We start from the raw sequence: 288,358 nt of genomic DNA on the forward strand, positions 1-288,358 counted from the left end.
TTAAGACACAGAGGAGTTTACAGTTTAGTTGGGAAGATTGCATGAATTCAGACATCTACTCATTTACTCATTCTTCCAGCCAAGAAATTTCGTTAATCACCCATTCCACTTTAGGCACTCTGCTAGGCTTGAAGTGCTGTTCCTACCTTATCTGGGTTTATTGCTGGATGAAAGGACAGGTAATCAAATGAGCAATAGTAATACAGTATGAGAGGTGCTATTATATTTGTGACAGTACAGATGCTAAAAGGGAGGGGCATAAAATATACAAAAAACAATAATAAAATTATGTCTGTGTGTTACAGTGTAATGTTGGCTTAAAATGGAGTGTCATGCCCTTTCCCATTCCTGATGACTGTTATTTCAAACTTATACCATTCTCTTGAAACTTTTCAGAACTTCAAGAAAAAAATCTGAGAACATGAAGTTTAAGCTTTCTCAATTTCCAGCAATTAAAAATCTATCTATATTTGCAATTATTCTCACCCCCATCCTTCTGGTCTTGCAAGAGGACTGTTATTTCTGTTTTTAATGTCATTCCCTTCCCTTGTGCTCTTTACTGACCCTCCTGTCTCGTCTAAGACCTTACTGTATCTGTGATTCCCTTTCTCCTTCTCAAATTGTCTACTTCCTTTTTTTTGGTCCCTTCTGCATGGCATAAAATTTGATTGAGTCTGTTGTCCATTTTAAATATAAAATCCTCTCTTGACTCTATACCTCCTTACACCTTTTCTTACCTTCCAAGCTTTGAATTTGTGTTTCTTACTTGCTTTCTGTTATTCCCACCTTCTGCTCACTGTTCTTCAAACACCTGCAGTCTGGCTCCTTCTTTCCCTGAACTCCCAAAACTGATCTGGCAAAAGACTAACAATCTGCAGCTAAACCATATGCATTCTTTGCTTGATGTCCTGTTTCTTGGTCTTGACAGAATATTTTATATCAATGGCTAACTAGTTCTCCAACTCTTTTCTCTCTTTGTTTTCTGTGCATGTCTCTTCCCTAGTCCACTTATTACTTCCTACCATCCCTGAGTGATCCCTTCTAACCTCCTGCTGACTTTCAAATGCATTCTAGTCAGCTCTGTTCCTCTGACCTTCAGCCCCAACTACCTTTCTCTCAGGCATTTCAACTTGCTGTAAATATAAGTTGTTCCACCAAAATCTGCTAAGCTTTCTGTCTTGGTGAACAGCAATATCATATGAAAATTGAATGTTATCATCGAGTCTTTTCTTCTTCTCACCCAGACATCCAATCAATTAATAAATCCTCTGATCTCTATTTCTCTATTATGTATTATATATGCTTTCTTGTCTCCATTTCCACTGTTCTTGCCTTAGTTCGGGCCTCATAACCTTTAATTTGGACAAGGGCAATTAGATTATCATCTGATTTCTTTGCCTCTGATATTATGTCTGATTTTATACCCTTTCAGTTTATCCAACACATTGTGGCCAGCCAGGGTTACCTCTCTAAAATAAAAATCTGATTTTTTTTTAAAAAAAGCACATACAAAACTTTTTGTGGCTGGCTATGGCTGTCAAACTATACAGAACAGTTCATCTGAGCCATTTAAGCAACTACCAGGAGAGAGGGCAGAGAGGGTAATTAAGGACTTTGAATTCCATATTTCCTGTTTTTGCCCCTTGCACCTAACCCAGTGTTGTGCTGGTAAATGTTCAACAATGAACTCTCAAAAATTCAAACAAAAACAAAACATTATTTGTAGAGTGTGCTGGTTTCCATGGTGCAAATATTCCCACTATAGCCAGTTCCAAGCTAGTAATATCATATCGCTGGAGTTTAAAAGCAGTGTTCATAGTTGACTCCCACAAGACCCCAGCTTTTGTTCTATTTCTTTATACTGGGAATCTCTATGGTGAGGGACAGGTGAAAAATAGTTTCCTTGGCCACCTCTGGTCCATTGTGGGGAAGGCTTCTGACAAGCCTGACCTGAAATCAGCAGAGCCCCCAGTGAGCATGGGTCTCCCTGTAGACTGTGAGGGACTTCAGGGAGAGGCATTGGAAGGAATGAACTGGATACAAATTGTTGAAATGCCTGGGTCTGTAAACAAGACCATGTGGAGCTGATGCGGATAGCAGCCCCATGGAGCTGTGTGTGCGAATAACCCCTTTTCCACTCAGAGGCCAGGAAGGCCCAAAAAAGGGCTGCTCTTGCTCCTGGGTGACCCGCCACCATGCTGATACCCTGCCTGGCCTTCCGGGAGGCCACACTTCCAGATGGCACTGCCTCTGATCCCCAGGGCAATGCAAATATAACTTTTCCTTAACTGTGACTGAATGAATTACTCCTTCCTGCACAAGAATATATGTCATTGTCAACATCAAAAACTTTTGTGTTTGGCTCTGGCAGCACCTGCTTTATTGATCAGGTGTCTTCTGAATAACTCACTCACGCAAAGCATTTAAACCTGACTTCAAAAGTGAGGTAAGCCAAGCCACGTTGAACAGTACAGCAGACACCTAGTATGATTATTTCTCCTCTTCCTGGTGATAATAGAATTATGCAAAAGCAGCCCTGACCCAATATAGGATTTTCTCTTCGGAATTGAATCTCTGTTCTCTGGAACTCACAGCTCCTCCCTTTCAGCTCCCACCCCTTTGGCTTCCTAGCCTCACTCAGCCCTGCCACACTCCTTTGTGCACCGTCTTGCAAATCCAAGAGTTTCTCACCTGTAAAGTATGTCAAACTAATGAAAAATGTGGTCAGGTTTATCCAGTAGTTAAATGACCAAAGAAAATCATCCATTCTCATCCATTAATTCATTCTGAAATGTTTATTGATCATCACTAGTGGGACTGTAGTCAGCTCAGGTAGCCACGTTTAATGTAATGAGTGAGACACAACTGCCTCAGGATTCCCCTATTTCTCATTGTCCTCAAGTTTTCTGGATCTTGGGAAGAGGGAGGCCCTGCCACTGGCTCTAGGAATAGTAACCAGTAATGGCTGATGGGCAGAGACCAAAACTGAGCCCTTGGTGGGAAAGTCAAAAACAAAGCAGCCTACCAAAACCAACTAGCTCCAGGCATGGGGTCTGCACTTTACCTGTGTGCACTGACCCAGGTAGAATTTTCCTATACTCAGAAGCACCTTATAAGGGAGGCATTGATAGCAAGTATCCTTGGGTCAGAAAATGATATTCAGAAAAGTTAGATCACTTCCCCAAATTCATGCGCAACAAATCAGCAGAGCCAGAACCGGAGCCCATGCTTCTTGGCCTTGAAAACAGCTTCTTCTCTTTATTCGGCATTTCACATATGACCGATGCTCAGTATTCCCTTACCCCAGTAGGAAGACGTTTGCCTAATGAGGGTTTCTTCGTTTATCTGGTTTGAAGGTTATTAAAAGGCAAGAATAAAATGAGAATGCATAGAGAATGTTTGGGAAATGTTGGAGTGATTTAAGGATGGTAGGTTCTATTAAGTGTGAAGCTTTTAATAGTCTACTTTAAACACATGAATTAAGAAAGGACACACTATCTGAAGAACATTTTCAAAAGAACAATTCTTCCCAGACTTCTTGGGGTACTAACTCTTCAGTAGCAGCGTAGGAAGATTTCCTCTGAGTCTCAGATCAGAACCCTATGTGTAAAAATGCCTAAACATAGAGTATCTTTGATAGCAGTAAAATAATGAGCTGCCATTATTCTGAATTGCTTTTGTTCATGTCTTTAGTGGTAGGAAACTTCAGGACACATGTTCTGATGAATTATACATTTATTTGTCAATTAAGTAAGATTTTATAAAACTATGAAAAGTATCTCCTTATAAAAATTCATATTTATTATTAATTTATTAATCTCATATCTATTCACAGAACCTGATATGTGTGAAACACTTCTAAGTAACGAGAATACAGTGGTGAATGGAGGCAATGAGTCTTTTTTTTTTTCAAAAAACTCAAAACAATTTACTTCTAATTTAAAATAAAATCTCTTAGCAGGCCAGGAAAATAGTCCAGTTTTAAAGTGATGAACTTGGGTGAACCAGGGTCACCCAAGGTAGCAACAGCAGGTCAATGAGTACATGGAACCAAGTTGTGTTTTAGAGGAAGAAGTGACAGAACTTGCTGATGGTTTACTATGGACTCCAGAAAAAGAAAGGATAGGGCCTTCCTTCCCCTGTTGGCCTGAGCAACTGGGTACATGTGGGTAGAGTTAACTGAGATGTAGTATAATGGAGGAGGAGAGGACTGGGGCCAAGAGATGGTGAAATCGGTACTCTGCCTTGGCCATATTATATTTCACATACTAACAGATATCCTGGTTTTGAAATTAGTGAACACATGAAACCCCGGGGGGATATAAAGGCTGAAGGTATCCATTTTAAAGTCATCAACACATAGAAGATATCTGAAGCCATGGATTTGAATGAAATCACCAAGAAAGATAATAAACAGAAAAGATGAGGCAGTCTAGATCTGAGTACTGGAACATTCTAATACTAAAGCGTAGATATTGTTGTCTAGTCAATATGCCTGGGAAGGAGCAACCAGTGGTAAAGGAGGTAGCACAAAAGTAAAGTAAGGGGTTCTCAGAAGAAGAAATGATCATCTATGTACAATGCTGAGCATTCATATGAAATAAGAACCCAACGTCAGCTTCTCTACTGAATTATATGCAAGTCCCTGGTGATCTTGACAAGAATTGTTTCTATGGTGTGTCTAATAGAAAGACCAACTGCAGTGAGTTGAAGAAAGAATAAGGGATAAGAAAATAAGTCAAGCAACTAACAGCCACTTTGATTAGAAAAAAAATAATATAAGGACTCTCAAAATAATCTCAGCCACATGACCAAATAAATATCACATTTCACCTGGAAAGTAGTAGGACTTCAAGAAAAGTCTCTCAAGAAACGGATATGTGACCAGTATACGCTGACATGACAATATTGGTCAATAAAGTATTAAAATACTTCTATGGTGATTGGTAAATAGTCACCCAGCAAAACTCTAGGTCCCCTTCCACCATACCAAGAGACCCAGTCTTCTAGCCCTATTCAGAATTCAACAATTATGTCACCACTAACAACATCTGGGAGGGGTTGCCAATCAAGGACCCTACTCCGTCTCTACAGACAACATCCAATCTGATTTTTGGTGTCTGTAATCTGCATGTGTTTTAGAGATAGCACTGCTGCTTAGGTCCATGATTTCAAATGCCAGTAGTGGTCAGCTCAGTACTCATAATTTTATAAAGAGACAAGTCCATCTGAGTGCATATTAACTTGTGGGTGTCCATTAAAGGGGATTTCTAAGTCCAATTCATAACTAATTCTTAGGTTCCGTAAGAGTCAGGGTTACTTCTCCTGTCTCTAATTGAGACCCCAAACCCTGCAACAAAAGCCCAGGGCTTACTGTGTATGTGTTTTCTGGCTTTTCTGTCAAAAGTAAAACTTATCCTGAGGCTATTCTAGGAGCCAGGACAGCAGAAATTCAGTCACCTAAGATTGTAGCTGTCTGCTTTGTATTTTATGAAAAATAAAGGTGACTTTTAGGCACCCCAAATCAAGTATTTCCATCTCTTAAATATCTGTGTATTTTATTCCCATTTGTCAGGTGGAAGCAATTTTAATCACTCCTTTCTGCACCACTGTGCTGGTTGGATTTCACATCCCAACATCTGACACTGAATCAGCTTGTTTGTAGGCTCTTACTTACAGCAGATTCAACACCAAAAACACAGGTAAAATCCATGTGTAAAATTAATTGACCTCTCAGGAGAATTATTGAACTATTAAGATGATTGGCCTTTGTGGTTCAAAATAATGGAGCAGTTCCTCCTGTGATGGAAGACAGCTGGACATAAGGTGACACATGAACTTAGCCTCTTCCTAGTTGCAAAAGGTCTAGTTTGCTCTTCCAATCCCACTCAGGCCACTCTAGAGAGACCTCCAACCTGGGAGGTCCCTGAGGAGCTCTACGTAATAGGAACAGGAAGTCTAAATTCTTTGGTTCTGTGATAGATTATCTTAAGTCACCTTTTAAGAAAAGTCTAAGAAAGGGTACAAGAATGTGAGAATTATATACATAAAGATTTCTGGAGGCAAATAAACAACTTTATGGTATAAACTATATGTACTCCCTTTGCACAACAGTAGCATCCATCCTGGTTTGTTAAGCCAGCATGCCAGGGTCTCTGCCAAAGCCCTCCATAAGAATGCCAGTGTGCATGCCAGATCTTTTTCCTCCCTAATTCCCCCAAACTGTCACTCCTCAAAATGCCAGATGGTTTTGCAATTGAAGAATAATTGAGTTCATTGGCATCTCCCTCCACCATCTCTGTGTCATGCTTCTACCTGACCCCTGCATAGCACCGCTTTTGGCCAGAGTTTATCAAAGTTTGTCATGAAAACATCTCATTTGCTTTCTAGCCAAGATAAACTAGAACTTTTGCTTTTGCCATTATATAGTTGACAGGTGTTCTGGGAGGGCCCTTTCACTGAAGAAAATATATACCCTGCATAGGAAATGTGTTTTGAGGCATTGTTGGCTACACAAAAAGTAGAGGGATTGTCTATGGACTACACTTCAAAACAGAGAAGCAAACAAAAATGCGTAGCCAGAGATGCAGCAGCCCCCAAAAGTGGACAGTTTGCAGGAAGCAGTTGACCTCAGAGCTGATGGCTATTATAAAGTTATTATTAGGAGGCAGAAATCATTTAATAAATGATTCCACAGACCAAGATCAACAATACTCTTAAAATAAAATATGATCAACAACATTCTTAAAATAAAATATCAGCAAGGCAAGAGAATGCAGGTAATGCTAAAAGTCAGCAGAAACAAAATACACAAAAACTTTAGATTTCTAAGAACAGAAATATTGCAATTGTCAGGCATTTTACTTACAAAATGCTAGCAAAAATTAAAGGACACAAATACAAATATGCCCATTCAAAAAGAAGCCCGCTCTCACCACTTCTATTCACCATAGTACTGAAGTTGTAGGCAGAACAATTAGGCAAGTAAAAGAAAAGGCATTCAAATTAGGAAGGGAGAATAAAATTGTCTTTGTATGCATATGACATGGTCTTATATATAGGAAAAACTGTTAGAACTAATACATAAAATCAGTAAATTTGCAGGGTACAAAATCAACATGCAAAATTCAGTTGCATTTCTATATACAAACAATAAACATCCCCATTTATAATAGCATCAGACACAATAAAATACTCAGGAATAAATCTAACCAAAGAGATGAAAGACTTGAAGGCTGAAAATTACAAAACAATGTAAAAGGTTGAAAGCTTTTCCTCTACGATCAGGATCAAGACAAGGGTTGCCCACTCTTCACTCTTATTCAACATAGTAGTTAAAGTCCAAGCCAGAGAAATCAGGCAAGAAAAGTAAAATATATTCAAATGTAAAAGGAAGAAGTAAAATAGTCTATGTATTCAGACGATATAATCTTATATGTGGAAATCTCTAAAGACTCCACTAAAAACGATTAGAGCTAATGAACAAATTCAGTAAATGTATCCATCTTGTCATCCAACTTTTCTTTCTTTAATTTTCATTTGTCTGCGGGAGTTTACTCTTTTATGGAGCATCAGGATTTCAGAAGTCCGTACACCATGCAGAAGCAATTGAGGACCAAGACATGAATGAAGACAGAGCCTCTGTCCCCTCCACACACACTCCTTTTAAACACCATGATAAACAATCAGCCATGAGGCATTGGACATCAGCATCCTGCCTCACAAAGGATGGTGACAATAAAAAATGAGGAAGCCTGAAGAATCACAGCTGGCAGAGGAATTGTTAGTCAAGAAGCTGCACGCTTGGGCACCTCACAAACAATGTGCTTGGCCCCTAAATAGACAGACACTAGGAACTAAAACACCTAATGGGAGCCCTGGAGTGGCACTTTTGCTTAAATATCTTTCTGAAGGTGGGGATGGTAAGTGCAGAAAAATGTCCACAAAGCTGGAAACTGACAGGCTACTTGAGAAGCTTTGCCATGGTCAGACGCAGAACTGATTTCCTTGAAGATGAACACCTCGTGTCGGTTTGCCTGCATCTGGCCCTGTTCCACAGTCTCAGTGATGGTCCACTCTTCCTGTCCCAGCGGGCATCCCCTGGCATGGCCAGCAGCGTGCTGATGCGGTCATCCCAGATGTCTGGGTATGTGCTGGCCAGAGTCAAGACTTCCTGGTAAACCAGAGGAGTCCATTAGTTTAATAACCTCTGCAATGGTGACATTTGCGTCACCTTGCCCATTGTGTCTTTGCCACATCCAGAAGCCAGCTTCTGGAACTGGAAGGAGATGCTCAGCCTTTATGATTCTCCTCTCAGCACCCTCCTGTGCCCCTTTGGACTCTAGAATGAGATGTACTTCTGCATGAGGTATCATCCACCACTCACTATCATCCTGTTCTTAACGTGGCCTTTAATTTTTTTAAATTTATTTTTTGGTGCATTTTTTTCCACTACCATTTTCCCCCTTATACTGTTGCAGTCACCACACTGTTGTCCATGCCCATGAGTCCTTTTCCTTTGTGCTCAATCCCTCCACCCCCTAACACCTCCACCCAGAGTTGTCAGCCTGCTGTCTATGAGTCTGTTTCTATTTTGCTTCTTAGTTCAGTAAGAACATTATGCTAAGTGAAATAAGCCAGTCAGGGAAAGACAAATACCATATGATTTCATTTAATGCCATATGATTTCACTTATACAGCCTTTTAATTTTGGCAAAATCACTGAACTATTCTTCCATGGTGGCACAGATGATGTCGACAGTGTTTGAGCCTGAGCCACTTCTGTGGCATCAGCTCATTGAGATATTGCTCCAGATCCAAGAAGGCCTCCTCTGGCAGCCTGCAGCAGCTGTCCTGTGCAGCGGTGTCTCAAATCCCATCCATGTGCAGCTGGCTCCGAGATAACTCTCTTCTATTCATTTCATTTTTTAAGTGCTTCCTTTTTAAACTGGCTATGGATTCTGGCAGTTACTGATAATTGCCATTATTGTATATACTGCTGGCTCCCCAGGCATATTTCTTTGTACAACTGAGCTTCATCTTTGTGTTTATTGAACTGAAGGCACAAACTACTACCTTTGTTTTCAAATCTTCACGTCTGTATCTGAGCAGCAACTTGAAGAATCTCTTCAAACATCTGGAAGATGACGGATTGCTGAGTGGTAGTACCCACTTTGGTCAGCTTCAGGCTCAGGTTTATGTTTTTTGTTTTGTTTGTTTTTGTTTTTAATCCAGTATTTTTTGTCTGTATCTGGGGCTTTCCACAGATAGGCAATGGCATGCGAGGAGAGAGTTGACATGTATGTGTGGAACATCTCAGAGGTCATATTTGGAGAAAGTGAAACCTCCAGGCCACTGAAGTCCATTTCTGGGACAGCTCCGCGTTTGCCATCATCTCTTTGCTGGGGTAGATGTTTAAGACCCACAACAACAGACTCATGATCTCACTTGCTTCTAGGTCTTCCAACTTGAGCTCTTGTGGTTCGTGTTCAGGAGGTTTCTAAAAACCCCATAATAGGGTGGAAAACACTTAACCATCAGGTTTTGAGCAAAGATAAGGTCATCGAGGATGTACATACTTGGGATTTCCAGTTGGCAGACAAACCATCTCTTGTCAGACCCGCTGATGTCTGCCTGTGTGCCCTCAATTCTCATATGATTCTGTCCAAGATAGCAGACATTTTATCCTTCCAATTCTTGGACCTCTTGGAAGGAAAAAAACTAGATTGCTTTTATTGGTCAGGTATGTGCCTGTCATTTTTTTCCCTCTTTCAGTGATCTTGACAACCAAGACTAGCAAACTGGAGTCATGGGGGATCGTGACCAGTGACCTCTGCAGCATCATCCACAGCTGCTTGGCCAGTTCATCGGAGAGTCCCTCTGTGCTTCCGAATAGCCATGGATGAGGGTCCAGTTGTGCATGTTCCTGCTTTCCATGCAGCACTGCTCATACGTCAGCCCATCCTGGGAACACTCCAGGTCCACTAGTTTCTTGGTGAGCCTGCTGGAGAGCTGTTTAATGAGGTCATGGGTCTCCTCACAGTCTGGCACTGAGGTATTCATGAGGTTCTCCACAGTATTCACAAGCTGGCTGAGCTGCACAACACAAGGCATCCTTCACGTGCTTGAGGCTTCTGATGGTGTTGATACTCTGGCTCCAGTCTTTGTGGATCTCAGCGGATGTCCTTGACATTATTCAATGTATTGTGGGGCTTCCTCAGGCCCATGTACACCCCATGCAACTAGAGAGGGGCCTTCGATCTGACCTCACTTCTGTTTTACTGCACCACTTTGTTCAGCTATTGCAGGCCCCGAAGCATCTCAGCAAACCTTTGGGCTGCTGTAGCAATGGCCTTCTGGTCTGTCTTCTCCATTGTTAAGGAGAGGGCAGAATCCCCACACCCGCCACACGAGGGCAACCCCTTCACACTGACCCTCTGCACCTGCCTGCATGTCTCCCAGTTCTTGAACATGTTAATCACAGTTACTTTATGGTTTTATGTTACTGTATGGAGATCATCTATGGGCTGTCTCCATTTCCTACTTCTTTTCTCTTAGTTTTTGTCATTTCAGTCCCTCCACTGTCATTCATGGTACTTACTCATTTATTTCTTAAAGGAAAAAACGGAGTAAAGGAGACTATTAACATTACAATATCTCAGAAAGATGAAGAAAGCAAGGCTTGCTGACCTATCTGGAGGTTAATTTAGGTTACTAGATGCAAGCATAAATTGAGGCAGATGTAAGACTGACTCCAACTACTTTACGGAATGCTGGATATGCTGTAGAAAAAGTGTGGAAACTCTGAATAATACTAACTCGTAGCAGAGACAATTAATTTCTTACTTATAAGTAATCATAACAGGGATTGATCATCTTGATTCAATCAGAAAATGGGAGTTATTTAAGCTGATTTCAGGCTTTGTGAGAACTGTTTTATTTCTAGTTTCAAGTGACCCTAAAGTAGGACCTTTCAAGATGTTCACTGAAAGCAAATGTTGTTTACCGGGTTCTATCCCCCTTGCCAGGCCTTGAATGCCAATTTTCACCTCCCTAGCACTTGGAGGCTGGCAAAAGCTCTACTCAGCTTTCTAGTTTCATAGCTGATCCTTTCTTCTTAGCTTCTCAGCCTCTCATGTTGAAAGTATTAGGAATAAACAATTCCCTCTGGGTAAAAAGCAGTACAGAAAGTCATGCTCATAGTTTTCCAATCCTCTTTCCTTTAAAACTGAGTTCCCCCCAATTCCAAGCTGCCGTGATAACCTTCAACTCCAATGTTTTTTCCCCTCCCAGCCCCAAGAGACTGCTGAAAGCTCTTAGCCTTAAAATTTAACTTGATCTCTTGTTTAGCACCACTTACTACAGTAATTGGCAAATGCCTGGAGGGAAAAAAGGGTGTCAAATGGTAAGTTCACCTCCGTGTTTTTCTTTTCTCTTGGATCTTAGCCTTTCCTAGTTCTTACTATGTTGTTCTGTTGCTACTTCAAACGGGTATTTTAAAAAGTTTTTATCCAGTTACATTTTTTTTTTTTTTGGTGTTAGGGTTGGTCTGCTACAACAACTCCATCATAGTTCTAAATAAAAATTTAAAAGAATAATATTTTGATGTAAAAATTAGAATTCTCAATTTCTCTGAAAAAATTTTTAAAACTTGGCAAGACTGGGCCCATGTTCTTACATGAAAATGATGGCTAGAGGAAAATGTCCCTGCCCTTTTACTTGCAGGTATATGCAAGTAAAGCATTCTTTAATTCTCTGGATCACTCAGGGATCCCTTAGATTAAAAAATAAATAAAAGGCTCATAATCAAGCTTTGTGTAATGCTGATACCTCACTGTGCTGTATCAAAGGAATGCCGAAAGTAACGTGAGAAAACATAGAAAAGTAAAAGGAAGATGAGAGGAGTTTTGTTTCATAGAAGTCAAGGGAAGATGATGTTTCAAGATGCAGATCAGCGGTGCTGAATCCTGCTGAGATGTCAGCTCAGGCCGGTACTAAATATTCTGCTCCACAGAGTGACTTCAATATTCATGACCTGAGAAAGAGTATTTTTAGCAGAATAATGGGGGTTACAGGCAGGTTGGGATGGCTTAAGTAGTGAATCGGAGATGCGGAAATAAGGTAGTGAATGTAGACAACTAGTTAAAAAGTCTGACTGTGACAGGAAAGCATGAGAAAGGGCGGTGTCAGGGGACAGAGCTGGGCTGAGTGATGAATTTAAGATACTGTCTTCTGGGTGCCTTCGTTGGCCTTTCCCCATTTCTTTGCAAGATGAAATGCTACAAAGATATTTTCTTGAAGACAAGGAGTGAAAGATGACCAGCATTTCCATATCTCAGAGAAGAAAGTAACAAGTCTTGCTGGGCTATCTGGAGCTAATTTGAGTAGCTAGAGAAAAGAGTAAAAGAAAGTGGAGAAAGGGCTGACTTCAGCCACTCACCCGAGCTGAGGGGTCACTGCGTTGTCTGAAGTTATCTGACAGTCAGTGACTGGAGCACAGATTCAACCTTATTTTTCCTCTTCAAAAACAAGAGGAGGGCTGGGTCATTCCCTGCTAGCTTCGGGGATCTGTTAATTGGCTCCCCAGTAAAATTACAGAGGCAGTCTGCCTGATAATGATTGTAAATGACAGAGACAATCAGGTTTACCTTGTGACGTCCCCAGGGGACTTGCAGTTAGTTTAATCTGAATTTAGCATCAGCTGTCCAAGGTCCTTTCTTCTCTGCACGCAGGGGCTGGACTCATTCCGTATTCTTTCAAACCCAATTAGTGTTCGAGCCTTTTTCCCCTCTCTTTTCCATCCCTAGCAGCCATCGTGCCTCTCCCTGCTTCCCCTCAGTCTCCCTCTCCAGCCCTCGCTAAGCAGGTCCATCCAAAATCTGCAGTCAGATGGCTTTTAGAGCTTGGACTCTTTGTTTTCTGGAAGAATCAACTCCTGGCTTTGAGCTGTAAGTTACTGTTCCTCCAGGAAACCATGCACCACATGTAAATGTGTCTATTCACGTTCTTTGATGATTTTCTAATTAGATTGTTTGGGTTTCTTTACTGTTGAGTTGTAGAAGTTCTTTACATATTTTCTCCCACTAAGTAGGTTGCGTTTTCACTCTGTTGATTGGTTCCTTTGCTGTGAAATTTTTAGGTTTGATGTAGTCCCACTTACATATTTTTTGCTTTTGTTGTCTGTGTTTTTGGTGCCATATCCAGGAAATCATTGCCAAATCCAAAGTCATGACATTTTCCCCCTATATTTTTCCAAGAAGTTTTACAGTTTCAAGACTTACATTTAAGTCTTTAATCTACTGTGAGTTAATTTTTGTATATGATATAAAGTAAAGGTCTCATTTTATTTTTTGCATGTGTATATCCAATTTTTTCACCACCATTTGTTGAAGAAGAATGGAACAAATTTTAATATGCAGTCTTTTCATTATCATTTAGATCTCAAAAGTTTGTCAATATCCATTATGAAGTTTTAAATTTGACCTATAGTGGAGTTTATTTCCAAACATGTTGGTAAACTTTATTTGTTGAGGTCTGGTTATTTGTTACCAATTTTGAATTGCATTGCAATATGGTTGGTGAGTATCATTGGTTGATACAGAATGGCCTTGATGATGAATTCATGGAAAATGAAAATATGTGTGCTGATAAAAAAACAAAAGTCCTTTTGCTGCTTGGTAGATTAGTTATCTCTCTGTCTAATCTCTATTTGATCAAGCTAGTTAAAACTATGTAGTTGGACAAGAACTTAACCTTCTGCTTTCTTCTGTCTTCCAGCACTGAATTCTGCAGTCAGACTCACAGAGCCCGTGTGCACTTTTTGGATGGCAATAAGGGCAACTGTACAGATGGTGTACCCCCGCAAGCAATCTCTGTTCAAATGCAACCCAGCCATGTATTGCTGACACCATGGACCTATTTACATTCTGACCAATCCTATATTGATTGAATCATATTTTAAGTGCTTTCCTTTTAACAGAATTCAAAGTATTATGAAAAGAGATAACATTTTTAAATTATCATATTATTTTTGTTAAAGCAGTGGCAGGGAATACACATTTCTTCCCTCAGTCTTGTCTCCTTTGTTTCTTTAGTAACAGATCCTCAATTTTTGGTTGGTGCATTGCAGCCCAGGTAATAGAGGACATTCCCCAGGATCCTTTGCGGTGGACTTGGTCAGATGACTAGGTGTTTGTAGGTCAAAGCATCATGTAATACTTCTGCAATGTGTGTCCTTATGAAGAAAGTGTTTTGTGTTTACTCTTCCTCTTTTGTTGCTAGCCTGAAACGTGATCGAGAGGACTGGAGCACCAATTACCTAGTTAGATGATGAGTAGAAGGGCCATACCCTTAGAGATCATTGGGGGAGGGGGAGAGAAGCTATGTAGTTCATACTAGTCTATGTAAATGCTAACTTTTTCTACTTGATTTTCAGTTTCTGAGAAAAGTATATTAGAATTCTTCCCTATGATTGTGGATTTCTCAATTTCTTTTTATGAATTTGTCAGTTTTAGTTTTATATATTTTAAGGACTTATTATATGCATAAAATGTCAGAGCTCTTAGATTGTTTGCCAGCTGAAGATTAGTGTTACAGTTATAAAATGAAATTATTTTCCTCAGTAATTATTTCTGTTCTGAGGTATACTTTATCTGATATTAATAATGTTACTACTTTTGATCTCTATTTTTCTAGCATAACTCTTTCATTTTCTCTCAATTCCATATTTTCTGAGTCATTACAGTTTATGATATAAACAGTGTATGACTGCTTTTAAATCTATTCTGAAAATCTTTATCTTTTAACAAGATTGATCCATTTACATTTATTTACTGCCTTATCTACCTGTACTCATTACTACCCTTTACTTTTTTATATGCAATTCTTTTAATTTATGTTTCTAAAAAAATGCTGGCTTTTTATAAATTGAGTCAACATTCTTAAATTTTATTTGTTTCTTTACTACTTAGTTTTTATCAACTGATTTGGAAGTCATGTATTTTTCCTTTTACCTTTAGACTTCATTCTTCAAAAATGTTTACATGCTACAATTATTATCTCTGCTTTCCTCCTGAACAATGCCATGATCTTACAATAATTTTGCTTAACCGCACCTCTTTCATAGTTCCTTTTTTTTCCTGTTAGTTCCAACTTGTTCTTAACCCTCCTAAAATTGTTACTATTACTATTATTGTTGCAAATAATATCTATTTATATTTACCTCAATAATTTCTAATTATTATTTTTTAAATTATTGTGCCTTATATATTTCTCCATCCTTTGGAGTTCATCCTCCTCTCATTTGAAGTATACCTTTTCTCATTCTTTCAATAAAGGTCTCTAAATGTTCTTAGGCAAACTGTTTTGAATGGTGATTTAGATAGTATAGTATGCATATTTTTACACCATTTGTTATTTTCACCTCAGCGTTTTGATGTTATTGGTTCATTATCTTTTTTTCCCCTCAGTTTCTTGATGGCGATCCCTTTGTAGGAAATCTGCTTTTCTAAGTATGGATTTGTCTGCATATAGATTTAATTTTCCTGCTCATGACTCATTGGACTTCTTGTATCTCAGGATTCTCGTATTTCACGAATCCGAAAAATTCTAAAGCTTTTTTGGGAGGCATCTTCTCCATTATCTCCCCGTCTGAAAACTGAGTTATTTATATATGGGACTTTTTATTCTTTCCTCCATGTCTCTTAACAACTTTCATATTTTCCATGTGTTTCTCTCTCCATTTTACATTAATTAAATTCTTCAGATTAATTTGTATATAATTTATTGCTCAAAATATACATTTTTAAAAAAATTTAATCAACATTTTCATTTTTGGGGGGGATGGTAGTTTTATTGCTAAAGATACATGAAAACTACTACCATTGAAAGGGCAGGTAACACAGCTCTGAGCTTTGCTTTGTATTCCCACAGTCTCCAAGGGGAAGAAAGTCTGCCTAAGAAGAGGATGTTAGTTGAGGGATTGTGTTGAATGAAGAGAATGGATGAAGCTCTGCCACAAAATTTTCTTCTAAAGTAAGCATGCAGAAGGTGTCGATGTCTGCTCTGGCAGCCGCTGCCTCTGCGCGCTCCACATTCACTTCCACAAAAGACTTGTGGACGATTTTTGATATGAAAAGATCTCTGGTTCCTGGCATGCTAGACAAATCAGCTTTGCTATTAAAGAGACCGTGTATACCCAGGAGGGCTAGGTGTGAGTTGAGGTTGTAGTTCCCTTCCAGCTTGAACCTGGGCAAGTGAACATTGACTTCAGTGAGATGCAGATTCCCGGGTTTGGTCCACTCACGCAGTTTTTCCAGAGTCAGTTGTTCCTCTCTTTCCTTCAGACCTGTGGACTCATCCTCGACGTCATCCGGCAATAGAATAACCATGCTGAGCTCCTTGTCCTGATAAGGCAGTTCCAACACACAACACTTAAGGTCCTCGATGTAGCCATATGGAAATTTCTCCTTCTGATGCATCATTTTCACTGTTTTTGTGTCTTTCTTATTCAACCTGAAAGGTGCATTGGTCATGGCCTTTTAGCTGAATTTCTTCTGCATCATTCCTTTGAAACAGATGGCATTAACTAGCACAAGTGTAGTCATATTATCAAACCATACCTACAGCCAACAATTCTGGAATTTTCCCTTCTGTCTGCCTAAATGAGTTTGACTCACTCATTTATCACCTTTCTTGCACCTTCAGAGACATGCTGAAAATCCACATGGGCCAATTCAACACCATGCATTTCCTGAGTCGTAGCTAAGAATTCAGGGAGGAAATTACATGTTTTCTCTCCGTATAACTTATCAGCAAGTTTCAGAATATAGGGAGCTCCATATTGATTGTTGATAGCAGCATTCAGACTCTGAAATCTTGAATGAATATCCTCAGCTGCATCGAAATAGAGTCTTGGATATCTGTGCTGCAGTAGTGCCTCTGGTCCCCAGAAAGATCATGGCCAGAGCTGATGAAATGCCTGTGGGAGAGAGGAAGATGTTTCCAGTGCGATTGTCCTTGTTCAGGGTGTGGAAAAGGTCCCCCATAAACCCTATGTTTGCCATGCTCAGCTGCTCCACGGGGAAGGCCCTGCTCGCTGCCTGGGCAGGGCCTCAGGACCCAGGAAAGGGGTAAGCACCTGCAGGGTCTTTGTATAGTTACAGAAATGATCAACATTTTCTATAAGTTTTGATTCTTTTTCAACTCTGCCTCCTCATCCTTTTCGTTCATTATGACTTCTAATCATATTTTTTAAACTTTTTCATCACTTTAAATGTATCAATTTTATGGTCTTTTCCAGATTATTTTAATATCAAAATCTGGGGTCATACTACCCCTCTTGTCTCATTTGTCTGCTGACTCTCACTTAAGAAGATAATTTCCTCGTTTCATTTCTCAGTTTTTAGAGGTTTATTGTCAGTTTTCAAAAAGTATTAAATTCACTGCCACCCACCTCACCCCATGGAGTCCTGTTTGCCTAGAGTATAGAATTCTTTCCTGCCAAACATTATTAATTTTCTTTCTACAAGTTACCTCAAGGTAGTTATTGGTCCAGAATCAGATTTTTTTTTTCCTATTACTTTTAGGGTTTTAAATTCCTGCCACACACAGTGTAAATTTGGGTACTAGAACTGCACATGATATGAGCTTGGAGCTTTAATTTCTCATGCTAAGTGTGTTTTTCTTTTTATACCCACATCCTTAAGCAAAGATAAATTCTCTTCTTTTCATGGACCAGTAGGAGGAGTCTGTTGATTATCTATATTCCACATATGGGCTGACCCTTCCCAGGTGAGGGTCAAATTGGGTCTCAATTACTGTCTACATCTCTTGGCTCCACATGGCATTATAATCTCAGCCAGTGACCAAACGGTTCTGTGTGAGTCCTCTCTCTCTCACAAACGCCCTGTTTGAACACGACTTCCTTCTTGCCTCTCTCTGGAAGGTTCTAGTTCAGATCCAGCTGCATTCACCTAGTCATACTGCTGAAACCATAGGAGCCAGAGTGATCTTTGAAAATGTTAATGACAACAAGCATTCCGTTATTTAAAATCATTAAAGAGTTTCGCATTGCACTTGGGATAATATGTAACATTTCTACTGGTCTATAGAATCTTTCTTAATCAGGTCATACCTGTTTCTCCAACATTATCTCATGTGACTCTTCCTCTGCTTTACTGACTGTGCTCTAAGCATGTTGGCTTGTTTTCTTGGACACTTCAAGTTCCCTTTTCTGAAATGGTTTTTCCACAGCATCGCTCCCCCTGCCATGGTCCCTGGCCACCACATTCTCTGTCACATCGCCATGTTTACTTCCTTGACCATATTTGACATAATCTGTAATTATCTCGTTATTTATACTCCATGGAGAAAGCTACTTTGTCTTGGTAATCACTCTATCCACAGCATCGAGCACAGTGCCTGATACACAGTGTGTAGTGAATAAATACACATACAGGTTCAATAAATGAAGATGGAAGTCATTTAAAAATCTTCCAGTTCAGCTTTCTGCTTTTATAAAATGTAAAATGAACTGGTAAAGTAGCTGAGAAAGGTTTGAGAACTTGGCCCAAATCACAAATGTTTAATGAGATACCTAAAACAAGTACTCAGGTCTCCTGACTCTGCTGACCCATGCTCTTTCTAGCGACAGACACCTCCACTGGTTATGGAAGATCTGTATTAGTAATTTGGGAAAAATATGGATAGGCTATAGAATGATCTGTGACCTCCCTCACACTTAAATATTGAATTTTGTGGAATATACACATATATTACTATTTCTAGGATGAAAGACTATAGCTTTTGTCCAATTTTCAAAAGGGTCAAAGGATCAAAAGAAAAAAAAAGACCTTAAAAACTGCTGGCCCACCTATTGTTTACAAACTGTAAGTTGCCTGCCTGCTTTTTCTTGTCTTCCTATCAGTTCTTCTATTAATGGGTTGAACATCATTATGAATTAAGTATCCACTATATTGCCGAAAGATCTAGTGTTATGACTTGTATTAAAATGTTGCCATCTATAGGTAAATGGTTTGACTTTGAAGTAATAGACTCACTTGGCACATAAGTCTAAGGGTCCTCTGCCAATGTTATTTATCTATATTGGCAGTATGAGAGTTGCATATACCTCAATGTTTCTTTAGGCATATTTCTGGCACCCAGTCCAATAAAATACTGAAGAATATAGAATTTCTCATTCCGATTTCTCTGCTATGTTGGAAATGAGATCATTTGTGGAATAAGGTTTTAATATGGAGAACTGAGGCTGAGATGCTAAACAGATTGGTTGACATGTGAACAGAGGTGGATTTTTGGATTTTGAATATGTGCAGGACTCCTCTATACTTTCTCAGAAATATTTTGTTTCTGCTCAACGTGTTTGGTGTATAAAATGGCCCAGGAAATGGGGAGAAAGAATGAGATTATCTTTGTGGTAGATGATGGTGGCGTGTCTTCTCAGGCCATGGACCGTTCTTCCCTCCCGCTCTGAGCCTTCCCTCCTCCCTCCATTCTGAGGCGCCTGCTCCTCAGCCATGGAGAGTGGGACAGAGTGGCCAAAACTGAGCCCACTATATATTTTCTTTTGGAAATAAGTCTAGAAATTTAAGGACAGACCAATTAAATCTTCCATGCACCTGTAACTCTACCTACAAATTTGGAATTGCAGGAACTTCACCATTTATATGTTAAGAGAGAAAAATGAAGACAAGTGAGCTTTTAAAAAAATTATTTCTTTGGTCTCTGATAACTTTCCTTACAATTACTCTTTTCTCACATAGATTAAGCTGATTTTTTTACAACCTAAATTTAACTAATACAAAATTTTATTTCTTGCAAATGAACTTTCTTTTTTAATTTTATTTGTGTGCTTGGAGTCATAATGTGTATAAGCACTGGAGTAAAATAAATCAGCTTTACGTGTTGGTTTGATCACTTACTAGTTAAGTACAATAATTTAGACACATTCATAGTAAAATTTTGTTGTTTATATGAAATTCAAATTTAACTAGGTATTCTTTATTTGGCAACCCTATTTGTGCAATAGTTTCTTCCTTTGTAAAACAGGGCAATGATACCAAGTAAGCAATGATGTTGTTAAAAATGTCAAGGATGTAATAAACATTATGTAAAACAATTTGCGAGAAATATGGTTTTTCTTTTCTCTTCCCTTCTCCTCTGTGGTGTCTATAACACAAGAAGACATCGCTTATGAAGCTCATCATTATAAGATCACCAGTTGGGAATAAATACTTCCTGGGTGTGCTGAACTTTTGTTTCCCATGTTAACAAAGAAACATCTAGATGAAATGACTTAATTAAAGATGAGATTTATCAAGCAGTGGATAGGCTCTTTGTGGAATATGGTAAATTTTTTTTATCTTTTTTATTGTATGTCTTTATTCTTGAATTAGAGAATTTGAAAGGTTATTTATTTCAATATACTTGGCCTCACCCAGATACACCATCCCAAGGTACTTTAATATTTATTCTTGTGCTGGGCAAATACTTAGGTCTTAGTTTAACACAAATTGGTTTCCAGATCAAACCTCATCTCTCCATCTGGTCTTTTTCACCTTCTATAGAGAGAGACAAAGAAAAAGCACGAGAAAAAAAAAGAGAAGGAGCTAATATACTAGTTTACTATTTGCTTGTTTGAGGAGAAAGAATGAAAGAACCTTATTTGGGGGTGGAGGTGGCCATTTATTTCTTGTCTCCTGTGTCCAAGTCTTTCTCATTTTATCTGATTATATTCTTTGACTGGAGGAACCCAGAAGTGCTAGAGAACTTCTTTAACACAGCTCAAACTAACTTGTTTTCTTCTCAAGGGACACAGAGCAATGAACTTTCCTTATGGAGGCATTTCTAATATCACGTCTTTATTTATCATGCCAGATCCAGTGGGATTGGAACAGCATTTTACTTCTTCCCAAACAGTGTGGGCTTGCTGATCAACCTCTAAGCAACGGGCATGAAAATGGCATATACTTCCATTTTTATTTTCTTTGTTCGAAGTCACCATCGCTGGAGATGCCTTATAAGTAGCAAGCTTGAAGCTTGTGGAGAATAATCAGCAGGTGTAGTCTGAATAGACAGTGGGCTCCTTCATGTTTTCCTTTTCATTTTCCTTCACAGTTTTACCTGGATGTGCCTGGGGAGACAGGTTACTACTCTGAGACAAAACAGCTCGCTTAGGATCACTAACAGGGATAGTGTGGGGATCCTAAAAACGTAATGATGTGTTCACTAACTGTGCCAGCCAACCGGGTGAGCTGTAGGAGGACTGTTTTTGCTTGCAGGTGCCTCAAAGGTCCCTGATGTCCATGGCATTGTATTTATCGATTCATAAGAACCTTGATAAGGAGAATTATCTGTTTTGTTAGTTGAAGTGTTGGAAGGGATGGCACAATACACAAGATCTGAAGGCAGCAGATTAAACTCATTGGCTGGCCGGGTGATCACAAACCTGTAAGAAAAGGCAAAAATGAGCCGGAGCCTCTGCGGCTGGGACAGTGTCGCTATGGATGGGCAGTGGCCAAAATAAGACAGTCATGTTGCTGGGCCAAAAGAGGAAATGTTTCTGCTTTGCCTCACTTCCTCGGTTATTTTGTGAATAGTAAATGTCTCTGGCACAGTACAATAGGAGGGGTCCTAGCCCGGACACTGGGAGACCAGCTTTTAGGCCTGCCACTGTCCCTGCCCATCCTCATGCATGGAACCTCCCTTCCCTGGGCCTTGCTTTTCTCATTATTTTAATGGGAGAGGGATAGGGCTGTGGTTTGGACTGATAGGTCTCTAAAGACCTTTCTGACTCCAGGCTTTATTGCTTTTAATATCCACCACACTGATGAATTCAGTTGGCACAATGCTCCGGTCACTTATCTGAGCTTTATCGAAAGTGGTGGATAACATAGACTCCAGATATTTCCATCCTGGCTTAGGCCTACCCCAATGCTTATGGCACCAGCTTTCACAGAGAATATAGTTTGGCCAATGAGGAAAAGAAACAAAAATTAAAGTTTTATTTGAAACCTTGACTGGTAAGTAAATGGTGAATGTTGATGAATCTTAAAGAACACCCAGAGCCTGGACCTGCATGGAAAAAGTGTAGGGAGGCAGGGTGCCTTACACAGTATCAGGCACACAGCAAACCCTTAATAAATGTGAGTTACATTAATTAATACACCAGTGTTCATGTCCAAATCCTGAGACAGGATAACCTTCCATGTTTTTTATCCTGCATTTCTTCACTGCTGCCCCAAATGATCGATCGCCCCTCTTTTCCTAAACACCAACCTCAATGCAAATTGGCCTCCTTTTACTGAATAATCTTCCCACTTTTATCTTTCTCACTGCATCCCCTGTAACCTCTATAATAGTCCTATACAAGGGCTACTATAATCACATACTCCCTTTAAAACAGAAAACTCATTTCCTTTCCTGAGGTCCTCTTAAGTTTGGGCTGCACATTCTCCCAAATACCATGTTCTACACGTTTTCCAGAGGTGTCGGGGGAAGGGCACGGTGTTCAGGTAGAGAGAGACAGAGACAGAGAGACATCAGCATCACTCACTCTTTCCCTTGCTGCTTCCAGAGCATCACACCTCCCTGCCACCTTTGTGCTTAGTGCTCTGCAGCCTTCTCACCCTCCCTTTGATTGAGGGGTGTCACCGTAGTCCCACCGCGGCTCCATGTTTATTTAGGCCTCTGGCAATTGGTACACCTTTTCTTTCAAGCTCTGATGCCCCCATTACCTTACATGCCTGCAGTGTCTATGATGTTCACAATTGCAATGTCCAGACACATTTCTTTGATTTCCACTACCCAGTGATCTTTATCTCCACAGCACACTTTCCTGTCCACATACTGGATACCATAATTTCCTGACACGTCTCACCTCTAAAATCTTATGCTTCAGTATCATCACAATCTGACCACAACCCCATCATTCTTTCTCTCTCGTCGCCTTACTCTGAGTACAACTACTCTTTAACTTCATCAGGATTTCCAATCCTTTGTCCTTTCGCATTATAGTCTAGAATTGCTCCTACAAATCCACAGTGAACCTCATCTCCCGTCCTCTCAGTAGTGGATCAAAACTCTTACCTCTTTCTCAACTCCCTGTAGCACTTCTTCCATCTTTCCTCTCAGCAATGGCTATGTCTGTACTTCACTGAGAAATCCCAGTGTTACATAAAAGTTCCATTAAGCACACCCCTCATCGATAGCTATATTTGCCTTGGCATCTATTCTTTTCCTTCTTTCCTCCTAGGAGCAGAGAGATTATCTTTCTTTCTAAACAAGACTATTCCACTTTGAGTAATTTGACCTCTTTCTCTTTCTTCCAGGACTAGGTTCTACCAATCTATTTCCACTCTATTATTTTTAGTTTCTCCTCTACTAAGTCCTGTCCATTCCTATGTGCAGATCTTAGATCAGACCTACATTACTGCATGTCTATTTTCTCCTCCTGCTCTCTACATACTTTTCCTGGATCTTCCCCACTGCTCTCAGACTGATCTTTAAACTTAAATTTGAATTAACTCCCATAATTTATAAGTACAAAGCACTGTGTCTAGAAAAGAGGCACTCAGTAAATATTTACCCAATGAATCCAGCATAAATAAGTAAATCTTTCCAATGTGAACAGTGGCATTTAGCTTTAAAAGTTACAAAGACAAGGATGGGCTAAGTTTAAAAAAAAAAAAGAAAAGAAAGAAAGAAAAACCCAGATTCAAAATGTGGTCTGCATTTCAGTTTTCATCGGAGACAGAGACACCATTGTTACATGGCTTCCATTGGATCGTAATTACCAGGGTTTATTCATGCCATTATATGCATTCTTCCTTATTCCTATGTTATAATCTACTTCCTTGCACCCTCCCTCATAACGGTGGACCCTGAGTTCTGAAACTCTCTTTCACATAGAATAAAGCAGCTTTGGCCTTTATGCTTGGATGGTGGCTAGCACTTTCCACACTAGCATACTCCCCTTTTGTGCTCCAGGTTGTGCTTCTCGTTGTCTATCATGCGGTATAAGCCAAGGCACAGGATTCCAAAATTATCTAACAAGCCACAGAAAAGTTGCGCAAAGGTCTTTTTTGGCTGGGGAGAAAAGAGAAAAACATATACTTATTGGCACTTTAACCAGGAAATAATAAGCACTTACTGGAGTGTCATTTGCTTTTCCTTGTGGTAGAAATTTGGAAGAGCTTAAAACCATTTCCTATTATCTTTATGGTGGTAGTGTCAAGTGGCTTGTATGTGAGGTTTATGCTTAGTTTTGAGCATCTAATCCTTGTGAGTAGATAAAAACAGTCCCAGTGTTTTTTTTTTTTTAAATCACTCTGGTCTTGCAAGAGCCTCTGGTGGATGTGGCAGGTCAGGTCATTATATTGTGTTTAGTGTGACTGCTGTTTTGGTAGCTGTTAAGAAGCAACGATAAACAAGTAGGAACATCCCATTTTCAGGGTATATAAATAATTGGGATGTTGAGTGATCTCCAGAGCCTGATCTTCTTATCCCACCCTACAAAAGACTATAGCCCCAAGTGCTCCTCTTGGCATTGCTCTCAGGTTATAGCTGACAGAGGCACTGCAAGTGAAGGTTCCAAAGCAGCAGCTAAGGGTTCAGTTCTGCGGGTGATGCCTCAGGGTAAAGAATGAGGTGAGAAGGCAACACCTCACTGGAGAAAGGAAGAAATGTGTTGACCAGTCCACTGTCACCTCTGATACCAACATGAAATTGCCTGTGCCTGTTGTCCTGGTATATAATCACTAATGAGTCAACCTTAGTGGAAGGACCCAGGACCACAAAAGTACAACATCTGTTGAGACAGGCTGGATGCAGAGGTCTGAAAGAGGCTGCTTCTTGTGAAGGGGGTTCTGCTGGTGTGCTCTGAACCAACCAAAAATGTTTCCTTTTAAAGGCCTGCCCCTACAATTACACTGGAGAGCTAAATGCAATGTCAAGGCAAACTAAACCAAAAGGAACCACATCAGTAAAAAGATTACTCATTTCCAGGCTGTACTCTAATCCCCAGATGCCTAGATGACTCCACTGGAATCTGCTCGAATGGTTATATTCTTCCTTGCTATAATCATGGGCTAAGGAAACTCAAGCATTTTCCACTGGCTAGCCCAATCAGTTTCTTAGACTCAAACACAGAATCCTTTGGCCTGATTTCAGTTGACCTAATGAGATTCTTTTAGTGGTTCAGGAATAAGGAGAGTGAGAAGACCTGGGTCAGGTTGCTTTAGAGGCACCCCTGTTTTGCCTCTAGTAGACAATGTGGTTTCAGGTAAGTACTTGTTTCTCTGGACCTCAGCTTCTTGATTTGCTCAGTGAGGTTAATAATGATGCCTACCATGTAAATCCTCAGACAGATTAAGTAAAAAAAAAAAAAGTAGACAGGCACAGGGGAAATACTCAGTAAATATTAGCTGTTACAATGATTAATACCCTTGTCAAAGTACAAGTTATTGGACCTCTCTGATGCTTCCTGCATACTTGGATTTTTTATCTGGAAGACAAGGATAACAACAATTGCCTTTATGTACCTTCCAACATTATTGAAACAAATATAACACATGTGAAAATACACTTACAAATTGTAAAATATGAATATGAGTTGTAGTAATTTGTTATTATTATTATTGTTATTACTTGTATGCTATAGACCATCTAGGAACACCAATAGCCTGGGCCATTTTCAGAAACTCAGAAATGTGAGGAAGTAGGAGACTCTATTAAGACGAGACTCACTTCAATGTCCAACAGCATGGTTTGGTTTAAGGACAGAAGCCCCAGCTTACAGCGCCTTCTTCCGAAAAAAAGTGTGCTGCAGCTGTCAGTCAGCCCACAGAACTTATCCTTATCCAAATGCTGTTCCATCTGAGAACTTATCCCTCCTCTCACCAGCATCTGAAGCAACTCCAGGACATGATAATTGTAGAAGGCCTGGAAAGCAAGGGTGGGCCATGTGTTAAGTCATAAGAGCCAACTCCTAAATGGTGGATTTTTTATCGTCTTGGAGATTTTGAGGGCATCGCTGAAATGGATCAGATGGTGCAAAGCACTGTGTCTCATTATTATTATTAAAATCACTTAAAAGCTGGCAGTTCAGATAGGGCAAAGTGCAGAGAAAATAACACTGACCCAGTTCTTGCTCCCTTGGGGGTTACAATATAATGATGAAGAAAATGGGTAATTATACTGACACCAAGTATGTCCCCTCCTCCAAAAAATGACCAGAAGAGTATGGCAGGTTACAGATGTCCTAATAATCATCAACATACATTTAAACATATGTATTCAATGAGGCTGCAATAGATTTTACCTTAGGCAATTACTGATATTGTCATCTGTATTTGAACCCTCTGGATGTGAATCTACTTATATTCTTTTTGATTGTGACCAACTTGAGGACAGACATTGACTTAGGCCTTATTAACATTTAGATCTCCTATAGCTCTTATCATAAACTTCAAAGATGTAACTATTGAATAAATAAATGAAATTTTAAAATCTTTGGCATCAAAATGAAACCAAAGGAGGACATATGGGCAAACTTCTTATTTCGAAACTACAGTGCATCTGACTAACCCTAACCATTTTCTGAAACTTCTTTTTCAAAGGATTCTTACCTAATTCAGTGTAGACTAGGCATTGCTGTACATGTACGTAGCCGTGTAAATATATTACCCACTAGGTTTTCTCAAATCTATGGAATATATAATGTTTTAAATTTTCTACTCTTTGTTTTATCTGTTAGATTTTAACTCCAATAGAAAAATTTATTTGTTTATATATTACCTATACAAAAATCAATGATTTTGTTTTTATTATAAATAAAAGGAATGACTTCAACTGTTATTATTCTAGAAATGTTGCCATTCACCTTCTCTACTCCCAAATTCAGGGACTTATCTCCTAACGCCTGTGTTACAATATGGACTCTTTACTGGCTTTCCTTGCTTTTCTTCTCATTTGAAATCTACTGTGCAAAGCGCTTCCAGAGAGACTTTCTAGAAACAAGGAAGATCATGCTATCCACCTCCTCAAACCTTCATTGTCTTCAGGCCTCTGCTGTAAAACCAAGCTCACTCCTCTGTAATGGACCCTCCAGTGCACAAGAGTTTATTTGTAGTTGTTTATGCTCTACATTTACTCCTTCTTTCTTCTGCTTTGGAACATCAAGTTCATCTCTTACCAACCTGGCAAACTCTATGATGGCTTCCTTATCAGAATAAAGTTATCCTTTCATTGTGGTTCCATGACCACTGGCTATTATTCTATTTCAGTCTTCTGTATTTTATATTAATGGTTTGTCTTTAATATGCCCAAGTTTGAACCTGGACTGGCATGTCCTAGCTGAATACTTTTGGACAATTCATGTGTTCTTCCCCAGCAAAAGTCTTATCATTGTTAAAGCTGACATAATGGTACCCACCTATGAGCATTGTTTGCAGGACTAAATGAGATATACAGCACACATTACTAAATTCTGTTCTCTTCAACGTTAGTTCTCATGTATCTTGATCACCCAGAGTGATATTCATGAGTGCAGATTTCTGGGATGCCAGCTCTAATGGCTCAGAATTTATGGTCAGAAGTGGGAATCAGAATTTAAAGGACATACCTGGTGGTCTGACACTGGAGTTTCTCAGATCATACTCTGAGCAACACTTCCTTAAATTACATGCTCTTTCCCTGCACAGACTTTGCCTCCCTAACAGTCACACCCCCAAGAGTGCATTGAACAAGACACTGTTCAAAAGCTGTAGGCACATTGACTTCAACTGGAAGTTTATTTTTAACCAATAAATATTGTTAGTAAAATGTAGGGGCTCTTGGGACAAGGTGACCTAGGAAATAATACAATCTGTGTAAATTCATAGTGAAGAAATTTTAAAACTTTCATAATATTATTCAGATTGAAAGATGACTTTAAATGCCCCCTCCAGCCTAACAACCAGGCTAAAGGCATCCGTCCATGAGTGATGGTCTCCTCACATATCTCCCTTGTTCTGTCTGGTTACCACCCAGAGGGCTGCTTATGGACTTGGCTCCGTGAAATCCTGGAGGGAATAGAGGATGTAAATCCAGGCTGAGCCACAATCGGTTTAAGAACAAGAGGCCATAGTGTAGAGTGATCAAACATAGTGATCAAACATAATGCTGTTAAAATTGTTCTCCCCTGATTAAAGAAAAGGAGTAAATTCTAGGGTTATCCTGGTTTTGGAGGCTCTAGGGAGACATGTACCTTACATATTTAACTGAAACAGGCTTAGCTTTTGAATATATCATTTCTTCAGTTTTGACATCAAAAGGATTGCAATTCTATATTGGGGAAAATAATGGGATTTACAAGTCACCCTTATTCTGAGGGCTCATCTTGTATTTTTATCATTTGGGGTTCTACAGTATTGTCTTTACTGGTCTCTTCCTTTTTTCATTCCTCCCCCCACACTCCCTCCCTTTTTTTATTTCTGAAGAAAATAAGAAAGTTGAAAAGTGCTTGAAATATTTTAGGACTTCTAAACTTGAATAGTGTTTCTAATATAAATCTATTGACTAGAATTTGGGTTCCTGGTGTTAGAAAATATTGCAGCCCCAAGTGTTTTAACTTTTAGGCCCAATGAAGCTTGAGTTCTCTCTTGTAACAACCTAGAATATTACTTAATAACATAGGTACTAACATCTTAAGCACTTGATGCTTTTTATTCCGAGAATCTCAGAAGACCTGAAGATCCAACATTCTATGAGAAATACTTCTAATTGAGAATGAGGTTCTTTGGTAGGACAACTGCAACTGACCAGATCAATGATCTTGATAAAATCACTTCTGTGGGCCTCACTATTCTTATAAATAAAGGGAAGTGCTTCCAGCTTCATGTCCAGTTCTTAAGTTCTATGGTTGTGAAGCCATTTGGGAATTCTGCTTATGGGTCTGAGTGCCTCTTTGATTCTCATTTTCATAGCATTGCACTGACAGAGGATTAAAAGTGAATCTGAATTATACCTCAAAATCATGTTTCTCCACTGGGGCAGAAGGGTACAGTAGCATACGGGGGGATACTTGAAGCCATAGTGTCAACTGAATCAAGAGATTTGAAGGGAAACCACATTACTTATGTTGAAAAGAAAAATCACAGGTATTATCAAGGGAAAGTAGGAAATACCTGCTTGAAAATCTAAAGCAAAACTTCAATGACAAGTTCACACCGTGTTATTCAGGCTTTGTTCTACCCTTGGGACTTGAGTGTTCAACCTTCTTTGTGTTTCTTAAGGGAGACTTGGAGGAAAAGGTGGAGAACTGTTAAGTCTTCTGCGTGCGCATTCATGAGAAGGAAGAGGGCCCTTAAATATTAGGTTGGAAATATGGTACCCCAAACTGGAGTCAAGACTGATGACCTCATCTTGTTTCAGAAACTGCTGAAGTGTTAACTGCCCTTTTCCTGAGGGAGTCTGTTCTGAATCCATCTGCCCTTGTGAGTAGTATGGGCATCAGAGAAACAAACACTTTGATTCTAATTATAGCCTCGGACTGTGCAGCACCAAACACATTTCTTGCCGCATCAAGTTTGGGCAGCAGGTTGGAAGAGCCAAACCCAGAAGATGTTCTTTGTGGGGGGAAAATTATGGGTCAGAAGATACAAAATGGGGTGGAGTGGCTGACTCTTATCTCCCATATGGGACTCCCTATTGGAAATTGGACACCTGGCTCAGAATAGAAAGCAGCATTCTGATCCTTTTATTTTATGTCTCTCTGTTGGTCATATGGTCTAACTTCTAAGGAGTGGTTTTCAAAGTCTTCTTAACAGCAGGAATCCTTCCTCAAATCAGATCTTATTTAGGAGCCCCCTACATGACTTGGATGAAAGCAGAGTTATTCTGACTGGAGGGAAGGTGTAGGTGGGTGCAGGGTGGGGTGGGGCTCATCCTGGTCCCATCTTCCTTGCCTGTCTCCTCAGCAACTCCAGAGTGCTCTGGGAGACAGGTGCCTCTAAGCAAAACTTCAGTGTCAATGTATTCGAAAAATAGCCATTATCACAGAAATAGATTCCCGGAGTGGCAGTTGTTTGTGGTCTGACTCTATAGTCATTACAAATTTGGGTCTGAAAACCAACTTGTCATCTGTGAGTGCTGTGACCTTTGGCTCATTATTTACCCCTCTAAGCCTCAGATTCTTCATCTGTAAAATGAGACTTATAACTGTATTCTCCTAATTGGGTTGACCAGAGAATTAAACAAGGTAATGTAGGTAATGCACTTAGCAAAGACCCTGGTTCAAGTGAGTGCTTGAGATATTTATTATTGTCCCTATCACAAATATTGTTCTGATTATTAATATTATCTCAACGATAAAACTTAGCAGAAGAAGGTGACTCGGGGTCTGAGTTGGGAAAGATGCAGGCATGATCTGGAGGCGGAAAACCACGCCCATGGATGGTGTCTGCCATGGGAATGTGCTAGAGGGAGTGACAGACCTCAGGTCCTTAACTGCCATCCTCCCTTATGGGGAGACCCAGACCTCTGCCTTCCTCCCACATTTCTCCACAAGGAGATTGCTCTGATATGTACGGAGAAAAAAATGCAATATTGGAGAATATATTCTGGGGCCACCACAGTGGCCCCATATGTTTCTAGTGCAAGAGGATAAATTTTCTCTCCCTCTCTGAGGTGTCTGAGCAGGTGTAAAGTCAGGAGGCGGGCCCACACCCAGTGGCCCTCAGAAGAGCAAAGACGATGGACTTGGAGGCACGGGCCTGACCTTTGGGCTCATTCCTTCAGTGTGGCAGGATGACAGGAAGTCGCCCCCACCCTCAGAAGGCTGAGCAGTACCAGGCTCAGAGGGAAGGAGAACAAGAGTGGACAGGGATCCCTGAGTCTTTTCAAAGGTCTAGTTCAGCTCATCGTGGCCAGAGACTTGGGACTGGAGCTCTAAATAGCATTAAGTGTATTCATTTTGCGGTGCCGTACATCATTACAGATTCAAGGGCTGAGGCAGGAGGCCACTAGGCAGAGATTTAGAAGTTCAAGGTCCAAGCTGGCCCCATAGCATAAAAGATGTCCGTCCTCATCCCATTACCAATGACTACAAGCCACCCCTACACTGTGCACTTACCAGGAGTCCTTCAAGGCAATGTGGCTTGTGACCTCATGTGACTATCCTGTACATCAGACCACAGCATGGGGCTTTTTCTCCCACAGAATTCATCGTGGGGCCTCAGAGAACAGTTGAGCTTTTACATAACTCACTTCATTTTCTGGCAGAACTACATCGTCCTCTCCCACCAAGGAGCCCATCGATACAATATCTGAAGGCAGCCTGGGTGGCAGGGGCGCTCTGCTGGGAGGTCACGAGGTCACACTCCTGCGGTAAGTGATGACAGGCCCAGGTGCCGGCTCATTACCAAGTCCGCATTTCCTGTGCTTACATTATGTGCTCATTTGTGTCTGTTTCTACTCCTTCAGCCCTTCTATGCCCATCCTGCTCTTCCTACCAGCTCTAAATAGAATCTGTGACTGTGTTCCTACCTGCGTGAACCAGCAGAGTTTAATTAAGGCTCAAGTTTAATTTAAGGCACAAAGCTGCCTGCCATCTAGGAATCTCTGAAAAGAACTGGGACTTAAAGCCATCGAAAATGTACCCTGCAGACAGATCCAGTTCATCAACAGCCACCTTCTGCCTGATAGCCTGTCATTTATTACAGGCAAGGTATCTGACGTATCAATGACAGACCCAGTCACCTTCCCAGAAAAGTAACCTGTCTCAAGTCCCTCCAATGCATCTCTCCCTGGCTCAGTCAAAGCTGAATGCTGCTCAACCCTTTAGGAAACTCAGTCTACTGACTTGTTATACTATCACTGACATAAGCTTCTCTCTCTGAAGTTCGATGGGATTTAGGCTACCCCCCATTCTCCAAGGCTTAGGGAGGTTGAGCCCAGAGAAACTTAATCCCTTCATACCAAGCAGCACTGAATCTATGAAGGGGACACAGGTGCCCCTGCCAGGCTCCCCTAAAAGTGAAAGCTGTACTTTTGAGGCACTCATACAATTAAGAAATGATGTCTCTTCTGCATGGAATTCCAGAAGGCAGCACATTCATCAAACTGTGCCCTGAGCCTTGTGCATATAAGTATCTGTGTATAGATATTCAACCACTTAGCTGCCCTTCCCTTGGAAAATTTCGGGTAGGAGGGAACCTGTGAGACAATGGGTTATAAGAATTTCCTTTGGAGGACTTGGCGCAGCCATTCACAAAAGACTAAGCACAGATTTTGTGAATTTTAGTCAAATTCCTGGAACACTCCAGGAGGGCTCCCACCTCGCTGCCTGTGCCCTAGTCCCTCCTGCCCATGTCTTTCTTCCTCCGGGATGAGCATGGTGTGTGCTCACCCCTCCTCCCGGCATGACACGTGTGCCCCCTTCCCTGGCCGCACTATCGAAGTCTACAACCCCTCCCTCAAACCCTGCGTTTCCTGCTGCACATCGCCTTGGTCCCTGCATCTGTCTGACATTCCTTGCTTGTTCCCTATTCATCGTGCTTGCGCCAACCTCCCCATTAGCATGAGCCCCGCGTGCACAGATACTTTGGTCTGTGTCCCCGGCACCTAGAACAAAGCCCTGCACAGTTAAGTAAGGGCTTAACCTACCTGTTAAGTAAGTATTTGCCCAGTGAATTAATTCTACTGTGGCAATTTTGTAATCAATGTAAGAAGGTGTTGAGAGCTGAAGAACGGCAATGTGGTCACCCCAGGGGAGGACAGCGTGGAGGGGGATCTGACTTAGCTCTGGACAAAACTCATACCACCAAAGGCCAAAGCTTTTTGCCGAAACTCCATGTCCCTTTATGGTGGTGTCTACGCAAGCTTTGGGGGATACTTTCAAGAGGCGAGAAAGCAGTCATCTCCTAAGCTTTGACACAAAAAGGCCTAGAGCACTTGAAGCTGAAAGGGCTGATGCAGACACACTGCAGCTTACCCGCTCATTCCCCTGGTATTGAGGGTACTGGCTCTTAAGTTCTTAATCTTGAAAATGTGAAGAGTTTGCTGTCCTTGCCAGGTAGTTGTAAGAAAAGATGAAATACTGTATGTGAACAAGCTTTTTTGAAAAAGCAGAGAGAATCGTGAGACATTATCATCATCTACCCCTGCCTTAAGCCATCCGCACTCCCCTCTGCTAGGGGCTTGGTCCTGGGGGCTCCTCAACTTAGCTGCACTTACTGTGGCCAGGAGGGAATCCAAGAAGCTGCCAGAAAAGACAGTGCCTATGGAAAAGGAAGTGCTGAGATGCAGGCTTGTTCCTGGGAGGTGCGCTTCCATCCCACCAATCTGTTCAATAAAGTGGATGTTGGAAGGATTTTCTGCAAGGCAAAAGAGGCAAACAGGAAAAGGCAGGCAGGCAAGCTTAAGAATATAGGATCTGCTTTATGAGTGGAGGCAGGCCAACGGGTGGCCACTTGATCAAAGCGTTTGAGGCTTGCTTCGGGGTCAACGTGGGGCCTGCCCCTACTACATTTTTTCCTTTCCAAGTTTCATCTTCATCCCTTAAAGGCATGAATCCCTCTTGGGCACCTTCATCATCAAGGGGATGTCCTTGGGCTCAGCCTCAGTTTCTCCATGCAAGTATCCTCACTGTCACCCTTATATAATTTATCTTTCAAACCAGGACCTTTTGGAAGTACAGGGGGCAGTCTCAATAACTGCGCTGGGACAACAGGCATAAATGGGAACCCATGTCACCCCCGTTATAGTCTTTTTCATAATAACATGCCACAGGTGGCTTGGCATTGCTCCATGATCTGGGTCCAGAATGAGTTAAAGCAGTACCTGTCCAAATTTAATGCGCATATGAGTCAGCTGTTATGACAGGATCTTGTTACAGTAAGATTCTGATTCACTGGGTCTGGGGTGGGGCCTGAGATTTTATCTGTCCCAACAAGCTTCCAAATGCTGCTGGTTCATGGATTACACTTTGAGTAGCAAGGACTCAAATCATCCTAATGAAGGCCAGTGTAGCATGGGCCACCTTACCCATTAGCATATCTATATTGACCCAGGGCGGCAACTCAGACCCCAGTAAGCAGGCTCTGAAGTGGATGGAACTGATCTTTGTTGGGAGTGACAGCCAAGACACTAACTGCCTTTGTTCTGAGACTACTGCTTTAAAAATGTTTGCACAAAGATGATATCTCCCACCAGAGCGAAGGCGAGGCACGCTGACTGCCCATTGTGAAAGATTCTAGTTCCTCCCTTATAAAGCAATCCACAGTGGGTCTAGGTATTGCTGGGCCCTTTTCACGTCACCTGGTGGGAACAAGGGCTTGGGCAACCAGCACATAAATGATGAAACTCTGGCTACTGCTATCTTCGTGAGTAATAAACTATTCTTTGTCTCTGACCCAGAGGTTTTGTGTCTTCTGCCAGCCCCCATGAAACCGTGGCAGGTTAGTTTGCAAGTAGCTTAAAATCTCAGAAATTCACAGCTTTTGTCAGTCTTATACAGGTCAAAACAAATCTCCTAGACCTACATCTCGAAATATAATCCTAACTAAGACTGGATTTTCCCCTAATTCTTAAAATGATTCCTTAATAAAGTTGGGCGAAGTGATATATTGCTAGTATTAGTGAATCATTTTCTCCCAAGAACTATATAACTTTATAAAAGAGGAGCAAGGCCTGACTAATGCCAGCCCACGTTTCCTTTGCACACACGATCTCCTCCTCTTGCCTGGCTGTGTCATCCCACCCCGGGCCCCGGCTCTCCTAGGTGCTTTCCACAGGCCACTGTACATCCTGTACTCGAGCGCTGGCAGTCAGACCTGCAACTCCCATGTCACCGTGACCCTTTCCAGTCAGCCAAAGAACAAAAAACAGTGAGCTGGCAGGTGATTTGTCAGGCTAATCTGACAAGGGCCGCCTGGTGCCAGAAAGTCTTCGGTTGCACAGAGCTCTAAGTCCCTCGAGAGTGACCAGATGCTCGTCTGGGCCAGTGAGCACCTGACTGGTTCCCTCCCAGCCACTCCAACTTATATTACAGTCTTCTACTCAGTGTCCTCAGTGTAGCTACACTTCAGGGTTGGAGATGGTTCAAAAGGGTAAAAAAAAAATAAAATTAAACTATAAATAAAAACTGCAGCTGACAGCTTAAAGGTAGTTACAAACAGGCTGGCTGGTACCGGTCAGGATCAAGAGAGCTGAGAACTTCAAAGCTGAATCTGAAGAGCTGCTGCTCCAGGATTCACTGTGAATAGATTATTTCCTGTCTGCTGCACTGTCATGCCCCGATCACGTGGTGGTGGTGTCACCTCTTGGTCCCTCTCTCTGTCCCCCCGCGCCCTTTGTGGAACTAAGAGGTCTGTTCATCTCAGCTCAGACACTCAGTCATGAAATACCCATTAAAGATATTGCTGTACTATACACTGTGGTCAAATTGTATGCCCTGGACCAGTTTTACAGATCATCTTCGGGGCGGTCCAATCTGTGTTAAAGGCACCGTTCCCTTCGGTATCTTCCCCTTTCCTCTTCAATTATCACCAGTATTAAACCCCTCAGTGCGTCACAATCACGGTCCCTTCCCAGGGCACACGGGCACCTTCCCTACCCTGCTTTCTCTCCCAGGGCGCCCCATATCCAGGAAAGTTCCATATCCAGAAACGTTCCATATCCAGGAAGGTTCCATAATGTGCACTTTCCACAAGGTGTTGGCAAGAGGTGACGACCTATTCTGACATTTCTGCACCTCGTATTCCCATTTTAGAAGTCTGCTACTCAGGGCCAGAATTAAGATGGCTGACAACAAGGGAGAAGCCTGGACACAGAACTGATGAACCTTGAGAGCGAGCACCCCCTTCAGGTCTGTGCTTTCCTTGGTGCCTCACTTGCCCCATCCTCATGCTGGCCCTGGTGTCACTCTAGGGGAGGAAGGTGCCTGACCTAAAGTCCCATGGTGGGCAGATAAATTGGTACGGGAAGGTTCCTTTTTGCAGTTTTCAAGCCCATGCCCGGCTCCCCACCACCCCGCCACGGGAGAGTCCCTCAGAACAGGACTGAGCCAGCTGCTGGTCTCCTTCTCCTGGTGACTGGAAAAGTACAGAAGGAAGATATATTCCTGCACCCTGACACCCAGCCACAATGGGCTCTGCCAGATGACGTCACCAATCAAGCACTTAATGCTTTCGGGGTTGCATTCTGTTTCCTCAGGCTTTGGACTGTGGAGTTTGAAAAGAAACCTGGGACGGCAATTATGGATCAAACAGGTTTCTCTCTTGAGTTTTGTCCTTGAAACAGAACTTACTCAGTTCAGTGAGGATGGGAACTCTTCGGTGTTTTGAATTCTCAGCTCCATCAAAGCACTGTTCTATCTCCTCTGTAGACAGAAAACAATAAAGAACAAAAGAGACTGATAAATGCAAATAAAGTGTCTTGCAAACAGAGTAAGAATGTAGAAGCACACCTCGTAACTTGGTGCTTTATCTTTGTAAAGTTTCTCTCATGCCCAAATCTCAAATTCTTTTTCTATATTTAGAGAAACAAATCCAAGGGCATCCTTAGCATCTCATTTTGAGACCTAGTTTGTGTGTGTAAGCATGTATGTGTGTGCATGTTCATGCATGCATGTTTTTTCTAAATGGCACTTCTAATGAATTATTAAAAAAGGTAAAGCCCTCCCAGTACTTGCTTATTGACACCATGAGTAAAATGATTGTTTTCTATGCTGCGGTGGTGGTGGGTAATGGCTCAGGCAGGCAAGGCATCTAACCACATCCATTTGCTTGTAGAACTTTTAGGAAACTATGAAGAAACAGGTGGTGCTGCTTCATGTGTGCGTTTGGTCATGTTGCAGCTGGTTTCTAGCTGACAGTGCTATCTGCCTCTTTGATATCTTCTTTGGGTCAAGACACTACTTACACCTACTTCCTTCTTCAGCAGAACTGGTTGCCTCCCTTCTCTGGTTGGCCTGCTCCAACCCAGAATGCCTTGGGAGTTCCTTAAAGACCGGGGTGGGTTGTCACTTAGCACCTTTGTCCTTTGCGTTCAGATTGCAGACAGATTTCCCTCCCCCATTAGGAGGTGAGGCCCCTCATTTACCTCTGTGAGCCTTGACTCCAAAAGAGAGTCAATGCACAGCACTGACCCAAAACCACTTATCATGCCATGAACTATGCAGTTTCAAAAACAAGCAGGACACCAAAGTTTTGGTCTCCAAGGTAAACTAAAGAAATGTAAAGAAAGAAAAGGGAAGCTGGAGTCCAGTTAAAAAACAAACACACATACACAGTCATCTCATCAGAAACTCATGCTTTAAAATTGCTGGTTACCTGTCGTAACTTTTCTGAGAATGCTGTGTAGCAGGGCAAAAATTCTGTGAAAGTTAAAATTCTGCTTTTAATTAAAATTCCATGCTGCCTTAGAAGAGGGTGAAGTATTTGGAGAGCTCTCTGCTGAGCCAGGTAAGTGGTGGGGAGGGAGAAAGATGTGAAATGAAAGGAGTGAGCAGGCAGGTAAGACAGCCTGAGAGACGGGAAAAGGTGGGCTGTGGGAGGTCTGAAATGCGGCCAGAGGAGAAGAGAAAGTCCAGAGGGAGATTATTGTCGGACGGAATGCTGCGTACTGCAATATTTACCACCTCTGCCATCTCCCCAAGAAATATTCAGTAAAACAGCCACTTTTTGTTAATGCAGAGATGAGGTGAATATATTTCTGATAGCCACTAAAATTCTGAGTCACGCTTCAAGGAGGGTTCAGGGTAAAAACTAAAGATGCACAGGACGAGCCCAACACTTGTGGTTTACAGCCAGAGCTGGCCGTGCCCTTGGGAATTGAGGTGAGAAAATGGACGCCCGAAGGGCTAACTTTGTTCACACAGCTGTTTAAGAGGAAGGTTGGACCTTGAGAGAATTATGCTAAGTGATGGGAGTCAGATGGAAAAGGACAGAAATCATAGGATTCCACTCATATGTAGAACACAAAACAGAAAATTCAAACAACAACAATGAAAAGAGACAAGTGAGCAAACAAAACAAAAACAAACCCCCAGATACAGACAACAGATTGGTGATCACCAGAGGAGTAGGGGGTGGGGGAAGGTAAAATGGGTAAAGGGGGCCGAATGCGTAGTGAGAAATAGCAACGGATTTTTGGGGTTGAGCACGCCACAATGCATACAGACATGGAATTATGTTGTACACCTGAAACACATGTTATAAGCCAGTTACCTCAATGTAAGAAAAAAAAAAGGAAGGTGAACCTCCATAGCTAGAGTTCAGACATCCTAATTCACTGGTGAATCAGAGTCGTGAATACCTTGAACTGTGGGATCTCCATAAGGCAGGAAGTCCTGGGGGAACTAGGGTTCTGCATTGTCCTCAGGACTGTGCAAGATGCTTCATCTGCTGCATGGCCCTTTCTTGCCTTCTTTCCTTTTTTCCTTCTACAAATTTTGAAAGAGTATCTGCTCCACGCGAGGGCTGCGGAAGTCTCTGCCCCCATTACATGCTACATGTTACAAGTACAACACTACAAAATATTTTCAGATAGTGGTGAGTACTGAGGTAGAGCCGGGGAGATGACTTTTGATAGGGTTTGCAGAGAGGCTTCTCTGACTTGGAGTGGGGTCCTGAGAGGTGAGAAAAAGCCATCCCGGCACAGAAATGGGATAAGGGACCTAAGGCAGGAAAGGGGCAGTATAAACAGGATGAAGTGGGAGAAAATTCAAACTCCCTACTGGAACTGACATGATCTGATAAATATTTGTATAAGATCTGGCTGCTGTGAGCAGTAGAAACTGTAGGAGATAAGAATTACACCATGGTCACAACAAATCTGTGAATCAATATAGTTAGGTCACTTTTGAAGAAACCGACTCAGTTTACATACTATGCCCAGGATTAAATGGCTTGTAAATGACGGATGGGCTTTCAAACCCCCGATCAACACCAACTTCAAAGCCCATGCCTATTAAAATATACAAGGTTTGGCTGGCATTTTCAGTGAAATATTTCATTCAGCTTCCCTCAAAGAGGCAATCCTCCTTTGAACCCTACTTTCTGATTTCAGTTCCCTCTAAAAAAAGAGATTGGATTTTCCTGATTTTCAAAGTTAAATGTTCTTATTGGATACAGACATGTCCACACTGGCCAAAGAGGCTGCTTAAGTATCTTCTAACATCAGCTGAAGGACAATTGAATTTCTGCCGTAACTCCATCCATTCTTGTGGAGCAATGGCTCTTCTGAATCTGCTCAGATGATAGCCTGGGTACACTCTACTAACGTCAATATTTTTGTTAGCTAATAGTACACAGTATTATACCTGAAATCTTCCAGCCTGGCAGGCTGCTATTACAAAAGAGTGCTTAATTGTAGATTACAACTGTACATTTACATTTCAGTAGCATATTAAGCTGTCAGATTTAATTACCGTTACATGTTTAGATTATGCTGCAGATTATTTAGTTCAGTCCCTAGGTTTGCCAACCTGTTCTCCTTGTGATGTGACAGGGCAGCAATTAAAGCATCACTGAAAAACCTGAAGTTTTCCGTGGAGGTGTCCGGGGGGCCGGGCTTTCTTAGGACCCTTTGGAGATCCCCCCATGCTGTCCCCACACCCCCACCATCCCTTGGGGAATCATTGTGTGGAATGGCCTGCTGGTGCCAGGTGGGCTTCCTGTGTAAGTTTATCATGGCTGTGAAGATGTAGAAAAGCCCAATGATCCCAGTGAAGGCTCCTCAGATATACCAGGGCAAGATTTCTGATCTCACTACTATTGACATTTTGAGCCCAAAAGCTTTTTTTTTTAATCATTTAGGGTTGTCCTGTGCATAGTAGGATGTTCAGCAACATCTCTGACCTCAACCCACTAGGTGCCCACAGCATCCCCCCAAGTTGTGACAACCAAAACTTTCTCCAGACATTGTCAGATGGCTGCGGGGGACAAAGCTGCCCCTTGTTGAGAAAATCTGTCCTAGAGAAAGGGAAAGGAAACTGCCCATCAGCTAGTCTTACACTGTTGCTCCGCGTGGGAGACATTTTCTACCTCCTAGGCAGAATTTCACAATCCTTTACACTGTCAATTCTTGGAGGTGGGAGTTCCCATTTCCACGTAATATGGTGCAAGAGGATATTACCACGAAATGGGAAGCGTAGAGAAGAGAAGCAAGCAGTCTTCTCTACATATAAACTTCAGGTAGAGTCCTATAATGCTAAAGTAATTGGTGAAGTTTCTGAGTATTCACATGTGCTCAGAAGGTGACTTTACTGATGCTATGGCACCAGATAAGCAGACTGGATGACTTTCGTTAGGCAGCTCAGCAGAGCCCGTCTGGAGTTGCATTCCCCCGCCGCCCAGGTGGGTATGGCATCCATAAAAGAAATGGTGCCAGGCCTACACAATAATTTTTCTCTAAACTTTCCCTTTTATCTTTGGGTGCTTTATAGCCTATTCATGCTTCATAATGATTTGAATACAGGGGAGGGCAAAATTAGGGTTACATGTATTATACAAATGAATAATACAATAATTAGTACAAAATAATACAAGAGTAAACTTTTGTATTCACAACTGGAAACCTACTTTTGCCCACCCATGTATTTGACATCCCTTTATTTTCCCTTCCTTCTTTCCAGTCCTTCCCTCCTCTCTCCTCTACCTCCTTCTACCAATCCAGTCAGTTCTTCTGTTAAGGGCAGACTTCTAGCCTGTAACAGGTACATGAAACATACAGAATCAATATATTTTTCTTGAATGAGTAAGTGAAAGGATGAAAATCACTAAAGGAAACTAGAATTGAAATCATAGGTTTATATCTTTTTAGTTTATATAGTAGGTAAGATTAAAAAATAATTGTAAGAAGAACAAATCACGCAGATAATTCAGTAGGTGGCTTATGATGTTGTCAGTTTACCCAGACTTTTATTGAGTGGGCATGTTCATTTGTATATGGATGACACTGCCTTCAAAGTGAATAATTCTTCTCTGCCAAGTTACAGAAGTTGTAAGCATGATGCACACAGACAGCCACACCTGCGTATACTCACACACACCACACCCTCACCCTCCACTCTCCTCCCCACACCATACTCACATCCACATGACCCACGCATCTTGGGTAAATCTAAGTGACCCTAATTGCTGACTTAAGGAGTTAATGTGCAGAACACAACAACATTTTTAAGGATCTTCAGATTTTCTCAGCAGAGATATGGCTCACATTTCCTTAGCCTGGATTTTCAGTGTACCTTGACATACATGAAATGCTTTGCTTTTAGTTCTGCTTTGCAAAACACCCTGAAACCCTGGGTACTGAGTGGTGTATGGTTGCTTAGTGAGGGTATGTCACATAGCTGGCTTAGTTCACTTACTGAAGATTAAACTAGATTACTTGTTTATTCCTTCGTCCCAAGAATGTTATATTTTTCAACGTAGCAACAGTGCTTAGGGGTCAGGGAGAGTTCTTTTGGTTTCCCAGTTTGACTCATGAACATTTTTATCCACATCCATAATCATGAAAGCCTTGAAAAGCCTTCAACATCTGACCTCTCCAAGCTTCATGCAAAGTAGAATAGCTGTAGTCAGCAGCTATGTGGCCAGAGGGCTGAGTACCTGATCTTGACCCAGAGAATCAGCATCCCTAAGGGAAGTGCTGGATCCAGAGAACTCCAATCGTGATTTACTGGAATGGAAAATCTGCTTCAGATACAGAAAATTCTTCAGTAAGAGTGCTTTTATATTAGGTTCAGTGACCAGAAGTCAATTTTTAGAAATACACTAATATATAAGCCTTTTCCTATTTTGGGAGTGGAGAAGAGAAACCACAATTTTGTAGTGGGAATTTATCTCGAGCACATTTTGGGTACCGGAGATGCGTGGAAACTACTCAAGAGTCCAGCTCACTGGCTCATTTGCTTCAGTTCAGTAAATGTGTTAAGCATCTATCGAGTGCCCATAACTGTGCTAGACGCTGAGAGGATACAAAGGAGCAAAAGACCTGACCCGCATCCTGGAGAGATCATTGCTTCTCACCATCTCTTTCCAATCTGAAGGTGAATTATGACATTTTTAGTGTATGGAAGTTGGAAGGGACTTTAGAGGTAATATTGTAAACATCTTGAAGAATAAAAGAGAATTATGCTTCATTCTCTCAGTCATGAAACTAGGAATAATAACTTGAACATCTACAAAGTCCAATGAGAATTTCATCGATAATAATACTTGCCATTAATTATAATATTCTAATTGCTATCTTCACTGATATTTGATTAGAGACATTAGTGCTTGCAATTCTAATGGGAAAAAGTGTTACATTCATTCTGTTTAGAAGATGGAAGTAATTTTGCAGTTTACTTAGGATTCCCAAGGACTAAACTGTCCACTACTCCTCCCCAGGATTCAAGTACTTCAGGGAGAAGCTAATTCTCTTTCTTTAGTCCATTCTCCCTAGCCCCTTCCTGTCAGGCCACTGTTCTTACCTGGCTCCAAGGGCATCTGGGCAGAGCAGCTTCTCCGCAGTGATCCTATGTTGAGGGTGGCCATGATGGTCTCTGTGTCTACCAGAGTCGGGCTACCTGATGACGTGGATGGGGAGGATAAGACAGCACACATGGCACATTCCTCTATGTTGACTGCGTGGAGGTCTCCAGCAAAGAGTGCAGATCCCTAATGAGAGAAAGCCAGGCAGAGACGAGACTTCTCAGATGGGCATATGTCATGGCTCAGGATGGTGGCTCTTCGTGGGTGATAGTGATTTTTGAGCCAAAGCCTCTTCAGCCTCCATTGACTTGGTTTTAAGATTTTGTTACCTGATCCCTGCCACATTTAGTGTTATCATTCATTAATAGCTTAGTGTGGCTATGTTTCACAGACCCTTTCCTGAGAACAAATTGGATAAGACGAAGGAGGGTAGAGAGTGGGAAGCCTAAATCCATTTAAATAACTAAAGTGGGAGAAGAGAAATGAGGGAGGGAGACAGTGGTGAGGGAAAAAGAATCAGAGAAAGAAGTTATGGATCTAAAGGCAATTTTGTAGCCTCACAATTTCACTTGTAGCTAACCCCACTTGTACTCTCCAGATCAACTAGCACAGTGGTGGTTGCTTCTTTCCTTTGGTAGAAAAATAGGGATAGAATCTTGCCCTGCTGTCAGGTATCTTAGATTTGAACATTCGTAATTTCTTTTTTTAAATTAAATTTTATTGACTATGCTAAGACAGTTGTCCTGATTTTTCTCCTTTTTGCCCCTCCCCCCAGACCCCACTACTCCCTCAGGCAATCCCCGACAATTGTTCCTGTCCATGGAACATGTGTGTAAGTTCTTTGGCTACTTCATTTCCTACACTGGATTTTACATCCTCATGGCTATTCTGTAACTACCTAATATGTACTTCTTAGTCCCCTCATCTCTTCACCCATTCCCCCACACCTCCCTCCCCTCTGGCAACCATCAAAAGGCTCTCCATATCCATGATTCTGTCTTAGTTTGTTTTTTAGATCCAATTGTTGATAGATTTATATTTTTGTCATTTTATTGTTCATAGTTTTGATCTTCTTTTTCTTAAATAAGCCCCTTTAACATTTCATATAAAAATGGTTTGGTGATGATGAACTCCTTTAGTTTTTTCTTGTCTGGGAAGTTCTTTAACTGCGCTTTGATTCTAAATGATAGCTTTGCTAGGTAGAGCAACCTTGGCTATTGTTTTCTGCTTTTCATGACTTTGAATATGTTTGCCAGTCCCTTCTTGCCTGCAAAGTTTCTTTTGAGAAATCAGCTGATAATCTTATGGGAACTCCCCTGTACGTAACTTAACTTCTCTCTTGTTGCTTTTAAGATTCTCTCTTTAACTTAAACCTTTTGCACTTTAATTATGATGTATCTTGGATGGGCTTCTTTGCATCCATCTTGTTTGGGACTCTTTGTGCTTCCTGGACTTGCATGTCTATTTCCTTCACCAAATTAGGGAAGTTTTCTTTCACTATTTTTTCAAATAGACTTCCACTTTTTTGCTCTTTCTCTTCTCCTTCTGGTGCTCCTGTGATGTGAATGTTGGACCTCTTGAAGATTTCCCAGGGGCTGCTTATACTATCCTCATTTTTCTGGATTCTTTTTTCTTCTTCTTGTCCTGATTGGTTGTTTATTGCTCCCTTATGTTTCAAGTCATTGATTTGATTCTTGGCTTTATCTACTCTACTGTTGTTTCCCTATAAATGGTTTTTCATTTCAGTTAGTGTATCCTTTGTTTCTGACTGGATTGTTTTTATTCTGTTGAGGTCCCCACTAAGTTCCTTGAGCATCCTTATAGCCAGTGTTTTAAACTCTGCATCTGATAAATTGCTTATCTCCATTTTGTTTAGTTCTTTTTTTCTGGAGTTTTGATCTGTTCTTTCATTTGGGCCATATTCTTTTGTCTCCTCATTTTGGCAGCCTCCCTGTGTTTGTTTCTATGTATTAGGTAGAGCTGCTTTGAGTCCATGTCTTTGTCATGTGGGCTAATGTGTCCTTGATTGCTGTCGTCAGGTCAATGGGAGGAATTTACCCAGGCTAGTCAGTTGCAAGGACTGGCTGTGACCAATGACCACCAACTGCCACTGTCTGTGGAGGATCATCTGTGCAGGGGCAGGGTGATGGTGCTCCAATGTGGTCTGTAGTTATCCAATGGGTGTGCTGGCCCTGGGGTTTCCAGAGTGGTGCAGGCCAAGGTCAGCCCCCACCTGTGTTTTGTTTGGGGCCACCCTACCTGAGCTATAAAGCAATCTGAGATGGCTGCTACTTGTGCTGGGTTTGGAGATTCCCAGGTAAAGCTAGGCTGTGAATCTAGGCTGACTATTGCTAGTGCAAGGCCTCGGGTTCATTGAAGCCAGCTGTTGCTTGTTTGAGAGGATTTAGGAAGTTGTGCGGCATGAGCCAAGACCAACAATTCATATGGAAAAGCAGCTTGTGTGGGCTCATAAGTTGCATGGGGCGGGTGTTAGCCAGGTTTATGGAATCTCATAAGGTACCAACTTGCTGGCTCTGTGGCTCTGTGGCTCTGTGGGAGGCAAGTTTAGAAAGGGACAATGGCCTCTGCTTGCCTTGATGCCATATACTTCAGTTTCTCCCTGTATACCACTGGTGCCTTTCAAGCTGCTACCCCAGTGCTGGAGCTCAGAGGGAGTAAGTCTGAGTAGGTGAGCCTGTGTGTGGGTTCTTTAAGTGAACTTCTTGGGGCTCCAGAGTTTCTTCCATGACCAAATCCCCACTGGTTTTTGTAGCCAGAAGTTGTGGGGGCTTATCTTTCTGGTATTGGAACCCTGGGCTGGGGGGGCTTGGTGTGGGGCTGGGAATCCATGCTCCTGCAATATCCCTCCTGAATTTTCATCCACCACACTCAGGTGTGGGACCAGCTCATTCCGCATCTGCACCCCTCCTACCAGTCTGGATGGATGTGGTTTCTTTAATTCCGTAGTTGTCAGACTTCCTTTCAACTTGACTCCTGATGGTTCTGAGCAATGGTTGTTCTATATTTTAGTTGTAATTTTGTTTTGGTTGTGTGAAGAAGTGAGTCATGTCTGCCTACACTGCCATGTTGACTGGAAGTTAGATGATTTCTAACATTAGCTGGATCAGAAGAATTCTGGTCATTTTCTTTTTCTTCCTTTCTTTGAACTAAACTAAGAGGGTGGTGAGGAGAAACTTATGGTGGCTTTTTAAAAAAGCAAATGAAATTCTTGAGAGAATAATGTTTGAAGTTTGAAAATATTCCTTACATATTGCCAGCATTCTTTCATGAAAAATCAAAGGCTTTGGTGCATTTCACACTACACGTAATGTTTTTTTTTTTTTTAATCCAGAGAAATGGTGGCATATAATCAGATCCAGACCTATGAGGGTTCAGAGTAAATACAATTACAACCCTAGTGCCACATATGCATAATGGACCCATTTTTCAGAAATGAAAACTTAATTCCTCCTTTTCATATATCTATCAAGGGCCATGTGGCATTACATGTTGCATAAAAGGTGTATCTCCAGAAAAGGTGAGATAATTAGAGTATAAAGGTTGGCTAGTATCAGCTTACATTTAGCCATTAAGTCAGAATTAGATTCAGAAATGCAGAGAAACTCTCATTTATATAAAGACCATAAAACATGGTTATAAACATTAAACATGATGGCTTCTAAGCATACTCTCTAGATTTAAATCCTAGTCCTGTTATTTACCTGCCATGTAAACCTGGACAGGTTACTTACTTGCTCCATGCCTAAAGTTCAACACCTTTGAAATCTACCTCACAGGGGTATTTTGAGGTTTAAATGAATTAATATGTTTAAAAATTCGTAGAACAGTTTGTGGTACCACTATATAGCTGCAAGTTGTTAGTAGTAGTAGGAATGTTAGTATGGTTTGTGCTAGTATCATTATGAATATTCACCATCCCTTATGTGATACTTACAGGCAGAATGTATATCTGGGGGAAATTCCGGAGAAATTGCCATTCTCTCTGCAGGTAATCCAGAGACCCGATAAAGACAATGTCCTTCAGCTCCTGCCGGGTGTAGTTGCTAGCTCTCAAGGGCATTACAAAATTCCGAAGCCCCATCAAGGTTGAGTGGGCATCTCCAAAGACACATGCTACAACGTGGTTCCGAAACTCATGTTTTGACTTGTCAGTTCGTTTCTAAGTATAAGCATGCCAGAATCTGGTCATTTTTAGAAGCAAGATAAGAGTCCCTCAAAGAGGGCTCCTTCCTCTCACTCCAGCTCTTTAGGCCCACCCACAGGTCTGCTTTCTTAAGGATAGCAGGACTCTGCAAACTGCTCATATAAAGTGGGACTTATTCAGAGTGGGGCAATTATACTTTTGATCTTTTTGTGGAGTTTCTTCTTATTTCACTTTTTAAAAGTTTTCTATTAGCCTGGAGTACATCAATTAAAATTTAAATCAGCATCATTCCTCAGTTCAGTGTGAAATCATGGAACCAAATGGGGGAAATATCTCATTTTCATTATGTGTTTAGCCTTGTATGTGCTATAGTGAGATTCAATGACGAACAAAAACATTCCAAATTCCATTGCTAAATTTATGTCTTCTAGGAGCCCCCCAGATTGCATCAAGTTGCACAACATGTTACAGTTTTCAGTGGATTTTCATACATATGAAAATACATATTAGTTTGAACCCTATAAAATTACATTTTTATGGGTCAAAATGGTTGAATATTGGTAATTTCACATGGTTCAAACTAATATTTATATTTAATAACTATTTTTCTTAGTTCAGAATAAGGCATAATTGCTAATATGGTGAGTTTCAGCTACCCTAGTAGTCTTCCAGTTGGTAAGACATCTCTGACAATTTTGTGCTTCTGATCAAATGATTGATCACGCTTTTACAAAAATTGAGCTGATTCAATAGACTTTCTCTAGAGTTGAAAAAAATCATCCATCATGGAAAGTGCACAAAAGAAATTAAAAATTCCATTTGATCCCAAATATTTGAATATGTCTCATACTATTATCAACATTGTCAACTCCCTTATAGCTCTAATTTGAAACAAAGTAATATACATGATAAAGATTTAGATTAGGTTTTCTCCACATTCATAGAGACTTTTTAAAATGATAAGTGTAACTTTTTTAAAAAAAAGTAATAGTATTCCTGAAGGAAATTTATTGCAAGTCTTTGTATGATTTCTTTGTATGATAAATCAGTTTCCTCTCCTGGAGCCGAGATGGAACTGAGCAAGCCCTGAACCTGGCTTTGTATTCTGGTTTTGCTACTAGCTGTATGAGTATGAACAAAGTAGTTAATTTCTCTGACTTCAAGTTTAAGTGGTTTAAAAAATAAACAGAAGTTAATTCTGTTGTGGAAACTAAATAATCTATTTAGTACAGTGTTCAACTCAACTATTAATCAAATCTGAATCTTATAGAATTTCTAGATTTTCAAAGGAGAACTCTTGGAAGATGGTAGACAACAAGTTAAATATATTTAAAAGCATGCCATGTATTTGCGTGTTTTATGTTCCTGAGCACATGAAGACTCAGAATGTTTCAAATAGGGACACCATTCTCCCTCACGCCAGTCCTTAGCTGGGTTAAACAACAAGCTTCTGTGAAAAGGGGCTGATGAAATCTAACAGGATAAATAGTAACATCTGACATCTCAACAATTCGAGTCTGTCGAATTAACATACACTGGGAAATACTTTCCAAAGGGAATGGCCCTGTGAGGGGAAATAAAGCTACTTGCCTGGAGAGCCTTCCGAGAGAGTGATATGAATCTTAACGAAATCTATTAAATAATAATCTCTAGCTTACCCAATTATTTTTAACTTGAATGATGAAACCTCTAACAGTATTTAATGCAATCTGCCTAAAGTCCAACAGTTGCTCTTCTGAGTAAAACTAAACAATTAGGAAGAAGATACATGGCAGAGTGCATTAGTGAACACAGCTAGAAAGGCAATTTTTCCAAGAAACTGTGGCACAAAACTATCTCCCAATTGAGAAAGATGGTGGCTTTGTGGGGAAGGGAAGGTTGCACTATTTGTTCAAAGCAACTTGAAGCCACCACTTCCACTTGACCCTTCTGTAAACTAAACCTATTTCAAATGCAATTCAGACATTTCTCCTCTAGGGTCACAAGTTCCAAAACCCTTACAACTTCTGAAACTAGAAGCCTTTCTACACTTATCAAAAGACTCAGCTGGTGTTCTGACCTGTATTGCACATCAAATGTCATAAAGAAGATCTGTCATAGAAACCTGTCTGCGTACTTAATAAATATTGTCTAATAAAACATCCTCTATTTCCATGGTCTCTTGGATACCTCCATCTACAACCAGCTTCCCAACATTTCTAAAGATTTCCCTCCCACTAAAAACATGTTTGACTGCCTGCTCATAGATGTTTATTTTGCTGAATTTAGAATAAGAATGGCTAAACTGGTGAGTTTTAGCAACCCTAATAGCCTAGTTGATATGACAGCTCTGACAATTTTGTGCTTCTTGTCAAATGATTGACCACGCTTTTACAAAAATTGAAATATATTCTGTCAGGACACTGGCACAAGGGTTTTGTGTGTGTGTGTGTATAACAGAAAAAAGTGAACTAAGCTACTTTTGGAAAGCAAGAAAAATACATAATTGTTAATTAGTCATAGATGAAAAATTACATAGAGTTCATATAACATGCAAGCAATAATTTTTATTAGTTAAATTGACTAACTACTGCTTGCAAGGCAAACCACTGAGATCATACTTGAGTTTCTCACTCTGGGAAATGAGACGAGATGGGGATGCAGAAAGCAGGCCTTAGAGCCAGGATTAGGGTGCAAGGCTTTTAACATCTTAGTTGCTGGCATTTCACTGAGCCGAGTTTGTTACCTTGAGAGTACAGAAACAGGGACAGGGTCCTCACATCTATAAGGACCCACCCAGGCTGTAGCGGGCAAGCATCTAGGAGATACATTCTTGACTAATGTGTTAAGTATAAATATAGCCAGCTTTAGGAAAAGCTGCAATAGAAAATTCAAACTTTAAAACCAATAGATTAAGAAAATGTTTGTTATCGATACTTTAACAAAAAAGAAAGACGGCAGAGTTCTAGTAAATAGTATGTTTCCCTGGTGTGTTTAAAGTAATTAGATCTACTAGCAAAACAGTAAAGTTTCAGGAGAACATTACTCTGAATAACTGACTCAGCTAAACTATTAAAGGGGGGAAGAAGTAGTTGAAACATCTGATCTAATTGTTTTAAATCCCAGCATTTTATCCACATAGTCTTTGTCAAATGCCACATCTCCTACCTTGCAAACCATTCATCTGGCTGGTGATATGTGTGTTTTTCCTTCAAAATTCATAGTTTACAAAGAGAAATGGAAGGTACTTATGACTAAGAGAAGCTTAATTTTATCTGAGATTTGGTGCAAGATCACCTACCAGTATCACCTTTTCCAAATGGGTTGCTTTGCACCAGTGAAACATGCCACTGCTATCGAGATATTCAGGGTCTCCACAGAGAGATGTCCTAAATGAGAAGAATGGGAAGAGTTAGCCTGAGAACATTTGAGGCTCTGGTGTAACAAAGCCAAGATGTGAAATTCATCAGAGCCTTCAGCTCAAAGTGAAGAATAAATCAAGGCGAATGCCCTCAGGTCCCTGAGACTCCAGATCAAAGATTTGTGTCTGAAGAACACCAGGAGCTGAATGTCCAGACTATATCATAGCTGAAGATATACTAAATTTGGGCAAAAGCCACACAAAGGTTGTGTGTATGTGTGGGTGTGCACAGGCATGTGCATGTGTTTAACAAACACACCAGTTCTTTCACCTTTGATTATATATACTTTGAAGGTAGTTATTTCTCCTCCTAATTTTGCTACTATCATGATGATATTATTGCTTGGGGGAAATCATGAGATGTGCTTTGTGTGCCTGAATATGAGATTTTAAAGGCTGTGAGATCAAGTCATGGGTAGCGTCTCTCCTTAACCTGTTTTCCTCTCCTCTCCTTTTGGTGTCTTTCCTAGGGCTCTCTGTTGAAACATCCTCACTGATTAAATGAATTTTGCATTATTTAAAGCTTCCATAACTGACCTGCACTCGACTAGACTTTGCTTTAATCTTGACCTAGATCTTGGCAAGCCCTCCATGTGATCACACCACACTGCAGTTAGGCACAGTGTTTATCATATAATATATTTAGTCACAAAAAAGGGTTCAGACAATCTTTTGAAAAACCTCACATATATCCTAAGGAATGCAAATGTGCTTGTTAGGGAATAAAGGGAGCTCTTTTAAAATCACAGAAAGTTTAGGGTTCAAAAGGACCTATTGTCCTCTTCTGTCATTAAGGCAAGGGAAGAGGAAGCAACTGGAGAATCAAGCCTGGGCTTTAAGTCCCTTGGCCCAAAATGGCACATGTCATTGCCAGTCAGAATAGTCACATGGCTCCTGCTAACTCTAAGGGGGATGAGGGACATGGAAGCAGCTGAAATATTTGGTGAGCCCTTCTGTCTCAGCCAGAGACTTTAAAGGATAACACTTATTTTATGGATAAAAGTCAGAGAGCTAACAAATTTTAAAGCTGGCAATGAATATAATGCTGAGGCCAACATTACTGGGGCTCACAATATCCAATTCTTTCCTTCCTTAACACATAGGCAGTTGGGTGGAGCTATATGACTTGATTGGCCAATGAAACATGAGGAGTGATGACCAACACTGTGAAAACTGCCCTGCTATAGAAATGACCAGCCTGAGGACAAGAGTGACTCTGTGGAGAAGAGCGCTCTGGCCTCCTTGACCTTGACCAGTGTTGGACATGGACCACAAACAAAAAATACACAGTTGTTGTGCTAAGCCCCTGAGACTTCATGATTGGTACTGCAGCACAAGTCTGTCCTATCTTAACACAAATATCTTCTCTAAAAAACACATTCCATGGAACACTGGTACTTGGAGAAGCTCTAAGGAACTGTTTTCTGTAGTTCAATAAATTTTTAGAAAAGTATCACCTCTTTGAGACCCTACACTTTAGCATATGCAGGTTCTGAAAAGCCGTACAAAAACAAAATAGTATGAAGTTTGTATAATTCAGGGTCTCACTAATTTATTTCACCACAAAAACTTTCACATTAACTTATGCACTTACTTATTGTATTTACTTATTTATTTAGGTACTTATTTACTTATTTTAAAATATATTACTATCTCTTGACACTCCTTTTGGGACACACTATACTGTCTCACACTGTAGACTCCGGTCTAGTAATCAATAGCTTATGACAGCATTCTCCTGTGAGATTTCACTATACATCCTGGAAACGATACAACTATTGCTTTTTGTGCTGAAGGGTTAGGGGTTTTTCCTGTGAATTAATATAGCTTGTTATTCAACACCTGGCCCAAAGTCTCAGACTCCAGTGTCATGAAAAGTAGGTTTCTTCTCTTTTAACCAGGTTAGTTTTTCAACTTGCTATCTTAAGTCATATTTTTTCAGACAGAAGAACTTACTTAAACTGAGATTGAAATGTCAGACCTACAGTAATGAGATAAAGAGAAGACCCAGACAGAGAACCTGGGGCGGGAAGACAGGGTACTGGCAAGGGTTTAGAACAGAAGAGAGACTAATTGCTAATGAGATCAGGCGAGGCCTATGTGCAATCCTTATTTTCCTCTCCTTTTAAGACCTGCTTATAGATGACATGGATCCTAATCATTTACTTAGCCAAAAGTTGGTGTAATGTAAGCCTCAAGGTCAGTTTGACCAAATGGGTTACCTTGTTCATTTAAATTAACATGCCTTTTGGTGGTTTAAATATCCCTGAGCCATGAGCCCCAACCCAGAATCCTAAGGTGGGTTTCTTAATGATACTGAGCAGGATCATGGTGACGGCTTTATGCCAAGCTTGTTAAAGGTGACACACCTAGGGGCCAAGTCTGATTTTGATTCCTATCAGAATTTGAAGAACTGACTGTGTTATTCATTCATAGAACCTTCTTTTCTCTCCATGTGTGGTTTCCTAGACACCTTCATATGTTGCTATAATTTCCCAAGTTGCCTTCTGGGAAGTGGTTTTCCGCACACCGTCCTCAGCACTCAAGTCTACAGCGACTGCCATTGCTTTTCTTCTGGTCACTTTCTTCAGATTTTCCCCACTTATCCTCCTCCCCCCACCCCCCACCCCACCCGTAATGAATGAAGAGTCTTTAATCTGAAAATTAAATGCCCTTTTGGCAAATGGAAGATAATCTTCTCCCAAGCACATTTTAACTTGACTCAGAATAGCAAATCATTCACTATACACTTCTTTTCTATCATAATAAAAGTATGATCTATGTACACAAGCTGTCACAGACAGCTTTCTTCATTCTTCACTCATTTCTTTTTTCATTCTGATGTTATGGAAAACAGATATGCCTTAGAGGAAACACCTGTTGGAGACCTTTGTAAAAGAAAAGGCTGGAGGAGACCCACTTCATCATAAAGGCATCCATCTGGTGTCCTTGCCAAAGCAAAACCTGATGCAATTTAGTTCACCATCCCTTAACTAAAGCTCCCTTCTGCCATATGTCTTACAAATGACATGATCCTTGCAGAAATATACCTTCCTAAAGAGACTAATAAATCATCTCTGAGAATGTGCAGCATTAGCAGTCTTAGAACTTGGAAACAGGGATTATAACACAAAGGCTGATACTATCAGAGGAAGAGCTACCCACAAGGTACCATCCGGGTCATTCAGGACAAAAGGAAAAAGCCATATCCTGACCACAGGTAGAAGCATCTTGGAGAGGGTGCCTTCCATGTAAGAAAGGCTGGCAAGAAACATGGTGCGAATTATCCAAGAGGGCCCTTAGCAGGATGTGTTTGGGATGAAGGCTAGTTGGTTTACTGGTCACAAGATAGGCTTCTTAGTGTAGAAGCAATGAGTGGTACTTTCACCTGGGATCATCTAAGGCACTGAACCTTGAAATACCCTCAGGGACACGTCTCCGACATTCACCTCTGAAAGCTGATAGGTCAAGTGTGCTGGGCGAGACAGCTTTCACAGCCAGCACGCCTGTGGAAGTGCAGAGCAGCATGTGCATAAAGCCCCTCACTGTCTTGCTGACGACTGCCTTTCTTCAGGCTGATTTCCTATGCATGAAACCAAGGTCTTGCGAGTGCATACATGAACATGTCCCAGCTGAGGAAGGCAGGCTCTCTCCTCTGTGCTTCGTGGAAATATTCAGAAGAAAACCTTTACTCTGCTGTGTCCATAGCAACTTATCCTGTATGAATTCTGCCACTTAAAGTGAAAAATAAATGAAGGAGAATGTGCCTTTGGTTTCTAACAGTGGCACCTGATGAGAGAAAATAAACCATGCAGAAAAGCCTCTATTAAGAAGGTGAGGTAGGTTTCAGTGCTGGGTCATTATTTCTTCCAATTAACAGATTTGACTTAGATTATTCTTGAAAATGATCTACCAATGGAAGAGATCCTCCACTGTTCGCAATACCTACTAGAAAGATCAAAGGGCACCTATAGTTTTTATTTTTCTTTTGCAGGCCTCATTTTTTGATGTGTTAGCAAATCCTGGCTTGTGACCATTCATTCTATCTGAAACCTCCTTAGAACTCCATAGGCAGCTTATAAATTCTTAGGAGAGCATTCTCTGGCCTGGATGCAGAACTATATATTTTTTGCTCAAGAGTTGTGTTGAAAAAAATAACAAGTTTCATAAAGTCTTAGCATAAGAAGAATGACAAGTCTGAGGGTGGGGGGAAAAGGAGGAATGTGCCCATGTGTCCAGGAGTTTCATACCCTTCAGATTTAATCTTGGGGAAAAAGACATTGTAACATTTCCTGAAGGCAGTGCTCTAGTTCCCACCAAAAATGGAAGAAAAGTCCCTAGTCCTACGAAGCCTTGGGGGCTACTTGGGATTTTGTATCTTGCAGGCTACAACTGCCTTCTCTCCAATGACTCTGAATGTAGTGACAAGTCTATTTAGTCCATACTTAACTGGAAAATACTCATTGTCAGTTCTGACCACCACCTTTTGTGAATTGAGAAAGAAGAAATCATTAGAGAAAGTTTTGTAATTAGTGCTTCCCACCCTATTCTGACCATTTTCCCTCTTTTCCTCCTCTCTAAATCTTATTCACATACACTTACATCCCTACATGCCTCCTCACATGCTATAGTCCAATTTCAGAATATGAGCCTTTATAGGCACATTTCAACTTTATTTTTCTGGGTTTCACCTGGTTGCCATTTACTCATTACAAGGCATTATTTTTTACCTTGGAGGGAAGCTTAAGGTTTAAAAACAAGGATAGTTTTTTTTGTAGCCTATTCCCCTAGGAACCTGTATGTCAGCAAGTGGAAAAGGGCTCCTGGGAGCCCTGAGGAACTTTCAGGACCAACCAACCCTAGAGAATCTCAGGAAGGCAGAGAGCACAACCCGCCTTCCCTGTTGGCAAGGCCTCTGTGGTCCCTTTCTTTCCCATTAGCAAGTGAAGGTGTGTACCGGGCTCTGTGCTTTCCCTCCAGCTTGAGCAGCTGTCTTTGCTGAGACCCCTTTCCTGGGTAGAATGAGAGAAAACCTGCCATGAAATCCCATGGGATGTGACATACATTGACAGCAAAGTGGTTCTCTATAAAGCACCACACTCCCTTGGTAGCCAAATGGGAAAACCGTAGGAAAGGAGGGGAATGAGACACCCACGTGCAGATGCTAGGGTGACTATGCTGGTTTGCTCCGGCCAGGGGGCTTTCAGTACTAAACTGGTCATTTCGCTGCAAGAAAGGGGATACTTTTCCCTGCAAATATGAAAAGCTCCTAGGGAGGGAGGAAGAAAGGAGAAAGAAGAATAAAACTTGAAACTCTACACTCAGAAAACTTTTTATGGTGTGCTCAGAAACCCGTCCACATCTCTATGTATACAGATGAGTTTGGCTGATGTTCAGTGGAAGAAAAAACAGTTGGGTGGCCAGAACCCTGCACGTTTTAAGACAAGCAGGTCCCGGTGAATTATGTCTTCTCCCTCCCTCTTCTGGTTCCTGTCTCCTGATTCTTCGCATGTGCAAAGTCTTTTGGAAGCCATGATGGAATTATAAACTTCAATAGTAAAGACGGTTGGCCTGATTTTTTAAAAATCTGTAAAAGATATTTTAAGATGTCAAAATTCAAGATATCATTGCATTCAGTTTAATATTATTTCAGTCTCCATAGAATGTAAACTGTGTTCTAAGGTAAACCAAATCAGCTGTGAATAGTGTTCTGTTTGCCTTTAAACGCTGCTTTACAGATGGAGTCTATCAAATCCATGGCCTCTGTTTTCAATGTTTACAATTTAAAATCTTTGCAAAGAATTTTTTCCACCCTCTGACTTAAAAGTTAGACCTGGGTCGGAGTGGCCCCAGGCCAGGTGAAGTCAAGAATAAGATGGTGTTTCTAACAGATAAGCCTACATCCGAGCTCACATTTAGGCATCTCTGCTAAGTTTTGCTTTACTTCCGATTGGTATAAACTGACAGCTTTTTTGCAGAGTATATTCTGTGAAAACATGCATGTAGGCATTTCAGAACTTAAATTGTTACCAGACGTAAGATCGAGAAAGATAAAAAACAACTTCCCTCCGCCTCACCCATTCCCCAGATGGACCTTCGCTGAAACCCCTTTATATTTTATGGATATTGCATTTGGGATTTCCTACAATGTGAAGACAAATGAAGCATGACCTCGAGCAGCAGGCACCTTTAACAAAGGCTGGGGCTTGTGCCCAGGGCAGAAGAGCTTAGGGCTTAGGGCAACCCTCACATTTAATTGGGGACGATTTCCTCAGCCACTCTTTACAGCGTGAGGTTGTATTTTTAGATGCTCTTTTCCATACCATCCAACACCTTCTAAATGTCAAATGACATAGTAAACACAGAGTTTGACCTAAATGAAAAATATTTTCCTTCCATAGACAGTTTGGGACACAGTTTTCTCTGTTTGATGGACTAGGAACTGAACAATTAAATGTTCAAAGTGGGGAAGGATTGAGGGAGGGAGAAGGGGCTGGGGGGCAGGAGAAAGGGGTGGGGGGAAGGCAGAGACAAATGTATTTGAACAAAATAAATTTTAAAAAGCCCAACATATGAAAGAACTAAAGCTAGAGATGGAGGTTATCTTTAATTGGTAGGATTATAAGTGATTATGTGTTTTTCAATTTTCTAAATTATCTACAATTAACAATTTAGTTTTTTGTTTCAGGAAATTATTCAATTTATTTAATATATAGATAGAGAAATGTCTCAAATGAGTAGGCTGACAAGTTTTTCAGTTTTGAGGGTCTACTCTTTTATCATATCTAAATTAAAGCACTAATCCCCTCCCCTGTGTGGCTTGCCTTCAAGAAATCAAATACTTCAAATTATTCTGAATATTTCTAGGGTGTTCTTGCATGTCCTGGTTTTTGTTTATTGCTTTTGTCTTGAGACACTTTCTTGAAATCTTTGTAACCACCTTCTAACTGCTTGTACTCCTCTCGCTTCAATCAACTCTTAGACTAAGCCATAGAAGGGAGGTGAGAAAGGATATTGAAACAATTAATTGCCAGTTCTGGTGAAGGTTTCAGCATCCTATACTCACAGAAAACAAAATAAATTAATTAATTAAAAAGTTAAAAAATAAAAAAAGAGGAAAATAAAAATAAATAAATAAACTGAATAAGTATTAAAAAAATTAGTTCCTCTTATATTTTTACTCTGAAGCACCTCACGGAAATAAATGCAAATTTCAAGCGAAAGACTTTCTTCTTTTACCTTTTTGGTGGGATATGGAGGTAGGAAGTAGAAATTTAAAATACCTGAAAACTAGCTCATTTTTAATTACATTGACATACTTTCTAAGGTTTTATGAGATTAAGCCTGGATCAGGGATTAACATGGCAAAAATTCTTTCCTTATGCAGTGGGGTGAAAGGCTTGGCCTGGGCAATTACTAACAATAACTCCCCACAAAAAAATTAGGACTAGAAAAACTAGCACACATCAAAATGTTACTGGTGTGCGTGTGCATGTGTGCATGTCTGCATGAGTGTGAGAGAGAGGGGGCAGGGTGTCAAATGGAGAAGGTTGCAACTGTGCAGAAAAAATAAAGATAATTCCAAGGTACGTGAATACTATTAGGTTTTTTTTTTCCGCCTCAAAATAGGAAGTTATTTGTGAAGCCTCCTTATCCACATTCCTTAATTCTCTGAAATACTTGCGGCTGAATGTCAAAATAGAGACAAATTATTAGTGTGCTGGTGATTACAAATCTTTGGAAACGCTGGAAGGACCTAATGATGTGTTGAGGACCACAGACTTTTAAAATTTCCTCACATCTGGAAGCTATCACGGGAAGGAAGCCTGTTGAATAAAGGCATCCTGAGTATTATAACATTTTACTTAGCACCAGTGACCTGTCAAGAAGCAATGGAGATAATGGAGATGGAGGCCACTTGGGATCGCTCCTGACATGGAGCGCTCCTTCTGCTCTATGTGTTACACGATGGCTATTTTTAAAAAGTGGTGTGCCTTAATTAAAGGTGAAAAGTTAGAATTAGGGGTCTCTGGGGGGAGGGAAAAGGTTGTGGTTAGCATTCTTTAACAAGAAGAAGTGATTAAAGTAGGTCTGTTATTAGGGATGAAAGGTATGAGTCAGGCTTTTTAGTGGGAGATGAGAGTCCCAGGGTGAGACGGCCTAAATAAGGCAGGAAGGTCATGGGCACTCTTACTTAGATGTTCCCCGTGTTTCGGCTCTTTAAATCAAAGATGAATCAGAACAAAAGAAAAGAAGTAGAATGTCCATACTGTTCTGTTCACCTCCGATTTGAAATTAACTTTCTGGAGCTCATCAAGTCCTTGACTCGTCCTATGTGGGACTATATAGGTGACATTAATATCTGAATTTCTTGAGGCTTAAGTCTTTCACATCAAGAAATTATTTGAATGACTCACCTTTCCCCCTACTACTTCAACTCCAGAAGGAACTTTTGGAGGGTATTTGTTGTCTTTCTAATATTGTTTAGTTAGTTGCAGCCATTTTTATAGGAGGGAGAGGAGAAAGTGGGCGGAAGGGGGGAGATTGGGAATATATGAAGTGAATATGATTCTCCAAAACTTTCTATAATGTAAAACTTCCCTATAATTTAAAAATCACCACCAAACACACACACATGCCCACACCCCTTTTGGTAATAAAATTCCTCTTCTCATCTAAACGTCTCTTGTACCTTGGAGCCATTGTGCATGCCGATAGGTGAGCTTTGAGTTGGACCTTCTTGCTGTGTCTCACAGCAGAGACAATATCAGCCTGTGGCCCACTACTGTCACCCGGAAGGTAGAAGTGCATGCATGCACCCCTTTACTGCCCTTGTAGAGCAGATGGAAGACAGTGTATTGTCAAGGCTTTCAGCTAAGAACCTCTGGCTTTTATAGGTCAGAATATGCTGGCATCTGTATAGAATTATATAGACACTTAATACAAATATAAATAATATTTGCCTTTCTGGTGAGTAGTTTCTTGATTATTTTCCAAGAATGCTTTCCTATCATATCTTTCTCTTCCATATCAAAATCTCCATGGAAATAAATTGCAAGTTATGTCAAGCTCTCATCACTCTGTGAAAGAGTAAAGAAACTGCATGTTCTGGGGAATCTTCTCCCAGCCTCTTCCATTTGACCATCTGAGAGACATCATCCTCCTTCACTCGGAATTCCAGGGCCAAAGTCTAATAGTAAACACACCAAATTTCAGGTGTTCCAAAGATTATTTTATTCTACTCTTGGATTCCTTTATCATGTATACTTTTTGATTCACTGGGAAATTGAGATTATGTAATTGAAGAGTCAGTTGTTCTTTATATGGATACTTTTTACTCAATTCTGCTTCTCCAAATTCTTCAACATCCTTTTAATCTAAACTCAAAACTTGACTAATAGTTTGAAATAAAGATTATCACTTTTATAAAATTATCCTAAAAATAATCTTTACCTATTTTTATCTATTATTTCCAGATATTTGATGTGATATGGGTCAACTTAACTATCAAAAACAGAACTGACAACTTTTTTTCTGTGAAGGGCCAGACTGTAAAAATGTTTTAAGTTTTTCAGGCCAAGAGGCGAAACTGCTATTATGTAGGCCTTATTGCACATATAAGAAGAGAGAGAATAAATTTTCAAAATTTTTCATTAAGGATATTCAGAATGTAATAATAACAACTTTTGTGTTACATATCTACTAATGAAAAGAAAGAAGTTTTAAAAGGGATTTTGCTTAATTGGCATTTAAATTTAATGTTCTTTATCATCAAAATCAATTGCAAAGGTTCACATGTTAATGATGATCCTAATGAGATTTAACATATATCATCTTTGAAAATGTCTTTTTTACACAGATAGGTACTTCCAAATATTGATAGTACTCCATGAGCATATGACTGTAATTGAGCATATTCATCATTTAGAAGGCATTTATAGAATTCTGTTAGACTTTTCTCTTGATATTTGCTTTTAGCATATCATTATATAGCAGATTAATCACTTGCAATGTAAGGTTAGGTGGATCCCTCAACTGTAGTTAAATGAACTTAAAAATAGAGAAATTTCCTTTGCACTTACATCAAGGTCTAAAAAAAAAAAAAAAAAAAAAAAACCAGAAGAAAACACTCCAGAGAAAAACTACTACTGGAACTGAAATTAAGAAATACATCCTTTGTAAATTTGTGTGGAAATAATGATCTCACTTTGTTTTAACTTTTGACATCATGGGAAGTGTATAAAAAAGCTTGACATTACTTGTGATTGAAAGAATAATAATTGTCATTGTAATGACTTTATCATAGAATAAGCTTCACATGTAAGATCTGTTTTGTCTTTTAATTTTATGTTGATTTCATGAAAAAAATCAAACCTGCAGTTAATGCTGTGTCAAAGCCATTTAGTGTTCAGTAATAGTGACTGATGGAACTTTTCATTCATAAAAATTTCAGTCTTAATCCAGAGCTCAAAAAATCACAATAAATCTTAATCACTGTTAAGGCCTCAAACTGTTTGTGTTAGGGCAAGTCAGGATATGCAACTTCTGTATTTGACAAAAATTCATAGAACAATGATGAAGTCCATGAGGGCAAATGAAGTTCACCATTGACACTATTGACTGAAAAACTCATGATAAATTCAGTTATTTTCCACAAAATATGTGCTAATATATAATAAAATGGATAACCAGTCTTTACACACGTTGTGTTTTACAAGTCTTATAACTTTGTCTAAGTAGGAATTTTTATTCACCCCACATGTATTTGTACCACTATCAGCTGTAATACATCTTAGCAGATTCCACTTCATATTGTGCTGAATTAGTGTTTTTTCACTTTTTTTAAATATATTTTCACAGGTAGTTGTGTCACGTAGACAATTCAGGAGGGTAATTTTCTAATTGCCTCAAACTTGGTATTGGCTCCTTTAATAAACCACTAGACAGTATCAGTTACATCTGTCATCCCCTACAGAGCCAAAAGAAACTACTCAAAGTCATTTGTCCTGTCTTTTAATTGACTATTGATATTGCTCCCAATGTCAGCTCTTCAAGCAACTGTTCTTGCTGAAAGGTTAATGATATAAAACAATTTTATTTTTTCTGATCACAATTCTTGGCTGTTGCAATGAAATAAAATTTAATTGACTCGTTATCAGTGAATGAGTTTCCTTTCTTGGCTACCGAATGAGCCACTCTTAAGCAAACTTTGGTTGCAAATTCTCCTTTGATAAAATAGGTTTCATAATTTTTAAACTAGTGCTTTCCTGTAAACTACGATAAGTGACTAATCTGATAATGTCAATGAACACTGCATTCTTTTAGCACAGCTATTCTGTCCTTGTCAATTAAACTTATGGCTTTGCCATTGCAACCAATATACTCACAAGTTGTGGGTTGGATTTGGCCTGCAGGCTACAATATTCTGAACGCTGATCTAGACCAGACCCTGACATCATTTTAAAATAACATTTGCACAAACCAAAGATATCACATAGTCCCTGTAGCATTTGTTAATGATAAATTTTTACATGCATTATCTATAATTATAGCATGTTTTTTAAAAAAAATTTCAGATTAAAAGTTTCAAATTTTAGTTGAAGAGACCAGTGTAACAAAGAGATGGCTTTATATCAGCTTAAGGATCATTTAAATTTTAATAGGAAGATTTTAATAGGAAGAAAAACAAGCTTGAAAAAGTAACCCTGGAGAAAAGCACTTCAAACAACAGTAAGAACCTCCAAAAATTCACTTTTATAAAATCAGTGAGAATACTGACAAAAATTCTCAAAATCTACTATTTAATAACTGTGGGAATTAACCAAAGGCTTGAGGAATCCAAAAACTGTTTAATTCAAGAAAAATGGCAGAATCTTGGTGAGTTTTGTGGCATTTTAATTTGCCTTATTCTCATCCCACTTTCTTCAGCTCTACAGTAGCTTTGAAATTCAATAGACTCATAACCAGAGTAGCCAGGAAAACTGGCAATTTAGCAGCCAGTAAAGAGGAAGAGTGAATCTGAGCTTTCCAAAACGCCCTATTCACAGAAAATATTGTTTCAGCTTAAGGCCATTCTCTCAAGAAAACCAATCAAAATGCTGGTCTTTACTTGATCTGACTTAGAGTTTTCACAGTGGAAATAGCTGGTTCCCCTGGAGAATTTTCCAGAAATGATATCCGGCAGTTGTTGAAACTTCCAGATACTTGAGGCAGAGATGGCAGTGTGGCAAGCAAGAGGCAAACAGAAACCTTTCAATGGAAAAGCTGGAGAATAAGTCCACTGGGGGATTTGAACATTTTTGACTTATTCATTCTAAGGATCTAAAATAAAACCATATGTACATGATACTCATGAACACTTGAGACATCCCTAATCCATTCTCTTACCCCTGGCTGACCTTGAAACTCCACACAAGCAGGAAGTGAAGGCTAAGGCAGAGATGTAAGCTTCTAGAGTATTAAAGGCATTCCCCAACAATCACACAGAATCCCTTGGCAAAAGAGAGATTTATTAATTCAGGGAAACCACAAAGCTAGAGAAGTAGAGACTTCAGTGTCAGAACACCATAAAGTATACTAACTTTAGAGAATTAGTTCAGGAAAGTTACTAAGCAAACAAATAGCAGAAACGACAGCAGAAATATGAACAGCAAACTCTGGTGCAAAGGAGGAAAATAACCTCCAGAGTTGCCACATTATATTATATGTTATTAAAAGTATGTGGGTTTTAATAAGAAATTATGAGATTACAAAGACCAAGGAAATATGGCCCAAATACAGGAAATAAGCAGTCAGTAGACACTGTCCCTGAGGAGGCCCAGACTTCGGACATTCCTGGAAAATATTTTAAAATAGCTATTATAAATATGGTCAAAGAAGTGAAGGAAACCAGGTTTAAAGAACTAAACAAAAATATGAGAATAGTACATCACCAAATACTGAATATCAAAGAAGAGACAGAATATAAAAAATAAATAGAAAGTTTGAAGTTAAGAAGTGTAACAACTAAAAAGATTTTCACTAGAAGTGCTCAATAACAGATTTGGGCTGGCAGAAGAAAGAATCACCAAATTCAGATACAAGTCAATGAAGACTACCCAGTCTAAAGAATAGGAAAAAAAAGAATGAAGAAATATCAACAAAGCTTCAGAAAATTGGGACATCATCAATTGTACCAACATGCATATTAATGGGAATCCCAAAGAGAGAAGAGAGAGGGAGAAGGACGCAGAAAAAAATATCTGAATGGAAAAAATTTCTTCAAATTTGACCAAAAAAATGTAAATATTCAAAGAGCTCAACATACTCCAAGTTGGAGTAGTATTTCATAACCTACTACAAGTTACAATAATCATATATATATGATTACATATATAATATCAGTACATATATCTATATATCAGTGGGATAGAATTAAAAGTCCAGATGTGAACCCTTACTTTAATGGTGAATCATTTTGATGACATACCAGCATAATTCAAGGAGGAAAAAAGAAGATATTTCCAAGAAATACCGCTGGGACAACTGGATATCCACATGGAAAGGCATGAAGTTGGACCCTTATCATACCTTACACAAAAATTAACTCAAAATGAATCAAAGACTTAAATTTAGAACTAAAAGTATAAAGCTCTTAGAAGAAAACAAGTATAAATTTTCAAAACCTTGGATCAGGCAGTAGTTTCTTAAATATAATGCCAAAAGCATAGGCAATGAAAGAAAAAATAGACAATGTGGCTGTTATCAAAACTGAAAACCTTTGTGATTCAAAGGACCCATGAAGAAAGTGAAGAGACAACTCATGAAATATTAGAAAATATTTGTAAATAATATACCTGATAAAGAACATTGTACATATACATACACACATATATTATGATTTAATAAAACAATACAACTCAATTTAAAAATGGGTAAAACTCTTGATAGACATTTATCAATAAAACATGCAATGACTAATAAGCACATGAAAAGATTCTCAATGTTAGGTATTAGGGAAATTCAAATAAAAAACACAATCAGATACTACTTCACATCAACTAGGATTGGCTATAATCAAAAAGACAAAGAATAACAAGTGTTAGAGAGGATGTGGAGAAATTTGAACCCTCACATATTGCTGGTGATATTGCAAAATGGAGCATCCACTTGGCAAAATAATTTAACAGTTTCTTAAAATGGTATCCATAGAGTTATCATATAGCCTAACATTCCTACTCCAAAGTATATATCCAAGGGAATTGAAAACTGTATTCATATAAAAACATGTAAGGAAATGTTCATTATAATGCTATTCATAATAGCCTAGAATAGAAACAACCAAAACGTCTATCAGCTGATGGATGGATAATCAGATCCATTCCAATACAATGAAATATTATTCAATCCTAAAAAGGAACAAAGAATAGATATGGTATGACCTAGATAAACTCAGAAAACATGATATGAAGTAAAAAAAGCTGGAGATAAATGCCATATACTGTATAATTCAATTTTTATAAAATGTATGCAATAGAAAAATCCATAAAAATAGAAAATGGATTAGTGATTGCCAGGGTATGTGGGCGGGGTGACTGAGAAGTGATCGCTAATGACTGTGAAATTTCCTTTGAGAGTGATGAACCTGTTCTGAACTTAGGCATGATAGATGCCCAATTCTGTGACTCTACTAAAGACCACTGAGTCATACAGTTTAAAAGGTGAATATTATAGTATGTAAGTTATATATCAATAAAACTTTCATCAAAAAAGTCACCACAAGATGGACAAAGCACAGAATTCTACTATTTATTTTTCTATAGTGTCAAATTCTCCTACAATTCAATTAACTATAATTGTCCTGTGTACTATAAACATATAATTACTAATGGTAGTTGGATAATCTAGAAAAAGTTATAGTCAATATGTTCTTCCATAAAGAATCAGTAAAATACCTACCACGTTTCTAGGATTATTTCCATCTAAAATTATGCAAACAATAATGATGCTTAAATAAGTTCTATGTTATGCAGGGTTGTTTATTCTAAGAGTTCTGACTCACTGAGGTTGGAGATATCTTGCAATTATTATGGATATAGCATATGACATTAAGCTTTATAGATGATGAAAGAGAGGGACAACTGAAATTTCTGCTGTAAGTCTTACAGAGAACCTCTATATGTTTGATGGAGTCCCATGAGAACAAAGATCACAGACGTGATCTAGCTTCCCACAGTGTCTGGCACATTGATATTACTGGGACTCCCGTAATTCCTGGAATTCCCGAGAAACATTTATTGACTTAATGATGGAAGACTGATTAACTGATGATAGCCACTGATTATATCTTTAAACTTGGCCACTTTTGTTGCCATATGTTATTAATTTAAGAAAGTTATAAGTCTAGACCATCTCCCTTATTACTCTGAAATTCAAACTCAAAATTAAATTCAACTTCCTTATAGCTTTCACCTTCCATGACCTGTAGAGAAACTCATATCTACTTGTAGGTATATGGTGATTACAATGAGTTGTGCCCCCCTATCAAAATATGAGAAATAACAGGTGAAGTTTAGAGCAATAAAATCCACATGATGAATACAATTGAATATGTATGAGAACAAACCAAGGGATTATCGGAAGTCCCCAGATCCCGGGGAAGAAAATGTTTAGGATAGTAGGTTTAATATGATTGTTATTTAGCAAATGGATTTAATAAATACTATTTTTAAAGAAATGTTCTCTGAATAAACTCCCTTTCACCTAGGAAATGAAAAGGACAGCCAGAGTCAATATCACCTATCTAACCTCTTCCATAGGAAAAGTTTCCCTTGTTCTTGAGCTCAAACTCATGTGGCAACAGATTGGAAACATGACTCTGGCCTTGACATGTAGATGCAACAGGCTGTGATTAATATAAGAATCTTTCAACTAACTCATTTTGCTCTAATTTCATGTTCTTCAGGCAAATTTCAAATCATAATCTATTTCATAATATGTACCACATAGTGAATAAGCACCACTTGGAAGGAACTGTGTCAGGCACTTTATAGTTATTATTGCTAATGCTCATTGCAATCCTGCCATTACCTCCTTCTCAATGAAGAATTTTAGGGAGCTTGGTGACTTGATTGAAGTCCCCATATTGCTCTGTGAATAAAGAGGGGTGCTTTGGCCATGCCAGCCTGAGAGTTTAGGTTCATGTATAGTTTTATTATAAAGTCACATGGCCACCTGGTTGGTATACATTCCTTTGTAGAAGGCCAAAAAAAACCTATCAATCTGAAAATCAGACGCTCATGTGTGGCAAATAACCAAATGAGTATCATCCTATGAGAAGGCTTGAAAGCAGGCAAACATTGCCTGCTTTTCCCATTTAAATGTTATCAACATTTATAAAGGCAAAAGTATTGGAAATTATTTGAAAAAATGTATTTCTGTAGTAAAATGAATTTGCTGAAGCACAAATGAGACATCATGCTATGTTTCAAAACATACACAAATTTTATCTTGTTTATAGGCAACCATTTAGGCTAAGTTTTGATGGGTAGGTAATGACTTGTTTTTACTATCTTTACAGTTTTGCCTTTTTCCAGAATGTCATATAATTTGAATCATACAGTATGTAGCCTTTTCATCCTGACTTCTCTTAGCAAAAAGCACTTTAGATTCATCCATGTCTTTCTGTGGCTTGATAGCTCATTTTTTAAAATTGCTAAATAAAATTCTATTCTTTGGATAAAGCACAGTTTATTATCCATTCACCTATTAAAGGATATTTTCATTTCTTGCAGTTTTTGGTGCTTATGAATAAATTGCTGTATAATTCACATGGAAGTTTTTGTGAGGACATAAGTTTTCAAAGAAATTGGGTAAATACCAAGGAGCACAATTACTGGATTCCATGGTAAGACTATGTTTAGTTTTTAAGAAACCACCAAACTGTCTTTCAAAGTAACTGCCATTTTGCCTTCCTGCCATCTATAAAAGAGAGTTCCTGTTGCAATGCACCCTTGGGAGCAATTGGTATTGTCAATTTTGTTGAATTTTAGCCATCTGAATAAGTAGATAGTGGTATCTCATTTTTTAATTTGTGATTCAGTGATGACACATAACTTCATCATATTTTCATGTGTTTATTTTCTGTCTGTGTATCTTGTTTATTGTGTGTACTTTCAGTTATTTGCCCATTTTTAATTGGATTCTTTGTTTTCTTATTAAGAATTTTTGTTTATTTTGGGTACAAGTCCTTTGTACCCAAAGGACTAGATGCATATTTTGCAAATAATTGTTACTACTTTGTGGATTATCTTCTCATTTTCTTAACAGTCTCCTTTAAAGAGCAGAAGTTTTTCAGTTTGATCAAGTCCAATTTATTGATATTACAAATTTTTTTTCTGGAGTGTACTTTTAGTGTTTTATCTAAAAACTCGTCCACAAACCCAAGTTCATGTAGACATTTTCTTATGTTTTTTTCTAAGTTTATAGTTTTACATTTCACATTAAAATATATAATCCACGTTGGATCAGTTTTTGTTAAAAGTATATCTATATCTAGGGATTTTTGTTTATTTTGCATGTAGACATATCATGGTTCTATTTCCATTTGTTGAAAAGACTATCCTTTTTCCATTGAACTGGTTTTGCTCCTTTGTCAAACATTAGTTGACCATATTTATGTGGTCCTGTTTTTGAGCTTTGTTATGTGTCCTATTGATTGATGTGTCTTACCAATACCATGATGCCTTGATTAGTGTAATTTTACAGTCAATCTTACAATTTTGAAATATGGGTTCTCCAACTTTTTTCTTCTTCAGTATTGTGTTGGCTATTTTAAATCTTTTTAGTAAACTTTAGAATCAGCTCATCAGTATCTACAAAATAGCTCACTGGAATTTCTATTGGAGTTATGTTGCAACTGTAGATCAAGTTGGAAAGAACCGACATCTTAATAATATTGAGACTTCCAATCTTATGGATATGGACTATTTCTGCATTTATTTAGATCTTTCATTTCTTTCATCAAAGTGTTTTTTGTCTCTAGATCCTATACATATTTTGGGAAATTTATATGTAAATTTTTGTTGTTGTTGTTAATGGTATTTTTAGAGTTTGATATTCCAGTTGTTTGTGGCTGGTATATAAGAAAACAATAGACTTTTGCATAGTAATCTTTTATCCTGTGACTTTGCTAGTTGCAGATATATTTTGTAGAATCTCGTAGAATTTTGTAGAATTTTTATAAATACTCATGTCATCTCTGAAGAAAGATAATTTTAATTGCTCCTTTTCTAATCTATAAAACTTTTATTTCCCTTCTCTTCTCTTATTTCATTTGCTAAGACATCCAGTATGTTGTTTAAATAGGAGTGATGAGAGGTTTTATCCTTGCCCTGTTCATGATCTTAAAGGGGAAACATTCAGTTTCTGACTACTACATATGGTTACCTGTAGGTTTTTTGTAGATAGCCTTTGTCAAAGGATGAGAAAGCTCCTCTCTTTTCCTAATTTGCTGAGATTTTTAAAAAAATCATGAGTATGTGTTTCATTCTGTCGAATTCTTCTTTTGCATCAACTGAAATAAGCATATTATTATTTTACTTTAGGCTGTTGATGTAGTTGATTACACTAATTCACTTTCAATGTTGAACCAGCTTTGTTTAGCTGGAATAAAATCTACATGATCATAGTGCATGATTGTTTTATACACTGCTATATTTGAGTTGCCTTTATTTTGTTGATTTCAACATTATGTTCTTGTGAGAGATTAGCCTATAGTTTTCTTTTCTTGTAGTATCTATATCTGGTTTTGTTATTAGGGTAATGCTGGCCTTGACTTAGGAAGTATACACACTCTGCTTCTATTTTTAAAAAGAGATTGGAGGGAATTAGGATCATTTCTTAAATGTCTGGTAGAATTCACCAGTGAAATTTTCTGGGCTTGGTGCTTTTGGGGGAAAGTTAAGGGAGTTTATTAATCATTGGATCATCCATTTAATAAATATTACTCCTCTTTGTGTGAGTTTTGGTGCTTTGTGTCTTTCAAGGAATGGTTCCATATCATTTAAGTTGTCAGACCTTTGCATAAAGTTCATAGAATTCCAAATTGTCCTTTTAACATCTATGGGATCAGGAGTTTTGACCCATCTTTTCTTTAGTCTGACTGTAAGTTTATAAATTTCATTATTATTTTCAAATAAAGACTTTTGGGTTTTGTTGATTGTCTCTTTTGTTTTCCTGTCTTCATTTGAATTAATTATTCTTCAATTTTATTACTTTTCTTTTGCCTGCTGTAGGCTTAATTTTTTAATTTCTCTAGTTTCTTAAGGTAGAAATTTCTATTATTGATTTTAGTTCTCTATTCTTCTCTAATGCATGCAATTAATGTCATAAATTTTGCTTTAGATATTGCTTGTGCTTCATCCACTGATTTTGACAATTTGTATTTTCATTTTTCTTTAGTTCAAAATGGTTTTAGATTTCTCCTTAGATTTCTTTGACCTACATGTTATTTAGAAGTTATTTATTACCACATATTTAGGGGATTTTACAGCTTCCTTTTTGTTACTTAATTCTATGGTGTTCTGAAAAATCATGCTTTATGTGAGTTCTATTTTTTAAAATTTGTTCATGTATATACTATGGCCAAGAATGTAATGTTTTGTGCACTTAAGAATGTATATTTTGCTGTTGTTGGAGTATTCTACAAATGTTAATTAGATTTAATTGATTGATAATGCTATTCAGATCAACTGCATCCTTCCTTACTGATAACTTGATCGATTACTGCATAAGAGGTCATAAAGCCTCTAGAGTTGAGTGGATATTTCTATTTCCCCTTTCAGTTGTAATAATTTTTACTTCATGTATTTTGATGTTCTGTTTCTAAGTACATATATGTCTAGGACTGTTATATCTTCTTGAAGAATTGACCTCTTTATCATCATGTAATTTTCATTATCCATAACTAAACTTAATGTAGTTACTCAAGCTTTGTTTTTGATTAATATTAGCATGGTTTAACTTTCTCCATCTTTTGATTTTTAATCAGTCAAAATATTTCTGTTTCAAATGGGTTTCTTACAGATGGCATATAGTTGAGTTCTGTTTCTTTATCTATTCTGACAATATCTTTTGTTTTATTTACATAATTCTTATATTTTTAGATTTTATTTATTTTTAGAGAGAAGGGGAAGGGAGGAGACAGAGAGGGAAAGAAACATCACTATGCAAGAGAGAAACAGTTTCCTCTCACCAACCCCCAATCAGGGACCTGGCCTACAACCCAGGCATGCGCCCTGACTGGGAATCGAACCAGTGACCCTGTGTCTCACAGGCCAGTGCTCAATCCACTGAGCCACACCAGCCAGGCCTATTTATACAATACTTATTCAAAGTGATTACTGATATTATTGGGTTGTCTACCATGTTTGTAATTGTTTGCTATTTGGCGTATTTGCTTTTCTCCACCCTCTTTTTTGTGCCTTCTCTGGTTTTAATTGAGCATTTTATATTATTCCATTTTATCTTCACTCTTAGCGTATTACTTATAGTTCTCTTTTTAAAAAGTTCTTTAGATTTGGAAAATGCATTTTTAACTAATCTAAGTAAAACTTCAAATAATGCTGAGACAGGGTAGTAAGAAGCTAGGAAAATTCCTTGGCAAATACAATAGGGAAACTGAGACAGGTAGCTGAACACAATGGCCCAGCAATTTACAGCCAGGTGCAGATGGTCACCAAGGCAGAAGGCCCCGAGTGCCTGGCAGGGGGCAACACTGGGAACACAAGGCCCTCACCATAGGGTAACGTCTCCTCCCTGGCCATCTCTCCCTGGAGATGACATCTAGACCTCAGTTGTGTTTCAGCTCCAGGCCTGGAAAAGCACACCGGTGGGCGAAGCCAGAACCAACTGAAATGACTAAAGACACCCTTCCCTGTCACTCACCCATCAGTGGAGACCATGACTCTGAAAGGGCGCACTGGGGAACTGGTAAATATTCTACTGAAACTCTCCTGAGACCTCACCTAAGATTCCCTCCTGTAAGAGACAAAGAGGAAAAAGAGCCTCAAGACAAAAGACCCAGAACAGGCTTGCGCTCCTGGGGAACAGCCCAAGGCTGTTCCCTTCTTCTCCCTCCACTTCTTTCCCCACAGCACAAGTCTCCTAAACTCCAAGGCAATGGGCAGCTGGCATTCTATCTCAGACTAGTGCCCTGCACCAGTCCCCAAAGCCCCCTTTACTTTGACTTCCCAGTGAGCTCGGGCAGCCCAGCTCTCCTGCTGCTTCCTCTATGCTAAGCCCTTCCTTGTTACACTGCCCCCAGCTTTAATAAATGGATCCTTATGGTCACCTGGGCTCATGTTGTGCAATCTTCTCTACATGAAGTCGAGGACCCACACACTCGCACTGGCCCTAGGCAGACCCCCTCCAGGCCAGACCCCTGTCTGGTAACAATACTACACTGCATTATGTTTAGTGATGGTAGCTTGTAACAAAGTGTTCCCAGTCCCTCCCCCTGCCACCTCCCCCTGCCAACATTGTTGTTATTCAGTTCATGTAACTATATGCTATAATTACCTAATACCATTTTATTACTGTTAAAGTTATACCTTCATTTATTCCTTCTCTAATACTCTTCTTTTCTTTTTGTAGATCTGAATTTCTAAACTATATTATTTTGCTTCTTCCTGAGAAGACCTTCAGCCTTCTATTTCTTGCAGAGCAGGTCTGATGGTGCTAAATTCCCTAAACTTTTGTTAGTCTGAGAAAGTCTTTATTTTCCCTTCACTTTCAAAGAAAAATATAAACTGCATATAAACTTTAGGTTGGGGTTTTTTCTTTCAATACTTTAAGTATTTTACTTCACTCTTTATTATGGTTTCTGACAAAAAAAAATGTCAGCACTCCACAAGGTGGGGCAAAAGTAAGCTTGCATTTCTTCATATGAAAAGAATAATAAATGATAAAAGAACAAACTCTGTGTTTCACTTTAGCTTCAAGTGAAATCCCACTTTTTCCCCACCCTCTAACTCGTGCCCTTGTTCCTTCATAGGTCGGGCATTCTCCCCACCAACCCCTTTCCCTGCTTTCACAATTTTCTGTGCCTTCCGCCTTTGTTTTTTAGTTTGAATATGATATGCACAGTTGAAGTTATTTTGTAAGTTATCATACTGATATTTTCTAAGCTTTCTGGATCTGTGATTTGCTGCCATTAATTTGGAAAATTCTCAGTCATTATTGTTTCAATATTTCTTTTGCTCCATTTGCTTTCATCTCTTTATATACCAATTTTACATGTTACACATTTTGCTATTGTCTCATGTTTCTTCAGTATTTTCTGTGGTTTTTTTATCCTTCCTTTTTCTTTCATAGCGGTTTGGGAAATTTTTGATGACATATCTTAAAGATCACTTTTTCTCTCTTTCGTTCTATCTAGTCTACAGATAAGCCTATCAAGGCGTTTTTAATTTTGTGACAATTTTTTTTTAATTTCTAGCATTTCTTTTCTATGGTTTTCATCTTTCTGCTTACATTATCCATTTATTTTACTATGTTGTCTACCTTTTTCATTAGGGCTCTTAACATATAAATCATAATCATTTTGAACACCCTATCTAATAATTACAAATCATGTCATGTCTGAACCTTGTTCTGATACTTGCCTTTTCAGATAGTGTTTTTCTTGCCTTCTAGCATAACTTGTAATTTTTTTACAATGAGATATGGTGTATTGGATAACAGGAACTAAGGTAAATAGATCTTTAGTGTTTTATATTAATCTGGCTAGCAACTGCATCATGTTTAATGTGTGCTGTAGCTGTAGTTTCCAAAGGTTTCAAATTCAAATTCTAGCATCCTCAATTTTGTCTTCTTTATTGACTGTGGGTGTCTCTAAGAACTCTTTCTTGAGTAGTTTGCATCTTGAGGCTGTTTCAACTAACGATTCACGGTTTTTATACTGGAATCCTGTTAGTGGGGTGCTAAATTGTGGGAGACAAGATTATGTAATTTTGTGATTAAATTTCAGTTTCTCAGTGGGTTCTGTATCCTGGGGCTGTGATCTTCACAAGTGTATCTTAGCTTCACCCTGCTCCCCTCAGGTGACACAGAAAGGCTAGTCGAGGCTAGAGTGGGAGAAATGTCATTCCTTCACCTGAGATAAGGCATTGGTAAACTCTTTTCCCCCTGCACGGTAGGCCTTTCTTATGGAGATTTCCCTGGGTGTGTTTCACTACGGAGTAACTGAGGGGGGTGTTCTTGGCTCTTAGTATGTTAATTGGGTAGAGCTGGAGGTACAACTCCCCAAAGGGAGGAGGTCCCTCTAAGCTTATAAACCGCAGGAGTTTCTTACTCAGCACCTAGTCCACACTCAACCTGCTGTCAATCATCAAAATTGCCATTTAGGTGTTCCTACAAGTTCATGGCTCCAATAGCTCCTTTTCCTGAGTAAGCAATTTCGGCTGTGACTCTCCCAATTTCAGGGTGATGGCTTGCCCCACAACTTCAGTTTCCTGATTGGTGAAGAAAAGTCTTCAATTTTCAGTTTGATCAGGTTTTTCTTATTGTCAGGATGGGAGTGAAGATTTTGAAGCTTTTTACGTGTTGAAGCTAAAACTGTCCATTTGGCAATGGCCTTATTCTCTATAATGCAAGTCCCACGGGCTGGTTCTTGCATGTCACAGAACCAGGCAGCTCAGCTTTCAAATATGGTTCACATCTCAGCACATCCCATCTACCTGTTTAATCTAACTCCCCCTTCAGTAATTAAATATACTTTCTTCATGGGTCATTATGATGTGATTTATGACATGTGTGTAATTGTCAGAATTACTGTGGGTAATTAAAATATAAAGTGAATGCTGCCAGAGGCTTCAGTCACTCTCAATGCCCTCATTAAAAATCAGGAGCTGACCAAATTATAAATAGACTGGTTTGCACAAGTTCCCGGCAAAACCTAATTATAAAACTTATCCTTATTCTATCAGAACTCACTCCATTAGTCATGCAAATTCTGAAATGATTAAGTTGTTTTATGTGCTGGAATTGTGGAATTAATAATAAAGAGGTGAGTAGCAGTAATTAAACATTACTATGAAACTTTATTACGTCAGGTCAGCTTAGGTCATACTGCATCTCTTCCTGACCCCACATCCAACACAAAGGGCACAGGCACGCACCTCGTTAAGGTAGTTTAATGAATGGCTTAATGGTTTTAGTGGATTTATGATAACTTTCGTAATGAGGTCTAAAACAAGGAGGAGAAGGATCTGTAAACTCTGAATGAGGTATTACATTGGAATTGGTCAGAGAAAGACACTGGAAATTACTATCAGGGGAATGTTTTCTCTCCAGAAAAGGCAAAGCACAAGGGGAAATCAGTTACTATGAGGATGTTTCCAGCTATGGCAACTGGCAGAGGCAAGTGATAACCTAAATTTTGAAGGAGATTTAGGCAATCATATCTCACCTCTTGTCTAATTTTACAGATAGGGAATTTAGCCCAGAGAAATTGCTAGGCTGCTAGTGAATAACAGGTCCAGGCTCTGAGCTTAAGCCATGCTTCTCTTTGTATAGAAGGCCACAGGTTAAGGGGGACATTGGTGAGCATCAGGGTTTTCTCAGTGTGGGAGTGGGTGAGAGAACAGCAGGGCAGGTCCATGACAAGTTTCCAAAGCGCAGAAAAGGTATTTAACTGAATCTTTACCTTAAAACCAAAGCATGGTTTCATTTGAGACAGAGATACTATATATGGAAACACAGACAGCACAGTGCTTATTCAAAAGAGACTAAGACCTCTGATGACTGGCCTGGCTGTTGTGGCTCAGTGGATTGTGTGCCAGGCTGTGGACTGAAAGGTCGCTGGTTCTAATACCAATAAGGACACAGGCCTGGGTTGCGGGCCAGGTTCCCAGTTGGGGGCATGAGAGAGGCAACTGACGCATGTTTCTCTCACACATCAATGTTTCTCTCCCTCTCTTTCTCCCTTCCTTGCCCTTTCTCTAAAAATAAGTAAATGAATAATTAAAAACTCAATCAGTACATCTTTGCAGAAGCAAAAGTAAAGAATATTTAAAGATAAGGAAGGAAGAAAAAGAATGGAAAATAGAAAAATGGAGAGAGGGGAGGAAGGAAAGAGGAAGCAAGGAAAAAAGGGGAACTGCATACTTTATAGACTAATGTAACATTAAAGAGTTACAGATTTACCTTTGGTTGGACTATAGAGGCTCAGCATCGCCAATTTGGTTGGGCTAGGGATGATCCCTATGTAAATGTTCCTTGTGAGAGGCAATGGTGGAGACAGAGAAATAAGAAGAGAGAGGTAGAGCGAGTATTTCTTACAGGAATACAGAAATTCAACTCTGCATAACGCTGACTGCCTTCATCAACTCATCAGCTCTCTGAAATTTATTCTGTGGTGTTCTCTCCCGGGGTTAAGGACAGAAAACTTCCTGTGCCGCGAGAGCGAGATCTCACATGAAAGACCGAAAAACCGCGAAGTTCGCCTACAATGAAGCAGGACTCCTCAGCCCTGTCTTTCAGGTGTGACTGGTGAATGTCAACATTCACATGGTGTATCCAGATGGTATCTTCATGCAAATGAGACAAATAAAGAGAAACTCATATAAACAATCCTTGGAGAGACAACAAAGAAGAGAGTCGGGGTGAGGAGAGTCAGGTGCAGTGTGAGGGAATGGGCCTGGTCTTGGGGAGGGGCCGCTGAAGCTCAGATGACTTGTCTACAGTCCACTCCTAGCAAGGTAACAACCTGAAGGGATGGTGGAGGGAAGGCTAGACATGAGGGGGCCTGGGGATGAGGAGATGAGTAAGTGACAGTGATAAACTCAAAGAAATGCAGGAGAGGAGGCTAGAGACTGGTTGCACCATGGTGATTAAATGACAACAGTGTGGTGAGTGCAGGTGACAGGGGCTGTAAGGAGACTAAATGGTAATGGAAAAAATTACCTACCTTGGACAGACGCAGGAGTCAGTAAACTGTAAACAGAGAGAAAGAGAGAAAGGCGGGGGAGAGAGAGAGAGAGTGAGTGTGTGTGTGTGTGTGTATGTGTTGTATGATTTGACATTTTGCAGCAACAGTATAAGGCAAGCAGAAAAAAATATTCTTATCCACAAGTTACAATGATGTGTAATCAAGAAACTGAAAGTCACAAGAAAGCATTGGATGATGGTCACCAAGTGTCTATGCCTACTCTGTGTTCCTCTAACATGTTCTGGAACTTTATAGAATGCTCAGAATGAATGTGGTGGTGTGGAGGGTAAGTAAGTGAGGAAAATTCACACATCCTCCCTCCTGCCTCTATCCTCTTAAAAAGCTGGGTGGCTTTTTAGTGGGTTAGTATCCTCTCCTCTTCCAATGGTGGCAGAGCCTCAGAAAGGACTCTGCAGAGGGGCTCGTGGGACAATTAAGCAGCTGCCTGGTCCCATCAGAGGAGGGGAGAATAGCTAAAGCCTCCCAAAGGCACACCTGGCTTCAAAGTGTACAGGCCTCGTAGACCTCTGTTCTTGCCTTTTTCAAGAGGTCTCAAAAACTCCACGGGCTCCTTTCATTCCTTTTATGTTGATTCTATACAATTCAGGTTGTTGAACAATTCAGATTGAACAGAACCCTTTGTGCACCCCCACAGGATGCTCGTACATTCGTCATTCACTCAAAGAATATCAAATCTTTTCAATATGTCTTCTTGTTGTTCTGCTTGTTGTGGGTGGTTATTAAAATGCCCCAGCTTTTTAGGAAGACAGTATGACATTTTCACCTCCAAATGTGGAAGTGTCTCAGCAAGAGGCACTCTGAGAAAAAGCATTTGAAAACGGCAGTTGTTGGCTCTCCAGAGCCAAATACAGCCACCTCAGCTCTTGCTTGAAACCCAAACAGGGTGAGTGCCAGCCAGGGATTCCAACCAGCTGGTGTAATTGGCCTAAACAATCTGACAAAAGGGAACCCTTTTCCTCAACAGCAGCTTCTCCACCTCTTTCTCTCTCCTTTTTTTGCTTGAGACCGCACAGTTTTGCACTTGTCCTTCATACAAATAACTGGAGGGTGGGAATTATTCAGAAAGCTCGTGTTCGACACCCCATCTGTTCATTCCTGACAGCAATATATAATGTAAGGCTATAAAAACTTGAAAAATAATGCAACATAAAAAGGGATTGACTCAGCTCCAAGAGGCCATAAATGGTAACAAATACCACAGGATGATTTATTTCATGCTGTAATCTTTACAGTAAGTCATCTTTCAGACATTTCCTTGTGACAGGTTTTAATAATATTAATGCCCAGAGCAATCCAAATCATCGCCAATAGATGTATTTATCAAGCTGCCAATCCGAGTAAATGAAATTCTATAAGCAATAATGTAACATGTTTAAAGGAAGCTAATAAAACAAGTCAGCAGAGAAATATTACTTCAAAGTATTCTCTCCCTCTAATCCAGCCCTGTATGTTATACAGCTAAAATGCAAATCTTTCCATACTTGATTTATTGCTCCAAAAATACCAATGACCTTTTCCCAAGCTTCTGTGTATTCACTCTCACACATTCATAAAGCCTGCAGTGCATCCTGCCAGCATCGCTGAACACTGGAGTGCTCAGCACTTATAGTCACGTTTGCCTTGCCTTCACACAGGTACTTGATTGGCAGCTGCAGTAAATAACATCTAAGTTTCCAAGCCTTATCAAAATGTTACAAATACCTAAGTCATAAACTAATCTTTGCAGTGCCCACTCTAGGCAGGTCTTTGAGAATACCTGCAAAAGTGGCTTGGGTACAGGCCTGATGGTTTCCCTGTTGCCAGGTGACTTCTACGCGAGGGAAAGCCAGCCTGCGTTTGCCCTCCATCCGGTTTGCTTTGCTTTGAACTAATGATTTGTTATTCCTGCTGATCACAGTGTGCCAGCTGGTAAAGCATTTGGCATTTCAAACGCGGCTCAAGATCTGCCTCCTACAGGAAGCCTTCCTTATTAATTTCACTAATTTTCTGATCTCTAGCACAATATCTGACCCATCCTTCAAAGCAACTTTGTAATTAATGAATCCGTGAAAGCGCAACACACATCAAAGGCACTCACCAAATATTAGCTGGGAATACACAGTGCATTGATTTATGGGATCCATTCTACAATTAACTGATGCCTCATTTTTTTCTTGCATGTCATATTCACACTCTTTGAAGATAGATTTACTATTTAATGGCACCGCAAGTGTTTGCTATGCCACTGCATACTCTGTAGGGACATTTTATATAAGAGTGTATACACACACCCCCTCCAACTGATGTGGCAGTGTTTCAATGTATTTATATATTATTATTATGTTCTTGTGTTCATTTGGAGTAAAACATTTGGATGTCTACCAGGCCCATTATTTGCACCTTTTTACTTCTTTGAGAGCTGTCTCAGCCCCCCCACGTAATAGCCAAATGTACTCCACTTCCTGGATATGATTGGACAAGGCAGGGAACCTGATGGGGCTACACAGTCAGATACTTTCCTCCTGAAATGGGAATGTGGGGTGCTAGGAATCTAGTCACCTCATTTGTAGAACTGGAGCTGAGGTGTGGCTTTTGGGCAGGCGTAGCCAGATTCTGCCGAGCAGAGTTAACAGAAAGCCTCTGTGCAGAGGACGCAGCCCAGGCGACAGTCCCCGTCACCCCCTGACCCAGCGCCGACGCCTCCGGCAGGGCACACAGATTTCCACTTCCTGGCTCTGGTCTCCCCAGAAGACAGGCACCGCCTTCTCCCTTATGCATTTTCTGTCCCATGATTCCTTATTAGAAAATTTCTTGTCTTTATTTTAAAAGAATTTCTGCTACTTGCAAGTAATTGAACATTAATTAAAGTGTGTATATTTTGTTGATAAATCAGCTTTACAAAAGATGACATAGGAGACATATTTTTGTTTGAAAGGAGTTGATCCCTTATCATGAGATGCTGGACTATTTTTGGATGTTAATCAAATACCTTTGTATCTTAGCAATCCAGAGTATTTTGAGTGGAGTTTCAGAGTACCCTTAGAACAGAGTAAAAATTTACTAGACAAAGATGAGAAAGAAAGCCCCTTTTAGGTATGCACACAGGCCCAAGGAAGGGAAGTGCAATGCACATTTGGAGGACCTAGAGAATACAGTACCATTGCTTGAGTTCAGAGGACTTTCGGGAGAGACAGGGGCCACATGATCGAGGGCAGTGTTAAGAATTTTTATCTTATTCCTAAGGGCACTGAAAAGCCATTGAAGGGAAACAATATTGTCAAGTTTTCCCTTTAGACACACCATCCTAAGTACAATATAGGAATAGATAAGAGGGGACAAGTGGAGATGTGGGGAGGCCAAGTCGAAAGCCATTTCAACAGCGGTCTAGGAAGAGAAGATGGTCGCTGGATTGGGGTTAGAATTAGAGATGGAAAGGGTAGAGAGATTCAAGCTATTTGTAGGCTTAGAAGAGAAGACATGAGAATTGGTTTAATTTAGCACAGAAATCTCTCAACTCCCTCAGTTGATTCTTTTATCCCTTACCCAGACTGCTAGTGCAGGCGTTAGTCATTGACCGATCTTGCTAGGTTCACTGTTGGCTTTGCATTTTCTTTTTGCCAACCTTAGGGTGTGTTTCTGAGTGTAGTTACTAGAGGCAAAAACCAGGTATTTGGGAAAAGTTTTACTTTTATAATTTTATTCCCTAATTTGCTTTAGTAAAATTGTTCCAGAATCCAGTTATTTTCTACTTCTCCATTTCTTCTCACTTCCTTTCAACTTCAGTGCTCCACCAAACATCTAGCCCTGTACACTGTGCTTCTCAGGGTGAAACATGCCAGCCAGGGGGTGACATTAGATCGGGTGTCAGGACACAATTTGAAGAAGCCTCCTGTTCCCTGGAATTTTTATACCTGTGCCTATGGACACACCCCCATACTCCTGGGAATTGCATGTGACACCTGCTCTATTCTTCCGTAGTTCTTGGCTTGGGAAACTACACCTGGAGAAACACTGTGTCAAGCCCCAGTGGCCGAAAGAGTAGAATGAAGGAAGGTAAAGAAGAAGGAAGGAGGAGGAGGACTCAGAGAGCCTGGGGCTGCTCCACAGGTCCCGAGGCAGAGATGAGAATATCTGGTGAAACTTTGTTTCACTCAGGACAATTTACTTTCATTCCTCCTCCCTGCAAGAAAGAGAAAGATCTCAGGTGGGAAGGTAGACTTTGAAAGACCCTCTGGAAGGAGGAATATAATCAGGAGTTTTAGAGATTATCTGCTTATATGGACATTTTTCCTGTGTTCTTCCTCATCCCAAATATCCCTTAAGATTTAGAGTTATCTGACACAGGCCTTTGATTTTGAAAAACAGATGACTATAAACTCACCCAGAATGCCTTCTACCTGTTTTACATTGCAATATGTTCACCCTTTTCCCCCAAAATTTGCTGTTTAAAAAAAACAAACCAGAATCCAAGTAGAGAAGTCAGAGCCTTATGCCACTGGGTCATTGATTTCTTTTTCCCTCCCACCTCAGAGCTTGTTCTTGGGTGAGTGTAAGGGATGCAGATGAAAACCCATTAGTTTGGGTGGGGCGTGGCTGCTAAGAACTGTTTCTGGAAAGCTGAGCCCACAGGCCACGTACCTACCTAAACTGGCCCTACAAATCCCTCCCAGTTGTCTTTTTCCCTAAGCCATCTCTAAATCTCTTAAAACTGGCTCCCCAGGCTGATCCACACAAGGGTTTCTCAAAGGAATAAAACAGAATTCAGGGGAGAAAAAAAAGAAAACATACTACCCACGGTCCTGAAGGCTGAATATGTATGCTTTGGCAAAAGCTGAAACCAGGACGCTTTAGAAAGGTCGAACAACATTCACACTTACCCTCCAACAGTGCAAAAGCCAGGCACCAGGCGTGGCTGACTGTAAAATCTAACAGAATATTTCAGTTGAAGCACATCTAACTAATTAGTACGAAAATGTTTTTTCATGCAGTATTATTCTGAGAACTGGGAATACTAATGTGCTCTTGACTTGTAATAAAATGTGAATATAAAAGTATTCATCATAATGATAACATCAGTAAATAAGTAAAATCTGTGAACATTTTTATGTTGGGAGACCATTTGCATTGTTCTCAATTACTGAGCCATACCCATGGATTAAGATGCTACTTTGAATCAAAGTCTGCAAGTTTGCCACTCTCCCTTCCGGGCTCTTGTAGATCTTCCTGTAACTATGTATATCTGTAATGTATGTATGTAAAGGGTGCACAAAGTAAATCACATACATATATGTGTATATATTCACAGATATATGTGATTTATCTTATTAATTCTTACATAGTAACACCAGAATTGTTCCCCAGAGAGTCGTTTATCCACAATATACATACTAGTGATTTTAAAAAGTACGTATTAAACATTTCTTTCATTATCTAAACTGACCATTTTAGGAGAAGTTCGAGACTGAAAAATGGCAGCTTCTCTCATGTTTATAAATTGCTTTATGATGTTTCTTTAAAACTAGCTTTTCCCCACTGGTACCTTAAATGCCGATGAGATACAATAATACCTGCATTTCTTTATGAGGAAACCAGAAAGCAGAGGGGCAGCAAGCTGTGAGGGTTCAAATTGGATTTCGGATTGGAATCCCAGCCTCTTGAAGAGGCGTGGAGCCTCGCCTGACACAGGGGCCCCTGAGGCAGAGAAAGCCCCGCCCAGCACCGCACACAGACACCAGTGTCTGCCGACCCAGGCAGGGCCAGTGGTGGCACCTGTGCCGTCCTGTCTGGGGGCAGAGCTGTGCTCCCAGTCTGACCCTGGGAGTAGAGGAAATGCCACATTAAAAAAGAAAAAAAAAGGAAAAGGGTTATTTCTTGTCATTACATCATTACATAAGGGTTCTCCATAGAATTACATACAATAACCTACTTGCTTAGAGTGTAACACAGAATAATGTTTAGAAAAAATATTTAATTTCCACATGTTTTAAGGAAAATGACTAGTGCTTAAAGAGAGACAGGCTTGTAAATAAAAACAAATGGTGACGACTAGCTTCTTCCCAGGGCTTTGAGGAGAGCAGGGCAGGTTTCCAGGGAGCCGGTTATTTAGCTTACTTTTTAACACTATCTGCAGCAATATTTCAGAGTGAAATAAGTAAAATATCTGTTCCTTTTCATTTGGCAGCAGCAAAGATCTCTGGGAAAATAAATAAATGAATGAGAAATATGGAATCCCCATGGTATAATCCCAGGGTATGGAAACTCACTTCTCTTAAATGCCTCCCTCTGGCATAATTGACTTTTCATGTGCATTTTAATAATGATATTTCAGCAGGTTGCAAGAGAAATTTTTTCTTCTTCTGTTGTTGTTGTTGTTATAAATTATGTTTTGGGAAAAAAAGTGTTATAAATCTAATTGCATTTTCACTTATATTAACAAGTCAGCACAATCTTCCAGCATGTTTACCAAGCAATTCCAATATTTACAGCTGACCTAATTGGTTGCGGGCTACAAGCAATGAGCAATGTTTTATTGTCCTGATCGCTGCATATGTGCTGAAGACAGCTGCTCAGGTGTAAAGCTACCCAACAACCCTGAAGTTTTGCCTGCCTTCTGCCTGCCTTCATCCACCGGCTGCAGAGCTGTAAGGGGCAGAGGGAGGGAAAGGGAAGTGGGTTCTGGAGTAGGAAGGAGAGGAGTTTGTTAAACAGCCCTTTTCTTAGTCCTTTGTTAGCAAGAAAGATTTTCCCAATTATTTGGGGGCTGTTACAGACTCAAAAACTAACTTGTTCTTAACAAGTTTGAATGAAAAGTTATAGATAATTGCATGAAAGCCATTAACATATTCAGTAAACATCCCTGATACTTCATGTGGAGTTCAGGATGATTTTGCTTCTCTTCTTGACTTTCACTATCAAAGCCAGCATGGTCTTTAGGAGCCAAGCATGGGTCTGACATAGGCTGCAAATTCTTATATTCTTGTATCCTTAGAGAAACAGCCAACACAAAGAAATCATTCTTACTGGGAAAAGAGCATGTTGCTTCATGGGGAGACAGGTGCTGAGTCTGCCTCTCATGTTACTAAAGATGACTTCCACTGTGGTTTTGCCTCACATTTAAACTAAAATTACATTTGTCTTTAAGTTGTGTCTCTTTCCTACTCATGCTGTCGGTATAACACCATAAATGCAGAATGCTCATAACATTTTTAGCAGAAAGCTGCTTTAAGGTGAGTTTCCAGATCATGGGTTCAACCACTTTGTGAATGCTCCTGTCTTCTGCACTGTGATAATGGCTAACGTTTACAGAGAACTTACTCTCTGTTAGGAACTTGGCCAAGAGTCTCACCCTTAATCTTCTCATCGACCCCATGGCATTGGTGCCACTTGTTTTATGGATGAGAAACCTGAGCCACAGAATAATCAGGAACTTCCTCATGATCATGTAGCATGGAACTCAAAGAGTTGAGATCTGACCCTTGACAGCCCACTCTGGAGACCCCACTGCAGTCACAAGACCAGGCAGCCTCCTCCTCCATCACTCTTGCTACAACCTAAAACAAATATGCCAGAGTAGGCAACAGGCTTTGGAGTGTGGTACTGGGTGGACCCAGGAGGCATTTTTTGAGTGTCACCTGAACTCATACCTCCCGTTCTGGTTGATGCCTGAAATCTCCCACTCAGGGCTTTGTTCCTTCGCTGAAGTCCTGATTCCTGATAAAAGGAAAGCTACCGTTGGATGGGTTAATATTTTAAACTTCTGTGTTAGCAAATGATGGTCCAAACAGATGTTGATGGGGGCGGTAATTAGGTAGGGATTGTGAGCCCCTGAGAAGGGTGACCGTGGGGGGTCAAACAGAGGGCAAAAAATAAGAATAAAGAGTCTGTGGCAAGTGCCAGCTTCACTTTTTTTTTCCCCATAGAAACTATTTAAGTCATGTCCCTAGTCCTTGAACACAGTTTTACTTAAAAAAGAGTGACTAAGCTTCCCATAGTCTTCACCTTCTCTTGTCGCCTTGGTCTTTTATATATGACCCTAAACAGACAAGGTCTCATCCCGGCCTTTTAGTAGATTATAAATAAGAACAAAACATGCATAAACTAATTATTTAATGCAAATACATATACACAGTAAATGATCAGTTGTCACACTGTAATTTTTATTCCCGTGTTTTGAGGGCTGCTTCCTCGTCTTACCACCTAGCTCAGTCAAGAGAAATTCCCAAAACCACAAGTCCTAGGAGAGTTTGACTTCATATTTCTTAACACCTGTCCACAGAATCACAAAGAGGTTTTAGAAGAGCCTTCGTCTTTCCTGTGCTACAGCCTCCTAAGCTAGTCAAACAGACAGGGTGAGGACGACGAAAGCAGTGGAGGGGCACGCTGAGTTGTCTTTGGTATTACTCTGACACTCTTCTGATGCCTGGAGCTTTTTTTTTTGCCTTCTATCTTCAAGTAATAATAAAATATTGTTTTTAATCTCAAAAGCACTTATTCAATACATACTTGATAAATGATTTATATATATACACATATATATGGTGTTTTGCTGGAGTTCTGTCACATTGCTTCTCAGGAGTCCAATTCTGCCTAGGCAGGTACAGGACAAGAACTAGAAAAGGGGTACTTAGAGGGTCCAAAGGAAAGTACCTACCCACTCCTCTGAAATTCTTATTCTCCTCTAATCTCTGCCACCCTGACTCTTTTATATGTCTTTAGAACTCAGGCTCATTGTGCTTAAAAATATCATTTCTGTATATCTACCTCTATCCATACCTCCATATCTATACCTGTAAATATATATGGATACATATTGTATTACCATTTCCTTTGGGCTTTGTATTGTGACTTGATCAAATGCTTATTAAACTTCATACCAAAGGCATGCTTTTGATTTCTTAGTTACGGACTATATTTTACTCAGATAAGAAAGTGTACACTTATTGAGAGGAAAAGTCATTTGAAAAACTTAATATGAAAGAACAGAAAGAAAAAGTGCCTGCTCAGGTTTCATGGAAAATCGGTTTCTATAGAAAGCTCAGACAGGATGTGTGTGAATAGAGAAGAATCATGAATGATCATTTATATCCCATATTCTGCCCCCTGAAAAACCCTGGAAGCGGGTCCTCAGTAGGAGTTCAGACATCACTGAGGCTAAAAGATGGTGTTTCTCTTGCCGGGATCATCTGCAGCCCAGTTCCATCAGCTGTGCAGAGCTGAGGGTAAAGATGGAAAAAGGGTCCTGTTTCATTTCCTAAGAGAACAGCATGTGTGTTTGTGCGTGTATGCATGTGTGGTGTGGGGAGGGCATAGGACCTAAAAGTGAGAGGTCTCAGGGACAGATGTGTCAGGATTCGTACCTGGGCATAAATTACATATGGCTGGGGGTGGGTGTGTCAGAAGTGAAACAAATCATTTCTCCCAGATGGGTGGATTTCCCCACGCCTCTGGGGTCAGTGTACCTCTTACGCTAACTAACAGGCTTCTGGCCTGAAAGAGAATATCCTAGCAGTCCTTCTGAGCAGAGTGCAATTTTCTGAGAAACTGAAGACTGCTATGGGATCAGGCGAGCTAGAAGACGCTGGGAAACAGCCAAAGAAGAAGGTGGAATTGGCATGAAGGAGACTTGTTCTGGAGGGGAAATGACAAGATCTAGGCAGACTTGCATGTGGCAAAGCGAATGAACAGTGGGAGGCACTACTTTATAAAGCTTCACTGAAAACCTTATTGATATGCTCCATTGAACTGATAGTCTGTAAGTAGTGAGTAGTAGAGAGTGAGATTTTGAGCGGTCCTAAACATCAAACCCTCTCTCACTCTGAACGTGAACAAAAATGGTTGCAAAGCACGGAAACCTAAGAGCCAGGGAAATGCTACAGAGGGGTATGGGGAAACAGAGTGACAACGGCAGGAACCATTTTTCACTTGCTCAATTTTTATTGTGCGTTAGGCTCTACATTGCAATTTAATCTGTTTTATCTCGTTCAATCCTCAGAACATCTCAATTGCTTAGGTTCTAATATTATTTCTATTTTGCAGATGAGAAAACTGAAGCTTACAGGCTACAGAGAACGGTAATCTAGGGCTCATGCCTGCTTTAGTGGCAATAGTCATGGCTGATGTTTGTGGGCCCCTTGAACTTTAAAGAGCTAAGGCCAAGCTGGGCTTTAGAAGAGAGAAGAAAATGGCATTCATGGTCTCTGGTATCTCTGAAAGAACATGGAGAGTATAAAAGGGTTGGTATTATAATTATGACCTTGGCTGTAAGTTTCACAAAGACATAATGGGAAGGGAAGTTATATGGGAAAGAAAGTACATTCAGATTTCCATACAGTCTATTAGAGTTCAATTAAGCAGATCCAGAGGGAGAAATGCTAGTGAAGGGTTGATACGTCCAAGGAAGACAAACCTTTCTATTAGAAATGGTTTCCTCTACTGACCTAGATCTATCATACACTGCTTGGAAATATCTTCCTCTCCTTATTTTACTGGTTAGATATCTATCAATATCTCCCTGAGTTTATTAACACCTACTTTTAAAAAACTGAATGACTCGATGTGGTTATTTTGTTGTTGGTCAGAAACTCCCTCAGCTCACCTAAAGCAGGATGAGCAGAATAAAGAAATTGGAAGCAAAGACAAAGAGGCTGTAGGAATGGTTGAGATGTGTTTTTATCATCAAATTTTTCATAGGTCTAATTTTATCACCTGAAAAAGAAAAAGAAATTCTCATCTCTCATATTACATGACACCTTGATTTAAGAACACAGGACTCGGGTAAATAGAACTAGTGTTTATAGTGTTTATTTATTCCAGAAATACATATTCAACTACCCTCTATTAAATAGACTTTTGTTTGTTAGTCTAAGAACCTAATAGCTATTTAAACATTGCTTATTCTATGGGAAAGGAAAGTCACCAGGGATGCAATGGTATATCAGACTATATAACTTTTGTGTAAGTTAGAGCTGTCTGTATTTCTTCAAGTACTAAAAATAAAAATTGGCACTTTCTAAACTGACCAGAAAACTCACTGGTGGCCTGACGATTACATCTTTAAAAGCATCAAGCTCATTGTCAGCAAAACTATAAATGAAACTATGCTGATTTGGGTATGTGCATGTAATACTGTTAACACATCAAAGATGGATCACAAATAGCACATATCACTTATTTGACATTTTTTTCCCTGATAATGTCTATTTGTCTCTACTGAGCCATCAATTCCATTTTATCACTCACTGTTGTTACCCAGGACTTTTGTTTGCCTATTTGCTGACTGGAGTTACCTTTGCCCTTTAAAAATATGAAAATGAAAACAAAAGAAAAAGCCACCTTATTCTATAGTACAAAGTGGGAACTGGCTTTTTCATTGATCTCATTAACACTGTACTTATATCAACTGAGCTAACTACCTCCATTGCTGAAGTATCACAGAAACTCACTCACAAATGGTACTTACCTATTGAAGCATATACCACTGTCTGATCAGCAGTATGACCTTGATTAGTGTCTTTTTTTTAATCTTCTAGTTCATGTGAACATATCTTGCTTTTAAAGGTGTAAGTGAATTAAGTATAATCTTTAGAGATGATCTGGATGGTAACTATCACTCTCTCACCTTATTTAGAGGTTTTTAAAGCATATTCAGAGATCATCCAGCCAGATCCAAGGCTAATGGGCTCAGTCTGCAGGTGGACTAGGTTGTGTGGATCAATTCTCCTTTTAGATACCTGCTTTAGACCTTCTCCTTATTTATCATAGACAATGGGGGATTAAATACAAGGAGAAAAATACCAATAAGTTAAATTATTATGGGGTTTTTGCGGGGGTGCTGTGCTCAAGAATAGTAGGAAAAGTCAGTGACACCGAATGGCTAAAATTCCATCTGAGGATTTTCAGTGGCTTCGATTGGTCATGAATTGCCCATCTTCTATCATCACAGAGAAGACATGACAAAGAATAAATGGAAGTATCAACATGGCTGGAGCAGTTCATGTGTTATCACGTATCTTGTCTTTATACTATCAAAACAATTTTCCAATTAGAACAACTTTTGTAACACATTTGCATTAACATAGATGTAATGTACACACATATATACACACATGCATAATAACAACAGCAAAGAATGTACTCTTAAGAAATATGCGATGTTATTTCTCACAGCATTCTACCATGAACTGTCACTTCTTCTCAGGCTAGCTGGTACATGGAAGGCCTCACATTTGTCCCATGCCTTGTATATGTCATATTCTTCAGAGGAGTTGAAATTCCCACTATCTTCCACCTTCCCAAATCCCACCTCCCACAGAAAACTTTCTAAAACAATCCATCCAGCCCTCCTTGATCTCTTCCTCCTTTGACCTGCTGCTAGAATCATCAATGCAGCATTTGAAGGAATGTTGCCTTATTTGGCTTCTGACTAATTTTATATGAATTCACCTTGTTTACCTAACTAGACTGCCTAGGAGTTGAAACATGATTTCTAGATCTACAAACACATCAAGCACAGTGTCTACCTAGCACATAGGGTGTTCAGTAAATACCTTTACCAACAATTTTAAATGAAAAAAAATTTATGTGCAAATCCCAATGCCAGCCTATAGCTGTTTTGTTGCCATTAAGAGTGAGGCAAAACATAAATTCACAAAATTCATAGCACCTTTCTTCTAAACAGTCCCTAACCCTTGTTTACATGTTATCTCAGTTCCATAAAATCCTGGAATGAAAAGCAAGAAAGGGTAGAAACTAAAATTCCTGGGATTTTTATATTCCTCTCAGTGCACACATGAAGTGGTGGCACCTTTGCTGGCTCAGGCATTTCACAGCTGCCTCACTTACAGAAGAGGTACAGTAAAACCTCAGTTAAAGCAACCCATCAATCCAGAATCCTTAGGTAAACAAAAGCAGGAGTGTCCATGTATTAAAAGAAAGAGGAGAATTATATCAAAAACAACATCAACGATTTATTTCAAAATCTGTATCTTTGGAAGGCCCTGCATTTATTATACATTCAGTCCAATTTTGCACACCTTTCTAGACATAATAATTGATAGTAGCAATAATAAGGAATATTTAAAGAGCACTTACTCTCAGCCAGGAATCAAGTGCTTTAAATACCTAATCTTACTACAAAAAAAAAAAAAAAACTATAAAGAATTCATTATGATTATACCAGTTTAAGATATCAAAACTGAAACACATAGTAGTTAAGCAAGTTGCCCAAAATCAGAAAGTTCAGAGCCAGCACTTGAACTTACCTTATGTAATGCCAGAGCATAATGACCATGCTCTGCTGATAATATAGTATTTAACAGTATACAATCACATTTCTCCACCGTTAAAGATCTTCCTGGTATCGGATAGCTACTAAAGTGCAATGTTGCCAACATAGTATATTCATATTAGAGTTTAGAGCGATAGAACTTTTGGATCAACCCTCTACTTAAAATGACTAGACGGATCAGATCCCCCTCCCCTTCCCCCTCTGCATTCTAGTTCATCAAAATTTTAATGTATTAAAGAGCTGTAGGGAAAAGGAGGGTGGATTTACTGACCCTATTCTGCAGATTCCAAAACAAAGGCCATCCCATCATTGATTTGTTGAAAATGGGGAATATATTAATAATAAAAAAGCCATTTTGGTATAATTGAAATTTCATCTCAACTCACATTTCTAGAGCACCTGAAAGGCGATCTGAAAGGGGCAGGGGCATAACCTTTGGTTATCATGGCCATGAATTGTTTCAGGAGTGTTGGGGGAGGTATCGTTGCTTAGCTTAACGATATTGGGAGGAGTAGGGGTGAATTCATATTGGTAAGAAACAATTCCATTGGTCAGTATAGGAGGTGATAAAGCAAATATTCTGGTTTAAGTGAAATTTTTATTGCCTTGTGACTCTCAGAAAACCATAGAGGGACAGGGTTCTCTGAGGTTCTTACCTGGTGACAATGTTCATGCTGCTAGCCCTCCTTGGCTGTCCCCCTGGAAAAAAACCCTTCATTGCTGTCCCGTGGAATTCCTTCATGTTGCTGGTCTTTACCATTATTGTTGACCCTGCAACAGCACAGCAATATTAGTGAACTGGCATACTATCTGCTCATAAAGAATTTTGAACCATTACTATTGGCTAAGACATTTCTAGGTCCTTAATTAGATAGACGCTGGGGATTCTTAGCTACAAACTAGTTCTAAGAGGGTAAATTATGAGACTGTTTAATTTCCTTCTATAGAATTGAGAGTGGGTGAAAAATGATTGTGAAGATTTCAATGCCACATTGTAGTATGCTCAAAATAAGTACCTATTGAGTTGCTGCTGTATTTTTCTAATCCATCATTCCTCCCATCTCAGCCAAGAGCACTGCATCTAGGGAGCCTCCGTGCTACTGGCAGGGTCTAGAGCCACTATAGACTCTCAGAAAAAAACACTGAGTCCCCTTCTCCCTTCTGCAGATAGCGCTCAGGTTGTAATTCATTCTACTTGGGTATTGCCTCCTATTAACTTTATTTTTCCTATGCAGCTTCTTTTATTAATTCTGAAAACATTTGGAAATAATGCAAAAACAAATAACTTTTTCATCTGAAAAATGGGGATAATACTGAGACTTCAAAGGGTGATTGTGAAGAAAAATGAAGAATATTTGAAGTTGAATAATTACGTGAGCAACATGAAGCTGCACTGAGATGGAATGGCTCTTCCTGCACCCACATGTTGGTGCATGCTCATGACATTCCTAGTCCAGAACCCACATTTGACCTAGGAATCCCTTCAATGAACCAAGATAGGAAGACTTTATTGGTCAATTGGCATTTGGTATTATGATAAAAAGTAACATTCTAAAGGATGCTTTGGAAGTTACATGCTTCGCCTTTACTCTTCAAGGGCGCAGCATTATCTGCGTGCCTGAACCTGATCAGAGATGGGAAGATTCTCTGATCAGAGATGAGGAGAAGTTATCAAGGTAAGGGACAAAGTCAAAGAGCAGCCATCATTGCTGCTCCTCTTCTCTCGCCCACCCAAGTAGAGAAAAGAGACATGGCCTATGCCTCCTGTGTCAATTTAAGAACCATTTCTGTACTGAGACTACTCAGAATGGGGCGTTCATGTGAAACAAGGCTTTAAACCCACAAATCACCAGGTTTTGGATAATGGTAGACATAAAAAGCCACCCCCAAAAATCTTGGTATCCTTTTCTTTTGTTGTAATTCTTTCTGAACCGTTCTAATCCATAGAAAATATTGAGTCAAAATACACTTCTGGAAGAAGAGGGACATCCTTTGGATGTGTGATTTGTCGGCTTAAATCATTAGTAATCGCATCACACAGGTGTGCTAAGAGCCAGCTTTGGCATAAGACTGCTCCCTCCCTCTAATCCTCAGAAGCCTCCACTTAAATATGGAGGCTTGACGAAGGCTTTCAGGTTGACTGATGTTTCCTTATTTCGTGGTTACCTTTGGCCCTGGGGAACTGGCCTGGGAAGGGAACATCTGAAGAAAAGTCTGAGTGAGAACTAGTATGTTACCAACTGTCAGCTTCGAAAGGCTAGTGGCTTAGGACACGTGATAGAAGCTGAACTATGGAATGTAAAAAGCAACATGCTCAAACTGGCTTAGGAACAATAGAACTTTCGGGAAGTCTCTGCTCTCTCAAAGCCTAACTCTCCAGCCAACAACATTTGCCAGGTACTAAAAAAGAGGTATGAAATTTTTGCTAAAACTTTGAATCTTCCTTTGTGTCATTCTTTATAAAGTCTCTTCTGAAAACACATTAATGATTTGTATAATTTTGAAAACTTTCATAATTATCAAAGTACAAGCATGGATGTGGGGATTGGAAAGAACAGCCTATATGAGGTTTGGCGAAGCCTCTGGCTCTGTGTTGGCAGCCTGAAGGTAAAAGACGGATTGGCACACATGGTCTCCTTTGGACCCTTATAACTCTGAATTCTATAATCCTAACGACTTTCAAGAAAAAAGTCTGAAAGTGTTCTCTCTACCAGAGTGCAGACAGGGCATTTAAAAATGAGCAACAATCTATCATTGTCCTTGTCCCCTGTTTCTATTCTGCTTTGAACACTTGAAAAAAAAAAAAAGCAAAAAAAATAAAAATAACAATAGGAAAACAAAGCTACCTCTCTCAAGGCAGTTAGTTGATAACTGAAGTTTCTTTGGTTTCATTTTAAGACAATAATTTTATTTATTTATATTCTCATCTGTCTATTGCTGACAGTGTGCAAGTAACTATTTTTTCGTATTTTAGACAAAAAAAAAAATGGAATGGATTTTGCCTAACACTCTAGCTAGACTGATAATGTCTTGCCACAGCTTACCATGACTTCCCTATGAATATTCTAAAATAAAGTTTTGAGCAAAGTGTTGGACATCAGAAAAGACATGGCATCTAAGGACTGTGGATGACTAGAAAAAAAAGTGGGAGTCCTGTATGTGACCAACATTATCATTTTCTTTCTCTCTTTTTCAAGAAGTGATTTTCTTGAGAGCCACTCTGCAAACATATTCCCTTCCTGGCATGCATGATAAGATCACATGTTAAGACATGCCTTATATATGATTTCCAAATGAATAGCAAGAATTCTACTCCTTTCTATCTCCCTCAAGAAATATTAGCATATGTTCAAATGAGTGAAAATAATTCCTATATTATTTGGATAATTCTGAACCTTCTCCAATCTACTAAGTAGCTAATTTGTTGCAGTTATTTACAAAATTTTATATTTACCTGTCATTGTCACACACCTAAAAAGTGATATCATATATTCTGCATAAGAACCCCTGCTCGTAAGAGCTGAAAAACCAGCATGACAACAGATCAAGCCACTACTATAGTCTTGCCTATGTTAGGATAACATTCATCCATCTCTTTCTTTCTTTCTTTATATATCCATTCATGACAAGAACCTACTTTCATGAAAATCATTATAGATCCAGGGAAACCAGCTAGAAAGCTGCTGTAATCATTGGAATGAGAAATAAAGGGGGCCACAGCTGAGGTGGAGATGAATAGTAAGGACCAAAGAATCAACTGCAGGATTAGAAAGAACAATAACAACTGTCATGAACATAGAAATTCAAGATATTTCTGTATGTTCTTCGTGGACTTATTACCAAATTGCTTTCCTTTTTTTTAGAATTCAGTGGACACACGATGATGACCTGGCTTTAAAGAAGAGTCATACAGAAACACCTCTACTCTCTCTGCTACGGAAGGTCATTGGTACAGGAGGAGAGCTCTGATGACCTCAGAGATGCTTGGGAAGCCATCCCAGGGAGGTGAACTGGTGGAGTCATTAGTGAGGTTACATCTCTGCCTTCGAGGTGTGGAACTCTCCTCCTAAGGGCACTTTGGCTGGGGTGACTCCTTTCTTAAATGGGTCAGTTAGTCTTGGATGTTTATGAAAACAGTGACCCAGGGCCAGACCTAATGAAAACTGTGAAGTAAGGTTAATTCAAGTTTGGGCCACCTAGTCAAACTATTTCTAACACTTTTCATACCCTTTTTCCAATTTCATTTTCATAAATCCCCTTCCAGGTGTAACTCCATTAGAAAGATTAGCATTCTAATGAGAACCCTAAAAGAGTTCTCAGGAAGTGGGGGTCAGGGGTGTTTGGTCACAGCTTTCCTGAGGGCCATCCTCACATGGCCCACTCCTTCTACTCCACCATATGTGAAGAGTCTTATGTTCTCTTCCTTGCCCAGGTTGAGGACCGCTTCTCGAAGAGCTGCCTTTGACATTCGAGATATCAATGGTGAAATAGCAGGCAGTGAACTGGACAGTTGGCACTAGGAAAACTCCTGCCCAGGAACTTCTCTAACTTACATTTCACAGAAAAGCAGGAAGACAGTTACCCCTCCTGCTCTGAAGGCTGGCCCTCTTAGTCTTCATGCGAATGAACGGCGTAGAATCAGTACAATCTACTAGAACTTCTCTACCAATTTATATTTCATCTGTATTTCATTAATTAGAAAAAATAATAATTCTTTTTATGTTCCCATAGGTAATATGATAATTAACATATATATAGTACTTACCATTTTCCAGGCACTGGTCTAAATGCTTTTTATATTAATGTACTCAATTTGTATACCTTTATGTGCTAATATTCTCATTTAATCCTCTGAGATATATAATATTATTATCAACATTTTACAGAAATGTGAAGCATAGGAAGACCTTAAATAATTTGCCCTAAATCACTCAGCTAAGTGACCAATGCCGAGTCCCCGTTCTAGCCACTGTGCCCTGCTGCCTCTCTAAAGCTGCAGACGATGAACTTCAGCGGAGAGCGTCTGGTGTGGTTCTAGTTTAGAAAAATGAAGGTAATCGAAGGTAGAGGGATTATGAACCCTAGACTATCAGAGCACTGTCAACCTTTTCCATCTCAGGGCACACATAAACTAATTACTAAAATTCTGCAGCACATCAAAAATTTATTTTTTGCTGATCTGACAAAAAAATAGGTATAATTTTTATTCATTCACACTGGATGGCTATTGTTGTGTTGGTTGTTGTCATTTTTTTTTATTTGACAATCTAAGGGAAAAGAAGTCAGCGCCCCTGACTAAATAGTCAGGTATTGCAAGTTTTAAAAATTCTTGAGGCATATCAATGGAAAATCGCTGGAATACCAGAATGAAAAAAGGTCAGAGAGGTGCTGAGAACTTCCAAGTTTGGAAATTACACCAAGACCCCAAAAGGTAACCTCTTTTCCTTAAACCACAGCTAATGAGTGGTACAGCTGCGGTCAGAATTCAAGTTTTCTGAATTCTCATTTGGTATAGTAGGAGGAAGGAGTTGGTGGAACTGAGAAAACTTCACTAGTTCAAGCAAGTGATATTTATTTGAAGGGAGTAGACTGGGGATACCCTTCCCCTGGCTCTTGAAAGATGAAATGTGCCACCTGGAATCAGTACTAATCCAAAATCAATAAAGCATCTGTTTTGTCATCCATTGGTAAGTTTCTAAGTCCTTTTTTGAAAGTTAATTCTCTGGGATAATTTCCAGATATTATCATGACTTTTAGAAATATAAGGCCAAGCACTTGGCTTCTAGAATGATGTCCTTGTTGGAACATTTTGGCTAGAACTAACTCTCCAGATTCAAATTCACTCTTAAGTCCGCTCTCTAGCCACAAGATCAGTAAATGTTGCATGGAACTCTGCTGCCATCACCTGGCAAATTGAAGTCAAGAGCAGCTGACTCGCTCATTGCTTGCTATTTAAGAGTCTCCATACTAGATTAATAGAGTTCTCCTGAATCCAATAGGATAGGCTTGGTAGGAATGGTGACTGAGGATCAGTATGGAAGAAGAAATGATTCTATTATGAGAACCAAAGAGTTCTGAGGAATGTGAAAACTACATCAAAGCTCAAACATTAGATTTGTAAGTTTTTCTAATTTATTCCTTTGATACTATAAAATACATGTCCTAGAAGTGGGTAAAATTTGGTTTATATACCAATATGAAGGCAGAGTCTTTCTCTTTAAACAAAAATATTTCTATCTTTATGTGACAGCAACTTACTGCTTTAAAATATTTATAGTAAAACCACACATAAAAGTCAGCTAAATAAAGGGATGATGACACATTTTTATAAAACATTTTTGTTTTGCAAAATGACTGATAGCTGTGCAAACATATGAGTGTGTATAATTTATTTGCACGTTGTGTTTGTAGGAATATGTTTATTGCATGAAACCATGCTAAATTTTCATAAGAGTATAAAGATATGTATAGTGAGATCATACTTTTTACGTACTTTTCCTTCCTATTCACACCTTCTTTAGTGGGACATTTCTGGTATTTAGTCAGCTTCATCTATTGCCTCAAAAAAGATTCATATTGTTATAGAATTCAAAAAGAGTCAATGTTTAACTTCTAAACCCACAGTAGGGTCTTAGCCCGTTTAATCAATAATATTCTTCAGACTAAAGCATTTCAGGAAATTATTAGTTTCTTTCTCTTTTGGTGTGAAAACATATTTATTTTCTCACAGTCCTTGAAGCTGGAAGTTCAAGATCAGAGTTTTGGTGAGGTTGGTGTCATCTGAGGCCTCTCTTTTGGGCTTGTATGTGGCCATCTTAGGAATAGGTTTTTGTTGTTTGTTTGTTTGATTGTTTTTCTATGCCCCAAACTGTCTTAGATTCTCAAGGGGAAATTGAAATGTTCAGAAAAAATGAAGACAGGGTTAAGACAGAGCCTTGAACTTTGCACGCAGAACTGCAGCAGGCGAGGCCCCGTGGACCTGCTTCTCAGTGAGCCTCCTTCAGAGCTCATCTGCCTGGCCGGTGATCGAGCTGAACTAAGTAAGTAGTAAGGTTGCTTTCGGCTCTAAAAGACTGATTCCCAGGTCTTGCATGCCCAGTGGGGAAATGCCTGCCACTTCTTGGCCGGGCATTGTCCTGTAAGGGGAGACCTCTCCTCTTTCCTTGGCCACACCCCCAGAAGCTGGGCTGAGGACAGCCAGAAATAAAGGCAGTTACCTGTGAAAGATCGGTAGGTCTTGCTTTTGCAGCTACATTTTTCAATTAGCTCAGGAGAAGGCACGTCACTGTGACAGGTGGCACAGTAAAAGAAGGCTCTGGACAATGAAAGCAAATCAAGAATGACTTATGTGAGGCTTCACACTAAGCATGGCGCTGACTCAGTCGGCCTGCCATTAAGTTGTATGTGCTTTAGGACTTTCTTCCCATAAAGTAATAAAAAAAATTACCTTTTGACATCTTTTGCAGAATCAGCAATGAAGAAGCCTAATGTGTTCTTATGCAGCTTAACCTGTGCAGGTGGATTTAGTATCAGACCACTAGAGACAGAAAAGAAAAATACAGTAATTTTCCCCTTCAATTTCTGTGCCAATATTTGGTGTTTCATTCTGTCATTACCAATGGATTCTCTAAATTGCAGAGTTAATAGGACTCAATCCCCTTTTACTGCTAAACATGGTAGAAAATGTGAATTTGACTGTATTTAATACTCTGGCTGCTGCTCAATATGCTGAGGGAAGCCAGGTCTCAACACAACTGCTGAGCTGCTGCACAGCTGAGCTAAGGGGAAGCTCCTTCTTGGACTGTGTCCTGATTCTGAGATGGTCAGACCAGCTCAGATAGAGGAAGCCTCCACGGCTTAGGCTGCCCACTGCCATCTAGGCCAAGGCCACACAGTTGCTAGACTTACTAGGGGTGCTCATTCTTAGGCGACTTGACCTTTAACATTAAATCAAGTCTACTAGTCAGTTGGGTTCAAAAGTTCCTTTTAGTTGCCTATATGTTGTCTGAACTTGTATGTTTCTTTTGACGTCATTGTCTTCAGATTGCAAGATTTTCAGAGTAGGAACCACATGAATTGTTTCTATTTCTACATCACTTGAATGTTTTGATTTTCGATTTTCTTATGGTTTATGTGATTGAAAAGCTGCCTTACAAATTTCATCCATGGGATCCCTTGATGCAGTACTCTGTTATGACGACTTGAGTTCTTCACATTTCTCCCTCTGTTTGTCAGATCTTTTGTTGTTTTCAGCCCTCCAGTATGATAAGATCTTATAACGCTGTAACTCCCTGCACTTCATTTGTGCATGATGAAAGCTTTCCTTTTGTTCTTTGAACACATTCCTTTTATATTCACATTGGAAAGAGGTTAAGTCTCTATCTTGGCAAAGCTTATTCTGCTGTGAGGGTACGTACTCCCAAGGAACTTCCAAGGGCTGGGGTCTCACAACAATAAAAGGGCTTGCACAACAAAAGCTCTGCAGCTCAATGCCAAGAAGAGAAAGATGCTGAACAGTTCTGTTCAGGTAGATTATTACCTAAGACATTGTATGGCATTTTCTGAGTATTTTCTGACTGATATTAATGAGTGGAATGCTTGTTTTAACTAAGAAAGAGAAAGAACGTGGGTTTGTAACTCCCACCGCAAATATGATTGGTTATAGTTCACTAGCTAGCAAGCATATACTTAGTTGTACCTTCATATCTCCTTTTTTAAAGTGATGGTTTTTTGAACTCTTATGAAATATTTAGCTATGAAGATTCTGTCATTATTAATATCTCTGGTTGCATTTGAAAGAAGAGGTGAACTTTTGAAGATTTTTCTGAACTGGCCTTATTGCTTAATTCCCCTCCTCATTAATCATGGCCAATTGCTTTATTAGAGAATGTTCGCTACTGGAACAACCTCAGAATATTATCTAACTGGGCCAGGTCCAACTTTATCTTTTAGCAGGTGACAAATTATTCCCTAAGACAAATCTTTATGATTACCCAGGGGCTTTGCAAGTCTTAGAGTATATTCAAGTGTATTAATTAGAAGAGAAAATAAAAGGTGAGAAAAGAGGTTTTTCATCAGTGTTTAAAGACACTCGCCTAAAGGCCAGCCATTGAGATGTCCTGTTTTTCTTCTACTTTCCATGGCTGTGGTGGATTTAGTACAGCTTGGTGATCTGAAGCGCAGCCCCTGAGCCAGCTTGAGTTCAGATTCTGGCCCTGCCACTTGGGAGTAGTGTGAGTTTGGAGAAACAAGTTAACCTTTCCGGGCCTCCGCCTTCTCCTCTGTGACATTAGCTAATAATTGTGCACATCTCACCGCATCGCTGGGAGGATTCAAGAGTTAACGTAAGTCAAGTGCCCAGAGCACTGTTGGTCATGAACTAGCAATCATGTAAGAGATTGCTATTATTAGTATCTTTGCCAAATCAGGATTTACTTTGTTTGATTCACCTGACATTTTGGTGAGAAACCAAAGATAAATCTATGTTAGAACAAGTTCCTCTTTCATTGTGGGTAGTAGATGTGTGCTAGATAGGAAACAGCACCAGGACCTGTCATATATATATAGAAATTAGTTGCTTAATAGATATTCATGTTTCCAGTGTACAATGTCCTACTAGTCATTCTAACCATGTTTACAGAGATCTAGGATGTCCGAGTTGAAGAGGATCTGAAAAGCAGTTGGGCTAGTAGTCTCCAAAGGCTAGTAAATGAACTTACTGTACCATGGGGACTTTGAAACGTCTCAGGCTCCACCCCTGGAGATTTTGGTTTTGTCAAATCCAGAAGTGGGGTTTTACAATCTAGAAGACTTTAAAACTTTGCACATAATTCTGATGTGCAGCCCAGGTTGTAAAGAGCCAAAAAGATGTTAAAACTTGACCAAGTTTTGGGCTGGTCTGAAATCTAAATTCCCAGGTTTAGGTTTAGATTTTAAGATTTTTCTTGAGAATAGCAGGACTGCTGAATAGAATTTAGGCAGCCAGACACTACTTCTTGTTATCCTCTCCTTCATGACTTGCTTTGCAGGGTACCCCACTGGTTTCTTTTGCCCAGATTTCTTCTGCATGTTTTCTGCTTACACAGGACTATTGTTCTGTCCAAACTTTTGTATAAAATCATTCCTTTGTAGTCCATGTGCTATCACTCAAAATTATTGAGTTTTGACTGTTTCCTTGTGATTGCAGGGTTCCTGGTAATGTCAATTTTAGAGCTGGAAGGGGTCTCGGGTGTTCATTAATGTGAGTTCCTCATTTTATAGATGATGAACACTTTGCCAAGGCCACCGGGCTGGCAAATCATAATCAGAACTAGAATCTAATGTGTGGATTCTAATTTAACTTAAGGTAGTTTTAAACTAAAAACCATACATAAGCCAACATCTTTCTTGTTCCCCATCTACTTAAGCCCCCTTTTTCATTTTTCATCATCTTTTCACTATATATCATTGTAGCTGATTCTCTATTTGTCCTAAATTTTACTTTTTATTACATGATAACTTCTCTGACTTCTCATATCATCCAACATGGGTTCTCAGGAAATGCTGGTAAAGTTATCTCTTTGTTTTACCTTCCTTATTAACAGGAGACTTTATCTAGTAGGTCAGTCAAATTCCTATTTGGCCATATCTTGCAATTTTTTTCTAACACTAGAGCTTATGAGAACATTTTTTAGTATAGATAATTCTATTTCATAGTATGGTTTCATGGTCAAGATTTGCAAGACCTGGTAATACATCAGGTCTTGGGTCAGACCTGTGGGTCAGAGGATCAGGTCGGTGAAGATGGCCATTTCTTCTCTCCCCCACTGACGAGAATAGGGGCAGGGTCATAGGAGCAAAGGCAAAGCGCCTGTCCACCCTTCAGGGTAACCATTCTAACCTCAGTCATTGGAGATAATATGAAATACACCACAGCCACCTGGGTGCCCGATAGACTGGCTCTCAGCAAATGGCAGAAAGCTTAGTTACTGCTGTATTCTTTGGAAAAGTCTTAATCATAAAATCCAACCCCCCCCCCAAAAAAAAATCCCCAAAACTGAAGAGGTTTGAAGCCTCATTGCTACCAGTAACCGGAAAACATGGATTTGTGCTCGATGGCTATCAGCATGAGGTGCAGCTTCACAAAGCAGAGCCTGGAAAGGAAGACAAGAGTCGTGAGGAGAGGGAGGACAGCAGGGTGCTGCTCCACGATACTATGTCTAACTCTTGGTCCTCTGCACCTGCAAGAATGCCAGCACCTCAGCAGAGGAAGGGCTTCCCAAATATGGAATTCTCCCTTGCATGTGAATCCAGCCTGAAGTATCGCATAGCCAGCATGCCCACTGGGACAGAGAAATATTGTCCCCCAAATTTTAGGTTGCAAAGACTCAGACGTATTCATTCTTTTATCTTACAGTCTTATGTCTTCAGTGCTTGCCAGAGTCATCAATGAACATTGTTGAGAGACTGTTGTTGCGTGAAAAAATGCAGAAAGTGTTTCTTTTAACTTACCGGGAAACTTCAGGAAAAGTCATTCCGGCAAAGTCATCAGAGAGACGCTGAGTCAGGATTTTGTTCTTCAGGCCACTTAAGAAAATTTTTTGCCAGGATTGTTTAGGACAAACCTGTAATATACAATTGTGCCGCATGAAGCACTTGACATGGAATACGGGATGCTATAATCCAAGCTGTATATTTTGCTAAGCAGCAAGCCAGTACCCATTGTACTTAGGTGGTAGGAAGGAGATTTGTCCTAGTGCTTAAATGGAGAAATGTCAAGGGAAGAGCTAAAACTCTAACATACATCTCAAGTCTTTTCACTAAAAAGTTCAGAATGAAGTGGAAGCATAACTTAGTTTCTTCCCACAGGGCAGCTCCTTGCTGGAAATTAGAATTCTTCTAATAATCTCAGCAAAGTAGATTGGCTTTTGAGTAAGTAAGAAGATGGGAAGGATAATACAGAATGTAAGTTTTCTCTCCCTAGATATGCTGTTCAAGATTGGTTTTTTTAAACGTATTATTTTTTTAACTAACTACAGGCATATCTCATTTTATTGTGTTTGACTTTATTGCACTTCACAGATGTTGTGGGTTTTTTGTTTGTTTGTTTGTTTGTTTGTTTGTTTTTTACAAATTGATAGTACCGCCCTCCACCAGCAAAGACTATGAGTCACTTTATAGAGATACTCACTTGATGGCGATGGTCTAGAACCATCCCCAAATATCTCTGAGGAATGTTTCTACCACAAAGAAAAAAAATACACATGGTTTCTGCTCAGTATCAGAACCCTTCATGGATTCAAATGAATTCAAAGAGCCACCCTTATTAATGGAATGCAACTGTAAAAATCAAGGATAGCAGTAGGTTTCTAGAGAAATGAGAGCTGTGAAGGGAGGGTATCTCTCAAAAAGGATAAATTCAACCTGAGGCGGCAGGATAGGGTGGATCACTCATCTCTGTTATGTGTGTAAGAGCCCTCAAAACTTTATTATGCTTTCTTTGCGTCCTTCTCATTGTCCCCCACCTGCTTCCACAAGAATCAGTACCACACTGTTCGGATGTGGCAGGAACAGGCCCCTTAAAGCTCCGAACCTCAGATGAAAGTCTGGAATTTCTATGCACTCTGAAACATTGTAGCCATGTAGAGTCAAGGTCAGTTCAGAAATACTGTTCCAAGGGCCATTTTGTGGTTTAGGAAAAACAAATAAAAACAAAAACACAAACACATATTTCTGCCCTGCTAAAAAGGACCACCATTTCCTGCAATCCAGGAACCCCCAATGCTTCCCAAGACTCAGCTGAATCTCCGGCTCTCTTAAATTCCTCTGTTGTAGAGTGCTCACTTCATTGGACACTTCATACCACTATTTAAGTCCATACTACTGAAGAAATTGGCTTAGTGCTTTTAATCTAAATGTTTCACTTTTGGAAAAGGGTATAAAATAATAACCATAGAGATAGAGAAGACTTCCTGAATTAGTTTTTAAAATGTCAGAAAGGGAAACAGGAAGACAAGAAAGATTTTAGATTTAGATAGTAGAATTGGAGAGCTCAAGTAAATCAGCGGAATTAGATCTAATCAAAGTTTTAGCTTGTAAGGAAATTTTTTTTGCCTAACACCAACCAGATTGCTTTTCAAACTGCAATTTCCCACCATATACTCAATATACTAAAAAACAAACACACGCATGCTATCGATCCAAGGCCTTTTGATCTGAGTACTCAGAAGTTTTACAAATATTAACTCAATACTTGGAAAAATCTGGTAATGAGATTAATAACTCTCATTTATAGATGCAAACACTGACAGTGAAAGTTAAGTGCTTAATCTGAGAAAAGTGGGGCATACAATACTGGAGTCCTGGCTATGAAACTTAAGTAAATAGTTAATTACAGAATTTAAAGCACCAGGGCAGCAAACAGCATTAAAATGTCTTGCTCTGCCTCACTCTGTCCAGTTTAGGATTTCTGAAAGTGAGTTTACATATAAAAAAAAATCATGAGCACAAATACCTCTCAATTCCTGTATTCCAAAAACCATCTTGTGACGACTATTGGCAGATAAGCATCCTCAGTGATGAGGTTACAACTGAAGATGGAGACTCTTATGCTAAGAGAAATAAGCCAGTCGATGAAAGACAAATACCATATGATCTCATTTATAAGAGGAATCTAATGAACAGAATAAATTAATGAGCAAAACAGAGGCAGAGGCATAGAATCATTGAGCAGACTAACAGCAGTAAGAAGGGAAGGGGGAGGTGGGGACTGGCTGAAAGACGAAGGGATTAGTCATAGAATATATATGAAGGACCCATGGACATGGGCCATGATGAAGGACGGATTACGGAAGTTGGGCGTGGGCTGGGTAGAGGAGGGTGAAGGGGGAAAAGTGGGACAATTATAATACTATAATAGCATCAACAATAACATATTTTTAAAAATAAAATTAAACAAGAAAAAAAGAGAAAAGCACAAAAGGGCTGGTTTTACATTTCTGCATCTTTCATTGCCATGAGAGAAATGAGCTTTTCAGATAGAGAACTCATTCCTTTCATTTTCCCTAGCCACAGAGATTAAAATCGCAATTATCACAACAGACATGGCAGTTATCTTCCACTTCCTAACCGTACAACACAAAGAGGATTTCCTGACAAGCCCCTTTCTAGGCCATACACAGTGACCGCCAAGCAAAGGGGAAAGCATGGTCACTGCGAGAGCGTCAGGCCTGCTTCTGTCTGCCTGACGGCCATTTCTATTCCTCTGCGTATCATGTCTCCTTACATTCACAGAAGGAACCACAGAAGAACTCTTTGTGTTCCAATGAGCATCTTGCTAGCCAGAACATCCTTCACCTCTTTTGCTTCTCCTTAATAGCATCAGAAAAAATGTAAACATTTTTTGAATTTATTGAACAAAGGAAGTAGAGTGTGAAGAGAGACCAGGAGAAAATTGCATGTAAAGAAGGCAAATGTGGACTCATAATTAAATGAAGAGAAAGATCAATCTCGAGAGGGCTTTGGACGATAGGATACCAGGCCCAGGTGAGGATTAAAACATTTCATGAGAATGGCATTTTGAAGGCCATACTATGTGCTGTATTAATTCATTTCAATAGCCCTTTTTAGCTGCTTTTTTTTTTTTTTGTCTCAGACAAACGTATCATTGGACCTGATATGGGAGATTGTGGCTATCTAAAACCACAGGGACAGGGCACAGTGGTAAGATCATAGGTTAGACAATTCTGGTTCTGCTACTCACTGATTATACAACCAAGTTTTTTAGCATCGTTGACCCATTACTGGGACACTACCTTTAAATATTATTAAGGGGAGACAATGTATTTAAAATGCATAACATATAGTAGGCACTAGCTATGTGGTCATTATTATTACTGTATGGAATGCCCCCAAAGTAACCTAGAAAATTAGACTTTAATTATTATTTGTGTTACTATTTATGCTTGATAAATATAATTATTTATTATCATGTTGATTATTTTATATTTAATTTATATTTAAATATATGACTTCTCTGATAATAACAATCTTTAATTATATTTCTACTTTCAATAACTCAAAGCACTTCTACATTTATGAATACATTTACATTCATATTATCGTGGAGCAGGTAGGAAGCAGAGTTATGATCTCTATTTTGCAGATAAATATTCTTAGGCAAGAATAAGATAAATAACTTGTTTCAAGGGTAATGCAGTACCTAGGATATCAATCTGGTACTTTCAGCTCAAGTAGAAGTTGAATCTCATTTCTTGGGGCCTTCTTTCTTTCCTCAATTTTTATATCTATTTCTGACTCTAATGCTTGAGAACATGGGGATAGAGCCATGATTCAACATCAATTTACAAGGTTACCTTACTATTATGCTCAAGAAATAGAGATGTTAGAAAAGTACACAAGCCTGGCACCAAACAGCCTTGGGCAATAAGTCCAAGCTTCAGTTCAGCAAAACAGATGATGTTGTCTCCAGTAGTCCAGTTCCAGTTGGGAATCTTTGGCAGAAAAACCTGTTTCATGGTAGAAAGTAGATCAAATACTAAGAATACATATAATTTGATAAAGTTCTTTCTAGATAAATGGGTTTATTTCACTTTAAAGCATGTATTATGCCTAGGTCAAGAGAAAAGAACAAATTCAACATTTATAAGTGGTTAGTGGTCAACTGCTATACTTTTTAAAACAAAAATAGCTATAGTTGCAAAAACAGGTCAAATGGCTTAGACTTAGATTCTACTCCAAATTCGTAATCCTTTTTGTTTATTTATTTTTGAGGGGTATTGTTTATTAAGGTATAACTGATATATGACATTATATTAGTTTTAGGTATGCAACATAACAAGCCAATATTATTTTTAGTTGGTGATACTATTACAGATGTCCCATTTTTCCCCATTAGTCCCCTCCACTCAGCCTTCACCACATTATTGTCTGTGCCCATGTGCTATGCGTGTATGTATATGTGTTTTTTAGCTAGTCTCTTCCAGTCCCCCACACTTCTTCCCCTCTGAGATCTGTCAGTCTGTTCCATGTATCCATGCCTTTTGTTTTATTTTGTTCATTAGATTCTACATATGGTATTTGCCTTTCTTTGTCTGGCTTATTTCACTTATCATAATATTCTCCAGGTCCATCTATGCTGTCTCAAAGAGTAAGAGTTCCTTCTTTTTTTTACAGCTATGTAGTATTCCATTGTGTAAATGTACTACATTTTTTTAATCTACTCATATACTGATGGGCACTTGGGCTGTTTTCAGATCTGGGCTATTGCAAATAAAGCTTCTATGAACAAAGGGGTGCATAAAGGCCTGTCTGGAAAAAGTCTAACCATTCTTAATATACCAAGAATGGATTGTACGACATCGACATAACCTCGCGGCCAAGGAGAGTGGACTGGAATGCACATGCACGAACAATGATAACTTCACTGTAATAGTCAGTGGGGGTGGTAGATGTTGTTGAGTGAGCATGTGTACTGTGTGGCCATCTCATTCAAAATGACTGAATGAGGAGAGCAATGAATCTGCATTAAATTTTGCGTTCAGCTTGAACATTCTTCCACAGAAACTATTTGAATGATTCAGAAGGTCACGGCTATGGGCAACTGGTGAGTGGCAGCTTCATCACAATAATGTGCCTGCTCATGCATCACATCTCATGCAGAGTTTTTTGGTGAAACATCAAATCACCCAGGTGGCTCAGACCAACTATGGCCCAGATTTGGTGCCCTGCAACTTCTGGCTTCTCGCAAAACTAAAATCAGCTTTGAAAGGGCATATTTCAGACTGCCAATGAGATTCAGGAAAATGCAACAGGGCAGCTGATGGTAACTAGGAGAACTGTGTGAAGTCCCAAGGTGCCTACTTTGAAGGGGACAGAGGCGTCATTGTCCTATGTACAATGTTTTTTGTATCTTCTTCCATAGATGTCACTATGTCTCATATTACATGGCTGGGTACTTTCTGGTCATATATTCTCTCTGATTGGTGAAACACCAATCAGAGAGAATATATGATTTAATATTTATATACATTGCAAAATGATCACAAAAATAAGTCTATTTAACATCCATCACCATTGTGGTTATTATTTTTTGTTGTGATTGTAACTTTAGAAATTCTCTTAATAACTTCAAATATATAATAAAGTATTATTAACTATAGCCACCATACTGTATATTATACCACCGTGATTTATTTATTTTCTGACTTGAAGTTTGTACCTTTTGATCTTTTTCACCAATTTTTCCCATTCCCATCCCCTCCTTCTGGCAACCACCAGTATGTTCTCTGCATCTAAGAGTTCATGGTTTGTTTGTATGTTTGTTTTATTTTTAGATTCAACATATAAGTGAGATCATAGTAATGAATACCTACCTCGAGAAACAAGAAAAGTCTCAGATAAACTACTTTTGGTTGTCCTTAACTTTTGACACTTTAACGTGTCTTAGTGTGGATCTCTTTGAGTTCCACTTATTTTGCATTTTTGGCTTCCTGATTCTGGATGTCTGATTCCTTCCCCATGTTAGGGATGTTTTCAGCCATTGTTTCTTCAAATAAGGTTTCTGCCCCTTTTTGCCTCTCTTCTCCTTCTGGGACCCTATAATGCAAATGTTGGTCCACTTGATGTTGTCCCACAAGCTGCTTAAGCTGTCTAAACTCATTTGCATTCTTTTTTCTTTTTTGCTGCTCTGATTAGGTGAGTTCCACTCCTCTATCTTCCATTTTATTGATCCTTTCTTCTGATTCATCTAGTCTGAGCTGAGCCTGTTTTGCATTTTTCAGTTCAGTTATTGTATTACTCTGTGACTTCTATTTGGTACTTTCTGATATTTTCTACTTCTTTGTTGAAATATTTACTTTTTCATTCATTCTTCTTCCAAGTTCAATAACATTTTCATGACAGTTATTTTGAACTCTTTGTCAGGTAAGCCATTCATCTCTTTCATTAATGTATTTTTCTGAGGTTTTGTCTTTTTTTGCTTTTTGTTTAGAAAACATATTCATGTTTCTTCATTTTCTTTGATTCTCTGTTTGTTTTTATGCCTGAGAGAAAACATCAACCTCTCCTAGTCTTAAGGGAATGGCTTCATGTACATGATGAACCATATCAATCAACCATAACCTAGCTCTTGGTTGTCTCTCAAACTTTTGTGATTGTCCAACCAGTCTACTTAGGCTTTAGTGGCTCCCAGGAGTTGAGAGTGTGCCAAGACCTGTCAGTGTCCCAAAGCAAAGGATCTCATTCATCACTTAGATTCAAGACGATCTGGAAGTTAGACCATCAGGTAGCAGTTTTTAAAATACACAAATATACCTCTTTCTGAATTTACATTTGTAAGTGATTAACAATCTTAGTGAGAGTCCAAATTTCACCTAGAGTTGGCAAAAACTTCTTGAGTGTAAATTCACTTGGAAGTAATAAATTCAGCTATTACTTAGATAAACTAAGTTCATCTAGCACCACAGACTAACAGACAAGGTGACTGGATAGGCTAGAAAGTTACAGTACCTTGTTATGGGACTGAAGTATCTGTATGATGACTCTGGTATTAGGGCTATAGTTCTTGATAGACAGTACCCTACATAAACAATGAATATTTTCATCAGTGATGTGCCACATACAGTGTTTTTGTAATACAATTCAATTCAGAGTTAAGAGACTAAAGTTTGTGTCATATTTACTCTATTATGCAGAGTGCCAATTCTCAGCTGTTTCTTACTATTTGTAGAGTTACCTCCAGCTATTTATACTTATTTTGCCTTGGGGGCAAGAAGATCATCTGGGTTAGGAACAATGCTATTGCCATCACAATGATAGTTTGAGTCTGTTACAAGTCAAGTTTCTGCTCATAGATAGTTCACAGTTAAAGATGGTAACTAATTCTAGCTATCTTAAAAAGAATTTCCAATAGTCACAAGCATATCCCAAGGAACCATGAACAATCTTTTACTTTACTTTTTTCCAGAACTACTGGGAAAAAAAACCTATACATAAAGTCTACTAATAGCATTCACATAACACCAATGGCATGTCTGTTTTTGAGGGCGAGAGGATGTTACTTAGAATGACACTACCTGAACAGTTATCAGTTATTTGTTTGCTTGCTTTTTAAATTTGGACAGCTATTATGTGAAACTTCAGGAAAGTATGTAGAGAAGCCCATAGATATACAGGATATTCTATTTTTCAATTACTTTTTCATACATCTGCACCATCTCTAGGGGCAAAAAAAAAAAAAAGAAGGCAGAAACCCGTAATATGATGAACCTAGTGCTATAGTAAATGACATCTTCTCCTGTTTAGGCCTATGTTCCAGGCTTTATTTTAAAAGAGGCAGAAATAAATCAGCATTGGAGCAATAAGAACACAGGACCAGATTTTTACCTCATAATGTTTGAAGTGTCTTCAGCGTGGGGATCACTGCACAAAGGGTTGGCTATAATCAGGCATGCTTCTGCGGATTCCACCTATTCTTCAAGATTGAACAGCACCCATCTTGTTAATTACATGGCAAATGCTCTAGTGTTCCTCTTTTGTGTTTTCTTATGCTTTTTTTCCATAAAATTTCCAATAAGAAATAGAACAGACTTGGGAAGGAGTTCTGATAAGGATTCAATAACATGAGAATTGCAGTCCTGCAAATGCTTCATGGGCTGCGAGAGCTCCAAGGGGTGGACTAGGGCACAGGGTCTTCCACCCAGATCCTAGATTGCTTTAAAATGGGTAAAGTGCATAGTTATATTTCTCCTATCATCCTAATCATCAATTATGCCTACTGATGGGTAACAAGGTATTTTAAAGCAGCTGCCTCTATGCTTTTATGCTTATCGGCAAAGAATGAACTGGATGTCTGCTTAGCTCAAAGTAAGCAGTCATTCACTGTTTGTGGATTCTGAATCTTAAGATTCTAAAAAATTATTGGTATGGCTCTTATAAAACCAAGATACAGGGAAGAGAATGGTTATTCTGAGTCTGTCATTTTCTGCTTCAATTCTCTGTGTTAACTGCAGATTTCTGCTTTAAAAAACTGAAGCCTTTTGATTTATATGATTCTGTGAAACCTACAAAATGAGAGGGAGCTGGCTTTGATCTTAAATGAAAGCTGTCTAGAGGGTTGGCCTTTAATCATTAGTTTTAGTCCTAACCTTAATGGGATCACTGCTATTTTCCTTCATGTCTTTCCTATCTGAAGGCATATCAGTGTGTTTAGAAGTTGGTAAATCTGTCCTCTGGTAAAAATCCCACTTGAATGGTAAGATCAAACACACTTTTGCTATCCATAATTTTTTCAGCTCTCTTAGTGTGTGAAAATAAAACAGCTCTAGATAGAGAATTTAGTGAACCAAATAACTTCACTGTAAGTGTAGGTAAACAGTGAGGTGTGTTTGATATTTGTCAAAAAGGAACTGGAGACAAATTACTACATTTCCTTTATGATCAGTTTTTAAAATTAAGAAAGTCATATTTCCCTAAATTTAAGGGTCTGGGGTAATGCTTTTAAAAGAGTACACACCCTATCATCTAAATTACTGCAGTTGAGGTTAACTACAAGGAGAAAAAAAAAAAAATCAGTTCTTACCGCAACTTGTCTCAGATCCTCCCACTTCAGGGCAGATCCAGAAACAAAAGTCGTGCAGGCCATGTGGCACTTAAATATGGTTTCCAATTCCAAAGAAGGAGGAACCCTGGACAAAGAATGTAGGCCCAAAGATGGAAAAAGATGACTGGCTTTGCTTAAGAGACTGTTATTTTTATTTGCATTTAATAAAACCCCTAATCTCCTCTTGGAAAAAACATATATTCCATTCATTATTAATCCACATGGTTAGGTGATACTGACTCCACTAGACTAATTTTCTAGGGATGGATCTGAAGTTCAGGTCTTCAATACCTAATACCTAATAGCAGTTTCCTCATTGCTTTTCTGGCCTCTACTAAAAGACTCCATGCAACCCTTCCAGTCTCTGCCTACCACCAGTTCTAAGGAAAAGACCACATTTTGACTTTTGTTATAATAGCACCCCACTTCTATTACCATATCATATTTTGTTTCTGCAAAAGGAACCATTCTAGAACTTACTGACCTAAAACAAAAATAGTATCTTTCATGATTTTGTGGTTGGCTAGTCTCAGCAAGATAATTTTCCATAGTGTCAACTGTGGCCATACCATGTGGGTACATTCATCAGAGAGTTTGACTGAGAACTAGAATGATCAAAATGACTTTACACACGTGATCGTTGTCTCAGCCACCTGATAAGAGCAGGTAAGATCTGGCTGGGCCTTCTCCCCAGCAAGCTAGTCTGACTTTTTATATGATGTCTTAGGGCTTAGGACTCTCTTGGAGTGAAAGTTGAAACTGCCAGTCCTCCTAACGGTCAAGCCTGAACTAATCAAGTGTCACTCCTGCTGCATTCAATTTATCAAATCAAGTCACTGGTCAGGCCAGATTCACTGGGAGGAGAAAGAGACTCCATCTTTTACTGAGAGGAGAAGTCATAGATGGTGATAAGCGCTTTAAAGGGACTATAACAGAGTAAAGAGACAGAAGGGTTAGAAGATACTAATTTAGTTACATTGAGTAGAGAAGGTCTCTCTGAGTACTGAAGGATGAAAATAAACTGGTCATATAAAGGTAGAAGAAATTCTGAGCAAAAAGAAACAATCAATACAGTAGCCTTTTCAGAAATTCAGGAAAGACAAGATACTAACTTTGAACAGGATTGTGATAGTGGAAATGAAATAGTAGAAATGGAATTAGAATTTATTTAGGAGATAAAATTGATGATAGTGATGAACGTGTTCAGAGGGCTTGAGGGAGACAGCAGTATCAAAAACAATGCTTTGTTTTCTCTTTTAACTGCAGAATGTATGAAGGTTAAGGTGTATAGGATCAAAATATCACTTCAAATCTGTCTGGCTTGTTTGAGTGATGTCTGAATAACTGATTAACCATTTGGTGGGGCGGGAGTGGTGGTGGGAGTTAGCTCCCTTGGCATTATACTAAGTCAATTCCAGAGAACTTGAATATAAGAAAAATTCCCATATGAAAACACAGAAGTGCTAGAGAAGTATTTATTTAATCCTAGAACAGAGTGGCCTAAGAATGTAAGAAAAGCAAGAAACCAAAAAAAAAAAAAATAATAATAATAAAATAAGGAGTGGATGGATTGAAGTGCATGGAAACCAAATGCTTCTCTATTATAATAAAAGCACACAAAGTTAAAAGGCAAAGAGGGAGAAAAATATTTGCAACATATGACATAAAACAACTAATATCAAAATGCATCAAGTGCTTAAAAGTCAGTAAAATAACATGACCAGTCTCACAGAAAAGAGGATAAAAGAAATGAAGAGGAATTTCAAAAAGGAAAACAAACTATCAAAACACACAAAAGTTGTCCCTTGTCGCTAGGAACTAAAACTGTAAAATAAAATAATTAGAAAAATATTTGACTCTGCTTGTGAAAAGGTAAACTGCATAGAACAAAAAATGATAAAAAAAAATCCTGTGTATCAATTTGAGCTTTAGATGCCCAATTGTGATCATTAACAGTTAGAATTATAATTATGAAATATACCAGATCTGTGCACAAAATTATAGTTGTACATAATGGTAATAAGTATAGAATAACGTTAATGATAGGGCATCACTTAATAGTGAGTATACAGAAAAACATCTGACAAGATACATTCTCAGATTTTTTCAGAAGATAACTCTGATTGTGAAATTACTTTTTCTTTTTGCTTCTTATTGTTTCTAACTTTTCTATGAATATTACAATGTTAACTTTGTTCTATTTAAAACATTCACACATATTGCAAGTATTGATTTAGAACTCACGAGCCAAACAGATACACTTACTCTCCCAGAAAAACGATCTTGGTGTTGATCTCCCCTGACTTATGACGGAGGAAATTCCTCAGGAAAGCAGTCACACTGTCCACGGTGATGTTTCCACAGACCACAATGAACCTACGGGGCAAGAGCATGTTGGGCGGGTCACCTGAGGAACACGAGTATATTCCTGTCTAGATTTAGAGATGGACCATTAGCTTAAACTTAGCTTTAAATAAATTTGGTATTTGAATCATCCACATTTGATAAATAGAAACAATCAGAACTGCATCTCCATGATACAAAAGAAACAGAAGATTTCTGTTGTCTCTAGTGCATCTCATATAGGCTATCACTTCACACATTTGGATTACACATAACTTTTTAGGACTCCAACAATAACTCATAACTGCTATGATTTTCATGGTTATTTATAACTTCTAATGGACTTGTAGATGTGTAATTTGATTTGATTTTCCACTTGATTCTTGATTGGATGATAAAATGATTTTTCACAGAGGAACAACTGTGGCTCAGAGTGTTTTATTGATTTTCCCATAGTTAAATGCTATGGCTGAGGGAACACTGGTATCTAGGTTATTTCTGCTTATCTTCCACATCTAAAATTATTCAGCATTCACAAAAAAAGTGAGTCCAATGGAGAGACACCTAGGATAGGTGCAAATTATAAGCATGTAACTTTTATCGTGGGAAATAGTTGTCAATTTCTTTAGGTTTAATATACACATTTTAAAAACCTACTTTATGCTAAATTTTCCATACCTCACTGGCTGATTTTTCATGGCTCACATATCCCTTTCCCAAGTTAAACTGGATCGAACTTTGGCTTATCTAGTTCATTCCACTGTTTTGATTCATTTCATTATTTCTTGTCCTAGGTCAATGTTGGTTTTCATCCAACTGTGTTAAGAGACCACTCCCAAAGAGTCACCTCCACTGTCCCTGCTTCCTCTACAGTAGATAGAGACTAACTAATAAAGAATCACTTTGAATTCAAAACCTCCGATTCATTCTTTTTTCCTTAGATGTGAAAAAACATAATGGAAACTGAGGTAACATATATCCACAATGAAATAGGGTGAAAACAAATCTGTTTTTCTCCTAGAAACCAGCGGCTGCGGCACAGACAAGGAGGTCTAGGGAGTGCTGGAGAAGGGGCCGAAATTGGTCCTCACTCTAGCAAATCTCACCTGTGGGCAAGGCCCATATGGTTGAGGGGAGTTTTGGCTAAGAGGACTAAAGTATTTTAAATTCAAACTGTGACTTGATTTTGATGCACTATGTAAAAGTCAGCCTCAGTTAACCACGATTAAAATGAATAATATAATTAGTAATGGGTATAAAAGATCAGTTAGTACTAAGGGCAAAATACTGTCACAATCAATATTCGACAGTGAATGACAACCTGATCTGTCATTTTAGTTGATTTAATGCCCTTATGGACATCTATATAGTAGTTTGTATCAAGTAGCAAATATTATCTTCTTATGGTATTTATTTGAGCACAGCCGTCTTTGGTGAATGAAGGGTTCTGCCAGTGTATTCACCTAGGCTGTGCAACAGGTGTTTAGAAATAGATATGTGATTAGCAGACTATCTCAAACTATAGAAATTATACTTGAAAACTACTTACTTCTTTCCTCTGAGGACATCGTAAGAAACGGTGTATTTCCTCTTGTTACCAAAAATTTCCACCATCTCAGGGATACAGTTTGCAAATAGTATCTACAGTGATCAGCAAATAAAACTTTCAGCCTCGTTATTTTAAAGGATACCCCCTAATTCTGAGATCATAAAAAAGAAAGAAGGTATACAAAACTTTCTCTCATCTCTATGAGGGGCTTCACTGTGAACTATATACTTAGAGAGAGACCATTTTTCTTTCTTACTTCAGCCTCTGCATTGGTTAAAGTTGAATAAAATGCTTTTCAGCATTCAGAAGGATGAAAGTGATTAAACAAGGACAAGCATATAAGGCGACCTCCTTCCCATCTTGTCCCTTCATCACTACCAACTGCCCTCCTGACTCTTTGACTTGCTACTATCTAGGGTGTTGGTGTGGGGAGCATGTAGGACAGAGCAGAGTTAAAGCAAAATGAAATGAGGCGATGTAGCAATGTGGACACGGGAAGGTCACAAAGGTGCAGTAGAGGACTCTGGTATGGTTCTTAAGGAATTGAAACTGGAAACTAAAAGAAAAGGAGGCTTCCATTGTTCTTGACACACCCTCCTGAACCACACACAGACATTCACTCATCTGAAGTAAAATGCTGGTTTGGAGACCTTACTCATTTGAACTGGAAAGAACAGAACTTTCTTCAGATCAAATCTCAAATGCCTTTCCTCTTCGGAAGAAAGACTTTAATCTGATGGGCAAAAGATCAAGGAAGATAATGTTGCTCAAACCAATGGAGAGGCTAATCCTCATCTTTGGCAAGCAAACAATTACATCTCATGCTCCAGGAGATACAGTTTGGGAAAACATGGGATCCATATAACGTTTCATTTGACACCTGAACAATGTAACTGTCACTCTCAAGCCTATACTGCTTTATTTCTCACCATTAACCAAATGCTTTTAATTTACGTAGCTACATTCAAAAGATATTAAAAATATTCTTCACCAAACTCCCCAGGGTGAAAAACATGATGAACGTTCGTCCTAGGGATGTCTTTGCTACCACATCTCCGAAGCCCACAGTCGATGTTGTTGCCATGACCAGGTAAATGGACTCAAAATATGATATATTCTGTGAGTTTCTACCTTTGAGCCAGGGATCACCAGAATTTTCTACCTGTCCACAAAACAAAAAGATTCATCAAAGGTCTCTGAATGGATTACAAGGGAAAGTTTATAAAGGATAAGGAAAATCACTTAATTCAACTCTAATGAAACATTAAATGATCCCTAGACTGTTATGAAGTGTTGGTATATTGTGGGTAGCGATTGTGAAGTCTTGTTTTCTTTCACTGGGGTTGTTGTTGAAATCTGAGGGGGCATGTAGTTTGAGCCCACATTTGGAAGCCTTCACAGTGAAATTTGCTGCCCATCTCTCTCTCTTTTCATGTGGGCACATCACTACATCCTGAAGCAATTCCTGCTCATTCTCATTTTTCACCAGATCAGGATCATTTATCATTAAATGAAGAAGCACTCAAGTCAGCACTTCATTTTAGTGAACTGATCCTCATAAAAGCAAGTGTCTAAGGAAAAGCAAACAAACAAGCTTCCCAGGTTTTTCCCCCCGCTCCCTACAAAAATCTCTTCTGTGAATAAATAAACTCTAAAAAATATTTCCTCTAATTTTCCCCCTCAGTCTTCACATTTTAAGAAAACTAAATTAACCAAGATATCTTTTTTATATTAAATAAAAAGAGTAATATAGGTAATGACACTATATTTTATGTATATAGAGTATATATAAACAAATTATAAATATATAATATCTGAGTATATCATTACAAATAACATATACCAATTATGTAGAATATATATAATTTTCCCTTTTTTCCCACTTTAGACATATTTTCCAAATAGCTTACATGTTTCTTAGACATATTTCTTTTCTATATGATACAAAAATAATAAAATACTGAAGATACCTGGGGAAAGTAGGATTTTGTTTTGTTAAGAACTGGAAAGGAAATTAGAAATAATATAGTTTGCTTAGGTATGTGATCACTTATTTAGAAAAAGTTTTTTATTTATTTATTTTTAGAGAGAGAAGAAGAAAGCTAGAAAGAAAGGGAGAGAAAGATTGATGTGTGAGAGAAACATCAATCAGTTGCCTCTTGTACATCCCTGGTGGGACTGGGCAACATCCCAGGCATGTGCCCTGATTGGGAATCAAACCAGTGAACTTTCACTTTGCAGGACAATGTCCAACCCACTGAGCCACACTGGTCAGGGCAGGTATGTGATCACTTTTTAAAAGTGATATGCCCAGGGCTGACCCTTTCTTAAATATGATGAGTAAGTTATGAGTGTGGACTCCTATAATTTCCCACTCCAAAAAAAGAAAGAAATTATGTGTCTATTCTTAATTCCCATGGCTGGTAGATTATGTTACAAAGTATACTAATCTGTTTCTACTGACTTCTAGAGTCTTCGGTATTTTCTGAGACTATTTTACTGTTAGAAAATCAAGTTTAATTCACATTTTAAAAATCTATATACACACATAGATATATACAGACACAGTTGTGAGTATGCAAAAGTTTATTCTTGTATTATTAATTACTGTATTATTTTCCATGCAACTGTAGACCTACTTTTGCCCCACCCTGTATATATTCCACTGAGGAATACAACAGTTATTTGGGAAAGCTCCCATTAAGATAAAACCTTACAGTGTCTTTTATTAACATCTTAACACATAGTTTTAGTGATATCCTTATACAACATGCAATACAAACCAAAACTAAATTTATTTCAACCTGGATCTCCTTCATAATAATTTAAATAACCCTCTAAGTTTTCACTCACTTTCTTTGGGAGTGTTATTTTAGTGTTTCGAATCCCTCCCCACTCCGCCTGCAGACCCCTGAGACATGGCAGCCTTCTGCTGGTCAGCCGGTCTAGTCTGCTCTGCCTCTTGACCACATTAGTACGGACCTGTCGGTCCCATGTGGGAAGTAAATGAAAGTTAAGATAAAGGATTATGAAACAATGTTAAGATACTGAATTATCTATTTTTAACTCTCTATTTCAAAGCAAATGAATTTTTTTTATTTTTAAATTTTCTGTTACAATTTTAGATTAGAAATGCTATGGAGGAGGACAGAAGGAAACGCTCCCGCCTCCTTCCTCCCCATCATTTGTACTGGTTATATATTATTTTTACATTGTATATGTGTGTTCTGGTATAAACCATAATTCCCTTTGTTATGTCATAGTTCTATTTTTAAAGTCATTCAGTAATCACTACCACTAATGTTTATCATGGTTTCTTCATTCTTCAGTTCCTAATTTTGATTCATCTCCTCTGTGGCTGGGTTTTATGATCAAGACACATTTTTTTAAAGGGCCTCATAGGTGTTATTTTCTCTTAAAATGACAGGACAGGTTACACTTTCTTTCACACAAACTTTGCACACTCTGCTCTATCATCTTCCTGTATTGATTGATGTTGCCAAGAAATCTGAGGCTCGTTTGAATTTTTCCCCTTTGTATCGACTTCTTGTTGTTCTGCTTGGATTCTCTCCTTATCCTCAAAGGTCAGTAAACTGCTCCAAAATATAGTTAGAATAAACAATTTAGGGTTATTTTTCCTGGATTCAGTATACCCTTTAATCAACAGACTCGAAACTTTATTTTAAACATTTTTTCTGGTGCCATTTGTCATGTCATTTTCTTCAGAAGCCCTAATTCTATAGTACGCTGAATCAACATTGCCCACCTTCTGCTCAACCATCATTTGAGTATCTTTGTTCTTTTCCGTGTTAGTGTTTTTGCCTCAGCCCTGCCCACCATGTTTCTAAGCAAGTGTTGTCACATTTACTACATTTTGGTTCCCCTAATGTGGTTTTCAGCTCTATGATACTTTTCTTCTTCTCTGACATCTTTCAGCTCATTTCCAACTCCTGCTACTGTTTAATATTCTTTTATTTAAAATCTTACCCCTTCTGTTGGAATTATCATTATCTGTTTTCAAAGCTCTTTATTTGTATTTTTCTCAACTATAAAGGGCTTTTTCTTAACTTTTGTTTCCTTGTGCGAATTATCTTGTAATTGTTGTTCTTGTAACTGTAGTTAAATTGATGCCTGCTCTCCTTCATACCCTCTTGTTATTTCGGGCAGAATTGAAGGAGAGGCACAATATTGATCGCTTTCTGGTTAATACCTTTGAATGGTACCAGTTTTTAGCTGTGACTATGGGAAGATGGTGAGTTGAGACAATCATACTTTCATTTTGCTTTGTCATTTCAAATATCCTTTCAACAAAATATGGTGTTTGCTTTGCTTTAGAATATAGCTCTTCTAGGTTTTTAACACTCTAGATGATGGTGGGACTTGCACTGGGTGCGAGTCCACCGCAGAGACACTGACGACCGCCCCAGGCCCCGAGGGCAAATCCTTTAGAATTAGGGACCTGCCTTTACTGTTGTTGAACTTTGTTTCAGGAAAATTTCTCTCCTGCATATTTGAGTGTTGAGGAAGGATATGGCTGGTTTCAGATTTCCTAAAGTTTTTTATCACAATTTGCATTTGGTGTTTGACATTTTTCTTTTTTCTTGTTATTGTTTTAATTAACTTTGAGACAAGGACTCACATGAAAATAACTGCTGCTATATTTTTTGTTTTGCTTCACTTTTCTCAAAGGCCTGTGCAGGCTCTTAACATCTCACTTCAATTTTTGTATTTTCTAATGACCCCTCCTCCACTGTTTTAGAGCAATGAAGTCTGAGAGTTTCTTTCTTACTGTTGAAATCTATTTATTATATTATTGATTAATGTGTCCTAAAAACTAACCTTTCCTATAGGCAAAGGAAGCTGATTAACTTCAGAACCAAGAAACCCCCATGGCTCCCCTTTATAACTCAGAAACACATCTTCCACAATTTTCTGGGTTTTATGAGTATAAAATTCTCTCTCTAGCTTCATTTATTTGACTTTTTATCCTTTTTTAAAAATGCCAGAACACTTATGAAGATACAGCAATAAATTTTACCTACTGATTATACCTCTGAAGGGTAAGCTTTCCTAGGGTAGGTTTTGGAAGCTGAAAGAATGAATACAGATACCTTGAGTGTAGGAGATACACATTTGTGATAAATATGAGGGTGGAGAAAACCCTGAAAAGCCTCACACTAGTTACAGTGACAGAGACAAGAGTTCAAAAGGATTATCTCCATTTTTTTAAAGAAAAGACATTCATGCTGACCGGCAACATTAGGGAGTTTGAGGAGATGCTTACCAGGTGAATGAATCCTGCGGCTGTGAACCAGGTACTGAGAATTATTGATAACAGTTTGGAAAACTTCACTGAATTGCTAGAGGAAGAAAGACAAAGAGATGTTAGGTTCTAACAGGTTCCAGACAACACAAATACCTTGTTCCCTAAAATCTTGCTACTCTAAGTGTGGTTCATGTACCTGATGTAATATATTAGAAATGCACAATCCAAGGACCCAGCCCTCATCTACAAATCTGCAGTGTTACAAGATCCTTTCCTTGATTCAGAGACATTAGAGTTGAAGATGCATAGCTCTAAAATACATCCAGTTTCACCCATTGTTCAAAAAGCTTAGATATTGCTATGACATCCACTAGCCTAATATTATACTGCTTTTAAAAGCATATTATATGTGTATCACCATAAAATAAATTTAATAAATGGCTAATTGTATAAAGTAACTGTACAGACTTCAGTGTCCCGGGAATTCAGAGTAGGCTTGCAAAGTGAACTTTTGGGTATGCCAGAGAAATGTGGTTTCATATTGCTAAACTCATACCAGCACCTTTGAATGAAGAGGATCAGACAAGCTCCTGTCTCCTGAATAAAGCCCTAGCATTTGGCTGAAATCTCTGTGGTTTTCAGGCAGGGCCACCTGGCACAGAAGCACAGCTTTTTACGATCTTGGCTTCTCCATCATGCATGAACATTTAGCAGTGAAATCTTCTGGGCCTGTAATATTTGATGCTTCCAGTGACGACGTAGAGGCATGGAGATTTTCAATGGGTAACATAAGACCAAACTGCTTAAAACTTTAGAAGTATTGCTGCTCAAAGGTAGTCAGATTTTTTTTTTTTTTGAGACATTTGGGTGGCTCTCTTTCTGTGAGCAATAGTTCACTGCAGCTACCTGGCAGCTTTCATACTCAGAGGGATTGTCTTACATTCCTAGCCAGGAAAGACGTGATTCATAGCAGCAAATGTATATAGAACAAAGCCTCTGAATTGTTTTTGACTTTTTATTTAGGTGGTGGTGGTAGGGGAATTAAAGCCTAAATGGACTTACACATTGTAGCTCTACAAAACAAAGAAGAAACAAAATCTTCAAATAATTGCAAAGTGTGTGATGTTAACACAGTGGGAGACAGTGAGCAGATAATACCTTGGCAACTACAGGGTTTCATGATTTTGCACCGGAATTTTGATGAGAAATGGGTTGAAGGTTCAGCTAACATTTAATTCCCTAACCCCAGTGAGTAAGCAGTGCTTGAGGAAGGGCATTTACCTGGTCCTGATGGCTCTCAGAATTTGCAAGATTTGAGGGAGTTCTAGCAGCCTCAGTGCTCTTAGGAACCTTAAACCTAGAAAGCAGCGGGAAGGAGAAAGCCACCAAAAGAAAAGGGTTGATTACTCCAGGGAGTGACCTGAGTTATAACCCAATTCAGAGTGATTACACTCTCCCTCCCTGAAATGCTCATAATATATTATAGTGTTGTAGGTTTAAGAGTGTGAGCTCTCATTCAAATCCTAGCCCTGACACTTACTAGCTGTTATAATCTAAAACAATGCCCTCAACTTCTCCAATTTCTCATCTATAAAATGGGAATTATAATAGTACCTACTTCATAGGGTTGCTGAGATTATAGACAGCATATATTGTAATAAGCACTACTCACATTTTACTCAATCCTTCCTTAGATTAAAAAGCAAATTATCCATAAGCCATTTAAACTTCTAACTACAGAATGTCCATGATGTTTCTCACTGTGTGATGCTTTATTTTATGTAGTTTGATAATAATTATAGCGAGAAATATTTTATAGATAGTAATATAAAATTACATAGAAACTAGTAAAAGCCCTATGACTCCCATGCACTCTCAATATGTCTACCTTAAAGACTGAGTAACTACATAAATCTCTAACATGTCACAGCGTGTCTGGATATGATGACTTATGGAGGCTTTTCATCTCTCCCACTCAGATCCCAGCATAAAGGGGCCCCAGGGGGAGGGGGTGCTGAGGCCTTGCCTCTCAATTCATGGATGAGCCAGTCCATTAACAATATCAAACACCAATACCTACTGTGCATCAGGTACATCACATTGCTAGGTACTGAGGTAAAAAAAAAAAAAGGGTTCTGAAAATATATTACAAAAGCATAAAAGTACAGTGAGGAATTTTTTTAAATGGCATTTAGGCCTTAAAGGAAAATGGAGGATGCCTACGGATGAATGTTGAGGCTTTTTTAGGAAAATGGAGGATGCCTACGGATGAATGTTGAGGCTTTTTTAAGAGATTGCTTCCAATTCCCACAATATACTTACCTAGCCAATTACTCTTCAAATAATAAGAAATAAATGTTGGTGGGATGGTAAAGATGTCTACAATTGAATTCATCTCCAACCAGAACCTGATTTTGTCATTGGCTGCCAAAAACTATGAAATAAAAACAAAAGATCCCAAATTCTGTGTGAACACTAGGATAGCTTTATTCAGCCACATTTCATTCATCAATTGGCACTGTGATCTAATGCCATTGTATGAATATACACATACACACACATACATATTATATAGCTATATATAATATATATTTATATAGATACATATATGTTTAGGTAGATACAAAGATTATACCTTTAGTAGGTGTCTGATAAATGAACAGGAACTCATTTTACTTGCTGGATCTTAACTCTCACACTTTGACCTTTCTGCTGCTCCCAGAGCTTTAAAATTATATAGCTGAAACCCTCTATTCATAAGCAATGAGGAAACATGATTTAGCATGGTCTTCGATGAAAAAGATACAGCTCTCTAGAACTTTGGTTGGCTGAGGCCTGTGTTTATGACCTTCCCTATTTAGATGAAGAAAATAAGCATTTCCAGAAAGGAGAGTTTGTTGTAAAAAGATTTTGTTGGTCAGTGTGGTCAGAGTATGTTCTGAAGGAGAGTCATAGAAATACATATTATATACATGCGAGGTCTGTCCAGAAGGTATCTAGCCATGTAATATGAAAAAGAGACATTTATTGAAGATGTAGAATACACAAAACATTATGCACAGGACAATGTCACGTCAGTCCCCTTCAAAGTAGACACATTGGGACCTCACACAGTTCCCCCAATCACCATCAGCTGCCCTGTTGTATTTTCCTGAACCTCATTGATGGTCTGAAATCTTTTACCTTTCAAAGGCGATTTTAGTCTTGGCAAAATCCAGAAGTCTCGGGGCACCAAATCTGGGTTGTAGATGGGCTGAGTCACCTGGATGATTTGATGTTTCACCAAAACACTCTGCTTAAGATGTGATGCATGAGTGGGTACACTGTCACCATGAAGCTGCCAATCACCTGTTGCCCATAGCTGTGGCCTTGTGAATCATCCAAATAGTTTCCACGGAGAGATGTTGAAACTTAATGCTAAATCTGATGTAGATTCTTTGCTCTCCTTGCTCAGTCATTTCGAAAATGACACAGTGCACATGCTCACTCAGCAGCATCTACCACCCCTGCTGACTAGTAGAGTGAAGTCATCGTTGTTCACACATGCGCACTCCAGCCCACTCTCCTTGGCTGTCAGGTTACATCAATGTCATGCAAACCATTCTTGGTATATTAACAATAGCTGGACTTTTTCCAGACAGACCTTGTATATAACGTATCTAAATTATATGTATATAAAAGCATGGGATGGATAAATACACTGAAATCTATATCTAGGATGGTCCTCAATAAATCCCTGTGGAATGAGAGAACTATTTAATATGAGTATAACAAAAATGAAACAAAAGATATAGAAGTATTTTATATAGTTACATGGCTACATATGCCATCAGTGAAGCCAATAACATTTTCAGAGGCTTGTTGTTTAGACTCTGCTAACTTGTGATTATTAGCAAACCTTTCTCAATGGTTGGTGGAAAGCCAATGAGGAGGGCAGTGTGACAGGTTGATGATTTTTTCGTGTTGGAATTTTTGGCCTGGTTTACAGCTTCAGATGCGGGAGGGAGAGCTATTATGTCCTAGTATATACATTTAACAATTTAGGGCATAGGCCCTTTAACTTTAGAGCCTGAAAACGTAGGCTGATTGTATAACCAAGGCACACACAGATCTCTTTGTGTTGTACCTGTTGTGTTTTGTCTGTTTACTCCCACTTTCAATAGGTACTTACTCTCAACCCAAAATAGAAAGAGAAGAAAGCATTGAAAGTCAAATCAATAGGGATGGTTTTGTCCTGGTATGAAGAACAGCTTCCCGCAGGGCTGGAAAAGAAACCAGGATGCTTGGTTTATAAAGATGCACATTTTAAAAGCTGCGTCTATATAGTGCAAAATAAAAAGAACTAATCCAGACACTTACATTCATATCTCAAGGAAATTTCTTTTATCTTGGGAGTAGAGGTATGCATGAATAAAACCACTAGACTGTATGTGGAGCTGAAAATAACAGGAAAATTACCTACTTTCCTTTTACAGAGTTTATTGCTTCTACTTCTGTTTCATCAGTAGAGATTCAGAGGCCTAGAAATTATGTGGCTCTTCTTGGTTTGTATGACCATCTACCCAACTCGAAAATTTAGATTCTGTACCCTTTTGATACAGAGTTACTCTAGGTCAAATGAACTGGCCCATAACAAATTAAAAAAACAATTTCCTAGAAGTTCAGTAAGGAATTCTCAAAGCAGAGATTACTCATTTCCCTAGGACCTCTAAAGATGCCTGACTTCTGGCCCTGCAATCCCAATTTCACCTCAGCTGGAAATGCAAGGAAATTCCCAGGGGTTTAGCATGGGGTTCAGATTAGATTGGGTTCATTCGCACTTTGGCATGAAAGAAGAAAATGCCTTCAGAGAGGAGCAGACAGTAATTTGCTCCTTTGTCCCAGGTAAGATCTGGCACTTTTCTTTTTCAAGGCTACTCTAAGCTTTTTGAAACCTATGAGACACCCTGAAGTAACCACAGAACTTCCACTTCAACATCTAAAGGATCCAGAGGCATAGGAAGCCCCCCTAAGTGGCCCAAGGAGAAGAGGACCCACGGGAGGCTTGCAGTGCCAGAGACGAGAGTAGATATGTGCATGGCACCCGAGCTCCTCGCAATGCAGCGCGGCTGGATGCAGGAGCCATCGTGTATTTTTGTGGAACTGGTTTTAGTGCTTTCTGGGGGGAACCAAACACTTATCCTTTTTATGTGAATATGTTTAAAAGTATATTAACCATTTTTCTTGATATAAAATTCCAAATTAGCTGGCAACCTAATGAAAAAGCACACAAAGGTGACTAGGGATTTTACTCACTCAGAAGAGTTGATGAAATAGATTATAAGAGACCCAATGCTTAGGACAAAGACAAGGATCACCTGAAAAAAAAGATAAAACAGAGACAAATGTACGAAATCTATTTTATTGACATGAACATAGATGAATAAACAAGTCAATAGAATTGGTTTTTCTTTTTACCTTGCCTATACATGTATAGCCACTTTTCAGAGTTTATTTATGTTTGTATACATTTGTTCATTTTTTTTTCCATCCTTTCTTTTGAGAAAAAACTGATTGGATCTCTACTGGATATTCAATAAATTAACATGTACCCACCCATTTTACTTACCTAATTTTAACTCTCACATACTTCATAGTAGTTTGCCTTTCCTGCTGCTCCTAAACCTTTCTAATCCCAAGAAGTTCTATTACTTATTCATTCACTTATCAAACATTTTTAAGTGTTTAATATAAATTATATACTTTAGTACATGCTAGAAAATGGGGGCTATTAGATAAAGACTTTGGAGTTGAATCCCCTGTGATACTGTAGAAGAAACAGTCCCAGACATGTCCATCTACAGGATGGTCTGAACTTGGACCATCCTGAGGAGAGAAAGTGCTACAGTGAGTAAAAAAAAAATGAATGCTTTCAACCTGCCAATGTGTCTAGTCTACAAAATCAGCAGAGCTTGTATAATATAATTAGCCATTTATCCCTCCAAAACCCTCAATGCATTCGGATGAAATCTTTTGCAGCCCCCTTGACTATTCAGGTCAAGTGCAGGTAAACGAATATTCCTCTAGTTATTTCTAGTTTCCAAACCATTTGTTTCCTTAATGTATCCAGTCCAGTATGGTATTAATAATGCTAACAATAAAAATGACTTCTTTTACAATGAAAGCTTCTACTCTTTCAGCTCAAGTATTCCTGGGGCAGGTCACCTGTACTGGGAAAGAGGTCAGTTTCTTCTCTATTAATCCTTTTTGGGGTTTATTCCTAGTTGCCCAGTGACTTGGCTGTCTGTGGCCTCTGCAGAATTGTAGGTCATTTAGGGGAGTGAACAGAACGGGAAGATCAGGGCTGGGAAGCTGGACTCAGCTGGTCTTAGATTATGATGTTCTCACCCTGGGGCTCTCTGAGCATGGGAAGTGTTTAATGTTTACTTTCAGTTCTTTCACTGCTCTTTGGCAAACTCAGTTCAGGTCATTCAACAACTATTTCTTTAGTACCTATCATGATACATACATTACTCTGGTGATTGGGATACATCAGTGAACAACTTATACAAAGATGCCTGCCCGCATGGAGCTTAATGGCTATGGTACGTTAGAAGACACTGCATGCTAGGAATGAGATGGGTATCTCCTAAAGGGGATGAGAAATGCAAGGGGAGGGGGCAGGTGAGTTGCTGTCTTGATAACATTTCCTTGCTACGTGTCCTGTTTGCAGTGCCTGTGAATTGCGTGAACCACTGGTTGCCCACAAGTCTCTTCTCAGGGCACCTCACAGTCCTATATTCTGCTGGAACCCTTACCCGCCAGATGCCTCTTGAGCAGGGAAGAGAAGCTCTCACAGGGGACTCACATCTGGCCCATGGACAGCGCAAGCATTTTTTGCCCCAACAAACACGAGAAGGGCAGGTTACCTTCAGTGTGGCAACTTCTCTCGCACAGAGCAGCTAGCCAGACAGTTGCTTATCACAGGTGAGCCAGATGTCAGTTCACTGTGTCCTCAAAGTTCAAGAGGTGCAAACTGAAATTTCTGAGTGGTCTCTCGAAAGCCTTTTTCTTTAGGCTTCACATGAAAGGATATAATCCCACACCCCTGCTACAACACAACTTGTTTCAAAAATCCTTTTCTATTTCCAATTGATCCTCATTTACATGTGATTGGGTAATATGCTAAGAGCTTCAACTGGTTTTCTTCTAACTGCTTTGTAAGTGGCAGTGTTGCAGCTTACTTAAAACATCGGAGTTACTGGTGTCCGTTTTAACATTTATATTACGTGTAAGACAAAAGCTCAGGAAAAATGTTGGGAGTGGATATATGGAGATTTTCTATATATGTGAGGGTGGGTATATATATCAGCATATTGATAATTATTAATACATAGTTTTCATGAAATACTTTTTCTTTTCTTTACCTATGGACATATTTTTCTCTCTTACTAAATTTCATAAGTGATTCTTCAAGTATATATCGTATATTGACATGCTTCCAGAAAGATGGTGACAGAGCAGATGTTTACAATCCCCCAAATCATAGAAATTAACCAAAAAGAAAAAAATTGTTAGTTTTATTGAAACTGAGAACAATACTGACCTCATATCACAAACCTAAAGAACATTAACCAGAAATAATACACAGCAAATAGAAAAATGCATACCAAACCAAAAGAAGGCACTGGGACCTAAATGCCATGAACACTGTTCAGTGAGTCAGGTTGAAATGGGAGATAATTCTCAGACCTCCTCTTGCGTTGAAGGGGCAAAATCTGGAAACACTGGCTGTTTGGCAAGGGTAGAAAGCTCTCCACCTGAGGCACAGATTGAAGATGGAGCCACAAAGCCAGATAGGGCTAGAGGAGGCATTCTGAAGCCAAGCAGTTGCGGAAGAGGAACCTCTTAGCTAGTGGCAACACTATTTTTTCTCGGAAGCACCTTCGAAAGCAGTCAGAGAAAAATAAACTGAATAATTCGAGACCCCATCCAAAGACGGCCTGGTCTGCAGAGTTGCTGGCCACAGCATTACCCGCCGGGTTTATCTGTGTGGGAAAATGCACCATAAATTGAGGCTCTGACTTCCACAATGGGGCTAAAATCTCCCTGTTTAGTTGGTGGATAGTTATAGGTACCTTCAGGATCCAAACAGCAGTCAACACAGTTAACAACAGACACTGTGAATACTTTAAACCTTCACTTAACAAATATTAGCAGACAACAGAAAATTGACAGCCATGTGGGAAGTATAAGAGAACAAGAAGATCAGGCAGAGAAAAGAGATGAAATGACCTCCCATGAAAGAATTAACGTAGACTATGTAATTAAACTTTTTAAAATTACAGCTACTGTTCCTAGTGAGGTTCTAGAAATCTGTTAACTAGTTTTGGAGGATTTGAAAAGCAAAAAGAACACAGATGTCACAACTGCAAGAAGCTGCACCCCCACACTGGCTGAGAGATTAACAAAAAGAGGTCAGGATTATCAATGTTTAGCATTTTACGAGAGGTACCCGTGGGAGGTGAGATTCCGACCTAGGAGGACAGGGCCTGGCTTGCCTGGTAATTGTACCTCTTAGATGCTGTGAGCCTGGTTCTGGCAGCGTTGAGGGAAAAAAACAGTTTTTGAATCGTTTCTTAAGTACTGGCTGCTACAGGAGTAAAATATCATTGAATAGGTGAGGCTTAAAAATACAGATGCAAAACATCAAAGAAGCAATTCCCTTCCTCCCCTCTAGGTTTCTAGATGCCGGTCAGCAGAGCCTAACTATGAGCATAAGGGAGCTCACGCAGGACACATAATTGCTGAGTCCTGGCCTCACATCACAGAGCAGAGGATAGAGGGTGGGTTGGGCGCTGAGAGACAAGAGCGTAGCATCTAGCTGACAGGGGTGTCCAACCGACGGCCTGCGAGCCACATGTGGCCCAGGATGGCTATGAATGCGGCCCCCCAAAAAATTGTAAGTTTACTTAAAACTTTGTTTTTTGCTCATCAGTTTTTAATATTTGTGCATTTAATGTGTGGCCCAAGACAACTCTTCTTTGTTCAGTGTGGCTCAGAGACGCCAAAAGGTTGGACACCCCTGAGAACAGGTCGTTTTAAGTGCTAGAGGACACTGAAACAACATTTACTGAGAGTTTAGAAAAAGAAGATTGCAAGCCAAGAATTCTACATCCAACCAAATTGTTGTTCACTTGTGAGAGCAAGATAAAAACCATTTTTGGATATTCAAGAATTCAGAGATTATAACACCCACATTTTCCTTTGAAAATAAATACAGAAAGTACTCAAGAAAAAAAAAGAAGAAAGATAAAAGTGGTGCCTAATGAAAGATAAAAATAATGGGTTTTTGACCTTGATGTAAATATTAAGAAAAAAATCTTAACAGGTATATAATGCTAAAAATTTTTGTTCTGAATTTGATTTACCCAATATTCCTATGTTGTGTATTAAAAATGGAATTATCCAAGTCAAAGATACAAGGAAATAAATAAAAGTAATAAAAAGTAACAAATCAGAAATTAAAGTATCAGCTAATGGTTAATGCTTATGTAAACTGAATGGTTTACATGTATTACCATATAACTTTCCCTGGAATACTTTAATGGAGATTATTCATATTATAAGAACAGAATCCAATTTAAGAAAATTAACTTGCTGAAGGTTACACAGTAGGAAGTGGAGGAGCCAAGATTTTAGTCCATGTCTCTCAAAAATTGTAACCGCCATGTAATTCTGCCTCTTCCGTAAGACATGGGACCTAGACTGGGATGGAGCTTAGTTGTGTATCCAATACCCATTCTCTCTTTTTTTACTAACAGACATCCCACTTGTTTTTTTAAGCCACTGATAATTGATATTCTATTATGCAGCAAATCCAATTTCTAATTATTATAAAGACCAATAGAGCAGATCACCATAAGAAGAATAACTCCCCTGATGAATTAACAAATCAACGTATTTGTAAGTCAATTAATGAATGAAAATCCAGGTAAATGATATTTATGATACATACTTAAAAGGAAATAAGACAGAAGACTGAAAGAGAGCTGGGCAAAGACATCCCAATGAAGTTTAAATAAAATGGAAACAATGCTACATACTAATGTTGGATTTTAAAATGTTCCAGCTACCCCCCCCAAAACTTAAAAATCCCTAAATGTAACAAAAATGGATATTTCATATTGATGATAGGCACACTCCACGGAGAAGATATAATAGATGTAACAGGTAATTTTATGTGCTAATTGATGTTATATAAAATTTATAATTCAAAAACCTGTTGGGAATTCAAGATATTTGATGAAAGTATAAAATAACGGAAATTTCTGACATTCCCTTTTCAATCAATTATCAAATAATTAAGGATATGGAAAAAATACATAACACAATGAACAGTTCTTATGTATCAAACAGATATTACATATATTCTCTCAAAAAAGTCCATTAAATAGTAATAAAAATGATCATGTACTGGGCAACAATTTCCCCATACATTCTATAAACTAGAAATCATAAAGGCAGTGATATTCTTGGTCCATAAATTTTAACAAAGTAGAAAAGACAGCCAGCTACTCTATCCTGCAGAAAATAAAAGCAAACCACATTAATCTCAATACACCATGAATCAAACAAGAAATTAAAATGTAAAACAACGTCAAGACAAATTAGACATTAATAAAAATGAGGGCATTACTTGCCAAAGTCTGTGACAAATAGCCAAAGTAGTACTCTGAGGGAAAAAAAAAGTGTATAAATCAAATTCAACTGAAGTAGCCGGAAATGCTAGGCCAGCCCCACCTCTGGACGCCCGCGAACACTGCGCATGCGTGGTGGGACCTGGCGCTGGGCATGCGCAGTGCAGTCCTGAGGCACCCAGGTCGGGTGCTGTGTCAGGGGGAGCCGCCAAGGTCCTGGATACCGGGGTCCCAGATTGAGGAGGGATGCGACCGCAAACCCTTGGCAGAGCTGACTGAGAGAGACTTCAGGAAGGCTCAGCTCATCAGCACTGACCCAGCGATGAAAAGACCAAGACTCTGTGTTTGGGGACCAGGGTCCTCACGAGGACCAATGTAAGCCACTGCCATGGTGAAAAAAGTAACCTGTGGGTTAAGGAAGTTGCTTTTTTAAGGGCAAGTTTTACCAGGTAAAGCAGCCTGTTTATTGTCTGTTCATTCTTCTTTCTTGGGGGACTACAAGTTGCTCTCCCTGACTATTCTCGTTGCGAAAGGGAAGTATGTCAACTAGGGGATTTCTTCCAGTCAACTCAGGGCCTATGCAGTCAGCTCTTCCCCAGACGTGGGGTGGATCTTTGGATGATAGGAGAAGAAGCAGATATTAGAGTCAAAAAAGGTTTATTAGAAAATTCCCACCCTAAACTGGTGGGGTTGTATGTGATATAGTATTCTCAATCTTTAAAACTGACTGGATGGGGGGAAAAGGAAATAAAATAAATGGGAAAAAACGAGGTACTGAAGTCAAGAATGATAAAAATATATTAATTATGCATATATGAATATCATGAGTCTAATGAAAAGTGTACATTTCCAGCAAGGCTAGATGAGACCTGAAGGGAGAGACGTCGCAGGTCATGAGAGGGTAATGGGGTAAATTAGGAGGTAAAAGAGAAAAAGTGTTTTTATTTTCTAACTAAAGGTAGACTTTTTTCTTTTAAATTTATAAATCATGTTTCTTCTATTACAGTTGTCTCAATTTTTACCCCTTTACCCACTCCCACAGTCAATTCCCATTCTGTTGCCCATGTCCATGGGTCATTCATACATGTTCTTTGTCTGGTCCCTTCCCCTTCTTTCCACCATTGCCCTCCTTCCCCATCCCCGCTGGTCTCTTTCTGTCTGCTCCATGTTTCCGTGCCTGTGGTTTATTTTGTTCATTAGTTTATTTTGTTAACCCATGGAGAAGTTAAGGAGTCCTTCAAAGTTGCATTCTCTCTAGTGGCTCTTTTTCTTTGGAAAATGTTCTGTGGCTTTGACAAACAAACAAAGATGGTTCTATTATTATTGTCCACGCATGTAAACTTTAAGAATGCAAGACTCTATTATCAATTACATCAGGACAACTGGCAAAAACCTGGGTTTACGATCATCCTGTGTCATATTGACTCAAAATTATAGAACTTAACACCTCTAGGAAATAGTAATTGAATGGAGATATGGGGACACAGTTGTAAAATCTCAAAGGTGCAAGAAACTAAAAGAATCTACATTTTCTAACACCTGTCTCTAAATATTTATTTTAATATTTTATTATTTATGCTATTACAGTTGTCCCAATTTTTTCCCCTCTGCCTCCCCTCCACCCAGCCTGACCCTCACTTCCATAGTCATTAGATTCCACTTATACTTGAGATCATGTAGTATTTGTCCTTCACCGATTAGCTCACTTCGCTTAGCCTAATAGTCTGCAGTTCCATCCATGCTGTTGCAAAAGGTAGGAATTCCTTCTGCTTTATTGCTGCTTAGCTTTCCATTGTATAAATGTACTACAGTTTTTTTATCCACTCACCTACTGATGGGCACTTAGGCTGTTTCCAAATCTTCGCTATTTTAAATAGAGCTGCTGTAAACATGGGAGTGCATAAATTCTTCTGAATTGGTGTTTCAGGATTTTTAGGGTATAATCCCAGCAGTGGAATTGCTGGGTCAAAAGGCAGTTCCATCTTTAATTTTTTCGAGGAAATTCCATACTATTTTCGACAGTGACTGCACCAATCTGCATTCCCACCAGCAGTGCACTAAGGTTCCCTTCTCTCCAACATCCTCACCAGCCCTTGTAGTTTGTTGATTTATTAATGATGGCCATTCTGACCAGTGTGAAGTGATATCTCATTGTGAGACACTCCTCCAAGGAGGGCATACAGGTGGCCCATAGACATATGAAAAAGTGTGCAACATCACTAGCCATCAGAGAGATACAAATCTAAATATATTCTTAAAATTTCTTCTGGGTTGAATTATCATTACAGTTATTAAGATGCGTTTGATTAAACAACAACTATATTACAAATTCTGATAATTATCAAAAGTAAAATCATATAGGAAATTTATCCAAATGAGATGGATTTTTAAATTAATGTATGTAATTATGGATATTAATTATTGCTCAAATGAGATAGGGTTCAGCATCTTATATATTAATTTATTTATTGACTGAAATAAACTATCTATAGATAGTATTATTTATCGCCATTTTATAATGTTTTCATTTTACCTCTATGCATCAAATTCCTCATTTATCAAAAGGAGGTAATGAGAGTACGTCTCTTTTGTAAGAGGGAATGTAAAAGGATGATAGGAGAAGAGAACCGTTGGGAAGAGTCCTCAGGTGGATCCATTTTAAGAAGTAGCACCTATGAAAGGTGGAGAACTGATGATATCTGCTGGCCCTTCAGAAGTCTGCTGGAGCAACATTTACCTCCTTCCTGGATCGGGATGAATTTCAATTTGAAGACACAAGATCCGTGGACTAACTTGAATTCAGATCTGATTTTACCTCCACTTGCTCCAAGAACCATTCACTTTACTATTCTCCACAAAGAGTGGCCACAAGGAATAACAAATTTTATCACCTCATAATTTAAACTTTATAGATATAACTTACAGTGGGGAAGGGAGAAGAGTTATTTCATTACCTGAACAACTAAAGAAAATATATATGACAGTGTTGCTAAGAATCTGCAGGGTTTTGTTTTTTTTTAAAGATTTTATTTATTTATTTTTAGAGAAAGGGGGAGGGAGGAAGAGAGGGGGGAGAAACATCACTGTGTGAGAGGGACATCAATCTGTTGCGTCTCTCATGCCCCAGCTGGGGACCCCACCTGAACCCCAGTCATGTGCCCCAACTGGGAATCGAACCAGCAACCCTTCAGTTCGCAGGCTGGCACTCAGTCCACTGAGCCACACCCCAGCCAAGTCAGAATTTGCAGGTTTGAAGGAAGAAACTCATAGCAGTGGTTGGAGATAAGGGTAAGGAAGAAAGTAATTTTTAACTACATATCCTTTGATACTTTTTGAATATTTTACCATGTACATAAAAAGACAAACAATGAAATCATCCAGAAATAATTAGTGTGAATATTGTATTTTCTATCAGTCTTTTCTTTGTTCCTATGATAAAGAGCTCTAAACTACAGTGTACCTCATACTATATAACAAAAATGAGCTCCTGATGCTTGATGATATATTAAATATGAAATATGAAAAAAGAAAGGAAATGGAATAAAACATAGGTGAAGAAACATTTCCAGGTGGTAGAGAAGTTTGTTTAATTTAATTTTATTTTATAACATAAACAATAGATGCAAAATGTAAAGAGACTGATCATTTCTAGTGTGTTTTATATTTTTCTTTCCATTACATTACACAAATGAGCAAAACCCAACAAAATAATTTTTTATTTAGTCAATTTTCCCAGTATCATTTTTGAAATATTCTTTCTCATTTCCAAATGAATTATGATGCTTTCTTTGCTCACTTAGTTGTTCTGTATACTGAGACCTACAGTATAGTGTTGTTCTAGCTAAGGGCTTATTTAAGTATCTACAGAAAAGATTGCACATTCACAGAAAAGATGGCACTTTTATGGGAAAGAGTTAAGGCAGAATACAAAGACACATAAAGTGTTAGATTACCTAAAAAAAATAGAAGCGAGAGAAGACAGAAAAACAGAATGTGGACATAAAGCGGTGCCTAAAATGAGGCTAAAAATAGATACACATACTAAACATGAGCCATAATTTTAGTTCTAAATGGTTTAGCCATCAGAGAAACAAAGCAACATAGTTTATTACATAATTAGCAACATACCTCTCCCACCAAGGGAACAGATTGTTTAGGACTAGGACTATATTGAGAACTAAGTTAAAAAACAATTCCCCCACAAGTACTAGTAAAAGCAGACCTTGTGATAACTGAAAAAAAAAAAAAACCCAAACCCATAAAGTTGATTGATACTTTGCCATGTTCTAATTTCTAGAACAATTTCTAGAAGGTATTCTATTTTGAAGATAATATTTTTTCCCCTTTGGTTATTGGATTTTCCTCCTCCTCCTTACTTTCCATGTTATTCCTTTTCCCTTGTTTCATCTTCCTCTTCTGCTGTTCCCCTTTCCTTTTCTTCTTCCACTAGGTTGTTGGCCATGAATCCTCCCCCAAGGTATTAAGGGTGTGAGTCTGTAAAGATTTTAAATTTGCTATCTTGGGGATTTTGATATAGATACTGTGCCTTCATTGAAAAAGAAAAACGGGTGTCTTCTTTCCTTTATTTTCTATGTCCTGGCACTATTGAATTATCATTAGAGAAATCTACTCATTGAAGATTTGTTCGACTAGACCTTGAAATCATCTAGGTCTCTTGTAGGAGGCAGGTGAGGAGTGATGGTGGCAAAATTAATATGGGTCTTTGACAACATCTCTGTTTCTTCCATATATTTGGTCTGTTCAGGTTTCTTCTATGATCAGTTTTGGTCATTATATTGTCCTAAAGAATCATTCAGTTTTCAAATTTAATTGCAAACATATCTTTCAAATTTCTTTTTACCTGCACTTATTTTCTCATTTTAATATCTTATTTCATATGTATTTGTGCTTTCCCCCCTCTTTTCTTTGTTTAGATTATTAGTTTCTCTATTTGACTGTTTGTTTCAAATCAGCAGTTTAATAATTCACTAATTTCTGACTTCGTAGTTATTCTGCTTAAATTAATGTGTTTTATTTCTCTTTTTGAGATTGATGCTTAATTCTTTTAATTTTTTTATTTATCAAAAAGTTTTTATTGTTATGCATTTAACCCAGAACCACCTTCAGCTTTTACTTTAGGTGCAAGTGATATGTGGTGTTTTCATTATTTTTATGCTTTATATATACCAAAATTATTATTTTGATTTCTCTGAGTCAAAAATCATTAAAGAGAGAAATTTTTTAAATTTTAGCTATGAAGTCTTTGTTTTTGCTCCTTTTTTCCTGGGCTTATTTATTACTCACCTATTTATTCCACCTTTTTCTGTTAATGTTGTCTGTACTTTAAATGTTTTGTAGTTGGGGTTTTTTGTGGCTTAATATATGCTGAATTTTTACAAATTGTCCATAGTCCCTTGTAAGTTGAATTTGTTCTCAGCATATAGAGTTTAACAATTTCAATCAGCTCACTCATTAATTAAGCTACTGTGGTCTTCTTCATGCTTATTATTATTTTTCTGTCTATTTAGCATGTCCTGATACGAGATAACTGAACTGAAAGTTCCTACTACCTTTGCATTTTTAATATTTCTTCTTTATTTCTTGTATTTTTCATTTATTCATTATCTCTGAGTTAAATTTTTGGTGTAAAGATATTTGTGATGTCATATCCTTGTTGAGGTTTGTTACATTTATCATTACAACGGTTATGTGTTAAATCATGCCCCCCCAATATATGTTGAAGTCCTTAATATAAGCACCTCAGAAAGTGATCATGTATGGAAATAAGGTCTTTGCAGATATATTCAAGCTAAGAAAAGGTCATAGGATGAACACTGATTCTATAGGACTGGTGTTCTTATAAAAAGGAGAATTTGATAGATGATAAAAGTTCTTTTCTGCCTCATGCCAGGGACCCTTAATGCAATTATTTCTAATATCGTCCTCATGCAGTCAAACATGGTTAGAACACTTGAAGAGATCCTAACCAAGAAATCCATGTTATAATCATATTCATAAAATTCTTCTCTAACAGATCATTCTGACGGATTTTGGAGGGGAAAAAAAAGATCAAAACCTTAGAAGAGAAAAGAGAGGCACATTCCCAGATGATTCAACATTCCTTGCAGATTTTATCAAAGCAGTTTTACTTATGTACTTCCAAATAAGTTTTAAAAATTGATTACTTTGAATTAAACAACATTAATTAGAAAAGAGCAATGTCTTTACCAATTATAAAAATGCAGAGGAAACTCTAGCTTACACGAGTCTACTTCTGTCATACCACCATCTGATGGCAGTATACCCTCAAATTACATTTTCTGATTTTTAATGTTTCAGATCAAAATCTACTACTGAAATGATGATCAGTGTAATATTCATTTATAGGGCATCTTGTTTTCCCAGACAATGGTATACAAAGATTTCCATGACATAATCTTTCCTCTCAAGGAGCTCACTGTGTACTGGGGAGAGAGGCATATGCCCTGATAATTTTAATAACAGTGTTTGATGCATGTTATAGAGCCTTAGAGATAGACTCTTAGCCTGATACAGAGATGAAGTCAGATTCCGCAAGGAGATGATGTCTGGATTGAGTTTTAATAGGTCTAAATTACCCAGATTAAAACATGAAGTAAAATGATAAATACAGGGTCTGGCACAAATAACGCCCCTTTTTATTACATAAAACTATTTTATTACAAAATCATAGCATGTAATTCTGTAACATAACAATACCACACTCAAATACACCATGTGACATTTTAGGTGAAATGTTCAAATTGCTGTCCATCTCATGAGAGACATTCATGTACTGTACCAACCACGCTCAATGACACTACTTCCACCAGATCCTGTATTATGAAAGGGCAGAAAATGACTAGTTTGTTTAAGGAAGAAAAGAGGCTATTATATTCAAAAGACTGGAAAATAGCTGTATACTTCAGGCCAGATAATCCACTAAACATCAAAATTTCTTGAACATTGGCTATATGCCATGCATCCACAAGAAGAACAAAATGTACACAAGCCTTTGCCCTAATATAGCTTTTCTTCTGGAGGACAGGCTGACAATCAATATAAAATATAATTCCAAGTAATTATATTCACTCCAAAGAAAAAACAAGGAAAACAATGGCGAAAGAAGGTAGACACAGAGATGGCATTGGGGAGATGGTGATGTTTTAGATGAGGCCATCAGAGAGCATTAGACACTTACATGCATGATAAAATTATATATACTGACTATCATCATGCTTATGGCTAAAGTCTGTTAGCAGGGATAACAATGAAAATGTACTTACCAACACTTGCCCCACAAAGGTCTGTGCCGAAAGTAACATTTCTATACGATCATGAAATACTCCATGGAGTTGGAGACTTTTTAAATGTTTAATACCAATACTCTTCGACAAGATTAGTTTCTATAAGCAAGAGAGAAGAATTGGGTATGAGCTGGACCTCAGAGAAAGTGATCTGTTGATAGATTCTCCTGCTGTGGTATCAATCAGAAATTACCCCACTTAGGCAGTCTAACCTACGGAACACTATTTCAAGAAATGCATTTTACTGAGTTTGCATTTGACTGGTCCTCTGCACAGCTTTTTAATGCTGAATTCCAGTCTCCATCATGCTTTTCTCACACACTCTTACTCCCAGACCCCTCAAATTGCCGTGAGTATAGTGATCAGGACTGAGAGCATCATGCTGCTTTCTGCTCTGGGAACAAAGGTCTTACCCTTTTCCATCAAGCAATGTGGACCAAAAAAAAAAAAAAAAAAAAAAAAAAAAAATTACAAATGGATTATTAGGTGATTACTTAAATATCTGCTTTATTAAGAGAAAAAGAAGGAAAGTTTTAGGTATTTGATGTTGCTTTTAGTTCCTTATCTAGTATCATAACCTGATGAAATTATAGTTTGCCGTTTCATTTGCCAAGTGCCTTTATTTGTTATATATGACATGTACCCCCTATGATATAGACAAAGTATAATTAAATCCATTTTATTTGATAAGGAAACTGAGGTGTGGGGAAATTAAATGACTTGCCCACAAGCAGGCAATCAAGAAAAGTGGAGTCTAAATTCACCTCCATGTCTGTTGCTAGTCTTGAACTACCACCGAGAAAAACAAGCAAATTAGGACTGACCACATCATGCTGCCTGGACCCTCTGACTTTTAGAAAAGTTCATTTTAGGCCGGGCCAGGGTTTTGAAATGACTTGATTTTTCTACTCATATTTTCTGAGTGGTAGGAAGAGAAATCTTAATAAATAACTACTGGATAGAGTTCATATCTTGATCAATGATTTGCCCTTTCATACCTGTGATTCATCATGTGCATTCCTGAGATGTTTGAGAATTGATTTTTTAAAAATATTCAATATGACATTAATATAGAACACTCATTTGAATTTCATTATAAAATTGGAGGTGCCTTCGGTGGAAAACAAATTGGCCCTAAGATATAATAAAATTATACTTACTAATGTAGTGAACCTTTTTAAAATGCACATTTAAGGAGAAAAATTATGACTTGCCAAATAATTTTTATAAGAACTTTTGACAGTACCCAGATTTGTGACATTTTTTACATTAGGCCAACTTTCCCAAAAGCTTAGAGAAAAAATATAGCACTCTCAATCTGTATTAGTATAACAAATTATTGAGAAGTCACTCAACTTTTATTGAAGTCTTCAAGCTTCAAGAGTAGAACAGTACAGTATTCTGGTTGCTTGGACCTCATTTCTTAACATTTTGAAACATTTGCTTCCTAATTAAAGGGCACTTCTGGACTGAAAGGTGGACAGGAACTACATCCAAAGCAAATATTTATGGACAAATGGATTCTCACATTTTGGTAACTACATGCAAATGAATATAATGGGGAAGAAGATACAGTTCCTGGAGCAGAAGTCTAAGATTAAATAATTCTGCCACCTGAATTGTGCATTGAAAATAGGAAAGAAGGCTAATTCATCATACCTATTGTATACTCTGTCAGTATTGTTAAGAAGTCAGTACCTAGAATTCTTTCCCCAATTTTTATGCCACTGCTTAAAGTCTTTAATCTAGAAATAATTAGTAATAATGTGAGCTTATTTTGCAACAAAATCTATGAATATCAATATTGGGTACTTCTTGAATGCAGAAACCTGAATTCCATATTATGAGATTGTCAGTTATAAGTTACCAAGCTATTATAAATTCTCTTATTTGTTGTCAATGTTTAGCAATGTTAAGAGAAATGTTTTAAGCCACCTTTCAATATTAATTATATTTGACAGATGAAATGTGTTCTGTTATCAAAATTACTATAATCAGAGAAACAAAGTTTAGGAAACAAAATTTAGAAACAAGCCACACAGCGCATAATAAAGCTCTTTGCCTTGGACCACTGGTAATAGAATAGCTGTTATGTAGCATTTGAGAGTTTTATTTTCAAGCTCTTATGCAACTCCTTATCTGGGTAATATACCACTATTCTCGTAGTCATCATTTGCCTGGTGTCATTCAACAACACCCACCCTAGGGAGACTTATCTCGGTATGAAAAGGTCCCTGCATTTGAGGCAGGGTGTCATGCATGCGTATGCATGGGTGTCCATGTGATAGGCACGTGCCACTTGGTGTGTTGCATTAACATGGTATAAAAAAGGCAGTGTACATATGTGCATGCATGTGCATCATGAATGATGGATTTCTGAAAGGTTGACTTTGGTGTTCCTTTTTGCCTCCCTCATAGGACCTAGCACAATTGTCATTTTAAAATTTAAAATAAAGGCATAAATATATCTGTGGTGGGTTTTTTGTTTTTTGATTTTTTTTTAGAAAAGCGATCTCTGTTTCCAGAGCGAGCATTCATTATCAGCCATACAAGACATTTCTCCCCCCCAGTTATAAGAGAGGAGGCCTGGCCCTATACACGAAGCCTTCAGAATAGCAGCCTGGGAGCTGGATTTTCAGCCTAAAGAGGATTGGCCCCTTTCTAAGGCACCAGATCAGAGCTGGCTCTGTTAGCCTGTGAACTGAGTGAAGCTGTCATCATTTTCTAAACACAAACACATGTCAAACCTGTCTCTGATTTTCATACAGTGGGATCCCAAATAAGGAAACTGACCAAGAGAATTCCTGTTCCCCTGACGTTTTTCCATCTCTTAATGGCCCTCCAGATTTGCCTGAAAAGGAGCAAGATGAGAAGTCCACTTAAGAAGGTCCCTAAGGAGGAAAGAATAAACGCGGCTTGGATCTCAGGTGTGCAGGATGTTTTCTGCAGTTCTTGCCCATTAACATTTCGTAGGTTGATTTGAAACATCAGTAAACTGACTGTCAGAATTCTATGATGTCACGGTCGCATGGTAATGATTCTAGGAATTAGAGTTCAGTGTATAAGAGTCTTAACACCGGGTGCAATACAATGAGTGGTTCTAAGAACATGGGTTGGCTAATCATTGAGGTGCTAACTCATAGGATGCAAAGCGATGAACAGAGGGGGAAAGCTGGCGCCCACAACAGGGGTCTTCAGATGATATGAATTCTCAGATTCTGCTATTTTCTACATGACCTTCCGGAATGTACATCCTTTGTGGCTATGGTCAACAGGCTCTCTCTTTGGTTGGTGTAGTCAAACGGTTTCAGAATAGCTCTTTTTGAATGAAATGACATCCAGCCATCTGTGTGTCAATGAGTTGATTCTTCATCTGAGCAAATACCACCTTCTCAGTAATCTTGGAAGGACAGATGAGAGAGGAACTTCAAGATTTTAGTTTATCCTTTCACTAAGAAAGGATTGCTATAGGGTAAAGGTATCATAGAAGACAATTTTCCCGGGGTGAACACGGGTCAATTGTTATTTGAACCTGAGACTCTGTTCCTTTTATTGCTTCTTTGTGGGACCTTCCCCTTTCTTGTTTTTATCTCTGCCCTGTCAGCAAGCCCTTTGGTTCAGCTGGGGTAAAGTTCAGAATGAGAGCAATTTCTTCTATTTTCTCTGATGTTTTCAAAGGTGTAAGAAATGTCATGCCTTTCAGTGTGTACAAGTGGCAGGAAAAATGTCAGAGCCTGAAGGGGGGTCTGGTTCCCCCCAGTTATTGTGAAGATGACCTGACATGAGGTGATGAGACTCAGGAGAAATTTTGTTGTCCTTTGCAGTCCACCATGATCTGCTTTGGGTGCAGACTCTTTCTAGAAGATAAATAGTTTTCCTAGAACTGCTGCCATTGTTATAGGTCCTTCCTTTAAGCTCGCATGTAATTTCCGCAAAATCCTGTCGTTAAGCTAGCTACCTAGCACAGGGCAGTGTTACAAGGGATTGTCTAGGACTTAAGAGCCCTGGGTTCTAGCCCCAGTTCTTACAGTAAGTTACTATGTGATGTTTAACAAGTCAGTTCTCATGGTCTTACTTTGTGTTGAAGATAACACTTTATTGATAAAATTATTGTGGGAATTCAGTAAGGTTTTATATAGAAAAACGTAAGACTCAATACAAGGAGAATTATTTGTTTCTTTTTGAATGGCATTGATGATAAAGAAAGGCGAAGGAAGGGAAGAAGAAAGGAAGGAAAGAAAAAATGAATAATGGGAGAGAAGGAAGAATTATTTGTTTATATTACACATAACACACACACAACTATAGCTATTTGGAAAATAAGATCAGTTTCCAAGTCAAAGTTCATTCAGATCATTTACTTGGTCTGATCACACTTAAGTCATGATTGAGCTATCATCATCAGAGAAAGTTTCTAATTTTCCTCATTTGCTCTTTAATGTTGTCATAGTATTACCAATTCTTTCCAAGATGCTATGTAGGCATTTTTTTCCTTTTTCTCTTTTCCCAGAAATTACCTTATAAGAACAAAAAAGATTTAATTCAATTTCAACAGACAGGTAGTTCGTCCCTCTAGTATTGTTATTGTTATATAATTAGCTTCTGTGGATGAGCCAAAAAATGCTTGAGTGGTTTCAAAGTCTGTCTCTCCAAATTCATCTTGAACCCGGGGTGTGCCGGCCATCCAGTTTCCTTGGGACCGTCCCAGGTTCAGTACTGGAAGCTCAGTGCCTGGGGAAACGCCTTGGTCCTGGGCAGACTGGGATTGCTGGTCACCTGCGCCCACACTTCGTCATCTCCACTGAGCTACAGCCACACTGCTTCCTCTTAGCTGCGAGAACACGCAAAGCCTTTACGGCTCAGGCCTTTATAACACAACTTTCCTGCTGCCTAGAACACATCCCTCAGAGCTGCTATTTTCAGGCCCCCATTTAAATGTCTCATTATGTCCTCCTGACTGTCCTACAGTACGGAGGGCCCTGACATGTGCCCCAGTGCTCTCTGGCATGGCACGTTGACCTTTCCTTCCCAGCACATCATAGCACTTAAAATTGTAATTATGTTATTTACTTGTCACCAGGTTCGTTTTCCTTCTTCCCTCATGAGCACAGATGCTCCATAAGCTCAGGGATCATACCTTTGGCATTCATAACCAAGTGAGTACCCCGTGTCTAGTAATAAACCTGTCACATACCTGGAAAATCACAGGGACTTAATTGTTGACGATTAAATGAATCAATTATAAATTCTTAAACATATTTGTTAGATAACATAATAACTATATGTGATGTCAGATGGGTATGAGACTTACCAGGGTGATCACCTTGTAAGGGATATAAATGTCTAATCACCGTGTTGTACACCTGACACTAATATAATTGTATGTCAACTGTAACTGAGAAATATATCTTTAATTTTAAAAATTAAAAAAAAATTGTTAGGTACAGGAAACACTGAATCTACATGGGTCTTAACCCAAGTTATCCATATTCTCTACTTTTCTTCCATCTCTCACTGCAGACTGTTCTCCTGAAGGAAGTCCCATCTGCCATGTGCATATGCACAGTGTGCAGTGTGTTTGTGATGTGTGTGTGTTTGTGTGTGTGTAGTAGACTGGCTATCTGATTTGGATCGAATGCCATTCAAAGTGTTATCTCTGCTGACAGGTTTGAATTTGATAACTTTTTCAGAGTTACTAAGTTATTTGGCACAGGAGACATGTGTGACTAGGGAAAAGCTGCCATTCGTAACTTGGTAGCAATTCAGTGTTCACAACATAAGAGGTAGACAACTTTGAAGCAACATTAGTTACCCTTCACAATAACTGAGAAAGCACTCTCCCTGTACTGGAGAGTTTAAAGAAACAAAAAATAATATCTACTTTGTTGGCTACCTACTGCAAGCAGAATCCTTGTCAGAGGTGTATATGTATGCATGAATGTGTGTATGTGCGTGCGCGTTGAGTACCTACTGGGTGCTGGGCACTGGAAGCACCCTGACAGGCAATACAGGTAGCCCAGGAGGACATTTACAATTAGAAACTGGGGGAGTGTTTGGGAGGAAAACATGTAATGGAAGAGGAACCTGACCTAGGTGAAGAGTCCACAGGCTATGCCATGTTTGAAGCTGAGGTCTAAAGCATGAGAAGCTTCCTAGGCCAGGACCCTTGGTGGGCTGGGGAAACTGGGGACACGTACTGTTAGACTGAGGGACTACCGTGGGCAAGGGCGGGAACGAAGTAGCACTCCAAAGAGGCGGTCGATGAAAAGCCATGATCCAAGAGAAGACGGGCTGCGCACGGAGAGAACCCGATCTTCCACGGCCTTGTGTGATGCTCATTGTCAAAGGATCAGCCTGGCTTCCCCTCAGAGAAGACCCTGGGCCAGAGTGAGAGGAGACTAGTTCAGTGAGTGTGTGGTGGGTGGGACGAGCGGGCGGGGCGAGCAAAGGCCTGGGGGACATGGGCGTGGGGACATGTCACAGCTGACTCTGCACATCTGGTCGGGACTTTTGGGTGGTTGTTGGAGACTTTCACTGCTGCCCTTTTAAAAACTAGATCTAAGAAATGAACAACACTATGCTACTGAAGATTTCTTTTTTTCAGATGAATTTTTTAACATGTCAATGATTTGATTAGAAAAATAGCTTCACTTCGTACACATCTCCATAATTTAGTTCTGGGCACTCAAATATTCTGGAAAAATTATACTTTGTAATGAGGTTGAACATATGTTTCATTTAAAAAATTTACTTTCTTCAAGAAATGTGCCGTAGTTGAAAAAGGAAAGAACTTCATTTTTTAAGTGTATATAGCAGCACTCATGAATATGTGTGTGTGTTCAATGCTTCTGAAAGTAGTAAATCATACTGTTATGTTATCTTTTAAGGGCCTATATCCATCTGTCACGCTTAATGGTATAACCCCGCTTTTTTCTGTTTCTATAAGCGGATGTTTGTTTCTTGTCACCAAAGAATACCCTCATCGTCAGTCAGACACCCTGGTAAGGACACACTGGGCCTCAGTTACGTCAGTGACAAGAGCCAGTTCTAAAGCTGAGAACGAAGGTGATTTTACTCCGCAGAACACTCACATCAGAGTGCAAGCACATCACGGGAAGCTGTTCCTTGGGTAATGTCTTCTTATCGATTTACTGTATCTATCACTTTGGGAATGTTATTTAAAGATTTTTGCCTCAGTTTCTCAAGGTGTTTACAGGAAGTTGTTTCAGTCACCAGGTCTCTACCTTTCATCTTCTTAATGTTTCACTTGTCGTTTAACTCCTCAAGTTCCATGGAATAAGACAAATTGTATATTAACCACTTTTAGAGAAAGCTTACTTTTGATAGAATATGATTTAATCCATATTCTTTTTAGATCCATGATTACTGAAATTCACCCTTTTGAAAAGGCACTGTGCTTTTTTTTCCCCACTTTATTGTTTACTGTTTTGTTTTGTTTTTTTCAAAATGGATAAACCACAGCAAGACGTTCCACCATGGTAAGCCCTTTAGTCCAGTACAATGTCTATGGTAGTTTGGTGGTTTTATTTTTAGAAACTGTCACTTCTGGAAAGGCTAATATTAAAAACAATGTAATTATATTTAAAATCCATACAGAAACCTTGAGTTTTGTTTTTATCTTCTTTTTCAAAGTTGTTGGTTTACTTCTGAAATACAAGTCTTTGGATGAGCTCCTTATGCTCCCCAATCTTCATTTTCTCATCAGTAAAATGCAGAGGCTGGTCTGGTATTTGGGATCCCTACCAGCTTTCATATACTATGAATCTTTGATTGTATAATCCCACTTTATGTCTTTAACAGATTATCATTTTTTAATAACCCAGTGTCTCATATTTCCCAGATGGGTTCTTTTGAAAAAAAATGAACAAAAAGGAGGAAGCCTCAATTCCAAGTGGCTTTTTTTTTCTTAAAAGGGTATTGTCTTGATAAGTTAACCTGAATTTCATCTTTGATCTCATGGAATTACTCTTCTTCAGCGGGGATATGCTTAACTTGGCCAAAGTCTCTGATTCCATCTCTGAATCCAGAGCCTCTTTACTTTGTGATCTGATTACAAACATGCTAACTGACTTTCCAGAGAGACTATTATTTCCCCTCTCTCTGTTCAGCCTCCCATTCCTTTTTCTCACTGATTTGCTTTTTGTAGTAATGCAAGTTATGGTTAATTTGGGTATTTGCAAACTGCATATGTGTGTCCATGTGTATATCAAATACGTGAGGATTTTACTTGGGTGAATTGCTGAGTGCAAAATGAAGAATTTTCTAAGCCTCTCTAATTTTCTGATTAGTAATTCCTAATTATTACACTAAATATTTGGAGGGTGGTCTTCATAAATCTTGATACAGCAAAAAAAAATGTTAAGATGCAAAACTCCATTTGGCCAGTAGATGGAAGTATTTCATAGGTAATTAACAAGCAGCAGGTTTTTGTTTGATTTGGTTTTGTTTTTGTTTTTTTTTAAGAAGATGGAGGACCCCTCCGGAAAAGAAGTAGAAAGGAGAAATAAAAAACCCCCAGAAACTAAGCAAGGAAGAGAGGGACGCCCAATTCCATAAAATGCAGGCCTTCCAAACTCAGTCTCACTAAAACCCATTTTGTGTTTAGGTTCTGCTTATCCTTTGTGGCTGCTGCTTTTGAAAGAATAGAAGGATAAATTAAACTGTTGATAACTCTGGAGGTTTTTTCCCCTAATATAATCTCTGTGAAATCTTGAGAGCCCTAAAAATCTTTTCATGAGAAATGAATAATGCAATCAGTCTCTTCAGCAATCAGGCCAGCTGAACATCAAGCTGGTGATTTCATCAGAATACTTAATGCCCCCCCGGCAAACGTTGTGTGTTGGGTGCTCCAGCCGCCGCTTCTGGCCAGAGATCAGCATGCCATGCCTTTGCCCATCCCCTCTGCTGCTCCTGTTTGGAATTTCTGGTCTACCGTCGAGTCACCAAGCGTTGTCGCCAGCAGCTGGCTGTATTATTCCGTTGGGTGCTGTGTGTGGGTGTGTTTCCAAAAATCCCAATTTCAATGAGCTGTGTGTGTGTGCTTGAGTCTCTGGGTGTCACGTCCAAATTGACGATTAATTGGAAAAACTGATTTGTCACCAACAGCATAGGAGATGGAAGCCATCTTTCCTGTGTCAGCTCCTCCTGGACTGGTATGTTCACCCAGACAGTCCTCCTGAAACGCCTGCCTGTCTCTTCTCAAGATTTGGGGGATGAAAAGACTGGCCTTTAGCTCTGTCTTTGGTTTGGGAATAGCCCAGCAGTTTTTAAATTTTTCAGGAGAAAAGTGATCGCTTTACGGATACAAAATAACTTTAAAAAACCAAATATGTTTTAATCTACATATTTTAAAGAAATTCCAAACAAATGATACAAAGTGCTAGCATGGGACAAATAAAGTGTTCTGAAACAGGTTAACATCTTCTAAGACAGCCCCTTGTTTATTCACCCAGCTCTACTATTTCTTCTATCAAAGGAAAATGCTGCTCCTTTTATTAGTATTTTTGACATTCTTCATCGATATTGTTATTTTAATCGCATTTCTCTAAAAACTGCCTTTATAATCAATGCCCTTCATGTGGAGTTTGAATGTAACTATTGCATTAACACATTTTTTTTTGGGAGGGTGCATATCCTTGAAGTAAGGACCTTTTGGAATGTAATATGGAAAAACTATGTAGATAAGCATTTAAGTATGAGAATTATTGCATATTAAATCTCTTTATCCCTAAAAATAAGGGATAAGTCCTCCTTACTTCTTTTAAAAACAAGGAAACCCAGACCAAGGCACAAGAATGTATTCTTCAGTTTGTGAGTGCACAGCTACCTCAACTCATCCAAATGCATGGCGTTTTGGAGACAAAAAGTTTAACCTATGATGGTGAGTAGTTATCAAGGCCTAATGATAGGCTTATTGGGTAAAATCTTTGAGCCTTCTGAGTATTTTAAAATATCTTTTTATCTCATTTCTAACAATCATTAAACTGATGGTGGGAAGGAAAAGATACTGTAAAAAAGAATCAGATCCTCTCTAGCCAGGAGAGATAGTGAAAGGAGACAGTGTACCGTTTTGGTGGCAAGATTTTATTTGTTAGTTGAGAACATTAAACTACATGCAATGGCCATCACTGAGCAAGTAACCACCTTCTTCTCATTTCCATTATTTCTTTAAAAATGTTTTTCTTCTTTGTTGATTTTGGGAGAGGGGAGGGAGAAACATTGCTTTGTTTTTCCATTTATTTATGCATTCATTGGTTTTTGTTATATGTGCCTGGACCGGGAATCAAACCCGCAACCTTGGCATATCAGGAAGATACTCTAACCAACTGAGCTAGCCACTCAAGGCCTCACTGATATTATTAATAATCAGTTATGTCAAGGGCCAAGTTCCCACTAACAAGAGTCATTGCAGTTACTCAACAAAGTAAAGATTGCTGTTTGGAAATCTTGCCACAAGGGAGCAACGTTGATTAACTTTTGCCCTAAAAACCTTTTTTTTTTTTTTTTTTTTCCCCTTTTTGACCTGGAGTACATTCCAAATAAACCCTTAAAACAAGAAATCACACCTTTGCTTATCCTGCTCAGAGTAGGGGTAAAGAAATGGAATCCTGAGTAACAGTGAGATTACATTGGCTCAGCCTTTGTCTGCCAATGCCTTGGCTCACCTCAGTGAAGTTAGGGCAGATGTCTGGGCCTATGCACAGGAATGTCACTAGTTTAGGAGAGGCTACACAGGATACCTTTCCTCTCTGGATTTTCATGTTGGAGAGCCATAACATGTTTGCAAAGTTAATCCTTGCCATGAAGCATTATTGTTGGATTAGTAAATTTAAGGAAAGAACCAAAAAGATAAATTGTTTAATTGCATTTCCACTCAAAGTGTCTTCTTTAGTAGGGGGTTTTCCTGATGCAAAGACCACCTTCCAAGAGTGATCTCAGTCATTGACAATCAAGATCCACCACACAAGTCAAGAAATGGGCAGGAAAATCCTTAAAAAAAAAAAAACTTCCCCATTTTATGTGATGATGCAAAACAAAGCACAGAAAGCTAGAAGAAATTCAACAGTTTCCTCCGGAAAAGACAATGATGCTGTAAGAAACATGCTCAGGACTCTTCCATGGCTTTGTGAGCCCCCTTTCCCCCATTCTCCTCACCAGCTGGAAAATAGGCTTCTGGGGCCCCTTTTGATTTCTAGACTTTCTTTCTAAACCTGTCACACACTGTCATTCTCCCTCATCCTACTGGTCCCTATGCCTCTCAGTTGTGGAGTGAGTCAACAGTCAGTAGTAGAGATGTTCAGATTTCAGAACCCTTGCCTGGCCAAACAACCCCCCAATAATCACATCGTTAACCTTCTATTGCATGTGGTTTAGGGATGAGACAGCTCTGCTTCCCTGTTTGCTGAGGGTTCCTAGTTTGACAAACATGCATTTCTATGAAATAAGCTACCTGTCACTTGCACTCTAATAGAGATCACCTGCTCTTGGAACAACTCTTAGGCAAATGACAGTACCCAATAGTTGGACTTCTTGGCTTTAATACTGCCTGGCTGGATTGAGTAGATGGAATGACATCAACTCACGTTGTTTAGAAACTTATTGTTTACAAGGGAGTCTCGGCCTCTGTAGATGGTGGCTCCTCCCCTAGAGAGTCCAGACATCCTTTGTGGCCAGGAGAAAGTGCCTGGGACTGTCAAGTGATGGCTTTGAGCCTTGGCTTTACTACTTACTAGATCTGAAAACAACAAAAACCCAACAGTCTCCTGAGAGAGAAAATACCTATGTTGTCTGCCTCGTAGAGTACATGAAGTTCTAGTTAGGTACTGTGAGGAAAGCACTTTGTAAATTTAAAGTATATGAAGCCCTCAGTGGGATAGCATCTTGGATACTCAATAGCTGCTGTTTATTGAGCATCGAGTTCCATATTAAACACTTTACGCAGACTGTCTCACTAAATTATCACAACTGCATGAGAGATATAAATTTTCCTCCTTTAGAGATGAAAAGTTTGAGGTCTAGAGAAATTCAGCAATTTGCCCAAGGTCTCTGAGTTAACAAGTGGTAATTTTAATTCAAAGCCCAGTCTACAGTCTGTTCAACTCCATTATCAGTGTTTTCACTGGTGGCTTTCAGGACATGTTACCCCAAAGTATGACACCTTGGAATATTAAACATCTGAAGGAATTTTTTTTAATGGCATAAACAAGAAGGTCACTTTGACCTTCTGCTTTTCCCCTTGCCTTCCCCTGAAATAAATCATAAAACTGCCATGTGAAATGTACCCTCCCTATACCAGGTGGCAAGAAGCATTCTTATTGCCAGAGGCATGCAGGGAATTTACGGCCAAGAAGGCTGTATAAAAATATTTGCTAAACTAATCTTTATTTTCCTAGTTAACCCTTTACCATTATGAATTACCCCTACTCCAAACCCTTTTGTCTTGTCAGTTCTTCACAACTGTATTGTGTCTTTGAAAAGTATAAAATCTTCCTTCTCTGGTCACTTCTTCAGGTCTTCATTCTCTTGTGAAGGCTCCCATGTACGTGTAAAAATTGAGTAAACCTTGTGTGCTTTTTTGTCTTCCTTTAGCTTTGTCAGTTTAATTTTCAGACCCAGCCAGGGACCCTAAGAGTGTCGAGGAAAACTGTTTCCTTCTCAACATGACCATTAACCAACATCGCTTTAGGGACCGGTCTGTTGCAAGCCACTGCTTTTATCTTGGGCAGTAAAATCATCAGCATCTGAGGTGCTTCCCCGCAGAGAGGTTAAGCCTCCTTTCTCCTTTCAGGCCACAGGGATCATTACAAAAGGGCACTGATGCTAATGAAGGATCTTTAATGGCCTTCTGTGACCATCCTCATTGCCTCCACCACTCTGTTTGGAAACCCTATTATCTTAGGGGAACTCTTCAGTCTAAGGAGAAAAGTTTCTAAAAGGTCAGGATAGAGAAAAGGGAAGGCAGAGCATGCTCAAAGATGAGGCCAGTCCACACACCTAATTAGCATTCTGTAGCCTGCCCAAAGGGGACTCTTCTAAGAAGTCAGACTAGGACATTGTGGTGCTCTGAAGACATTGAGGTCCCAGGAGAGACAGGAAAGAGAGTTCTCTGGGCGGTGGGCCCAGGCCACCTAGAAGGGCTTCAACTTGAGGTCTCAATTTTGGAGACTGTGTTCAGAACAGGAAAATAACCCAATAGCTCCCAAATACAATAGGAAGGGGAAACAACCTATAATACATCATTTGTCGTTGATGCTAGCTGTCTGTAGCTGGAATTTGGTTAATCCCTCCATATTATATATTTTATTTTTTAAGGTACAGGTTCTTTGGTTAGCATATAGATGGCATTAGAGGTTAAGTTCTTGTATGTTGATTTTATTTTGATAAATAAAATATCAGCCAGCTGAGATTTGTAAGATCTTCTTTTGTCTCCTCCACAGCATCTTGCAGAATGTCTTCACATTTTAAATGATGAATTTCATGGAGGAGATAGTTGTGTAGAGAAGGCAAACACACAAAAAGCAGTGAGAAACTATGAAGAGGCATTTAGTACTTAATTATACCTTCAGGGATGCAGCCCTAAGGGGGGTTATGAGATCAGATAATACTGTGTATCCTTAAGGGGGAGATACCAATAAAGATCAGGTGGAACTTGGAGGATGAAGGAAACAGAAAATCATTTCAGATGAAAATTTGTCATGAAATAAAAGAACGAACATATATACAAAGGAGAGAGGAAACAGAAATGTTATCTTTGGGATCCAGTTATTTTACAACGTCTCCTTCATATTAGTCTTGCATAGTGGATGTTATGATTCCCGGTTTGCTCAAAGATGGGAGTTAACTTGTCTAAGGTCATAAACCTAATCAGAAGTAGAAGCCCCAATCCTTTGATCCCAAAGTATGCATTCTTTCCTTTAAACCATGTCTCTTCTTAATTTCAGAGCTTGGTTCTATAAAGGAGAAATTAGATTTAGAGATAAATGTCTAACAAAGTAGAGACAGGTAGAGAGTGAGAGACAGAGAGATAGACAGAGACAAACAGAAGAGAGAAAAAGAAATTAAAGCTGGAAGAAAATACAGTTGCTATTTATCTGATCTGGCAAGGGAAAAGATTTTCTAGGCAGAATGAGAGAGAAAAAAAATTGCAAAAGGAAAATGAACTTCTTTGACAGTGTGGAAATTAATTTTTTATAGCTATAGATGTCATAAAATTAAAACCAAGCAATATTTTTAGTATAATTAATTGGCCCAAATTTTGACCCTTCTTATTAATAACGTATAAACTTCTAAGAAACACTAAGCATTATTGGAAAAATGAAAAGGAACATGAATATTCAGTGATGAAGATAAAAATGAGTATTTGAAAACAATCTGGAAATTCCAATAAAAGGAAGTTTTCTATTCATAAGAGTAGTCAGACATTTTGCCTCCAATACTGCTGTTAAAAATGTAAATGTTGCAAAAGCATCAAAATATTTATTTCCTGTGATTCAATAATTTATTTTAAGTTATCCTTAGGAAGCAATCAGAACTAAAAAAAGCACACATACTTCAAAGAGATAATTTATATATTATTTATTTTATTTATTTATTTATTTATTATCTTGTGTTTGTCACACGCACGCCCACTTTCCGTTTTGCTAAGAAAGAGACCTTTAACCATGTAACAATTCCTTTCCCACAGAGGAATGCCACAACTGCCATCACCAGAATAGCTGCGGACCAGTGGCTGTGGAAGAGATAATTTATATTTTTAATGAAAAAAAATAATAGGAAGTACCTAAGGGTTAAATGGAAAAATAAAAAGAATAAAGACATCCATTGTAGAGTATTATCCTGCATGAAACATTATCATAAAATAACTTATTTTTGAGAAAGCCACTAATATTAAATATCTACTATTAGCCCAATAATATTTACATATTTACATTTAGGTAAAAAAAAGAAAAACTTAAAAGAAATGTTGTGCAAGGATACCTGTTATCTTTGAGTAGTGAGATTATAGGAATTTTTTATTATATATTTTTAATGGCCTGTATAATGAATATGTACTGTTTTGTTGTAAATGTTTTAAATAAAATAATCAACTAGCTTGCAGTTGTCCCTCATTCATTTACTCACTGAACAATTTCTGAGAAACCACAGTGCTCAGTAGGCACTTGTTCATGATGGTTCCAATGGTTTCAAGAAAGTGACCCCCTAAACAAGTGTAAAATTACAAATGAAAACAAGTACTGTGAAGGAGTTGAACACGTTTCTGTGAGAATTCAAAACAAAGTGAGCTGACCCGACCACTTGGAAGGCTTGGATCTCAACTCTGGCTGTATATTGGAATATCTGAATCATGAAGGATGCTTTCAGAAATACCTCACAAATCCCGCCCCCACTCCTAGAACTACCACCAACCTCATCTCCTCTAGCCCAGGTTCCTCTCTCCAGGTGAGACAGACTTCAGCCCATTGGTTCTAAGCCCACTGGCAGGTATTCAGGGCCAGACCATATAAGGCTCTGTGGATTTTGGGATTTATATCCTGTGTGTTTGATTATTATTATTCTGACAGCACTGAGAAGCCCTTGAAGCATTTTGAGTAGAAATTTGACAACAGATGTTTTGAAATCTCTATAACGGAGAGAAGAGATTGGTGGAGAATAAGAATAGAAAATGATTGTTGAAGTTCAAGTCAGGGAATATGGCAGTGTGATACTGGATGATGCTTGCTAGGAACAAAGGAGTGGATGAATGTGAGAGATCTTTAGGAGGGTCAGGCTGTGAGGACTGAGTCATGACTGTACATGGGAACAGTGCTGAAGCACACCAGTATTTACCATGCAAATTTAATTGAAATATTTACTAGACTTAAAAAATTGTTAACAGCTAGTGAATTTTATCGTAATCACTGAAAAACAATCCTTAAAATCTTCCCTTTACCAAAGCAAATTTATACCAGAAAAACTTTCAAGAGTAAGTTCAAGTCAAAATAATTGACTTGTTCAAAGTCCCAGACACACATTAACAATCAACAGGTCCCATCTCTATGTTACCAGTTAGAAGTCTGGGTTTCCTGGCTCTTTGGACCACGTGTTAATTTTTTTTATAATCCTCAGCAAGACAAAGCTGGACTATATTTTGACATGCTTTTCTAATTGTTCTGTGAACTGGTATTTGCTGGGGAAAGAAGGAAGGAAGAATATGACAATTTGAGTGTTCATCTTTACTCTCTGCAAATGGTATATATAGTGGAATTTCATTCCTCCACTATACATTTACTATGCAATTTTCCCCTTCACATTCCTTTGGGATAATGTAGGAAATCAAAGTTTTGATTACATCAGACCAAAAGGGTGTCCCAAGAACATGGTCTTTCCTCTCTTTGTTGCACTAAAAATCAGCTCAGCGTGGTTGCAGAGCTTTTGTCAGACAAACAAGTTAAGTACTAAGAAACTGTTTAACATTGTGCTAGGGATGGGGTTAAGAACAGTGAAATATCTACCTAAGCTAATTGGAAGGGAGATAAGATAGGCATAGGATAATTTTTAAAAAATAGACTATAAATAATAAAATGTCCTGCTAAGAATAAAAAACCATAATTAAAACAATAGAGTAGATTCTTGGCATTTATGGGTAACATTTTAAATTTCAATTATTTGGGACCATGACGTTGTGATTTTGCAGGGCTCATGAATTTGAACTTAATGTTCCAGAATGGGCTATGATGATGAATCTTTTACTAGGTAAACTTAGTTGGCTTTCCAATATCTAAATCTTGACCTCTGTTCTCTTCTTAGTACTGTCCATTCTCTATTGCTAATGATTAGATTAAAAACAAAACAAAAAACACATATCTTTTGAAAAATGACCTTGAAAGAAAGTCAACAGTTAAGTTTAGAGTGAAAGTTAAATGGCTCCAAAGGTTATGTTTCTAAGCCAGAAAATAACATTAAGGACTCAAATGGTGAGTTCAACTGAGAACTAGGAGGTACTTACACCACAGAGAAATGAGTAAGCAATTTGTGAAGCTATTTCAGCCATTTCCTCTATCAGAATTTATTTTAACAGCTATGTAAAAGACTTTGGTACTCAATTTATAGAATCACTAAGTGTTTAAGGGGGTCACTTAAAATTTTAAGTTATCTTTTATAGCATTTTGTGGGTGAAGTGATATGTAATGGCATTCTCAAATTCGTGAATTTGAGAAGGCCTGGGGACATTGTCCTCAAGAATGAGTAGTTCTTAAAGTGTTAATGGAATGGCATGGTACAGAGAAGAACAAGGTAATTTAGAGTGGGTGCAGAGTAGTTAGAAAAGGATCCCCTTTACCTAGCCAGGTATGGATCTGGAGATAAGGTAGCTTGAGCTAAAGTCCTAACTGGTTGATAAAGGTAACGCTAATGAAAAGAGAGCCACGTGGTGATGTGAGTGGGAGGTTGGAAACCCTTAAAGGTGCATGATGTCAAGAACTTCACATAAGCAAATTCCAGGAACTATGAACGAGGAGTGGAGGGACTAGAATTTCGGCCCTGGTCTGTTTTTAATTAATTCTGTGACCTTGAGGGAAACATTTATCCTCATTTCTTTTTTGAACCTTAATTTCTTTATCCATAAAATGATTTCAGGGGCCTGGGTGATGCCTGAGCTACAGTTCAGTGATTTGATGGCTTGTAGGTAATCATACTTTACAGTTTCACATCCTTTTATTCTCCCTCTGTTGTATGTTAGATATTGAATACTTTCCATGTCACTAAAATTACTTTAAAACATTGTTTCAATGATGGTGTAATACTTATGTTACCTTAATTAGTTAGCCATTCCCTAGATATTTAGGTTTTCAGTGTTTTAATTACAAAAAAATGCTGTCTTTATTATAAAAATAAGTGTCTTTGTAAATATTAGTCCTCATCTCTAGTGACTTCCCTGGACTGAATCCTAAAAGTGAAATTACTGTGTCAAAGAACATGAGCATTTTTAAGCATTCGATATTTATTATCAAATCTGCTTGGCAAGCTCATGCCATTTTTATTCCCACGGAAGCTCCTGGGTCTTCTCTCTTCCACCCACCCTGTAGTGTTTAGCATTTTTAAAATATTAATTTGGCTGATAATTTAATGTATTTTATCATTTTAATTTTTATTTCTCTTTTGATTTTCAAACTGAATGTTTGTACATTATGCATTTGTAAGTCACAGTTCTTTGTGTAGGACAGAAAAGACAGGAGAAACAGGAGAAAAGCATACAAATTTCATTGAATTTTACGTGCACAAGGGAGACTTCACAAGAGCATAAAGACCCAAAAGGTAACCAGAGTAGGAAGCACTTATACTTTTTAGACAGAAAATCAACAACAGTATATTTGAATATATTTGTGGAGGACTGACCAGACAAGAGGTATGGGTTTGTGCTGGGGCAGTAAATGACTCAATGATGACCAGTAACTAGGAAGATGGGGTTAGTTTAACAAAAGTGTGTTTGCAGGGTCCTCTGGTGCCATCTGTGGGTTGTTAAGAGTCTGTCTGCAGTAAAAGAATTTATATCCTGTTTTTAGGCAGAAAAAGAGCTTTTTCTGAATTTACTCTTTAATTGCCTTCAGCTCAAAAAATTTTTATGTCAAAGAGGCATATTTTGGGGTAACATTTTCTGGTCTCCTTTATTCGCTACTAAATTATCTGCTGACACCCTTTAACATTTTTTTCCATTGGAAAGGCCATCCTTTCTTTGTTTCATTGTCAAACATATCTTATACATTAAGGATAATATTAACCCTTTGAGCTCATTTACTTGTAACCCATAGGTGTCCTGGATTTCTACCAGACAGGAATATTCTGTAAGACCACAAATATCAATGTTCAGAGCCTCCCCCTTCTTGATTAAGCACTTCTGGGGCCCCCTCACTACATTATTCCTTAGGAATTTGGTTAAAGAAGGGCTGAACTCACATAAAGATTAGATGTCCTTACCTTTCCATGATGGTGGCTCCTTCTGTCTCAGAGTCCTTGACAAGCAGCCTGATCCTTCCCCAAACAATACGGGCATCTTCCCTCAGCATGGGCGGCAGGTATGTCCCTCTCTGTTTTCAACCAGCTCTTCGGAAGGGATTCGCCCTGCCAGAGTGGCTGGGATCCTCTGTTATGCTACGGGCCTGGCCTCTCCTCCCCAGAGAGCAAGGTGATCCAAAGGGAGAGGCAGAGCTGTGGCAGGCGCTGGCCAGCTAGCATCACACTTTTCTTGGAGCCAGTCTTCCCACTGATGCCTAGGCTCTGGCATATTCTTCCAGACAAACTCCTCAATTTCCTCCTTTCTGCCAGTCCATCGGTCAGATCTGAGGACATGTTTGAATGTGTTCAAGATTCATGTTCTCCCTTTCAGACTGGCTTCTAGAGACTTCCAAGTAAAAGGCTGATTTGAGCATCCCTGACCTGTTCTGAGCGTTCTGAAGTAGTTGGACAGCTTGTCAACAGGTAGGAGCTGGCCCTTCCAGAGCTCCTATGGTTTTAAAACTTTTCATGGACAATGGTGTGCTGTTTGCAAACAGGAAGGGGATATAAGAGGGTTAAATAGTAATGGGAAAAAATACAATAAACATTTTTTAAAATGCAAAAATATTTACTATTTCAGGAGCATAGTGTTGCCACTAAACATGGTAAATCTGAAGCTGTAACATACACCTGGCTAATCTGGGTTTCTCTAGCTTCCAATTAAGCAGAAAAGAAGGAGGTGATTTGGGGATGTTGGGCAAGGAAAGTAATAATGATTATCCAGAGGGAATATGTTACCGCAGCAAAAGAGGAAATTTTGTGAGAAGGTCATTATGTGTGTAAAATAAGAAGGGCTTTTCCCCCACCAACCAATACCTGTGCATGCAGTGAGAAAAGCTCCATTGCTGGCTGCTGATGCAGAGCCAATACCAAATCTATGCACAACACCCCCACCTTCTTCGGTGTTTCCTCCTAGTTAACATTGTGTCTTGATAAGCCGTTCTACTATTTTACAGAGCGAGCTGCTTCTAGATGATGAATTGGATGGTAAGATCAGTGAGTCCCATGGGCTTGGATTCTTTCAAGTGAATTCACTGAAAAGTGAGTTCCTTGGCCAAACACAGTGTTCTGTGAAATGTTACTCTATTTTCTAAAATTTATTTGAAGTACTTCAGTTTGACAGTGTAAGGTGTATATACATGTCTAAGTTAGCATTAATCTGTACCGCAGGGATGGTCACATGACATGTGAAGTATGTACTTGATAATTTACACCTCAGAACATTTCAGATGTGGTTGGTTAGAATTTGAAAACCTTGTTCTATGGTTCTCAGACCTCAGAGGGGACTACAGAAAGTGCTTCACATATCACAGTCTGATTGGGCGCTAGAGGGTTTATTAATTAACATAAAGAATATTAAATTATGCCATGGAGGAATGAACAGTGTCAATATATATCAGCCGGAAACAACTGTACAGAAAAATCTACCCTTGCTGGATTAATACTCTGACAATCCCAGCAGGATAATATTTTTTGAGTGTTACCCTAGCTCTAGAACTCTGTCCTTACCCTCTAGATCCCTACTTCACAGTGAATTCTTTGCTTTGATCAAACTAAAAACATAGCTGTTTCTGCGATGAGAATATTTGGTGTGGCAAGATGGGCCCTTTGCGGCAGGGGCTGGTGGCATGCCCAGGCAGCACAGACCGAAAGGGGTGGAGAGTGGGCACTTCACCAAGTCTGCCAGACCTCATCATTTGCATGTTTTGATGCCTGCTTGCCAATAAACATTGGTACTTGTGGAAGAATTAGGTATGGTTGTTGCTTTTTTAAAAAAAACATAGTCTCTGGCAATGACAATGCAAGGAAACAATTGGCTCCAACCATCCCTAACCATTGCAGACAACTCTCGTTTACCAGGAAGAACCTAATGACTCTGAATGGCTAAGTCAGTTTAAGTCAGCCTTAATTGATGTTGTTAGGGTGAATAGTGCATTCACTAGATCCGCAGGTGGTGATGGTGGCAGGTATATATATGGTGGGCAGAGATCAAATTTCTGGTTGTTCCCTGGGTGGTTTCATTGATATACAGGATGAGTTGGCTTATGTCAACTCTGCTTTCCTTATGGATGGTGAACGCGGACAGTTGATTCTAGGTAGGTCATTTTGTCTCTGCCAGTGCCATTCTCTAAAAGATACTAAATTCCTGACCCCGAACCACTAAGAACTACAACGCTGTACAGGTGGCAAATAAAGCTGCCTTGTCTTTGAGTTCCCCAAGTGCTAGAGCTGTGCAGTCACCTGAAGAGAGACAGAATGTTTGTCTCTGTGTTGATGTTCTGGGCATTCTTTGTCTAACAGGACCTCTCAAGGAAAGAGCTGTTTTATTTTGTGGTTTTAGCACCCTTCTCCACAAGGACCAAAACGCCAGAGGAAACACGGAGAGCAGTAGCCACTGTTCCTTTACCTTATTACACCCAGTATCCCTGGATGACGTGCTTCCCTCCAGCCAAGAAACAAACACCCCACATACGTAAGCTCACACAAAAAGGTGCTGAAAGGGAAATATATGTGGATGTTTGAGTCTGTGTGTGAGCAGAAGGGTATTGCTGAGCTCTATGTCTGTCTTTAGAATGAAGTTGTACATGAAAGTGAAAAAATATTATTTGATAAAGAGTAGTCATTATTAAATCTGGGGTAGGTTCCTTGGTGTGCTTAAGAGTCTTTTGATACCTGAAATACTTCAGAATATTTATTACAAAATGGAGTTATACAAAAGCAATGCTACACCTGCAGGTGCCTGAAGGTGGCTTATGAAACAGTCACATTCCAGCCTAGAGAAACATCCAGTTGGGCTCATGAAGGACTGCATGTTAAGTTTTTAAAAACAAGTTGTTAACATTTTAAAATTAGGAAATTTCACTTTAAAATACCTGGATTTCTTGTGATGTATTTGACAAATCAAACTGTGTCCTCATTTCCAGATGACTGTAGTAACCTATGACTTTCAGGGAAGGCATTACTCCCTAAATTTTTTACACTTCCCACTTGCCTGCTTAGAGCCTTCACCCTGCCTGCCTCATCCTGTAGGTGTTTGTATTGGTATACTCTGCTTTAGAGCTTCATTAAAATGGCTTGTTCATAGAAATGCTGAAACTAATCCTATAGAAATCAACTTACTGAACCAAAAGCTCTACAAGTACCTTATCCTAGAACCTTGACCTTTATTTCATATTGTTCAGTGTTTTCCAAAAGTCTGGTCGTGAACCAGAATCTGGATGGCTGCAAGAAAATTAACTGGGGAAGTTTTCTGAATTTGGATGATCAGGCCCCAACCTGCAAAGATGTCTACCTTGTTTATTAAAATATCCAGGGCAATTCTCTTGCACAAGTGTGTTGGGAATCATTAGTCTCCTTCAGTCCTTCTCTGCCAGGAGTGAGGGAGGACTGGAGGGGCATGCAAGGGCACTGACTAATGCCTTTGGACTCTTACATGTACAGGAATATTGATAAGTAAGATTAAATTTATTTGCATTAATAATTTTATTTTGATCTGCCAGAGCAGTCCACTGAATGAAGGAACAAAGAAAGCTGGCTAAAGCCAAAGTTAAAGAAGAAAATGTCAGATGTATCTATCCTATGCTTCCAATCTCTTTAGTAACATCAGTATTGTTGCCTTGCATATCCTCTTGGTTCCCCAGTCTTCTTCCAATTTTTCAAAAACTCTTAACAGGGAGGTAAGCAATTGAGTGATTCAAGGGCTTACTATTTCTTTATTTTTAACCTCTTGTACTTCTTTATTTAGTTTCCTCTGTCCACAGATACTCTCTGAGGTCCTTGCACAGTATGGAGACAGAACACTGACATTTTGATTGTGGATCAAATAAATTATCTCTTATGTAAATGTTGATACTAATCTTTTTTTAATTGTATTTTTTCCATTACCACTTAACCCCCTTACACTCCCCTCCCCCCAGCAATCACCACACTGTTGTCCATGTCCATGAGTCCTTTTTCCTTTTTGTTCGATCCTTCCACCCCTTAACCTCCCTTTTTCCAGGTCTTTGTAAATATTTTTCACTGGCTACTATTTCTCATGTATTTCCTGATTTAAAAAATATATATATTTATATATATTTTATATATATTTGTATATATATTTATATTTTTCAGCACAAAAAGTTGCTGAAAGGGAAATATATGTGGATGTTTGAGTCTGTGTGTGTGAGCAGAAGGGTGTTGCTGAGCTCCATGTCTGTCTTTAGAATGAAGTTGTAATGTACATGAAAGTGAAAAAATATTATTTGATAAAGAGTAGTCATTATAAATATATTATAAGTGTATATAATATATTTATATTTATATATACTGATTTAAAATACATGTATTTATATATATTTTATATATATATTTATATTTTCAAAGGTGTATGGTGGGGAAAGAAGGAAAAAAAATAAGAACTTCATATTGGAGTCCAGAATTATGTGGCTTCAGGAATCTGATCAATGTCTCTATAAAAAAAATTACCTCGCTCAATGCTCTATCAACAGCCTTAAAAAGGTAAATCACCACTATCCTAATAGAGACTGGAGAGCAGTGATGTTCTGATATGTGGGCTTAATCAAAGGGAAAATTGCTCGGCGAGACTAAGTAGCTACCCACTGCTGGAAGACAGGTGCTGCTGCTGTACATATGAACTAATGGCAAATGAAGACATTTCTCTTGAATTATAATGAGTTCTTTTATCTGTATGAATATTTTAAACTTCAAGTTTGATAAAATAGAAGAAGGAATGCAACATAACTTTTGTGACTTTGCTGAATGCTATCAATGCAACAGCAACCCTGATTAAATAAAATACAGGATTCAGAGCTTCCATGAAAAAGTCATTCATATGCAGAGGCCCTCTCTTCTCCCTTCCTGCCTCCTTCTGCCTCATCTTTTCCTTTTTATCTCTTTCATCCTTTGAATCACTTATGGCTCTCTTTGTAAAGCACCACTCCAAACAGAATGGCTTAGCACAACATTCATTCAGCTCACAGTTCTATTAGTCAGCAATTCTGCTTTCAGCTTGGTTCAGTAATGCATCTGTGGTCAGCTCTGGTCAGCCTGGAGGCTCTGCTTCTGGGGGTTGGCTACTTATTAGCTGAGTTACTGGGGACAATAGATCAAGTATTTTTTAATACAGAGCAGGCTAGCCTGTGCTGGTTCACATGGTGGCTGGGAGGGTTTTGAGAGAGAATGAGGCATGCAAGGCCCCTTGAGGAGTAGGCTCAGAACTGGTACAGCATCATTTCTGTCATATGCCATGGCCAAGGCAAGTATCGGCCAGATGCACAGGATTAAGGAATGGATCCTGTCCCTGGCTATGAAGTGCTGTAAAGTCACATTGCACAGAGGCATGGATAAAGGTTAAAGTGGAAATTTATGGCATATTATAATCTATCACCTCCCTCTTGCAATTTTCATGAGTCTCTTGGTGACTTATAATCATTGCAGTATCTATATGTGTAAAAGGAGTGACAAAAGAACAGAAAAAAAGGCTGTTGCTATATTCAAGGTCTTTATAATTTACTGGGAAATAAAACATTACCTTCACCTGAGGTTGACAGGTACAAGCATCCCCAGTTTATAAGAGTCAAATATTACATATATTATACAAGGGTCTGGCACAAATAATGCCCCTCTTTTATTACAAAATCTTTCATTACAAAACTATAAGCATGCAATTCTGTAACATAAGACTATCACACTCAAGCACACCACATGACATTTTAGGTGAAATGTTCAAATTAAAACTGTAAATTATTGCACCCATATTATTACCCTACCCACCACACTCATGCAGGCTTACTTCTGCGGGACCCTATATAATAGGGAAACATGAAAAAGGATTATTGGAAGTGGAGACTACTTTAACCACAGCAAACTTTGTTTAGCTACTTTATCTCCCTGTTTATTTTTACCACAAGTCTAAACTCTTCTGAGAAATTTTAAAAGCCCTCTTTAATCTTATTCCATGCAATTCAGATAACCTCATAAACCTTTTTCCCATTTGTACTTCTTAATCTCTTCACCTTCTCTATTCTTTCCCTACCCCAAGCCCTCGGTCATCTGCCAGTGTCAAAATATTTTCTGCATCTATTCTGCTTGTTTGTTTATTTTGTTTTTTAGATTCTATATATATGTGAAATCATATGGCATTTGTCTTTCTCTGCCTAACTTATTTCACTCGGCACAATACCCTCTAGGCCCACCCATGTTGTTGCAGATGGAAAGATTTCATTCTTTTTTATGGCATATTCCTTTGTATATATAAGCCACTTCTTTTTTTAAAAATCTTTTTATCTATTAATGGGCTCTTAAGTTCCTTCTATATCTTGGCTATTGTAAATAATACTGCAATGAACATATGGATGAATATGTCTTTTCAATTCAGTGTATTGTTTTATCCTGATAAATACCCAGGAGTGGAATTACTAAATCCTTATTTGTCTCTGGCATAGACTTTGTTTTAAAGTCTATTTATTCATGGCTATGGGATGTTGGCTTAATTGGTTGGAGTATTTTCCTGCACACCAAAGTGTTGCAGGTTTGATCCCTAGTCAGGGTACGTATGGGAGGCAACTGATTGATATTTCTCTCTCACATGGATGTCTCTCTCTCTCCTCTCTTTCTAAAATCAATAAACATATCCTCAGGTGAAGATTAAAAATAAATAAATACATAACCAAAGTTTATTTTGTGTGGTACATAAAGTCTATTTTGTACTCCTACTCCAGCTTTTCTTTTTCATTTTCATGAAATACATTTTTCCATCTCTTTGCTTTTTATTCAGTACATGTCTTTCCATCTGAGGTGAGTCTTTTGTAGAAAGCACATGTAAGGTCTTGTTTTCTTATCCATTCAGTCACCCTGTGTTTTTTGATTGGAACATTTAATCTACTTGCATTTACAGTAATTGTTGATAGATATGTATTTACTGACATTGTATTCATACTTTTATCTTTTTTTTCTTCTTCTAAAAAAACACCTCTTCACATTTCTTGAATTACTGGCTTTGTGGTGATGAACTCCCTTCACTTTTTCTTGTCTGGAAAGCCCTTTATCTGCCCTTTGATTTTAAATGATAGTTCTGCAGCATAGAATCACCTTGTTTTTAGGTCTTTGCTTTTCATTACTTTGAATATTTCTTCTGGCCTGAAATGTTTCTTTTTTTAAAAAAAGATTTTAATTGTTTTCAGAGAGGGGAAGGGAAGGAGAAAGAGAGGAGGAGAAACATCAAAGTGTGGTTGTATCTCATGTGCCCCTTTCTGGGGACCTGGCCTGCAGCCCAGGCATGTGTCCCACACTGGCAATCAAACTGACAACCCTTTGGTTCGCAGGCTGGTGCTCAGTCCATTGAGCCACACCAGCCAGGGCTGAAATGTTTCTGTTGAGAAATCACCTGACCGTCTTTTGGGAGCTCCCTTGTAAGATAATTAACAGCTTTTCTCTTGCTGCTTTTAAGAATCTTTCTTTGCCTTTAATCTTGGCATTTTAATTACAATGTGTCGTGGTGTAGGCCTCTTTGGATTCATCTTGTTTGAGACTCTCTGTGCTTCCTGGTCTTGTGTGTCTTTATTTCACCAAGGTAGTGAAGTCTTTAGTCATTATTTCAAGTAGGTTCTTGATCCCTTGCTTACTCTCTTCTACTTCTGATAACCCTATGATGTGGATGTTATGCTTGATGTTGTTCCAGAGGCCCCATAATGCTAGTTATTTTCATATGGGCAATATGAAAATCTTTTGGTAGAGAGGGTGACATTTTACCCTCTTACTAGTTGTGAATGTGCTTTTTTTTTTTTTTTTTTAAATCAGGTTGGAGATTGGTGGCAAAAATATTCAAGTTTAGGACACTTATAAGCAGTTGAAACACAAATAGTTTGAATTGTAGGCTGAAATTAGATCCATTAAATTCCAATAACCAGGCAGAATGGTGGCAAAATTGACTTTCTGTTTTGAAAACAAAAGACCTAGCTTTGATTTCTCACTGATGTAGAGAGTTTCTCCATCTTTTCCCTTAAAGAATGCCTTGCTAAGTAATTCTTCCAGAGCCAAAGTTTTATTCAGAAGCTTCAGGAAGTCCTCGGCTAAAGCCCACAAAGATATCTAAACCCCCCCCCCCCAAAAAAAAAAAAAGAAAAAGAAGAAGAAGAAGAAATAACAATGAGTGAAAGGTTTTGAGGATAGAAGTGACTACATCCATCTTTAGCACAACTGACTTCTGTGGACAATTCCACTTAGAAGAGTACTATGACCCAATGCTCTGTAGGGAGTAAATGCACGGCCACACCCACGTCACTAAGGGATTTGTCCCACTAATGGTCTATGGCCTATTGTTAATCGTCTTTCTGGATGTTTTATTAATAGTTTGGAATTTATATGAATTGACATAAGAGAAGTACTGTGTGCAGTGTTGTTTTTCTATATTGTTTTTCACTAGATTAGTTTGGCAAATGTTTATCTTACACCTTGCATCTGCAAGGTGTGATACTAGGTAAAAATAAACACTACAGTGTAAGGCATGTTTTTTTATCTTCCAGAAATTCGCCCAAATGTGTGAAAAAATTATGCAAAGAATTATATAGATGATTGTCAAATGATTGTATAGAAAAAAAACTCATACTTCATTTGGTGGTTATTTTATGTGACCTAAATGAAACAAATAGAAAAATCTGGAGTTAAAAAATACGATTCTATTAAGATATCCTGTTATGTTGCTATATTTAACAACATCACTGTTTTGTGGTAGTATATATTCCAGGCCAAAAGTATAAAATAGCTCTTTAAGATGCAAAAGAAAAAAAAATATAGAAAAAAATAAAAATTGCTTTATCTCAGTGGTGTATGAAGAAAGGAACTGGGTATTTTGAACTTTGTTATTAATATATTTGTGCATCTCATCAAGAATTATGACCTTCTCCTGAATAGCCTTTAAAATAATGACCTGGGAGAAAAGTACAAAAGTCTGTTTATTCAAAGATTCAATATTATTCAGATTGTTCGAAATTAGAGACCAAACTATCTTCCTGGTCTCTGGTCTCTCGTCCGAGGATAACAAAGTTGCGGATGGGAACCAGGCCAGCAATTTCATTTGCAGGGTGAAAAATCCTGAACTAAGCACTTCCCTAAAGACAGTTTGAGTTACTTTTCATCAATTAATAGGTACAGAAAGTGTGTGTCAAGAATTATTGGCTTTGCAAGCCTCAAACTAAAGTTAAGGCTAAATGTATTTAACTAGTCCTTTGGGACATTTGTTGAGACAGATTTTAAACACATTGCTCTTTAGACTCCTTGAATGATCCTTGTTAGGGGGATCAGAAAGGTGGTGCAAGTGATAAGATTTGAATTTAAAGCTTCCCTCTTGACTCCCAGCTGAGGTTTCTAGTGAGAGCTTGCTTTTCTGAAAACCGAGACAGGCCCTCATTATCCCCCATCTCCTCCTATTACCTCTCATTCGTACTGAATGGTCCGTTTTCATAGAAATCTTCTCAGCGAAACATCCAAGTTCATCGCCTGCAAGTTCTGCTCTCCACAAAACATGAGAACACAATTCAGCCAAATTCTTTGCCACTTTCCTTTAGTTCCCAATTACTTGTTTCTTCTTTCTGTCTGAGACCTTACAAGAAACAGATTTAATTTTTAGGTTTCCACCAATAGTCTTTTCAAGGCAATCAAGGCTTTTTGTTACACGCGCCTCAAACCCTTCCAGCCCCTACACATTACTCAGTTCCAATCCACTCCCACATTTTTAGCTATTTGTCGCAGCAGCACCCCAATTCCCAGTACCAAAATGTCTACTTGTTTGCTAGGGCTGCATAACAAAGTACCACAGACTGGGTGGCATAAACAACAAATTTATTTTCTCACAGTTCTGGAAGCTAGAAGTCCACAATCAAAGTGTCAGTAAGGTTGCTTTCTTCTGGGGTCTCTTCCTGGCTTGTAGATACTGTCTTCACATGATCCTTCCTCTGTGTGTGCCTGGGTCCTAACCATCTCCTCTTCTTATAAGGACACTAGTCACATTGGACTAGCTCCTCAGCCTCCCTATGTAACCTCATTTTACGTTAATTACCTCTTTAAGGGTGCTGTCTTCAAATATAGTCCTATGCTATAGTACCCAGTGAACAACTAAATAAATTTCTTCACTGCTGCTTGTTCCCTGATTGGTAAATTAAGAGACTCAGAATTGTAATTTTTTAAAAAGATCTATTGGTTTTTCTTTTATTCTTTGGTACCTGAATAAATCAAGATCTATCAGAGTTTAAACCAGATCTGATTCGAGGTCCATTCGATTCCAAGCACAAAGCTCTCACATTCATTCAGCACTGCCCTCGGGTGCCCACTACTTCTGGGAGCAGTGACTAATGCACATAATGATGAAATATGGCCGCGATCCTTGAAGAAGCTGTTCATCTCTTGAGGTAAATAGAGATGAAAATAATAACATGAATGGTATTTCAAGAAAACAAAGAAATAAATTTTTGAAAAGTGGAGAATCCAATCGCATCGGGGCTTTTTAGATGGGAGAAACAGGGTGATGGAAGAGATTTCAGGCATTGATGTAGAAAGTATGAGAATAACATTGTATCAGAGGCTGATAAAGCTGCACAGGAAGTTGGAGGGTCAGGCGTAGTAGCTGTAGTTAGTGTGAGGAATTTGTATTTTTTTCTCCATCCTAATAAACCTAGGGAATGTATTTCACTCCTCTCAATAACAGGAGCTGACACAAGAGTGATCCTCAAAGAAAGGTGAGATGGAAGAGGATATTAAAAAATGACCACAAATTCACTGTGAAAGGCAATAGCAACCTATTGGAGACTTTTGAACAGGGAGTGACATGTAGTGACAGTATTTTTAAGAGATTAATAAAGAAGATAAATGGAAGAGTAACAATAGGAAGTGGGATGGAAAAAAAAACGATCACATATTTCAATCTAAGCCACAATTTGCTGTGAGTAATTTGCATTGTTTGAAGAATTAAAGGGCGAAAGTAGAAATGCTGAGGTGAACTGAATGAAACAAGTTCCCTGCCTGCCTGAGTATCAGCGCCAGGAGCGCAGACACTGGCCTTGGCTCTCATTCACTTGGCAGGGCCCTTGGAACCCAGGTCAGGGCCTGACACACCATCGGTATGCGTTAAATATTTTTTAAATAAATGAACATTGAGATGATTGAATTAAAACAGTGCTTCAGAGCTTTTGTGTTGGGATTGTAATAGGAAGATATAGTAAATCCAGGGAAGTTGAGAATGCCCTACATTGTGCTTTTTTTAATACCAGTGTCATTAGATATTTGAGTGAGACATAGATTTGAGGAAATAGGCTTTTCATTTTGAGGTTTTTGGGGTTTTTTTTTTGCCCTGAATCTGATGTTTACTTTATTACAGAGAATAGGACAGTGTTTTAACAGTGAAAACTAACAGTTTGAGCAAAAACTAAGTTCTTGAGTCATCAGATAAATTTACTATCTCCACCTTTCTTTTACATTTTGCATTTTTGTGTCATTGCTCATGTTGTCCCTTTTCACTCCTACTTCACCCACTGAATACATAGTCATTGACCTGAATCAGATCCATTATCTCGGTGACATCTGCTCTCTTCACAAGGCCAACCCTGGCAAACTCCATTCCTCTCTATTTGATGTTTACATTGTTCTCAGCTTGCTTACCAGTGTTCATTTAATTGTCCCCCTAGATTGTGAGCTTGCTGAAGGCAAGAAACACAGCATTTTCTTTCAGTATTCTGATTACCTGTCACATGGTAAACAATTAATAAATGTGTATTTGAGGAAATCAAAATTATTTGAGAATACAATAAAAAGTAATCCCTATGTTATGTTGAAATCCCATCTAAAGTTATTTGAAAAAGCATCCTTTGTGTTCTATGTATCAGGACACAGAATTCAAAACAAGAGTCCTGTTTTCTGGTCTGGGCAGTCCTTTGATTTCCTTGAGCTTAGTTTCCTTGTATTTGAAGTGGGAGAGTTATGCCAGATGGTTTCTATGTTCCAACTGATTTTGAAAGCAATCTATAACTCATAGGATACAGAATTGTTAAGTAGCTTAATGGGGTGGTAGGAAAGCATGCAACTTCATGTTTGTAAACTATTCATATAAATGTAAGTTAACCTTCTGAATGCATATTTTTCACAGACTGGAACCTTCTTTGAAGCACAGAAAATCAAGAAATTTACTGGCCTGCCAATCCCTCACTAAGCATCAATCACTTAATGGATGTCTACCAAGTGTCAGGAAAATCACAGCTGGGATGGTATTGTAGGTGTCTACCTCGCTTATTGATCATTTAACATTAAGTTGCAAAGGCATTAACATATGCTGCATTCATGCTAATAGTGTTTGCTTGACAAGCAACATTGATTTGCCCTTCATTACTCAGAAAAGATGAGTGTTAGGTGAAGTGAAACTAATTTCAGAGGACCACATTATTCATCCAAGCCAACGTGTGAACCCTTACTCCAGAACAGAAAATTTCTAGTTGGGAGATAGTAGTACATCGCACTTACTGAGCACCTTCTGTATGCCTTGCATTCTATTGGGTTGACCAAAACGTTCATTTGTTTTTTTCTATAAGATGGCTCTAGTGGTGCTTAGTTGTCTTTAACTACATTTGAAACAATTCTGTTAGACTGTATTGTGACAGCTGCCATATCAGTGTGCTTAAAAAAAACACATCAAAAATTGGTGAATTTTTATGTATCCATTTTAATATTGAAGGTGGAAGAAAATATACATTTTTGGCATATTATGCTTTAGTATTTCAAAAAAGGTAAAAACGCAACTGAAATACAAAAAAAGATTTGTACAGTATAAGGCACTGTGGCTGACTGAATGTGTCAAAAGTGGTTGCAAAGTTCCTTGCTACAGATTTCTCACTGGATGATGCTCCATGGTCTGGTAGACCAGTTGAAGTTGATAATGATCAAATCAAGACATTAATTGAGAACCATCAATATTGTATTTATTCTTTCCAGTATATAGTTTATTTCAGATATTGCATTCTTTATTTCAGACTGGTCCTTTTTTTATGATTTCTATGTTGGCTTTTTTTTTTCATGCTGTTGCGTATCCTTGTAATCATTAATCTAAACTCTCTATTGGTAAATTGATTGCCTCCATTTCATCTAGTTCTTCTTCTAGGGAATACTCTTGTTCTTTCATTTAGGGTCTGTTTCTTTGTCTTCCCATTTTTGCTGCTGCTTTGTATTTACTTCTATATATTAGGTAAATCTACAAACCTCTGGTGCACGCCTAAGTCAAACCCTGCCAATAACTGGCCCTTGGAAACCTGTTTGGAGCTATCAGCAATCCACAGTGTGTGGCTCCTTCTGCTGGGCCTGCGTGTGTGCAGAAAGAACCAGGCTGCCCACCAAAGCTGGCTTTTACCAGCCCCAGGCCTGGGGGCAGGTCAGCTGAAGCCTCAGAGCTCCCAGCTCTCTGCCTCCCTCTGCAGGCTTCCTGTAGGGTTAAAGAATGAAAGCCTTCCAGCTGTACTACTCAGCAGCAGGGCTTGAGCACCACAGTGTGGGGCAGAGTAATCCTGTGGGTGGGGTTATTGCTTCCCTCCAAGCTGATGCCACTTGGAGAGGAGTGCTCTGCATGAGAAAGATGGCTCTTGCAGGTTGGGGAATGACTCAGCACAAGGATCCTGGTGGCTGTTCCTTCAGCTCTCTCCCCAGAGGCACCAGCCCCAGACACTCCTCAAGTGTCTCTAGTCAACTCTGAACCTCCTCTGACAGAGCCCAGGGTAAATGGCTGCAAATGGAACTTTGTGTGTTGGTCCTTTTAGAAGCTCTCTGAGTCTCCAGCCATCTCTCCCGGGCAGACAGAAACCCTGTTGCTTTTCACAGCTGTATGTTATTTGGGTTCCTTTCCTGGTTCTGGTGCTATAGGTAAGGAGCTCAATTTGGGGTTTAGACCTCACACTTCCCAGTGAGAAACCCCTGGCCACTGAAATATCCCTCCAGAACTTCAGCTGCCACCTGTGGGAACTCAGCCAACCCTCTCATGCCTCCTCTGCACTCCCTACCAGCCTTGTTGTGGTGATGTGGCTTTTTTCTTCTGTTCATGGTTATAAGGCTTCTCTCCAGCTAGTGTTCAGTTGGTTATTAAGGATGATTTTTCTATAATTTAGTTGCAATTCCAGTTTGGTCTTGTGAGTAGGTTATTGTAGCTTCCACTTACTCCTCCACCATGTTGGGTCTCTGTTCCAGACCCAGAAGCTGTCAGATGGAGGAGAGATAGGTCACAATGAAGAAGGATTCTGCAACATCCTGGCAAGAGCACACAGTAGCGATTATGTCAGTCTGCCCCAAAGTGACCTACCACGCTGTACTCAGGTAAATGCATGCTGGGGAAAGGGAAATACTTCGGCCTTTCGAGAAATGTTAGATATTAGGTCCGTGCTGATGTTGATACTAGGATACAAAGTCGTCAAGCCCCCCTTAGAGTGGGGTACATAGGGTTCAGATAGTACATGGAAGCTTGACTTAGGCCAGACTCAAAATGGGTCTGCCGGGCTCTCACCATGGTTTAGAGCAGTAGTCCCAAGTGGGAATATGCTCTAAATATGCTCAAGTTCTTTCAGAACTTGAAGAGCCCTAACAGGCACTGAGTTTCCTTCTGAGTAATGGACAGTTCCAGAAGGCTTGTCCCCTGTATTTTAAAAAGAATATCCTAGTGTACACAATGACCGAATCTCCAATAATAATACTAGGATGATAGGCCTTAGAGTTTTTATAGCATTTATGTTCCACCCTCTGAAGCACCTTCTTACCAAGGTCTCCAACGTGATTGCCATTTTTGCTCACTTTGATCAATTAGCATTATATCAATACAATGGACCAATGTAATATTCTGTGGAAAGGCCAGACAGTCCAGAGTCAACTGTAAATATACCCTGTTGTCATTCAGTCCCAGGTGTGTAACAACTGCTTCTGGACTTCTTTTCTGATAGAGAAAATAAAGAAATCACTTGCCACATCAATAGTGTGAATGCTCTTCGGAGGTGGCCACATGCTACACCCTGAAAGGGGGGAAAAAATCTTAGTCGTGGCCGTTCCCTGAGGCCAAGGACAACTTCTCTAGAGGGAGGCAATGTGAACAGTTGGAGCTGATATTCTCCTGCAGCTGCTAAATGGGTAGTGGGTCCTGGCAAAGAGATGTGAGTGGAGATCACAGCAGCTATTACAGCAACTAGTTCACATAAGCTTATTGAGAATTAAGTTATGTAAGGTATATGAAACCCAGAGAGCATTATTAAGATTTTAACATTACATTTAGTTACTGGAGTGGAAGGGGAAGGAAATCTAAATTTATTAAGTAACACATATTTTTAGAAAGTTCTGCTATTCCCACCAGGGGCTTTTTCCTTAGTGAAGTGGATCAGGAACTCAGAAGGGTTATCAAGATCTTTTTCATATTTTTCCAGTTACTATACTCTCTGTGTATTGTAAGTTAATTTGACTTCGTCACTTTAAGAGGGTTCTCACGTGGCTCCTGTAATCAATTTATGGATGTGAATAGCCTTGCCCATACACAGAATACTGACACTTTCCACCAGTTGGAAAGACTATTACCAATAAGAATTCAACACAAGGGATCCAGCCGACTTTTGTAGCTACGAGGAACAGAAATGAGAATTAAGGTTTGTCTGTGATAGTGTTCCAGCCAGGCCCAAATGCAATAACACACACATTGATTCACCTCACTCCTCCAGCCCCTCAGTTTGTGGGATGAAGGCTGGAAATATTTTGATTTCTTTGTTTCTGCCTCCCTAATGCAGACACAAGTTCCCCTAGCCCTTGAGTAGCATTTTTGAGGGGTAAAAGAGCTCCTCTTTTAAAAGATTCACCCCAGGCTTTGCCTTGGTGGAAGATTGAAATCACTCGCTGCTCTTTCCCACATGCGTGGAGTCTAAATTTTGGAGAAGCAACTCATAGCCTCCCTGGATCTAGGTTCTACTGTTTTAAAATGAAGAGTTTGGAATCAATAATGGTGGACACTTCCAGCTCTCATATTATTCTCCAGGTCCTAAGATCAACTTTCTCTACTTAGATTATCCTAAAGTTGACTTGCAGAACCATTAGTCAATGCATCCCATGTCCAGTGGTGCTTGAAATGAAATTATATCATTTCTTAATAAAAGTAATATGTTTTTTCCAGAAATAAGTTTTTCTATGGATCCAAACACTTAAAGTGATAGGTAAAACACAAAATGACAAATTGAAACCAGGAACTGGGAGAGTGGTGTCCCTTTCCCTCAACTCATTTGTGAAAAAAAGCTAAAAAACACTCCTGCGGGCAGGTACCAGATTCTGTGGCTCCCATGAGGCCGCATCTGTAGGGAGGGGGTTCTGGAGGACGCGGGTGTAGACTTAAGACCAAATCTGAGCCAAACCACCACAGGCTAAGTAACGAGGCCTGTACTGTCTTTTGATCACTAATATAAGACTAAGTTGTGGGCTGGGAACCTGGAAAAGACTGAGTAAGGAAAGAAACAACAAGGAGAAAATAGGTATAAATGAAGAGAGAAAAGGGAAAATTCCTCTTCTCAACATGTAACTGCAAACCAAAATTCCAAAATACAAGGAGACAACTAAGCTAAGAAAGGCTACAAAATGTCAATAGTGGAACATAAATTTTCTCCAGATGATATGAAACCATTTGCAAAACTTTTTATACGATGGTTATATAATCAAGAAGATAAACATAGCAACTATTAGTAGAAAAGGAAAAAAATACATAAACAAAATACAAATGGGTAGAAAATGAAACAGAGCCATTAGAAATCTTGGAAATAAAAATATAATTCCAAAAATAAATATTAAAAAAACTATTTAAACTCTAGACTGAATATAGGCATAAAATGAGTAAATTAAAAGGTAATACTAAGGAAATTGATTTAATTTCCTTAAACTAAGTTTAGTAGTGAGGAAACATCTCTCCATTTCCTGACGGCAGTTAGGTCTATGGTAAAAACAAGCAGCTCTCTGAGAGTCAGGCCATACACCTGAGGAAACCATGTATATACAGAATAAAAAGATAATTAGTAAAATCTCCTATGTCCTCTTGTAATGCTAGAGTCCACTTCATATAGGAGTTCTGTTATCATCACAAGAGTCCTAAAAATCCCCAGTTTATTGTGTCAATGCACAACTTCAAACTTCCCTAACTTAGGTGCTATACTAAGTTTATAAGAAATATGAGTCCTGTCTCTTGGCAGCTTAATATAAAGGATAAATCTGAAATAGATTTATCCAGAACCTCACAACTAGTATGTCTATTCCTAGGGAGGGAAAAAAGGCATAAAATAGTTTTTATGGGCCTTGTGGCCAGAATTTCATTTTATATTTCATCCAAAAGAAATAATAAACAATCTTGTCAACAAGTTAGTACAGAACACTTCAGAAACTTTATGTAAAATCCAATTATATAGCGTTGGCAAAGCTTGTAAAACTTACTCCAACAAGCATTTGGCTTATTATTAATAAACAGATTGGCTTTCCAATAGAGGTTATAAATACTAGAGTTGACTAACTGCTGTCTGCTTTTGTTCACTCCTCACCCCCCTCCCCCGCCGACCACCGCAGTCAAATTGCCATGGAAGTTGTAATAAAACTTGTGTCTGGTGTTTCATTCACATTTTAATATTATTTTGTTACTATTCAAGCCAGTGAATAGAAAACAAATTTGCATCATGATAAGAGCGCAGGCAGATGCTATCCATAATGTTAACTACATGTCACACGTGGAGATGTATTTTTTCTCCCCTGGGAATAGGATTTCTCATTTCTCCTTACTGTAGAGCAGTAGCATTTATTGTCTCTCAGCAAAAGCTACCAGGCATTCATTGGATGATGTGTTTTCTGAGAATAGAGTTTTACAGTTTATGGTTTCTTTCACTGGCCTTGTCGCTGCCTTTAGCTGATGTGACAGAGATTCTCTCTGGCAAAGAGCGTGGAGAGTGAAAAGTGGTTAAATCATGCAGCTACGATCTCCTCTTTCCTGTCACAGCCCACAGGGACCCCATATCAAATCTTTGGGCACCCTTCACAGAAATCCCCTGTGGGCAGGAGGGTTAGCTGCTAAAAGTGCCAGAGGCCAACGGATGGGAAAAACCTGGTAGGTGGAGTGTTATCAGTCAAGCCTAATACAATCCACAGACTTGAACTCTGTTCCCTGAAGTCAAGTTTAAACTTGGATAACAGTTTTTAGCACTTCCAGAAAACACTCTTGCTGACCACTTGACAACTCTCATCCTCTACTCTCTCCACATTAACTACCCCCAGCGACTACCAAGGAGGGACAAGAAAACTTCGGAAGAAGTTATGAAAAATATTTGTAAGGAGCTAATGGGGACCGATATCAGTGTTCTGTACTCTTTTATGGCAATACAGACAGACTAACTTCTTTTTCAGATTTATAGCCAGGCGAACTAAGTGGTTATGTAAGTGTTGTTGATGGTGTGGCATTACTACCCATTCTGAATGGTGAAATGGGACAACTCAGAAGGGCAGGGAGATCATTGTTCTAGGAATTAGGACACTTTAAATTTCATTCTGGCTAAACAGTTTGCTATCAAAATGGCTTGGATCAGCTACACTAGTTTTCCTCGAATCTAGTTTTCTTACTTGCAAAATATAAAGGAAAGGTCTAATATACCTTACTTATTCTAGTTGTAGATTCTGTTACATGAATACATGGTTGTATATGTGTAGAAATAGCATGGAGTAGGAGAGAATGAAAGAAAAGGAACACAGACTTTATCTTGTTCATCTTTGAATCCTGGGTTCAATACATATTAGTTGAACATTGTCCTTTAATATCTTTGTACATGTTTCCTTATGTGTAGAGGGGAGATAATAACATGTACCTCCAAGGTTGTTGTGAGTATTAAATATAAAAGCACAAATAAGGAAAAAACTTGAAATTTACGGGCACAAGATATGCAAACTAAAAATGGCAACTTCATTCCTTTTTGTATCTAGATATTTTTATATAAAAGTTTGAATATCATCCATTTATGGATGACAAAGAAATGAAGGACTAGTACACTTTAGCTGAAGGAATTTCTAGAATTTAGAAATTCTGGATTTAAATCCTGTTTGTGGATGACAATAAAAATATATCAGAACTTGTTGAATGAAACTAAAGCTCTTCTTAAGGTATAATTTATAGTATTTTTTAAAAGAAAGGTTAAAAATCAATGATCAGAGAATCAAATCAACATGTTGGGAAAAGGACTGTATAGTAAACTAAAGGAAAGTAGAAAAAAATGAAACAAATTGAAGTAGAAATAAATAAAATAGAAACCAATTACAATAGAGAAAAATCAACAACAGAAAATGTTACTTCTTTAAAAAGACCAATTGAATTGATAAAGCTGTATATTAAAAAATTTAAATGAGGTGAACAAATAGCTTAAAAAATAATCAAACTTAGGTGGACTTTTTCAAAGAAAAACAATAACAACAACAAAACCTCTCATAGAAACCTGAATAATTTTGTTACCAAAACCTTGCTACAAAATACTGTACCAAGGGCAATACAAGAAAATAAAATTATAGATTGCTAAATTATAAACATAAGTGCAAAATTTTAAATAAGATATTAGCCAATTATATACGACTATACATAAGAATCTTTTTAATAACACAACCTACCTGGATTTATTTTTATGATTGTATGTTTGATTTAACATTAAAAGTTAATCAGTGAAATTCACTACATAAATAGAAGAAAGAGAAAATAATACACTCATTTCAAATGATGCCAAAAAGTATCAGATGACATTTGATAAGATCTAGTAACCATTCATAATAAAAACTCCAAGCAAATGAGTGACAGAAGCAAATATTCTTAATCTGGTAAGATCAGTATTTAGAAAAAAATAACCTATACAAATAATATACTTCATTGTGTCTTACTAACAGCTAAAACTGGGAATGGGAGAAGAATTTTCATTTCTATCCAATATGTATGAAGATTATAGACAATGCACATAGTTTAGAAAACAAAATAAAAATAGTAAAGACTTGAAAGGATGAATTCGTCATTATTTATACAAAGCCTTAATGTGTGAATAGGAAACACAAAAAACCAACAGAAAAACTAAAAGAAGTAATAATTTAATGAGGTCACTAGATTCTAAGTCAACCTAAACCAATTGCATTCCTATATATCACCTAAAATAAATTTTATTTGAAATTTATTAAAAAAATACTATTTATAGTAGCATAAATAACATTGATTATTTAGAAATAAATCTAATGAAATGTGGAAAGAATTTCTACACTGAAATCTACTTGCTGAGATAAATTTTAAAATAAATAGAAGAAATGATTGTGCCCATGAATTAAAAGACTCAATATTTCAAAATGTCAATTCTCCCATAGACCAATTGTTTAAATTCAAATCTGTCTCAGTCAAAATGTCAGGAGTACTTTTGTTTTGTTTGTGAAAACTGAAAGGTTGATTCTAAAATTAATATATAAAACCTATATAGAAAGTCTAACATTTATATAGAAAGAAAGAAAAGGCAAGAAAAAAAGGGAATGAGTTAGAGGTCTTTCTTTAACAGACATTAATTAAGTCTTGGCATAAAGTTACATAATTAAAATAGTGGTGCAGTATCAGTGCAAGGAAAGACAGCCAGCTGATGGTACAAATTAGAGTACAAAAAGCAACTCATACATGCAGACTTACATGATTTATGAAAAAATTGCTACTGCAAAGAAATGGGAGGAAAGTCATATTTTGATTTTTTACTCAGTAAATAATATAAGGTCAATTGGATATTTATATGGAGAAAAATTCATCTTAACCCCTACAATACACAAAAATCAATTTTAGATGGATTGTAGATCTGAATGGGAAAGAAAAAAATGATTAATCTTTTTGAACAAAGCTTACGAGAATGCTTCCATGATCTGAGAATAAGGAAAAAGCTACGAATCATAAAAGAACTGACATAAAAGAAAAACTGTTAAAATTAAGAATTTTACTTGCCAAATATGAATTTGAAAATAAAATGGCAGGCCACAGAGTGAGGAGACTATTTGCAATATGTAATTTCATCAAAAGATTTACATCCAGAATATGTAGAGTTTAAACAAATTAATATAAAACATCAATAGAAAGAGGCAGGGCAGCAGCCATGAAGAGGCAATTCACAAAAGGGTTGTCCAGATGGCAAACTCTAAGCGTGCGCTACTTCATTAGTCACCACAAATATGCAAATTACATTTACACTGAAGCTCCAGAGCACACCCACCATACTTGCCAAAATGAAAATTTCAAGTGCTGTCAAGAATGTGGAACAACTAGAACTCTCATACCCTGCTGCTAGGAGTGTAAATTGGAACACTCATTGGAAGGATCTGTTTGGCAATCTCTACTAAAGCTGAAATATGCATATCCAAGACCTAGCACCCATTCCTCAGGATATACCCAGTAGATACACATGTATTCATGAATATTTACAATAGCACTCTTTGTAATGTCTTCAAACTGAAAAAATATCTAAATATCCATCAAATAAATAAATGGTGATATATTTACTGGGTTGGCTGAAAAGTTCGTTTGATTTTCTCCATAAGATGCCTCTAGTACTGCTTAGTTGTCTTTAACTTCATTTGAAACAATTTTGTTAGATTGTTTTATGGCAGCTGTCATATCACTGTGCATTTAAAAAAATCAAAATCGGTGAATTTTTGTGCAGCCATTTAATATGGAATATGGAAGAAAAGATGCAACATTTTTGGCATATTATGCTTTAGTATTTCAAGAAAGGTAAACATTCAACTGAAATACAAAAAAAAAAAAGATTTGTACAGTGTACAGAGAAGGTGCTATGACTGATTAAACATGTTAAAAGTGGTTTGCAAAGTTTTGTGCTGGATATTTTTTGCTGGACAATGCTCCACTGTTGGATAGACTAATTGAAGTTGATAGCGATCAAACCGAGACATTGAGAACAATCAGAATTACACCACGTGGGACATACCTAACATACTCAAAATATCCAAATCAATAAAGTTATTGGTGAAAATGAAAAATGTGGCTTTTATTTTATGGGAAAAACTAAATGGACATTTTGGGCAAACCAATATGATGTTATCCAACATTTCTGTTTCTGTTTTAGGAACAGCGTGCTCTATTGGTCAGTGTGTTCTAGGTCCTGTGGTTACAACAGTAAGCTGACACTTTCCCTCCCCTTATGAAGTTGAATTTTGCTTGATCACTTGTAGCTATGAGGACAAAGATCACATTCGATTCAACCTCAGTTTAACCTTCTCTTTTAATCTCCATACTGAGTGTTTCAAGAAAGTGGCAAAAAGTGCTAAATTTATACTAAATGAAGATAAAGATGACACAAATTTCACATTTTCCTCCTTCTATTCCTTCCTATTGATCAGTAAAATTGAGAGTATGTATAACGTAGCTACGATAAAATTGAGAGCGAAAGATCTTGTCCTTAAATACTAAGGATAAAAATTTTCAGGGTGGTATATTTAAAAAGCTTAGAAAAGTCAATAGCACCGATGTTCTTCAAGCCTAATTTTTGTAGAGTTTTAGTTTCTCCCCACCCACTCTTGCTTTTTTTTTTTTTTAATCACTATTGAGCCTGGACTTAACCCCAGTAACTTGTATAGGAGGTCTGTCCAGAAAAAGTCCAACCATTGTTAACATAACGAGAACAGTTTGCACAACATTGATGTAACCTGGCATCCAAGGAGAGTGGACTGGAATGCGCATGCATGAACAATGACGACTTCACTATTCTAGTCGGTGGAGGTGGTAGATGCCATTAAGGGAGCATGTGTACTGTGTGACCACTACATTCAAAATGACTGAGCGAGGAGGACAATGAATCTGTATCAAATTTTGCATTAAGCTTGAACATTCCTCCATGGAAACTATTCAGATGATTCAGAAGGCTGCAGCTTTGAGCAACTGGTGACTGACAGCTTTATCACAACAATGTTCCGCTCATGCATCACGCCTCGTGCAGCGCTTTTGGATAAAACATCAAATCACCCAGGTAACTCGGCCCTGCTACAGCCCAGATTTGCCACCCTGTGGCTTCTGGCTTTTCCCAAAACTGAAATCACCTTTGAAAGGGAAGAAGTTTCAGACTGTTGACGAGATCCAGGAAAATACAATGGGGCAGCTGTTGGCTATTGGGAGAAATGTGTGAGGTCCCAAGCTGCCTACTTTGAAGGGGACTGAGGCATCATTGTCCTGTGTACACTGTTTCTTGTATCTTGTACATTCTTCAATAAATGTCTCTATTTTTCATAGTACATGGATGGATACTTTATGGACGGACCTCATATTCCTATGTAAGATGCCGTTTACAGCCATTTTACTGGTGACGTCCCTGGCCAGTCTCCAGGGCTCTTAGCACACGTCCTTTCTGGCCTGTGGCTCCAACTTACAGAGAAACTCATAAATTTCTTGCATTTCCAAGGTCACTTCCTACAGGCTCTTTGTTTATCAACAGGAATCTGTACACCATGAAGGTGAACTACTTAGCAATAATATTGGAACACAAATAAAGGAGTGAAAATAATTTTTTCTTTACTACCTGGGAAATTAGTACAACCACCAAAGCATGTGGATTCGGATTAACCTTGGAGCTGGGCTAGCTTCATTCCACATTCCCCAACAAACCGAAACATTCAGAAATTTTTGAGTCCCGTTCAGCATTCAGGGTGGGTGAAAAGGGAAAATGGTTAGGGGAGGACTTAACCTCTGGAGCTCAGTAAATTAGTGTGGCTCATTTAGGATTATCAAAAGCCATTCTTAGTAGAAATTATTTGACTTTACATAAAACAGATTTTATTTCCCTAATATACTTCTTATATTGTGAAATGTAGATGTGACAAAGTATTCTTTGGTCAGACTTAGTCTTAAGGCTTTGCCCTAGAATTTGTCAACTCTGTCATGGTTGAGCAGTGACATAGGAAGGCAATTGCTGCAGAAAGTAGAGAGTAGATCTTTGCAGATATACTTAATGGCAGCAATGACCCTGCAACATCCCTCTCAACAACAAAAAACAATAGTAGTAAGACCGTAGCATGCATTAAATGCTTACAATGTGCCAGATATCATTCTGTTTTCATGTCTGAAATCATTTAGTCTTCACAATATGCCTATATCATGCAGTTTTATTTTTAGAAAAGCTTTATTGTGGTATAATTGACATACAATATACCCAACATACTTCAAGTGTACAATTTAATAAGTTTTGACATAGGTATATACACATGAAACCATCACTACCATCAAAATAAAATATTTAGCACCTCCAAAAGTGTCCTCATACTCTGTGTAATTTTCCTTCCTGTGTCTCCCCACCTCCCGTCCTTGTCCAACCACTGACCTACTTTCTGTTACTATAGATCAATTTGTATTTTCTAGAATGTCACATAAATTGAACCATATAATTTTGGGGGCAGGTCTGGCTTATTTAACTTGGCACAGAGATTCACCCATTTGGTTGTATGTATCCAGTTCATTTCTTTTTATCACTGAATAGTATGCCATAGTGTGTGGATATACCATACTATATTTATGCATGTATCCATTGATGGATATTTGTGTATAAATATTTTTATATACATATGTTTTCTTTTTATTGGGTAACAATCTAGCAGTCAAATAGTTGTGTCATATGGTTTGTTACCATTAAAAAACTGCCAAACTCTTTTACCAAGTGGTGTGCAGTTTTGGTTATAGAATTTTACTTTTCATCAGTGTACACAAATTCCAGTTACTCTACATCATTGTCAATATTTGTTATTGCTCTTTTTCTTTTTCCTTTAGCCATCCTAACGGGTATGCCATAATGTCTCATTGTGGTTTTAATTTACATTTTCCTAATGACTAGTGATGTTGGGTATACTTTCATGTGTCTATTTGCCATCTGTTTATCTTCTTTGGTGAATCATCTGCTCAGATCTTTTGCCCACCTTTGGGGGTCATCTGTTATGTAGTTGTAGAGTATAACATATATAGAGGGCTCTGGAAAAATAAGCAAATAAACCCTAGCTGTGAACAATAACTTATGCCAGAGATATCTAATACCAGCTTTGTTTACTCAGATTAATACAGTTTTACTTCACTACTTTCTCCTCCAAATACAGTACCACTTGATAGGTTTCATAATCTATATGACAGCAATTCTTAGTTGGTCTTTCCTTAGGACAAAGTCAAGTCTGGGATGTTTTCTGTAGAAAAATACTGAATAGAGAGGAACGCTTTTGTTGCACAGGACTAATTTCAAATGTCGGTTCTATTGCGTGCTAGTTGTGTCACTGTGGACAAATTACCTGTCTCTGAATCTCAGTTTTCTCATCTGAACAACTGGTGTGGATGTGGAGGGGATGGAATCCCCTTACAGAGCTGTCACGAGGTCAGAGGAGCTAAGGAAAGGGAAGCAGCAAGGACTAAGCTGGACTTGTCTGTGTTGTTCTATAATTTTTGTCTTTTTTTTTTCATTGAGTAACTTGAGTGGAAGACAGTTTATATGAAATATTTACTAGGAAGCAGAGGACCACCTCCGACGATGCTGGATTATGTGGTTGTTTTTATGAAAAAAAAGGAGATGATACTGTTTGCTACAGTTGGTTGGGGAGTAGACTAGAAAGCTGGGATCTGAGGATCTTCAATAGTACTCAGGGTTTTCGATGCATTTAAGTATGTTACAAAGTACCCTGTGGTCGATTGTATTATATGGTTATAAGAATTTTTTCATTCCTTAAGCTTGGTTTCCCTTGGTTTCCAACACCAAATGTGTCATTTCAAGTCTCCCAGTTCTTTGGCAATGACTAAATGTCCAACAGTTTAATTCAGTTCTGACACCAACTACCCATAGTTAGTGCCACCCTCACAGGTTAAGGACTTAGTTCCACAAAACTTCACCCATTTCAGATGTCAGTTGCAAGTGGGGTCCCCAGGCTACCTACACTTCTGCCTGCTGACTACCCCCTTCCCCACCCTTAGTCAGGTCCACTAACTACAGAATGGCACAAAACTCTGGAAAGCACTTCATTTGTGTTACTGGCTTCTTATAAAGGATACAACTCACGAACGGCCAAATGGAAGAGACGCATAGGGTATGGTGAAACTGGGTAGGCACAGAGCTTCCATGCCTTCCCTAGGCTTGTCATCCTCCCAGCACATCGACAAATTGAACAACCCTGCAGGTCCCTGAACCCTATCGTAGGAGTTTTGATGGAGGTTTTATTACAAAGGCACAAATGGCTATCTCATTAGACATTGGTGTTTGAACTCAGTCCCCAGCTTCTTGTTTCCATCTGGGGGTTAGGGCTGAGGGTCTAAAGCTGTATTCATATGGTTGGTCTTTCTGGTAATCAACCCCCATCCTAAATCTACTGAGGGCCCCCTTCCATTTGAGCCATCTTACCGGCATGTAAGAGTGAATTTCAAAAGTTTTAGAAGCTCTGTGAAAGGAACTAAAAACAAAGACCAAGTATTTATTTTTTACTGTACAATGTCTTTCATACCCCATTGATTTTGGGCTCAGTCATGTGACTTTCCTGGAACTATAAAATGTGGGTAACTGTGACATTGTTCTAGGTCTAAGTGAAGGACTTTTATAAGAATTTCCCATTTCTCCACATACTTTTGAGCTTCTGTCCTCAGCCACCCTTACAGCATGCCCCAGAAGGTGGCTGCTCCTTGAGCCTGGGTCACAAACTGAAAACCAGTAGAACAGATCTGAACCCAAACTGCAACCTGGAGCCCAGCCCAGCCAAACCCAGCTGAGTCTAGCAGAGCATTACCCAACCCACAGACCGGTGAGTCTGACATAGAAGTGTTATAAACTACTGAGATCTTGTGTTTGTTTGCTGCCAGAGTAAAAGCTGACAAATATATACATCAACATTCATTACTTCATGTTTATCCTTAGTTACTGCTGGATTTTAAACACAAGTTGTACAACATGCTGGAAATAAACCATTGTTGTCTAAGTTCAGAATTACCATTCATTTAGATTTTTCTTTGCATCTTGGCTTTTAAGCTAAACTTTAAAAAGCACCATTGTCATTTGGTCCAATGATTCAGGCTCTCTTAAATCCATAAAGCCCTAGAGAGTAAAGGAATAAATAAGTAGTATACCTGCGGGGCAACACCCAATGCGGATGTTGCAAAATCCAATATGTCTGAAAAATATGTTTCTTGAGCTATTCAGTCTAAGTGCCACTGGCTGCCTCCATCCCTGGTTGATAATATATTATGTGGGGGATGCATCAAAAATGCAGCCAACCTGTAATTCAGACCCTCTCACACGAAGGCAAGGTTCCCAGTGGGAGACGCCTCACAGAACTTAGTCACCTCTTCACCAAGAACAGCTAGGGAGGAAGGACACGTCTGAAAAGGAAAACGGGGTTGGAGGGGAAGTGCATGCTGAAGAGCTGTATATGAGGAAGAGACAAGAAGACAAAGGGAGAAAAGAAGAAAAATCCTGAAAAAAAGAAACAACTGAGATTTGCCCTGTAGAAATTCAGTTTGGGGTGTGTGTCTGGATGTATGTACTTCAAAGCCCAGAGAATGAAAGCAAAGGTGTTAGCCTACAGTAAGAGAGGAGCACACAGCTCTGCTGCTTCCTGGGTGCTGGGGCAGGCACTGGCTTGGGCGAACAAAGCGGGGAGAATAAATGTGGGCTGCTTCTGAAAGCTCTCCTTGGAGTTGCGTGTTTGAGCTTTTGTTTGATTTCCCCTTGTTCTAAGTGTGTTTTCAGCTACCAGGGTGCTGCAAACTTAGGGCTTGAAAGCAAAGCAGACTCTGTTAAGTCTGTCCCTTTGGTTTGTGTGCTCTGTTTGTCGTTGATATTTCTCCCCCACAACCCTAAAAGTCATAATGATTAATGAACAACCCATAATACCATAATATTAAGACCATGAAATAAATTTCCCTTCTGAATTATCCTTAATTATGGCTTTTATTAACTCATTTGTGGATCACTGGGCTCAGGCCTCTGAGTTGTGTGAGGGGCTACAGATATAAAGCTGTTGAGAAACATCTGACACAGTAGCCCAATTTCAATATATCAGCCTTATAATCTACTATCTGAAACCACTTATGTCTTTTCATGTAACACAGCAATTCAGTGTGTCTTATATGTAGTAACCTCTGTGGATGTTTGGCAGATTAACTTTCAACCTGAGTCATCAACAATAATGTTTTTATTTTTCAATTTTGGAGTTTGGGTCACTGAAATAATTACTGGAGCTTAGAAGATTTAGATGGATTGATTTTCTTGATCTACTAACGTACCTACTATATAATCAATGGCTTTATTTGGAAATGGGAAACATCCTGATTTTACTGTCATTTGTATTTCTGAGAAAGTTTTGAAAAAAAAATGATGTAGGAAAGTAACGTATACTTATCAATGGCATTCATCTATGCATTAGAGCAGTGAATTTCAACCTTTTCCATCTGATGGCACATAGAAATGAATTACTAATTCTGCTGCACACCAAAAATATATATTAAACAAGGTCTGGCACAAATAACGCCCCTTTTTTATTACAAACTCTTTTATTACAAAATCATAACCATGTAATTCTGTAACATAACAATGTCACACTCAAGCACACCATATGATATTTTAGGTGAAATGTTCAAATTTCTGTCCATCTCATGCAAGACATTTATGTACCCTACCAACCACGCTCAAGCAGGCATTATCACTGTGAAAGCCTGTGGTAATTTTGCCGACCTGACAGAAAAATAGGTAGAATTTTGATTGATTTACAAAGAAAATAGTAGTAATTACCTACCTTTTTTGCTCCAAAGTGACTTTTTAAAAAAAAAATCAGGTGCCTATTCTTGTATATAAGGATTTCTGGTACCAAGAATTAACCAATCAAATGCAACATTATGCAATATGACCAATAACATGCAACTCTATTATATGACCTATATATTTATGGTTCAAGACAGGGCATTCACGCTCAATGGCTATAGTTGTATTGGCTGTTGTCATCTTTATATTTGACAATCTAGGGGAAAAGAAGTCAGTGCCCCTGACTAACTAAGTATTGTATGTTTTAAAAATTCTTGTAGCAGCCTGGGAAAATTGCATTAGAGAAAAATCTTTAATTATTGGGGATCAATTAAAGGAGTTTTCTTCCCAAAGCTGGAGTTCCTCTATTATAACACTGAGTCCTGCTTGTACTTCAGTTTCAAGCTTCTTCCTATAGAATATGGGTTTCAGCAGAAACAAGAAGCAAGGTCCAGAAGAGTGTGGATCCTATTTAAAACACGTTAGTCTTAAAACAGTATCTTTCCATGGACAACATAAGAAAACTTTCATCCTGTAAAACAAACCCTCTGTTTCCACACACACACACACACACATACACACACACGCATGTACACACACACTCCCCTTGAAGGTTAATTCCCCTGACATTCCTAAATTGAACTCATGGATGGGGTAAACAATGGGTGCATGTTGTTCTATCTGTTGAGACACAGAATATTTGAGATTTTCATGTCATCTAACATTTCTCAAACTTGAGGGAGGGATGGCTGTGGAAAAACGGCGCTTGTCATGATACATGGGGCCAGAAGAAAAGAAATGAACAGAAAATGAAAGCTTTCCCTAGGCACTACCAAACTCTGCCTCCAGCCTCTTCCTCCCCTGGCAAGCACAGATCATTAACATTGGTAATGTCCTCACTAAATCTGCTTGCAGAAAGTGACAAGTCTAATTTGTTACTGACAGACCCAAGGCTGGGAGTATGTTTAAAATGCATCGCTCTTGCTCCTGGACCCTTTGAATTGCTGTGTGGTTTCTATCAGGTAGGCTTGGTATTTGGTTAAAGACTATCTCTGATTTCATCAATCTCCTCGGAGGCCTCCCAGTAGAAAGGCCCGCTCCCTCAGCTCCCTCCCTCTCCCTTCAGTCCCCGTAATAGCTTCTGCCAGCAAGCCTGGAGGTGCTGTGATTTGAAATTCAGAACCTGGGGAGGGATTTCTTAAGCAAGTAATTACCATTAATAATCAATAGCTTTCAGCCTGACAAATAATTGTGACAGATCTGGATAAGATTAAACTTGTTTTTTTGAGACATATGGATGTGGCAATAATGCTGGTTTTCATTAACTGAAAGACATATTCAGGGCCTCATTTTGATAATGCTTTAGAGTGATTTTAAATGAAATGAGGTAGACTTTAAAATCATGATGCAAATGAGCTCTGTGAGAAACAGATGAGTTAGCTTTGTGAAGGAAAAGCTTAAGCCATGACCTATGACCTAAAATTGTAATGAAGGAATTTTATGTGGAAGACAGTGATAGTCTCATCTCAAGCCAATTGAATTCAGATCAATTATTATGGATTTTAAATATTATATGAAATAAACATTTAGATTATACATTGCACAGGCTTCCTCTATAATGCAGATATTTAGCTTATGCAAGAAGACACCAGGGAAATGGATCAAGAGTCTTTTACCAGCTATTTACCCCTGTACTATGTGCCTCACTTCTAGTTAGAATTAAGGGTACTAGGTCTTTGAAAGCCATTCGTGGAATTCTGGAAATTTTAGAACTAGAAGCGAATTCCCTCAAAAGTCAAAAAAACAACTATATGCTGTGATAGATGTGGGAGTCACAATTTAAAGAAAAATACATGTTATTTTTGATTTTACATTTTTTTGAGTCTAATGTCAGTGATTTCCTGAGTTACTTTTAGAAGTATAGTCTTTTACGACCTGGTGAATCCTCTTCCAGTCAGATCCAAAAGCACGTGCACTGCAAGAATGGAATGTAAACCAATAATAATAAAGTTCTTGTTAATATAGCCAGGCACTTTGTTAAGCATTGTACATACACTATCTCATTTAATCCTCTAAACCTATGAGATATTTACATCATTAACTCAATTTTAAATAAGGAAGCTGAAGATCTAAAGATCACACAGACTTGGAATTTCAAGAATTGAGGAATAAAACAAGTGGGAGACAGTGTAGGAAAATTATAGCCACATAAAAGCAAAGTCCAGTGAAGGACTGCTTCAGACAGCCTTGATTTAGAGGCAGCCACAACAAGAAATTTACTTATTCTTTCTGGATATCAAGGACACTAAGACAAATAAGATGATCCCCATCTTTGAGACCTGAGTGTTACGGAAATGGGATGGGGAAGGGTAGGTTCCTAAAGGAAATAACCATTGAGTTGGGTCAGGAGTAGGGCTGATGGGTCAGTTCCAGGGAAGAAGCTGGACTAATCCTAGGGAACGGCTTAGCATAGAGGGATAGAGGACCAAAGAGCCTGATGTCTGTGCAACGGTGAGAAGTGCAGTGTGGCTGGAGCATATATGGTGTCACTTTGATGAAGGGGAGGGGTGAGTAAAGGTAAGGCAGGGTCCATATGCAGGAAATGAGTCTGGGAAGTTAGGCTGGGGCTAGATACACAAAGAGTCTGTTATGTTGCTACATTAGGAGACCCTCCAGAAGAGCGGACCTTTAGCAGTACATTCTTTTCTTTCACCTTTGAGGTTGTCCAGCCACAGTCCCCATGCACTGCTTCTTTTCGTCTTTAAAGGGGTCCAGAACTTCAGCTTTTGTTGAGTGCAGAAGCTCAGTGGGGGTGCAAGACCAAAGAACTGGTTCATTTACTTACCACATGGGAGAAATCACTTCTGGGCATCAGAACCCAGCTCAGCACACTTGGCTTACAACCCTTCCTGCTCAGTTCTCTCTTGATGTCTAAAAGCATTGTACATATTGCCACTAGGGCCACCACCAGCTTATACTGTGTCTATGTAAATTGGAAAAAGCTGGGCCTCCTCCCCTTTCTCCCCTCCCGCCCCACAACTGCTGACAGCCCCGTTGATGCCTGGCTTGGGAGACACAGGTGCTGTTGTACAAAGAATGCTCCTTTACCTAGGTAGACAAAGTTACTTGCAGGGCACAGGGCTACTATATTTGACTTGGGATTCTCTCTGCTTGGCCAGACATCATCGCGCAAATCTCAGAATGCTTAAAAACCATACTTTGTAGGCCTGGTCACCAATTTCCAGATAAACAACACAATGAGATGGATCACACTGCCTCAGAATATATTGATAGCAAGCTTCTGCTGCTGGAATTTCTAAAGCAAAGGCTGACTCATCATCACCTATTAGTGATATTACAAGGAAGATGTCCATGATGGTGGGACAGTAATAGGTGAACTCTCAGATCCTTCCTGACCCAGACATTTTACTGCTGCCCCATGACCTCTTAGAGCACACTGGCAGCTAAGCAGCCTGTTACTATTGAACGAAGGCCTGTGAGTACGTGAAGTTGGGTGCAAACAGCTCTTGGAGGAGATGGAACCTGTTCCCTGGATATCAGGCCATTCTACTTCATTTTTTGGTAGGTCAGTCTCAGAATAAAAAAACAGAAGGTTTTTTAGACATGAATTAGTATATATTCATAAAATACAGAATATAGCCTCATGTATTTACTGTAAGTGGATTATCTTCAGCTCTTCTAAATACCAAACATATAGAGACAGGGAAGTGAGAGATGGTAAAGTCCTGGCTTTGTTGGTAACTGCCTGTGTGATCCCAAATAAGTCCCATTGCTTTTCTGGCTCTCAAATGGCACAGCTGTAAAATAGAGATGTTGAAGAATTGCCTCAAGTTTCCTGTTCCTACTACCTACCACACGGTGAGGATAGGCATGTGTCCTCCACCCCATTTACCAGAGGTATCATCCTATAGAAGACTGGCCCCCAGGGCTCTCAAAAATCCTCCTCCTTCCCCCTTTCCTGCTAGAAAAGGCAACATCCCAATCACTTAGCCCTTTCTAGCAAGTGACACATCAGCTGCAAAAGCAAGCTCTGCCTTAAAAGATTATTTAAATTGCTGTTGCTGTGCTCTGATTTAAAACAAAAACTAAAAATCAGTTACAGCCCTTTGGAGGTTTAAACAGAAACTCACTCAAATTTTGGAGGGTTCACGTATCGCCCTGCAGGACAACACAGCAAGGTGTACCCCATTCAGTGGGCTCTCAGCACAGAGGGCTCCCGTCAGTCATGTTGCAACGTGCTTAACACTGGCTCCATCACAGATGCATCATTTTTAGTATATTCCGCCTGCTCAGGATTCTGCTACAGACTGCACACATCACTCCGCTTAACTCAATTGATGTTTATTCAAAGCATAAGTGTAAATATAGGTACACTAAGTGGAGATTGTGTTTATATTCATGGGGCAAATCTGTGTGACCGTGCATATTAATTACAACATTATTCAAGTGGTTCTTGTAGAGGTGGGGGCATACATTGTATACAAGTTATTTAAAGTTCATTTGGGTGGAAAATATTCAGGTAAATAAGAAGCAGAACTCTAGTAAATGCAACATTGGTTCTTATATTATTTTAGTATTTACCTTACTTTCTGAGTTTTGTAGCATTCAGCACAAAAATTGTACTGTAAATTGTTAAGCAAAAGAAGTTGAACAAAAGACACCTTCAATTTGTATGGACAAGATCAGTGTTAGACTGTTAACTCTGGGCTTTTGTAAGTGATAAAATAATGTCAAGGATGGGCAAATGGTCACAAGTAGGTCCAATACCGGCCTTCTCCTGTCCAGAAGCACACAGGGCAAGCATGCGGTCTGTGTTGGACTAGGGGAGCATGAACTGTTCTGAGGTCTAGGCCAGATTCTTAGATTCTCTAATTCTTGCTTTTAAATAATCTTTGGGTGTCAAAATACCATTAGAAATTTCTCAGTTTAATTTAATGACCACTTTTTTTTTGTGGAAAGCAGGAAGCACACTGTTTTTTGTGGAAAAGGGTTGTTTAGGAGACAGAGAACTGAGATAAAAACCATATATGCCAAATCAGAAGATGTGGCTTTAAGATGTGGGGTTTTAGGCAACACACCAATAAAATTGGTATAAGATACTTAGAAAAAAAATGGGGATAATGTCTGCCAAAAGTCCTTTTTAGTGTTTTATTTAGATTCAATGAGATTCTACTGGTGAAGCATAGAATAATAGTAGGTTAACAACCAAAGAGAAAGAAAAAGAAAGAAACCAGTTATGGGCTGAATTGTGTCTTCACCCTCCCCCCAATTCATATGTTTAACATCCTAGTTCCTAGTACCTGAGAATCTGAGTATATTTGGAGAGCAGATACAGTAGCTAGAAATCTATAAGAAATAAGATAAAAATAAATAACAGAATGCAATTAAGAAAACAAGGGAAAATGGGGAGTGGGGACCCAATAGCTATGGTGGTATTTTTTTGTTGTTGAATTTCTGTGGAATGGAGGAAATGAGGCCTAGAAGAATATAAGGCATAGAAAGAAAGAATAAAAGAAAGTAAACATTAGGTTTTATATGTGCATGATTGAAATAGAATTTGAATCTTTAGCTGAACTTTTTTACTTTTTGAAACAACGATCACAAGGAGAAAGTCTGGCAGTTCTTTCCAGGAAACTTACAGTATTTGGGAAAATAAATATATGAGTGAAATAATCTTGATTGTACATAAGAAGCAATTTCAAAAGAATAACAGTTGGGAAAGATGCCTCTAGGTTGTTATTTCTCAAATAACAAATTTATCCATAGGTGAGCCTGTAGTTAAAAATTCTGTTAATGATGACGTTAATCTGGCTCATTTTCTGTTCTATTGGCACTCTCCAAAACAGTACATCGCTGATCGTTTGCCCAACAATATGTCACTGAAACTGTGGAAGAATGTCTGATATGTGAGGCTTGAAGTCAAATGCTGAGAAAGGGAAAAACGTGTTCCAGATTTTTTGCAGATGTTCTCTGATCAAATTATGGTGTTGAAAAATTGTATAGTATGTTCAATGGAGCATCCAAGATGAAAAGACAGTTCAGTGGCTTTGTAATCCGGATAAAAAAAGAATCACGAAGCTGTGCTCATGTAGGGTATAATTCACAAGTTCAGAACTGTCGATGGTAGAGACAACAGTAAGAAAGCATTTGACTTTTCAAATAACTTTTACATAAATTTACATATAAAAACTGGATAATAGACCTTTCTGATTTCTTATTTTCTGTATCTCTTGAGTAAGCACTGGGGTCTTCTATTTTGTCTCTATCTTTTTATCAACCAGCACATGTTCTATATACATGAAATGCTTAAAACAGTGAATGGATGGAAGAAAATATTCTATAGATTATAGAATTTCAGAGCATGCATCAACAACAAAATCAAGTGTCATTTAGTTGTTGTTCTTTAATTTCCATTCCCTAAACCTGAAGGTTCCAAGAATCTACGTGATTTGAACAAGGTCACTCTGCCGAAGACAATAGTAGATCAAGACTTGGACTCAAGTCCAGTAACTTTCAGGTTCCTGGACTTGTAAACCTTTGAAAAAGATGCTGGATGTTTCAATGAACATTTGTGTTATTGTTTTGAAAACAAAACAAAACTCTTAGTAGGCACTATCCCTGATAAGATAAGAAGCTATATTGAGATTTAAGTTGGGGACATTACAGCATATATCCAAAGTGTTACAAACCTATATTTGGAGGATATCATGTCTTCATTCATTCAACAAATACTTACTGAGCACCTGCCATGGGCCAGGCACTGCTCTGGGCACTGGGAGTACAACAGTGAGCAAAATGGTCAAAACTGTCTGCTTTTTTTGGAATTTACATTGTAGGGCAGGAGACACTGAAAACAATAAAAATAAATGGAAAGTCAGAGGTAACAGTGCTACTGAGAAAGATGACTTTTTTTTTAGGAGGGAGAGAGGGAATGCAGTGGTAGGTTAAAATTAGCAGATCAGACAGCCTCACAGATAAAGCGATGTTTATGCAAAGGTCAGGAGTGAGCTATGCAAGTAACTGGGGGAGGAACATTCCAGATAGAAGGAGTAGTTCTATGGAGCCGTTGAGGCATTCTCAGATTTTCATCCTTTCAGAGACCCAATAATCAAGACTGGTTGCCAATATTTGTTAAATTGAGGGGGTAATAAGGGCAAATGTCACTTATCCTTTTCACTGTGTGAGGTAGAAATATTCTTAGGGGCCAAATGTGATCTTTCAAACTATCTTGACATATATACAAACAGACTTGGGGAAGTGGATCAATTTAATGAACTGGTTGTTTGAAGACGGTGAAAGGGAACCTTTGCTGAATTTAGTCAATAGCTAGTTGTTTTCTTTCATGTCACTTTATATCTATGGACACAGTATGAATGTTTAGGTTAAGGAATCTAAATTGGGATACTACTTTGTGAGAAAAATATGATGGATTTATTCAGTGTGTCACAGCCAGAAGCATCACCCTTCTGTGGAAATAAACAATTCAGCATTTCTAGGTCACAGGAGACTGTGAATTCTACCCTCTGAAGATGATACTTCAGGCATGTTTAGTATAAATGCAAATCTTACCAAAGAGTGGCACGTCAGCAGAGTTTACAAGGATTCCTTTCTTAAAAAGCAAACCTAAGAATTGATCTTTTCCAAGCATTCAATTTTTCTGCTATGCTAAGCTTAAGGACAAATTGATGTATGAAAAATTGAAAATCCAATGCAGATACATTTGAAAAGAAAACAAAGAGTCTCTGCTACACACACACACACACACACACACACGCGCGCGCGCGCGCTTCTTGGTTTCTGTACATTAAAATACATTAAAGTATGATTCATTTTACACATGCGTAATTTACATATCACGTATTAAATAGTCAGCTGTGGCACTGGAGAAGCACGCCTTCACTATTGTGCTGGTCCACATCGAGCTGGGGGAGTTACCAGGGGCCCCTCGCAGCGACCTGTGGAACGGGAGCAGGCGAGAGCTGCGGGATGGTGGGGGCGGGCCCGAGCAGGGAGGTGCGCAGCGCGAACCCGGGCTTCCCGGGTAGGTCTTTGCGCACCCCAGAGCCGGAGAGAAACGCAATGTGACGGAAGACTCCATTTTTGGGTATTTCTGGAAGGAGGATCCACAATGAGACCCACACCAAAAATTGTTTTCCTTCAGATAACAGTGCAGCAAGCCAGCTTTGTAAGCATTTTCTCTGTTTGCCTAAGAAAGAACTTCAGTTTCAAATTCGGTGTTTTGTGCAGACGGTACGGGGCAGGAAGCTCTGCCATTAAGATAATAGGGATTCAAATCACAACTCTCATACCGTTTCCCCAGAGGATTGTTGTAAATTTAAGTGACATAATACACATGAAGTTCTTAGAACAGTGTCTGGCACAGTGGAAAGGCCCATATAATGATTAGATATCATTATTATGTTCCAGTGGCTCCTGGAATATATATATTAAAAAAATTGTAACTAAGATACCAGACTCTAACTCAGTGCTTAAATTTTGTTGCAGTATCATGTAAAGAGCATGGCTTTGCACTTAAACTCGAGTTCTAACCCCAGATCCACCTCTTACAAGACCTCGTGACAGAGAAAGTTATCTTCTTTCAGCTTTAGGTTCCTCATCTGTAAAGTGAGGTAACTTGCCAGACTGAGACAAGGAGACGAAGGAAGAATAATGCTCCAGTTCAGTAAGGGATATCTACATTATGGATGCTTAATGGCATAGTAGATTTTTATTAATACAGTTATGATACTAAGAGTCAAATTATACTCTATATTATGTCATGATTTGTAAAACAAAATTTTTAAAGCGTGATACATTAGCAGCAAAGACCCTAGAAATAATCTAGTGCAATCTTTTTTATTTTGTTAGAAAATTAACTAAAACCAAGGAAAGGCACGTGTGTTGTTTCTGAAGGTCACATGGTTAGTTAGCAGCAGGTTGGAAGCCATAGGTTTCTCCCGCAGCTGCATCCTATCCCAGCCTTCTCACACAGGGAGGGTTTGTTGTAAGTGCCTAATATTTAATTTGAATGGTGACGATCTTTAGTACTTTGAATTGCAAGTATTTCACACTTGATTTCTTTGCCTCTAGGAGCTATAGATTGAAGACTAGTAGGTCTCTTTTATGACAAATATTTTTGTTTACAGCCAAGTGCTTTAGTGATACATCTCCTGTGTGTCCCCTGTTCGGTTGGAATGGGATGCAGTTGGGGAATATGAGAAAGGGTGTGGTAGATTGAAAGCATTTGGAAAAGGAAATACAGCACAGTGTCATTTTTCCCTTGGCAAGAGAATTAAGGATCAATGTCTCATTTACTATGTGGCAAAGAGCACGAGGTTTTTAAAAAATCTTAGAGTTAACAAAATAGAAACAGAGGCATGGACACATGGAATAGACTGACAACTGTCAGAGGGAAGGGGAATGGGGGACTGGATGAAAGAAGGTGAAGAGTTTAAGCAAAAAACATACATATATAACTCCCAGACACAGACAGCAGTGTGGTGATGGCCAGAGAGAAGGGGGTTGGGGGACAGATGGAGGTGTGCAGAGTAGGGGAGAGAACAGAGAATGGGGACATCTGTAATAGTGTCGACAATAAAAATAAAGAAAAGAATTGAGAGTTAAGTATAATTATCGCTCTAAATCCAGAGCCAAGATGAGAGAATATTTATAAATTGCAGCCTAAGGTATTTGCACTCACAGTACAGATCTTGGCATTGGAACAGTGGTCAGATGTAGTAATATAATAAGTTTATCAAGTGGCTATATAGTTTATATGTCACCTGTATGTTTATTTAAAATAATAAGTCTATATCTGAGACCAACACTTCTCAGTTCTATCAGTTCAATGAACAGTTGACAAAAAAGATTAGCTTGCGAGTTCCCACCACGCTTCTTCCCAGTGGCCTCATTTTAATTTATTTTATTTAATAGTTTCTCAGTATACAATGGTATATTTTAGTAAAAATAATTTTTGAGTTATTATCAAAATTCCTGGTGTGAGTGTTCATTAACTTGAATGCTCTATGATATGTGAATCTATATACCTTAGAGGTGCACCAAAGAACTGTGTATTTGAACCAGTGAATTTTTAAAAGCCTAGTGAATATGCAAAGTACTGGTATATTTCCCCCAGTATACTTAGTCTAACAATACAAGATCAGCCAAGCATACCATAATCACATATTATAGAAAAAAAGTCTTTATTATAGATCCACATAACAAAAATCTATTGAATACTTACAATGTACCAAGCATGGTGTTATATTAAGTAAGCATATTTACAGATGTGTATATATTAAAAGAGGGAGAAAGAGAAATGAAAAGAGAAAGAGCAGGGAAATATTACTCAGCTAATTATGACCAAATATGTAAATAATGTTGACTGAGATCTGGTTTTCTTTTGTCGTGCTTCAAGATAGGAAAGGAGATTGGATGGGATTCAGAAAGAAGTTACCCTCAGTATTTATATTCTGTAGGTTTATTTTGCTCCTGGTTTTTAATTGACATATAGTGAATTAAGCCTCTCTTCAAATGAGTATATGGGCTAGACACCAGAAAAAACTTCTCATCAGGAAAATGTATCTAGGCATAGAATAATTGTTTGTGGAAAACCTTGGAAGCTCCATGTCTGGAGTCCCTTAGAAAGAAAACTGAACGGGGTGATGGTGCAACGTTGTAGGTAACTTAGGCTCTGACTCCGTCCAGCTCTTTGTTCTTTCAGCAAAGAGCCTCATGTATTTGGGGGTCTTAATAAATGTTAAATTACAAGTAACATTCTTACCTAGCCTCTGGGGATAGACTCTCAGTCCTAACAAGCTTTTCCAACTCTAATTTTCATGATTTGCTGCTGTGTAGGTAGTAGTCATGAATTCAACAAGATCTATAAATGCTGAGTATTTTGTAGTTTCAATATGTCTAAGATAAGATTTCATTGAAAGTAGTATTGTAATGAACACTATTGAGTACCTCTAATATGTGAATCTGAGGCCGATCTATAGAATTTCATATAGGGCATCATACAAGTGCTAACACAGGTTGATTTTAACGTTAGATTGATTGAAAAATAAGATGAAATAGAGGTAAGTAGAAAGATCATTATCCTCCAAAATGAAAGCTGCTAGAGGATTTATGATGGAACAAAAGCAGAAAAGCCCAGAACTCGTGAATTAAGTAAAAGTTCAGTGTATATCAAACTGGTCATTTTGGTACTTATACATTCCTGAAATAATTCTGCTTTAGAAAGAGCATAGTGTGTATATAAGGTGGTAAGATGTAACGTATGTGTGTGCGTGTGTGTGTGTGTGTGTGTGTGTGTGTGTAGTTGGGGCTGAGGATTCAGAGAAATTCAAGTAGAGGCGAGGTTAATGCATCTTTTGGATTAATGTAGTCATAATATAACTGATGCAAAGAGAGAGTAGGTCATAAATTGCTTCAAGGGAATCAGAGGGCAATAGGGGGCCTGGGCAGACTCTCTGAATAATGGTTTCAGAGCATCTGCTGTTCAATATGGTTAGAACCTTTTAAAGCCCCATTGTATAACTCACTTGTCATTTGGCTTGAAGAAGAGATGACAGATCTGCCAGGAACATTCAGAAAGACATTTTTAAATTTTTTTAGGGAAGGGAACAAGCCAGCTGTTCTTGTTATATTGATATTTTAACAAACGCATTGATCTTTGGGTTCTGAACATACCTGGGATTTTAAAATTTCATTTATGTTTTTTAACATAACAATATATTATGTTGAGGAAAAAATACTGCCCTTGTTCCTAGGAAGGTGCTCTGAGAGACAAAATGGAACCTGGAAGATGGATTTACTGAGATAGCACAAAGTCATCTTAAAAATTAGGAAACAGTCTGGTATATTTTCTGTGATATGCTTCATTATCTTCTCTTCGAGTTGCCCTTCACCTCATGAAATTAATTCAGGAATCTGACCTTTTCAAACTGTGTGGAAGAATAAGACTGCTAAAGCACCACTTACGAAAAATCCAGATTTGGAGAAGGAGAGATCGTACGTCATCTACCTCCAACATCCCACCCCTCTACTCGCAGCCACCGCTCACCCCACTACGCACTCCATCATCCCTGAGAGTGAGCCATTTCTGTTCAAAGTTACCCAGAGTTCCCTAGATTATTGCCTTAACACTCATTAGGCTCTGCCTCTTCTGGTCTCTCTACCTTCCAGTCATTTGAAGGGATTTTCTGAAAGTTAAATCTGATTATGTTACTAATAACTTTCTGAGTTTCTAGTGTCCTTTAAAAACCTGATGTTTATTCAGTGCCCTTAGTCACCTTAGCAGAGGGATTAAGGTCTGAGTCTTGCTGGTTTTTCTGCCTCACCATCCCCTACCACACTACATGAATTTTATGATTGGTGTCATGGATCTGTTTGCCATTCCTGAATGTGCCATGCCTTTTTTTTTTTTTTAATTTTTATGGTTCTTGTTCTGTGATTGCTTCTTTCTTTACCCAGAATTTCCTAGTGTTCCCCACTGCTCACCTCTGTCAGATTAAATCTTACTCATCTGTTCTTTGTGGCTTTGTTCAGTTGTCATCTTAGTGGGTATGCTTACATATTCAGCACAGTTATACCTTGTTGTTGGTGGAGATGGTTTTCCCTTGATGTTGTGAACTCATTAAACCAAGAAGTGTGGCTTACTTATTTCTGAATTACTTAGGACCTAGCATGGCCCTTGCTTATGGAAGACATTTATTGATTGAGCACTGTCTCCCAACATAACTTAGGGCTTATATTTTGGGGTCTCTGGTTTTTTTTAGGTTTTTTCTCTTTAACATGTATTATCCTATATAAGTCTCAGATGTCCAGTTAAAAAAAATCTAGCCTAGTTTTACATCTATGTGGTCAATTTCTGAACTCCTTCGATACTGCATATGCTGTCTTACATGACCTAGAGGGCTTATACTTCAAACCATGTTAAAGTGATCCCTTTCATGCTGGAACCAAATTTATCACTGTTTGCTTATTTTTAGTTCCTTCTTTTTATACACCTCAAATGTCAACAATCTTGAATCTTTAATCTAAGGCACCTTCTCTTTTGTTCTCTAGAGGTTATTTATTTCTCATTCATTGGGAGCTCTTCACTGAATGCTGAGTGTACTGCTACATGCTAGGGCTTTCAGAGGTGTCTGTCTTCTTCAAGCTTAGAGTCCAGATGGAAGATAGAAAAAGGAAACTGGCAATGGCCATACAATGGGATAAGTGCTCATGGACCAAAAGGAGGGATGGTATAGGAGCACCTGGGTGGGAAATTTATCAAGGTTTGGGGAATTAGTAAACACTTCCTATAGGAAGTAATGTGTACACTGAGATTTGAAGACTAAGCCATGGTTAGTGAAGTAAAAATATGAGAGAAGACCATTAAAACTTAAGACAAGAGTAGCAGGTGGAAAGGCCATAGGATAAAGAATATGCATAAATTCAGATTTTGACATAATACCAAGAGATGACACTTCAGAGCCAAGATGGAGTAATCTTACACACTACTTCACAAGCCACTTTCAAGTAATTTCAATTTACTGAGGAAATGTGAGAAACAATTAAAGGGTATGAAAGCACAAGTCTACCTAAATTTTCACTTGAGAAAGGTCAATTTGCCTGAAGTATGGAGAATGGGTTGAAGAAGGCACAAGTGAATGCTGAGAGACCAGCCAGGAAGTCCCTGCTGTCATTCAGATGACAGGAGAGGGTGGACTAACTTAAGAACTGGAGGTGGGAAGGAAGAAAATCATAAATATATGAAAAATACTTGGGAATAAAAATGGTGCCCCTGTGACTGATTTAATATGAGGGAGAAGAGGAAAGGGAAAGTTGAAGATTCTGGAGTCAAGAATGATACTCAGGCTTCTGGCTTGGACAGCTATGCAGATGGTGGTTGTGACTACTGTATTAAATATATTTATTTATTTATGACAAGATAATCAGAAAGATAATGAAATAGACTTTGGGCATTTTGAAAGTAAGGTGGCTTTGAGAAATACAAATGAAAATTTGTAGGTCTATAGCTCAGAGTTAAAGGAAACACTTAAAAGTTGTTAGCACTTAGATGTAATTGAAATCATAGGAGTGAGTTCACTAAAGAAGACAGAGCACTGAGATAAGAGAAACTAGGATAGAATTGATGGGATGGGAGAAGAAGAAGGAATCCTCAAGGAAGACAGATGAAGGGCAAAAGATAACCAGAACCATTTGAGACCATGAAGTCTAATCTATCTGCATGGTTTCAAGGAGGAGTGGCCAGTAGCACCAAATGCTGCTGAGATTTCCAGTGAGATAAGGACTGAGCTATGTTTGTTCTAAGTACAAGGAACACTTTGTTTTCAGTGGAGCAATGAGGATGAAAGTCAGGTAACACTGAATTAAATTGTGAATGAGAGGGAAGACAGTGAGAAATACAATGTTTTTGATAAGTTGCATCATGTAAAAAGATAGAAATTATTGCTTTTCACAAGTTTTCTGGTTCAGGGACACTTCAGAGTTCTGACCACTTTCATTTTCCCCCCTGAACATCCTTTGCATTCTTTGCATTTTTGTAGCTATTTAAGTCATTGATTTTCAAAAACCAGCAATGTATCTAGCTAGGGTTTGGAGGTTTCCAGACAAAGCCCCAAAGGCACTTCAAATGTGTTCAAATGTCTTTTTAGTAATATAACTGCTTTCTAAAAAATTTCATGAATAATTTTAATATATTAAAAATAGATTAACTCTGAGCTGCTCTGATTTAAGTAGGATTGGAGGGCCTGGAGCTGCAAACTCCGGTCCCTTACCTAGTTTTCTGAGTTGGCCCCTTGTAGGCATTTCTAAAGAAAAGAACCCTATGGATTCAGGGAGCTCATGTTTAAAATCACCCCTTAATTCATGGGTTATTTGAAAGAGACTCAGTCTCCTCATTCTGAATTCCCATAGCTTTCTCCTGGATCATTACTAAGAAATGCTACTTGCTGTCAGCACAAGTATTGGGACAGAACAAAATAACAGATTCTTAAGATAATGGAGACCCTAGTAAAGCTTAAATTCAGCCAAACACCATTTAAATGGCACCTTAGCCTCAAAAATATCATCTTGGTAATCAATTCCTTTTCTTATGGTATTTCTCTGCTCTGTTCTGTCTATCCTGGCCATTACTCTATGGAACCTTGGACAGCCAGGGCAGAAAGTGGGAGAATAAAGAGGAGGGCCTGCCGCATTCTCTGTGCGTGGCTCCGTGCATTGCCTCCTGGCTTCTCCCGCGATGCCAATGTCAGCAGATGAAATCTGAATAGTGTCCCTGTTTTGACCAAGTATAAGTTATGTGGGGTTTTATAGAAATGACAGTAGCGTAAATAATAGAAAGTAACAGATATTTATGCAGCACAAAGTGCATAAAAAAGCTGCCCAAAGTGAATAGAGCTGAGTATTCAGAACTTCTTTGTGTATGTAACTGCTAGCTGGCAGCAAGAAAATCAATCTACTGGGGGAATGAATGCAGCCGCAAATAAAGAGAAAGGGAGAGAAGAAACCTTGTACTGGAATAATAGCACATGTGATGTCCTCAAATAGTTTACATCCTTCCTGGCAAGCACAGGAAAATCCAGAAGGAAAAAGAGGAGAAAATAAATCACATTATCCTTCAGCAACTCTTCAATATAGATATTGTTATCCTCACCTTGAAGAAAACTGAGGTGCAGAGAAATTGAGTGACAATGCCCCAAGTCACAGAGCTGGTAAGGGGAGAAGCTACATCATTTACAAAATGTGTTCATCACAACAGTTAGTTTCAACATCAGCATTCTTCAAAAATGTGACTAAGTACTTAGCATGAGAACACAGGGCTGCCTTTCCTCATACTTACTCTATATATTGTCATACCTAGGGTACTGTTCATGATTACTTTGTGTTTGTTAATTGAAACCTGGGTTAGCTTAAGAGTTACCTTTTTATAATGAAATCTCACCTAGTGGGTGGGAAGACCAGAATGACAGCACAGAGTAAAATCTGAAGTGCTAAATAAGTGTGTCCTCGAGGCAACCAGCTCCCAGCAAAGAATTCTAAAACCACTGCTTGTGCTTATAGCATTAGAGATTTAAAAAAATATTGACTTTCCCACTTTTTTCCCTTTTAAAAATGCAAAGATCCCTCAGGAAATTCAGTTAATTCATCCTTTGTTCATGCTTTAGTTATTCATAATCTTCTATCTGGTTCTCTTGCAGAATTATCCAAACCTGAGAACTGTGCCTTCATTCCTCGTAAGGATGGCAGACGCAGGGTTTGTAAGAGAGCTCCCCTACTACTAATTTTCAAAATAATAAAGTTCACATATGAACAATTCATTAAAATACCTAGCTTTGTTACCTTGGCAAATCTGGGGTGGCCTTCCTCCTTTTCCTAGTATTTCCAGTCAAAGTGCTTCCTTGATAGCTAGTCCTCTGAAAAACACTCTCAGTGATTATTTTAATTGGATTTTATTGGGGCAAAAATGTTGGAAGCTGGCTTTTCATAGACAAAATGTTTTAGGAATATCTGTCGTCCTCAGTTACCTCTTGAGGGTGGATTTATGTTACTGCCTCAGCTGACCTAACTCTTGTCCAAGCTTCTTATACACTTTGCTTGAACAGCTATGAATGATAAAGAAAGTACCTTGGGAAATTCTGCCCTGCTGGCCACTCAGCTGAGATGAACTATTGTAGTTTAAGTTCCATATCTTGCAATATCATTCAGTTAGCATTTTGCTTGAATTGTGATTAGGAAATGTTATCCTAACAAGGAGGCTTTCTCTTCCTTTAAACCAAGTGATTGTCAGCAGGGGTGACTTGGCAATGTCTGGAAACACTTTGGTTACTAAAAATGGGGTGGGAGGGAATCACAGGCATATTAGTGGCAAATAAAGGCTAGAATGCTGCAAAAATATCCTGAAATGCACAAGACAGACTCTCCCCAACCCCTGCCAACAAAGAACTATGCAGCCAAAAATGTCAGTAATATAACAGTTGGGAAACTTTGCTTTAAATAAATCTCCAGAGAATGGGACATTACTGCTCTCCTTCTTCTACCATGGTTAAGTTAGCTGGGTCCTGATGCCAGACAGTAAAGCTTCCAAAGAAAAGAACCTCGTGGTTAAAGGTTTGGGCTTTAGTCTGATAGAAATGGATTTTACTCCCAGATATGCCACTTAGCTCTGTGATCTTAAATAAGCTATATAATCTCTTGACAAGTCAGTTTTCTCAGGTGTAAAATTAGTAATGGTCTTACTTTATTAGTTTGCTATGAAGAATCAACAAATGCACACAGAATGCCTGGCACAGACCTTAGTAAATACAAGTATATATAGTTGTGATGATTGTTATTCTCCAGTGAGAGTTTTATCAACTCCAAGTTCAACATAGTTAGATCAGACAAAACTATGTCTTGATATAAACTAGATCCAAGAGCGTAAACCAAATGACACTCTTCAGTCCATTTTCTAGTATTAACTATGTCTTAGCCCATTGTTGCTGCCATGAGCCCTTTCTTTAGCAAAAGGGGATTAGGAGGATGAGAGGGTATGATCAGCATGGCTAGACACTAACATTTACTCACTCATCTATCGTACCTGGCTGGGCTTCCAGCAGGAGGAAAGTAAAGATGAGTAGATTTGATATGAAGATGAAAAAAAGATGAAAAAGATTTGATTTCTAATAAAATGTTCAGGGACTGATTTAGATTATGACAAAGTCATGGACACAGAGAAGCTTGATGCCAAAAAGAGAATGATAAAGTGACAAGGAGATGAGGCCAAAGTTCAGAAAATTTAATGTCAGTTCCAAGAAGAGGCCTTCTCTGGGTGTTGAAAGTTTTGAGGAGTGGTGTTATTTGGGGAAGACCTGAAAATATAGAAATAATTTTGTAGGTGGGAATTTGAGGGGCGGGATCTACAGGACAGAAGTGATGACTGGACCAATTAAGTACAGAGAAGTAATACATCATGAGGTCTATGAAGGTGTGATATGGCAGGATATGGCAGGCACTTCAGTTGTGTGTGGTGAGATAAGACTGTATGAGTAAACACAGGTGGGAACTGTATTGCAGGGGACCCGGGATGCTACATAGCCATTGCTCTTTGGAGCCCACAAACCTCCACTAGGACAATCATCATTCAAGAGGTTAGTTATTGTCCTTGGGGTAAGCATACTGACTATGAGAGAATAGAGATGTTAGGGTCTCCCTCAACTAGTGTGGCCAGGAATAACATCACAACAGAGGTGACCATTAAAGGTGAGATTCAAAATGTGAATAAGAGTTTTCTAGGAAGAGAAAAATCTGAACATGGGTGAACATAGGAAGATATGCTAAGCAGAAGGAACAGAACAGACAATGACATAGGAGAGTCATTTACTATAACTGAGCTGGGAGTAGGTGTGGGGATGTGGAAGAGGATCAGGTTCAAAGTGCAGCCTAAAACAAGACCACAGAAAATTCTGTATGCCACATTAAAGAAGTTGATGATATTTCTGCAGCAACGGGGTCTTGTATAGCACGTTTAAAAAGCGGAGCAATAGAGATTTGTTTTTCATTAATATCCTTCGGACAGCACTGGACAGAATGGTTTGAAGTGATGAAAACTAGAAAAATGGAGAAGCTAGTTAGGCAGACTGAGAAAGACAAGGGAAAAAATCTAATTAGGCACATACCAATTGTTAAGAGCCAAGTGAAAGACTGAATCTAGCAGTGCTAGTGGGGATGCAGCAGGATGAACTGAGTTTTCAGGAGATAGAATTTCCATGAGTTGATGAGTGTCAGAAACTACAGTGGTGGGAGGAGTGGGAGGGGAGGACAGAATCAGAGGTGACTCAGACGCCCACTGCGATCATTGTTACGGGCGCGGGCTCTAGTGACAGACTGTCTGGGTTTGAACAGTGGCTATGTCACATGCCAGCTCAGGCAAGGTACTAAGCAGCAGTTTCCTCATTTTTAAATTGGGGTAATAAAAACTGTACCAACTTCATATGGTTGTTGTAGAATCTCCTACAATCCAAGAAAAACAATTAGCATACTGCTTGGCACATGATAAATGTTCTGTAAACAGATTATTAACTCCTTGTTCCTCTTGCCTCACCCTCCTTCTATCCTTCCCCCTTCTCTTTCTCTTCTTATTCCTCCTCTTCTTCCTCTTCTTTCCCTTCTCCCTCCTTCTCTTCTCCTTCTTCCTACTATTATTTGTTTTTCATCACCATCTTCAATTTATGATCATCATTTCTAAATGATTCTGGCTCAAATGGTAAGATGGTAAAGCTATTCTCTAAGTTAGTAGGAGGCACAGGAATGAATCTTTATCTAATCTTTCCAATATAAGCTGATCACTTACCAAATTGAGGCTGTAGTGAACTGCCAGCTAGTTTCAAGCTTCTGTAGGTAGCAATGGACAAGGTACAGTGAATTTACTTTATATGCACTTTCAAAAAATAGCCTCTATTTTCTTTAGAGCAGTTTTGGTTCACAGCAAAACTACAGAGATTTCTGACATGCCTCTTGTCCCACTTCATGCATAGCCTCTCCCATTGTTAACATTTCTCACCAGAGCAATACATTTGTTAAAAATGATGAACCTGGATTGATACATGATGATCATCTAAGGTCCATAGTATACATTAGGTTTCATTCTTGGTGTTGTACATTCTGTGGGTTTGAACAAAGTATAATTACTTGAACTCATAGCTGTAGTGTCATACTGAATAGTTGCAGAGTTCTAAAAATCCTCTGTGCTCCACCTAGTCATCTTGTCCTCCCCCAAACCACCTATTGCTTGACTGGCTCCATAGTTTTGCCTTTTCCAGAACAGTTGAAATCATTCTATATACAGCCTTTTCAGATGGGCTTCTTTTACTTAGTAGTATGCATTTAGGTTTCCTGCATGTCATGTCATGCCTAATAGCTCACTTCTTGTTAGCACTGAATAAGATCCCACTCCCCAGAAGTACCCCAGTTTCTTTCTCCATTCACCTACTGAAGGACATTTGGTTGCTTCTAAGTTTTGGCAATTATGAATAAAGCTAATGTAAACATCTATGCGCACGTCTTTGTGTAGACATAAGTTTTCAACTCCTTTGGCTAGATATCAAGGAGTGCAAATACTAGACTGCATGATAGAAGTATGTTTAGTTTTGTAAGAAACTGCCAAACTGACTTCCAAGGTGGTGATACCATTTTGCATTCATACTGGCAATGAACGAGAACTCCTTTTGCTCCACATTCTCACCAACATTTGGTATTTTCAGTGTTTTGGATTCTGGTCATTATAATAGGTGTGCAATAGTTGTTTCATGGTTGTTTTAATTTTCATGTCCCTGATGATATATGATGTGGATCATCTTTTCATGTGCTTATTTGCCATCTGTATATATTTCTTGGTGAAGTATCTGTTATGGTCTTTGGCCCATTTTTAATTGTGTTATAAACTTATAATTTTAATGAATTCAATTAAACATACTTGGCAGAGAGAGATAGCCAAGAAAAAAGAGAAGGCAAGAAGATGACAGGGAAGTAGTTGAACTGAAATAGCCCACCTAATTAAGCATTTGCTTAAGGGTTAAGGTCAGGAATGAATGTTTAGCCACATCCAGTGGCACTCAAGTATTTAGAGGTATACCTTTCTTAGACAATATGACTCCAAGCTTAGGTCAGCTCCTCCATCTGTGCCCTAATGAAGAAAGGGCTGTCTCATCAAATGCTGGTACACCGAACTTGTGAGATCGTATAGTTCCCAACATGCCATTTTCCTAAGAGTTTTCTACAGGTGATTTTTAATGTATATGATTTTTGTTTTTACAGGCTGACATTAGATACTAATCTGTATATAAAATGCTATTCTACTCAATATTCACTTTTGTTTTACCTTAGGATTCTCTAATCCTAAGAGTTCTACTTACAGACTTCCCCCACAAAATAATGCTGGTGCATACCCATCATGCTGAAAGTATTTATGTTCACTTCATTGTTTGATAAGCTGAATGATGTCTTCAGTGAGGTGATGGGTCAGATTTTGATTCTGGAATGTGACACTCTAAAGATGTTTCCTTTAGCAAAAATGGATTGACAATTTAAGTTTTTGGGTAGGAGACTTAAAAAAAGAGAGGTTGCATTAATGATACTGGTACCTATACTGTATTTTGGGGGACCTCAGATAAGAGAGATAATGATCCACCATTGATTGTAAATAATATCAATGATATTTCTTTTTATGTTTATACTTTGAATTAAGGAACCTCTGGTGACTTCCATATCATGAATAGCTATAAAACGAAGATTTTTTTTTTCTCAGTGATCTTGTCTAGAGTCAGATAAGTCTGAATTCAAATTCTGACCTTCCGCACTCCTAGCTCTAGAACTTCAGCGGGTTATTGTGAAAAGTGAAAAAGTCAAATGGGGTGGTACATGAAAGCACCATGTTTGATAAGTGGAAAGCTTTCATCGCTCATTAGCTATTGCGGCAGCGGCGCTCATGGATGGCATTGTTCCCTGAGCACGCGGTCAAGAGGTTTTGCTGGGACGACACATCAGGCAGCCCACAGGACAGGCTGTGTGATGCGCAGCTGGAGCTATGCACAGCTTTGCATGTGAGAGCTCTCACTTTCATTCAATCCACTTGAGAGAAATAAAAGCTGCCCCAAATATATTTCATCATTTCCCTAATAAACTTAAAGTTGATCTCTTGGGTCCTTTCTACCGCCTCATGATAAGGAAGAGACTTTTCAATCAGTTGGTTAGGGTGCCACCTGAAACATGCAGTTTGGGGTTGGAACTGTCTGCTTTGGTTATATGTCCATTTATCAGTTCCACCATTAATTACAAGCTTCTGTCTTTCACCCATAGTCTAGGTGCAGCCTGTTTCTGTGGGATTTTGATTAGGGTGAAGAAGACCAGCCTACACATAGCATGGAAGCTGCACACAGCAGAAATGAGATACCCACCTCTTTGCGAAGGCCTTTTGAAATCTCGAAACTGCAGTGTTATCTGTTTTACAAAAAACAGAGGAACAGAATCAATTTTGTTTCCTTTTTAAAAAGGAAACAAAATAAAAGCAAATAACCCAAAGATGCCTCAGTTGTTCTCCAGATTAAGAGTTTGTGTCAATTTCCTGAATAGCAAACACCAATTTATTCTCTGTCAGTCCTCTTTCTTACCAAGTTCAGAGGGATTTTATTAATTCTAAACCAAGTGATTAATTAAACTGATTCCTGGAGTCTTCCTTTCCGCCTTTCAGCTTTAGAGGTAATTAATCATGGCTTTTCCTGGCTTGTAATAACATTTAAGTTGTGCTTTACTGTATTATTTTGGTTGTCTCCTAGAAACTCAATTGTGTCAGCACACAACAATGTGGAGAATAGGTTCAGAAATGTAAATTAACCTTGATTCACTCCATCCTTGAAAGGGAGCTCCTAAATTTTTCAGGAGAATGCTTTCCTGTCACTGAATGTGAAATTATCCATTAGGATCCAGGTGTCTGGAACTTTTCACAGTGCTTTCAATAGGAGGCCAGATTATTTGGGCCATGAGAAGCATGTCCTTGAGCTATGGTGTACCATTTTCCTGTTTAAATGGGATCTAAGAGCTGCAGACCAAGAGACAAGAACATCAAACAGGATATATCGTAAGAGTCTTGAGAAAAGAACATCAAATAGGATATATCATAAGAATCTTAAATTAAATTCACTCATATAATCTATGTTGAAAAACATTGAGCATTTTATGCTCTCTTCAAAATAAAATGTTAAGTTTCTTAATTAAGATGGTGATTTTGGCATTCTTAACTCCCTTGAAATTCTTAAGAAAATTTGGAGAGAAATAAAAGATAGTTATAACACACACACACACACATGCATGCACACACACCAAGTCAATTACTGTAACAGTACGTGATTTCCAATGTTTGGAACATCTATGATGGCAAAAAGAGGCTTACAGTTGGTGACAGATTCTAGAACATATGAAGGAAAGCAAACAATCTTTCCTAAAGAACTTTAAGCCAGCAACTTGTTCCTCCTCCACTTTTTCAACAAGAGATCCAAGGTGTTCAACAAAAGAAAACTAAGGCTATCCCAATATGTTTTCTAGGAAATAAAAAGACCGGAAATAGAAGGGGCTGGTGGTAGAGAGCTGAATTTGGGAGTTATAATTCCAGCAAGTAAGTCATGGGGTAGGGTAGAGATAGGAACCCTGGTGCAGGCTGGGAACTCCAGCAGCGCCTGTATTTCATCTCTCTGCACATCAAAGAAGAGGAATGAAGATTGGAAAAGGTGGCTCAACTTAATGCCGCTGTACCCGTGGAGAAGAATATCTTGGGGTCAGGAGCCAGGAGCTAGAAGCCAAGCACTTTAATTTGTTTTCCAGTTGTATGCCTGAAAAGGGAATTCCACTCACATGAGAAAGTAAACTTGCCAGCTGTTCTGTTTAATATGCCCATTTATTATTTGCATGGCATAAATTAATTGTGGGCTTTTGGATTGGTTGAGAAAAGCTGACGTTTTTCCTGCCATTTTAATTGCATTTTTTTCCATTACCATTCATCCCCCTTACGCTCACTTCCACCTCCACCCACCTCCACCCCCCACAATCACCACCCCGTTGTCCTTGTCGATGAGTCCTTTTTCTTTTTGCTCAATCTCTCCATACTCCCCCTACCCCTCCAGCTGTCAGCCTGCTCTATGCCTTTGGTCCACAAAGGGCCCTTCTCCCAGTCTGAAAGCAGATTCCTCATAACTAGGAAAATGGGCCAGCAAGCTACACTGAAAATTAAAAATTAATGACAATGACAATATAAAGTGACTTATAGTCTGATATAAGGCAGGCCTTTTTTATCAATGCCAAAACTTTTCTCTCTCTCTATATCTTGCTCATTCCCTGGATGTTTTCCAGCCCAACCAAGAGAATACTAGCTTTTTCTTCCTTTCTTTTCTTCTCTAATTCTGTTATTTTTCTCCAAAGTTGGGAAACTGGCCACCAACAATGAACTTAACATATCCTCCGTTGTAAAATTGGTGTAGTAATAGGACTATGTTACAGGATAGATTTTAGAAATGAATGTGATAATGCAGAGAAGATACTTACTACAGTGACCCAAACATAGAAACATGACATAAAAACCTAGAATATTTTATGACCCAAACAATCCTAATTTGGGTCCAGGTCAAACACATTGCCCTGCCAAAAGAGGCCTTTCTTGCATTCGTTGAGAAACAGAAAAATCTTGGCCCAAAGTCAACTCAGTACCAGGGGCAGGGGAAGAAACTGTAAGAGGTCTGAGAAGCACCTTGACCACAGCTTGCTGGTGTCACATCCTACTTCATTGTAGCCTTTTGTTCAGCTATCAAATATCCTTGCTTTTTTTATTAAAGGAAATTGGGTTTGCCTCTCTATCCTTCAGAAATCCAAGTACAAACTAGTCTGCATGGTCCACAAGAATCTTAGTTACCTGATCGCTAGGAGATAGGAATTAATTCTCTGGCTATTCTCTGGCTAGGAAGTAATTCTCTGTGCTGGTGAAGGAGCTGAGCAGGATCTTTCTTGACCCTCATATGATGGTGTAATTGAAAGAATTTCTCTATTTGTTGCTATGGCCCATTGCTGCTGTGGTATGAGGAGACATAATGTCTATCCTATTGTAAGACTATAAAACTGTATCAGGAAAACAACTTGCTCTAAAGATAACTTCCAAACTTCAATGATTTGACACAATAGAAGGTTGTTTCTCACATGCCTAAAGCCCAAATAAGGGGTTCTTAATCAGTGGGCAATTCCCTTCTAAGCAGCAACTCAGGACCCCAGTCTCCTTCTGTCTTGGCCAAGTGACTTCCAAGCATGCATGTTTATATTGAGCCAGCAGAGAGGGAAACAATAGGGAATCTTAGCTGGGCCAGGCTTCAAATAGCAGACAGCACTTCTACTCACATTTCCCTTGCTATAACTTAGTTACATGATCACACCTGACAAGGTAGTCTGGGAAATGTAGTCTAGTTGTGTGATCTTGATAGAGGGAAAATAGTTTTCATGATCAACCGTAAGACCTAGGACAAGCCGGTTGGTCTGTAAGGCCTCCTGGCAAACACCTAGTCTTGAGACAGCTCTCTCTAATCCTGAGTGAGCATGCAGGATACACATACAGACCCCTGCAATGAAACTTATGGAAAATAGCCAGAAAAATGCATTATCATACTTAAGACTCTATGGGTCCTCCCACCTATGAACACTTTGTAATCCAGGAAACAGAAAAATATGATTAACAAGGCCATTCTCAATGATCTAGAAGGCATGGTATTTTTGAAGCAGCTGTGGAAGTCACAAGGGGAAAAAAAGGTGAGAATGAGGCAGTACTGCAAAGAGAGTTGATGAAAAAATAATACCTCATAGAAAATATTGCATCTTGGTTTTTCACATAAATATGTATGATAAATATTTTCCCAAGTCATTCAATACACTTTAACAGCTTTTGATGGCTTATATTATATGTCCAAATATTCATGATTGAGGCTTCTCCTCAGACTGCTTCATTTTTTTCCCTCTGCAAACTTTTAGAATTATGTTTCTTTATTTATTCTTTTTAATAACCTTTAGAATTTAACATATATATGTATGTTGGAAAACTGACTTCTTGTGATATTAAATCTTTCCATCCAGAGATATAATATATTACTCAATTTATTCAGGCATTTTTGAAGGCTGTTCAGTAAAGTTTCAAAATTATTTTCATATTTCTGTCATTTACTTACTAGTAAAGTAAAATTAAGCAAGTCTCTTAACCTTGTAATGTATAAGTTTTCTTAATGGGATTAATAACAGTGTCTACCTTACAGGAGAATATTGAGAATTAAATGAGATATATGTAAAAGCACTTATCATAGTGTTTGACATAGTAATAGCTGTTCAATAAATGGAAACAGTTATTACAATCATTGCTAGATTTGTTATAATACAGATTTGTTTATTCATGTAAATTTTATGAATGGGATCATCTCTTCATATTTTCTAATTGGCTTTGTAAATATATAAGGAAGGCTTTTGTATATTTTCTAGTTTATATTCTAATTTACTAAGTCCTGATCATTTCTAATCGTTTTTCATTTGATTACCTTAGTTTTTCATGTAGGCATTAGAAAATGTTATTACAATTATAAAAGTTTTAAATCTTTGTTTCTAATATATAAAGTTTATTTTAGTCCTTTTATTATCATATTGGCTAAAACTTTCAGAATAATGCAAATTAACAGTAGTGATTGATGGACCTCTCTTTTTTCTCAGTTATAAAAGATGAGAAGTGTTTCTGTTATCGAGGGATACATGGCCCTGCCTGAGATACATATTTAATATTTATATTGTTTAAAAAAATTTTATTCTTAGTTTTTTGGTGTGAAATGTTATTTTTTAATTTAAAAATAAAAAAACAATATACGAAATAATGTTGTTTTTAGGAAGTGTCTTGCAGGACTTTATTGTTTGATGTTATGTTTTTATAAGTTTTATCTAATACTGTTTTGAATTAAATTAATACATTTCGTTGAACGATTTCTATATTACTGAAATAAATCTTAGTTTTGATATATTCTTCAATAAAATCCTAGACTGGATTTCATGACATTTATTAAGGACAACTTGGTCTACATACATGAGTAAGGTTGGATTCTAATTTTTTTGAAAACTCATTTCATATTTTTATTGATATTATGCTACCTTTATTCAATAATTTGGAACTTCAATCTGTCTATGTTTTAAAATAGTTTGTATATTTTCTTTTTTTTTATTTTTTATTTTTAATTAATTTATTTACTTTTTAAATACATTTGTCTCTGCCTTCCCCCCACCTCTTTCCCTTGCCCCCTCCCACCTTCCCTCCCTCAGCTCTTCCCCTTTGGTTTTGTCCATGAGTCCTTGTTATATGTTCCTTGACTTTCCCCTTCCCTTCCCTTTCCCTGCCCCCCCCCCTTCCCTCTTGTCTCTGTTGATTTCTTTTCCTTTCAGTGTTGCTGGTCATATTTTCCTTGCTTCTTTGCATTGTTGGTTAGGTTCCGCTTATAGGTGAGATCATATGGTATTTGTCTTTCGCCCCCTGGCTTATTTCGCTTAGCATGATGCTCTCCAGTTTGTATATTTTCTAAAAGGGCTTGATGTAATTAATCCATAATACCATCTGGAATTAGCACTTTTTCTGAAAGTAATTATTTGACATCATTTTAAGTTTCTTCTTAATTTACTGTTTTACTTTTATTTACTTCTTTTATTTGCAGTCCATTTTCAGTTATATTTTACTATAAAATTATCTATCTCCCCAAGATTTTTCTATAAGAGAAAGTAAAAACACATTATATTTTAGTTAAAACGCTATCTTAATATGGACCTCAATTTCTTTATCCATAAAACGATAGGTTGAGTGGGACAAATCTTAAAGACCATGTGCAACTCTAACATACTATGACTATGATTCATTGATTAATGCAAGCCAGTTACTAATTTCAATGAAAAATAAACCTCCCTGTCATGTGTTCATCTCTACTTTACCATCTTGGCTTCATCATGTTGGCTCCCATCATCTGCCTTGTGAAAGGCTCCTAGCTGATTTCATCTCGTACAGTATCACCCCCTCAAATCCATGCTCGGCAACAAGGCCAGGTTTAGCTTCTAAAACCAGTTTGCCTACAATCCCTATTCGAATTCAGCCCACTTCCACCAATCAACACTTGTTTTGGGGCTATTTTTTAAGTCCCATGATTCATCTCTTTCATAATATCTTCTGTGTGTGAGCTGGTGATCCTTTCCTGTGATCATATTCTATATCACATTTACGGTCTGCTGTACTACATTTACACGCAGACTTTATATCCTTATCTTCCTATGTGTATATCATATTCAACTGGATGGACGTTGATAGCGGTTGGGATGGGGAGCCTGTAAGGTCAGGTTTATTTTTGAGAGTCTTCATGTAGACTTAGCTGACTGTAGACTTTACTAGTAAAGAAGGCCGTGAAAGAGGTCTGAAAGGTGGGGTGAAATGAGGAGTGTGGCAGACTCAGAGACCAGAGACATTGTCTCTGATATGACAGTCCCCTCAGCATCCTCTTCTATTCACCAACCAATCACCTCTGCAAATATTTTCTATGTAGCAATCAGTTCCTAACTGTTTAGGAAAGAAAAACATTACTATATGAGAAAATTTATACTATATTATACCATACTAAACATAACATAACATAACACAACATAACATAACAGACATAACAACGCAACATAACATAACACGGGAAAAATACCCCTAAGTAGAAAGATGATTCAATAGTCCATTCAGGAATCAGAGAGCATTTGACCACTACCTTTTAAAGCACTGGTGTTGGTCAGAGAAATGAGTGGTTAAGGTAGCTGTGACTTTTCTGATGCTGGGTTTCTTACGTATTCTGATTATTTGGTTCTCCTCATAAACAAATTTGAGGCTTCCTATATAAATGTCGGTCATAAATTCTCAAGACTGACAGTGGAGAAAAGATTTCTACATGACAGGCACACCTGAACCTCAAAGTTTTGACTCCTTTTTCCCTTCTATTAACTTTATTCCTCCTTGACTGCTTACTAATGGCTACTAATACCACAGTGAGCTCAAACGAATTCAAAATTCTTCCTTGATTTCTTCATAGAGGAGCAGAAAATAGGCTGTAGCTTTAAAAATAAGACTATCTCACAATGAGATATATAGCCTCACACCTATCAAAATGGCTATCATCAATAAAGCAACAAACAACAAGTGCTGGTGAGCGTGTGGAGAAAAGGGAATCCCCGTGCACTGTTGGGGGGGGGAATGCAGACTGGTGCAGCCACTGTGGAAACGAGTATATAGTTATCTTTAACAATTAAAAAATGGAACTGTCTTATGACCCAGTGGTTCCATTTGTGGTAATGTATCTGAAAAAACCTAAACACTACTTAGAATATATGTACCCCTATGTTCATTGCAGTGTCATTTACAATAGCTAAGATTTGGAAGCAGCCCAAGTACCCATCAGTACATTAGTGGATAAAAATAGCTTTGGTACATTTAACCAATGGAATACTACTAGGATGTAAAAAAGAAAAGAAAATCTTACCTTTTATGGCAGCATGGATGGCTCTGGGGATTGTTATGCTGAGTGAAATAAGCCAGTCAGAGAAAGACAAATACCATATTATTTCACCTATATGTGGAATCTAATGAACAAAATAAACTAACCAACAAAATTGAAACACTCATGTGTATAGAGAACAGACTGACAGCTGTCAGAGGGGAAGGGGTTTGGGGGCTGGGTGAAAAAGGTGAAGGGATCAAACAAACAAAAAAAAAAACACCGAAAACTCAAAGACGCAGAAAAAAAATTATCCAAAGATAGATAAAATGGAAAATGACACCAAAAATAATAACTGACAAAACTTGCTTAATGATCATAAGCTTCACGGGATGCCTCCATGTGACTAAAGTCTTTCCTCACAAGCATGAAAGAGTGAGGAAGGAGTTTAAGGGAGAAGGCGGGAAGTGTAGTACCCTTAATATCAACCAGGGAGTAATTCCCAAATTCCTGAATCCTAAGCATAAGCTTAAAATAATTGTTTTTTCTCCCCCATACCAACCCTCCTTCTTCTTTTACTCATTCTGACCCAGAAGATCAGGCATGGAACCTAAGAATCTTTACTTTGTAAAGTGTTCTGGGTGATGCTGATGTAACTGGCATTTGGGCACCACTCAGTTAGATGCCTTGAAATCCAGGCCCGAGGTAACAGTCCAGACAAATACAGGTACTCCCTCATCTGCCAAAGGCTGGCCTCCAAGGTCCACTTCACACCCAAGGGCATCTCTCTTCCTGAGACGATTGACATTTAAACATTCACTCTCTCTAGGGAATAACAGCCCCCTGTGCATAATGGGTGACACCCCAGGGCATCAAAAATAAATCCAAATCATTCATTGGTCAGTCAGACATAGACTATCAGAGAGAGCGGTATTATTATCTACCTTGCTCTCATTGGGAAACTGAGAGGGAAAACAAAGCCAACTAATTGTGGAGTGTGGAGGAAATCCAAATACCCTCATCCACTTTTCAGGATAAAATCTAAATTTCTCACGGTAGCTTGAAAGCTGGACCAGAATTCACCGTTTTTTCCCTCCCACACTTCGTTTTCTATTTCTCCCTGTGCTGCTCCATTTATTCTAGCCACTTTGGCTGCCTTGCTCTTTTTCCAAAAATGCAAATTGTTTTCTGCCTCAGAGACTTCCACTTTATCTGGTCTTTGTTCAAAGTTCACCTCTTCACAGTGTTCATTCCTGGTCAACACTATATGTAACATCAACCCTCATCACACTTTACTCTTTTACCTTGTTTTATTTATCATGACCTGACATATTATTACTGGTTTACTTGTTTATTTAGAGATTACATATTTGCCCCACTAAAACGTGTGCTTCACGAGGGCTGGCATTTTGCCAGCTATCTTCAGGCGATTTCTACAATAATATTACCTGAGGTACCCGTCCTGCTATTTCCAGTTTCTTTTTTTGACCTTGGTTAAATTAATTTTCCTAAAGCCACATTGTAATCAGATGACTACCTTGCTCAGAATATCAACTCATTGCTTATTGCTTACAGAATTAAGTCAATGGTAATTTGACTCCTTCCTCACAATGGTAATATGATGAAGTCCTGGCCTAGCTTTTATATCACTATCTCTCACTACTTCTCTCCTATTTATTTAATCTAAACTGGACTTTGCATTGTGCTAAAAAAAATGTACTCTATCTCCCCACCTTCATATTGCCAAAATTTCATCTGTCTTATAGGTCTTGTCTCAAATCATCCCCACATCATGAATAAATTTATAATTCTCTTCTATTGAATGTGACTTTACTCTGAATCCCTGAAGAATTTTGCCTGTCCCTCTTCTATTGTACTTCCCTTGCCTTTTTATTCTTGCCCATTCCATTACAAGCCTGCATTTTACTCATCTCCACATGACCCCTGCAGAGCAGAGCGCCTGATACTTGGTTGACATTCATTTACTGAGCACCTGTTAATTGCAGACAGACAGGGTTGAATGCCAGATCAGAGGTAGAAACTAGTATTAATTATGCTCTGCAGATGAGGTTAGCAAACTTGCCCAAGGCCATGGTAGTGGAGCCAGAATTCCAACCCAGACATTCCGTCTCCAGGTCGTATGCTATAGGAAGGATGTACATGAGGCACAGGATCTGAAAGAAGGTCACAGTTAGCTTTACTGACAATGAAACCCCAGAATCTGGGAAACATAACATCTGGTTATTTGGGGTATTAATTTTAGAATTGTTGTTATGTTTTTCTCATGCTGGTTACAAGATTTTATTTCTGAGTCTGACACATGTCTGTGATGTTTTATCTTTCTTTTTATGGAAATGATGTATTACCCAGGTTTACAAGACTACTCTGAAAAATATGCATTCTATATTACTGCTCAATTGAGTTACCTGATATTTTAAGCCAGTCAACGTTACATATTCAAGACAATGAAGGGACTGGGGAACAATTAGTCAGGAGGCCTGGACAGCCAAAGAGTAAATTACATTTATGAGCATACTCTAGAGCCAAAACAGAGAGCTCTTTAATGAGAACAAGGCCTATTTGTTCCAGTCCATTAAACAAGGTCTATATGGATGTTGGTTGTTGGTTTGTACAAGTCCCAGCTTTTGTTTTTACAGGTCAGACTGGAGCTTCCTCACACATATTGTTGTCTGGACCATTTGTCAGGTGGTTGAAATGCATCAGCCTTTCAGGGACTTGGAATCCACACTAATCTTTTGAAGACACTTTCGCACATTTTTATTAGCTATTGGGCCATATGGTATGATGGAAAGTATATTAAACCTGAACTTAGGAGTCTAGATCTTCCTCTTACTAGTTTATGATCTGAGTGAGTAATTTTATGTCTGTAGTATAAAATAGAAGATGGTAGAGTAGAGAAACTTTCTATTAAAATTCTGATTGTATGCTGGCTACATATTGATATAGAAGATGCAAAACACATATAAACACATCCACTATAATTTAGAGACAGTCTTTTTTTATAGTATCCTAACTTTTGGAAAAAGATATTAAAATATATAAAAAATGTCTTATTATATTTTGGAAAGAAAATGAACTAGGGCCATTTATTGGGGTGAATTAAGGTAAAATCATGTATTTCTGTTCCTTGGATTGATTGTTCTATTCTACTAGAAACAAATATGCTAGTACCTCTGGATATAGAGAAATAGAGAGTAATGTGTCTCCTCATTTAAGCCAATGTACTCATTCTTACAGAGCATATCATTAGAATGAGTTCAGTTAGAAGTAAAAGAAAATTCAGTGTAAACTGCTGTAAAAAATGGAGGCATGCATTTGAAATGTATAACTTCTTCCTAAGCTATTTTTAAAAATATGTATTTATGCATACAAAAATTCATGTATATGTATGAAGACCTATAGCATATTTATGTGATCCCTACACACATACATGATTTATCTATGTCATATGATTTAACAACACATAGCATAATATACAAATGGTTTTTTAACCTTTCTTCTCACTTAGTATATTTTCAGTATACCTTATTAGGATATATAAAACTTTCAAAATCTTAACCATTGTATAGTACTTGTCCATTTTTACCTAGTCCTTGTACATATAGGCATTTAAGTTGTTTCTGATTATTTGCTTAAAGACAATGTGACCAATGGATTACTTGCTCTGTAGGGCAAAGAGGCTTCCAAATGCAGCCCATTTATTGTGGCAGGGTCCCTCTCGCTGATTCCACCTGACTAGTATTTTATGTGAACACAAGTTTTCATTTTTCCGGCGGAAATACCCAGGAGTGTAACTGCTGGGTCATAGGGTAATTGCATGTTTAATATTTTAAGAAGCTGCTAAACTCATTTTCAGGGTGACGGTACCATTTGGCTTTCCCACTAGTAATGTAGGAGTGATTCAGTTTTCCTGCATTCTTGTCAGTATTGGGTGTTATCAGCATTTTTTTATTTTAGTCATTTTTATAAGTGTAATAATATCTCATTGTGCTTTTAATTTTCATTAGTTTCTATTTATATTTACTATTACTTTAATTTGCATTTATTTACATGGTTAATAATGTTAACTGTTTTTTCATATGCTTATTTGTCATCTGCATGTCCTTTTAGGTGAAATGTCTCTTTATGTCTTCTGTCCATTTTCTGATTAGATTGGTTGTTCTACATACATATCCTTTGTCAGATATGTGGTTTATTAATATTTCCTCTCAGTCTGTGAATTGCCTTTTTTCTATACAACCTTTAGAATAATCCTGTCTACAAAAATGTTTTTGGTATTTTGATACTAATTACACTAAACCTATAGGTTAATTTGGGTGAATTTCATATATTAAATCTTTCAAAGCATGAAAATGATATGTCTATATTTAAAAAATTATTTTTTATTTCTTTATAAGTATTTTATACTTTCCAACATACAGATCATGTACCTACTTTTTTTTCTGTATATACCTAAATAATTTTATTCTTTGGGATGATTATAAATGATATTATGATTTTATTTTTGGTTTCTACATGTGAGTTATTAGTATATAAATATGATTATTCTATGTTGATCTTGTGTCCTGTGAGCTTGCTAAATTCTGTTCTTTCAGTTGTCTAATTTTCCTCTGCCTCTCTCTTATAAATGCACAGCACTTGTAATTACATTAGAGTCCACACAGGTAATTCAGGTGATTTCCCAATTTCAACATCTTCAACTTAATTACAAAGTTACTCCTTGTGTCTGCAGACTCTTTTTCAAATAAGGTCACATTTACAGGTTGCAGGAATTAGGGCTGAATTAGGACCTGGTATCTTTGGGGTCATTTTCAGCTTACCACACTATAAAAAACCCATTTCTAAAATCCCACTAGTTGACACATCAACCACATCATTCCACACACTCTTCAGACTGGCACCCATCTGTCTGCATCTATAAATGGGCCTCATAAAAGTTTGCAACTAAAAGCACTGCTGGTTTTAATAGAGACATATAGCATTACATGAGCTAAAATGGAAAAAGAAACTTTAGAAACAACAAACAATCTTTCTCCTGCGACCTTTATCCATTAAGATTTAGTTTTATCTGAGCTGGTTTATAGGGTAGAAGAAGCAAACACAAACAAGCTGATCCATCAAGAAGCATATATGTGGGATATTTGTTGAAAATCATCTAAGTCAATGCCCTGTATTTAGGAGACAAACTGCTATAACCATCGAAAGCAATTCAGTAGTAGAAAGGAGTGTTACTTACAATAAGACAGTTCCCTCTGTCTTCTCAGTTTTATTAAAGTTCAGATTAAGACAGCAGAAAGTATAAAACACAATGCAACTGGCTCAGTGACTCAGATGAATGAAACAAATATATTATATACTGAAAACTGTAACTGAGGAAAATTAACTCATTGAACATGAGCAACATGTTACTGAAAGTAAGCTTTCCTTTTCTAAGGAGCCAAGAAGCAGCATAGTATAGGTGAAGGATGGCTGAGATGAGAGGTAATGGACATAAATTTCCATGAACCAAATAGGTATGAGACTTCCCTTGTCTAGTGTGGCATGAGTTAAGAGAGCTAAAAATATGACCTGTTGCAATAGAGATAACACTGAGATGTCATGCCTTTCAATGTAGCTTGCCCAATAGCATGAACTTTTGGGTTTCAGAAGGTAAATATGGATAGAGTGTTGCAATTGGGAATAATCAAAGACAAGACAATAGGATTAATTACAGCCTGAATTTCTGCGGTTGGTTAAACTCTGGTGCTAATTGAGGTCAATGATCTGGGTTCAATTCCTCTAAGGCCCAGATGGCTTTACTTAGTTTTGGGGCAAGAGAATGCTTCACGGGCCTTTCACCAGCCACCTCACTAATGTGTATCATTGGTCCTAGAGGAGAAGAAAAACAAATCAGACTCCATGCCATGTGAAGAGGTCAACATCATTATAAAAGCCAGCATTACAGAATCTCAGGGTTGAATGAAATAGTGTGACCTTCACAAAGGAGAAATGAGTAGCCCTATAATTACAATAGTTAAAAACTAGTCCTTTGCATCGTTAATCCTTGCATTTTCTTTCTCTGAATGAGAAATTTCTTAGGTTGGGATAATACATCCGTTCAATCAGAAAAGCTGCATCGCTACGACCCATGTGAGGCGTTTGACCTCATGCAAGAAAGAGCCTGTGTGAGGCAGTTTCATCTGCAGCTGGGCCTGAAGTCAGCAGCGCCGGCAGCCCGGAGGGAGAGATGATGACAGCGGGGAGAAGGACAAACAGAAGCTCCCAAGGTGAGCTGCGACCCATGAGGACGCCCCGGAACCCACCGCTGCCTCTCACCACCTCCAGGCCCCTAGCCTCACTGAGGTGAGGAAAGGCTGCAGAAGAAGCTGATGTCCTCCTCCGCGGAGCTGCACGTGAACCTGGCCAGGATCTGGGAAATGGAAGGAGAGGTGTGGCGGGATCTAGAGGAGCTGAGGGCTCAGCGGCTGCTGCGCACCCGCAGATCAGTGGGTCAGCAGCCGCATGTGCGGGCAGCAACAGCACCGGGTCCCGGCATCCTCCTTGAGAGTGTGACAGTGGTGGTTGTTTCCAGCCTATTTTCTTCCAAATCTCCGGCAAAATGTCACTGGAAATGTATAGACAGGGATTCTGGGAAACATACTTCTGGCTTAGCTAAATTGACAGCATGAATCCACTATAAAGGACAAGATTATAATTTAAAGAGACTTATTAGTAAAATTTTATAAGTTCCATATGTATATATATTCTACAAATGTGTGTATGAGCATATAGAAATATGCATATACATGCATATTTATTTATATATATGCCTACATATACCTATACATACAAACACACAAAAGTGTTTTCTTTCTAAAAGAATTATTTTTTAATTTTCTGCCAGGTGTCTGGATGTTGACTGTCACCTGAGGCCGATGGGTAATTGGTGTCTTACTTTGATTAGTACAAGTCAGGCGTCAGCAAGCTATGCATTTGGGGCCAGATCTTGACCTGGCCTGTTTTTGTAAAAAATGGTTTCTTGGAACATGGCCACTTGGAACATACTCATTATGTGTTGTCTATGGCACTGTCCCACTACGCGGCAGAATAAGGTGGTTACAAACAGGGACCACAGGGGCTGCAAAGCCCAAAATGTTTACTCTCTGTTTACAGCAAAAGTTTGCTGCCTCCTGTGGTAAAGCCCTACTTCAGGCTGTTCTTTTGTTTGGTGCAATTCTGAACCATCCTTAGCCACCAACCCCCCTTCCCACGATCAGGGTTAAGAAACAAAACAAGCCCTCTTACTCCAAATATCTCCCCCATTAAACTGATGGTTTTGACATAATTCTGAAAACTCCATGTGGGGATTAAGGTAAGTTTCCAGAAAGCACCTAATAAAACAGCTAGTATACTGCTAGGTTTTACACATTCACCTGAAATGTGATTAATATGATTCCATTAAAACAATTAATTAAGTTCACTTGGTGAACGCAGGCCTGAAGAAACAGAATGTGGAAGAGGAATTTGGTGTTGGAGGTTCAGGACTGTGAGCTGGTCAGTTCGGTCTGGGTTGGGCAGATTTCCCTAGATCCTTAAAAAAAAAAAAAAAAAGAAAGGCGGATACCTGTGCCCAGTGGCTAGCTTATGAGCAAAGTGACAACGGAATGCAAGCTCAGCCTCCCCGTGTCATAATTTTGCCAAGGACCAGATTTGTTAAGAAGAGAGGCTGCTTTGTCTCCCAGAGTGTGCCAGCTGTGAAAATTAGCCCAGGAAGACTCAGGATTTAAAAAAAACAACAACAACCACGAACATTTCTGGCTTAAACCAGAGCAGCTAAATCAGAACGTCTGCACCCGGTTACATCAGGATGTTTGCAGCCAAGTAGGCGCCTGTCTTTGACAGGTGAATCTTGACTCCATCAAGGTCATACTGTCACTGAGGCTCTGGCTAGTTTGGTGAGTCTGGCTAATTGAAACAGGAAGTTAATGGCCCCTCATTTTTTTCCTCCAATGAATCTTTGCCACTGACATCTTCCTGGCCTTCTCCTGTTTATCTCTTATTGTACATGCAACATGGTTCCTTATTTAGATGCCTGAATTTCTTCTGTAAATGGAAACTTTATTAATCAGACGCAGGTGAAATCTCAGGAGTGTTTCCTCAGGGGAGGTGACTTTCAACTCAGTCTGAAGCTAACAACATGGTAAATAAAGGTTATTTCTCAAGGTCTCATGGGCAGAAAAACAGGCAAAATGAGGGCAAAAGAAAGGTCTTGAGTTAACTATTGCAGGAGCTGTTCAGTGTGGTTGTAGAGCTTATTACATTCTCAAAGTCACCTTACGAGCAAGCATGACGATTCATGCTCCTTTATCTGCGGGGCTCAGTGAGTGTATTGTGAGGTTGCAATAATGATGCTGCTTGCCCAGGCTTTCCAAATCAGCCAGAACTCTTTGACCTTAATCCTTGCTTTTGTCAATGTCCTATTTTCAAAAGCTGTGATTCCCAGTCTTAGAAACAAAAGCACAGTAAAAAAAATTCCCAAAGCATATGAGAGAATCTGCTTAACCGATAACAGTAGAGACTTCTCTGGTTTCCAAGGAAATGAAATGCCAGGAAGTCACTGAGCTTTCAAGAATGCAACACTTAATCCAAATAATCCAAAAGCAATCTACTTGGCAATCTAATTATATTTCCTTAGGAGGAAACTGCAATAGTGTTTGTTTGCATTTAATTGCCTCCCTTTAATATGTTTGTGTTGTACTCATTTCTGACTCTGTTCCCAATTTAAAGGTCCCTTGTAATATTTGACTTAGCTTTCCAGACTAACGCAGAGGATTACATTTGGATTCCCACATAATGGACAAGCAATCTCTTATTTTGTGTATATCAGAGTTGATGTCAGTTTCCCAAAACAATTGCTTTTCTTGGACAAGACGAAAGGGAAACCATAAATTTAAATTGACTCATCTGTTTTGTTCTACTTATGTATTGAAGCATTGGCAACACAGAAGGAGAAAATTCTATGCCTGTCTTTCTCCCATTATGTGTTTAATGGTGAGGATAGAAGATACTAAGAGAATGACTCATCTTCAGCCATATGCAACAGAGCAATACCTGTTCAATGGTCGGATCTAATGTGAGTCCTGTTCCTTGACAGCAGTGACAGTGCTGTTCACATTTAATTGGAAACGCCACATTTGCATATTGTTCCTGAGTTTTCTTTTCAGAGATCTCAGAAGAGCTGGGTAAAGGTTAAAACCAAAAGGTACTTCTGATTCTCAGAAAAAACACACCACAGTCTTGAATTCAAACAGTCTTGCGGATATTGAGAAATACAGACATTGCTTTCGATCCCAGGCGAGTGTTTCTCTTCTATCTAGTGCTCTAGCAACATGAAGGAATTTCATTCTGTCCTTACTCCAAATATTTATCTTTTCACTTGCTCTTCTTTGGTCTGGAATTTCCTCCCCAGGACTACTTTTCTTTCCCTCTACTGTCCACCACAGTGACCCTGCTACTCCAGGCAGATAGGCAGAAGGAAGGCAGATTTCTTCTATTATTGCTAAAATCTTGCTTGATAAAATATTGCTAAAATATCACCTCCTCTCTGACTTCCATCCCATTTTCATTCCTGACCCTGGATCATGACATTTTGACATCTAGTTGTATCATATCGTATCATATCATATCATATCATATCATATCATATCATATCATATATCATATCATAATCAGTTGCAGAATAATAGCTCTTGTAACACTGTGGGCTCTTCCTGAGCACGGCCATATTTCTCTTTGTATCTCCAGTTTCTAACACAATGTTGAACACCTTACAAATGCTTGTGAAATGAATATTTGTTAAATGAGTAAATGAATATCACTATGCTGATATTGATAGAGTGAAGAAACATTCTGCCACACTCAGGAAAGGAGAACACTGCACAAAGTTTATTCATTTCCTTTCTAGATTCCATGGCTTGGAAAAATAAAAAAGATATATAGCAATGGTTTCTCTTGACTCAGCTAGGCACATTGATAAAATCTAAAGCTGCTGATAGCGATTAGGGTATCTTGTATACACCAAGCCAAACCAATCTTTTTTGTATGAAGGCTCATTTGGGTTGAAATTATTTGTTAGCTTTAAAATTTTTCCCTCTAGTGAACCATTTTTGGGCTCCTGTAAAAAATAAATAAGAAATTATGTCAACAAATGAATGAATAAAACAAACAAACAAACAAAAAGAGCACCAATTAAAATGCATAAAACTAAAACAGCAGTGGCTAAAGAGTGTATGGTGGTTATGAGAAATGCCAATTCTTGCGAGGGAAATTTAAGCTCTGCTTTGCACTGTGTCTTTGGGCTCAGCCAAGAGAGCTTCTCTGTCAGAAGGAAGACCAGTAATTCCAGGAAAAGGGGCCCCTGGTAAAATCCTTGGCCTCCTATTTTGGTTAATTTGAAAGCCATGACTTGGGGCTATCAGATATGGATATGGGAATTCTTAAAGGAGCTATTTGGAATTTAGAGGAAAATGTTTCCTCCTAACGGAACAGGAATCAATATATCAAACCAAAATAAATTATTTTATTTTATTTTATTTATTTTTTTATTGTTCAAATACATTTGTCTCCACCTTTCCGCCACCACTTTCCCTTGCCCCCTCCCCCACCTCTTTCCCTCAATCCTTCCCCACTTTGGCTTTGTCCATGGGTCCTTTATACATGTTCCTTGACTTGACCCATCCCTTCCCTTTCCCCATCTCACCCCCCTCCTTCCCTCTTGATTCTGTTGGTTTCTTTTTTCTTTCAATGTTGCTGGTTATATTTTCCTTGTTTGTTTGTTTTGTTGGTTAGGTTCCACTTATAGGTGAGCTCATATGGTATTTGTCCTCACTGTCTGGCTTATTTCACTTACCATAATGCTCTCCAGTTCCATCCATGCTGAAGCAAAGGGTAGTAGTGCTTTTCTTTTGTTCTGCTGCATAGTATTTCATTGTGTAAATGGTACCATAGTTTTTTGATCCACTCATTTTTTGACAGCAATTGTTTTTCAGCACATGGCTGAGATAGAAGATATACTCATAGCCTCACCACTTAACAGACATTCCAGCAGGGGAACAATGGTTGAGATTGCAAAGATTGAGAATTAGAGTATGTTTTCCAAGACATGCTTTTATAATTTTCAAGCATATATTCATTAATTTATTTATTCAACAACAGTTTATTGAACATCTACAAACTATTCTAGGGGTGGGATGGAACGGTTTCTGTTTTCGTAGAACTTACATTCTGATGGGCAAGGACGAATGGACGCTACACAAACAAAGTAGTCTGTAATGTATCAGAAGGTAAGAAGTGCTTTGAAGCTATAAAACAAAGGAAGGGAATATAGACTGTTGGGAGGATCAACTTTTAGTTGATCAGGGAACATCCCATTGACAAGGTGACAAAAATCCTCGGCTTTGTGGTGCAGAAAGAGATCAGATATCTCAGTGTTGCATCCTTGACATTCCAACACTTGGAGACCGGGACGATAGGCAGGACAAACTGAGGAAAACAAGCACACGTTGAGCCGGTCAGGGTGGCATGCCCTCGAGCCTGAATTAACTCGATCACACATCTGAGTAAGACCGATTTGTTCCAGCATAATGACTGGGCCTGCCTTGTAGACACCACAACAGAATGTCTTATGTTCCAGTAGGGATCTTAGGGGTCATATTAATGTGCTCTATATTTTCTGGAATCTTGACAGCTATGTAAGTTTATAATAAAAACTTTTCAGATTCTTCTTAGTCATACCCGAAGAGGCTCTTTCAATTTGGCACTTGAAAAAATATAACAACCATGATTCATAATGTGAGAATTTAAAGCACAGAATAAACTGTGTAATTTATAAAAACAGTCATTTAAATACAAAGTGTCTTCTGGTGTTGATTCCTAGCCTTCTTCTGTCATCCAACATGGTGAGGGGAGGAAAGTTGCTCTATGTTAATTCTCTTTTTGTTCGGTCATCTTCCTCCTGTTTAGATGGCTGCTCTTCCCATGTATCATTTTTCTACTCTCTCATTTGCCCACAATGCATTCTTCAAACTTAACTGGGGCCTGATATGCCACTTGCTCATGGCGAAGCACCTAGCCAGTGCTGGCCTAGTTGTCCTGCTGGTGTTACTGCAAAGTGAGTGCCAGGGGAAGCTCTACAAGGAGATGGTCAAAAACTATAGTTCCTTAGAGAGGCTTGTGGCCAATGACTTGAAGCCACTCACCACCTCCTTCTCCCTGAGCCTCCTGCAGATCATGGACTTTCTGACTCTCTTGGCATTGTCCTTGTGCTGGCTGGACAGGGTATGATTTTTAATCCATCATGACAATCTCAATAAAATAGTCTATATTTATCCTCCTGACACTTGAATCATTACTGTCATTCATTTCACTTACACATAAATGTGTAGAGGCACATATAATATATGTGGCACATAAGCATATGTACTAATAGATACTATATAAGATATATATGTTGTTGCTATTATTATTTTGAACAAATTTGTATGTAGATCAATTAAGAATAAGAAAAATAAAAGTTTTATTTCAACTTTATTTATTCCTTGTTTATTATTCTCCCTTTCTTTGTGTGAATTTGAGTTCTTGACCTACATTATTTTCTTTCTCTTTGAAGAACTTTTTTTAACATTGTGTGCAAGGCAGGTCTACTGGCAACAAATTTCCTCAAATTTTGTTTTTTCTAGGAAAGTCTTTATTTCTGTTTCATTTTCAAAGGATAATTTCATAGGATATAGAATTCTAGGTTGGTGTTTTTTTCTCAACACTTTAAATATTTTATTCTACTCTCTTTTTGTTTCCATGGTTTCTGCAGAGTAGTTGAATGTAATTCTCATATTTGTTCCTCTAGAGGTAAGGGTTTTTTCCCCCCCTCTGGCTTCATTCAGGATTTTTTTTAATCTCTGATTTTCTGTAATCTTAAAATGATATGCCTAAGTATAATATTTTTGGCATTTATTTCACTTGGTTTTTTGACATTTATTCTGCTTGGTGATCTCTGAGCTTCTTTGATCCATAGTTTTGTCTCCGACATTAATAAGGGGAAGTTCTCAGTCAATTTTTTTTCAAATATTTCTTCCCTTCCTTTCTTTCTTCTCCTTCTAGTAATCCCATTATGCATTTGTTATACCTTTTGTAGTTGTCCTATAGTCCTTGGATATTATGCTTTGTTTTTATCTTTTTTTCTTTTTACTTTGATTTTAGGCTTTTGAGAATTTTATTGAGACATCCTCTAGTCAAAAGATTCTTTTCTCAGTCATCTTCAGTTTAATGATAAGCCCATCAAAGGCATTGTTTGTTTCTTTTACAGTGTTTTATATCTACACCATTTATTTTTAGTATTCTTTCTTAGGATTTCCAGCTCTCTGCCTACATTGCCCATCTGTTCTTTTATGCTGTCTACTTTACCCATTAGAGCTTTAGCATATTGATCATAATTGTTTTAAATTCCCAGTCTGATAATTTCAACAATTCTGCCATGCTTGGTTCTCATGCTTATTCTATGTCTTTAAATCGTGATGTTTGCCTTTTGGTAAGCCTTGTAATTATCTTTGATTGCTGGACATGATATACGATATAAAAGGAATGGCTATAAACAGGCATTTAGTAATGTTGTATGATAAGGCAAAGAGGGGGAGTATTCTCTAACCCTATGATTAGGCCTCAGTCTTCTAGTGAGCCTATGTCTTTGAACTGTGAATGTCACACAAGCATTTCTCAATCTTGGTTTCTTACCCTTTATGTGGGACAGAAGGGCTAGAACAAACTGGCTTTGGGTATTTCCCTTTCCCAGGTCAGTTTTGCTTAGCTAATACCCCAGTAAGTTTGGCTCTGCTTAGCTAAATTCCCTTGAGGAAAGGCCTTGTTGAGAACAGAGTATTCTGGCATATTTCAAAATGCTTTCTTTCCTCCTCCCTTGCTGGGAAGCATGAGGGGGCTTCTCTCTTATATTTCCTGTGGGAATCTGGTAGAACTCCTAAAGATAAACCTTACAAAACTGTGGGGATCCCAGCTGCACAAGTGGGTCCCTCACCCTCGCTGGAATTTTTAGTTCTCAGAGTTTTCCACGATGAGCCCCCCGCAATTTGTCAATAACAGTTTAGGATTTCCTGCCGTGACACAGGTCCCTGAGGTGTTTTCCAGGGGTGGATGCATCTCTGTTTCAGTGAGACGCAGCTCTCTGTGTCTGTGTGTGTGTGTCTCTCCTCTCTCAGGGACGGTGGTCTGCCCTCTGTTCTCTCTTTTGTGAATCGAACAAGAGTTGTTAATTTTTAGTCTGTTCATTCTTTCCCTTTTCAGGACAGAGCGATGACTTCCTTACATTCAGAACCAGAAACCACAAATCTTTTTCTTCTTCTTCTTTTCCTCCTTCTTCTTCTGAAACATCATTTTCTTATGATTGTGAAAAGAATTTTTTTTAATGTGGGTTGAGTTCCTGTTCTCTGCTCTGTGTGGGATGGACAGCCACCCAGCAGAGAGAGTGCAGGTGTCTGAAGCCAGAACAATGAGGTTGCTGCTACAGTTCCCTCGCTCCCACAACTGCCCTTCTTGCTGCTGTGACCTGCTAAAGGCTGGGGAGCCCTGACACCCACAGTGCTGCTCAGAGGCTCAGACGATCAACAGAAGAGAGGCACTGAGAACACAGAAAGTTTGACTTCTTCCATATTTTTGACTTCTTCCATATTAACTCATGGATTTGCCCACTTAGATCCTAGTCTTTGATGGTTATGAGATACATTCCATGGTAATGAGCCAAGTGTGTTGGTGGTGGGAACCTGCCTCATTCATGGGGTCTCTTCCTTATTTTATCCGAATATGTGTACAGAAGTTATAGTATTGGAAAGTCCTGAACACTTCACATCAAGCCGTTGGAGTCACGGGAGGTCTCCAGGGCTTTCCTGGAGTTGCCTGACGGAGGTAATGAGGGGAGAATTTCAGGGGGGCAGCGGGTCTAGGAAACTACTCAACCCTCTGGCATTACGTTTGCGCCTTTTAAAAGAGCTGGTGAACTCACCTCGCATTTGCTCAGCTGATCTGTGTTGTCCCCCAAACACCATCTTTTCCACTTAGAGACAAAAGGTGCCTCACTTTATAGCTTTTTCTGACAATTTTCCATCAGACATTTGCAAAGCTAGTCATACACGCAGACAGAAGCCATTGACAGAACAAGGGTGACATTTCAAAGAAAGAATGATGATGGGAGGCCTAGCAGTACACTCCAGCAATAAGCACCTTCGAAAGGTAGCAGTAACAATTTCAGAGCATGAACCTGGTATTTCACTGTACAGCGCTATCCATTGAGTCCTTTCATGGAGCTCAACATGAGTTAAATTACATAGAAGTTGCAAATGCCAAATCACAGAAAGGTGAATTCAAAATTCTTATTTTACAGCTTCAAATTAGTGTGGACACTTTCCATCGAGAAGGACGTTTGTTTCATTGAGTTCTTGTCACAAATATTACTCTTTTATGAACAAATCACAGCTAGAAAAATGATGTTCTCCATAAGTAGAAGGTATGGCTTTTATATTCTCAATAGCAAAATGAATATGTATTTTTGATAGCCACTTTAGAAATGTCTTCTTTGCAGTGTGTTAGAAACTACAGTTACCACTGTTTGAAACAGGACCTTAAGTAACGAGAAATAGCTTGCCATTTCTATCATGCAGAATTGATTAGGAAAGAAAGATACCATTAGTGACTTGATTGCCAGTTTGAGAGGCATGCAATAGTGTGATTCAGCTTGATGAGGGCAGAGCCAACTTTTTTTGGCTCTTTTCCTCACAACTGGAGTATAATTCTCCTAGATGGGGTTCCACATAACATTGTCTTTTCCATTCTGAAAGGTCCTGGTTGCAAGAACATGGTTTACCTGCCCCCTGCCTGAACCAGATTCCCAATGACTGATGTCACCTTGTTTGTTTCCTCTTCAGTAAGGGCTTGGAAGTTTGGGTTTCAGTCACAGGTTAAATCAAATACATACTTTTTGGAATTTCTTGTCTTCCCTGAGACTCAATTCTTTATAAACAGCAAAATGAAGAAAAGTGAATTAATCCACATGTCCATCCATGTACTTCCTCTAATTCCATGTCTGCCCCTTTAAAGTTAAAAGCTGGAGCCTGATAATTGCCATAAGCCCTGAAAAATCAGAGCCCACGTTGCTATTGTTCTATGTATTTCCTATGACATTCTCCCTCACCACCTTTTCTCCAAACACATTCACCCCATGAGGATTTTGCTCTTTCTGCTCTTTTTTTGGCAGGCTCCTGTCCCAGCTGTTTTTTCTTTGAGAGCTCCCATCTTTTCACTTTATTTAAAATTATAGGTCTTCTCCCTCCCCAGCACTTTCTCTCTCTGCATTTCTTGCTTTATTTTCTCTGTAGTACCGACACATCTGACATGCTATACCCTGGACCTTTACACACACACACGCACACACACATGCATGACTATGAAGAAAAACATGAACACAAAATTTTGATTTTATTATCCACTGCTGTATCTCAGGGTGAAGAATATTGCTTGGAATGCAGTAGATGCTCCAAAAATATATTTCGAATGAATATATAGTAAATATATGAATTTTAGAGATTTCTTACTTAATTCTCACTTTATAAGAAAAAGATCACCTTAACCCCCATTTTATAGATGAAGAAAATAAGAGTTTAAAACATCCACATGTGTAGGGCCTGAGCCCACTGGTGTGTGGTCAGCTAGGATATAGCCTCAGCCTCTTTCAAATCCAGGTTCATTTTCTTTTTGTTACACTACTTTGCCTCTTTCTACCTTAAGAGGCTGCTATAAAAATTCAATTTAAAATTACCTGAAGTCTTTAGAAACTATAATGTTCCATTTTTGTGAAAGCATACTAACCAATATTTTTGTATCTTGTCCTTTGAACAAGAGCCAGGCTTTTCATTAAAATCGATTTATTTTTCCTCCATGTTGATTTCTGACAAGCATCAACTCAACTATATCCCCATGCCATGTCAGTAGACTTGTTAGGAGGAGCAAACCAAAAAAATTCTATAAAATAAAAGATGGGAGAAGATTGTGAAGGATAGGAAGAGAGGGTGAGGAGCCAAATAACAATAAAGGTGGGGTTTTTTTTCTTTAAGAAGTACCAATTGTTATTCTCAGTCGCTGCTAGCATCGGAGTTGGATCAGCCTTTGTGTTTGTTGTGCGTCTCTGCCCGAGTCTAGCTGACTGACAGAAAGCATTTACCACGACACCCGCCGTTGCCCATGGAGGGCTGGTGTAAGCTTCAGTGTAAGCCTGTGTCTTGCTTCACAACTCTGTCTCACGTCAGCACCAGCTGTAACTGGAAATAGGCCCTCATACTTCTCAGGTGGGAGAGAATAGTCAATAATCACTTACTCTTTCTGTCAGTGGAGTATTCATTAATTATCTGGGGGATGAGGGTGAGGGCCAGACACCATGCCAAGTACCTGGAGCTGCAAATAAAATAGTACATATTGCCATTAAGGAGCAGGATATATTTGGAGATAAAGCTCGAAGTCTGCAACTGAGTCTGTGTCTAGCCCATGCCGACCTTGGACAAAAACTTGGCACCTCTTTGGTTTTCTCCAAAGAAATTTTACTCGAACATCTGAGTAATAAGTGCTTGCATGGAGATTTCATAGAGGAAGTGGATGAAGGGTGTAAACAAGTCAGCAGACAACGTGAGAACCCACCATAGACAGTGCTGTTTTCCATAGACACTTTCTGGTTCTACCTCCATGGGGAGGGAGGCAGGGATTCTCCCCTGTGAACTCCTGTGCCTGACTGACTCTACGTCTAGTACACAGTAGATGTTTAATAATGTATACTGAATGGGTTAATTATTTTTTGTAGTAAAATACACATAATGTAAAACCTAATCATTTTAGGCATACAGATCCGTGGTATTAAGTCTATTGATATTGTTATTGCAACCATCGCCACTGTCCTTCTCCAGGACCCTTTTCAGCTCGCCACACTGGACTTTGTACCCATTAAACAGTAACTCCCCTCCCCCCAGCTCCTAACAACCGCCCTCCTTTTCCCTCTTTCCCCTCACATCTCAGCCACTGTCACTATTCCATTCTTTGTTACTAGGAATTCAGCTTTTAAAAATTCTATGTGTAAGTGAGATCATGCACTATTTTTGTGTGTGTGTTTGGCTTATTTCATTTAATATAATGTCCTTCAGGTTCATCCCTGTTATCACAAATGGCAGAATTTCTCTTTGTAAGGCTGAATGATATTCCTTTTTTTCCCTTTATTTATTCATGTCAGTGGATACTTAGGTTGTTTCCGTGTTTTGATTATTGTGAATCATGCTGCCATGAATATGGGAGTACAGATATTTCTTCAAAACAGGATTTTATTTCCTTTGGACATATACCCAGAAGTGAGATTGTTGAATTATAAAGTAGTTTTATTTTTAATTTTTGAGAAACCTACATATTATTTTCTATAATGGCTATACCTACTTATAAGTAAATAATTGAATAAGTAAATGAGTAAGTGATTTAAATACGAAAGTAATGTTTTAAGCAAAGCAATTTTTCTAAATTTCTTAAACTCTATGAATCATTGAGAAGACTTTTTTACATGCAAAATCCGAATCCTTGAAAAACTATAAGTAAAGCATTTTTAAATGACTGCCAGAATCCTATACTTAATTATTGAAAATTGAATAACTAAGAACACTTTTGTAAATAAATCAATAAATAATTAACACAGTTAGAGAAACTTAATCAGCTTTTGTAAATTTGGATTTTCTTATATTGGGTTTATTCAAAGTTAATATGCATGTGATTCAAGATCTCACATCTCTTTTTCTTAGTTTGGAAGTTCAGGTTTACAAAACAAGAATATATTTCCCTATAAACACCCAGGAAGTAAAAGCTGCCAATATCTTATCTAAAATATTCAAGGGGGAAAACTGCCAAAATGTCACAAGGGTGAAGAACAACTTTCAATGTCCTATCAGAGGAGTACTTCAAGTTATGTATTGATCTCAACACAAGGAAAATATGCTTAGAAATTTAATTTGACATTTGCAGTCAATAGCACTATATGTCAGTGGAGCAGAAGGTGGAAAAAAATGACTTTAAAATTACACTCATGAATTCATAATTACAATAATGAATAGAAGTAATTTATTAAATTAATGTTTCCAGAGTCTAAAGAAATTTAGTCTGCCACAGCACATTGCTGAAGGAATGCAGAGGCAGGATCTTGGTTTTTCTAGACTAGTCTCTATTAACTCATCTAGGCATCCCTCCTTATCTTATTATTTGGGCCTTTGTGCTTGAGTTTCTGGGAGTGTGGTCATTTTTGCTTACAAGCTAATTACTGCACAATAAGCTGATGAAAGATAGAGATATAAAGGTGCTCAACTATGATCAGCACCTTTATGAAATGAAACTTTGTCCATGTTCATTATGTTATCGTTATCCAAAAGTCTTAGAGAAAATATACTTTGTGTTTTGATGGAGCAATGCTTTGGAAGAATGAAAGCATTGCACATGATAGATACTTAAGGATCTCTGTTGAATCAGCCAGAAGTCATAGGCATCAGTAGTGTCTACATTAAAGGGCAACCCACACTGAACACACAAACTGGAAATAATAGGTAAGTTCGTAAAACACAGGTACTGCAATTTCACAGTTAGTACCGTGATCATACATGTGTGTATTTTGGAGCATCTTCCTCAACTTGGTGAGTTCCTTATTTTTGCTCTGGCACACTTCTTTTTTTACACCATTGCCTTGGTGACTTATCTGGACTCAGAGCTTAAAATGCTGTACCATTGCTAATGTGCAGTTACATCTCTGGCCATGAACTCTACCTCTAACTTCAAATGCTTCTTTCCTCTTAACTGCCTACCACGCATATTTTGATGTTTAATAGCCACCTACCCTTGACTGGCCTCAAGTGAAAGACTGTGATTTCCCCTTCTCCAAAGATGTGCCTTTCCCAGTCTTCTTTATCTCGGAAAATGGCAATTCCATCCTTAAGACAGAACCATCGTTGGCTCTTTTATTACAACTCACATGCAACCTACAACAAATTCTTGTCTCTTACCATTTCCTCCTTATTTGGCTCAAATCATCATCTTTCACTTAGATTATGGCAGTGGCTTCTTTACTGGTTTCCCTGATTCTGCCTTCCCCAATATCCAAACCCTCACGCACAGTCTATTCTCAACACAGTAGGTAGAATTGCCCTTTCAAAGCACAGGCAGGACAATGTCTTTCCTTTACTCTAATTTCTGTGATGTTCCCCCAACCCCCGCCTCACTCAGAACCAAATGTGTGCAATGGCCTACAGGGGTCCAAATGAGCTGGCTCACCTTTAGTCTCATTCATCTCACTTCCTTCAACTCACCCCCTTTCATTCTGATTTTGGCCATACTACTCTCCTTGATGATTCTTGGGCATGCCAGATTCTCACCTTGGGATGTTTGATTGTGCTGTTTTCTCTGCCAGTAATTCTCTCCCTACAGATAATATCTGGCTTCATTTCTCAGTTTCTTCAGCCTTCTGGCCATTTGTCATTTAACCAGCATTTTCTGGCCTGACAACCTTACAGGAATTGGCAAGTGCTGTCTACTTCTCCCTCACCACCATCCTTATCTTTATTTTTTGCTTTCTGTTTTCCCATAGCTTTGATCACAATCTGATCTACTCTTTATTGGCCTGTTTTATTTAGTGCCGATATCTTCCCACTGGAATATAAGTTTTATGAGGACAGAAACATTTTTGTTATTTGTTTTTGCAGCTCTATTTCCAGTTTGTAAAACAATGCTTCAGTAAATACTTTGGGTGAATGAAATGAATTATAGCTATCGTGCATTTCACAGCATTCCAAAGCAAACGTGCATTTGCCAATTGTGGGAACCTAAATTGTGGATCGCCCAGCACTGTTTCACACATCATGTTGGTCCTGCAGTATGATTGTGTTCTGGGTCCCACTGTTGGGTTTTCATTAACTATTTGTTATCAGAGAATTAAACATATTTTTTATAGTTAATCTAAGACAAGCTATTAAGTGATTATTAAATGAGATAACACATGTTTGTCTGTGGATAATTTGGTTCTACATTCCTGGAGGTACCTTTTAGCCCTATTGGTAAAACAGTGCAGATCTTAGATATGCTAGGCAATATATCTGCATTTAAAAAATAAAAGTGTTTTTCAAACAGGCCTGTGCCATTGTTGGTAAAGTACCAGCATTGTTGTTATGTGCGTCCAGGAAAACAGAAAGAATAAAAATCTATGATGTTCTTTTAAGCTAAGTACTATACCCAGAACCATGCCAATGATTTTACTGATGGGTAGGTTCAGATGAGGGGACATCTGTCCCTTCTGCTCATAAGCCACTTTGACTCTGCTCCATCTAGGCTACTAAAGACACTGTGGACAATATTATATCAGAAATCTCCAATGATGAATGAAAACACGTAGAGACATATATATGAGAGAGACAGCTGTTCATGTGCACAGAACAAATTTCAGGGCAGATTTCAACTCCTCAGTCCCAGTAAGAGGAAATCATTTAAACATAGAAATATTTCTTAGTTCCAAAACAAATATTATTTTTTAGTTCCAGACCAAAGGGATATTATCTGGAAAGGATCAGGATAGAATGTGAGTCAGATTCTCTTTAAAGAATACTGAATTAGAATCACACAGTCTTGTCCCTTATTTGGGTGGCTTTGGAGTTGGATTTTTCTTCCCATGTTTATATCAACCAATAAATCTCATTAAAAAAAAAAACCCCACAAATATGTGGAGACTAAATAACATGATACGAAATAAACAATTAATCAAAAAGAAAATCAAACAAGAAATCAAAATCTCTCTTGAAACAAATGAAAATGAAAACACATCTTTTCAAAATGTATGAGTGCAACAAAAGCAGTTCTAAGACGGAAGTTCATAGCTACACAGATTTACCAAAAGGAGCAAGAATCATCTTAAATAGACAATCAAACTCTAAAGGAACTAGGAAAAAAAGAACAAACTAAACCTAAATTAAACAGAAAAAAAAGAAATAGTTCAAATCAGAGTGGAAATTAAAGTAATTTAAATGGAAAAACACAATAAAAAAGATTAATAAAACTAATTTAAAAAGATAAATAAAATAGATAAACCTTTGGCCAAACTCATCAAGAAAAAGAGAGGGAGCTCAAATATATAAAATCATAAAGGAAGGGGGAGAAGTTTCAGCTGACACTACAGAAATATAGGGAATTATTACAACATTCATAAATCAATCAATGCAATATATCACATTAACAAAATAAAGGAGAAAAAAACTGTATGATCAGAATTTGTAGACAAAAGCAACTGACAAAATTCAAAATCATTTTATGATAAAAACTCTCAACAAAGTGGGTATAAAAGGAACACACTTCAGCATAATAAAGACCAAATATGTCAGACTCATAGCTAACATACTCAATGGTGAAAAGTTGAAAGCCTTTCCTTTAAAATCAGGAACAAGATAAGGATGCCTAGAGTCACCGCTTCTATTCAACATAGTATGGAAGTCCTAGCCTTGGCAATCAAACAAAACAAAACAAAAAAATAGAAGGCATCTCCATTAGAAAGGAAGAAGTAAAACTCTCATTATTTTCAGATGACATGACACTATACATAAAAAACTCTAAAGTCTCTGCCAAAAAAACAACAAAAACAAAAAAAACTATTAGAACTAATAAATGACTTTGGTAAAGGTGCAGGATATAGAATCAATATACATAAATCTGTTGCGTTTCTACTCACAAATAACAAGCAGTTAGAAGAAATTACAAAAATAATTTTATTTACAATTGCACCAAAATGTATAAAATCTCTAGGAATAAATTTAACCAAAGAGGTGAAAGGCCTGTACCCTGAAAACTGTAAGATGTTGAAAAAAGAAATTTACTAAGATACAAATAAATGGAAGGATATTTATTGCTTATGGATTGTAAGGATTAATATTGTTAAAATGTCCTTACTACCTAAAGTACTATAAAAATTTAATGCAATCCCTATCAAAATACCAAGGCATTCTCAAAAGTAGAACAACTAATCCAAAAATTTACATGGAAGCACAAAAGACACCAATCTTGAAGAAGGACAAGGTTGGAGGTATTAGGTATCTTGATATCAAACTATTCATGGCTACAGTAATCAAAACAATATGGTACTTGCATAAAAACAGATATATAAGTCAATGGAATAGAATAGAAAGCCCAGAAGTAAATTTCTACTTGTATGGTCAATTAATCTATAACAAAGAAGACAAAGATACACTAACACGGTAAAAACAGTCCCTAAAATAAGTGGCAAAACTGGAAAGATGCAAAACAATTAAACTGGACCACTTTCTTATTTTTTTAACATTTTGAAGTTTTTATTTTATTTTATTTTTTATTGTTTTACTACAGTTGTCCGAATTTCCCCCCGTTGCTCTTCCCTGTGCCACCCAGTTGCCCCTCCACTGGCTCCCACAGTCAATCCCCACCCCATTGTCCATGTCCACGGGTCATTTATACTCGTTCTTTAACTAGGCTCTTCCCCTTCTTTCCTTCCTTATCCTCCACCCCACTCCTCTCTGTTTCTGTCAATTTGTTCATTTTTTGCCTGCCTCTGGTTCTATATTGCTCGTTTGTTTGTTTTGTTCATTAGGTTCCTATCATAGGTGAGTTCATATGGTGTTTGTCTTTCACTGTCTGCCTTATTTCACTTAGCGTAATACTCTCCAGTTCCATCTATGTTGTTGCAAAGGGTAGGAATTCCTTCTTTGTTTTTGCTGCGTAGTATTCCATGTGTAAATGTATCACAGTTTTTTGATCTACTCATTTACTGATGGCCACTTAGGCTGTTTCCGGCACTTGGATATTATAAATAACACTGCTATGAACATTTCCTTATGCCACATACAAAAATAAACTCAAAATTAATGACTTAAATGTTAGACCTGAAACTATAAAACTCCTAGAAGAAGACATAGGTAGTAAACAAATGGGACTATACTAAACTAAAAAAGATTTTGCATAGCGAAGGGATTCATCAATGAAACAAAGAGACAACCTACTGAATGGGAGGGGATATTTGCCAATGATACATCCAATAAGGGGGTAATATCCAAAATACATAAAGAACTCATACAACCTAACAATAAAAGAACAAACTATATATATGTGTATATATATATATATATATATATACACATATATATAGTTGAAATTTCATATACATAAATTTATATCTGAACTTGCCAGACTGTGGACATTAGGGACTACTAACCCTTTCAACTTTCTACTTTGCAGTTAAGTCCCTTCCCTGGTGACTCTGAACAATGACTTTGAGTCTGGGCTTTAATCACTGCTCCCAGAGTGCTGCACAGTGCACCTCTCCAGGTAGCATGCTTTTTTGGCATGGATTTGGCTCTTTGCTGACAACAGTTTGGACCAGGTAGAATGTGTTTTCTCCAGTACCTGAGCTTTAGCAGGGCTTTTATTTGTGTTGATTTGTTAAAAAAAAAAAAAAAAAAAAAAATCCTAGTCTAATGATAGAACAGTGATGATCTACAAAAGGATATTTTATTGACAATTGAGGTAGAAAATGTACTATAATTACCAGAAGCTCCAGGGAAGAATTAGATGGTTGAGATGGGGTTTCAAGCGATTAAAGGATTTTAATAAAATCATCTCTCCTTTTTTAGGCTTTGGAATAGCTTAACTGCAGTAAGCAGGTTTTTTGGAGTAGTTTCTTGGGAAACGGCTATGGGGTTTAAATCCCAAATTGTATTTGTTAGGTGGATGTCCCTGCTCTGTGATCCCATTGAGCTGGGACACACTTTCTCCTAACACTTGCCTACTGTGTTGTAATTACTTGCTCACATGTATCCTCAGTGCCGGACTGTGAACCTGGAGAGGTTTAGCAATGAAGGCTTGTCTTGTCAATCACTCTGTTCCCAGAGCCAGCAATTATATGCAGGATAGATAAATGGCTGTGTGTGGTAACTGTTTGAAGTGGGTTAGCTGATACTTTGGGCATTTATGTATTCATTTATAATGGCTGTTCACTAAGATACATGGTCCTGGAGTAAAATTATATCAAAATTTGTTTCCTTCCTTTTCTACAAAATGAACACTTACTATAGGAACATAAAAGAAATTAGCCATGTGATACTAGGTTCTGTGATAATAAGAACAGGGAAAGGTATACAAAATTATTTATGCTAGTGTTTACAAAGACACGTTTTGAGAGTAAATACAAGAGTATAAACAAATACATATCTTGTAGGGGCAAAGTATAAATAGTGATACATTTTGCTAGATTAGATTACAAAAGAATAAATGTTAAGGAAAAGTCTAATATCATTAAATATAATCTGCAAAAGAAAATTAACATACCCAGTGAAAGCAAGTGTCAATGTAAACTTAGGAAATAGTAAGAAAATTAAGGAATAATCAGAATGAGTGACAAATGTGTTAAATGTCAAATTTAGGGCAGAACTACAGCAGTGCTTAAAGGGACAAGAGCTATCAGTACATTTATTAAGAAAAAGAACAATGGAAAGTAAATAAACTTAGCACTTAATTCAGGAAGTTATGGAGAAAAATATAAACCCAAAGAGACAAGAAATAGCAAACAAGAAAAGAATAGAATTAGAAGATTCAATGAAAGTTAGACAATAAAAGAACAATAAAGAAGATAAAGAAGTGCAAAGCTTATTTTTCCAAAAGATTATTAAACATAAATTCTGTCAGGACTGACCAAAAAAAGAAAAAAAAGAAATATGCAAATAAACAAAATAGAGCATGAAAAGATGGAAGTAAGTAGAAATTAAAAAGAAAGAAATAGACATATGGATTTTTAAATGTATTATTATCCTAAGAATAAATGTGAAATCCAGATGAAGTTGATAAATTTGTGTAAAAATACACATAACACTAAAAAAGATAAAGGAACAAATAAAAATGAAGTTTTTATTTCCTAGAACCTCATAAGCGAATGAATGAGCCTTTGTATTTTCCTAGTATCTGAGTTATGATAGGAATTCTAATTAGTTTGTTGAATAAACTAATACATGAATGGGTGAGTGAACAGGGCTCAGAGGCTCCTGGGATACCGCGGAGTACTATTCTGGCGTTGAAAATGTGCGGGAGGCAGTGGAGATGGCTGAGATTAAGAGGGGCTGAAAGAGGGATGGGGCACTCTCGGCGGGCGGGGGAGTGATGAGGGGAGGAGGGATGACAAATAGCTCCAAGATTTAAGACCTTCTTAAAAATAGACTTTGAGAACAGGAAAGCATTCCTACAAACAATTTTTTTTTTCTCTTTTCATGAACTGCTTTCATTTTGGGATAACCAAAGTAAGCATTTCCTTTTTGCCTTTTCATGCACTGCATCCTAAAGCCAATTTTCATGATATTAAAAGAACAGAATTACTAAGAGCAAGGCAGCTTCTTTTGGGTAACACTGAAAAGCCTGAGGGAAATCTGAATAAATAAGAAACGGGAGATAAGGAAGGCTATTTTTTCTGTTGTTGAATGACAATTGGCTCTGTATGTGCCAGTGAGCTTGGGAAAAAAAAAAGACACTGTTGTGGCAATATATTTCAGGAAATTGTTTAACAGGTTTACTATAATAAATTTCAGATCAAATGAGGAAAACAGTTTAGTAGCACAGTAATAATGTTAATAAGGACATTGTCAATCGGGCCATTTCAAGGAGCTTCACTCAAGCTGGGAACCTTGGCACACCCAGTTTTTGGGGTGCACAGCTGGCCCAGATCACTGAGAAACTGCACATGGGTCGAGAGCATGATTTTTGTAAGGAAAATATAGATTCTTCTCATCCCAGGTGTTTGGGTTTTGAAGACTTACCTTTGGTTGTTAGCACATTTACTCAACCCATCAGGGAAGGACGGACCTAAACTGGGCCGTAGTGGGGTTGACTCCTTGCTCCCAGTTGCTAACTTTGTCTCCACAGCTGTCTGTCCGTCCTTTCCCATGAACGAAATGCTCTTCAGGGGGGATTTTTTTTTTTTTTAATCCTCTGGCTTCGCAGAAGTTTTGGAATTCAATCTGGTTCGCTTTAGCATCTGCCCTTTCCCGTTGACTTCTCTCCAGATGCTGGATTTAAAAAATCTTTCTGTATTTCCTTAATATTTATGGTTTCAGAGGAGAGAGATGTGAGGTTAAAGGCATTAGGTTGGAAAAGAAAGTGTCTAAGATTTCAAAGATGGTCTAATCCTTAATTCACAAAACGGTAAATTGCTGCCTTATCACTGCCTCTGGTATCTCAGCCCTGACTGACTTGTTTTTCTAGGAAAATTAGCACACAGCCTCGGGAGCTTGCTTTACTGAATGTTACTTCCTCTTGACTCTGTAAAGTCCTGAGGGCTTTATGCCCCACTTGAACTCTATTTAGGCAAATCCTTCGTTTACTTTGTTTTAATTTTCATGGCTTTTTCAATTTTTAGCATATTTAGCTCTTGGAGGAAGGTAATTTTCTACTTTACCTTAGATTTATATTAATTCGTTTCCTTCAGAGCCTCTAATGTTACTGACATTAGGTCAAATGTTCTTTCTAAAATCTGTAGATATGATAAATATTTGAAGCAAATAAATAAACAGTTATATACTTAATGTGGAAAAATGTCACACAAATTGATGAGACCATCACTAAAACTAAAGGGAGAAAAATGTAATACACAAAGGTTCAAAATACAAAAGAGATAATGCAAATATTATATCTGAAATATTTATGACTCTCTAGTAGTGGTAAAGAAATGCAAATGAAAATATTAAGATTAAACTTTTTGCCTATAAATGAGCAAAAATAAAATAAATGTTATTAATGTTGGAGGGTGCTATGAAATAGTTACTCTTAAAACCAGGTGAAAATAAATTACACAAACATTAGGAAGCTTTCAGTAATAAGTTTTGTTGGCAATAAAACATTTATACTTCTTTAAATTGTTTTTCTCTTTCTAGGAGTTCATACTAAGGAAATAATCAGAAATGTTGAACAAGACTATGCATAACATGTTTATAAAAGAAAATAATTTTTTGAAAAGTAAATGTTGATTAACAATGGTTAAATTAATTATTGTTCCTCCATAGAAAGCATAATATTATTCAACAAGTAAATATTATGTTTATAGAGATTTTTAATGATGTGAGAAAGTACTGGTAATATTAAGTGAAAAAAGAATAATACATGTAGTAAAATCTCAAACATATCTGTTCTATGTCTCTGTGACTCCTGTCTACTTGCATTTCCTCTGTGGAATTCATTCATTATCTCTGTTTCTGCTTAAATCCGGAAAGTTAATTTGTTCCTCTATCAAAAATGCAAGTTTACTTTAATTTCTCTCCCTAATTTCTCAAGTATGAACACACGGTCTCAGTGGTACAGGTTTTCAATAGTAGGGCTTCCATATCAGTCCATCATTATTCAGTCAGTCAATTTAAATATTATTTAGGTGCCAATGATTCAGCAGTGAAGAGACAGAGAGGGTGAGACAGGGTCGGGGAGCAACGGGGGGAAAAGAGGTGGGGAGATCTTATGAACTTATGATTTAAGGAACTTAATGAAGGTACCTGGGCTATGTGTGTGATGAGCAAGGATAGGCAATGCAAATAGGAGAATGCTGAGAACCAAGGAGTTATATGCAGATGGCAGAATACAGTAATAATAATGAGGGTCTTCTTTGAGCAGGTGACATTAAATCTGAAATCTGAATAATGAATAAAAGAAAGAAAATTGCAAAGTCCTTGCAATGGCATATTAGAGAGTCAGAAAAAAGATTAGTGCAGTTAACTAACTAGTAAAAGGGTTATTGGAGAGAGGATTGGAGAACTGGACAAGGGCGAGTCCTTGTACTATAATAAACAGTTGTGGGTTTATTTGATTTTTTTTTTCTGTTTTGTTTTGGAGGGAATTTTATGCTTTTATTTCTTTTATTTATTATTTTTTTGTATAACTGGAGGCTATACAAAGGTTAGTAGTGGTAAAGAGATATGATCTGAGTTGTTCTTATGATTAACCAAAGCACTAAGTTATTCTTAAGGGTAGCCTGAGGATTTCATTACAAATGGATTTCAGGAGGCAAGAACGAAGACAGAAAGATCTGTTATGAGACTATAGCAATAGTTTATCCTAGAGATAACAGATGTTTGAATTAGGACCATAACATTGGAGATGGTGAAATGAGGTCAGATTTAGAATGTTCTCTTATTTTGAAGTCAACCTTATGAAACATGGGACTTGCTGACTTTTGGCCTGAGCAACTATGTTGTTATTGCCCTGTAGATAAATGCAGTCCAGGCAGATTTGGGAATTTGGTAGAATTCAACGAAGAATAAATTGATTCAGGATGCAAGGAGGGTGATTCCAGAAATGAAGTTTTTGATAAGACATCGTGGGGACAGAAACCCATCATGGGGACAAAGGCTCAAGTGAAGTCGATTGTCTCAAGTATTAGTAAATACACCTCTTTCATTGAAAAAATTTCCAGTGGAAATGATGAAAAGAGAATTCTCATTGACTTTAATTTTTCTATCAAGTCCATGGTGAGGTTATCAGCTGAGAGTATGGGGTATATGGAGGGAGGAAGATTTTGGGAGAAGAATGTATGAGATAATCACCTCAGAGTATGGAAAATTAATCAAGAAAGTGAGGCAGTGTTGGGTGATATTGAGTGCCTGTTTCACGTCCTTCATCAGAAATTTGAAATTAATCCACTCATCATTGTTCTGTGATTTTTTTTTCTTTGTGATACAGTGGACTATGTACCAGTATGGCACTTAGCAAAGAGGACCTCATTAGTGGTGGTCATATTTGGGTTTAAATGAAGTCAAAGTTTGTGAGGTAAGTAGAATGGAGAGAAACAGGTTTGTGCAAGTATTAGAGTTAATGCTATAAATTTAGACTGGGTAAGGAAGGAAGAGGGAAAAATAAAGAGTGTGATGGAAAATCAAAATATGTAAAAGTAAATAGAAGATTTCACAGAGAGCCTAAAATTGTTGAAGTAGAAGTACTAGAGTGAGTTGGAAGTACAGGACATTACTGATTTTAAATCAAGATTTTAAAGGAATGTATTCATTGATGATTGCCATAGGGGTAAGTATCTTAGATGAGGGTGGGATAAAATTTAAAACTAATGAGGTTAAGAATCAAGTTACTGAGGATGAATGGTAAATGAATGGGAGATGGTAGACAAAATACTGAAATGATAAATTAAGGAAACAGTGACTAGGAGATCTGTCAATGAAAGTGAAAAAAAAAAAGATTAAGAGATGGTAACATCTGATGACACATACAGAATTTTTTTTTTTTTTTAAGAGAAAGTAGAGAAGGCAGTTTAGAAGCATCTATGAGATGCAGAGGGTCTCCTACTCTAATCCTAGGTCATGGTAAAAAAAACAAAAAACAAAAAGAAACCCCACAAAACTCTACACCTGGGATGCTGCAGGTGAAATGGTGTTGGATCAATTCAGTTTCAGTTAGAGCAAGAAGGTGAAATGAACATTTAGAGGATGAATTTTGAGAATATATGTGGGGTTGGGCAACTTGAGGAAAAATTCTGAATCACAGTGGAAGTAGTGGAAGGGCTTGGGAAGCAAGGGAGGATGAAAGGCTAAGTGTAGTACAGAGAAGAATGAGAATGTGCAAATGTGGGGTTGTGGGATGAGGACTGGATTCCCCTGGTGCCTGAGGTACATAGAAGGGGAGGATCATGACTTCCATCCGAGGTGCCAGAGTGCTCAGCAACTGATGGTCAGCCTGTTTGATTTGAGGACACAGTACTTTCAATGCATAAAAGTTCAAATAAAAATAACAGGATCAGAATGTTCTTTTCTACAATATTACTTGCTTTTCCATTGTTATGGTGTGAGGGAGTTAATGGAACCTGACTGGGGACTTTAGGAAGGCCAAAGCAAGTCATCATGAAAGAAGCAAGTGACAGAACAGGGTTATTGCATTGGGATCTGAAAGCACCACCACCACCAAGATTCAAGTGCATAAAAGAAACAGGAACAGGAAAACCAGAGGGAGGTTCCTAATAATAATAATGGCTAATATTTACTGGGAAGTTACTCAGAAAAAGTATTTCACATGTATTCTTCACACAATCTTCTAAAGAAGATATTTAACAACATTTTACCAGATTTGAAAACTGAAGTACAGAATGGTGCAAACTGATAAAAGGCACCCAGCTAGGAAAGATCAAAGCCGGGAAGTTAAGCCCAGAGCCTGGCTCCAGAACCCAGAGCCCACACTGTCCGTCTGGGCTACAACTCAAGGTGTGCCCAAGCAGATACTGCTCAAATCAAGACCTGGGGAATCACCTCAAATTCCAAGTTTTTCCTCATCGAGTAGATCTGCCAATCGGGCAATTGGTTTTGACTTCCATACAGCTCTTATTCTGTTCACCTTTTCCCACCACACTGCTACCCCCCTGCTCCAAGCCCCCTTTTACCAGGATTACAGAAATTACTTCCTAAAAGATCTCCCTGTATCTTGCCTTGGCCTCTCCAAGCTGGGCTGCTTAGTTAGAGCTGAAGAGATCTTTCAGAAGCGCAACATTATTATATCACTTTCTTGCTTCAAACTTTACTCTCGCTTTCCCTTGCCCTCAGGATGAAATGACCTGCACGATGTAGCTGGAGAGGCTCTCCATGATTTCACTCTGCTCAGTCCTCCAGCCTTCTCTCCCCGCTGTCCCGTGCAATGCAGACGTTACTCACGCTAGGCTTGTTTCAGTTCTTCAAAACCTGTGTGTTCTCTCACACTCTGGGCTTTTTCACAAATGCTTCCTCTGCCTACAACAGGCTACCTTGCCCTTCTCTCCCCTTCCCATCTGTTAAAATGTTTTTAGTTTTCAATAACTGAAAATCCAGCTAACAGTGGCTACAAGGATGAGACATGCATGGTGTCCTAATAAGAATTCCTAAACTAGATGTTTTCGGGATTCAAAGAACTAGCCTCTTTCTGTGTTGCTAATCTGACGTTTTAAAAATGTGGGCTTTTAACATTAAGCTTATCACTGCAGCGTCCAAGATGGTGGCTACAGATTGTGATGACTACTGTGATAAACGACCCAAATCCCCTTTGATGAAAGGACCTGATGACCCAGCTTTTGGGAGTGCTGTTAGCAGATAACCTTTAGCTGTCAGCTTCTTTAGGGATTGTTTCAGCAGCAGGTAGCCGCATTTTACCAGTTTCAGACTTTCTTGAGGTGCCTTATATACAAGAGGGTATACAGTGTATGGTGTATAAAGGCCAGATCATCTTGTCCTGATCCGGAACAATTCTAAAGAGCTTTTCTAGTTTCAGAGTTTCTGGATGGATAAGATATTATAGTCAATTTCTACTCTATTAAGTCCAGCTTTTGTTTCCTTTCTTTTAGAAGGGTGATTTCAAGGATATTCCCAAACATCCTGCTTGCTAACTTTGAGAATATATTTCTAGAGGGCATACTTGGTACCCAGATGGTCAGGGACAGCAACCAATAAGATGGCATTTTGAGCGGGGTCACTTGCTGCCAGGTTGGCAAAGGGGATCTCATTAGTGGTGGTCAACAAATCATAGATAGTCTGTACAAAAACTGGTGATCCACATGCTTAAATTGTCAACCATCGTGAGTTAGATTTGGTATACTAATAGAAAAGAATGCACTAGCTAGTAAAATTTATCAGGCATTTGAGAAATATGAAATAATAACTATAAGTAAAACTCAGTGGTTTAATTAAGTTCTGAAAAAAAGATAACAAAACGTTGAAGACAATTAATAGCCACTTGAAAACTAAGGGGAAAGACAAAGGGCTGTATTGGTAATGTACAAAGAAAATCTCATCTCCTCCAAAGGCAGGGCAGAGAAGGCTGTGACTAGGCTCAGGACTTAATCTTCAGGATAACAGGTCTCCAAAAAACCTTAAACTTATAACCAAAGCAGATCTCTGTAAGACTTCTCAAATAGATAGGACTCAAATTCTAAACTTTGTATCTCCTGCATTTGTATCTCAGATTTTTCTGAGCTGAAAATCTGTCACTTTCTACTGGAACTTGGTAATCTTTTCAAAACCTGTGCAGTTCAAGAGTCACCCTAGTTTTTTAGGAGAATTTATCAACAGAATTGGGACAACCTCTTGGAGCTCATGGAGTTACCTGAGAGATTTTCCCCCATTTGATTTCATGCCACCTCTAGCCGATAAGACTGTGGTTTTCTGCTTGATTTCTAACTGCCCAGCACCCACTTCTTTCAAGGGTGAATCTTCTCAACTTTCTTCCTGCTGTTGGCCTCTCTTTAGTAATTTTATTTTACTTTTTAATTTATATTTTATTGTTTATTCTATTTCAGTTGTCCCAGATTTTCCCCCTTGGTTCCCCTCTACCCAGCGCCCCCCTCAGGAAATCCCCACACCGTTGTCCATGCCCATGGGCCCTGTGTATATGTCCTTTGACCGCTCTATTCCCTACGCTGTAGGGAATACTTCACATCCCATGCCTATTCTGTAACTACCAATTTGTACTTCTTAATCCCTTCAGCTTTGTCACCCAGCCCCCCAACACGCCTCTCACCTGGCAACCATCAAAACATTCTCTGTATCTATGATTCTGTTTCTGTTATGTTTGTTTGTTTGTTTTGTTTTTTAAAATTCAATTGTTGATAGGTATGTATCTATTACCATTTTATTGTTTATATTTTTGTTGTTGTTGTTCTTCTTCTTAATGAAGACCCTTTAATATTTCATATAACACTGGTTTGGTGGTGATGAACTCCTTTAGCTTTTTCTTGTATGGGAACCTGTTTGTCTGTCCATTGATTCTAAATGATAGCTTTGCTGTGTAAAGTAATCTTGGTCGTAGGTCCTTTTCATCCCTTTGAATATTTCTTGGCAATCCCTTCTAGCCTAAAAAATTTCTTTTGAGAAATCAGCCTACGGTCTTCTGGGGCTTCCTTGAAGGTAACTAACTTCTCATCGCTTTTAAGTTCCCTCTTTGTATTTAATCTTTGGCATTTTAATTATGATGTGTCTTAGAGTGGTGCTCTCTGGGTCCATCTTATTTAGGACTCTCTGTGTTATATGTCTATTTTCTTCACTAAGTTAGGTAAGTTTTGTTTAATTATTTTCCAATCTCTTGCTCTTGCTCTTTTCCCTCTGGCACTCCCATGATGCCCAGCACAAGTAGCAGCCATTTACAGATCACTTTGTGACTCCAGACAGAACACAGGTAGTGTTTGACCTTGGACGTGCCAACAGCAATCAAGGCTCAACTACAAGAAGAGGGTGTACACAGCCCACACAGTGGCACACCTTGAGTACATAGCTTGGATAATTAAGGAAGCTGTGCTACTGGACCTTACAGGTCACCTACTAGTGTTAAGCCACTCTATCAAGCCTGGGAGATGTAGTAGCTCTACATAATACATAAAAACAAACACAGGGAGGCTGCCAAAATTAGGAAGCAAACAAATATGGCCCAAATGAAAGAATTGTCAAAGATCAGAAAAAGAACTAAATGAAATGGAGAAAAACAATCTATCACATGCAGAGTTCAAAACACTGGTTATAAGGATGCTCGAGGAACTCAGTGAGGACCTCAACAGCATAAAAAAGACCCAGTCAGAAGTGAAAGATACACTAATTGAAATAAAGAACAATTTACAGGAAATCAACAGTACAGTGAATGAAGCCAAGAATCAGATCAGCAATTTGGAACATAAGGAAGCAAAAAATAAAAAATAAAAAAATAAGCATAGCCTAAGGAGCCTCTGGAACAACTTCAAGCATATCTCCTTAGTGATTTTAAAAACCTGTTTTTTGTATTTTGTCCAGAACTTGCAACTGCTTTCTGTTGGAAGATTTTTTACATACAAGCTAATCCAGAATTACTGAAATTACAACTCTTACTATTTGTTTTTTTTAAATAAGAAATAAGTAGAGGATGACTATCCCACCAACCACCCATCATCAATAACACCATTTGTCATTCTAACTCTTTCTAAATTTTCAGATTGTAGCTTAAACATTTCCAATGACCTGTCTACAATTGATCTGTCTTAGCCTTCCCAAGGAGGTTAGGTATACCATTTCTGATAGATGTTCCTGTAGTGTCATATACTCCTACTCTCATAACACTTATCACAGTTCATGGAAATGACATGTTTAACTTGTGCTTCTCTAAATAGACTATAAATTCTCAGAAGACAACAATCATGCATCTCATATTAAGTACTAAGTGCAAGGTCCTATCACATGGTAGACAAATGAGAAATATAAACGAATAAAGGAATGAATACGTTCAGATAGGTAGGAAAAGTCACATATGATAGCAATACAAATAGAAGGAGAGAAAAGTCTCTGAAAGCCATACATTCTTATTGATACTGCCTCCATCAACTGAATGCAGCTCAGTGGTCAATTTTTGATTCTCTGTACCCTCTTCGTACCTGTGAGACCTTCACAAGATCCCATGACAAATCCCATCCTGGTTGAGACCAGGATTAAGAAAAAGCAGGCACAGGTGCCCCTGAGGATGATTCAGCATTTGTTCTGGGAGTATTTGGGCCTTCTATCTGGCAACAGAGATACAGCCATCACTTAAGAGAGGGACCAAAGGCATTCGTTACCAAGCTCCTCTGATCAGTTATCCTCCTATCCTGGCTGACAAGTCAACCCAATCAGCCTGCCATAACCTAAAGTCTCTGAACAGATATTAGAATTTTTGTGCTTTCTGTACTTCTGGCACATGCATTTTGTTTTTCACTTTTTGTTCATAGAGTTGGGAGTTGGTAAATATGTATTTTTTGCATTCCATCTTAAAACATTGAAAAATGAGTATTAAGAAATAAGAACCACTTCAGTCAGCACCTATAATCTATTAAGGCAATTAATCAAACACAGACTTTGTCAACTTCCTATTGTTCTGTTGTTTTATGACTCTATTATTATTTCATCAACACAATAAAGAGAATTAATCTTCATTGCATGGAAAATGTTTGGGAGACAGAGAAAAGGGACTTAGCTTCCAGTCTCTACCTTGTGATTTAAATCGATCATTTGACAGACTAAATTATTTTTAACTGTGATGCATTCATTAGGCATTTTGAAAACATTTTAATGCACTATAGAGTCTCCTACAGTATTGGAATACAGATTGTCACTTGGAATAAACTTGTTCCAAGACTCAGTTACCCTTGCATTAACTGCCTTCTCTAATAGTGTATGAAAATTTCAGAAATTGATAGTAGACTAGCAGTAATATTTTTATACACAAGCTTGTAAGTGCCTTGAGACCTAAAGGCACAATAAACCCAGATGAATTTTTAATTTCTGGAAATAATTCATTAATACTTTATGACATGCATGGCTTCTCAGAGGACCTTTCTACAGAAAAGTGCTCAATTGTTTCTAGAGCTGAAGACTCCCCATGCAAGTGGTTTATTTTTCTACATCCAGTGTAATTCAGAGTCAGAAGCATAGTCATAAACTCTCATAAAAATAAGCATTCCTCGGATTTTTTACTATAAATGGGTGCTGGATTTTATCAAGTGCTTTTTCCTGCATCTACTGATATGATTATGCGGTTTTTATCCTTCATTTTATTTATGTGGTATATCACATTTATTGATTTGTGGATATTGTACCAAACTTGCATACCCAGAACAAATCCCATGGATCATGGTTAGGTCTTCATAATGTATTGCTGGATGTGGTTTGCTAATATTTTGTTGAGGATTTTAGCATTTATGCTCATCAGAGATATTGGCCTATAATTTTCTTTCTTTGTTGTGTCTTTATCTGGTTTTGGAATTAGGATAATATTGGCCTCATAAAATGAACTTGGGAGTCTTCCCTCCTCTTGAATTTTTTGGAATTTTTGAGAAGGATAGGTGTCAGTTCTTCTTGGGATGTTTGGGAAAATTCACCTGTGAAGCCATCTGGTACAATAATTTTATTTGTTGGAAGTGTTTTAATTACTGCTTCCATTTCACTAGTTGTAATCTATCTATTCAGATTCTTCGATTCTTTCTGGTTCTGTTTTAGAACATTGTATGTTTCTAGGAATTCATCCATTTTGTCCAGACTGTTCAATTTGTTGGCATATAGGTGTCCATAATATTTTCTTATAATCCTATGTATTTCTGCAGAGAAGGTTGTTCTCTTTCATTTATAATTTTATTTATCTGGGTCCTCTTTTTTTTCTCTAGTCTGGTTAAAGTTTTGTCATATGTTTATATTTTCAAAGAATAAGATCTTGGTTTATTGATCTTTTGTATTGTTGTTTTAGACTCTGTTTCACTTATTTCTTCTCTGATCTTTATTATTTCCTTCTTTCTACTCACTTTGTTATTCTTTTTCAAGTTATTTTAAGTATGAAGTTAGATTGTTTATTTCAGATATTTCTTGTTTCTTGAGATAGGCCTGTAATGCTATGCATTTCCCTCTTAAGGCTGCATTTGCTGTTTTCTAAAGATTTTAGGTTGTTGTGTTCTCATTTTTTAATTTATTCCTTGATCTCATTGTGAACCCATTCATTTTTTATTAACATACTATTTAGCCTCCATGTCTTTGTGTGTTTTTCATTTTTATTCTCATGATTAAGTTTTAATGTGATACCATTATGGTCAGAGAAGATGTCTGATATATCAATCTTCTTAAATTTATTGAGACTTGTTTTGTGTGCTAATATGTGGTCTATCATAGAAAATGTTCCATGTGTACTTGAAAATAATATATATTCTGTTGCTTTGGGATGAAATGCTCTGAAGATATCAAGTAAATCTACCGGATGTAGTATGTCACTTAAGGCCATTATTTTCTTGTTGATTTGATTTTCTATCTGGAAGATCTATCCATTGATGTCAATGGAATGTTAAAATACCCTACTATGACTGTATTACTGTCAATCTCTCCTTTTATTTCTATCAAGATTTGCTTTACATATTTAGGTGCGCCTTTGTTGTATGCATAAATGTTCACAAGGTGTATAGACTCTTGTTGGATTGCTTTCTTCATCAAAATGTAGTGCCCTTCTTACTATAGCCATGTTTGGACCTGGAGAGCATTGTGTTAAGTAAAATAAGCCAGTCAGAGGCAGATAAGCACCATTATTATTTCACACATATTTGGACTTTAATTAACAAAATAAACTAACAAGCAAAATAGGGACAGACTCAGAGAATAGTCTGAAAACTGTTAGAGTTGAGGGTGGGGGCTGGCTTGGGAGGATGGAAGGATTGAGCAAAAAAGTAAAAAGAGAGAAAAAAACTCATAGATGTGAATAGCAGTGTGGTTGGGGCAGAGAGGGTGGGGGGAGGTAGAGGTGGCTATATGGGGGATAAATAATGATGGAGGGAGGCTTGACTTGGGGCAGTAAACACGCAGTACAGTGTACAGAGGATGTGCTGTGGAACTGTGCACCTGAAACCTGTATGATATTGTTAACGAGTGTCACCCCAATCAACTCAATGAAAAGGGAATAAAGAGACATTACCACCCTCTAGGTTTTTTTTTTTTAATTTAAAAATAAAACAATATTGTGATAAAAAAAATAAGCACTCCTCAATGGATTAATGTGTACTTATTATACAGATTATAACATCTATTATAACATGAATAGTAAATTAGGCATGTGGGGCTAGAAGAATTAAAATGAATAGTCTCTATTGATAATGTACTTTACTGTATTTGGGTGCGATTCTTATGGAAATAAACTGTAAGTTAATTGTTTATGGCAGTATATGAAAAAGTTCAGCAGAATGGCTTGAATCTATGCATGATTAATTAAGTGCAGGAGGGGGCAATCTGGAGTACAACATGAGCTTGAGGGATCCAGCAGATCCAGGAGGCAGGCTAAATGTGTCACATGTGCCTAAGAGTTAAGAGGAAAACCATGGCTGCCTTAATGAGAATCTTGCAGAAATGTTTATAAGTGGTTTTACATATTTTCTTCTCTCTAATATGATTAAGTGTTAAACTGGAAATTTCTACCACGATAAACTTACGTGAAAATCTTAGTTTCAAGACAGATGACACTTCCTTTAAATTGCCTCTTCAAAGTGACTGTATTTTGTCCTGGAGAAAGCCCTATACCATTTACTACCAGGTCCCTGTAAAATTATTTTATTTTCCATTATTTCTCCTCTTTGAACCTCACTTTTTTCATCTGAATAAGAAAGCACAGAGCTCGATAATCCTTAAAATCCCTTCTTATTCACTTAGAGTTTTATGAAGAGTTCTTTTATTTTCTTTGGGTAGAAAACAGGGATTAGCCCTGGCTGGTGTGGCTCAGAGGACTGAGTGCCGGCCTGCGAACCAAAGGGTCACCAGTTCGCTTTCCAGTCAGGGCACATGCCTGGGTTCCAGGCCAGGTCCCCAGCTGGGGGCACGTGAAATGCAACCACATATGGATGTTTCTCTCCCTCTCTTCCCCTCTCTGGAAATAAATAAAATAAAATAAATAAAATATAAAATAAAATAAAATAAAATAAAATAAAATAAAATAAAGGGATCAGAAAGCCCAGATGACATCCTCACTCTAATTTGTTGATCTGTCTCTGCCTGCTTTTCTAGCCAGTGCCCTTGCCCCACCTTGCCTGGCACAGGCAATTCCCTCATGCTACCAGGAGTGGGTAAGGAGGTGAAGGCAACTGGCCTATTCTGTTCCAGTTAGTTATTCGGTCCTAAATTATTAATGCCATTTCTACTTTCCTATCACCTTGAAGTTGCTGGATGCCACAGGGTATTAACAAAGGATAAATTTCATGAGAGCAATAGGAAAGACTCCAAAACATTGTCCACAGTCAGCCAAACAGAAGGCAGGGGGACATGAGGTTAGGAGAAATAAAAGAGTGACAGGAAATAATGTTTAATCTAATCTCAGAATTCTCAAATACATAAAGGAGAGACTGTATTTGAGAATTCTCCACACAGAATTAAGCCTATGATAAATTAATATCTTTGAGGAACAATCAATAACAACAAGGTTTGCATTGAGCTGAAAAGCTCATTAGAAAATAGAAACATTTGAGCTTGTTTGTTTTACTCCCTTAAAATTAACCCTGTGCTGAAAAGAGCAATTTGAAAGTGACAGAGAGCACAAATCATCTCTAATGTAGAACCTTTTCTATAAATTACTTTTAGAAAGTCCAGGACCTGGCTTTGTGACCCAAAATGTTTTGAAAAATGTACTGATGACCCAATGTAGAGAAACTTTCAAAATTAAAGGCGTGCAGCATCTCCCCCTAAAATGCAGGCTGCAAAGGGCTCCCCGCCACCACTGAGTCTGGCAGACTGGCACGTGATCTAGACGAGGAGAGAACACACGAAGCGGGCACGCACGGTGGGAGCGACAGAGACAGGCACTGTGCCTACAAGGTGCCAAACAAACAAACAAACAAACACACACACACATATTTTAAAGTACATCCTTAGAAAGCAAATTATTTATGTATTTCCAAATAAAGCTGATTACCAACCATGCTAAATTTCACCGAGGTATGTGTTTCTTTGAGAGTAATATGTACGTAGAATAGTCTCTGTAAACACCTTTGCATCTCCAGAAATGAAATATTCTTTCACTCCAGGAGTGTAAATGATATCTATAGATCAATAAAGGAAAAAATCTAACATTAATCAAACACTAATTATGTGCAAGACACTGTGTTAAGTGCTTACATACATTATTATAATAAGTCATTAGAACCTGACGATATAGTTACAATTATTATCTCCATTTCAGAATGAGAAATCTAAGACCCAGAAAAGCTAAATTACCTTTGATCAAGGGCATGTGCTCAGTAAGAGCGTGGAACGCATCTCTGCCTGACTACAGGACCTGGCCTCTTAAATAACTCAAATATTGCTAAACTATGAATATTAATAACAATAATGACTAACAATAATATTTCACATTTATTACTTCAGTTTATCCTCACAAATGTTTGAGACATATGCTGTTTTTCTTTCTAATTTATAAATGTTAAAACTGAGCCTTGGAAAACTAAAGAGACAAAGTCACATGCCAGAGGAAGTGAGAGAGGATAGGACTCACGTCCTCCCCAGCAAGCTGCCCTACTTCAGAAGGCAATTCAGGTGCTTACATTGTCTAGCAAGGAAGCAAGACACAGAGTATTGGCAAAGAAATGGTTGACAGCGTGAGACTGCAGTATGAATAGATAAATTTACCAATGAATAGAATGTCCAAAAATAGACCTTAGTACATGCAGAAATTTGGTATATGACAAATGTAGCATCTCAAATCACTGGGGAAACAATAGACATTTTAATAAATGGTTCTGAGACAACTGGGCAGCCACTTGGAAGCTCAAAGAAGCAAATAAAATAGTTGTGAGTTTCACAAAGCAAGCACAGGACCTATAAGCTAAAAACTTCCAACTACTGATGAAAGAGATAAAAAATATAGTAACTATGTTGACATCCCATATTCATGAATTTGAAGACTGAACATAGAAAAAGTGTTAGCTCTCCCCAGATGGATAGATGAGTTTACTATCAAAACACTAGGAAGATGTTTGGTAAATATAAATGAGGTTATTCTAAAAGTTATATGGAAAAATCAAGGGAATTAAAATAGATAAAACTAATTTGAAAAGGAATAAAGAGAAAGGATTCAGTCTACAGTAGTCAAGACTATGAATATTGATGAAGGAATAGACACATAGAATAATGGATTGAAATGGAGAACTCAGAAATAGCCCTAGACAAAAATGTCTAGCTTATTTTTTGACAAGGTGGTAAAAGCAATTTAATGGAGGAAAAAAATTGCCTTTCTACAAGTGGTATTGGTGCAAGTGGGCAGTAACAAGCAATACATACATACATACATACATACATACATTGAAGCCTCACACCTTAGACATAAATTGACCATAAGTAGATTATTGACTTGAATAAAAATATAAAGTTATAAAACTTTTGGGAAAAATATGTGAGAAAATCTTCAGGATGTAAAGCTAAGGAAGGAATTCTTAGATTTGACCAAAATCGGCATGGTCTATATAAGGAGAAATTGATAAATTGGGTCTCATCAAAATTAAAAATTTTGCTCTGTAAAAACCCTGTTCAGAGGATGAAGATATATCCTAGAGTCTGGGATGACATATTTGCACACCACATATCCACAATGGTCTATCTAGAATATATATAGTACCTAGAAAATGTCAAGCAATATCCAGAATATATAAAATACTTTCAAACCATAACAGAAAAACAATCTTATTAGAGCACAAGCAAAAAACATGAGCAGACATTTCACCAAAGAAGGTATAATTATAGCAAATAAGCATAGAAAAAGATGACATTAGCCATGAGGTAAATACAAATTAAAACCACAATAAGAGATTACTATACATCTATGAACATAGATAAAATAAAAACTGTGTAGTTCAAAATGCTGGCAAATATGAAGAAAAACTAGATCATTCCTACACTGTAGGTCAGAATATAAAATGGTACTCCACTTTGGGAAGCAACTTGGCAGTTTCTTAAAAAGCTTAATATGCAACTACCACACCACCCAGCAATTGCACTTCTCAGACTTGAAAACTTGTTCACATGAAAAAATGTACAGAAATGTTTATGGCAGCTGTACTCTTAATAACCCAAAATTGAAGAAATCCAAATGTCCTTCAAGGAGTGAATAGTTAAACTGTGATACATCCACATTATGAAATACTATTGGGCAATATAAGGAAACAAACTATGGACATACAAAACAATCTAGGAGAATAGCCATAGAGCTATGCTGAATGGGAAAAAGCCAATCCCAAAAGGTTACATAATATATGATTCCATTTATAAACCATTTTTAAAATGACAAAGTTATGAAAAGGGAGAACACAGGACTGCTTGCCAAGGGAAGAAGAGGTGAGGGAGGAAGGAACTGCACGTGGCTATAAAAGGGCAAAATGAGGGATCTTTGTGTTGATGGAAATATTTTATGTCTTCACTATAATGTCAATATTCTGGTCATGATACTACACTGTGATTTTGGAAGGTGTTAACATTGGAGGAAACTAGGTAAAGGGCATACGAAGATTAGTTGTATTATTTTTTTGAACTGCATGTGCATCCATGATTATCTCAAAATAAAATGCTTAATTACAAAAAATATTCCACCAGTAATTACCAGGTTCCCCCTGATATGATGCACTATGAAGGACATGGTTTCACTTCTGTGTATTTCAGCTCCAAAAATGCACAACCTGAATTTAATATTGAGGGAAATCTCAAGGAAACACAAATTGAGAGATATTTTACAAATAATCAAACACTACTTTTCAAAAACATCAGAGTATTAAAGGCAAAAAAAGAATGAGATTGTTCCAGGCCCAGGACAACTTGAGTTGTAGACTAAAGACAACTGCACACAATGTGGGATCCTTGATTGGATTCTGGACTAGAAAAAGTGAATATTAATGGGAAAATTTGTGAAGTTTGTAGGTCTGTAGATAAGCTAACACTATTGTTTCGATGTTAATTTCCTGACCTTGACAATCACATTGTGATTTGGGAAATGTTGGTGAGGTTATACAAATATTTGTACATAATTTTTTTCCATTTCTTTGTAAGTCTGAAATTACTCAAAAAAAAAAAATAAAAGTATAAAAAGCTTTACATATCTTTAAAATATAAAATATAAATTATTATAAGTATATAAATGAGAAAAATAAAAACATCCTTTGTATATTTCTTAGTGAAATCTAATGCCTACAATCTCAGATATTCCCCTCCAACATTATGGCCAAATACCTCAGGAGCCCTGACAAGTGAGTCACCATGGAGAGTCCAACTGGTGCATGGCAGGATGCTCCTTTCTTCTTTTTCCCCCTCACCTGAGGATATTTTCTCATTGCTTTTAGAAAGAGGGAAGTGGTGGGGGGTAGGGAGAGAGACAGCAACCTGATTGCCTTCTCATATGTGCCCTGACTAGGGATCAAACCCATAACCTGGGTATGTGCCCTGACCAGGAATCGAACCCACAGCCTTTCAGCCTATGGGACGATGCTCCAACCAACTGAGTCACACCAGCCAGGTCAGGATGCACATTTCAAATTAGGGTGTGGCAGATTCTTTTTTCCGTTACAAAGAATCATATGCTTTAGAAGAACTGAGTTATGTAGGCTCAGAAAATAAATTTCTAAGGCTGAGAGTGATTCTCATTTGTATCTTTTCAAACCTATTTAAGTTCTTTTCTTTTCTTTCAAAGGAAAACTTGCCGCTCTGAGTGGGTTGCTGTTGTGACATGAGCAAGCAGTGGCTGTTTAATACATCTTGGCCCGACAGGGGGAGAATTGGATCCCCTCAACCTGTCATCTCCATCCTTTGGTTTCATTTATTTTTCCACTCTGCCTCTCTGTTCTGGGGTAATAGCAGCAAAGCCATGCAGTCTCCAGCAGCAGTCGAAGCGGCATAAATATTAGTGATAATTGTATGGTACAGTAATTTCAAATAGCGGTGATTAATTCTTACAATAATAGCTGTCCTAAGAAACAATTGATTTCCCTTCCAGACATGCCCAAGTTTCCCAAGAGAAAGCTTTAAAATGGTTATTATTATTAGTTTAAGCTTGGGGAGAGAAGAGAAGATGAAAAGAATGGTGATTGCTTTGGATTTGTCAGCACTGATTCTTCATTAGTGTGCTGAGCAAGGGCAACAAGTGCGGCACTGCAGGCAGAAGTACCGCCCTCCCTCGCCAGAGAATCAACCTGACTCCGAAGTAGGGAGAAGCACAACTCACTGAATGTGGATCACACGATCTCACCCAAGAATGTTCTTAAAACTCTGATGACATAGCAGGGAAAATGAAAAGACAAATTCTTACTCAGGTAACAATGTCATCTTGCATAAGTCATATCCAACACTACGCGATTTATTTTTGATATCTTCCTGCTGTTGCTCTCTGTTATTATCTCTATTAAGTGTATGCTAATGGAAATATGAGGCAGTCAATTGCTTCTTTCAGACAATTGAAGAAGTCAGTGATGGATTTGGAATTTAATATTAACTAGCCACAGCTCTCGTTTTATGACCAAATTAGAAAATATATCAAAATTTCACTGTTAGCTTCCATCACTGACTGCCTCCCACCCATCTTCTTTGCTAAGCCCACATGTAAGTTAACACCAGACAAAATTTATGACCATGTGTTCACAATTCAACTAAAGCCAGTCGTTCTCTTAGTGATATACATCAGGGTATTATTTGGGTTACTTTCCAAACTGGGGGAAAACAATTCCTAAATGTATTAACTAGGATCCAATTTTCTTATCTGTTGTCCAAGTGAATCATTTCCTTTTTGGACTGGTGTATATTTGCATGCATAAATTAAGTAGTAGTAATAAGAATTTTAATGGTGACAATACATTTGACATTTAACGGTGTTATATCCACTTTCATCTACTTATTCTTTAAAATAGGCATGTACTCAGAAAATGATTGTTAATTTTCTTGTTTTCCCCAGATTTTACTGAACTCTAAACTTCATGAAGGCAAGTGTGCATCCTTGTATCCCCAGTTCATTCCAATGTTCTCAGCACCTAGTACGGTGTCTAATACAGTTCCTGGCACAATGAGATAATCAAGAAATATTTGTTGAATTAATAGATGGAAGGATGATATTATTGTTGTCTACGTTTATTTCAGGGTTCCAGGTACTGACTTGTTTGGGCACCATATTAATTTTGTCTGACTATATTCTCTCAGGAGACAGGGGTTTTGATCATTTAGCTCTTGCTGAGAAACAAATTACCCCAAAACTTAGCACTTCAAAACAGCATTTGTTATCTCACATGGTTTCTATAGGTTAGAAATCTGGGTAGTCCAAGCCCAAGGTTTATCAGTAAGTTTTAGTCAAGCTGTTGACCAAAGCTAGTGTCATCTCAAGGCTCAACTGGACCTAGAGTATCTACTTCTAAGCCCACTCAGGTGGTTGTTGGTAAACCTCAGTACCTTGCTTATAGCTGACCAGAGACTTCAACCTTGTCATGTGGGCCACTTCTTAGGGTTGTTTACTCTGTAGTTCGCAACATGTCTTCCCCAGACCAAGTAATGGGAAAGAAAGAAGGAGAGCAGGTAAACAATAGGACACATGGAATGGAAATAGCAATCTTTTATTAGCTAATCTTAGAAAGACTAATAGCCATCATTTACTGGTCACTAAAACTAGTTCTGGTGCAATGCCACACAGGAGTGAACATCAGGAAGCAGGGATCTTTGGGAGCCAACTTGGAATTGGCTATACAACATTTTCCATATAGCCCTTCATTTCAAGTGTTTATAGCATGTTCTTAATAAATCATAAGAGATGAGAAGGATAATTCTTTAAATTAAAGATAACAAAATCATCTAGGATTTGAAAGGGAATTATGTTAATTAAGTTCATATCACAAAATTTCAACATTCATCCAAAATATAAAAGCATTGGGGATAAAGCTGGAGATGGGAGATCAGGAATTAAATGAGGGAAGAGGCACATATCTAGCTGCATGCCACCTGCAAAAGCAATAATGGATACTCATTAATTTTAACCTCTTAGGAGCAGCAAAATCCTGTGTTTCCACCAAAAGCAGAAAGTGTGAACTTAGTAGTGTGAAACAGGTAGTGGAGATACTTGATAAATTAGTAGGAAGGCTGTATAATTTATTGCCCAAACCAAGACACTACTTAGAGCAAAAAGGAGTGCTATTAATAACTATGCCAAGGCAACAGGCATAAATTGAGACTGCCCAGGACAATCTTGGACACACGTTCTCTCTGTAAATTAGAGTCATTTATTTTGGGCCATTTTTACTGTGAGAGGCCTGGAATAGTGAGTTTGGTAAACAGTTCTTTGAAGCTTACCTTTTGTGCTTTCCACATGTGTACCTCACCCAGAAAAAAAGAATTGAGAAAGAAACAGGCAGCACATTTTACTTTTTCTCGACAAGGGACAGCCTCTTGGGGAAGGATTGATTTGTAAAGATGTTGTCTAAGAATTCATGGCCCTCTCAAGGAAATTATCAGTCATTAGGGATTTAAGCAAATCTTTTACTGCAGTTGTCCTCATATCAGCTGCAAAGTCTGTTTAATTTTGCAAAATTTCTTTTCATATGCATCTAATTAAAGTATCTGTTGAGTCCATCATGTTGTGTTCAAGTTAATTGAATAGAAAAAAATTGTAATGGTCCTCTATTAGATTTTCCTGGTTAATGTCACAGGCATCTATTGATTTTTTTTAATTAGAGATTTTTGTTAATGGATTTGCACAAATTAAAATCTGTCTAATAACTAGTTCTCCTCTGGCAGGTCCCAGGACACTTGCTGGGATTTTGGCAAGCTACTTTGATGGAATTTGGGGGCGTCTGCTTTTTCAATGGCAGATTCTATAAAATTCTAAAATGAGATTAGAATTCCTGCTGATAGACTTCATTACTCCATGGATTTTTTTCTCCCTCCTCTTAAAAATAAGATTTTTAGAGAGATTCTTAGGGAGACAAGAATATAAATAGTAACACTCATTTACACTTAAACACAGACTATCAATCCTAATGCCCTAGACCCCAGTGGAATTGTTGGAACTCTAGGTAGAAAGTTGTGCTCTTGATTTGGGGGCTGTACCATAATAATAAGAGAATCACTCAAGGGCTAGCTTGGATTTTTAACATGGCTATAAATAGAAGAATAATTTAATCCAAGACAATGCAATTAAAGTGCATTCCCCAACTACTTCTCCTTTTGCATCTCCAAAACGCAAATAAAAGGAGCTGCAACAATTACCTGGAGGCCTTGGGTTAATCTTAGAAAAAATATTTAGTCATTTTTTTTTTATTTTCCAGCAGTAACATTCAATCCTAAACTTGATGTGCCATGGTCCTGTTCTTGATGGTGTAAGAGGGTTTAAGGTCAGATGGGGAATGCAGTATATTCTTATTGTAGTTTGTTTTTTTTCCCTAGCAAATCACTTAAAATTCTTTCTGGACTTGAGTCTGCTGTAAGACAAAGAGAAGCCTGAAGGAAACTCAGAGATGAACTAGAACATCATCAGCGTCAGCACGTGGTCTGGGAGAAAGGTAAAGTCAAGGCAAAAGAGCAAGGGAAAAAGAAAGCCTTCACTTTTGTGGACTGGTGGGCTTTGGAGTTGGTCAGAGCATGCCCCAATTAGCCTATCGGTTCCCATATACTCGAGTATATGGGAATATATACATACATATATATATACATATACAGACTCAACTCAATCTCACTGCCATGCATGAAGGAACTGTTAATACACTCATTTTTATTCCTTTGAACCATTTCCAAGTAATAAAATCAAAAAGTCTCCAAAGACAATAGCAAAGCTTGCTTGGTTTCACATATTGCCTGTAAAAATAAAAATCCTTCCACTTGCCTTTCAGGCCCTGCACTCCCCATCTCTTCACTCTAGTCCTGTCCGTCCTTCCATTTCCTGGACCACCATCAAAACTCCCCTGAATACTACCACTGAAAGTCGTTTCAGCTCTCCTTTGTCTGAACTCTGGCAGTGCATACAACAACATACAGAATAAAATTCAGTGCTTAATTGTATGTTCCTTTCATTATCCCTTAATGGTTTCATGTAAGTCTAAAGGAGATAATATTAAAAAATACATTTATGCAGTTTTCTCTTACATTTCCTGATATTGACCTTCCCACCAACTCACTCCCTATCTTTACCTCACTCCCACCGTTCTTCTTCCTTTCCAGAAACATCCAGTAGGATTCTTCCAAGACAAATTCATATAGTAATAGTAAACATTTTTATACTGTTTACTATGTGCTAGTTACTATTCTAAGCACTTTACATACGCAAATTCATATAATCTGCACAAAACCCCTGCAATATATGTAATATTATCAACTTTTTTTCTTTATTAGATAAAGAGGCTGAGGCACAGAGAAGTTATATATCTTTCACAAATTGAGTAGGTGACTGAGTAGAGATTCAAATTCAGTAGTGTTGCTTCAGAGTACGTATTCTTAATCACTCTACCATACAAAGAAAAAGTTTAAATTAAACTTTGGATATCCCAATTGGATTTTGCAGCAAGCTAAACATCTGAATTTCAGTTTATGTTAATAGAGAAGCTTTCACTTAGCAGACCATGAACCAAATCAAAAGGACCCAATCACAATGTGTTTCTCACAACTGGGAGAGGACAGCCTTTTGCCAACAATAGTTTGGGTGTGAGGCTTATTTTCCTAAGGACCTGATTTAGAAAAAGTTGATATTTTGAGTCTCCCTTCTCAGCCAGAGGAATGACGGGGATGAAAAAAAATGAAGAGTAAAGAAGTCAGACACATTTGACCTTATTTCTGTTTAAACTCAACCAGTAGCAAGGGAAACTTAAGCAACATCTATTAAGTATGGAAAAACAAGGCTAATGACTCATGTCCCTGGCCATATCTTGGGCTTTTTCATCGCCATTTGTGGAGAGCAGGACGAATAACATCGCATTGGTCTGGTCAAAATAGCATGAAGTATATAAAACAAAATTGAGTCATTCATGTCATCCAAGATGGCTGACTGCCAGCCATGACAGTTTGGGTCAAGATGGAAACTACTTAAGTCACGCTAGACACATCTGGCAAGGAGACACAACTAAGGTATCTGCACATGTGACCAGAATAGCCATGTCTGCAGAGCAGGACCACCCATAAATAGGTTCCTGGGGAAATTCCTCCCTTGCCATCAGCGATGCTAAGATACTTTTCAAGAGACCCAAAAGGGTGGAGTTATACTCTCAAGGGTATAACTGAGACAGGATTCAGAACACTGCTGAGACAGCTGAGTTCCACACACTAAAGTGCTGCTCCACGTCACTCTGATCCCCCTTGGCATCAGCCACCGGAGGCTCTGCCCTGCTAGACAGAACACTGTCTGCCCTGCTGCCCACCTGGCTCTGGAGGTTCTTTCTTGCAAGACGCTGACAACTCCCTTGCTCGCTGTGCTGTCTCCCAGACCCGCAGACTGAGATTCTGGGACTCGGGTTCATTATCCCCCGGTTAACCTTGTGTGATGTTATTACTGATTGTTTCTGAATGATTAATATTGTTATTAGGTTAGTATAGATTTGTATTAAATCTGCATTAATAAAAGCGGAGGGAAACTGCATTAGTAAAATACAAGTAAATAACATAGTCACCTGTGATTTTCTCAGTGCCAGTGTCACCTGTAGGACTGGTGGTCGTACAGGCAGCTCAGCACTTTTGGTTCTTAAGGCTCAGATGATCTAAGCAGGGACTGAAGCCTGACTTAGAGGAAAAACTATTATCATGAACATACGCTCGCGACACCATTAGAAAACACAAGCCTTTATCTCAGAGCTATAACCCATATAATGTGGGAATGATAGGATGGGGGAAATGGGAGCTGGGAAACAGCTGGGACTGAAACCACGTTCAGGGCTTCCTGTGGACTGGGCATGGCAAAGGCAGTGGAGAAAGCCCTGTGTGTTCTGAAAGGAGATGCAGAGCGGTTGAGATCCCCGGTGGGTTGGAGAAAAGACTGTTTCAGGAGAAGAAATGACTTTGGGGTGAGAATTCAAGACAGGAGCCAGTGGTGTTGGCAACAACTCACTCTGGAGGCCAGATGAAACCATTCGCCCCTCACTGGACTAGACCAGAAAGCAGAACAACTCAGACACCACACGTGGGGATCCAGGCAAGATATAGAGTCTAACAGATCAGAGGACTCCTCTCCTCCCAAACTTCCATAAACATGCACTACGACGCCCTCTCACATCTTGATACCATTTTGTAGTAATTAGGGAGTGGAGTACAATCCAAAAGACTGAGTCTGCAGAGACTGAATCATCCCAAACCATTATGACACCAGCTATGCTTTGGAGTAAAAACTTTCTATAGAACAAAAGTATAAGCTAGAGGGAGGCTGTATCGATCAGAAAAGATCGCAAAATGGTTATCTGGCAAGGTTAAGTCGCTACCACTACCCAGTGGGGTGGACTTTGTGACAAAAATTAGATGAGTTAGAGCAAATATCAAGAACATGTTTTTGTTGTATATCTAAGTTGTTCTTTGAGCAAATTTGAAATCACACTATATGGCCATGTGATATTTGGTATTTTCTCTTCTCCAAACTAAGCCCCTTCCGATTAGGGAGCAACATACCCTTCTTCTGTGTTTCCTGCTGGCTCAGCTCACAAGTGGCCACAGCAGGTGACCAGGAATATTTGTTGACACACTGACCTGAGTTCTAGTGAAAGGAATGAATCTCCCTTGTACCTTTTCCCAGCCAATTAAGGGAAAGAATATAACACACTTATGTGATTCTTTTTGGACCAATTTTCTTTCCTTGCATCTGTCTTCATTGTAAATGTCAGTTTGGGATTAAGATCTGGCCTTGCTACAGCCTACTCTGACTGTGTTATAACCCACAGAGCAGCTCTCAAGCCAGACAGGCCAATTAGTAGTGCATCTAATTTTTGTAATTTCCAAAACCCTCCATCACAATGAGGCTTTCACAGGAAAATTAACCTCTAGCAGTTTAAATTACTCAGTGTGGAGTTTGTCCAGGAGGAGGAAACAAAGCTGCCTTATGCAAGGAGAGTGCATGGGGCTTTTGCTTTCAAATGGCTGTGTGATATGTCGGCCAAAATGTGGAAACCTTGTTATTCCACTGACTTCTGCTTTGCTTTGGTGACCAGACAGTTGAGGGTAGGCTTAGATGAACGCAGCAGACGAGTGGAATTAGCTTGGAACTGGGCCTGGTTTTCACCCAATGGCCTTGGGTGAATGAGCATGAAGAACAGAAAACTGAATAGAGCGGCAGAGAAATGAAGAAAGAAGAAAGCTTCTAAAACAGTGTCTGGCACACGGAAGACAATTAATTGAATGCTTTAATAAATGAATAAAGATTTAAAGTGGTTATCTGTTAGGTAACGTCATAGGTACATTCTTTAAAAATTGAGGGTAATTCTATTTTTTTTATATAAATTATATCTTACGTTAAATGCTGTTAATGAAATACACCACAAGTTGTTTTTGTTATGTTTTAATAAGGAAAAAATAGCTTTTGATAAAACTGTTTTGCAAATAAGAGGCTTTATTTATTTATTTATTTAAAACCACAGGCCACTAAGTATCCTGTACTCCTCAGGCGATAAAACCCAATGAGACGATTTCACACTTCACATACTGGACCAAAACAGGAAACGTCCCTGACGACTCCTTCCTTGAGACAGGTATCCAAGAAGCATTTCCTTCCCTTGCTAGGAGCCTGCAACTAACCTGTTTTGGTGTTTCAGGGAGGTACTTTGTCTACAAACATACTCTGAAATTCTGAATTATATTTCTTCAACAAGTAAACCTGGTTAGAAATCCCCTTTACTTTTAGGGAATTTAGCAGAAATCTCCACTTATTTACCAGGTTGATGAAAGAAAACTTCAGTCTTATTGGTATTAAAGGCACCCACAGAATGTCAAAGTTCTTATTGGCCCTGTCCAATCTTCTCTCTAGATTGTAAACTCATTGCCATGCATATAAGCCTGGACAATGAAGCCTAGAAGCTAATCACTGTTTCTCTGGCAATAATCAATGATTAACTAGAACCCTTGTAAAAGCAAGAAAGAAAAGATGTCTGAGAGGATACACACCTACCTACCCAGCTCATGGTCCCGTGTGGACAGAGCGTCTAGGGCCATTTAGAGAATTCAGATTCCTCTGTAGAACTCCTCAGACAGGCTATTAAAAGGAATAGCGCTTCTCAGACTTCAGTGTGCATACAAATCACCTGAGGGTTGTATTAAAAATGCAGCTTCTGATTCACAAAGTCTGGGATGGGACCAGGGTTATGCATTTCTAACAAGCTTTAACATAATGCTGATGCTGGGGCCACGTTTTGAAAATCAAAGCACTAGATAACTTAGCGCTTATTTGGAATCCAAAATAAAACTTGAAGAGTTCAGCTTCTTTGCTTGTTTGTTTCATTTTTCCCCTCATTGCTAACTGTGTAAGCAGCATAAATGTCAGCTAAGGAGCATTCAAGCAGCAAACAGTTGTGGTTGTGGGGGGGTGATGGGAGTAAGAATGGAATTTTTTTTTTTTGCATCAAGTAAATATTATGCTTCACATGAGACCAAATGATGCAGAATTCTGTGCTCTTACTTTTGGGCTACATTGACTGAAGCTGCGATGTTCAGGGAAGTAACTTAACCTTTACAAAGCCACTGGGAAAATGCTACTGAGGTTGGCATTAATCAGAAAGCTGCAGGAGAGGCACCCTAAAAGACTTCCCTTAAAAAACAGTAATAAATAATCAGCAATTTTCATTTTGCCCCCATTGAAGGCTCTTAACCACTTCGCATATTTTATGCCAGGAACTCTCATTACTGAATAATAAAATGGAAGACAAGTATGTCAATATCATCAAGGCGTAGGCATACCCTACCTCTGTGTTGTTAAAAATGAACATAAATGGGTCGGAGGACCATCACCCAGTAGGGTCAACAGCCAAGCTATGAATGAATGACAGAAGTCGAGTTTCACAGGGTCAGACTTAGATGTTCTTTCCTGAAGCCATTAAAGTATAAAAAAATTGTCTTAAAAACAGCACTCCTTAGCAATGCGTAAATTGGGGAGTAGGTTTAGATGGTCTTGTACTTACTGCACTGTCTTTTCCTCAGAAAGGACAGAAGCAGGAAATCCCCCAGAAGGGTTTGTACTTACTATGAGTTGTACGTGCATTTTACTCTTTCTGTCGCTATTTTTTCTTTTTTTAAAAAAAGCAAAAACAATTTGTAGAAAAGCAGGTTCAACTCAGGAATTTTCAGAAATAAACTAACTCTATTCTACATGGTAAGATATTTTGTATTGAGATTAGAGGACCCAGCCTTATGTCTGCAAATATATCTTAAATGTGAGACAACAAAACACCATAATGGTGGCTAGAGCATGCATGCATCTCTGACACCTGCAGCTCTAGATTTGAGAAGAGAATTCTTTTTTTTTAATTTTATTTTAATTTATTTTTTCAAATACATTTGTCTCTGCTTCCCCCCCACCACCTTCCCTTGCTGAGAAGAGAATTCTAACAGCAACTAGAGAGACAAGGACTAAACCGGGGCAGGGCTAGATATATGGTTTTTGTTTAGTGACTAGAACATTGAGGGAAAAAAATCAAAATAGAATCAGTGACAAAAAATCTGCAACATAAGAAAATGGAAAACAAAGCACTCAAACTGTAGATAAAGAATATATATTTCAGAAGACACTGCAGAAAATACACTAAAAAATATATCACTTGTATTCTGTAAAATTTCAAAAAAATATTGGCTATATAGAATAAGGGATTATAAATAAAATAGTAAACCAATAGATTAATATTTGAAATGAAAAGGAGTCTTGCTCAGGGGCACTATCAAAAGTAAAATTAAAAGAGAATTTAAAAAACCTACCATTATAATCACAGATTTATTATTAAATCACAGATTTAATGTCATTGCTAAGGCATTAAAGAGCATATTTAAATCCTACAGAAATGAAATCAGTGTTATGAAGGGCAAATGTGACAATATTTCAGAATTTATTGGAAAAGATAAAAGGAAAATCCTGATGACATGTATGAAAGAGAAAGAAAAATGATCTAACATATATGTAATTGGTGTTTCTGAAAGAAAAAAAAAAAAGACAAACCAAACAAAAAATAATGTAAAATATGACAGAAAAAAATCTTTCCTGTATTGAATAAAGTCATAACTCTGCTGATTAAAAATAACCCAAACTATATGAGGGAATATAAGTAGAAAACTAACTTCCATATCTAACCTGGTGAAATTTCTCACTTTGAAGCACAAAGAAGGATGACTACAAGCTCTGCTCCGGTTATTTTTGTTGCAGGAAAAAAACAACCAATAAAACTTAAATAACTATTTTATTATTCTCACAAATTCTGTGGGTCCAGTGCTTGGTATGAACTCAGTGAGAATGAGACAAGAGACAAAAGTGCACCTGACAATTAAAGATAAGATTTTATCCTGGCTTTTGCAATAGGGAAAATGTCCGTTAATGAGGGCCATTACAGAGGAAAGAAAGGAGATCTGAGGTTTGAGAGGAGCAGGTAATCGGGGGCGTCATCCGTGAGTCTTACAGGAGTCATGAGAAGGGATAGAAAGGATCTTATCCTGGAAAACGGGAGGCCGGAGGATCCTGTCCAGTTACCATGGGTGGAAGGATTTCTCAACCAGCACTGCTTTCTGGGAAAACAGGCCCAGGATTTAGTTCCACACTATCAATGGCTTATCTCTGCCCCACAGCATCTGAGAATTTAGCTGGGAAGTTCTGATGGCTGCAGAGGGCCCCGTGGCGGGGATTATCTGAAGACTCCTTTCTTCACACCTGTGGGGCCTTAACCAGGAAATCCTGAGGGCTGGGATGGCCAATATACAGAGCTCTGTACGGAGCTCGGCTTCCTCACAGCATGGTGACCTCTAGATGGTTGGACTTACTCTGCAGCTGTTCAGGGCCGCAAGTGTGCATTTTCCAAGGAAACTAGACAGAAATTGCATTTCCTCCTGTGATCCAGTCTGGTGGTCATAGAGCATACTCCCACCATGTTCTATGGGACCAAGGAGTCATAAGCCTGACAAGACCCCAGGTGAGAGAAAATAGAGAATCAAGTCTGAAATCTGCAGGGCAGGCTGCCGTGCTAGAGACCCATGGAAGAGGTGATAGTGCAGCTCACGCCCAAAGTCAGTTTAGAGTCAAATTCATTCTTCTTCGGAAGGCCTCAGTCTTTCTTTTAAGACCTTCAATTGATTGGATAAGGCCCACCCACATTTTGGAGGGTAATCTACATTACTCAGAGTCTACTGATTTACATTATAATCGCACCTTAAGAAATACCTTCACAGCAACATCTAGACTGGTGTTTGGCCAAAAACTAGACAACACAACTTAGCCAAGTTGACACATACATTTAACCATCACTTTGTTCTTCCTGGCTATTGGCTGTACCATCTCAGCCATTCTTTCTTTAAAAAAAAATGAGTTTGTAAATAAATAGTATTTTCATGATAGAAGTTCAAAGACCTCCGTATATTTTATGCTCTGTACCGTTTGCACTGTCTCTGTTCCTTTGCATAAAGCTTGTTTTGCCTACTGTTGTTCCTTCTCATTGTATACAAGCTAACTCTCAAAAATGTGCCCTATGCTGTTTTATGTGAGCTACATGAATGAACTCATTTTAATCCTTGCAATAGCCGTATTAGATAGGTATAACTATTCTTTCTTCTGGGAAGGGCAGAAAATAAAACCGATGGAGAGTAACTTGCACAAAATCACATACCCTTACTCAACAGGGCTGGGATTCTAAACAAGTATTTTTTTCTCCACACTTGCAGCTTACTACACCATATCGTCACATGCTGGTAAATGCTTCCTTTTTTGGACCAACTCACCCTCTCTCAATCAACAGTGACAGGGCACTAATATTTTGAAATAACTGTTAAAATGCAATATACATGGTGGAGGCGCTCATCTTGGCTATGAAAGACGGACATATGTCAACTTTAGTTAGAGCTTATGGGAATGCTGCCAAAGAGCAAGCCTGGTGGACTCTTAGGCTGTCTTTATCAGGGCAGCTACAAGGAGAGAACACACAGGGAATTTGGCCCTAAACAGCCCAATGACTAATTGTGTAGAGTCTGCCCCAGGAGCAGAGCTGCACCTTTCCATTCTATTACTTCTCTCTGTTCTTTGAAGAGAGAAGAAGAGATATGTTAGGAGGCTGTAGCAGCAGCCATGTGTTATTCAATTACTGTGCTTCTTACATCCAAATAATTGGCTATTCTCCTGAATTTTCAATAACTTGCCAAAAATAAAAAAAAACCAAAGAACAAAAAGTCATGTTACAAAGCAGGAAGAAGAAAGTCAAGGACATAATTTAAACAGGGTTTCTATTTTTGATCTCGCTTTTTTCCTCCTCCCTACTCCGTTTAATTACTCTGCTGTGTTTTTTCTATTCTCTTTGCCTTTCTTAAGAAAATAAAAACAACTCTCTTTTTACTTTTTCTTTCCTTTCTTTTCCAACAAGTTGCTGCTAGAACATTAATAAGTCAAAAGGGAAGAGGAAAGAAGACAAGCATGAGAAATCTGAAGGAGGTAACTGCTTTGCAGTGGAAAGGCATGAAGTTCTCTAAACACTGTCCGAGATTCCAGAGGGCACTCTCTCCAGGTACCCACTGCCCTGCGTGAAATCCGAGCAGATGCCTCTGCCCGCCAGCCATCTGTTTGGACATGTGCAAGGGCATCCTATGGTTTTTGTATGAGATCTATTTGTCTGCTTCAACAGTGTGGCAGATTGGGGAGATGAAAATCTAAGTTCAAAAGGGCCTGTCCTCACCCACTGATCTCCTGCGTGTTCTTCTTTTTTTTCCCCCAGAAGTCTGTGCACAGATTTCAAACAGAGTGTGCACACTCTCAGTAATTGCCTCACACCTAAAATTCAGCCTTTGGAATAGGAGACTGTATAAGAAAGATGTGTGAGATCAAAGATGCCAAAAAGAAAGCATCATTTTTAACCAGGTATAAATTGGGCCAGGGACCAAAAAAGCAATAACCCCTTCTCAGAGGCACCTGTGAATATCCCTCATCTCTCCCCTTTTCCTTGGCATTGCTCATTTCTGGTCCCCTTATTTGTGCTAGTTATTGAGTCACAGTGTATCTAGTGACATTCACTACAGACCTCTCTCCCTAGGCCCCTTATTTCAGAAACATTTGAAATGAGTTGCCCAGGAACACTTGGTGAAGAGGAATTTCATGCCACCCTGCATGCTCTTGCTTAATTATCTTATTAGGGATACACTATAGCTCATTGCATCTAAATGCAAATATTCATATTTGAGATTTTTATTGGATTTGATAAGTCAAATGACTGCTACTTCATATGGAAAGAGGTTGTGGCTGATTACATGTAGGAGTTTATGTGAACAACAATGAGACCAGTATTTCCTTGATTCATTTAGAATAGACACCCCCCTTCCCCTTGTTGTGTTCCCTTTCCTGAAATTTGACTCTGCCTCTTGTGCTTCTGGGCTCATTTTGCTGAGGAGGAAGATGAAGATAAAGAGCAAACCACAACAAGGTAATAACACGGCAGGATAGGGCAACTTGCCCCAAGACTAGTGCATGTTGAGTCTGTGTCTAACCATTAGAGCAGTGATTTTCAAACTTTGGACTATATTTTATAGCATCACACACATGAGATCATGAAACTGATATCCTATATATAAAATTTTATATACCAATACTTTCCCTTATTATTGTACTTTATTTGTTCTATTTTATTCTGCTCTATTTTATTTCTTTTTAATATTTAAATGCTGGTTACAACTCACTTAAAAGATTTTACAACCCAATAAGAAACCTTGATCCTCAGTTAAACCTTGAAAAGAAAAGAAAATTGCATTACATGCTGCTCCTGATCACGGTATTTCGAAATTTTATTAAGTTCCCAAATGAATGATGAAAACAGTGCTCCTGAAAACTACTGCCAACCGCAAGTGCTACCTGTACAGGGTCAGCCTAAAATCAGATAAAGCAGCAGGACCGAGAGCAGCAGTACAAGCAGGCAGTGGAATTGCTGAAGATGGCATACTTGCCAGCAGAAAGTATCCCCTGGCGTGTTGGCATTGTGTCTAAAATGATGTCAGCTTCCAAGGGCATTTTACATTCACAAATGTAAGTGCTGGCTGTGCTTGAATGTTCCTTGGGCACAACTCCCTCTCTCCATCAACTCTGCTTAGGTTGCTAGACCATGAGGGGTCTTGTGAGGTGAGAGAACCTCATGTTTCATGCTGGCAATGGCTATTATTTTTCCCAGTATCTTCCTGACTGAATTTGGCACCGTTATCTTTCATGATACCCTTTTACGGTAGACAGGTTTATTTTACAGAGAGACCTGGCTTGTCAATCAATATGCATCCTTGGTCAAAGGCAGAGCTCAGTTAATCTAGGACCCAAGATATTAATACTAAACATTCCGTCTTAACTGAGATAGGACACAGGGAAGCTATCAGTTCCTGGAGAGAAGGTAAGGGATGAGAGAGGACAGAAAAAGGAAGGGTAGAAAAAAATGTTGATTGAATTCCTTCTCTTTGAGACACAATATCAGATGTATTCTTTTAATATTTAATATTGATTACCCCATTAAAATAGTGGCAATTAATCCTGTTTATTTGACAATGATCTTCAAGAAGGCTGAGCTAAGTTTTTCAATGTTAATAAGTGGTGTTGATTAAAATAGAGGTCTGGTCATTATTCACAATAGCCAAGACATGGAAACAACCCAAGGGCCCATCAGTGAATGAGTGGATAAGGAAGATGTGATATGTAGATATGGATATAGATATAGACGTATATAGATAGTGTATATCTATGTCCTCTATATCTACATTATCTAGGTACACATAACAGAATATTATTCAGCTATGAGAATGAAGGGAGTCCTTACATTTGCCCCAACTTGGATAGACCTCGAGGACCTTATGTTAGGTGAAATACAGCAGACAGATAAAGACAAAAACTATACGATATCACTTGTGTATGGAATCTAAAAAAAACAGTATTAGAGAAACAGAGAGTAGAGCGGTACTTAACAAGGGGTTGGGGGTGGAGTGGGGAAAATGCGAAGCTATTGCTCAAAAGGTACAAACTTCCGCTCACAAGATTAACGAGTGTGGGGATCTAATGTACGGCATGGTGATTATAACCAATAATACTGTATCATACACCTGAAGACCTTAAATGGTCTCACCCTAAAAAAGGAATGGCACCTATGTGACAGGAGGGAGGTGGCGGCGAATGCTACAGCGGCGATCATTCTGTAATGTGTAAGGGCATCGAATGAACGCATTGTGCACCTTAACCTTATACAATGTTATGGATCATTTACAGTCAATAAATCTGGAAAATAAATAAATGAAAATGCCTCTCTCCCCCCCACAAAAAATACAGGTGTGTCTGGATCTCCAGAGTAGGCCATCCTTCCCAGTAGGCACAAGGGCTTTATGTTCTCGCTTTGAACCACAAAGAACATCAACTGGAACTTGAACAAAGAAAATTCACTCTTGATACTGTACTTCCACACTCAGAGTTTCCCTACACATTCAAAAACTCTAAGGTGACACATGAGATGGATTTAAAACAGAGCTTGAGATCATGAGATTGAGTTCCTAGATCACTCAATGGGTGAGCCAAGATATTTCCCTTGGGACTTGAGAGAAGACGATAAGAAGAGGGAAGAGAAAGGAAGTAGGTGGGGGAAAAGGGAGAAGGATTTCAGTAGATATACCACTCAACAAAAAAAATATGCAGTAGGTACTTTCAGACAACAGGAGCTATAATGGAAAAGGTTTGATTCAACACCCACTTGTAGCTTCATTTTTCTCCCCTGGAATCATCATTCCCTTTGCAGATTTGGACTTTGTTCCAGATCGCTTCACACACGACCTCTTTCCACGAGGCCTAACCTTTGAAAGCTTTCCATCAAACCTAGTTGATATTTTTATTATTGTTACTTAATGCTTTTGTGTAAGGAAGTTCCCTGTTTGTAACTGAGAGCAAGGAGAAACTGTTTTATTGTGGTTTGGGAAACGCTCCCTGGAAGGGGAACCCTCTGCCAGGTGCTAATTACATTTGGATTGTATTTTGGCTACATCCTTCCCACACCGGGGAGAGGAGAGCTGGGGGGTTGGGGGTAGGGGGTGGAAGAAAATTGAACAAGGTGAAAATGAATGCTCATTAAATTCCGAAATACAAGAGGACTCATTTCATATGATAGGGCTGTAAATATGACTTTTAATGAAGTTATGACATGGTTGCCAATAAAAGTCATTTACTCTGCAGCATTACAGTTAATTATACACAGCTGGAGCCATTTATGGCCTGTCCCTTGTTAACTTTGCCTTCACTCCATGTTAACCCTTTCAGCACAGATCAGCCAGGAGCCAGGCAGTTTTAAACCTGAAGAAAACATTCAATCAATGTCCCATATGACTCAGGATAATGATCACAACTGCAGAAGAACACGCCTGCCTGCCTTACCCCCAACACACCCACCCCTCGAAGAGCACAAAGGAGGGAAAAGGAGAAAGAAAAGTATGCCTTTTTTCTTTTTCCCTTTTTGGAAAAAATAGATACTTGCTTTGATATGTGGGAAAAATTTATAGACACTTTATTACTAGCTTTAGGAGCATTTTAAATACGTTTCACATGTACGGCTACCAGCGTAACAAAAATGCTGGAATAAAACATTCAAGGAGAGGTGAAGCTGACATATTGTTTTTAGCAGCCTAATCCTGTTGACAAAGAGTCTGTCCCATAGTACGGCTGGGAGAGATTCCTGTTTCTCAAGACCTTGCATTCTGAGATGGGTTGATAATCATAGGAACCTGTAGAATAATAGCAGTTACAAATGATCAAGCCATCCCACCTGGTTATATCAGAGCCAGAATGGCAGCACCTCCTACAAGCCCTGTTTTCAGTATATGCTGTGAACAACAGATGATGCTATTTTTTATTTATTAAAATGATTTCAACAACAGATGCAGCAGTCTCTCTTTGTTGCCTAGTTGTTCTAAAAGCAAGGGCACTGTTTTGTGTAATTCTTTATTATGGGGTTGGAGTGTGGGGGACCTTACTCAGAGACCAAAATTGTCATGGGTTTTTGTTTGGACTGGTGTTGACAGTTTCCTATCTATGAGGATTCAGCCATTGAAGTCACCGACACCTGGTGATGGGCACAGGTGTCTTCAGGCCCACCCTTCTTGTCTCCCAGAGCGAGCTGCCATGTACCGTATGGGCTGGCTGGGTCCTTTTCTGGATCATTGCTGGTTCACATCTGTGTGGTTGCCTGGTTTTTTTCTGATGCATGACTGATCTGAAGTATTTCTGTCTTTCATTGATGGCCACCTGGTTTCTCTCCACCTGTGCTCAGTGCTAGGAGGCTGATTCTGTGTTGTATGTCTGCAGGATTTCACAGAATGTCCATTGTCTCAAGCCTTCCCCCATTTCTCATAACAGGTTCTAGGGAGTAACTTCTTCACCAGCTCCAGACCGGCCTCAACTTGGCATTGAGACTATTACTCCAGATTAAATTATGCACATTGATCTTTTCTCAGGGGAAGACAGGGAATGGGGCAGCATAGAAAGGATCCTCAAGTTGCTTGTCTGCATCTGTCTTCCCTGAAGGCGTTGCTTGCACACCATCTCCATAATCTGCTTTTGCAAAATGGCAAAATGGATCTTTCTTTGTTTCTGGGTTTGCATTTGTGAGAAAAGCCTCTTTCCAGAGGGACGAGAATGACAACGAAGGATCTTTTTATTATGATAGCCCATTCTATCTATAGTCAGATTACTTGAGGGGGCATGCTTGGACATTTGCTGACAATGTGAAGCTACCCAATTTCTACATTATATGAATACTGAAGAAAAACATACACATCTACCATGAAAGGGGAGAAAGCATAAGTAAATATTGAAAGAAACTGAAACAGTTTGGTATGCCTTAGAGCACAGGGTGTTGTTTGGCTTATAAATAAACTGTGTGTGTGGATACTGGGGGATGCAGAGGGAATTATTTAGCTTTTCTGGAGCCTGCAGAGCTCCCTTTAATGAGCACCTGAGATCCGAAGTTAAAGGATCTCTGTGTAATCTAGCCTTTTCTTGCTTTTCTCTCTAAAAATATTATGAGTAATTCCTTCCAAGGATAAACTCCAAAACCCCACCTTAGAAATCTGGTCCCCAGACAAATATTCCTGTCTGGTGCCCAAACCCAGGCAAAAGGCTGTGTCTCCTAGAGAGAAAGGAAACACCTGCTTCTCAGCTTCTCCAAAACTTTGATACGATTCTTTGGATGTACAATTTGAAATATTTTCTAAACTTGTCTTTGCTATTTCTTTGTCTAACTCTAGAAGAGACTAACAAATTAAAATATCTTAAATTTTAAAAAGAGAAGGAAGAAATTGAACTTTTAATGCTTTCAGTGTGCTGGCCTTTTAAGAAAATCTCTACCAGCTCAGAAGAATCAAGCTGTGCTGGCACTGGCAGATGACTAGATAGGAAACAAAGAAATGCAAATAAGATCAGCTGGCAACAAATAGTTATAAAAATGAACTAATAGAAGATTCTGATACATTTTTAATGCATGGTAAATAAATGCAGATTTATTACAAGATAGTAGTTTATGTAATATGCATATTAATCAAGATAAAGCCTTTGATAAATTAGATGGGTTAGATAATTTTGGTTTAAAATTTAGTAACATGTCTTTTCGAATTTTATCACAATGAGGTATAAAATATAAACTTAATACTCCTATAAGATTGGATTTCAAATATTAAATTTGTATTTTATGAAAAGTCATTTTGTTCTGCCTGTTTGAAATTCCAAGGGTGTTTTGGGTAAGATAGATTATCATTGTTTCCACACGTTATTAAGGTTATGAGAACGTGTGCATATATATTTATCTAAGTGAATTATAATAATGTGTTTTTAAAGATTGATTTTTGTGAACTTTAGACAATGCTGGAAATCATCTGGGATAGTTTCCTTTACTTTTGCTGGGTAAAAATTTAAATGTCATTTCTCTGATGAAGTATTCTTGTCTATATACAACAAATTAGGTCTTTGTAAAGCTTTAATTAAGATGGTAAGTTCAATGTGGTAGAGCCATCCTCTGATTAGGTTAATAGATACTGAAACTAGAGTTAAAGGCTTTAAATGTGTCATCTCAATATATATTTGTGTAAAGGCATAGTGATATTATTAAAGAGAAAAATTTATAAGTAATAAACCAATTGAGCCTTTGTCTTGAGTATTTGGTCAGATATTAAGACTCCACAGTGAAGTTCTTACTTATCTGTGTGATTACCCAGAGGAGACTCCTCCCAGCGACCTCTCATTCAAGAGCCCTATAATGTGTGTCTGTGTGTCTTTTTGATGACTTTTGTCAGGCTCTGTATTTTTAAAATCAATTTTATTGAAGCACAACTCACGTATGTTAAAAAGTGGACTGATTTTAAGTGTGTATAGTGCGATGAGTTTTGACGTATGTATGTATATAAACCTGTGTAACCGCCACCGTAATCAAGGTGTGGGACATTTCCATCATCCCCAAAGATTCCTTGGGCCCCTTTGCAGTGTTTCTCCCTATTTCCTTGGTTATAGGTAACTCCTGATCGGCTCTGTCACTATAGAACTTCTTTAGAATTTAATACACTTCCCTTGAATGCATGCAGTATGTAGTCTTTTGTGTCTGACTTTGTTGCACAGTGAAATGATTTTAAGATTCATCTGCACTCTTGGGTATAACAGTTTCTTTTTATATATCTGAGTAGTATTCTATTTTATGGAAACATAACAAAGTATCCATTTTCTTGTTGGTGGGCTTTTAGAATGTTTACATGTTTGGTTATTTTGAATAAAGCTACTATATATATTTATATGCAAGTCATTTGTTGAACATATGTATTTATTTCTCTAGCAGTGGGATTCTGCATCCTAAGGTAAGGGTGTGTTTAAGCTGATAAGAAACTGCTAAACTCATCACCAAATTGGATTGAGTCATTTTTAAAATAAAAGTTCCTCATTTCCAAACAAACTAAAGTTCCTTATGATTGATAGGGTAACTTCTTCTAGGTTTATATTAGAACATTGTCTCTCTGATTAATAAATTAACTCAGTAAATCATTTCTTATCTCTAGGTATGTATAACATACTATTATTTTTTGAGGTTATAATAATTATCCTCTGACAACACTTTTATATTGCTTTCCCCAAATTTAGGTTCAAAATAAATAACTGAATCTTTAAGATGTCTCTTGCATATTAATTGTCCCTTGATCAAAGGCCTCTGGGTGCCACTAAGTTTTGCTCTTTCACCTCATAAGAGAATGGATGCTAGAAATAATTGGGCTTGTTTGTATTCACTATATTTTAATTAACTCAACATTATATTGAGCGCTGTCCTATTTTGTTAAGATCAAAATGGGGAAAAGCCATCTAATCAAAAGAGAATCTGAATCTTACCTATGAGATTTATGTACAGGTTAAATGTGACTGATACAAATATATCTCAACTACCGATCACCTTACAAGATGAACAGAAGCCAACCTCTGCTCACGTGCAAAAACAGGTGCAAAACTTCAACAGTGCCATTACCACCTGTGATACGTTCTTTCCATCAGGATAAGCATCCGGTGAGATACCAGGAAATAGTTATGTGTTATTCTTTAATATGGGAGCCTGCCCTCTCCCTCATTTTAATATTGTTGGTTGCTGAAATAAATGAACCAAAGCTGTTTCATCTTAGTATTAATAGACAGTTCCTGTCTTTTCTGTCATAGTTGTCAAAAATGGAATCTTATAGAAGAACCATCAAAAGCAGCAGAGCTTCTGCACATCTATGTACTTGATACTTTCCTGCTAGAGTATGTCCTTTCAAGACTAACTTTTGAACTCGGGTGCCAGGTCCCCTTTCAACAACTGTCACTCTCCTGTTACAGAAAACACTGGCGACTCTACCTACTAACCATGGTTGCTTTCCAAGCAGAATGCTTCGGGGCCTTCAATGGTCTTCCCCCTTTTTTCCACCTGGGTTTTCAGAAGAGATAAAAATAGACCTACCTGACTTAGAAGATGGATCATGGTCACCGAGCTGCACCGTGCAGAAGGCACAGACCTTAATGCTTTCCCCAATGAACAAAAAGAGAAAGAGACCCCGCTGCCTTAGACTGCGGGCAAAGGGAATCCCACGTGGCCAGCCGCGACAGAAGTGGTCAGCACTCAGGCCACCACCCCTCAGAGCTTTACCATTTCTGTACACACAGATTTTCAATGTGTGATCACTTCCCCCAAATGTGAGGAATCTGCTTCTTTTTGTTGGGGTGCTGTCCTAGGCTGTGAAGACCCATCTGTACACCTAGGGAGCCAAAGAGCCTGGGGGTATATGTTCCCTAGAGGCCGTCCATCATCAGTGTGACCCTATAACTCCTCCGGCGCCCCGGACCTGATCAGAGCAGTTCCGAGGTGTGACTTCCTCTGTCCCCAGAGCTCCCCTGAAGGGCTGAGCCATGTTCACTGTGGCACTTCAGTTGGTATTTCTCTTTTGCTTTGCCTCCTTCTTTTCCTTGGGCCCCTTCTTCATTCCCCTATTTGTTTTTTCCTAGGAACACTTCTCAGTAAACCACTTTTCCACCACTCCTTGCTCCAGGGCTACTTTTGGATGAAAGTCGCTCTCTCCCATTGCACCTTTCAAAGCCTCATCTTCAAGTCCAATGATCCCATGTCCATTTCTCCCCGCACGAGAAAGAGGGTCGGCGTTCTGTACTGAGGCAGTGAAGGCTTCAACGGGATGCTGGTGAAGGGTTTCCTCTGCCCACATTTTGCCAGTTTCAGATAAGGAAGGAGGGGCGCTTGAACCAGGGTGAGGGAAGTAGTCTCCCAAGTCCAATTCAGCCTCCCCACCTGCTAGAGTTGTGGTAGGCACCTGAATCAGTGCAGCAGTTTCCTCAAAAGTGAGCGTACCTCGGCAAAGCAAACCTTCCTTCTTCTTCTTCTAATTCTTATTCTTATTCACTTGTTTTGTTAACAGAAGAACATAGTCCAATTGTATATGAAGAAAAGATTCCTTTTTTAAAAACATTTGTTTAATTGGGCTGCTGGGGAAAAACAAAACATGACATTACTGACCTCAGAATCCTATAAATTATGTCAAAGCTTGGCTTTATTACGAGAATCCCCACTTTGTGAGTAGCTGTATCTTACCAGTGGTGCCAGCGCCTGCTACATCCTTTCGGATGCTCAGATCCCCTACAAGTAGAGGCGTAGAGAAGGTGGGGCAGGTATGGGACCAACTCCACTTTCCCTGAATGGAAGAAGGGAATACGGACTCCGCAATCTGTTGTAAGCATGACTTGTAGGTACGTGAATTTGTTCATGATCTAAAAAACATGTCCTCTTTGTGATGCCATATCAAAAACATTAAAAAAAGAACCCCTTACTGTATGAATTGCTTAATGATTTATTGAAAGTATTATGAAAACTCACATTATATATAGTATAACATTCAAAGAATAGTTTAAAGTTTTATTTTTAATTCTGAAATTGTCATTAGTCTGAGCAAGAGGGTAAGGTGACCGTCAAGACTGATAGCTCTAATTTTTATATTCCCTTAATCTATACCACACTCACAATTTGGGGGAGGGGCCATTAATTAGCTCAACTTTTAAAAATTAATATCTTGGCCTCCATAGAAGCTAGGTCTGGCCAAGGGACACGCTTCTGCCTCAAGAGATGTAAGTAGAAATCACTAGATGTGACCCCCAAGAAAGCTTGCGAAGTGTCCCTTAGATCCCCACCCTTCCTTCCTTCGTGCCTGGGACATCGACCAACACGTTTGAGGCAGCCATTGTTCAGCCACGAGGTGACCATGAGGGAAAGGTCAGGAGAGTTTCAGGGACCTCAGCTCTAACAATTTGATTTGTGCTTACTAGCAAATACCTCCCTGATTTTGTGGAAAAAACAAAACAAAACAAACAAACAAACAAACCCAGTTTGTTTAAGCTACTTTTTGATATAACTTTGTGTTTGTCTTTTGTTATTTACAAATGAACAGCAACCTGTTGTTGATACATCCAGGAGATGTTTATCCAAGCTTTGACCTGGGAACCCAGGGTCTAAAAATCATATAACCCAGCTCTATCTCTGTCCAGGTTTTAGATGTACCATTTACTTCTCTGTCTTATTTTATTTTATAAAAATGAGTGGATGTTGACACTGTCTCTCCTAAAACAAAAATCTAGGATGCTACCTATGTAGTGTGATAGCAGATCTTTCAAAATCCTTGGACTCCCACACTCACAGCAAATTTTCTATGTTTCACCAAATTTTTCTGTAAAAATGCCATCATGTAAAGGCAGAGTAATAGGATTTTACTTATAAGCCATTATTCCTTTGTATAAAAACACCTTTATTCTAATCGGGTTTTGATGGAAAGAAAGAAAAGAGCTTAACTAGGAAAAGAAAGGTGAAGCAATGTCCACACAGGCAAGCTTGTGTCAAAATAAGAAGCTTCACCCTGTGGCATTTTGTTCTTCCACCTGACATTTTCCTTCATTTCGAATTTTCCCCCAAACACCTGATGCCAGGCATCCATTTGTCCAGCCCATGCATTTTACCTCTGCTGCTCATTTCTGCACGTGGCTGTGGACTTGGTTCCTCTCGATGATATCTGGGGTCTGGGAGCTGGGGGATCCTGGGGCCCCACGGGGTCAGGCAAGGACAGGTCCTTCCCACTGTGGTTGCTAATGGGGCCGATGAAAAAGCGAATTGTTTCGAGTTCTGCGAGCGTTCCTTCCGTGGCGGAGTTTGAGTGAATTATTCCGTGGCTGCCGCGCTCTGCAGGAGAGCCCAGCTCCTCACGCGGAGACTTTGATACGCCGTCTGCTCTGAGGAGCCTGGATTAGTCCATCTGTTGCTGGTTTTCAGAAACCTGAGGTGAAGAAATAAATAACAGGAAAAAACAAAAATGAAAAATGCCCCTGGTTTTCCTGAACTGCAGTAAGTCTGCACGTGCTCCGTCCAGATGCTGGATTTCCTGGGCAGAAAGAGACGGGAAGCATCCAGATTTTGCTTTTGAGGACTTGTAAATCTTTAGAAATAGGGCCCATTTGTTACATTAAAAGTGACATTTCCAATTATTTTGGCAAAGAAATAAAGATAGCCCTCAATTTATAAAATCGTATTCTCCCGATCATTTGCTTTTTAAAGGCCACCCGCAGATTCTCAGCTGAGGCTTGTCTCAGTCTCCTTCTTCATAAGCAGGAAGACGCAGCGAGTGGAATCAGAGGCGGCTGCCTGGAGAAGACAAACTGTGCAAGAGAGCTTCGCTCGGTGGCCTTTGCTCCCGAAGGCAGAATTAAGACCGATGGATAGAAATTATAGGGAAGGAGATTTGGGAGCTCAGAGAACATTCTCATCAATGAGCTAAGTTCTCAGTGAACTACCGCGGAGGACAGTGGGAGCCAGGTGTGCTGAGGATCAACCAGGAAGCAGAGGACCATGAATAGGTGTGCAGCAGGGAAGCTGCCCAAGTGTGAAAAGATGAAAGTCAGTGGTTTCCACTTTGTTCGCTCGCTCTACAACTCGCTGCAATTTGTTTTCTACCTCAGATCTCTGGTTTTCTATTCTCAGCCTATGGTCATGGATTATCAGTGGAGATTCCATTGCTTTTTACAGACATTTTCCACTAGGAGTCAAGGCTAAGGTGGATCTTTTTCCTTTTTCTCTTCTCTTCTTCTTTTTTTTTTTTTTGCTCAATCCCTTTATCTTTTCTAAAGCCTACCTTTCACTGCTGCCCTTAACCTTAATCACATCTGTATAGTCCTTTATTCCATATGGTAACATATTCAAATATTTCTCAGGTTTGGGTGTGGGCATTGGAGGGGTGAGTGGAAACAACATTTTGCTTATCACAAATTCCTGCTGATACTGCCATGGTTCGATATGTTTTTCTTAAAAAAATAGTTTTGTTTTGTTTTTTTTTTGTAGCTCTGTAAGCCAATCAAGCATAAAATAGCTATAATTCTTAGAACATTATCACAGAAAAAGAGTTTAGAATATGGCAAGTTAATTTTGACTTTTCTGTTTCTGGATCAGTTTTCACTTTACTGAAGCTACTACCTGGGCCAGTCTGAGTTGCAATACTAAATACCTTTCTTATAATTAATTGTCTTGTTTCAGCAAACCCATGTGTCTGGATTTTTCCCCCTTGTTATCTAACTTACATGTCCTCTAGTTCTTAACTTTAAAAGAACATGTTTATTTTCTCTGGTAGTTTAAAATTCTGATCTGCTCCAGGAAAAAGCAACATTTTAGTCAAAATCTAGCTCCTGGTGAATTACGAACTTGAGAAGAAATGTAATGTCATGGGAAGGACAACAACAGGCTGGATATTAAAGAGATAAGAAATTGATTCCCCTCCTGCCACTAGTTAGGGGACCTTGAATGGCCATTTCATCATTTTGGATTGCAGTTTTCTGACGGGTGAAAAGAAGGGATTGGACGAGATCCCCTTAAAGTTACTTCTCCTCTGCAAGGGAGATGCAGAGAATTTTGGATTCACTGCTTTTTGCTCTGAAGAAACAATCCTTCATTTTAAAGTGCTTAAATATAAGGTGATCTCCCCTCAATTAGATCTGTCCTGAAATCCTTCCCCCTCTCTCTCTGCTCTTGTACACACTTCTGTTGTGGCGAATGTGTCATTTCCATCATTTCAAAAGACACTTGAAAAAAGTCAAGGCCTTAAGTCTTCCATGATCAGCCTCTACCCATTTCCCCAACTCATCTCCTTCTGTACCCCCAAACATACTTCTTCTCCAATCTTATTAAAATACTCAGGGAATTACCAGGTACAGGGTGTCTGGTGTTGTGGGAGACAATGGCAATACCAATGTCAAATGGCTTCCTGAGCAACAAAGTCAACTGAGAAGGCAGAGCAGAAAAAATGAGGTTCTCAGAGATCCTGGGTGTGAAAGATTTTTTTTATGAGAAACAAAATACCAGCATTTATTCTCCAATTTAAGGGTTTATGAATGGGGGAAATTACAAGGGCACATCACCATACTGGTCAGAGATGGGGCATTATGTGGGCGATGGGAAGCAGATGAAGTGAAATTTGAATTTTATCATAGTGATATTTATTCCTTAAGAATCCTGGGGTAAAGTCAGGTTACTTTAATAACAACTGTCTACAAAATCCAGGACATAGCTCAAACGTACTTGTATAAATTATATTGTATTAGACCGTCAGTTATTTTGAATTTATCTTTGCCTTATTCCACCACCTCTCCCCCATATCAGCCTTCTACCATGAACGAACAGCTCAGATTCTTAGGCAAAACAAGGGTTTAGAAATAAGCATTGAATATGCCTTACTCATAGGTTGAAATCACAAACTAAATTTAGTTCGCTAGCCCTTCAATGTCCTTTTGGATTTTTGTTAGGAGGGGCGCCATGAAAATATAGATAGCTCCATGTCTTTTCTGCTGTTACACAGAAAATACAAAGTCTGACGTCCACATTCTCAAATCACCAAATCACTCTGTCTAAAAGCTAAGCTTCTGGTAGCTTTGGGATTCAGGCACTTACTCCCATAGAATATTCCACCATTCAGTCAGCCCATGCAGAAGTAAAACTTCGATCTTCCTCTTCCACCAAGCGCCAGTTTCAGGCAAAAATCTGAAGCCAGGAAAGAGAGGTAAGGATAGAATTTCTCTCTTGCCCACCCACCAGCTGCTGTCCTACTAGAAATGAAATGGAGGCACAGCCTTTTAGGTTTTCTCTCCCACTTACAGTATTCCAGTTCTATGGTACAATATGTCTCACACTCACTTTGATACCTGATATTTTCACCTAAAAATTTCAAATGAAACATCCATTTTAATAGTCTCTTGTGGAAAATCAGAGAAAATTTATAGAGAAAAAAGACAATGGTACTTGAAGATTTTGTTCTGAAGAAACACCAGGCCACACAAACATAGAAGTCCCTGAATTCTTTGAAGATTATTTCTTAACCAAAAAGAACGGTTACCTTGGCCCAGTTCCAGCCTTCTCCCTTTGTGTGCTCTTATCTGCATGTGCATCCAAACTGAATTTTAACTTAAGCATTTTTACTGTTCTAGCTACATCCAAACTGAATTTTAACTTAAGCATTTTTACTGTTCTAGCTACATCCAAACTGAATTTTAACTTAAGCATTTTTACTGTTCTAGCTAACTATATGTACTTAATCTAAGAAAAAGTTTGCTTTTAGAACAAATGGACAAAAAGTCCCAAAGCACCCATTATTGGGCAGGGCAGAGGACCCTCGAGTGTTAGAAGCATAGGGCTTCCCTGTTCTGAACAACCTCTGGGATTTGCTCTGTTTCTTGGGAGCTTGCAAACATGGAGACTTTTATAGTGGCAATAAAGGGCCTGAAACTACCTCATAAGCTTCTCTGTCAGACAGCAAGTCCCCTAGCACTTCCCCTAATTAACTTCTAACCTGCTGGCCATGGGGATTTTGTTTCTTTTTTAACTGCTAATGAAGTCCAGAATCCCAAAGTCTCCCTTGATTTTACTGGAGCCTTCTAGTCCTTAATTATGAGCCCTGTGTTTTTCTTACTTAGACTTTATAACGTACCACAGTGGGAACGTACCAAGTTTTTTTCCTATTTAGAATCAACTGTTAACTTTCTTCCAGATTTATTTTGCTTGCCTCTGTAGGGTCAATAGAAACCCAGAAAACAACAACAACAACAACAACAACAACACCACCACCACAACAAGATGAGAATATGGGTGAACAGATTTTGAGATGTGGGGCAAACAGAGAGAGAAGTTTAACTCACATGCCAACCATGCTTGAATGACCTTTCTTGCAAATGATTATTGACTATTGCATTTACCTTAATATTCCGAGACATTAAAACAGAGTTATCCTCAGAAAAGAGACTCTAAGAAAGCTTGTCATCTTTCTGTTCTTGTTGACATTTTCCTAAACGGCACTTTTTACTTCTAATGTCCTTTGAAGTCTCCAGAATAAACTTGGATAAAGCACACACCAGCATTTCCAATTAGAACAATTGACCAACTTACTTTTTTTCCAATTTACTTTTGATTTCTATGGTTATTTTTTATTTTTAGTATTTGCCTTTGTTCTGGGATTCAAAGAGCTTTACATTCTTAGCTTGCTTATCCAAGATCAATTCCTCGATCACTTTCTCTAATGAGGCCAGATTTTCTTTACTTCAATTCTGTCGGTGAGATAAGTGAGTGGGCCAGGAACATGACATTCTCTTTATGTATAAGACAAAAAAATGAGTCATTAAAGTGAATTTTTTTAAGGGAGCAAAGAAATCTATTCAATAAGATATTTTAGCCACAATACTTGTAAATTCAAGAAATCACCTGATTTGTCCTCACATTTCTATGAATGGTGTGGGATGTATCAGTGGCTTTTGAAATTTAAAGAATAGTTTTCAAAAACTTCAAAATATGACTCTCATGTTATTAAAATATGGAGCTCTCACAAGGAGTTTATTCAACTCACTGATTAATGAGGAAACCCGTAATAAGGTCAAGGGTGATTCAAAGAGCATTTTGAGGATTTGGATTTTTATAGGCATTTTGAGGCAATGGTAGAACAGAATCATAGGTTAAGCGCAGACCTGACTCCTGTGCCATAGACAATGATGCGTAGGGGTTACCTTTCTCTACCTGACAAAACTGTGTGCATTTCTGTTAGACCAAAAGCTGTAAGTTAACAAATATTTTACTGCCCTTATTCAGTAACAATCAGTGAGTCAAACCAAGTGTATTCCTCTAGAATAAATAATTGTTGAGTGTGCCTGTTAAATAATGCCTCGGTATAAACTTGAAAGAAGATGCTGTGTACCTTTTTACATTATTCCCATACTTTCAATATTTCTCTTACTATAAGTAAGTAGTAGCGATTATTTTAAAGCATCATGCCCTGCGATAGGGCTGAGGACAACTTTCAGGTGATGGTAACAAGTCCATGTTTCCTCCTCACCCAAGTCATCCCTGTGTTTGTGCATGAAACACGCACATGGGAGCATGAAACATGATATGTCTGGCATTGCTTATGCAACATGAAAAACTTCTTAATCACTTTTGAAAAACTGAATTTGCAGCCAACTTAAACTACCCTACTCCTTAGAACCAGTCTTACCAACTTTCTTTTTATACTGTCCTCTTCACCTCAGCCTTCTGTGTAATTTCAGCAAGAAGTAGCAACATTCTAATCAGATCAGAGTTACTCCTTGGAAGAATTCATGGAATGCATTTCATTGTCCTTCCCCAGGAACTTTTACACTGGTGCTAGAAATCTAGACAGTAAGAAGTGGCCTTTCCCAGATCTATAACAAGCGGTGGGGCTTTCTTCAAGACTGGTGCAGTTTATTTTTAAATAGGAACTCAGATTTAAGTTCCTTTTATTGAGGCCAGTTATGCTCCCTGTGAGGGTTTCTGAGCCATCGAAGAGTAAACCTAGATTTCACATTTTCCAACATCTTGAGGAAGTGAGTATTAAAATTAACTCTCAGATTTGCATTTTGTTTCCTTGCTTTCATCTTGAAAGTTCCCTGATTTTCAGATAGGTCTTTTTCAGATAGGTCTTTACGGGTTCTCTTCTCATGCTGAGAGGAGCACAGTGACATCAGGGTCACCCTGACTAAATGAAATTGTTCGTAAGCTT

The 288,358-nt window shown here is 38.4% G+C and overlaps 1 protein-coding gene, 1 non-coding gene and 2 pseudogenes across 2 annotated transcripts; all 4 read right to left on the reverse strand.

The window, feature by feature from the left end:
- Window positions 1–8,687: 8,687 nt before the first annotated feature.
- On the reverse strand, window positions 8,688–10,373 carry LOC129064653 (exocyst complex component 3-like; annotated as a pseudogene).
- Window positions 10,374–15,855: 5,482 nt separating this feature from the next.
- LOC129064655 (leukocyte elastase inhibitor-like) lies at window positions 15,856–18,148 on the reverse strand (annotated as a pseudogene).
- A 3,098-nt stretch (window positions 18,149–21,246) lies between these two features.
- Window positions 21,247–140,044, reverse strand: KCNU1 (potassium calcium-activated channel subfamily U member 1). The gene is given in 27 exon segments (XM_054565772.1): window positions 21,247–21,466; window positions 23,981–24,105; window positions 25,765–25,959; window positions 33,232–33,371; window positions 36,305–36,376; window positions 42,476–42,662; window positions 46,432–46,656; window positions 49,922–50,009; window positions 89,952–90,066; window positions 96,513–96,610; window positions 96,743–96,832; window positions 100,359–100,427; window positions 100,786–100,898; window positions 104,649–104,801; window positions 107,803–107,872; window positions 108,679–108,761; window positions 109,874–109,979; window positions 112,160–112,270; window positions 113,787–113,878; window positions 114,778–114,948; window positions 119,071–119,146; window positions 120,334–120,409; window positions 121,375–121,486; window positions 123,224–123,314; window positions 124,348–124,409; window positions 137,036–137,155; window positions 139,850–140,044. Coding segments are annotated over 27 exon segments (3,255 nt in total).
- An 11,636-nt stretch (window positions 140,045–151,680) lies between these two features.
- Window positions 151,681–151,813, reverse strand: LOC129064930 (small nucleolar RNA SNORA41). Its single transcript, XR_008528541.1, has one exon. It is a non-coding gene; the product is annotated as a small nucleolar RNA SNORA41 (small nucleolar RNA).
- Between the last annotated feature and the right edge of the window lie 136,545 nt (window positions 151,814–288,358).

The sequence above is a fragment of the Pteronotus mesoamericanus genome, unplaced genomic scaffold, assembly GCF_021234165.1.
Source record: "Pteronotus mesoamericanus isolate MK-2021 breed Mesoamerican mustached bat unplaced genomic scaffold, CSHL_Meso_final contig_169, whole genome shotgun sequence".
NCBI classification, from domain to species: domain Eukaryota; kingdom Metazoa; phylum Chordata; class Mammalia; order Chiroptera; family Mormoopidae; genus Pteronotus; species Pteronotus mesoamericanus.